Below are 288358 nucleotides of genomic sequence, written 5' to 3'. Positions count from 1 at the left end.
ATCCTTGATAGCTGTTTCTTCTCTCCACCCTTGGAAGTTTTTACATCATGTTCATATTTTCTCCACCTGTCAGAGTCATTTTTCAAGCTCTCTCCACCGTATATGTAGGCATCCTTGTGTTTACCAGCAGTGGTACAGTACAGTTCTGCTAGGTGATGGGCACATGAGACCCTTCTCTGGAAGATCGAGAAGTTCCCTGAATCTGTCTTGTCCCTCGGGTTTCTCAGCATTCGCTGGTATAACCCTCTGTCCCTTCATCTCCTGGTGTCCCCGACCTGTGTTGTTTACTTATGGAAATCCCAATCACCCACTTGACACCTGTCATCCGAGGGAGAAGCTATGGGCTGTCTACTCACCCTTGGCTTCCCATGAACAACACAGGACTGTAAAGAATAAAGCATTTTTTTAAATCAATAGAAATTGTGGTAGTTCAGAGTTTCCTAAACTGTTTCGGTTCGTGGTACCACTAGTGTCTTAAATATTTTTTCCACAACACCCCTGGACCAAAAGAAATGCCTAGTAGTTCCGTTTATTAAGCTATTAGGTTCAGACACCTTAATAAGTGTGTGTGTTTTAGCAACCACCTAGCTATTTGTAAAGCAAATATATAGACATAAAGAAAAAGTAATATTTAGTTTGATTCTCGAGTAAACACATTCTTGAATAAAAACAATATATATTCATAAAGAAAAAGTAATATTTAGTTTTGTTCTTGAATAAACTGGGCTGTGCGTTCCTCTTGGGCACTGTCCAACTTCACCAACTTCAACTGTCTGGACACTGCCACTGTCATTTCCTGTTCCACATTGATTTTCATGTGGTTCTTGCTTTTTATTGCAGCAACCACTGAAAGCCTAGCTTTGCAAAGGAAGGAATGTCATTGAGAGGAATATGGCATGATCTAATGAAGCTGTGAGTTGCCTCGAGGTGGCTGTGGTGTCTGACAAGTGCTACTGTGCTGTCCTTGGAAATTTAAAATTTTGCTGGGTCTCCTGAGTTCTCTGTGGCACCCAGGACATCTCAGGGCACAGTTTGGGAACTGCAGTGAAAGGTGAAGGAACATGAAAGAGACATATTCCATGTAAGACTCCCAACTATAGTGCGATATATTGATATGTGGTAAACTAGGTATTCCATAAGGCAATCAAGATGCAGTGGACATTTTTTTGTCTGTTTAGAATCTGAAACCTGGACCTACATTTAGGGCATCTGTACTGTACGGTTCTTGGGTGGCAGAGCTCATCTTCCGCTATAGAATCTGAATAGACCTGAAACCTGGTTTCCAACCTCCTTTGAATGAAAGCCTTGGTTCTCTTTTTTTTAAAAGATTGGCACCTGAGCTAACAAGTGTTGCCAATCTTTTTTTTTCTGGTTTTTCTCCCCCAATCCCCCGAGTATATAGTTGTGTATTTTAGTTGTGGGTCCTTCTAGTTGTGGCATGTGGGATGCCGCCTCAGCATGGCCTGAATGAGTGGTGTCCACGCCAGGATCCAAACTGGCGAAACCCTGGGCCGCAGAAGCAGAGTGCGCAAACTTAACCACTCAGCCACGGGGCCGGCCCCAGCCTTGGTTCTTAAAATCGACAATTAAACCCAAGTGTCTCAGGTTTCAAGTCAGAAGCTATTGATGCAAAGAGTCAGGAACAGTGGGGAGATCTTTCTGGCTGTATGGTGTTAGCGTGCACACTGGCAACCAAAGCAATGGGAGGGCCAATGTTGAGCTGGCAGGGGGGACGGTCTTGGCAGTGGCCCTGATATGTGGTTGCGTCCCCACTGGACTTGTTCTGTGGCATGATTTTGGCTGTGGTTTTGGTGGGGTAGCCTCTTTTTTTATTTGCCCTTTCTGAACATATTTTCCTAGTCTTCCCGAGGATGTGGACAAGCAGATGTCCTTCCAATAAATTTCTTTCTCTGTTTAGATAGCCCAACTACTCTTAAAGATGGGACAAATGAAAAGGAATGTGACCACAGATTTCCAATACCAGAAGAGAGGCAAGATTCTAGAGAGCATATTGCACTGACCTCACCAGGTAGAACAAGGATCCAAGGAAGTACAGATCATCCTTGACTTACAAGGGGCTTGCATCCTGATAAACCCATCACAAGTTGAAAATATCATGAGTTGAAAATGCATTTAATACATCGAACCTACCGAACATTATAGTTTATCCCAGCCCTCCTTAAATGTCCTCAGAACACTTACATTAGCCTACAGTTGGGCAAAGTCATCTAACACAAAGCCTATTTTATAATAAAGTGTTGACTGTCTCATGTAATTTATTGAATACTGTACTGAAAGTAAAAACAGAATGGCTTATGAGTACAGATGGTTGTAAGTGTATTGGTTGTTTACTCTCGTGATCGAATGGCTGACTGGGAGCTGTGGCTTGCTGCTGCTGCCCAGTATCATGAGAGAGGATGGTACTGCATGTTGCTATCCTGGGGAAAAGATCAAAATTCAAAATACAAATTCAAAGTTCTACTGAATTCATATCGCTTTCACGCCATTATAAAGTCAAAAAATCATACGTCGAACCATGGTAAGTTGGGGACCATCTGAATTGAGATGCGCCTTCTGAAAGCTCTGGCTAGTAAATGATAACCATAGGAGAACCAGCCCCCAAAGGCTGAAAAAGCTATATATGAGGAGGGTTTAGATAATGTGGACAGATTTGAGAGAGGGGGAGACTTAGAAATTTAGCACAAAAAGCATCAAGCCCTATTAGGAGAGTTTCAAAACGACACATTTGTGGTCAGTAGGGATGTTTGTAAGGTACATGTCATTAGAGATTTTGCTCAGAAAATGTGCAGAGCCCCGGGAAAGGTAGACAATGCATGCTGAAGGGGAGCTGGCCAGGACAACAATAAATAGAAATCAGGTCTAAGGTAAATGTTAGGCTGGCGAGAGGATGGATTTTAGGTAGAATGATCCAAGTAGGAGGAGTAAGGGTGGAAAAGATTTGTTGGGATGGGGGACGCTTTTGGCAAACCCAGAAATCGTTAAAATTTATGTCTCACTAGCAGACACTCCGTAAGGCCAAAATAGAGGAGTGTGCTAGGAAACAGAATATCTGGCTCCGAAAGCAAAGGAAAAGGGGAGCAGAGTCTACCTGCATCCACTGAGGAAGCAGGTGAAGCGTTTGAAACGCAGGCGGACCTGCCTTAACGGGGAAAGGAACACCACCAGGCAATGGAATCCTGGAAGCATATCCATGACTGAAGAAAAACTTGTAGCAGAAAGAATCGTTTTGCTGTTTTGAAGTAACACAGGTTCCTCCAGATGCAGAAGCAGGTTTGGAGGTACACTCGGCAGAAGCCATGAGTCTTTTCTTGCTTCAGTAGATTAGAATAGGACATGCGTTTTGAGCCTATGAACTCTCTGTAAAATAAACTGAGTCCATATTTTTGAAATTCACAGGTTGTTTGGCTTCCATGAGATGAAGCAATTTCAGATGTGACTCATTTTATCCCTTGAGAAGTGAAATCATGATGTCATGTACACATGCTGTTGTTAGGTACACAGGCTCGTGGGACTTCCATTCTCTTAGGAGAGCTATGTGGTGGAAAGCTGTTTGGCACAAGAGCCTCTCAAACATTAGGCAACATTATAATTTATATCACTTATGCAAAAATAATTACAGATTATTTCAGTGCTCTTAAAGGCACATGAATATCCTTGATGTGAAATCTCACATCATTTCTCAAAACTCAGTTTAAAAACAATTGCTTAAGTTGTCTCAATTATGCTTTAGTGTTCTATCCACCCATCTTGTTGACCTACATGGTTTATGTAAACTGTCCCATATGTATTCTTTTAAATCAAGTCCCTGTGCACCAACTCTTTCTCTCTGTCATAGGAAGAAGGTAGTTTCATCCAGAAGAGGAAACTCTTACCTTCTTGCAACACTAGGGATCTATAGTGCTTTTATACTGTTGAAATTGTGAGTTGTGAGACAATTGGTTGTGATTTTGGATCAAGATTCAATTATTGGGGGGCTGGCCCCGTGGCCGAGTGAAGTTCGCGCGCTCCGCTGCAGGCGGCCCAGTGTTTCGTTGGTTCGAATCCTGGGCACGGACATGGCACTGCTCATCAAATCACGCTGAGGCAGCGTCCCACATGCCACAACTAGAAGGACCCACAACGAAGAATATACAGCTATGTAATGGGGGGCTTTGGGGAGAAAAAATAAAAAAATCTTAAAAAAAAAAAAAGGATTCAATTATTGGACTAGTTTTCCTTCCGGAAGGTCAAATTCAGAGAAGGGAACCAGCAGATTGGGAAGGAATCCCTGGAAGTTAAAGGGAGATGCCATGGGTCAGCCAACACATACGAGGTTTCCTCTGGGTACTTGTCATGAAATGTGTCAGAGCATCATCCTTATCCTTTCAGCAACACACGTGCTTAGAACCCTTCAGGTCTGATAACAACCTGCATTTCCAACGTTATATCCCACCACTTCCTCCCACAGACTCTAAGCACCCCCCCTACAGAGTTTCTCATGATTCTCTTTCCACATCGGGACCTTTTGTGACTTTGTCCCTCGCTCCTGCTCTTGTTTCTTTAACAACATCCTTAGTCCTCTTTCTCTTTAGAGCAGAGTTATTTGTTCTGTCATTTGTGCTCCCACAGCACTTGGTTCGTAACTCTGTAAAAGCATAGGCTCTGCTTTATTGTACTATTTCTGTTTCTCTCTTTCATCTTCACCACATGCTGAGATTCTTAAGGGCAGATCTATTGCTTAGTCATCTTTGTTCCTGCCACATTGCAGCCATCCTCAAATGCTCTCAAAATGTCAATCACATCCTATACATTCCCGTATGTATGGTCAAACTCATTGTCCAGAATGTTTTAAGCTTGAATGCGTATGTGTGTCTTGATTTTCACTTCTACAGCAATGTGTTGTATGAGACAGTCACTTAAATTCGCTGGACATTTTGTTTCATCTATCTTCAAAATTTACATTTTTCTAGCTGACTTCTAAGATGCCTTTTAGTCTTACATCCTCAGTTTGTAATCTAGGACTTTCAATGTGATGTCGGGCAACTTAATCTTTTTGTTAAATGAATAAAATATTTCCAAATTGTGAGGATTCTGAGGTTGTGAGGATTAAGTGAGATAACATCTGGAATGGATTGAGATTAGCTCAGTAAATAAATGCTTACTGAGCATCTGCCGAGGTTCCAGGAACCGTGTTAGGTATTGGGGCTATAGAGATGACTAAGACATTGTTTCAACCCTGGGGGAAGTCAGAATCTGGAAGCTTTGCCTGGTACCTAATATGGACTCAGTAACTGTTTGTTCCCTTCCTCCTTTCACTCCCTGGCCTGTCAGTTATTTAACGCTGGGATTCGGAATGGAATGGGGAGACAACTTTCCATTTTCCATTTATTTCTCGCATGATATTGAAACACAGTGATGACCCTCACTTCAAGACTAAACTAAAGCTTGTGTCATTCCTTAATGGCGAAAGGGGTGATGTAGCTAGGAAAGAACAAGGCCAGACAAGAACAGCCCTAGATCAGATGGGAGTTGTGTCCTCCCAGAAGAAGAATGTGGTGGGAGTAACTGGCCCAATGTTCTCTCAGCCTGGGAACAGCATTTAAAATTTCCTTATCTTATGAAGAAAAAAATCATTTGTTTCATTAGCAGAGGAACAAAGTAAACAGCATGACTAATTTTCTTAATGCAGCAGTTTTAGATATGTGGTACAGACAATAAAACAATTGCTTAAGAAGATTATGATGTTATTTTCAACACAAGCCACCCAGTGGGTTTGGCCTCCAGGAAAACTGCCTACACATTTTACAAATGTACACGGGCCCGTCAGTTTTGACACTTCCATCCTGCCCTGTTGGTTTGCTTCACTTCACCTCATTTAGCACCGTGTGTCTATGTCAATCGTCTACATATTTCTAAAGTTGGGTCCTCACGACACCCGACTTCTTGATGAAAATGAGCAATCCAATGATTTATTCCAAAGTTATACTTAACTACTTACAATTTTTTAAGTGCCAAGATAATAAAATCAGAAAATGCTGGACTTTTGTTTTAAGTATCAACTATTTGGCTGTTGTTGTGGAATTTGCTAAGTATGTTAATATAGTGAGTTATAGCCATAATGAATGATAGACAATTAACGATCAAAGTAGGGGTTGGAATACTTGGCAGAGGAAAAAGAATCTTCAAAAGCATAGAGATAAAAAGGAGGGTTCAGGGATGTGAAGAATGTATTTGGAATGCCAGGTGGGCAACGAAGCTGGTACATTGGCTGCTCCTGCTTGTAAATAGTCCTTTATGCAGTTCTAAGGAGTTGGGATGTTGTTCCGTGTGTGGGAGCTGCTGAATGTTTTTAAGCAGGATACTGGAAAGCTTGTATTTGCATTGACATTTGGTCAGTCTTCCCACGTGTCTCTATGCCCACATTGCCTCTGTGCCTGCTACCGGAGTTCGTAAGGGCTTCTAGACTTCCAGGCCCAAGTACCATTCATGGTTTCCAGTTTCAGCACATAGGACGTGGAGACAATGTAACATTTAGGAGTGTAGTTGGGGGAGAATCTCTGTAGTCCTAATGCGAAGAGCATAAGGACTGTTCTGGAGCCTCAGCAAGAGACCACAAGTTTGTTGTAGTTTTGTAAGACAGAATGAATTTATCTAGCACTTATCTCCATTTGTAATTGTGAGGTTCTGTTCCCATGCAAATGTTATGAATTGAGTAATGTGTCAAGTGACACCAATGCAAACTTGATTCTTTAATAGAAAGTCAAAATTGTGTTTATTCTGAGAATTGAAGTCATTAGTTGTTACCCATTCTAGACCTACCACATTAAGGGAAGAAGCTGAGGAAATGTCACAGATGCAGGTGAGGGATGGAGGTTATGGTGGACTTCCCAACAGCTGCTCCCATTCTACTGAGAAACAACAACGTAATCTGGGTGGTTGATCTCAGCTCAAGAGCTGGGCATGTCTTGTCCAAATAAGTGCTATTGCCTTGCTGGTGATTGATTTAGAAATTGGTATGTGAACCACTTCTAGTCAATGAAATGCAAGAAGAGGTTTCCTGGAGGCATTTTAGAAAGTTCTCTCCTCCTTTTGAATGCGTTAGGTGAGAAACCAGTCTCTATCTCCTGCTGAATTTGAGCAGGGAGCACAGAGCTAGGATTGCTACTGAAAGCCATCTTAAGACTTCAAGGCTAACTTAGGTTAAAGCTCTGGGCTGAGAGTAAAGACAGAAAGAACCAAGGTCTTGATGTCATGGTTGAACCACCCTTGAAACCCAACACACCTCTGGTCGTCCAGTTATAATAATGAAAACATTTCTTGAAACTAAAATAATTTAAACATTTTTTGCACTCCTTTCTACTTCACTGTGATATGTCATCCATCCTTTTAGAACTATGCATCTCAGTTCTGCTGCTTTCTTCCACGCTCATCCCCTTGACTCTTAGGTCATTGTTCCACAGTCATTTAGGAAATTGACACCCGATACGTGTTTTCTCTAGTCAAATCCTGCCATCATCTTGGCTAACTTCAACATCCTTAGAACGTTGTGTGCAGCATCTTTACATTAGAGACAGTGAACTCCTACCCATATGACCTTTACCTCCACTCCTCCCTAGCTCTCATTTCCGAAGTCGTATTATCTTAAAGTTTGCTATTCCATTTTCTGACCACAAGCACAGTTCCTGTCACTTCTACCACCTGTCCAGCTTCCTTCCTGCCAACTACAGCTGTTTTTCCACCTCATCCTACCCTCTCAGCTCTGGCCCCTTCCTGGTTTTCCATTGGTTCAGTTCATCCCTAGTTTCACTTCCCTCCTTGAACTAGCCCAGAACCTGTGTTTCCACATTCATATCACCCTCTTATCGGCACCCTCACTTCTCTCTCCCCTTTGGCCTGCTAGTTTTCTACAGTTCGTAGATTTTGAGTCATCTGACCATTATTTTATCTGCTAGTGCTTCTGGGCATGATGTTGCTGGAGAAAAAGCACATAATTAGATGGCATCCATTTAAGTTTGTTATTTTCAATTCATCTGGACCTAAGTACCATTCGGTGTTCTTTACATTCATACTTTTCCCTGATATTGACCATCCAAAACGTTTTTCTGCTCTTCAGACCTCTGTCCATTCTCTCACTCCCTCATTCTTAGCAGATGTCCTGCCCTCCTGCTTCATGTAGAAAATAGGGGCCACTAATAAACAAATGAGACTACACCAAACTAAAAAACTTCTTCACAGCAAAGGAAACCATCAACATAACAAAAAGACAACCTAAAAATTGGGGGAAGATATTTGCAAATCATATATCTATAAGAGGTTAATATCCAAAATGAATAAAGAACTCATACAACTCAACAACAACAAAACGAACAACTTGATGAAAAAATGGGCAAAGGATCTGAACAGACATTTTTTCAAAGAAGATATACAGATGGCCAACAGGCACATGAAAAGATGTTTAACGTCACTAATTATTAGGGAAATGCAAATCAAAATTATAATGAGATATCATCTCACACCCATCAGAATGGCTATTATGAAAAAGATAAGAAATAGCAAGTGTTAGAGAGGATGAGGAGAAAAGGGAACCCTCATACCCTGCTGGTGGGAATGTAAATTGGTGCAGCCACTATGGAAAATAGTTTGGAGATTTCTCCAAAATTTAAAAATAGAGCGATGATATGATCCAGCTATTCCATTTCTGGGTATTTATCCAAAGAACATGAAAACACTAATTTGAAGATTTTTGCGCCCTTGTGTTCACTGCAGCATTATTCATGATAGCCAAAACTTGGAAACAACCCAAGTGCCCATTGATGGATGAATAGATAAAGAAGATGTGGTGTATATGTACAATGGAATGCTACTCAGCCATAAAAAAGATGAAGTCTTGGCATTTGCAACAACACAGACCTTGAGGGTATTATGTTCAGTGAAATAAGTCAGACAAAGACAGCCAAATACTACATGATTTTACTCACATGTGGAAGACAAAAACAATAACAGCAAGGCCAGCTCCGGTGGCCTAGAGGTTAAGTTCAGCATGCTCTGCTTCCACAGCCTGGGTTCAGTTCCCAGGCACAGACCTACACTATTGTGTTAGCAGCCATGCTGTGCTGGTGACCCACATACTAAAAAAAAGAAAAAAAAATAGAGGAAAATTGGCATGGGTGTTAACTCAGGGCAAACCTTCCTCAGCAAAAAACAAACAAGCAAACAACAATAACAAAGAAACACATAGACCCAGAGATTAAATTGGTGGTTACCAGAGGGAAAGGGGGAGGGTGAAAGCAGTAAAAAGGCCTTTATGTACAGTGATGGCAATTCGGCTTTGGGTGGTGAACATGATGTAGTCTACACAGAAATTGATATAATGATGTACACTTGAAATTTACATATTGTTATAAACCAATGTTACCATAATAAAAATAATAAAATGGAAAACAGAAGCCACTAATATAACTGACTGCACATATTCTTATCTCTAACCTTGTTGCCTCTTTCCCCATCTTTCCAAGTTCTGCTTCTGTCTCAAGGAAGAAGTACCTCCTTACTTAGTGGAGAAAGACCCTTCCATGGGTCTTCTTGACTTTATCAAGTTTCGCCAGCTCTTCAGTTCTAACCAATGGTTGGTCAGATGCACGCATGTTCCCTATGCTCACAGCCTCTCAGGCCTGCTTTCTCTGGTTCTGTTCCCATGGAGACTGGCACATGCAGGCTTAGTCCTGGCACATTCAGTAGCAGCCATTTTCTGTGATGCACTTGACAGAGCAGGGGGTACATGAGGACCCCATCCTCGCCAGCTGATGGCATGGGAATTAGCTGAGCTGTTGAAGCGTTAGTATTCAGCTGCCTGGGGAGAGCCCCAAGCAACTTGTCTGCCCATTGACCTTTATTTTCCTTTCACTCTCTGTGACTGAACTTTGAGCTCAGGTTCCTGTTTAGCTCCCTGACCTTCACTGGGATTAGAATTTCTGCATGACTTTGTTTGCTGGGCTGGTGTCTTCAGTTAGGTTGACTTTTATTGCAAAACTGCTTTTGTAGTAATCTTAAGCAAAAAAGACATCTCGTTAGAAGGATGTTGAGAGCTCTAAGCATCAGTGGGAGACTGCAGGAACAGTTTGATGAACGGACAAGAAGCAGGGAGGTTCAAAATGTCAGGAGGAAGGCAGCACAACAGGTGTTTGAGTAGGAAGCTATGGTGCTACAGACTCTGTCACTACTACTATAGCTGTGAACAGGTTCTAACTGTCCTGTTTTCTTTGTCTTATTCATTCAGAATTCAAAGTCCTGAATGAGAGCAGCAGATGAGGGGACGTGTGTGTCATGACTGTCACGGTGGGAGTGAAGATGACGGCAGGGAGGGAAGGATAGGTTTCCTTCGTGTTCTGCAGTGGGAGGTGCGATTATTCTAATCCAATCAGGACTATTCTAGTAGCTGCCCTTCTGACTTTCCAACAGCCACACACACCCTTCTTCCCATACTTACAGTTATGAAAAAGATGTTCATGCTTAAGGTAATACCTGGAAATGACCTCATCCTCTCCCTAATGGGACAAGAATCTGAATTTGTTTCACTTGATTACAAATTCAGTGGTTCAATTTTTTACTTCATTTACCTGAAAAGGGAAATGCTGCCATCTTATTTGTAACACAGGTAATAACATTTTAAAATGGCAGTGCCTCCATTGCCTCTGAAAACGAACTGAAGGAATTTAGAAGCATTACTTTGGAACCATTACTTTGGAATATGGTAAAGTACCTCTGACCTAGTTTGCAACTAATTTGCCTCTTTTTATTTCACCAAGCTTTTTGCCCACAGGAAAAGAGGCACAGTTGGGAGTTCAATGTTGAGGTAAGACCATTTCCTCTATTAAACCATGGGATAACTCAAATATTAGTAAGTTTCTGTGAATATAAATAATGAAGTACAAGGCCACCAACACACAGACACCAGTTCTCTCAATTTCCTCCACTCTTGACCTCATTTATGTGTTGACAGTTTCTAATCTACTCTTAAGTGTGAGTCCTAAACAGCACAATCACGGTATGAGAAACCCAGTGAGGAGATACAATATTTCAGAGAAACTTTCTAAATGGTAGACATGATGCCTCCTCTTTTCCCACTCGAGCAAAGGGGCTGGTAACCCCTGGAAAGGTTGTTCACACTAGTAGTTTTCTTCACATCCTATCATCACCATTAAATCATGCAGGATTGGGTCAGTAGCTTGTTTACTTTCTGTCACAGTCTGGCAAGCTCAAGTTAAATGCCGTTAATTAAAAGTCACATTTCTCTAGACTGTTCAGACTCTAGACCAGAGCACCAATAAAGACTACACTTCCCCTCTTGCTGGGATTTTCTCTATCATCTTGGTTATCAGTGTTGAAAGACAAGGCCAACCGTTCTTAACAGAAATGGTCAACAGGCTTCTTGGGGCTTTAGGAATAGAAATCGCTTCGTTTCTTAGCTGTTACCCTCAGTATACCTCCCTGGATGTGGAATCTTGTTTCCCTAGTCTTTCATATAGAGTAATAGTGCTCCATACCATTTCGTAGATATTCAAGGATTTACTGATTAGAAAGATCACAAAACTTATTAGTGTATCAATTATTCATATTAACATCATAAGTTAGTAATTCTGCAACTTGGATTGTTTTGTGTCTTATTTTATTGGCATGGTTGTGTTGGAGTTTTCACAATTACATCTGCTCTAGTAGACGCAGCAGCCATGGAGATGTGCCGCCTAGGTCTCCTGCTGTGGAGAGTGTAATCGGCGGACAGCCCCAGCTGCTCGCCTCTGAATTTATTATTGTGTTTCCCCAAAGGACATGCTTCCCACAAGCTGCTCTCAGGCAGTGACTGAGATGGCAGGCACACTACGGCAGGTCAATTCCTGCGAGAAGCAGGTTTCCACTGCAGGGCGACTGACTTGAGGACGCCCCACTGCCCTGGCTGAAGCATCTTAGAACGGTCCTGCAGCCCAAGACTCTATTTATCCAGTCCTTCTTCATTTCCTCTCTCCTTCACACAGGCCTGCATTGTGCTCTGAAGGCTTGCCTCACCTCCTTGATCTCTCCTGTTTCTTCTCTAACAGGCATTTCAAATACATGTCTTGAGTGTATAATCCCATATTGGTGTCCACTTTTTGAGGACCTGAACTAATGCAAGTGATACTGACAGTTGTTCAAGAAAGCTGTGGTGTCATAACATTGCATGGTAAACTACCTACCTACGGCCTTCATGTCACATAAGATAATGAAATCTCTTTGTTATTTTTTCTTTAAACATTTTTATTGTGAATTATAACACACCTATAGGAACGTACAGAAAATAAAATTGTGCAGCATAATGAATTATCATTAAGTGAATGATCATGAAACCACCAGCAAGGTCATGAAATAGGACATTTCTAGATTCTAGAAGGCCCCTAAATGCTTGCTCCTAAACATTACTCCCTGTCTCCCACATGAAGGAAACTACTATTATGGTCACATCCTCCTTATGTTTGTTTATCCTGGCAAGATTTTTCCTCTTACTTTGGTTAGTTGGATTATTTTCCTGGATTCATTTTTTCATAAATTAGGAAGCTCTGTGTGGTTCTGACTAGTAAGTAGGGGCTTGATTCCAGCTCTTCCAACTCTAACCCCCCTGCAGCCACACCTTCCATTCTCTCAGGGGTATTAAAACCTCAGCCTTAGATTCCAACAGCAGATTTATTTTTGGTTTCTGGAAATACCTATTTTCTTCTTTGGAGCAGAGCTCTTTAAAACAAATTAATTTTATTTTGTCCATCATTTCTATGTGTTTGTATCCATGTTTGTTTCCATCTGTGTCAGATCATCTGTCTTGTTTCTGGATGCCTGGGTAGGATTCTGCAGCATTGATTACTATCTGCTCAGTAATTGCTACAAATTCAGTACACATTCAGTATCGCTCCTTTTCTGTCTATTAGCCTCATTCAACTTTTTCAGTTATCTGTCTTATCCTATCTCCCCTGACTAGTTGATGAACTCCTGGGGGAAGTCATCATGTTTTGTTCTTTTTGTGTTCTGCCTGTCTTCTAAAAGAACTCGCATAATAACTGGTCAATGAATGTTTTTAAAATTCACTTTTTTTTTTTTTTAAGATTTTATTTTTTTCCTTTTTCTCCCCCAAAGCCCCCCGGTACATAGTTGTGTATTCTTCGTTGTGGTTTCTTCTAGTTGTGGCATGTGGGACGCTGCCTCAGCGTGGTCTGATGAGCAGTGCCATGTCCGCGCCCAGGATTCGAACCAATGAAACACTGGGCCACCTGCAGCGGAGCACGCGAACTTAACCACTCGGCCACGGGGCCAGCCCCTAAAATTCACTTTTAAAGTGTATAATTCAAAAATAGTCTGTGAGGCGGCTCCAAGGGAAGTTTTAAAAATATGCATTAACTGTCAAAAGAACACTCTCTCTCACCAAAACAGGGTTTAGGAATGGAAGTGATGAGGTTTTGTTTACAGTTTGTGAGAGCTGATAAAAATATTGAAGAATATCTTATTAATGTGAATCATGCCATTGAGATCCCATGAGCATCAAGGTCACCTCTGTGCCCTGCTTCACATTTTCTTAGAGTAAATATTTTTACTCCAGTCATTGCTATTGACGACCAGCCATGGCCGGTGAAACCAGACTGTACCTTGTCTTAGGTGCACTGTGAAGCTGTTACTTGCTGTCTGGGCTTCTCTGTCACAGCCCTGCAGAGATGTCTCTGAAAACCTGGTCAGACATTCTGCTTCATGGAAAACCCAAAAGCGAGAAAAGGTTAACATTTCAAGGGGGCAACCTTTGACTGGTGGAGGATGGGAGACTGCACGAATCATCTACTCTTCAACCCTCAGGTGAACAACTCTGAATCACTTTCTACATGGCTTCTTAGAGAGTTTCTAGCAAGATCAAGGCCCGGTGGCCCACAGTCATGGCCAGTTTGATAAAAAAAAAACCTTGGTTTATCTTTCTCTTTCCAATTTCACTGTACTGAGCCCCTTACTCTTGTTCCTTAGGATTACCTACCCCCAAATTACTTTCACCTTGTCATAGGGTCTACTCTTCATTGGGGAACCTCAGACTAAGACAACTAAACTGACACATCATAGAACAGTTGGTGAAGAGGCCTAACCTCCTTGAAAGGGAGGTTCATCTTTATCAACTAAGATGCCAATCTTATTTAGAAACCAATGTCTGGTTGAGAACATATTGACCAAGATCAAGAGTAGGGTTTTTAGGATCCCAGAGCCTTGGAGAGATCTCCAGAAGGACGACTTCACTGCTAGTGTGGGAACCTTTAAGCCACAGATGCCAAGGAGGGTTGAACTGGTAGGGAGAGGTGGGGAAGTGGACTAGCATGCAGGGCCAGGAAAGCAGAACTTAGGATTTGAAAAGAAACTGCACGTTGTTCTTCTACATTTTGAGCTCCGTGTTCTCAACTATCTTCTTTTTCTTCTCAATTTTAAAAGAAAGCATTTTCCATTGCCTAAAGATGTGTTGTAACCATGTGGATCCAACTGATAACTGAATCAAGATTCTGGTGTCCACAGTGTACAGACTAGATAACTAACAGGTCCTGCAAAATGCTACTTGAATAGATCCCATTTTTCTTTGACTGATAAAGCAGCATGTGACAATAAGATGCTCAGGAGGTCAGGCCAAAGAGAACAAAATGTTCTCTAGGCATTTTAATGCTGGTTGTTTTTTCTGCCTTGACCAAATTGCTAACAGTGCATATCTCCATAAGCTGGGGAATTTTTTGTGTGTCCCTTTTACAGTGCCCCTGATAAGCCTTACTCATAGTGGAGGACACTGGTTTGATTTTCAACCAGAACATTTTTTTTGGTGAGGAAGATTGTCCCTGAGCTAACATCTGTGCCAATCTTCTTCTATTTTATGTGAGATGGTGCCACGGCATGGCATGATGAGCCGTGATAGCTCTGTGCCCGGGGATCTGAACCTGTGAACCCCAGGCCACTGAAGCAGAGCACAAGAACTTAACCACTATGCCACCGGTCTGGAACCTTCAGCCACAACTTTTTGAAGAGTTATATCTAAGGGAGCTTGAATAGGGATTTTGAAAAAGAGAAATCTTGTATACTCTTGAGTATAAATTTATCATATCAGGAAGAGCCAACCTTTATATGAAATATGACTTCTTTCAAGTTGAAATAGATTGTAATATAAATAATAGATAGTAGTGTAAACAATAAGAACGACAAATTATCAAGAATCTACCTGTGCTAGGCTAGATACTAAGGCTAGGTACTTTCCACATACCATTTCTGGTCCTCAAAACATCCCTGTGAGCTAAATATTATTCTCCTTATCTTCCAGTGGAAAAAAATGAGGCTCAGAATTCCTCACCCAAGGACATATAATTGGTAAATGGCAGTGTCTGGATTAGAATAATCATCATCAGCATCATAATTATTAAGATTGCTGGCATTTATTGTGTATACACTGATGATCACATCTGAGATGAGCACCTTACTTATGTTATTTGATTTAATTCCCATAATAACTTCTTGAGTTAATATATCATGCCCGTTCTATCTTTGGAGAAGGTGAAGCTTGAAGGTTAAGTGACTTCATCAAGGTCATATACCAGGTACATACGAGTTCTGGATTTTTAACTGGGATCTCATGCCTTCACCCATTGCACTAAAGCTCTGAAAACAGATTTCTTATGTCAGGCTCTCTGCCTGTCTTAACTGACGTGTTTCTATCAAGCATGTGACAGGGTAAGTTCCATTTCTCGCTGTGTCCCCTAAGGGTCTGACTAATGCTGCTCTCTTTAAGGAACTGCTAACGTCTCTAGTTTAAGCAATGTGCAAAACAACTGACGCGAATAGAACCTCTCCCTCCAAGCCTCCTTACACACGGTTCATTTTCTGAACTAAACAGACCTGGAGGTGGCCCTGCAGGGTCAACCAATGGAACACTGGTAACTTCAGTGCCTCGTGAAGATACAAGCAAGATTTGATGGAAAATGGGCACATTTTATGGTAAATCAGTTCCATTTGTGAGATTTCTTCAAACAGCCTAAGGAGCCATGACAAGCTGGAAAACTAGGTTGATAATTGATTCAGATGTCTACTGTTATATTCTCCTTCCTTCTGACATGACATGTTTGTTTCTTAAATAGCAGAATTATAGATCCTCAGGGTTAAAGGTGGGGGAGATAATTTCCTATGTAGGCTGCATGACAACTTTCTGGGTTTTAGCAGAGCATCTTTGACATTTCTGCATTCAGAGAAGAACCTAAGAATGCTAAAAGGAGGGAAGCAGCAGTCTCATTTTTATTTCTAGAGTGAGCAACAAGGTGTCAGTCAGTTTCCTTATTTTATATTTAGATTCTCAAAACACTCAGCCCCTCCTTTTACACTCACCCTTTAAAAAATGTCTCACCGAAATAGAAAGCATGACTTTTGTTGAGAGTTCCTTAAAAATAATTGTAAAGCCTATTAGCTAATTCCTAAATAGCAGAACAGTACAGTGGCATAAATCTACAGCACATAAAAATAGTTTTCATACACATCTGTATATAAACTAAAGAGGAAAGTGCATGGATAGAAATGGAATGTTGGAGAGGCTCTTAACCTCTGTGAACAGTTTCTATATCTGTAAATTGGGGTTATCTCTTTTAAGGATCTGTAGGATTTTTCCAAGCTCTAAGATTTTTGTGTATTCTATTCTACAAAAGTGCAAGATCACTTTACAGATGGAACCCCAGGAGAAAAGATGAGGAATTTCTGATTATAATCTTCTGCTAACTTACGAAAAAAATTTGATCCCCAACTCTTTCCATGTCTCTGATACTGTTTATGGTTTTTCTTCACTGCCTCTTTCCTCCTAATGTTCCTGAAAAGGGACAGCAATGAGTTACCATTATCATGCAACCTCTGTTAAGAGACCCTTCCCTAAGAGGGCAGTCTAGCTGGCCCTGGCTAGCCTTTGATCTGACAATGTTACTAGGAAAAAAGTCTCTACCAATGATTTGAGTCCAGACTCAAGAGAGAAAGAGCAGAACCGAGGATATTGAACTGATTTTCCAAATCCTCTAATGTGAATTGAATGCAAGCATACAAGGTGGTCTTTCACAAGCTAATTTCTTCACTTTCTTTGTGTATCCAAATAAGGGGAGAGAGTGTGGAACCTGGTTCGTGTAAAAGGAAAAGTAGGCATGACGTCGGCACAGGCTTTCCCCAGGCCCTAAGAAACAAGAGGAAAGGAAGCTCCAATATTTGTTGAATGACTTCCTTAAGTAAGGTACTTACCATGGCAGAGCATGTCAAAGAAGGCCTTACCTTCTTTACCGTTCAGATAAAGAGACTGAGGTTCAGAGTGGTTAAATATCTCAAAAATTACACAGCTAGACACTCACAGAGTAGGAATTCAGCTCTAGATGTGTCTCCTTTTCCTGTCCTATTGTGCTGGTTCTGCTGAGTGAGTAGAAGCAAGGGGTGGCTCGCTGAGGAGCCCACTGTCTATAACAAATGTTGACACTAAGTTAGGTTGTTTCTCTATTTTTGAGTTCAAGGATTGGCATTGAATTGGTAAATGTTTTATGGAATCCTATAAAAAATAGTGCTATTGACACCCTTATGAGGATTTAATGCCAGTTGAGATTCTTTGTACCTATCAATTTTTCTTGGCTTTGTAAGTAAATGCACTCAGAGAAGATGAGAAAATCTGTACCTATAACAGAGGACCCCAGGAATACACACCTATTAGGAAGCAGGCTCTGATAATAGCCTCCATGTAGGGCTTTGCACAAAATGTATCATTGGTGGAATGAAAATATGGCCTTTTTCCGGAGTCCTGAGGAGCGTGAGTCAGTGATGACAAGGTGTCTTCTACACCACATTTCCTTTAGGTCTAATTAGAACACGTTGGTTAGGATTTCTGAAAATCAAATTACAGTCAGGCAGTTCGTTTCTTCATAAGGACAATATCTTTTAGGCTGAAGTATTAGCAACCGCAAGAACATAGCAGAGAAAGAAAAGGTGTGGGTGGATGGGTTTTATTTTCCCCATTATTTTTGCAACTTCCTTTTCCAGATTGCTCAACATCTGTTGGTAATTGAAAACTCAGCTAAGAAAATAAAAAACCCACTGTTCACAGCTTTGAAAACAAATACTGCTGAATAACTCATTTCTGAATATATGTTTCCAAGGCATGCTACAGCATCATCTCAGCTTGCCCTCATTTCCCATTCCAGAAAAGATTAGGGAGTATTATTTCTTTAATAGACTTCGCCTGCCCCTTTGCCTGCAATTCACCGGAACGAAATAAATATACTTTGGGAAATCCTGTCAAATATAGTTTGGACTTGACATTTCTGTTAATATTTTTAGTACGTTGCTCTTTCCCTCTCTCCCTTCTTTCTTTCTCTCTTTCATCCTTCCTTTCTTGTTCTCTCTTTTCCTTTTTTTCCCTTTTTATTTATGTTAAAGATAGAAATGTATAAAGCATAAAGATGCAAATAATTGTGAAAAACAGCAATTCCTTGTTCTTCTCTGTCCATCCTCTTGTCCCCGAGGAAACTAACATTCACCCATTTTAGCTGCCGAATTTTATTTACCTTTTCGTCTCTAAATAAGACGCTTATTTTGCTTCTTCTTGACTTTTCAGTTTTATGCATTATCCATCAGTTTCTCACTGTAGAAGATGAGCATTTAGTTCTCTTTCTTCCCTCATTCCCATCACACCTGCGTACCCTGTCCGTGCTCTCATCTTTCCAATATTATTAATTTATAATTTTGTTTGGATTGATATTGTGTTCACGTGGTTATAAGGAATATTCAGAGGTTTGCCATGTGGTAAATTAGGATTACTTTCACATTCTTGCATTTTTTTTGTTCATACCACTGTGACCACGATCCCAGTTTATGCCTATCAGTCTGGTGTGACAAATAATGATGTCCATGCTCACTGTCATTATGTCCTAGTTTTGGAAAACATGCCATTCCACACAAAGTCTTTGCCAATTATCTGGGATATTCTAGCCATTACATTGTACCTGAGGAAATGTCTTCCAGAGCCTTTTGACAGTGATTTGGAAGGGATTGTCATCCTCTCCATGCACTGCTGTCGTTCTGGGATCCCTGTGACATCATCTGGTGGAGTTTCGTCAGGCCTTTCTTTTGCTGATCTCCTTTCCCTGTCTTCCTCTTTCTTGATTCATTCTCTCTTATTAGTGGGCCTGGGAGCTTCCACTTTCTATTTTATACACTTCCATAACTTTTGACTTTTGTTTTTACTACAATGAACCTATATGTGGAAGAAAAGATTAAATGAGATAACGTAACACTTGACTATAAAATTCCAACACATTATCTTCTTTCTTTATTCGCTACCTTTTCCCCACCCCCACCCCGGCTCCCACTTATATTGTCCGGCATAGTTGGATGAGCTCCTGAGGGTTAACAGCCTGGAGGGCTGCACAAAGTCAAGCTTCCTTTGTTGTGAATACAGCCCCGAGCAGCTAGGAGAGATTATTACAGACACCACACCAGCAGTGAGGTCATATTCTCTCTCCCAAGGTTCTTGGAGAAGGCCATGTAATCGCTGAGCCCCGGGAATGCTAGAGTGGAAATATAATCATACCTACCCAGGCTGGGGGGTTGTCCTATAGACCTCAGGGAGCTGAAGGGAGCTGGCTTTATGCCTCTAAAAGCCACTCTTTCAAAAAATGAGGTGCCTGTATTCCCCTTAGGTTCTTAGAGACATTTGGGGCAGATTAAATTTCTTCAAGCCATAATCTAATGATTATAATAAAACTATTACGCTTCAGGATCATGCTCTCTGTCTTTTTAAATTGTATTTTAATTTTTATGAAAATAATCATGTGCATAGTTTAACATGTCAAATAGCTTATGTTAAAAAAAAAAAAAGCAGTTACTTTTTCCAACTTTCCCATCCCATGAAGTCTGTACCTTTGAGTTATTTCTCTTTTTTTAAAAAATAGCACACTTGGGGCCGGCTGTGTTAAGCGGTTCAGTTGGCCCGCTCTGCTTTGGAGGCCCAGGGTTTCGCCAGTTTGGATCCTGGGAGCAGACCTAGCACCACTCATCAAGCCATGCTGAGGCAGTGTTCCACACAGCACAGCCAGAAGGACCTACGACTAGAATATACAATTACATACTGGGGGGATTTGGGAAGAAGAAGAAGAAGAAGAAGAAAAAAGATTGGCAACAGATGTTAGCCCAGGTGCCAATCTTAAAAAAAACAAAAAACAAACAAAAACCCCCACACTTTTACTGCTCTTTCTTGACTTTCTGTTTTAGATGTTATCTAATTATTTCCTACTACAGAATATTAGGATTTACTATCTTTACATCATTCCACCTTCCTCAACACATTCTTCCTTTTCCTGCCTGTTGCCAATACATTTAAGTCATAATTTTTGGTTTAAGTCACAATTTCGGTTAAAGTTTCCTCTATTATGACTATGTCCTTATTTTCAGAGGTGAGTCCCATAGTGGTTGCGAGACTATTCTTTGTGGGTCTTTTGTATTTCCGCACATCTTGCGAGCAGAGGCCCTGACAGCTTATGTTCCTCGCTACCATTTCAAGGATGTACATACAACGAACGACCTTGGAAGACAGCAGTAGTGTCTCCCTCCAGTGCAGAGGACAGGTTTGTTTACTGTCCAGACTTTTCCCTCTGGGGTAGAGATCGTGCGGGTTTTCTTTCAGCCTATCATAAAAGACCCTGAGCTCAGGGTTTCTCAGCTGTGACACAAACCCACTGCAAGTGCAGCATCCGCCAGGGCCACTCTTTGTCACCTCCATGGGACTTGCAGCAAGGGTACCAGAGCAACCATGAAGCTCATGCTGCTTGCTGTTCTGTGAGTAGTAAAATCCTTTGCCTCTGGTCCAGGAGTCTCGTGTCTTTTGTCAGCATCCACGAAACTGTGGCAGGCTAATTTGTTGGCTTGTAGGTAGGGTGGAGGGTCTGACTCTTTCCAGTTCTTTATGATAGCAAACTCTGGCTTCATGGCCTTTCCTGTACTTAAAAAATATTTCTCAGACTTAATACTTGCTTTTGTTTTTATTTTTCTTTGATAAGATTGAAAGCCCTGAGGATATGCACTGAGAAAATCACACCACAATTTCCATGGTATTCCTGTCAAGGATATATAACGTGAAACACTGTGAGGGGCATCCTATAGAAGGAAGCCTGTACTCTTTAAAACCGATAAGGACATCGAAGACTGAGAAATACTGTTTTAGGGTGAAAGGGTCTGAAGAGACATTAGAACTAAGTGTAACACGTATTCCTTGGTACAACTCTGGACCAGAAAGGAAAACGAGGCGTTTTGGACAGCTGGCAAAATTTGAATGGGAGAGTGTCCTTGTTTGGGAGAAATATACATTAGATTATTTAGGGGTAATTGGACCTCATGTCTGAAGCTTTCTCTTAAAAGGGTCAGACTACAATTAATGATCATGGGTATAGCACACACACACACACACACACACACACACATACGCACACGGGCAGAGGGGGTGAGAGAACAAGAGAGAGGTGGCAATCGTATATTCAGTAAAATGTAAATGTTTGGGAAATCTGAATAAAAGGGATACAGGAGATGTTTTTTCTGATCTGGAAATTTTAATGTAAGTCATTTCAAAATAATTAAAAGAGTGGAGCATTAAACTGCCGATTGAAAGCTCGATGTTCAGGTAAAGCATAACAAGTGTCAGGTTTCCTTGTGGAATGACCAGGCAGGAGCTGGCAGTCTTGTTGTGGGACTCCTGACTGTTCATATTTATTGGACTGGACAGTTTCCCTGGAGGACTTTTCCACTATCTTGCATGATGGCGTGTAAGCCTGACAGCTGTTGCAGGGCCCAGCGTGGGAGGGGACTAGAGATCTCACTTCTGAGAGTGGGCTCACTGAACATCACTGTTACAGTACGGAATTAACTATCTTCTGTGACATGTAGTCATGTGCCTGCATGGACGGGGGAGGGGACTAAAAAGTCTTTATTCAGACTTTTAGCAGATTCTCCTGTTTTCGGCACTACTTTCAAACCCAATGCCTTCAGAAGCCTGTGTTTCCCCTACTGAGGAAATGTTCTGGGTTTCTGTGGCATGACTTAGCTTGCTTCTCGGTGGCTTTTTTCTTCTTCTGGTACTTAGCAGAGCAGAGCAAGCTGAAATATAAGTGATTTACCGCTAGGTTCTCAGCGTTCCATCTTCCAGGCTTTTGTGGACAAGAATTGTCAGCTATCATCACCTCTTCTATCTCTCCGTTTTTTTTTTTCTTGTGGGATGATGTTCTTAAAAAAATAATTTTTGTTATTTAGTGGAGTTTCAGGAAGGAGCAAAGGGAAATATGTTATTTTGTTGTGGTTGTGTTTTTCTATCTGCTGCAATTAACAGGAAAATCTTTCATTATCTGAGCTTTCTCTTCTTCGAAGACTAACTTCCTATGAACCAGGAAATAGATATACTATGCAGTCATTTGGCACAGACTCCAGGTCAACACTAAAATGCCATGATGTTAGCACAGGAAAATAAAAAGGTTTCTTTTTAATAAAAAGGAAGGAATTATTTCTTGGACACTGATTTTTTTTCAAACCTTTTTTAAGTTGTATTTTTTCATTCTTCGAGTGCTTTTTCTTTATTTCCAGCTGACGTTTGGGTAAAACGGACAGAAGAAAAATGTTCTGCCCTTAGAATATTTTTACATCCCACGAACATTTATTGCCAGATGAAATCTTTCATTCGCTTTCAATATCATGGATAGAAACAACCTCCTTGTTTTTCCTTCATCATTTCCCCGGAGTACGAAAAATAGAGAAACTGTTGACATATCTAGAAAGTTTTTAAAAACATACACTCAACGTTAATTTTTATCTTTGAGAAAAAGGTCATTAAATTTACGGTTCCGAGCTTGTGCACTGAGGCCATCCAGGGGGCTGCAGTAAACTCACAGGGGCTATGGGACATATTGAAAAATTTTGAGGGAAACACAGCAACATCTGTTGGCCACCACATGAATTACTAGCTCAAGGTAGCTTATAGTTTCAGCCTTAGAAACATGCTTCTACAGAAGACGTATCTTTGTGAAGCTGAGTGTTCAGTGGTTGCTGTGATAAAAAGTAGACAGTACATGAAAATCAATTTGTCACAGGAATGAAAAGTCACTCCAAAGTTTGAGTGCATAGCGTCTATATTAGTCAGTGTTCTCCAGAGAAACAAAATCAGTAGGCTACATATATGTAGATATCTAGAAAGAGATTTCTTATGAGGATTGGTTCATGTGATTAGGGAGGCTGAGAAGTTCCATGACCTACCTGTTGGTAAGCTGGAGGCCCAGGAAAGCCCGTGGTGTAGTTCCAGTCGAAACCTGAAGGCCTGAGAGCCAGGGGAGCGAATGGCATAAGCACCAGTTTGAGTCTGAAAGCCCAAGAACCAGGAGTGCTGATGTCTGAGGATTGAAGAAGATGGATGTCTCAGCTCAGGTAGAGAGCAGATTCGCCCTCCCTCACTTTTTGTCCTATTCATGCCCTCAGTGGACTGGAGGATGCCCATCGCATTGGGAAGGGTGATCTTCTTTACTCAGTCTACACATTCAAATGCCAGTTTCTTCCAGAAGCCCCTCAGAGACACACCCAGAAATAGTGTTTTACAGCTGTCTGGACATCCCTTAGCCGGTCAAGCTGACACATACATTAACCACTGCAATGCCCAACAGGTGCATGCAGCTCACTGGTAAGTGTACTGGTTTTAAAATGGGTCCAAAATTACTTGATAATCTTTCTTTTAAGAGATGGCGCTTAGGTCCCCTCCCCTTGAGTATGAGTTGGACTGAGTAACTAGCTTCTAAAAAACAGAACGTGGCAGAAGTGACGGTGTGTGACTTCCAAGTCTATGTCATAGAAGCCATTGCAGCCTCCTCCTTGCTGTCTCCCTGGGATCACACACTTCTGGGGAAGCCAGCTGCCATGTTGTGAAGACACTCGAGCAGGGTTATGGAGGTGCCCACAGGCCGGGGGACTGAACCTGTTTTCCAGCAGCCAGCAGGGAACTGAGGCCTCCTGCCCATAGCCGTGTGAATGAGCCAGCTGGTAGGTGGATCCTTCAGCCCCAGTCAAACCTCCAGGTGGCGGGAGCCCCAGCTGACATCTCGACTACAACCTCAGGAGAGACCCTGAGCCACAGCGACCCAGCCAAGCCCCTCCTGGATTCCCAACCCACAGAAATGATGAGACAATAAATACGTGTTTAAGCCACTAAATTTTGAGGGTCATTTGTTAGGTAGCAATAGAAAACTAACAGAGTAAGTGTGAAGTAATGAAATAAAATATGATTTTTTCTTTCTGTTTGTGTGTCTATTTTTTTCCAACAGCTATTAAGTTGTTAAAACTTAAATACTTCTTACGTTGTTAAACCTGACTACTTAACAAACACAACTTTGGATAATTCTTTTTTTTTTGGATCTGGGACATCATAGAAAAGTTCCTGAGACACCCGGTGCTTCATGCTTTGACAAAGTTCAGGGAACTCATCAATAAGTTAAAAATAGTTGATGAGAAAAATAGTTTTCTTTAATTTCTTTAGGCATATACATAATTATTATGGAAAAGTTTATTACTTTTGATATTGGACACTTTTTCTTATTATGTCAGTGGAGCCATGAAAATAGAAAAAAAATTTACATGTGGAATTAATTTCCATCCAGGAAAATTATCATTTGAGAGTAAATTGACTAGCATTCAGTAAACATGAATGAAAATATTGGCTTATAGATATCAAATATGTAAGGGCTAATATAAAATTTGAGAATAAATTAATTTGCACATACAATGAAGAACGGAAATACCAGTTTATGGATATGGCAATACGTGCCTTCAAATGCTGCCTCCTGTTTACTGGCCATAAGAAGAGATGAAGCACCCCCTAGTGGTAGTTGTTGATATCATTCAATAGCAGAAAAACTGTAACGCAGGTTCCTTCCTTTACCTTGAGACAATGTTAAAAGATACTTAACCTGTATTTTAGTTTCATTGATACTATTAAATCCTTGGTTACGACTTTGGATTTGATGTTTTTTGAATGACAGCACAACACCCATGACTTTTTTTTTTTTTTAGATTTTTTTTTTTATTTTTTCCTTTTTCTCCCCAAAACCCCCCGGTACATAGTTGTATATTCTTTTTTGGGGTGCTTCTAGTTGTGGCATGTGGGACGCTGCCTCAGCGTGGTTTTTTGATGAGCAGTGCCATGTCCGCGCCCAGGATTCGAACCAACGAAACACTGGGCCGCCTGCAGTGGAGCGCGCGAACTTAACCACTCGGCCACGGGGCCAGCCCCCACCCGTGACTTTTTAAGCCAAATTCAGGAGCATTAGGTAGCTTTATTTTATAAAGGAAAAACAAACCTTTTCATGTTAATACCTTCAAAAAAAAGAACACGATGAAGTATGAAATTTTCTCAAAGCAGGCTACATCAGCACTACACAAGCAACTTACAAGCATAACGTGCCCCTTGCATTATAAATTAAACTGGTTGTAATGTAGCAACTTCCTACTTTCTTGTCCATTTGGTAACCAAACATTTAAAACACTAGTTTTGTGTTAAACACTTAACCATGCAGAGGGGTGTGGCATTCAGAAAAGTGAACAAGTGTGGTGTGGTGATGGAGGAAGTAGAGGATGCCGTGGGAGCATGCGCAAAGCACAGCACCTGGGCCCAAGGGAACAGAAGGGCCTCCAGCAGAAAGGCTGTGAGTTAGAGCCGCAAGCTAAAGTAGTTTTGCTGTCTTGATTTATCCTAGCCTCACAAAATAAACTGTCACTTGGACTAAGAATAAATTGCTCTAACAAAAGGATAACAACCATGCTTTGTGAATTTGCTGATTACTCTACTGTTTGTACTTATAATGGGAATATCTATTCTATTTATCTCAGAGAACTGTGACATTGTCACCTCTCAGAACAATGAGTCATTTTCCACTAGGAAGACTTCTCCGAGTGTTTACTTAACCTTGTCTTCAGAATTGCCTGCCGTCTAGTCTCCATGGGTGATTAATAATTTATGCAATGTGAATAGAGGACTAATTTAATCCACCATGCAGTTAACAGAGAGCCTAATGTTAAAGATTTTATTTTTCCTTTTTCTCCCCAAAGCCCTCTGGTACATAGTTGTGTATTTTGAGTTGTGGGTCCTTCTAGTTGTGGCATGTGGGACGCTGCGTCAGCGTGGCTTGACGAGTGGTGCCATGTCTGCAGCCAGGATATGAACCAGTGAAACCCTGGGCCGCCGAAGCGGAGCTCGCGAATTAAACCACTCGGCCAGAGGGCCAGCCCCAGAGAGCCTAATTTTAAAAATGCAAAATGATCTCAATTTATCTTTCATGTGAATTAAAAACAATTAGTTTACACTTTTATGAATAAGTGTAGTTGGTAGACACATATGAACTTGGTGGGATTTTAGGACCCAAGAGCGTGTTGTTTAGAATACTAGTTTGGCTCTAAATGTCTGTTCCTCACGTCAGACTGGAGCTGTATTGTACCCCTTTTCCTGGTTCCAGAGGGATAATCACCTACGGAGAAGGCAATAGAGAAACACTTATAGGATGTCAATAGAGTGGGAATTAACATTTTCCATGCTGCTATGAAATGTTTATGAAAAATGAACGTTTTTTCGCTCAATTAATCACAGAGAAGCCTTAAAAGATATTGTATTAGCTTAACTTAGATAATGACTAATGTAATAGAAAAACAAGTGAATTCCCAACATGTAACAAGTAATTTGGCAATTGTATATTTGTTCCTACTTATTTCTTATAATCACACGTCAGAATTCATCATTCTTTAAGGTAGGTAGGTAGGTTGCAAAGGTAGCAGTGAGGAATAGCTTTGTTCAGGACAGCTTGGACACTGTTAGATTGTGTCTAAAGAAACTTTCTATTCTATGTGGTATCCTTTTGGTTGTAAGTGAAGAAATTCAACTCTGTGCTATTTAAACAAAAAGTGGATTTATCGGCCCATGTAACCAGAGTGAGGAGGAACTGGCACCAGATATAACTAGCTAGAAGATGGAACGAAATGATGACTCCCTCTCCTCCCACCCCTGCTCGCCCATCCCTTGGCCTTCTCTGTGTTCACTAACTGGCCTGGTTTGGTTAGAGTGCACAAGAACCCCAGCAGATATCTAGGTCCTTGCTGCTCCCAGTGTGGTCCACAGATCAGCAGCAGAGGCATCCTCTGTGAGCTTGTTAGAAACGTAGACTCTCAGGGGTACCCACATGTACTGAATCAGAATCTCCATGTTAAAACGTCCCTAGTTGATCAGTGTGCACAATTAATGTTTGCGAGTGTCCGTATCAAACCACTGTGGCTAGGAAAAGGGGTATTTATAAGTTGACTGGGCCTGGGTCTCATTGGCATTAAAATGATACTGAAGTATGGGAGAGTGATGGCCAGCCCCATCAGAATCACATGATTGGGTTGAGAGAAGGTAATCCAGAAGAAGTGATGGGTGGACAGTGAAAAAAGTGCGTTATCACTGCAACTGACAAATGATGATTTGGGGCAGAAGAAGGGAATAGTTTGAGATCATCTTATTTCTGAGAAAATATTGAAAACAAATTGGGGACTTCTAACATAGTTTCTAATGGAAAGATGCAGGAAAGAAGAGAGCTCCTGTGTATTTATTTTATATGTTATACATATGTCTTACTATCAGCATCTTTACAAGATAAACTTGTGAGTTTCAGAATAAAATAAGCAAGTATACCAACCTTCATCACTTTGATTGTCTGCCTGAGAAGATTATTTTATTTCTCTAATGGACTTCTGTCGTCTTTATTGGCTGCCTAGAACATGAGCTCTCCTCCTTGCGTTTGAGGAATTCCCCATTTTATGTGACCTGCTAGGAGGCATAGCCCACCTTCCGCTATGTGAGGAAAACACTAGTTTACATGCTTTCCCAGTATTCCTGCAGCTTGAAGGATGCGCACACGGCTTAGGCTCTGTCAGGTGGAAGTTTCTACCCTGGACACTGAATCAGGAACTAGTGACCCACAAAAATTCTTTAGCATTGATAGTGGTTGCTATAAAACTAAGTTCTCCAGGCGATGGTAGTAGCAACACAAGCTACTCATGGCAATGACAAAGATATCTTCAACAGACTAATATGCAGTTGTCATTTCATGTGATGGTTCTTTCTGTGAAGCTTTGAGCCTTGTCTGCAATCTTCTTAGCAATTTAATAATTGCTGCTGCAATTAGCCAGAGTCAATTTCTTGCTTGCACTCAGCACCAGCTTTATGGGCTTTTGATCTGTGCAATCGCACAGGGCTCTGCGCTTAGGATGGCCCCCGGCCTTGGCTTAATGCTCAGCTGTGACTGTTTTGAAATTCCTAATAATTTTAACAAGGAGATCTGCTTTTTTATTTCATACTGGGCCCCGCAAATTGTCTAGGTGGTCCTGCTGTACCTAACAATGCTGACTAATAAAGTTTTCTTTTTCTAAAACACAAGTTAGTCAGACCAGGATGCCTGAATGGGCTAAGAAGTAATCAGGAACAAATAAAAGTATGCCCATATGCTACTTTTTTGGGTGGTTATAAACTTCCCATGTGCTACAGTTATTTGTGAATCAATATTGCGTCTTCCATGACAATGGGACATTCTGAGAGTACAAATCATGGTCCTATAGCATCATATCCCTCTCTATCTTCTGTCTGTCTATCCATTATTTATTTATCTATCTATTTACTTACAGTTGAGCAACATGTTTTTAATAATATAATCTTATTTGATCCTCATCTAAGCTCTGTAGGTTTTGTTGTTATTATTATTGTGTACTTATTATTGCTGAAGGACTGTGGCTCAGGAAGGTCACATGTCCGCGTCCACTCCCTTCATTATAATAAAGCTAGGGTTAAGACACAGGTGATGTGATTTGCTCGTCTTTCTATAAGCTTCACACTTTCTAGGGTGCTTCCAGAATCATTTCAGGAATGAGAATTTTCATTGCACAGATGAAGCAACAGAGGCAGAGATTTTGACAGACTGCTCCAAGGATAGACATAATCGCTAGCAGACTCAAAGTGTGATCCAAGCCTGACTCCGTGGAATTTTCTACAGTGGTAGTCAAAAAAGAAATTGAGGTACATGTATAACCAAACCATTATAGTTTACATTCCTAGAGCTTTTTGAAAATGGTATAATTATACTAGCATATTTTCTTAAGACAGGAGGGAGGACTAGAAGATAGTCCTTGCTTCTTTTTATCTCTACAATTTTATTTATTTTGAAAATGTTTCTTAATGTGCGCTGTGGCTGCCACGAAATCTCTACAAACACAGTTAAAATAGTTTCAGCTAGTCTGATAATACAAATGTTTTTGAAAACATAGCCAGCAGGTATGTTCAGAATCTTGAGTTTATGGCAACAAGAATAATTGTAAGAGTTATACACACAAGTCAGGTTGCTCAAGTATTTAAACAAATATTTGACTATCTCATTCACTCTAAAACAAATATTTCTAACTAATGATAGAAAAAAATTGTATTTGGAAAAACGCTAATTCTTTTGAAAGAAAGTGAGATTTACATCGGAAGGAAACACTCAGATGAAATATCAATTTTCTGAAATTAAATGTAATTTGAGACCTACTAGGTAATGTTTATATAATACGACTTGTAACTCATTTAACCTCTACATGGATTTAGGAAATTGACTAGTCTCAAATTTCCTTCAAAGAAATATCTTTTTTCTGTGCCCCATGATCATAGTGTCTAATATCTTGAAATGAAATAATTTTGTTCTGTTAAAAAATGTGTTCTCTGTTTTGAGAAATATAGTCACTTGTTTTGAAACAAACATTTATTAGACATTTAATGATATTAAGGAATTGATCATTTTTTTAAGTGTGAAAGTCACTTTTTAAGCTGATAATTTATCTGATGCTATTACTACAGAGCAATTTAGCAAAAGACTTTGGGATAATAAGCAAGACTTGCTCCCAAATAAAAATCAACACGCTCCCTTATGGAAAGAGGAGAGTAACTGACTCGGTTACAAAAGCAAGCGATGGAAAACTGCCTGTGAGCAGAGGGAATTTAATCACCTCCTGTCTCCCTTCTTCTTCCTCAGGGAAAGAGTTTTGGTTAGAAGTAGTGGAGTGAATCAGAATCTGGTCTGTAAATTCAGGCTGATGTCAGCGTAGAATCCTTTCACCCGTGACCTCTGATCAGGCTTCACCGGCGCCTGACCTGTGCAGTCTCTCGGGGCCTCACACCCAGCAGGACCTGTGCTTCTGCTTGTTTCAATGCTTTGCTTTTGTTGTCTTGAAATTCTTAACAATTTTGGACAAGGGAACCCTTCTTTTCATTTTGCACTGGGCTCTACCCTATGTAGCCACAAGCTGTGTGGCCGCTCCTGCCTCTGATGCTGCTAAACCTGCTTAGCAACATCCAAGTGGAAACTCCCGACTGTCAACATCCCAAACCACTCCCTACTTTTCACTCTAAGCCCAGGTTTTGCTTCCCGCTTCATCAGGTATGAACCACCTCAGTTCCCAAGATGTGTCTAGAAAGTTACCTGCTTTCTTACCTCTTGTCCTTGTAGAAGGTAATCCTTTCATCTGGGCTTGGGAAGCCTCATCTTGTTTCACCTTCCCCAGAACCCTGTTCCATCAATTGTTCCTGTCTTCTAGGTCTTCAACCTTTCTCTCTTCATTGGTTCATTCTCCTAAACATACAAACACAGGCTTTATGAGTAGTGCTCTTGCTGGACAAACTGGTTTAATTCCCACGCAACTTCCACAGTGTCCACCCGTCGGACGGAAACAAATCCTTGCTGGACTGAAAGGACCAGGTGTAGTACTTCTTGGTACTGGTGAGGAGAGCTGACTCAGTGGGCCCCAGCTGTATTCGCTAGGCCAGCTCTGACATTCACTAGCTGTGTGGCCTTGAGCGAGTTACTGAACCTCTCTATGCCTCTGTTTTCCTATGAAAAATGAGGATAATAATAGTATCCACTTCAGCGGGTTGTTAGGAGAATAAAATTAAATGTGTCTAGAACAGTGCACTGCACAGAGTAAGCAATATCTGTTTCTAATTATTACTCTCTCTTCCTTCAGCTCCCTCTCTTTCCTCTACCCCTTTCTTCACCCAGGAGAATGATGTGCAGGGGAAAACAGAATACTGTTCTGCTTGTCAAAGAAATTACTAGACATTTAGAAATAAACGGAAAAGACAGGCATTGTGTCCTTTCAAAATCAGAACTTTGGTACTCAGCTGTGGTTTTTTAGTTGACAAATCTGGAAAACAGGAAAGGTACCAGTTCAGCGTCCTCCACCCTCCTCTTGCAACTTGTTACAAAGTAAAAACTAAAGCATTCTGTTATTAACACTGCCAAATAAACGCATAACGTGTCAGTCTGTAGCATCTTGTTCAGAGGAGTGTTTGGAAATTGCTTTATGTGTGTATCCGCCTGCCCCTTAAAAAAAGAGACTATGGAGGTAATGAATCCTTAACGTCCAAAACTGAAAATGTCAGCATCTTCCAAATTCCTGTTCTACCATGAAAGAAAGTCTGGTTTTTTAGGGTATCTTGTTAAAGTAGTACTTATTTATTTATTTTTTTGGAGAAACATCTTGTTCCCTGGGTGAGCTCTTCTGAAACATTATCTGATACAATTTAATGTCGTCAAAATCAACCCAGTAGCCCACGCCAGAAAACTAGGATTTATCTAAATTCTACACGCATGTACCTCACCCCTTAACCATCTATCCTATCACCTGATTTTTACCTCTGATTACTCACACCTACCCCCTTTTCCTGATTCTGGTTTAAGAACTTTCCTATCTCAGTGGCTCTCAACCTTAATAGTGCATTAGAATCTGTCCGAACCTGATATATACAAATATATATATTACATATGTATATATGACATATATATGCTGATTTCTAGGCTCACCCCAGGCCAACTGAACCAGAACCTCTGGGAATGAGGCCCAATATCAGTATTTTTACAAAGTTTCCAGGTTGTTCTGATGCTTCTCCAGGGCTGAGGACTGCTCTGGACAATGCAGCGACTGCCTGGCAGTTCTCACTGGATCTGTACTCCCTCCTTTAATGGATTCCAGTACTGACCCAGAGTGAACTTCTGGAAGACAAATCAAATCATGCCCCGCTCTGCTGAAATGCCTCCACGGCTTCCTTTCCATGTAGGTTGAAATCTAAACCACCTTGTTTGGCAAACAAAACCCTTCATGATTCCCCCCAGTGCCTTCCTGTCCATTTCCACCCTCACTATCCCAGCGGCAGCACTGTATATTCTTACATCAAAATGCTCTAGTTTTCCTCATCACCAAATTTTCAAGTCTCTGGAACTTTTTATGTTGTTTTTTCTGCCTGGAATGCCTAGAGGGTTGGTTGTTATTTTAGGGGCTACACCCTCTTTAAAGCTTCTATTATTCCATTAGATTTTTTTTTAGGCCCTCCTTCGCACTTGCTATCCCTTTACCTGTAAACACATTTCCTAAACCCCATTTGTATAATGAGGCCAACACTGATTTGAGAATATCATGAAGGCTCGTGTTTAAATCAATCTCTTCTATTTTTTGCCACTTCTTAAAAATTCTTATTCATCCCTAAATGTACCCAGCACATAATAGATGCTAAAGTAAAGTTTGTTGAATGATAAATGTGCCTGAAGTTATGTCAGAAAGGGAGTGTAGAAGGAGATAACCATGAGAATGGGAAGGATGACAATGAATATCTAAAAGCTTCTGGTTCTTTCTTGTGTGTTCTAAGTTACCCAGAAATCCAGAGAGCCAAGCAACTCCTTAAAGAACACTTTGACCCCAGCAAAGGCGGTGGTAAGAAGAGAGGCGGATTCAGCTTTAAAATGGTGTAGTGCTAGCTCCTTTTCCCTCCTCCTCTGGCTGCCTCCACCCAGGGTAACACCACATCCACTCAAATAACCATGACCGCATTGACCCATGTTCGGGTTGTCCAGGACAGTCCCAGTTTACATCTGTTTTCTGACACAGCTCCTAAAAGTGCCCCCTATTACACCCAAAAGTGTCCTGGTTTGGTTGACAAAGTATATATGCACTCGAATTCAAATTTAGTCCATTGAAAACAAATTTCCTGTGTTGACTAACTCATTTGATGTGAATAAGTACAAATATAAACATTGTAAGCCTTCTACTTAAAATAGAAAATGCATTATTTCCAAGTAAGTTGTATGTATGGTGACAATGGTGGTGATGTTCATGAATATATTTTCTGAAGAAAATGTCATGGAAATCAGAAATTAATTCCCTCTATTTTTTAGACTTCTTATTTTCCAAGTGCTTTAAAATTATTAATGTCATGTCTATGCATGTTGAACACTTTGATTTATATTTCCTATTATGTTTTATTTTCAATTGTAACTAAAAGTTTATAAGTCTATGAGGGATACTGAAACAAGGGCTGTCTAAAACATCCTTGATGATTTATGTGAACAAAATGAAAGAAATTTATTTGTGCTTATGAAATGTGAGCAATAGAATATATATTTTAAACTACATAAAGGTCAGGAAGAAATGCTTGTCTATAAGACTAGCAGAGAATAAGCTGGTAAAGACATGGTGAGGACAAGAAAGAGAAATGTAATTGTATCTTAAGGGTTTGGTTTACTAAAGCTAAAAACATTATTGGTTTTAGTATTTGTTAATGTTTTCTGAAACCTAGCTGAGTTATTTTGATAAAGAGATTCTTTTCTTTTTGAAAGAAAATCAGAGAATGGAATGGAGGAATTAATGGTTAAGGTTAAATCTGGGTGAGCCCAGGATAGCACTAGCATTTTAAGCCCCAGGCCAACTTCAGTCTTTGAAGTTCAGACTGAGTGACTGTGGCAAGATATAGTTATCTGGTGGCAGGAAATTACAGGGACATCTTTTTAAATTACAGAGATCATTTTTGAATGCTTCAGTGGTTAAATTGCAAAAACAGCCAGTAGGAAGAGCCAACGTTATTGTTGTAGCCACCATTATTATGCACTAATCTGAGTCAGGCATGCAACTTGGTATTTTATATGCAATATTTCAATTATCCTCACAACAGTCTTATGATTTGAGCCTATCCTTAACTCTACTTTACAAATGAAGAAACCTAGAGTTGGTCAATGGTAGAGCGTGGAAAGGAATACCCTTCAGTCTGACTCGAGAGTCTAGGCTTTTAGTCAATATGCTTGACTGCACCTCTGGCAATAGAATGCGTGTCATTAACAGTTGCCACTTGTTGAGTATTTACTGTGTGCTGAGTGCTTTAAAACTATTTTTAATTCTCACTGTACTAATGTATCTTCATTTTTTACCCCAGAAGGAAACTAAGGCTCAGAGTACCTGGATTAGTTTTCAATTGTGCAAGTTACCACAATTTTAATGGTTTAAAACAACACAAATTTATCTTCTTACAGTTCTGGAGGTCAGAAGTCCTAAAATCAAGGTTTCAGCAGGGCTGTGCTCCTCCAGTCTCTGTTTCCCGTATCACAGCTCCTTCTCTGACTCTGACCTTCTGGTCTTCCTCTTCTAAGGACACCTGTAATGCCATTGGGCCCACCCAGATAATTCAAGATAATCTTTCCACCTCAAGATCCTTGATCACACCTACAAAGTCCCTTTTGCTGTGTAAGGTGACATATTCACAGGTTCCATTGACCAGGATGTGGACATCTTTGGAGCGGCCATTTTTCAACCTAATTTCTCCCAGATCACAAAGTTGATAAGCATTAGAGATGAGATTTGGATCTTGATGTTTTTAGGCTCCAAAGTTTGCACTATTTCTGCTCTGTCACATTAGTAATGCTCGCTTCATTCATTCAAAGAAGCATTCACTGAGATTATAAAAAGAGCCAGACACGGTGGTAGGTGCTGGGAAAATATGACACACTTTACGAGTTTGAGTCATCTTTGTGCAGGTGCCTTATTAGTCTCTGCAGTTTTCAAAAGTGCAGGAAATTAAAGATTAATAAGCTTAAATAATTAATAAATAAGATAAAATAACTCCCAGAATAGATATTATTAGGCTTTACTTTTTTACTGTAAAATATTTCTTTACTTATTTCTCCCTTCGAGAGATTAACACCAGGTTAAAGTTTCAGATGGTGTACTTTTTAACATTTGGTTTTTTTCTCAGATCTGTTGAATGGAAATCTTTCCCGGGCAGAGTAGAAATATGAGCAAAATGTTTGTTTCTTAACATTTGTGAGATTTGATTCCTTTACTACTAAAAACACAGCCCAAGTGTTGGTGGTCTTCTTTGTGTTTTAGAAGGGGCATATATATCTACTCTAAACTTTAGCTCAGTGGTCTGAAAAACTGCCTGTCAGCTTGCAGTGGGTTCCACAGCAAAAGAAGGCTCTTTAGCTGGGTCAGTACATCCACTGTGTATCTTTGAAGACCCAAGGGATCCAAATATCCTTGGCAGATCCGTATAAATGAAGTCTATGGCAGTCCCTAGTAGGGGAATTGCAATGCTCCCTTGGACAGATAGCAATTCTCTTTGAGAAGCAGCTCTTGGTTTTCTGCTTGTTCCTAATAGAGACTAAATCCCCAGCCGTGGCACTGTAGGCATTCCTAGCACCTGCACTGCCCATTGAGGACTGGGTGATATCTGAACCCAAGCTGTACACTTAGGTGGCTTAGCAGCCCTTTAACATCAAGTTGAAATGGTGCATTTCAGTTCCAAAAGACCAAATTAAATTGAATAAGCAGGTGGTTCATACTTCCAATATGCTTCCTCTTGCTACATGGCCACATCTCCCCTCCACTCTTGCCTCTGATTGCAGAGGGGGTTTCCTTTAGATGAGTTGATTGAGACGAAAAAGAATGAGCCTGTTTACTGATGGCTATGCACCAGCCAGAACTGGATTCTGGCCCAACTATAGACTTAGAAGTGGCCCTGAAGGAGAGTGAGGAAGAGAAATCCTCCTAGTTGGAAAATCTTGGACCAGGACATCTCATTGTTTAATTTGCTTGGAAGAAGAGATGGCCTGAGAAAATGGATCTATATTCAGAAAATTTTCAGAGAATTGTATGGAATAATACTCGAGGATTGGTGACCAGGACACTTGAGGAAGTGATAAGGAGATGCGACTTTTGGGATGTGAGAATATATATGCCCCAAGTGTGTATGCATATAAGAGATGACCCACTGCAGAGATGATCTCAATGATCACGCAGACAAGAGGACTTGTCATTCTAGTTTTTTTCTGGTTGCCCTAGTACTTGCTTAATGTGTTTATTACAAGGTAGCATAGTGAGTATAACCAAGACTCAGGTTACACACAGCTTCAACAAAATAGACTTTCTCATGCCATAGCTGACATTTAGTAAAGATTAATGATAGACTGCAGTATTCCTATGCACTAAAGCACAAAGGACTCCAATCCATTAGGAATAAAAGTTTGGGTCATTTCACCAGACAAATAACGCAAACCAGCTGAGCTGCTGGTTTAGAAGAAAGGAACATGGAAGATGTGGTGGGGGAAGTAAGTCTTGTCAGCTATAAGCTTATGACCACTTGCAGAACTGTATTATCTATTTCTGCTTCCACTCTTACTCTCTTAATTATTTATTTTAACAAATATTCAACTATTATATACTGGGTGTGCTGGTAGTGTTTAACTTTACAATTTAGTCCACAGATTATAGAATGCCATGATGGGGACATTATTATGATATGGATATTATCCTTAGATCATGGATATTGTAGACAAGTCATGGTTTATATTATTACGGAATAGTATAATAAGTTACAATATAAGTTATAAGTTAGATTATATTAAAGATCACGGTTTGTTGCTGCTGTTTGCAAATTTAAACATAGAAGAGGGCATTTGTTGATTTTGCAAAGCTAAGTGGAGAAGGGGAGTAGACCCTTCTAGACTTTATTATTGTCTTTGGAATACACTACTTTAAGAAATTTCCCATATTATATTGGAAAGTTATCTTCCCCAAGACAGAAACCAGAAGTTAATTTTCCCGGTCTCCTTTTGCTCTTAGGGCATAGGCACTGGCTTTACCAGTGAAGTGCTTAAGATTTGATATTAAAGAGTGGAATTTGAGGACCATGTGCCATACAGAATCCATTCTTTTCTAGCAAGAGAAATATGGCTTTTAGGGGAATCAGTGGTGCAGATTCTGTTTTTCAGTATCAGTGATTTGAACTACAGTGTCTCTAACCAGTGATGCCATCTGAGATAGCTCCACTGGTCCTACTGGTTTGGGTGCTGTTTTTGCTTGCAGAATCCTCAAGACTGACCCTCTGGTCCTCCCAGAGATTGTGAGAGCCACATAATATATTTTTACACATTTTTTTGGTCAGGAGAGGGCGGGTAGTTGCTCTCTCTCTCTCTCAGATCACTTACTCTGGGCCAGCTGCCATGCTGTCTTAGCTCATGTGGCAAGGAACTGAGTCTTCTGGCCAACAGCAATATGAATGATGAGTGAGCTCAGAAGTGACTCCACCAGTCACAGTCAAGCCTTCAGATGACAGTTCTGGCTGACAACATTTTTTAAAACATTATGTATTTATTTACATTGAGGTAACATTGGTTTATGTCATTATATAAATTTCTGGTTTATATCATTATATTTTGGCATCTGTATAGACTGTGTTCACCACCAAAAGTCTAGTTGCCATCCAAACTGTAGGCTTGTCTGGCCAACCTCTTGACTGCAACCTCAGGAGAGAGCCTGTACCAGAATCATTTGACTAACTGCTCCCAAATTCCTGACCCACTGAGGTAATAAATGCTTGATTTTTTTGGTGAGGAAGATTGGCCCTGAGTTAACATCTGTTGCCAATCTTCCTCATTTTGCTTGAGGAAGATTGTCACTGAGCTAACATCTGTGCCAGTCTTCCTCTATTTTATGTGGCATTCCTCCACAACATGGTTTGACAAGTGGTGTTAGGTCTGTGCTGGGATCTGAACCCATGAACCCTCGGCCAGCTGCTGAAGTGGAGCGTGCAAACTTAACCCTACGCCACTGGGCAGGTCCCAATGTTTGTTGTTTTAAGACACTAAATTTTCAGGTAATTTATTACACAGCAATAGATAACAAATACAGGCAGATGTAATGAAACGAGAAATTCCAGGATGATTAAGGAGGCACAGTGCAATGAATTGTTAGAATAGCTGAGTTCCCAGCTTCTCTGAATGTCAAGATCTTTGCATGTGGTGCTTGATTTACTACTTATCTATATCTCTTTTCTGCTGCCTGAATTGGATGCCAGCACCAGAGAAGCAGAATCCGTGAAGTTGGCTGTATGTATCTGCCTCCCTAGGAAGCTACCAGGCAGAGCAGCTATGCGTGCTGCACTCTATTGAGACAGTCTACACTGATACTGGATATGCTGGACCCTCAGGCACCACAACACTGCTGGAGGCCTATAGACCTGGTGGCATACAAGGAACTCATCAAACATTATCAAGAACAAAGGTATTATTCCATGTTGCTGTACAGCTAAGGGTGTTGAGCTTTTGCCCAGGACATGGACGAGTCAATGGCAGTAGACTGCCTTATGGACTAAGTCCCATATCAAGAGATGAAGAGAGGAGCTATGATCAGATTTATGCCTTGAAAACATCAACTGATCACACTGGCTGCATTCTCTGTTCCTCATACCCCTTTCCTTCCATCTTTCCCTAGATAGCCCAGAAAACAGACTCCCTAAAATATTGTTCTGGGAGGCTAGGTTGTCATTACCTTTAGAAGAGCCACTTGCCAATTTACCAATGACCTTGTCTCAGTTCTCTTTCATCTTGAGTTGTGTGTAGAATTCAGCACTGCTGAGGCAACCTGGTTCACGTTCAGATACCACACGATCAAATTCCTCACCTCCGTTAATTTCTGAGACATTCCACCAACACATTCTTGTCCTACCTTCTTTGTGTTCTGTCTCTTCAACTCTTTAAATACAGTAATTATAATGATAATGAAGTTGATGACCAAAGTTTTTGATATTTTGAGTTTGAGTTAACGAAGAGTGTTCAAACACAGCTTTGTTAGGAATGGGAAAATGGGCCATTGGAGAGTGTGGCAACACAGACTTGACAGTCACCTGCATAGACATGTTATTTGAAGCTGGTTGTGCACAACATTATGGAGAAGAAGGATAGAAAAAAAGGCACAGAGTTTAGACTCAGTAGACCTTTTCAGAGAGTTGAAGAAAAAGCTAAAAGAAATAGATGTTTCATTTAAGCCACATATATTAACTGAATATCCATCCTTTACCAGAGCTACTAAAAAAGAATTACAATAATACCAGTTGATTTTCAACTGCACCTCTTATTTCTTCCCACCCTTTTAATATAGGAGCTAAGTTGCTAAGTATTGACAGAGAAAAGGAGAACCAGAAATTTGTATAATGCATTTGCTGGGTAATTGGTCACTGGAAAAGTCAGTTTTTTGTTAATTAAGCAGTATTTTTTGTGTTTGTGTGAGGATGATTGGCCTTGAGCTAAGGTCTGTTGCCCATCTTCCTCTTTTCCTTGAGGAAGATTGTTGGTGACGTAACATCTGTGTCAATCAATCTTCTCCTTTATGTGGGATGCCGCCACAGTGTGGCTTGACAAGTGGTGCTAGGTCTGTGCCTGGGATCTGAACCTGTGAACCTCAGGCTGCTGAAGCAGAACATGTGAACTTAACCACTACACCACTGGGCTGGCCCCAATTAAGTGAGTAGGAGACAGATATTATTATTGAAAGTTAACTAGTCATTGATCAAAGATGGAATAATCTCTGGTAAAATTGAAAATGTTAATTTTCTCATATGAGAAAGAGCACAAGTAAGTCTTATTCTGCAGGAAATCTATCTGCTGTGAAACTGTCCTTTCAGCACTCAAGAAGAGAGAAAGTAACGTTAAACCCCTCTGAAATCAAATTAAGTCAGTTGTATGAGGAAATAAAAAGAAGGCAAACAGAACTTGTCAAATGTGTTGTTCATGAAAATGGCTTGGAAAATTTAATATGAATGAAATTCTTGTATAAATTCATTTGGTGAATTTTATGAACATGGCATAAATTTCTCTTGGGAAGAAAAATTAAGGAAAACTTCAAAATGAAAAGAGTTTAAAATGTTTTTTTTTATTCTAATGCAGCAAATGAATGTGAGGAGTTTAAATTACTGTAAAAGTCTACATGGCTCAAAGTTATAGTGATTTGGCAGCTGCAGTAGGCAAAATAAGGGCCCTCCAAACGCCCACACCCTAATGCGCGGAACCTGTGAATATGTTACCTTACACGGCAAAAGGGACTTTACAGATGTGGTTAAAAGAAGAGACCTTGAAATGGGGAGGTTATCCTGGATCACCTGTGTGGACTCAGCCTAATCATGAGTCCATAAAAGAGGAGAAGCTTTCCTAGCTGGGTCAGAGAGATGCGACAGGAGAAGGAGGAGAGATTTGAAGCTGGGGAGGGACTCGACCCACCATTGCTAGTTTTGAAAATGGAGGATGGGGGCCAAGAGCCAAGGAATGTAGTGCCCTCAGCTGATAGCCAGCAAAGAAATAGGGACCTTAGTCTTACAAACGCAGGGAACTGAATTCTACTAACAACCTGAATGAGCAAGGAAACGGATCCTCTCCCAGTGACTCTAGAAAGGAACACAGCACTGGATTTCAGGCCTGTGAGACCCGCGTCAGACTTCTGACCTACAGAACTGTAAGATAATACATTTGTGTTGTTCTAAGCCACTAAATTTGTAGTAATTTGTTAGAGCAGCAATGGAAAATTAATACAGCAACTTTATTTGAAATATGCATAACTATTAAATAAATGGCCTCCAGTAAATCTCTCAGTCTAGACAAGTTTGTACTAAAGCCCTTAATATACCTTTTAGATGGAGCTGGCTTTTAGCTTCCAATTAAAAACAAAATCCAAACCAATTCCTAAAATACCTATCATTGTTTTGAGTTACAGTTTAACTCAAGAAGATGAAGTTGGACGTGTTTTCGGCTGTTGTTACAAATCATTAACGATAATAAATCAGACTGCTCCTTTAACTTTTTCATACCTCCTACAATATATTTGTGAAAGGAAGAATTCACTCTCACTGTTTCTGTCAAATGATGATTTACATGGACATGATGTTGGTTATACGTGCAGATCTAATGGTTTTCTTGGTTATGTTGGAAGACTGACACATAAGGTCTCTACATATTCCCTTCAACCAAAGAATAAGAATTCAGCTTAACTCAGTAATCTTTTTCCTTTTTAAAAGATTGGCCCTTGAACTAACATCTGTTGCCAGTCTTTATTTTTTCTTCTTCTTCTCCCCAAAGCCCCCCAGTACATAGTTGTATACTCTAGTTGTAGGTCCTTCTGGTTGGCTATATGGGACGCTGCCTCAGCATGGTCTGATGAGCAGTGCCATGTCCATGCCCAGTATCTGAACGGGCGAAATCCCACTGAAGCAGAGCACGTGAACTTAACCACTCAGCCATGGGCTGGCCACCTCAGTAATCTTTTAATGAACGTAGTATGGTATTGTAGAATGAGTGTGGTTCTTGGAATCAAAAGACTTTGGTTGAATGCCAGCTTCACCATATATTGTGTCAGATGAGTCAACAAATCTTTCTGAATGACAGTTTTCTAATCTGTGATATAGGAATAATATCTACCTTAAATTTTGTTCTTGAAGTAGAACAAAATTTCTCCTCAAATCTTGTATTGTCATTATAATGTTTAGTGTAATATGCAAACACTGAGTACCAATGTGATAGTTTGGGACTTTCTGCCAGAGATTGAAACAAGTGGGACCAAATATGTTATAGAAAAGAACAAGTTGGGTGGAGTCGGGGAGGCAAGGTGGAGGTAGAAGGAATGTTTCCAGTAAAACTGACCAAAGCAGGAGAAGAGGCCTTGGCAGGCCAGCAGATTGCGATAAAAGTGAAGAGGCAATCTTAAATTCTGCCAGATTAGCATCAAAGGTTCTGAGTTATCTAGCAGACAGGGACTCATGCTACGAGTCCTTTGGGTGGTGCTGGTCTCCAGTGTCAGCTTGGGAAGCTTCTGACAATGGGCTTGTTTAGGCTCCAGGGGCTCTCAATTCAATTTAGAGGTGAAGGACTCCTGACATACCACTTGGTCTGGATCTTATTGATTCCGAGGGTGGGCAGAGCTGAAGATGTTGGTCGCGCTCATCATCAGAGGCCTTTGCGGCAGGACTGAGGATGGCAGATGAGATGGAAACTGAGGAAAACACAACTGAAACCTGGGCCTCTAGGTATCAAGAGGATCATATTAATGACCATCACTCGAAATTACTTCACCTGTGCCCTCTCCTTTATAATGCTGTACCTTTCTGCAGCTAACTCTTTAGGTTGAAGAAATAGATCTTACAAACAAAAAGAGGGATTTTGTGTGCGGAAACTGGAATGGCACTCAAACCTCAGGATGGGATAACAGGGCCTCAGGATGTAGATCTAACAAGAGAAGTGAGGACACAAAGGTATCTGCTTTTGGCTCTTTTCTGTTTTTTATTCTATATTTTGCCTAATTCTTTCCTTTCTGTCTGTACATTTGATTCCATCACTTCTCTACTCTGGCAGAAAAATCTGGCTTCCAATAACTTTTGCGTTTTATATAAAATATGTTCAGCCATCCCAGAAAGAGTCTTTTATTACCAGATCAAAAATCCCTGGGGCAAGCGCTGCCAATGGCCAAAAGGAGAACAATTTGAGCAACCAAAGAAGTAGTATTGAATTATAGCTCAAAGTGTAGAATAAATATCTTTGAATTCACACTAATATAAATAAATGATTAAATAAATACATGCATAAATAAATAGACAGGGAAGAAGATACAAATCTCTTGTGCAGAAAAATTCCAAATAATTTATGTAGATACTACGTCTATAAGGAAGCGGAACATGACTCCCTGCTCCTTAAGTGTGAGTTTCACATGGTGACTTCCCTCCAAATACGACAGTATGGAAAGGGGGGAAAAGAGCAACTTCACAGTGGAGAAAACCGACAAATACACCTTAGCCAGTTGATCAAGATTAATATGAACAGTGTTAAGTCATGTTGATAGTAGCCACCCTTAATATGACGTGATAAGAATGACAATTTATCTCCGTGGTCTTTCTCCTCAAAACCCATCACTCCAGTCTAAATATAAGAAAAACATCGGATAAATTTCAATAGAGGAACCTTTTACAAAATACCTGACCAGTACTCAAAATTGTCAAGGTCGTCAAAAATAAGGAAAGCCTTCGTATAATGTATCTATATGAGTTCACTAATTGCCAAAAAAGGTACCATACTAATGTGAGATGTTAATAATAGTGGAAACAGGGTGTTGGGGTGGGTTATACTATCTTCACAACTTTTTTGTAAGTCTAAAACTATTGTAAAATAAAAAGTTTGTTTAAAAAAAATCCTTGGAGAAGGGACTGATGAACTCGTCATGGCTCAGATATCCACCTTGAACCAATCAAGTGAGGACATCAGGGATGAGGCAAAGCTCCAGAACATGGCAGCTTACCGTAGACATATTCATGTTGGGGTGTGTGTGTGTGTGCGTGTGTGTGTGTCTAGCGGAGCAGGGATATTAGTGGAGAAATTCAAGATAACAGTGCTGGGCAGATAATTTAGGAGATGCCCATTAAATTTGATTTCCTTCGTTACCCAAATACCTGGCATCGTTATTTTGGAAGTCTGTGGGATTCTTTCATTTTTCGACTCCATCTCCCTCTTCTCTTTCATTCTAGGTTGATGTCTGTTGCCCTCACCATGCCAATGCCCCTGGTGCCCTCCGTGACATCACTGCCAAGGGAATTGTCCAAGGCTCTGACCCTGAGGGTACCAAAATATTGCTAGAAAAAAATTTAATAGAAAATTTTGGAGACAAAGATGAGAAATTAAGCAGAAAGTAGAACAAAGATAAAAAAGATGCATAATTTGAGAGACAAGAGATAAGAGACCTGAAAGAAAGGACAAAGAAAATGGAATGGAGAACAGTGTCAAATAAAAAGTGCAAAGTGATTCCCTGGTGCTGAAACTTGCAGTTAAACCCTGCAGAATCCTCAGCACAATGAATGAAGACACATCCTTAGACACGTCACTGTGAAAATTCAAATTACTAAGGATAAAGAGAAGACTCTAAAATTTTTCTTGAGAACAAAAATGTGACCTACAGAAAAATGGCATGTCTGATATCACATTTTCCATCAACAGTGTTGAATGTTAGAAGACAGCGAAGAAATAGCTTTAAAGTTCTAATGGATAATGTCACAAGAGTCATAAAATATTTCCTGCACCCTTGAAAGGGACGTTATTTGAGGTTGGACTATATCCAAAAAGGGAAGATAATTAAGACAGAAAAATTCTTGGCATCCTTGAAATAGTGGAGCCAACTTGTCTGTAGAAGAGCAGTGAAAGGAAACTTCAGAATTGCAGTAAGGCAGCAGGCCTGGCGTTCAGCCAGTCCAAAGTGAGGCAGCAGGAGAAAGGGTGATTCCGTAGAACACCTGTTATTGTTTTATATCTCTTGGTACTGGAATACAGGCAGAAATCACTACACTTAGAAAATTGAAGACAAAGGCTCTTAAAAACATATCATGGTAATCCATCTATACTGCTTGGATGAGCAGAAAGTCATATTTACATTCTCAATAGTCCAGGGGCTAGCCTGGTGGTGTAGTGGTTAAGTTCATGCACTCTGCTTTGGCAACCTGGGGTTCATGGGTTCAGATCCTGGGCACGGACATAGCACCACTTGTCAAGCCATGTTGTTGTGGCGTCCCACATAAAATAGAGGAAGATTGGCGTAGATGTTAGCTCAGTGACTATCATCCTTAAGCAAAAAGAGGAAGATTGGCAACAGATATTAGCTCAGGGCCAGTCTTTCTCACACACACATACAAACACAAAATAAATAAATGAAAACATTCTTAATAGCCTTATTGACTTTCATCTTTTACATACATCTACAGATAAAGCATTAAAGAACTAATCATACATATATACTATTAAGCTTGACATTGCAAAAGTTATGATGCAGATGATAGAAGCTGTAGGAGAAAAGAACAGAGTGATACTGAAACGAAAACTATGGTCATTAATATCATCTTAAAAAGTGGGAAGAAAAATTATAGATGCGGTACGTTTGGGTTTGCCTTGGTATTTGGTCAAAGTATGCGTTTGGTTTACTGCTGTAAAATATACTGTCAACAGCTGTAGAAATAAGGAATAGAGCTGTTACTATTTTATTAAAGATACAAAATAACTACATGAGGAACTCAAAATAGAAATACAACAACTGGTTGGAAGGGTGTTGGTGGTATGCCAGCTCATTTCTCGCTTATTACAATAAATTAGATCATATCTAAAATCTTTAAATCAGGAAATAGGATGAGAAGCATATCATTAAAAGATATAGAAGTCAAAATCAAGCAAAAATGATATAGGAGGAGAACAGTTGTTTCTGGGAAATGGGCTTATAGATTGGAAAGACGGAATAGTACGTGCATTAATTTAATAAAGTGGAAAAAGATCTTTAAGAGAGATGAAGTAGCAAAACTATGTTTGGTGGAGATGAAAGAATTATATTAATAGATTTTACTATAATTCGTCTGAGAGGAGCAACTGTGTTTATTTAGAAAACTCTTTTGATGAATTCCTTAGAGCTGAAGTTCTTTTTGGCTTCTTCTGGTAATTGTGCAAACTATTTACAATTATCTAATATTTCACAGTGTTTATTTTGATTTTAAAAATATTATACAAATAAAATGTGGCTCTTATCAGTCTTGATCTCAGTAAGAGTAGTACGTTCAAAATAGGAAATTCAAGGAGGGTTTGTTTACAAAGGGCTGTTTACAAAGGTGCAGGGAGGGGGGCCATAAGGATGGTGCACTGACCTGGAGCTCGGGAACAATCCAGATGTCGTCACCCTCTAGGTCTAAAGTAAAAAGAAGAGGAAATGGTTGTGGGAGTGTCACCATGAATAGGGTATTGTCTTTTGTATGGAGGATACAGCCTGCTTAAAGGGACCTTGCAAGAAGAGATACAGGGGAATAAATACACTGACTCCGCTCTCCCACCTTCATAAACTCTTCTGCCAGGGATTTCTGTTGGTTGAAGTCAACTGGAAGACGAAAGTCATGGGATCTTGACATAGGTCAGCTCCCTGGGGCCGAGAGAAGGGTGGAGAGTAGATCTACAGGGGAAAATGGAGGATTTTTGGTATAGTTCAACCCTTGGGTCCCTCAGCATTCACTTTTTTTCTTTTTACTTCTTTTTGTCTAGGTGATAAGCGTGTGTTTCCAACCCAAGGGGACAAAGAGACACAACATTTCACATTATACAAACATAATCATTATTTGAAATGGTTCAAGATATGGAAAAAAAGGTGCATTTGCCTGCCCATTAATGTTTTCGTTTTTGGTGTTAAGTTTGTTAGATTAAAAAAAGTTCTCAATAAAGGCTGTCACTTAGAAATGAAAAACCATAACTAAAGGCTGTAAGACTGTTGGTCTATAATGTCAAATAAGAATTACACAATCTTTATTTTAGACATTCAGAACTAAGTCCTTTTTGATAATTTATTGCTTAGATTGAAATTAGCGTTAGAAATAGACACAGATAACATTAAAAACTTTTTAAAAAACTTTAAAAGAAGAAATATCGTAGTGTAGTGCAGATCTCCTCAAACTGTGTCCCTTCATTTCATGAAGAATAAGTTCTAGGATCCACAAGAAATTGGTGTGGACACAAGATTTGGCATCAGGCACCTTTGTCACTTTGTGTTTACTCTTTTTTTTTTTTTGGTGAGGAAGATTGGCCCTGAGCTGACATCTGGTGCTAATTTTCTTCTTTTTTACTTGAGGAAGATTTTTGTTGAGCTAATATCTGTGCCAATCTTCCTCTATTTTTTTGTGTGGGACATCACCACAGAGTGGCTTGACAAGTGGTGCTAGGTCCAAGCCTGGGATGTGAACTCACAAACCCTAGGCCACCAAAGTGGAGCATGTGAATTTAACCACTATGCCACCAGGCTGGTCCTCTGTCTATTTACTCTTAAGAGAGTCATTTCAGCGCTCTTTATCTCACATTTTCTAATTTCTAAAATGACGCTAGTCAGCATTTCAAATGCCTACAAAACCCAAACATACTTAGATGAGTAAAGAATGTGGTGAGAGACAGCACAGCTTGGTGAGGACTATGGTAAAGGGAAGAAAGTACGTCTTGTCCACAGACATCATCGACTTCCAGGCTCCAGTTCATCATTACTACATAGGAGGACCAGCCTAGTGTTGCCAGATGTTTAAATATCGATGTGCAATCTCCACATTTTAAAATGTGGTAAATAATTCCAAAGGTTTAAAAAGATTGTATGTACTAAACAATGAATCTCTGCAAACCACATTCACCTTATGGATAAGCAATTTGCAACCCTTGGATTGGCTGAATTTTAACCAATCTTCAACTACTGATATTTTGTGATTTTATAGGACAAGATAAGAATTAAGAATAAGTCAGGATCACCTATTAATAACTTTGGTATATTTTTGCCGCCTGAATAACATATGGTGGAATTTTAGCATGGAATAGAAGTTACTCATCTTTTGTTTTTGAATTATTATTAAGGTATAACAACTATTTTCAGTTATTGAGAAAGAAAAAGGTCTTCAAAGACTCTAGTCTAGATATGAGAAAGCTTTTAGGAGACCTGTAAGGAGAGCTTTTAGGAAATGTTAATGCACACATGTGGTAGAAGGTTGTGAATCAACAGGATAAACCCCAGTGGGGTCGTAACTCTGGACTAGATTTATGGGACTCACTCAATCACCACGTGTATTACTAAAAGGATGGTAAAAGCCCATGTAAGGATTCAGCTATTGGTCACGTGATCTGATCTAGGGAAGAGATAAAAGCTTATATGGATCTCGTGGAAGCCTGCCAATACTCGTCTCCATAATACATGATAAAACTCTGACAGTAAACTACTCCTGGGAGTGGGGTATTAAATTAGAGAGGCGGCAGTTCTCCTTTTCTGCTGTTTTCAGATATCCAGGCACAGCTTTCTAATACACTGCTAATTTAGAAGCCAGAAGATGAAAGTTCTATTTTAATATCTCCCTAACACCTCTTGTTTTCTATCTCTGCTATAACATTTCAGAGCTGTGGAAATATTACTGTGTGAGACGGCCCATTCACTATGTACAATTTTTTTAGGCTAATATGACACATGCATCAATTAGATGGTCTTAGAAAGAACATCTCACTCTTCCTAGAAAACATGCATGTACTTGTGCTTTAGACGGAGATAATTTTTCTTCTAAGAAGTCAGAAAGTCAGTTAGTCTAACTTAGGTTTAATAAGGAGGAGACAATTTTATTTTTCAAATAGCGATCTCCAGAATTATTTCTGCATAGACCTGTCTTTATTCAGAAAAATAGTTATTTTTGTAATAGAGGAGGTGGAACTTGGTATGCCCAGGGCAATGGAAGAAGAGGGTGAGAGAGGTGGAAGTGGAAGAGGGAGAGAGAGGAGGGTAGAAGACTATTTGCATATTGTGAGTCCTCCTTGAAACCTCCCCAAATCTTCAATAAAACCCATTGAACTCACAATTGTTTTTCAATACTAATTTTAGAAATTGTGGTAAAATACACATAACACAAAATTTACCATTTGAATCATTTTTAAGTGTACGGTTCAGTGGCATCAAGTACATTCACACTGTTAGGCAACCATCACCATCATTCATCTCTAGAATTTTTTTCTTCATGCCCAACTGAAACTCTGCACGCCTTAAACAATAACTCCCTTCCCCCTAGCCCATGACAATCACCGTTCTCCTTTCTGTCTCTACAAATTTGATTACTCTAGGAACCTCATATGAGTGGAATTATACAGTATTTGTTCTTTTGTGAGAAATTCTCGTTGAGATGGTTTTGTGTTGTGGAAATCATTGAGAGGGCAGGATTTCACATGAGGAACAAGATTCTGAAGCAAGCACAAGATCTGGAGGCAGGGATGGCGCCAGGAATATGACAGCAGTTGGAACCAGAGCACAAGGCCAGATCTGGAACACAAATGTGATTAGTCTGTAGAGAGCTTTAAAACATTTTAATGATAGGACATCATTTAAAGTGGGGGAGATTTTAATAAAGATTCAGATATCTTGCCCATCTTATAAAATCTGGCAATAAGGGGCATGCGTTTCCCTAGCTATGATCAGATAGGCAGCTATGGACCCTCCAGTTTTTTCCTTATACTCATAATGCTTTATTTATTCATCCTTAATTTATTCACAGGATGAATAATATTCATAGTGTTCTGAATATTCATAGTAATTCTGGAATTGGTGTTTAGATCTCTATATACATATAGCGATGGATCCAAATTTATCCATATCTTGAGTGGCAGGAAGGCTTCATCTGGGCTACAAACCAAAAACACATTTATTGGGAGGATATGCAGTTGTCCTGTGGAGGCCAAGAGAGGTGGATCAGTGGGTTTTGTGGGAAGCCTGAAATGGGAGAGAAGTCAGGCAGCCAAGCAGACGCCTTGTCTAGCTCTCATTCATCTGGGAAGGCACATGTTCTTCTCTTTGCATCTTCTTTGTGTCTGCTTTATTCATCTATATTTATTAGGACAAAATTGTACTTCTACTATGGCTCTCGTAGGACCCTGCAATTCCAGCCTGTTCAAGTGCCATCAACCAACTAATTCTAGATTCTGAATCCCAATCCCAAACCCCAGGAGAGAGCATCTGGTGGCCTGGTTCATGTCTGCTCAGCCACACCTCTGATTTACCTGTGGCTAGAGTGGAAAATTCTGAGCAGGCTTTCATTCACTTCAGGTTGACAGTGCCTTGCCCACAGATCTTTCCTTTCTGCCCTGGAGCTGCTCTGATGCTGGTGAGCTGTGATGCCTGGCGGCTCACTTTGTCCAAGGCATTGGCTTATAAGGGTGAGGGAGCCAACCTCCCTGGGAATTAACACCGCCTCAAACAGTGAGGAGTGAGAGCTGCTGCAAAAATCCTCCTGCTTTTCATCCTTCTAGCATGTGATTCTGGGATGCTGTTCTGTGCACTTTTCTGGAAGTCCAAGCAGAATGGAGCCCCTTCTGTCCACAGTGGAAATCTCAATAATATACCCTTATGTTGCCTCTTCCTTCTTCCTTGTCTCACTTTTCTCATCCTCTCAGTCCTGCTCACAGGAATCATTTCCCCAAAAATGTTAAGGCATTTAATCCCCTTCTGATATCTAAGCCAACCTGCTCACAAGTCTTGTCACAGGCTCCGCTTTTCCGAGAAGCCACGTGAGACAGCCTGGTTTATGTCAGGTGTTTATCCATTTGTTATGGGTTAAATTGTGTCCTCCAAAAAGATGTGTTAAAGTCCTAACCCCTAGTACCTCAGAATGTGACCTTATTTGGAAATGGGGCTGTTGCAGATGTAATTAATTAAGATGAGGTCATACCGTAATGGGGGGGTCCTTCATCCAATAAGACTCGTGTTCTTAGAAGAGGAGAGACACCAACACAATGAGGGGAGAACACCGTGTGATGATGGAGGCAGAGATGAAGTGCTATAGTTGCAAGCCAAGGAACTTCAAGAATCGCTAGCAAACACCAGAAGCTAGGAAGAGGCAAGGAAGAATTCTTCCTTGCGGGTTTCAGACAGAATATGGCTGTCTTGATACCTTGATTTCAGACTTCAAGCCTCTAGAACTGTGAGACAATAAACGTCTGTTGTTTTAAGCCACTTGATTTACGGGTCTTTGTTACAGCAATCCTAGGAAATGAATACACCATTATTGTGGCCTCTGTTGTCAGATAGTGGGTGCATATGTGTGGCCTGCTATCCACTTCTTAGGGACCAGACTATCGGAGAAGTGGATGTAGGAAGACTTTTTAATAAGAGGGTTAGGGCCAGTGTGGGAATGATGTGCATCTATAACATAAGTGGAAATGTTTGTGAAAAGGTAAAATGATAACAACTGAAAAAATAAAATGGAGAATTGATTTAAAGTCTATCAAAAAATCCCAGAAACAGTAGAGTGAAATTTTCTATTAACATTGTACTAGCAATACTGTTATATTTCCCCCACTCTTTCTTTTGTTTTCCTCCTGGACACACAATTAGACTATGTTTCTCAGGCTCCTCTCTAGTTAGATGAGGTTATGTGACAAAATTCTGGCCACAAATCAATTTAAATCAATAATTTGATAAGCATGTTTCTGATGCAAGGGATATAGGTCAACATTGCTTGGTAAGAAATATGATACGAAAAGAGGAATAAAACATCTTTAAGTTAAAAATAGAGGTTTTTCAATCAGTACAATATCTCAGATCTCCTAAGGCATTTAACTTTTTTCTGATATATACATCAATTCGTCCTCAACGAATCTTAGGATCAGACCAAGGCTTGCAGACAAGGGCATGTCTGGCACTTATTGATATGAGGTGTCTGAAGATTATGATGTCTGTGGGAAGTGATGAGGCCTTTCATGTGCAGGAAGAAGCTTAAAGTGGTTGTTGCTGTGTCTTTCTAGAATCAACTGTTGTTCATTGTTTCTCCAAGATTCTTTGGATAATACACTGTTTGTGTCCATTTAAAATTTCTTCACCATAAAAATCATCAGCTATGGACATAGCAGCAGAAGCAGTCAATACCTGCTTAATAATTGGGTAGGATACTGTGCTAAGAATATCATTATGTAAAAACTATTGCCTTTGAGAAGCTTATAATCTCATAAACTCTGCCTGCAGAATGGAGAAAAATTAGAGAAAACCAACAATAGCTGTGAGGAGAACAAACAGGAATTTACTGCAATTTGAAAAAGAACAGAGTTTGACTAGGGCCATGGTGGAGGGAATGGAAAGAATTAGTGGGTTTGAGAAATATTTAGGAGAGAAAATCCATGAGAATCAATGAGGAATTGAGTGAGTTGGAGGTAGGTATTGAAGATGACTCTTAGGATTGGAATTGTCTTAGAAGGCTAGATGGCGGTGCCTTCTGCTGTGATGTGGAGCCCTGGAATGGGGGTGCGTTTGGTTTCTGACTCGTTGACTCTGAGGTATATTTTGGTCGGCACCCATATAGGCAGTCTGCAGCTCAGAGGAGTGGTCTCAAGTGGAGACAGAAAAGAAGGCATTTGATTATGGGTAGTAATTGAAGCCACAGGGTGGATGAATTTTATTGTGGTGAGAGTTTAGAGGGAGAAGACAAGACACCCTAGGGATGATAGTGAAGAGTCTATGGAGCTTAGTGATTGAGAAAACAAGAATAGTCCTGCAATTAATTTCCAGACTTGAACAAGTTCATACGCGCAGTGCCCCTGCATGAATGGGGGAAGGCTGAGCACCTTGAGAAAGGACCTTGTCACACAGCAAAAAGCGTATGATATAAATATTCCTCCTATCCTTCCCAACAGAGGCCCATGGCCACTTCCCAGGACGACTGTGCTTTGGGAAAGAGTTAATAATCAGGTTTTTCAGAGATTTCTGGACACTGACTTCAAACTGACACTAATTTATGGTGACCCTAAATGCCATTATGGTTCACCAATCAGAGTTGGGGCTTAGTAAGATCAGGTGACCAATGGAGTTTTGACTTGAGTCAACTGAACAGTAGGCCTAGTGGGTTTCTGAACCCACTGTGTGGTTATTCCTCAGTTCCAGAAGGCATAAGTGGCGTGGACACACTTAGAAAATGGCAGAATTCCCACGTAGGTTCCCTCGCCCGTGGTAGGAAAGCCCAGTTTAGTCCCTTGAGCTGTCTCTATCTATCAAAATAGTAAATCAAAAGTAATATCATATTCCTGGAGGGACTGCAAAGATTCATGTCCTCTTCAAAGACTTGAAAGATGCAGGGGTGGTGGATGCCTTCACTCAACTTGCCTCTTTGGCCTGTGCAGAGAACAGATGAATCCTGGAGAATGACAGTGATTGTCGAAAACTTAATCAGGTGGTGATTTCAATTACAGCTGCTGTTCCAGATGTGTTTTACTGCTCATACAAATCAACCCATACCCTGGCACCTAGTATGCAGCTATTAGCATGGCAAATGATTGTTTCTCTATACCTATCATTAAAGCCCATCAGAAACAGTGTATTTTCAGCTGACAGAGTAGCAATGCACCTTCATTGTCCTTTTTCAGGGCTGTTTCAGCAATCCAGCCTGATGTCATAATTTAGTCTTCAGGGACCTTGATTACGTCTCTATCCCACAAGACATCACACTGAATCATGACATTGATGATAGTTTGCTGACTGGATAAGGTGATGAGAAGTAGTAATGATTCTAGATACCTTGTTAAGACACATTCATGCCAGAGGGCGGGAAATTAATCCCACAACATTTAGTGATCTGCCACTACAGTGAAATTTCTAGGGGTCCAGGATCTAGAGTATCTCCATATATCTTTTCCAGGCCTGAGGGCAAGTTTCTGCATTTTGCCTTTTCTACTACAAAGAAAGAGGTATAATGCCTAGTAAACCTCTTCGGACTTTAGAGGTAACATAAACTTCACTCAGGGGTGCTATTCTGACCCATTTACCAGGTGACTTGAAAAGCTCCCAGTGTTGAAAGATGCCAAGATAAGAGGAGATCCTATAACAAGCCCAGATGTTTCTGCAAGTTGTTCTGCCACTTGTGCAAACATGGGATAGATGATGGTGCTCGAAGCGTCAGTGGTGGGTGGGGTTGCTGTACAAAGTCTTTGGCAGGATCCTATGGGTAAATCACCGTGACCTTTAGAATTTTGGAGCAAAACTACACTATCCTCTGTAAATAACTGTTTTCATTTTGAGAAATAGCTTGACTATGGGTCTTCAAGTTACCATGGAATCTGAGCTGCCTATCATAAACTGAGTGTTTATCGATATCTGACCAAACTTTTGATAAGAAGCTCACATTGCATGATAATTTGATGGCCTATGGGCAAGTTATTTCTCAAAAGGAGAAAAGACGCAAATTAGTGAGCACAGTAACATTACATCATTAAACATCAGTTGTATGTATTAAGATTAGGCTTAAGCAAGTACTGAAGGCAAAAGAAAGTAGCATACGCAAATGGCTTAGATGGCCATGGCCCAAACTCTTTCTTGCCTTGCCTCCTTCCTCTCCACCTGCATTGAGGATCTAATGGGAATTTTCTCATGACCAGTTGACCGAGGAAGACAGTTCTTCATGTTATGCTGACATGATACTATGCTGACCAAAATGTGGATGGCTGCAGCACTATAACCCACTCTGGAGCGTCCCCGAATGTTGTGAAGAAGGAAAATCTTCCCAGTTGACAGAACTTTAAGCAGTTCTGTGGACCTTGTTGTTCATTTTGCCTAGAAAGAAAGATGAATGGAAGTACAGATCTATATTATTTCATGGAAAGCTAATAATTTGGCTTGATGCGGTTAGGGGCTTGGAAACAACATGATTGGAAAATCAGTGACTCAGAGGTTAGAGGATAAAGTATATCAGCAGACCTCTCAGAATGGGCACAAAATGTTTTTATTTGTGTCCCATGTTAATGATCACCAGAGAGCAATTTCTGCAGAGGAAAATCGTAGTAATAGGTGGACTAGATGACCTGCTCTCTGAACATGTCAGCCTCTTAAACCAAACACCCCTGTTCTTGCTCAATGAGCCCATGAACAGAGTAACCACTGTCACATGAGAGGAGACTATACATGGGCTCAGCAACTTGGATTTTCACTCACTAAAGCTCATCTGCCTTCAAATACCATTGAGTATCCAACCTGCCAACAGTGGAGATCAACACCGAGGCCTCAATATGGCAGCCTTCCTCAAGCGCACTAGCCAATAGCTGGTGGCAGGTGGGTTACACAGGACTATTTGTATCATGGAAGAGGTAGTTTTTGTTCTCACTGGAATAGACCTTTAAAATGGACACAGATTTAATTTTTTTCCTGCAATACTTCTGCCAAAATGCCATCAATCAACTTAATGAGTACCTTATTAATAGTCATGGCATTGCATACAATATTGCTTCTGACCATGGAAGTCATTCTACAGTAAATGAAGTTCAGCAATGGGCTGTGCTCATGTAATTCACTGTTCTTACTGCATTCCTTTTATCCTGATAGAATAATGGAATGGCTTTTTCAAGCTCTGTTCTAGTGCCAGCTAGGTGGCAATACTTTGCAGGTCTATGATAATTTTCTCTAGGATCCAGTATATGTTCTCAATCAGTGACCAATTTATCGTGCTGTTTCTCTGAAGCCAATATTCACAGTTCTGGGAATCAAAGGGTGGAAATGGGAGTGGATCCTCTCACTGTTAACCATAGAGATCCTCTAGAAATATTTTTTGTTTCTCTTTCCCACAATTTTGGGCTGTAATGGTTTGGAAATTTTTGTTCCTAAGGGATGAATGCCGTCAACAGAGAAAACAGCAACGGTTCCACTAAATTGGAAGTTGAGTCTGCCAGTTGACCACTTTGGATTCCTCAGGCCAATAAACAAATAAGCAAAGAAGGACATCACTCTACTTATTGCAGTGACTGATCCTGACTGTAAAGAGGAAATTAGGTTGCTTCCATCTAATGGGGTTAAGGAGGAGTATTTCTGGAATTCAGGTGACCCCCTTAGTGAGGTGCTACTTATTTCTCCCATATCCTCTAATTAAAGTCAATGGGAAAATACAACCTAAAACAGACAGGATGCCAATGCTTCAGATCTCTTAGCAAAGATTTGGGTCACCCTTCCAGGCAAAGAACCATGACTAGCTGAGGAACTTCCTGAAGGCAAAGGGTCTATGGAATGGGTAGCAGAAGAAGGCAGTTCATTGTAAATACTAACTTTGACCACATGAACAGTTTCAGAAACAAGGATTATAATAATTAAGAGAATCTTTTCTTGATCTTGATATGAATATATTATGTGTATATATTAACAATTTCTCTCTTCCTCTAAAATAAGAAGAAATATTGATGCTCAAAAAATAGCATGCAAATAGGACAAGGTGTAGATTTTTTTTAAGAAAAGAGTAGCTATTTGAAGTGTTTTTCCAGGATATAAGTGGATAATTTGAGGCATCCTCTTTGTACAATTGGAAGCTAATTAACTTAATGAGGAGGACATAAATATTAACACTCCCATAGTTATTGTATGGCTTATGAAAACAGAACCTGATGGAGCAGAATAGAACTCTTCTTTCAATGATTTGCAGGTGTTCGGGACTATGCTGCATTCTTGTTTACAGCAGTAAAAACAGTTTACTTTTTCTAACGAAAGAAAAAAAGAATGAGAGGGTGAATGCGTTCATCATTCAATGAAAGAATAAAACATTATTATGGGATAGATGGATAGATAGCTCTATCCGTAGACTTACTACATAGACTTGTTATAACTGATTATAGTAACACAACTTTTAAAAAGAAATACTCATGAAGATTTTCTTTCTCCTCCTAGTTAGAGTTTCTTACGAGACATTGTTCCAAACAAAAAAGACAATTTTGATCAAATGATCTTACTGTTTTCTTTTAATTCAAAGGAGCCTATCAATCATACAATAGGCAACTCGCCAGGAATAATTCGACCACATGGTTACATCCATAGTAAGCAAAATAGCCTTTAAAAAGAACTTTACAAGTGATCTGAGAAATTATGTCTATCCTGGATATCTTTTAGAATTTTAAAAATAGGTAAGTTCCCAACTTTGGGGAGTTAGCCATGGGGTAACTAGAAATGCTCCATTTTTAATTTCTTTTTAGTAAATAGCCCCAAATGAAATAGTCAAATAGTTATTGGACCAGAGAACTGCAGTGGGTTACGGACAATGATCTATCTAATTTTACTTCAAGAATTGAGAGCTAACAGGGAAAAACTCAAACATGTTTTAGGTAGCACAAGAGTATAACTAAAATATTTCATCCTGAATATAGACCAGGGACTCAGTTATTGAAAATCAAGTCCAGGCATGTTAGATGCTGTCCTTTTCTTCTCCATGACAGGTTTTGAAGGTTTGATTAGAATAAACACTTTCCCCAAGTTGGCTTTGACTCCCTAAAATGTGTAGGTAGCCAAGTGGATATAAGATTGGCTTTTTTGTAGACCTACTATGCTGTCTGTATCAGAGACTCCAGAACAAAGAGGGTAAAAATGGCCCAGAGAGTTTTCACAAGTATAAAGTGCTCCCTAAAGTTTTCATATATTGAAGAGAATGAAAGATTAGATAGGAAAAAAAAATTTAACCAAACATTTTACAGTGTTGACCCCATATCAATCCACATTAAATTTGAGCTTGCCGTAAATTTTTCAGATGATAGCACAATAACATCCATTCCTTCACTCAACAAAAATATATTTGGCAGTGATTGTAGGATAGATCCTCTGTAAACCCTGGAAATTTAGTGGTGAACAGAGCCCAACTTTCTTAGATCTTACATTTTAATGGAGGTAGAGAGAAGTAAGTAAGCTCTTGTTTGTGGAGAAGTACTAAAGAATACGGTAGTACTTATGAAGGACACATGATTTGGGGATAGTGGGATGGTTGCCAGGAGAAAGGAAAGTGAATTCAAAGCTGAAAGCTAAAGGATGAATAGGAATTAGCTAGATGATAAAGAGAGAGGAAGTATTCAAGTGACAGGTGCACTGCATGCAATAGTCTAGAGGCAAGAAGGAACATGGGGCATTTAAGGAACTGAAAGAACTTAAGTACACCTGGCGCTGAGTAGCATGCGTGTGTGTGTTTGTGAGATAGTGATATGCAGGCTGAGGACAAAAGAATAGGCCAGGCCATGAAGGGATTTGTATACCATGCGAAGGGATTTGAATGTTATCTTTAGGTCGTTGAGGACTTGCTGATGCATTTTAGGCAGAAGACTGGATAGAACTACGTTTTTACATGGATCATTTCAGCTTTATTGTGAAGGATGGATTGGATGGATGATAAAACTCCACATGGAAAGAAAGCCTGTGATTTGTGTGCTGCAAGATAAGAGACTATGAAGTCATAGATGATAATAAAGAGGATGAAGAGGGAATTGGTGTTACAGCCAACGGCAGGCTCTAGCCTATGTGGTGGCCAAATGGCATGAACCTCAAGGCAGTAGTGTTTTTGTTTTGTTATAAACAAAAGAGGTGGAGAAGAAATGATGCGGAAACAGGAGGAAAAAGTGAAGGACATGCCGGCCCCACCTCTCAATACTGAGTAAGCAAACTCAGTTTAAGAGGATGGTAGAAGTACGGTCTAAGGGGAGTTGGGACTTTCACTCAAATCACAGAAATGATGAGAACTTTCATTACAGAGGTACAGAATGTTCATGTAGTTAAAGAGGGTCCAGAGAAGATAGGGTTAAACACTTAGAAGGAAAGAAGGGACAAAATTAGATTATGGTTACAAACAAAAAACAACTTTCCACGTGCTCCCAGAAAGGACTATGCAAGATGGTCTAGTCCAGTGGCTCTCATCTGGAGGTAGTTTTACCCACCGAGGACATTTGACAACGTCTGGAGACATTTTTCGTTGCCACAGCTCGATGGGGTGGGGTGGGCTGGAGTGGGAGTGTGTTGCTACTGGCGTCTAGTGGGTAGAGGTCAAGGATGCTGTCACACATCCTACAATGCACTAGCGAGTGCCTCGCGACAAGGATTTTAGGGCTAAAATTTTCTTCATGCCGAGAATGAGCAAGTGACATAGATTTAAACAAAAGCTAAGTAGTTACTGGTCTTACAATGTATTACACAGCCATTCTTCAATAATTTTTATTGTATCAGTTGTAGATTTTAAAATATGAATTTAATATTTGCTACCATTTAGCTCTTTTTCATTGCTCAGGTGAGAATGGGAAAAAATCTCAATTTGAGCTACATATCTATTTAATAAAATAAGATAGTAGTCTTCATATCTGTAGTCTTCAAATGTAGTAATCTTTAAACTGAAGTATGCATATTCCTGGAATCCGTGAAGATTTTCTAGAGGATATGTCATCATGGATATCATAAGGAAATTAATTATTGTCTCCACAACTTCTATAAGCACTTTTATGTAATTATTCTGTGGTCTTCCAGGTCCTAACTTTCCTTTCACAATCTTCTTTTGTTTAGTTTATTACAGAATGACATATCTCTCACCCTTTTTAAATGGTATTATAGCTCCTTACAGTTGTAAAAGCCTCTGGACACCCTTGATGGGATTGTTGGAGAATGTAGCCCTCTTGAGGGAGAACAAAGCAAAAGGTTTCAGTATGAAACATTGAAGGCAGTGGTGGTGACAAACCTGATTTAGGATCTGAACCCAAGGCAAATCTCCTTGCCTCTGCTTACCTACCTTCGTGTCTGTCTACTTTAAAAAGTGTCTTAGAAGTGAGGCAGTTCTCACATAAATGCATATTAATTATTTGAGTTTGAAAAACTAAGTTAGATTTTTTGGGTTTAGGTTTTTCATTATGAAATCCAGTTACTGTACCGTCTTAAATTCAAGGATGCCACCACGGACAAATTTGAAGAAGTAGTGTTGTTTATGTCTAAACTAAATAGCCACAATCACACTTTTGAAGATCATGTGCGGGCTTCCCTATGCTCTCTGCTGTCTATCAGTTGTCATTCTTGTTCTCCGAGTTCCCAAATATAGTAGCAATCATCATCCTATTTCTTTTTTCTTAATCAAGAAATGGCTGGGAATGTCAATTTGTTAGAACTTTGGAGACAAAAAGAATCAAATTTCGGGGCTGGCCCGGTGGCGCAGTGCTTAAGTGCACACATTCCACTTTGGCGTCCTGGGGTTCGCCGGTTCGGATCCCCGGTACAGACATGGCACTGCTTGGCAAGCCATGCTGTGGTAGGCATCCCACATATAAACTAGAGGAGGATGGGAACGGATGCTAGCTCAAGGCCAGTCTTCCTCAGAAAAAAAGAGGAGGATTGGCAGCAGATGTTAGCTCAGGGCTAATCTTCCTCAAAAAAAGAAAAAAAGAATTAATTTTTATACGAGGGTCCATGGAGGCTCTTCTTTGAGTAAAATTTGTGATATTTAGCATATGGATTACTCAATGTTGAATTTTCCGACTTCATTGAAGTTTAATTTACTCATTCTGAAATTCACTAATTGTAAATGTGAACTTCAATGATTTTTAGTAAATTCATAGAGATTTCCCACAACCTTCATAACCCAGGTTTACAACATTTCCATTCCTTCAAAAAGAATCCTTGTTCTCTTTTGGGGCCCAGCTCCACCCTCATTCCCAACCCCAGACAATCATGGTTCTGCTCTGTTCCATAGGTTTATCTTTTCTGGGCATTTCAAATAAATGGGATCATGCAATATCCTCCAGGCTTTTTGCTCTGGGTTCTTCCACTTAGCATAATGCTTCTGAGGCTTGTGCTTGTTATAACATACGTTAATAGTTTATTCCTTTTATTGCTGACTAGTATTCCATTTTGTTCATTCACCAGTTAATGGACATTTAGATTGTTTCCAGTTTTTGGCTACTACAAATAATGCTGCTGTGAACATTTACACACAAGCCTTCGTATGGGCATGTTTCCTTTTTTTTCTTTCAGGAAGGCTAACCCTGAGCTAACATCCGCTGCCAATCCTCCTCTTTTTTCTGAGGACGATAGGCCCTGAGCTAACATCTATGCCCATCTTCCTCTAGTTTATATGTGGGACGCCTGCCTCAGCATGGCTTGACCTGAGGTGCATAGGTCCATGCCAGGGACCCGAACCGGTGAACCCTGAGCCTCTGAAGTGGAGTGTGTGAACTTAACCACTGTGCCACCAGGCCGGCCCCCATATTTCCTTTTTGTTGAGTAATTTTCTAGAAGAGAAATTGCTGGGTTGTCTGATATGTTTATCTTTAACTTTTTAAATAAATTGCCAAAATCTTTTGAAAATGGCCATACCATTTTATATTCTCACCAGCAATCTATGAAGGTTCCAATTTCTCTACATCCTTATCAATACTTGTTATTGTCTATCTTTTTTATTATAGCCATTCTAGTGAGCGTAAAGTGGTATCTTGTTTTGGTTTTAATTTGTATTTCCCGAATGACAAATTTTCACGTGCCTATTTGCCATTCGTACATCATCTTTGATTTAGTGTCTGTTCAAATCCTTTGCCCATTTTTACATTGGGATTTTTGTCTGCTTCTGGTTGAGTTGTAAATGTTCTTTATATATTTTGGATATATTCCTGTATCAGATATATAATTTCAGATATATGTCTCCCAGTATGTGACTTGTCTTTCCATTTTTTTAATGGTGACTTTGAAGTGCAAAAAGTTTTACTTGGATATAGTCCAATTTATCATTTTTTTCTTTGCTGTAGATTGTGCTTTTGGAATTATATCTAATAACTTTTGCCTAATCCAAGATCATAAAGATTTTCTTATATATTTTCTTCTAGAAGTTTTATAGCTTTTATTCTTACATTTAAGTCTTTGTTCCATTTTGAGTTAATCTTTTTTAAAAAATATTATGTGAAGAGAGAGTCTAAATTCATATTTTTGCATATGAATAACCAATTTTCCCAGCATCATTTCTTGAAAAGACTATCTTTAACCCTTTGAATTTTGTCTAAAGTCAATTGACCATAAATGTAAGGTTCATTTTGCATTCTAACTTCATCCTGTTGTGGTCAGAGAAGATACCTTGTATGATGACTATTTTTTAAATTTTTTTTTAAAGATTTTATTTTTCCTTTTTCTCCCAAAGCCCCCTGATACATCGTTGTGTACTTTTAGTTGTAGGTCCTTCTAGTTGTGGCATGTGGGATGCCGCCTCAGCGTGGCTTGATGAGCGGTGACATGTCTGCGCCCAGGATCCAAACCGGTGAAACCTTGGGCCGCCAAAGTGGAGTGCGCAAACTTAAACACTTGGCCACCAGGCCGGCCCTGATGACTATCTTTTTAAATCTACTGAGGCTTAATTTGTGGCCCAACATATGCTCCATCCCGGAGAATGCCCCCTGTGCCCTTGAGAAAAGTGTGTATTTTGTCGTTCAGTAGAGTGTTCTGCATATGTCTCTTAAATCTAGTTGGCTTATTGCGTTGTTCAAGTCCTCTATTTTCTTGCTTGTCTTTTTTCTCGTTGTTCTGTTCATTACCAAGAGTGGAGCATTAAAGTGTCCAGCTGTTCTCCCTTCATTTCTGCCAATGTTGGCTTCATACATTTTGATGGTCTGTTACTAGAAGGGTAAATGTTTATAATTGTTGTATCTTGCAGTATTAAATCTTTCATTAATAAATAATGTCTTCCTTTATCTCTTGTAAGCTTTTTTGATTTAAAGTCTGTTTTGTCTGATATTAGTATAGCCACTCCTGCTTTCTTTTGGTTGCTATTTGCATGGAATATCTTTTCCCATCCCTTACTTCCAATCTATTTGTGTCCTTTTTTTTTCTTTTGTGAGGAAGATTGGCCCTGAGCAAACATCTGCTGCCAATCTTCCTCTTTTTGCTTAAGGAAGATTATTGCTGAGCTAACATCTCTGCCAAGCCATCTGCATGGCTTGATGAGCGGTGCCAGGTTCGCACCTGGGATTTGAAGCTGTGAACCCTGGTCTGCAGAAGTGGAGCATGAGATCTTAAACACTATGCCACCAGGCTGGCCCCTATTTGTATCTTTTTATCTAGATTGAGTCTCTGTGGATTGCATGTATTTTTATCTGGTCTTCCAACTTTTTTCTTTTGATTGGATAGTTTAATCCATTTATCTTTAAGTAATCATTGATAACAAGGGATCTACTTCTCTTATTTTCCTCTGGAAGGTAGTTCAGCTAGAGAGCAAGGGGCTTGCAATAATAGGTAGGCAGCAACAATGGCTGCCCAGTTCTGTGTCTGCATCCCCATGTTCAGAAGCAGCAATCAATGATCAAAGCACCCGTACCTGATATTTGGAGGACAGGGCCCTTATTGCCCACCCTGGTTCCCTCAAGCTGCTCCAAGAACCTGCGATGTGCCTGGTGGGTGGGAGATGGGTAGCTGCTACTGTGCTAAGAGCTCAAATTGACTGAAATTAACCACAATTTATCCCCTAAGCCTTACCGTGGAAGCTGCAGGTCTTCAACATTCTCCAGAGCTCCAAAATACAGTCATGTGCTGCATGACAATGTTTTGGTCAATGATGGACTGCATATATGGCAGTGGTCCCATGAGACTATGATCAAGCCAAAAAATTCCTATCACCTGGTGACATCATAGCACAATGCATTACTTATGTGTTTGTGGTGATGCGAGTGTAAATAAACCTACTGCACTGCCAGTTGTATAAAAGTGTAGCAGACAAAATTATGTACAGAATATAATAATTGATGATGATAATGAGACTATGTTACTGATTTATATTATACTTTTTATCATTATTTTAGAGTGTACTCTTTCTACTTATTAAAAAAAGTTTACTGTAGAACAGTATGCCATGTTACACTGGCAGCAGCCTCATACATCTCATGTTTAGCACATCTCTTGATTGCATCATTTTCTCTTGTGCTTGATTTACTTTCATGTCGTTTTCTTCATCATGGCCCCTAAGCATACAAAATCCACTGCTAATGTTGCCAGTAAGAGGCCACATTGAAGGAGTGACCTGGAAAAAAAATTAAAAGTGATTAAGGACTACAAAGGTGGAAAATCAGAGATGGTTATTTCTCACTGGTCAGGTATGTCCCATTCCACCACAGCTATGATCCTGGAGAACAAGAACAAAGTGATGGAAGCTGCTAAAGGATCTGCTTCATTGTAGGCAGGGAGACTAACAAAAATTCGAGAAGGGCCTATATCAGACACGGAGAAACTTCTAATAACCTGGATTAAAGACCAGACACAGAAGCACATCCCTCTCAGCATCGTGAGGATCATGGCCAAAGCAAAAACTTGTCTTCAATGTTGAAAGAAAAGAGTAGACCCAACTATAATGTTGAATTTACTGCTAGCTCTGGGTGGTTTAAATGATTCAAGAATCATTATTCATCACGTAAAGTGAAAGTGAGTGGTGAGTCTGTGAGCGCTGATGTGAAGGCAGCTGAGGAATTTTTGGGAAGTCTAGAAAAGCTGATTTTGGAGCAAAATTACTTGCCAGAGCAACTATTCAACATGGATAAAACCTCCCCATTCTGGAAATGGATGCCTGAAAGGACTTTCATCCATAAGCAGGCCAAGTCAGTGCTTGGTTTCAAGGCTCTTAAGGACAGGATAATGGTCTTGCTTGGGGGCAGTGTTGTAGACTACAAGTTGAAACCCTTTGTGATCTGGCACAGTGAGAACCCCAGGGCCTTCTAGCATATCAATAAGCACACACTGCCAGCATACTACAGGAGCAATGAGAAGTCATGGATGCCCCAGCTCCTTTTCCAAGATGCCCTCCTGAATTACAATGCCAGTGAAATGGAGAAGCAGTGTTTGGAGAATAACATTACTTTCAAGATTTTGCTTATGGTTGATAATGCTCCTGGACATCTTCCTTTTATTGATGATCTTCATCCCAATATCAAAGTGATATTTCTCCCTCCCAACACCACCTCTTTGATCCAACCAATGGATCAAGGAATTACAGTAGCATTTAAGGCCTGCTACTTGAGGAAGACCTTTGCTCAGGCTATTGCTGTAACAGAGGAAGACACTGATGCAATTCTGGAAGGATTACAACATCTGTGACTGCATCAAGAACCTTGTTTTGGCTTGGGTTGATGTCACCAGGGAGTGTATGAATGGCAACTGGAAGAAGACACTCAAGAGGTTCATCCATGACTTCAAAGGATTTGCCAAGGATGAGGAGGTTGCAAAATTCAATAAGGCTGTGGTTGAGATGGCAAAAAAAATTTAACCTGGGTGTGGATGAGGATGACATTGGGGAGCTCCTAGAGGTGGTTCCTGAGGAATTGACAAATGAGGAGTTGTTGGAACTGGAACAAGAATGCATGGCTGAAGAAGAAGCAAAAGAAAAGGTAACTTCAGGAGAAGCTAGAGAACTCCCGAGAAATCACAGTGAAAGCTTTAGCAGAAGCTTTTGAAGATCTCAACAAGCTCTTTAAAAAGTTGAAAACATGAACCCAAACACTGAAAGCTTTCATTAATAGAGAGGAATGCTCATGGTGTATTATCTGCTTATAAGCAAATTTATGATTAAAAAAAAAACAAACCAAGCAAACTACCATGGACATATTTCGGAAAAGAGTGACACCTCCTCAAGAGCCTCAGGCAGGTCCTTCAGGAGGTGTTCCAGAAGAAGGCATTGTTATCATAGGAGATGACAGCTCCATGTGTGTTATCGCCCCTGAAGACCTTCCAGTGGGACAGGATGTAGAGGTGGAAGACAGTGATATTGATGATCCTGACCCTATGTGGGCCTAGGCTAATGTGTGGGTTTGTGTCTTAGTTTTTAACAAAAAGGTTGAAATGTAAAAAAATGAAATTTTTAAAAATAGAAAAAAGCTTATAGAATAAAGATAAAAAGAATTTTTTTTATGGCTGTACAATGTGTTTGTGTTTTAGGCTTAGCATGATTACAAAAAGTAAAAAATTAAAAAACCCAAAAATTTGCAAAGTAAAAAAAATTACAATAAGCTAGGGATAATTTATTATTGAAGAAAGAAAAATATTTTTCTATAAATTTAGTGTAGCCTTAGTGTACGGTGTTTGTAAGGTCTGCAGTAGTGTCCAGGAATGTCCCAGTGCTTCACATTCACTCACCATTCACTCACTGACTCACCCAGAGCAACTTCCAGTCCTGGGAGCTCCATTCATGGTCAATGCCCTGTACAGGCGCACCATTTTTTACACGGTATTTTTACTGTATCGTCTCTGTTTAGATACACAAATACTTAGCATTGTGTTACAGTTGCCTACAGTATTGGATATAGTAAAGTGCTGTACAAGTTTGTAGCCCAGGAGCAATAGGCTATACCGCAGAGCCTAGGTGTGTAGTAGGCGATACTATCTAGGTTTGTGTAACTACATGCTATGATGTTCGCACAACGACGAAATCGCCCAACGACGCATTTCTCAGAATATGTCCCCATTCTCAAGCAACGCATGACTGCAGTTACATCAGACAGATCCTGTGCTAGTGCTGTCGAGGTGGGGAGACAGATTTCTGGTGCTTCCTACTCTACAATCTTTCCAGAATTCTAAGCAGTGCAGTTTTATAATGATTGTTTCATGCAATCTTATTCTTTTTAGATCAGTTAGGAGAAGAAATAAGAAAAGTATATTTAGAGATTCTCTTATAATTTCTACATACTTCACCTTTTTTGCTCCTCTCTATTGTTTTATGTGGATTTAAGTTACTGAATATTGTATTTCACCTCAAAGGACATTCTTATTTGTTGGGTGTCATGTCTGCTAGTAACATATTTGCTCAATCTTTTTTAAAAGAAATCTGGGAACGTCTTTATTTCAACTTCATTTTTGAAGAATTGTTTTTTCTGGATATAGAATCCATATTTTTTGTTTTTTTTTCTTTCAGACTTTAAATATGATATCCCATTGCCTTTTGGCTTTTTCTGTTTCTTATGAGAAGCCAGCTGTAAATTTTATCTTTTTTCCTTTGTACATAATTTGTTGAATTTCTCTTGCTGATTTCAAAAGTTCCTCTTTGTCTTTGGCATTCAACAGTTTGACTACAATGTGCGTAAGTATGGATCACTTCGTATTTATCCTACTTGAGTTTTACTGATGTTCTTTTTTCTGTGTATTAATATTTTTCATTAAAATTGTGAAGTTTTGGGCTATTATTTCTTCAGTTTCTTTTTGACCCTTTCTCTCCTCTCTTTCTGGGACTCTAATGGTGCATATGCTTTATGTTGTCCCACAAGTCTCTGAGCTTCTGTTCATTTTCTTTATCTTTTTCCCTCTCAGTTCTTCAGATTAATTTCCATTGATCTATTTTCAAGCTTACTGATTATTTTTGCTGCCATCTCTAACCGACTGTTGAATCACTCTAGTGAATTTCTCACTTCAGATTTTGTACTTGTCAACTCCACAATTTCTATTTGGTTCATTTTTGTAATTTCAGTTTTTAAATTGAGACTCTTATTTGATAATTCATTATCATATTTCCCTGTAATTTTTAAACAGGATTTGCTTTGTTCTTTGAACATATTTATAATGTCTGCTTTGAATTCTTTGTCTATCAAGCCTAACTTAGATCCAGGCACCTTCAAAGACATTTTCTGCTGACTACTTCCCCCTCTCCCTTTGCGTGGGTCACCTTTTCCTGTTTCTTTACGTGAATTGATTTCATTGTTGTTGTTGACAAGTAAACCTTTTAGATAATATATTGTAGCAACTCTGGATTCTGATGTTTTCCCCTGTGGATTGTTGTTTGTGTATGTATGTGTTTAGTAACTTGTCTAGACTAAGTATGTGGAATCTTCTTCTACAATATGCATTGTCTGATATTTCTGCTCAATTTTTAAAAAATTATTGCTCCTATTTTGAAGCCTGGCCTCCTCCCTAGAAGGCCCTGTGACAACATAGCTTAGCAGTCAGCCAATGAGTTTTCAGAAATTGTGCTCAAACACTTTAACCCAGTCAGACGCCTACTTTCTTCCCATTGGTCTGACGGTATGTTTGGGAACATATTCAAAGCGCAGGCGGTTTAAAAGTCTGTTCTAGCTTTTGCTTTCTTCCAGGCCCTCTCACTTTTCTTCTCTGCATGCATGAGCCCTCTTGTTCGCCAGGGATGAATGGATAGCTGGAGCCCTTTTAGGTCTCTCTTGCACGTGTGCAGCCTTGCAGCCTTCCAAATTTCCAGAGACTTGTGAAAACTTACCAAGTCCCACTTGAATGAGACTATGGTTGTCTCATTCCTCAATATTCTTGTTAATTTTTTAGCTAGTCTGCCATTTTGTTGCTTGCTCTGATCAGGACTATATCTCAGGATAGTTTTGTCATTGGCCTTCCTTGTTTGTTTGCCACAGAGATTGCTACTGTTTCGGACAGTTCCCTCAGATATGGAGTTGTTCAGTGCTCTACTCCATGCCCAGTGAGTCTCATCCAACAACAAAGCTCCTGTTTTTCTCAGCTTGCCCTGCGCTGGTGTATCTACCATGCTAGCAAAGCTGGAGGACAATGGGGACAGGAGCAGCCCCAGACAAAAACGATGAGGATGCCCACTGTTCTTTCTGGAAGCTTTTCTCCAATAAATGCATCTCAATTTGTTGTATGCCTGGTGTCAATTTCCGGAGTTCTGAAATCATTGTTTTTTTGACACTTTTCTTTAGTTTTATCGTTGCTTTTTAGGGAGAGTATTGGCTGAGCTTCTGGTTCTGCCACTTTGGAAGTCCTCTGAGCTGAAATATTTAATTGTTGATAGGCATTATTTACTTCCTTCCTAGTTTTAGTCATATGGCAGATAGTTGAGATGCTTAGATAATAAACAAATGTAGTTTACTTATGGCTCCATAAATATTATAATCTGATTTCTGGAAATACATGTATAAATGGAGGTGTAGACAAACAGGGATAATTTTCTCCATGTTTTGGAATGAATGTTTTCTTCTACTTATTTTTGATTCCTTTGAGATGGTGGATGATGGAATTGAAAGCTCTTGAAATTGTGTGGAATAGATTTTATGATGTCTTTTCTTCTCTCTTTTTCTTGATGACATTTTACTAGTATGAAGTAAAGAGGGTCAGCCGTTAATGGTAGAACATGTGCAACCTATTTGAAACCAAGTCTTTGAAGCGTCCCAAGAGCTGACCTGACAAGCTTTTACAGGTCAAACGCACAGCAATCGTTTTACAAGAAAACTCTGACACTTTACACTTGACCATGACGGCAAATAAAATGGAATTGCTCCTAATTTGATAGCTTTAAGGAGGTTGTACAGATATTTGTGGATATTCTGAAAGGAAATAATGATTTCTACTTTTAGAAATTCATGATCCAATTTATCTTCTCATCTGTGAAGAGTCTGGGGAAGAAACACATCAATTAAGAAAAAAAAAAAAACAAACCCAAGAGCCTTAACAAGCTCTCTTTATTTAGGTGAAATGGAATTTCACTAAAACAATGGAATCTAAAATTTAAATGTCTTCAAAGCAGTTGTAGTTATAATTGTTTCCACTAAGGTGTGCTAGATCTCCAAACATGATTCATGCTCTTCTTGTGTTACCAAACGCGCTGCGATGAATTCAACAGCGCTCACTGCCTTTCTCTGGCTGCCAAGCCCTCTGCCACACAGGAAGTTTTTGAACTAGAACAACAGTGCACAGCACACAAATTCAGCTAAAACACAAAAGAGGGCAAGAGAGCATATTTAAATTTTAAATGAGAAGGACCAATAGTAGCATTTTGAACTGTTGGTTTTTATAAACAGTCTTGAATATTGGCTTCAGTTTTACAGAATAATTTGGTTTGAGAAATTCTAAAAGGTTAACCTGATAGAAGGGAGTCTTTCAGGCAATTTTTCTTCTAATAAAGCTCTTTAATGTCGTGTTATTATTTATAACCAGTGTTACAAATGTAAGTTATCTTTCCTTTAACAGCACATCTATCCTACTCTATCGTTATTCATGATCCAAATCCCTATCCGTTTCTGAGATCGTGGAGTGAAATTGGAAAAACAACACAAAAGAGCAGTTCTAAATAAGCATTTCAGGCAAGAAGTGGCAGAGATTCGGAAGAATAGCAAAAATTTTTTGTGGGTAGAAAGAACAAATAATTCTTTTTAGTTGCAGGACTGAATTTAATTTTTTCCAAGTCTTAAAGTAACTAACCAGAAATTTAGCCATCTTGTTAAAAGCCTTCTCTATAGTTGGTCCTTTAATCGTGGACTCTGAAAGCTTCGTCAGGGGACTATGCCAACTTTCCCCATAAACCTACAAGGTTTTACACATACATCTTAGCCTGCAAGCACTTTTGTATATGTAATGAACTTTTTTGGTCATATAATTCTCTCTGGAATATGCTTCGGAGCTCCTTTCCTTTCTTTACCTTACAGCGGTTTCGGTTAAAAAAGACAATTTGTGCTTCCCCATCTCCAAACCAATGTTATTCTTAGCTTCAACAGCTTATCTGCTTGTATAATTTGGTTTTGTAATTTTGATTATATCGACTAATGTTGTGATCAATGACCATTTTAATAAGACTTTTAAAAATGTTAGCTCTAAACTTAAATTAATCTTAAAGAAAATCTCAAACACGATAGCAATTAATCTTAAGTTGTTGGCATGGTTTATCTGTGTAGGCAAAAAGTACTTCATGTTCAGTTAAACAGTTAAGAATCAATTGGTAGATAACTGCTTAGTTATAGGTAGTTTTAAAAATAACAATTTTTTTGAACTGAACTGAAAGCTGTCCACCAAAATATTTCTTCATAGATAAAAACTATGGTTATAGTTCAATAGTTTATATCATTATAAAATATTGGCTTCTATACCGAGACCAAATTTCATAATATTTAAAAAAATTTTTGGCTATGGTAAGACTCCTTTTGTTTCGATGAATTTTCAAAATAATGGTAGGGTACATAATCAAGTACATGAGTTTTCATGTATATAAATAAGTTTCTGAAAATTTTCATTTAAGTACTGGGGAAAATGACATGTCTTTCATTCTACTGCCGTCTCATCTGGTTAAGTAAATGAGTTGGACAAATGTCAAATTACATCTGTATTTTTGCTGAGATACGTTGTTTAAATAATAGAATAATCAGGAAACAATGCAGGACTGTAAAGTTTTTACAGTGTTAATCCAGAAAACCCTTTCATTTGTGAGATCCTTTGAGTTGATTTATTGAAACAATTGTTTCCCTAATTATTGCGTGCTAAACTATGGTGATTAATTACTATTTCCTAAAACTTTAAATAAGGGAATAAGATTCATTAAACTCATTTTGAATGTTTCCAGAGGTAGAAGGGAGCAGTATGTTTTCCAACATAGACGTTTAGAGAGATTATTCTTCAACCTATCACAAATATAAAACAAACAGAACTTTTATGCCTGACGTTAACTTCAAGTTGTTTAAAAATACTTTCTAAAAGCAAAGAGGAATGAACGTTGAATATCACAGAGCTAAAAGCTAATGAGAGAAAATTAGGATCATGCAGAAAGGAATCTAAGCACACTAATTACTTGTTAAAATGATGCAAAGGGCAAAATGAAAATCTTCAGCACTTAGAACGCCAGCAACTCCTGAGGAATGGAAACCACTGTGCGACCTGAGGGTGGAATGACTCGAAATTTAGGAAAGCATGTCAATGTTGCTGGACTTTCATTAAAATGCAGTACTTCATCTGGTTTTGTTTAGATTTGGGGCATTAATACGTGTGTTTTCTAAGAAGTGATGCCTGTTTGGAATTTAATTAGAAGTGTGGAAACTCCACCAGGAATATTTAGGCTGATTAATGTTCTACATTTCCTATGGAAAAAATATTGAAGAAAAAAACACCCCATTTCTTATTTGATAAGAAATGAGACTAGAAGCTTCCCTCAGAATGCTTTTTCAGAAATATTTAAAATAAATACAACTAAGGTGAAGTCTACATATAATGCTTTTTGAGACACATGTGCACCTATTAGATGTATTACAGTATTTTTTTTTTGCTTGAGTAGATGAGACAGAGTGCAAGCCCTATGGAAATGAGAAAACACTATCCATCTGCACTTGAAGAGAAATTTGGCTCATCAATGTCAAGGTCACATTAAGAGACCAACACTAACTACATGAAGCCACTTCAAGCTTTGCTACAAAGCTGTTTTATCATTGAAATGAGCAATTCCAAACATGTTTTGGAGCGGGAATGGAGAATTTTGGTGAAATGGAGGCAGTGAAGCGAAAGAGAGGCAGGGGCTGAGTACAGGCTCGAGGACCCTATGGCGGGGGTCCTGGAAGCCTGAAACCAGGAGGATGCTAAGCAGACAGAGGAAAAGACCCTAGACTAATCTTATTTCACAATTTCATAAGGATCACTCTGAATTAATTTTTCTTCAGGTAGGAGAAGAAAAATATTGTACATATGCAAACTTAAGTATGAAAGGAAAAAAAGCTAAAAAGGAGAAACTTCCAAATTGCTTGTGGGCAGGTGGGATTGGCTGGTGGTGAAGGTGGGCACCAAATCTTGGAAGACACGGCAGTGCTGGTATTATCGTGTGGCTTTATTTTCCAGAGAGTGAGGCAGCTTGTACAAATTCAAGACCAGAGAAAATATAAGTTATAATAAGAGGTCAGGAATGAGAAAAATATAGGCCTAGGATCTGAAAAAATTAATAAAAGTGGTCTGTAAATTTGGCTGTATATTTCTTGGTAGTCAAAGCAAATTATTTTCATCATCCACACAGAGAAATTATACCAGTTTCTCAAGAGAAGCAAATAATTTCCTTTCATTGTGTTCCGAAGGAATACAGGAGAGAATTTTTATCATTAACAGTTTATTACTTTGCATAAGCTTTGTGTCCTTAATTTTTCTTTTAAAATGCAAACTCCTAGGAGAATACATGTTATTTTAGGTCACTAATACCTGGAAATTGCAAATAATTCTCTTGTAGACTGTAGTGGGAGTCATCTAATCCAGTAAGAGAATTGTTTATAATTTAGATTTCCCTTCTCTAGATTTTATTAGTTCCAATTCTCTGAGTTCAAGGCTACCTACATTGGAAAAGAAATGGAACACATGATTACTTATATAGAAAATTATTTAATGAAGCTACTAAATCATAATAACTAAATTACAGTTTTAGACATTAGGCACACTGGAACATCAGTATGGTTGCTGGCTTAATCCATATGATCCTTGTTGTCAATAGACAGTCACTTTTTAACAAGTGAAGACTGTGGATAATTTTTGAGGACATACGTTCTAACTGGATCGTGTGCATTATTAGCTGAATCAGGGAAACCATTTTTTAAGAGAAGAGATATCCATAGAGCAGTGTCCAATTTGACCATCGGCTGACTCCAGGTGAGGAAGGCAGTCGCTGTTTATTTAAGGTATGGGCTATAATACATCCACAGTGAGTAATCCTTAGTTTTGGTAACAAGTACTCAGTATTTGACCTTGACAGGTCACATCACTCTATGTTTTTACTTTCTTCTTCCCTCATCTTTATCGTCTCATATTCTTGAAAGTGCGTCTTTTCCCCTTTATTAACATTTTAGTCATTAGAGCCAAAAAAAGCATTCCATCTCAGAATATTTCTTCATGTGTGTTGATTTTCTTTAATATTTTTTCATTTTTTAATAAAGTACAAATAAAGAAAAAATAAATTGCATTTAAAAAGTCAAATAAACCCTACAACTCAATAGCAAATTAAAGGGTGAGACTGAGAAATAAAGACCTCTGACAACACCAAAACCACGAGTAAAAATACAATCCATACTCACTTTTAGCTGTAAATATTACTTTTGTAATTAATTTTTAACATTGGGGTCATGTGATACATATAAAAGAAGGGAAATGGCTTTAACGGGCTATGCATTTTGTATACTTTTCATTTCTTTCCTGAGGTGGGTTTGAAATGGTTGAATATATGATTTTTACTGGTATCTCGATGGACAAAATTGCTAGTTCCTCCCTAAGATGTTTAAATATTCTAAAAGGACATGAAACATGTCAGTGTCTTTCTTCTGTCTGGTCTCTGTTTAAAGTCCCTGTGAAGCCCTGAGAAGCTCATCAGTTTGTCTATATTTTGTCTGCTGCTCAAAAATCCTTTGTTGTGACCATCTTCCAGTTAAAGAAGAGAAGATGGGGTTTCTTATTTTAATTGGTCAATGGAGAAATACCTGCCGTGTGACAAATCTTCTCTCTTTCACTGTTGAACACAGTGTCTCAGTTTCCTATGTTTCCCGTCCTCCCAGTCTGCAGTATGAGATGTTTTATCCAGCACAGCATAGTAAAGGAGCTTCCAACTGTCTACGAGACAGGGCATTGATTTAATACATATTAATTTTTCTAACTATCTTCTTGGCAATGCAAAAGCCGCAGACTCAGTCTCTCAAACATGGATTGGAAATATTGCTTGTGCACAAAAGATTTCTACCTCTCAAAATGTTTATCCAAAATAACTGTAAAAATAAGAAAAGGGGAGAGAGAGTCCTGAGTGTGTGGAATGGAAAGATCTAGAAGCCTGCTATGTGAAGAGAAATGATATCATGGGATGCCAATGCGATAATTCACTTCAGTTAATAAAGAAGAAACTGAAATTTCATTTTATATGTAACAGAGGGCTGGTCCCTCTTAGGTAAATGTATTTCAGCGTGTAAATAAGCCAGAGGAGCTACCACCCATGTATACTTAGAATAGATAACAGTTATAATGTTATCTGTTCTCCTTATCATTTTTTTAGGCAGAAAATTTTTCTCTGATATTTTGTCAGTTATGTAATATATGACAACAGAGTTTTCCTTTTCTTAAAAAGTCCCAAGCATGAATGTCAACTGTTTCTAATACTTTAACATAAAGTTAAATGTAATATTTTTGTAGCTAATTTAAATGAATGCTGTATTTTTGTAGCAACTGCTGATTTAGCTAATTGAAAAAAAACTTGTATTCTAACATATAAACATATATAACTCAAGCTTTAATCTTCTAGGTTTAACAAGCAAACTCTTATTCATGACTATAACATTCAAAGTCAATTTAAAATAGACATCACTTATTTTTATTTTTATTTTTTTCAGTAGAAGATTGGTTATTTTAGGCTTTACTATATTTTTGGTAACTACATGTACATTTAAAACATTTATTATCATTTGTTTCTTTTCTTCCTGAATGGTAAGGATTCTCTTTTAAGTTTTCTGAATACTGTATCTGGAGAAATATACTCCTCAACCTTTCCCTCTGCAGATATGGATTACAGTGTTTATCCTCAATGCATTCTCAGCTGGAAAACAGAAAGTCACACAGACAAATGTACACGAAATAAAAGTCTGCTTTTTTCCCTCAAGACTATAAAGGATTTGTGTCAAATAGTAAAAACCTAAAATTGGAATTTATTGGACAGAGGGTGGAGGGCAATTTGTGGTTATGTTGGGATTTTAACAATTTTTTTATTTAAAAATTTACCACAGATTTTCTGTGGCATTTATAAAGGAAAATATCATCCTTACTGTATGAAGTCATGAATACTATTTTATAGAGTGTTTTAGGGGGAATCATGGTTTGAATTTTGAATTAGTGTAGAAAAACTAAGGAGACCAACATAAAAGTCTTATGTTTATGCAGACTTATTTAGTCAAAATACGGCATTTGTCTGAGGTAATATTTACACAGCACAAGCAGTCAGAAGAAAATTTCTTTTCCGTAGGATCTTCATGAAATAGTGTCCTAAGAGACAAGTATTAAACTAAGTACAAATGCTGTTTACTTTTAACTTTCTTCCTTATTGACTCCTTCCTCAACACTGCTTAGCACTCCGGAGAAGGTCAGAAAATATTTTGCTCTCATTTTCATTTAGTTTATTATAAACCACTTATTTGTAGAAGTGAGTAATGTATTCCTTAACTCTTTTTGTGTGTAAGTCTGGTCATAACTTGCTTTCAGGAAACTAGAAAGGTGATGTTAGATAAGACCACTAAATAAATAATACTATCTTTTTTATTAGCTATGTGACAGATGGAAAAAAATGGCCAGCTGATGTTATTAATGACCTTAGGACTCTATTTAGTGAAAGATTTTAAACACATGAAGTAAATATAGAAGTCCAAAGACTTGAATGCAATAAAATCATATGCTGCATGCATCACTTAATTTGTATGTCATACTGTTTGAAAACTTTAAAGTTCAGAGGCAGTCTAAAAAGTTAGATGAAATTATATTTGCTAGGGTATACACGCACTTTCTAAATTCATGTCTTTTTTAAGGAGGTTAGTGGAAATTGATAGTTGTGGGACCTTCAGGCATGTAACACAGCACTTTTATTGTTATGCTCAAAAAAGGTCTGCATTTTACTACTAAAACTAGTTTCTATTTCATGTGCAACATTTTTGTTTTATGCCAAGTCCTCAAAATATTCACCAAAGCCTATCGTTGCAGATAGCAAACAGCCACTAAAAACGGGGGTGTTGTTGAAGGTCACCTACAGGGCAACAGGTACTTAAAAGTAATAAAATTGTATGTTTAGACCTATAAAGATTTTTGCTTTACAAAACAAAATCTTGAATCTATAGGTTAAGACATTGATCTTACCTACACGCAGACTGATTTAGTTTGGTAGAAATGCCATTCTGCCTATTTAGTTTAGATATTTAGAATGTCATAAAATAGAAATGATACCGTTGTTCTTAAGCATTTTCAAAGATCTTAGATAGGGGAAGAAAAGATTCAGGTATTAAGAGGGCAATCAATTAAAATTCAGCAATGCAGCCTAATTTGGACTTATCTAAATTAAAAGATAGTCTACAGGCTTTAATAACAGTTTTATTATTTTTATGTGCACAGCCAGGCAAACCAAGTAAACCAAATGTTGCTTTTGTAGTTACTTTAATTGCTAGCTAAGAATCATTTGTAATTAGTCAGTGTACAAACATAACAATACATGCCCTTGCTTATATAGCAATTACTTGCACGAAAATAGAGACTTGCAAATTTGTAAAATCATGTTTTTCTTTAAGAAGAAAAGTTTTTTCTTTGGAATTAACTTATGAAGCTTCCTTTTCTATAAATAGTGCAAAGGTAATTTCACCCACCTTCTGATTGAATATTAAAATAAATTCTATGTAAATCAGCTTTGAACTAATAAACTGTAGAGCCAGTGCATTTTCAAATAAGAGCAACTTACGTGTTGTTTGTCTGATATTTTCCTTTGAGAGCATTTTATTTCTTCATATGTCTACTTTCGTGAGTCCTCAGTTGGCCTCATCTTGTGCAATATGAAGTTCAGACACAGAAATTCCTTATTGACACCTAAGATAAATTGGAGATAAACTGTTTCGAAAGGCGTTCTTCACTTTATGAAAATATTCACCAGACTCACTTTGCCTAAGAGGATACTCTTGATGTCATTTAAACACACAAATTTTAACTCACACATTTTTAAGATTAGAAGTTATTTCCAAGATCATCTAGAACAGAGCTTTTCAAACTCCAGTGCATACACACATCACCTGGGGCTATTGTTAAAATGTGGACATATTTCAGTACTCCTGGATGGAGCCTGAGATCCTGTGTGTCTAACATGCCCCCAGGTGCTGCGGATTTGAGAACCATAATTTGAGTTGCAAGAATCTAAAACATCTTTCTAGATGCAGTGATTCTTGGGGTGATCTGATTGTTTTATAAAGTTCTTTATTGCATCAAGGTACACATTGCATGGCTGTAATAGCAGATTTTTTTCTACATCAATATTTCCTGAAAGGCTCAGCGAAGGAAACCAAATATAGTAATAACTGGATTTAAACTGAATTAATTTTCATAGACTCGTCCTACTTCTGCCTTTCAAAACAAATTTGTCCTGATTTATGAACTTGGTGAAGACATTTTAAATCTTTGGGTTTTAGTTTTCTCATCTGTGAAATGAAGGTGTGGAAGAAAAGCCTGAGCCTGAAGTAGACAGGCAAAGATTTTTTTTTGTATGAATAAAAGAATTACTTCCAGCTTTGTATTTTGTGATTTTATAAATCAAGGGTGGAGAGCTTTCCTTGAAAAAATGAAATGTAGGTCTAGATATTAATAAAAGCAATTAATTGCATCTGGGTTTTAAAAATACCAGGCTGAGATTGCAGATAGCAGTTGAGAAAAAATTGGGGTGGGAATGTATTAAAATTGTATTTTCAAGTGACAATGCTCTCTCAGCAACTCAGTCCCCAAAGTTCTGAGGAGTGGACACACATTTATTGGCTTTTTCTCAACCAATTTATCTCAGGAAAAAAATATACATTCTTTTATGTGGTCTGCTTGAAGGACTGGTTATTTAGAGCTGAAAAATTGTCTCCAAGCCCTTTCTTTCAATTAATCTTTCCAGATTAATTTACAAAGCGCAAAGAAAATATCTTAACCCAGTAGATACCACATTTCTCTACCCCTTTCCATGTATTTATTTCTTATATTTGGCTTTCTTATTTTCTCAGCACATAAATACTTTCATGCTTTACATAAGATTTGCTATATGCACTATGGTTATAGACTACAGTGACTAAACCAAAAAATGAACATGATATTTATTAAAAAATAGCACAAGCTATTTGAAATTATAATATCCAGGATGTATGTTCATGCTTACCATAACTAAAAATAAATTGTTCTTCCTTTTCATACCAACTCTATATCTCTATACCTTCAACTTATGTTCACAAGAAATTTCTGAGTTATTTAATTCGAGAGCTTCTGAGGACAAATTTTCGGGTTGACTTTTTTTGTGTAGATACAGTTTGTGAACAATGGGGGAGGGAAAAGTGTTAGGGAAGGCAGAGTAATCAGTGATGGAAAATAACACCTCATGCTTGCTCCAGTCCCCTTTTTCTAACTGGCCAGAGCTGAGTCATGGATTATGGATAGGCCATCTTCAGTAGGTCTAACCTGGCAAGTAAGAAGAGGATATGGAAAGCCTTTCTTGTGTTTTAACAAATAAGAGTTTGGATTTAAGGAGCTGGCCCCATGGCCTAGTGGTTAAATTTGGTATGCTCCACTTTGGCAACCTGGGTTCTGTTCCTGGGTGCGGACATACACCACTCATCAGCAGCCATGCTGTGGCAGTGACCTGCATACAAAATAGAGGAAGATTGGCACAGATGTTAGCTCAGGGCAAATCTTCCTCAGCAATAAAACAAACAAACAACAAAGAATTTGGATTTAAGAGAAATCATTAAAAAAAAAAAGTTTGCTCAAGGTAGAAATTCAGCTAGTAGGAACTCATATGACCATACTAGTTGTTAAAAAAAATGCTGAAATACCTCTCTTCTCTCCATTGTTAAGTGGCCAAAGTTTGCTCAAGGTAGAAATTCAGCTAGTAGGAACTCATATGACCATACTAGTTGTTAAAAAAAATGCTGAAATACCTTTCTTCTCTCCATTGTTAAGTGGCCATCTTTTGTGTATTCCTCACACACAAACACACACAACCTCCCTTAAGAGCCTTTCCACATTCCATAGCTGCCTTGGCTTCTCTCCCAGGCTCTAGTTATTTGACTAATATATTTTAATATCATCTTTGAATTTTCCCAATTTAAATAACATCTATCTTCACATTCTAGAAAAAAAGAAACAGCAATTGAGAAGGGAAAAGATGGTCAAGTACTTTGAAAGAAGAAAATGTAATGCACATATCAACGCAAATGTAATTTAACCAGCTGTATGCATGAGAGGAAGATTTTTCTGTGCTGCTACTAATGAAAGTAGACCACTAGGAAAAACTGATAACAGAAATTTCCTTGCCAATATCAAATAAAAAGCTCTTTGAAATGCAAAGGGAAGAGACCAGGAGAGGCTACTCCTTCACCTTCCAAATCTTTGATGCCCTCTCGAGAGAGAAGCGTCTGGAACTGAAATAATAGCGTCATGGTATGGCTTTATAAAATTCACAGAATAATCTTAATCAAACTTGTCCACTTACAATGTCAGTTTTAGGATAAGTTTAATTAGCAGTTACCTGCATGATGTTATTTTAAGGGGTGCTTCTCACTATATCTCCTCAAGCAAGTGCCACGATCTTTAGAAACTCATTCCTATGGATTTTTATTTTCTTTTCCAGTTGATTTTGATGTTCAGTGCAAATGCTGCTCAGAACATTTGCAGCTATGGCCCACAACTCTGGCTCTCATCCCTTTCTCCAACTGTTATGGGATGTTGAGTGGCTTGTACGGGAGGATGAACTATTTCTCTACCCTCCAGGTCCTTCTGACTGGTCTAAGAATGAAATTAACATGAGACAGAGTAACAGGAGAAAATCAAACAAAGTTTAATAATGTGTATACGTGGGAGAAACCCAGGAAAACTGAGTAAAATGCCAAAATGGCTGGAGCCACCACCTTAAATACCATCTTCAGCTAAAGACAAAGGAGGATGTTGGGAGTAGTGGTTTGTGACTTCAAAGGGGAGGCAGGCAATTCACATGGAAGTGGAAATGCCAATATTTAGCAAACAAATGTTTGCCACGCCTTGGGGAAAAAAGCAATGGGACATGGGGATGACTTTGATTAGGTGGGCCTTGCTACATTCCTGCCTGTCTGCCATACCTAGTTTATATTAGACTATAGTTCTCTTATGGCATTAGCTCCTTTCTGGGATAGGCCTTCTATCAAATTCTTTTAGGCAGTCAGGTGGAAGGTCAGACTTTCTTTCTGCGTCTTTTGTTCTTAAGAATAATCATACTAGAGAGACATATTTGGGGGGGGAGTGGAAAATTCTGATCCCCCACAGACTAAAGCTGAAGAACAAGACAGAGTTCTAGTGGACACTGAATTAAGAGAAGGAGCTCTGAGACCGGTGACACTTCTTTGGAAATGATGGTTAGAAAAGGGTGTGTAACACTGATGGCAAAAGAAGGCATCACCTCTGGGGACACCTGCAAATCCTTGCCTAGTAAAGAAGAAACTCAACTCAGACAAGTTTAGAGACATCATTTTTATGGATGTGCTTTTGTCTCAAACTTGAAAAGAGAATTAAAATATAATTATTAGTTTGAAAATTAATTAATGCTGATAGCTCTTATTAGGAGTAACATGCTCTGTATTCCCCAGATTAACAATACTGAGTGATTCTGGAAATAAATCATTTCCAGAATCTCTGTGGCATTTGACAGAGTTGATCACACTATTCATAATGAGAACTTTCTCTCTTCTGATTTCTTTGATATTATCTTGGCACTTGGGCTATCTCTGAATACTAATTTTGTGTTTATCCGTTTGCTGTCTCCTACTGACGTGTCTTTTTCTTCTTCCTACAATACCACAAATTTCTTTTTATACCACCCTCCAATACACAATTTGTTTTTATCCAATTCATACCATTCAAGATTGTAGCTGCTTTTTATTGTTTCATGCAAACCACTCCCAGTTCTACAGCTCTGCTCTCTGATTTTGCTGTAAAACTAGCTACACATTTCCAATTCCAGCTAGACATCATTATTTGCATGTTCTACAGTTTCCTTGAACTAAAAATTTCTCAAATCAGATTTCTCACCTTCCTCCACGAAACAACTCATTATTACTAAATTTCCAATTTCTGCCAATTATAATACTTTTCACTCATTGACTCAACATGAAAAACATGGAGTTGGGTTGGAATCTTTCACCTCTGTCTAATCTGATATCTCCGCTTCCTTCCCATTTTTTAATTCTGCTAAAGGGTAACAGAGTATGCCACCCCAAAATATGCCTCTTTGGCATAAAGATTATTTTGAGTTGATTATTTTTTGAGAAAAAGCAGACATAAGAGAAGCTCTAAAAACATATTAGACAGCTTATCAAAGGAGAGGACTCTGACTTAAATCTGTATAACAGCCTTACCCTGTTTACTGTGCTTTTCCTGGTAACCTCCCATAATTGACTCCCCACCCCCCAACATCTTTCTTTTGTCTTTAGCTGGGATAGTATTTAAGGTGGGGACTCAGGCCATTTTGAGGAGTGTTACTCAGCTTCCCTGGGTACCTCCCATGTACACAGGAGGTGTACATGTTATTAAACTTCTCTTTGCTTTTTTTTCTTGTTAATCTTTTTTTATTACAGGGAATCTCAGCCAAGAGCAATGAAGGGTAGAAGGAAAATTACGTTTCCTCCCTTACACTGCCTATCATTGCTTTAGTTCACAGCTCAATACTCCCTCCCCACTTTAGTTCAAGTGCTATTGTAAGATCTACTTATGTACTTGATCTACCCACCTCAGAATCTATGTAGCAAGAGCTGTGACTTCCTGCTTCTTAAGTCTGGGACACACAGCATAGTGTCTTAAGGCTGGTAGATACTCAATAGATACTTGTTTAATGAATTGTTTTATTATTATGAATTCCATATTATAAGATTAATAAAAATATTAAAACATGAAAATAAGGCCCCAACTTGGTCATTGAAACAAATATCAAAACATAACAAATATTATTTTACTGGCTTGATTTGGGAAAGGGCCTCGGTTAGCCAATATAAGTTCAAATTTACATTGGAAATTCTTTAAATTACTTGCCTACAGTGTGACAAATCCTGTCTCACAAGATTGACTTTAATAATTTAAATGTTTCTTTGGATTTTAGACTTGAAAGCTAAGTGTATGTGGGTGGAAAAGGATGATTCTGACTTGAGTTGATAGGATTAAGAAACAACCCAGCTGAGTAAGCTTTTGTAGCTGCTATTTGCTTAAAATGCAAAAGATAAGCAGTTGTATAACTAATGCCAGAGACAGAGACTAATTTTAAGTATAGCAGAGGGATATAGATGACTAAATAGCACCTTGCTTATGCAGTCAGAAATAATTTCACTTTTTTTCTAAACAAGAATTGAAAGCAGCCAATAAAACTAGTACAATGATCAAGTATCTTCATTCTCCATCTAAATAAAAATCATATGACAAAACTGGGATGGAAAAAAATAGATGGAAAGGCCCCTGGGTGTTACAATTGCCAAGACATGGGCTTCTTAATATTCTGATCAGCTTTTGCCTCTGGCAGTAGCTTAATGTCAGCCCCTGCCTTTCCCAGGATTAATCATCTGGAGTCAGAGAGTTCCAGAACCTTCAGGCCCAGTGTTATCCAGTTTGGGAGCCAATTCTAGATGAAGCTGGATGAATGTTCATAGCCTGAAATCATCCATAGGTGGAAGCTGCCTGAGACCCGCTTGTCTTGTGTCATCTTCGTAATCATTATGCTTCTCCAGCCTTCGCTTTTCTTCCTATCCAGCTTAGATTCCACGTGGTGATAATTTTTTTAAATAATTTTTTTCTGCCTCTGGGCTAAAGGGAGATCAAGAGTGAAATCAAGTTTAGTTACAGAAAAATAGAATGTTACATTGTTTTTCACAAATACCATATCTACATCAATTTGAATACCTCTCTAAAAATAGGAAAATTGCCTTGCTCTTCTGTGTGTCATCACATCTCTCTTAGCAAAACACCAACCCTGCATCAACTCAGATACCTGCTTTCTCTAATCATGCACGTGAGCAAAGGAGCGTTACTAGAGAAAATCACAAACTCAGCAGATTGTTTCTAATTTAAATTCATTAGCTGCTTACTTGGATCCTAAACACTGCCCAGCAAGCCTGCTACATTTTACTGCCCAACTGGCTCTCACTTGGTGCAGAAACAATTTCAAAACTTTTTTACCCTCTTTAAACTTTCGGATGCAACCTTGTTACATTTCTTCATAGAGTATATAGAAACCACTAGAAGAATTTTATCAACTTTTCACCCCCAAAGCTATGCATTTCCCCTTGCATTGCCATTCAACCTCTCTTCAGTTCTCCTCTACAGACAATGAATTTCCTTCTTCCTAGCAAAGGCTCAGTCCTTTACCTCTTGGTTTCTAATCATATTCCTTCTAGCCTTTTGTATTAGTCAAGGTTCTCCAGAGAAACACAATACATCGACATATGTATATGTATATATATGTATATATAAAAGGAGATTTATTAAGAGGAATTGGTTCACATGATTATGGAGGCTGAGAAGTCCCATGATATGCCATCTGCAAGCTGGAGACCCAAGACAGCTGTTGGTGGTGTAAATTCCAGTTTGAGTTCCAAGGCTTAAGAACCAGGGGACCTGCTGGTGTATTTCCCAGCCAAGGCAGGAGAAAACCGATGTCCCAGCTCATGCAGGCAGGAAGGGAACAAATTCTCACTTCTTTTGTTTTTTGTTTTTTTCAGTCCCTCAATGGAATATACAATGCCCACCCACACTGGGCAAGGCAATCTTCTTTACTGAGTTCACTGATCCAAATGCCAATCTCATCTGGAAACACCCTAACAGATACACCCAGAAATAACGTTTAATCTGGGCACCCTCTGGCCCAGTCAAGTAGCCACATAAAATTAACCTTATACCTTCTCAGGAAGTTTATTTTGAGGACCTTTTCTTTCCCAAATTATTCAACCCTTCTTTCTCTGCCTGATCCTTCCCATCTACTTTTGGATGTGTTTAAGTGTCTCTCATCTTAAAATAGCAATGACAAAAATCAAAGACATTTAAATTTTCTTTCTTATTCAATGTCTTTTCCTTATCTTTTTTACCTTTTGTGTTCTTGGATATGAGCTCAATTTTTTTTTCTAGGTCATCTGGTATTCATCCCACACTCTTTTTATTCCCAATTCCTCAAAGAGTAGGACTAGTACAAACTTAGTGAATGAGTTAAGTAAACTGGAAATTTACTCTCTGTGCATACCTGGAACCATGGTGCATGGAAAAATGCTCATAAGTTATAATACTATAATTAACTTTTCATTGACTAAGTGTTAATTATGTGCTGGGCATTGTTATTGGAGCTGAGGACACACTGGTTAATAGAACAGAAAAGCTCCCGGCTCTTACAAACTTAAATTCTCCGTAGTATGTGGAGGGAGAGAAAGATAAACAAATACATACTAAATATGTACTAACATGCATACATACATTCAAAAATAGATGTATGAAAAAATGATTGAATACGTAAATAAGAAAGCATCATATCATGATAGTGCTGGGCAGAGAATGAAAATAGCAGTGACGTGCTGGAGATTGGTTGGGCAGTCACTTTAGACTGGGTTGTCAGGTACAGCCTGTCTGAACAGATGACATTTAAGTTGAAATCTGAATGACTGTGCAGAGAAAGTGTTTGAGGCAGATGGAACAGCTTGTGTAAAGCCCCAAGACAGGAACACAAAGAAGGCCACAGTGGTCAAAGTGTGGTGCACAAGAGAGTGGTGTGATTGAGATCAGAAACAGAGGCAAATCTCTAGGGCTTTGTAAGCCATGGAAGGAATTTGGATTTTCTCCCAAGAATGATGAGAAGCCAATGGTAGATTTTAAGGAGGGGAGAGAAACAATCTGATTTATGTTTTAGGATGATTGCTCCAGTTGCTGCATGAAAAATAGGTGGTAGTAGGACTGGAGTGGAAGCAGGGGTATCAATAAGAAGGCTGTGGTAGGAGTCCAGGCAAGACATGATGGCGGCTCTGCTCACTGCTGATAGTAGAGATGGAAAGAAGTGGACCTATAGTAGATGGAAAGAAGTGGATATGGCTGGGTCAACGTGTGTGTGGTTTTTCAATTTTGCAAGTTGTTCCCCCAAATTAATTTACTCTCCTCGAGTGGTGTATGAGAGTATATAATAATAAAATAAAGCTGGAAATTATCTTAGAGATCCACACTTCAGTTTTATATAAGACGAAAACTAGGCCCACCGACCTTCCATGCATTAGCTCAAGATGACAAGTTTCTTTCCTAGGAAGGAGCCCCAGGCATCTGCCAAGTCTGCTAATCTATTATATACCACAATGTTTTCTCAGCATTTCTCTTCTCTATGCTGCATGTTGTTTTGTTTGACACTCCTCTGCAGCACCTCTCCAAGTTATGTGTGCACGTGTATGTGTTCTATTTCTTCTTTTAGATTATGAACTCTGAGGGCAGGCAGAATCTGTCAACCTATGTTGTAGTACTCAGCAAGACTGGTGTGTAAGAATCACCCATGATCACATGGGCAAATCAGTGAAAAAAGAAACTGATCCTTCTTTATGCTTATTTTTCTACTACAATTTGGTCACTGAGAGTAGTCAATCCTAACAGTTCTACCATGATTATTCAATATCTGTACTCACATTTCAGATACTGTTAGGGAAGGAATCCAAAGAATACCTTCCCAGCAGTATTTAGTGGAAAAGATTTGGAGTTCGGGTTCAGAGACTTTGGATTCAGGTTTTGGTTTTGCTCCTTTCTCATTGTGTGACCTGACCTTGGGCCTTTGTTTTTTCAACTGTAAACCAGGTTAATAATAGGTACTTGTCTTACCTATGTCAGAAGATTTTGTGAGATTCTGAATGTGATATGTGAAAAAAACTTGCAAACTCTAAAGTACACTTAAGCGCTACTATTTAAGGAAAGCTACAGTTGACTGAGCTCTTAACTATGCCGCAGCTATGGTTCTAAAAGTTTCACATGAATCAAGTCATTATTCCTCATGACACTCTTATGAGGCCAGGGCTATTACTGTACCCATTTTTTGAAGGAGAGGTTAAATAACTTGTCTAAGGTCACACACCCAGTAAATGACAGAGGTAGGACTTGAACTCAGGTAATTTCACTGTACAGTCCCTGCTTTTAGCCACTATGCTGTGTTAGTGCTCTGTAAAGTTGACACTATTAAATTATTCAGATCAGATGTATTAATACAAAATATATACTAGGCACTGTGCTAAACACCGAGGGTACAGTAAAGAAAGGGCAGAGTTAGTTATAGCCTTTTAAACATCTGTCTAGGTGAAAAATTGTTTCCCTTTAAACAAAGAAAAAAATTCATGCTTGAACAACTGTAATGGCCCCTTACTCAATTAATATATGTGAATTAACAGATAATGAGTCAACATAATATAGGCCAGCACACATTTTGTTTACATAATCATTCTATCAGTAAATATTCTTTATTAATTGGGCCATATATTTTTTTTTCAGGAAATAACTGTTTCAAAATTCCAAGGAGATTCATTTTCTTTCAAATAGACAAACAATTATTTTAGTTTTCTTTCCTAGTATTTGTGGATTTTCAAATACATTCAAGACTTCAATCCTGTTTGAAGACCTCAGCTAATGGGACACAATTTTCATTTTCAATTTAGTGGTCAGAGCGACTTTTGCTTAAAGAATTCTAAAATAAACATGTGCAGGTGGGTTTACTAACTCTATACTTTTATACCTATAGTACCATGGAAACTGAATTGCTACAGCTTGATAGAAGATTTCATCTTAACTGCCTAATGGAAGCATGGTTTTCAGAATATTTAAAAGAATTTTCTTCAGTTCATGTCATACAAATTCAATCTTTTCTTGCACATATTTTTCTGTGACACAACAGATGATTATGCAAGGCCATTTATGTAAGTGAATTTCTCAGTGATATTATCAGCCAAAATTGTAGGTTGAGGTCAAGAGATGTCAAGTCATTATTTAAAGAAACAAAAACAAAGGGAAAAAGACAAATTGTAGAGGAGAAATTTAATACATTTTGGCAACATAAGTAGGAAGGTCAGTAAAGGACATGAAGCTAGAGTGATGTCATTATAATTGGCTTTAGTTCAAAAGTGGCAGGGTGGCAGTTAGCCAAAAAGGCACTTTGATGTTGTTTGTTTATATATTGCTATTTAGCTATCCATATCCAGAAGTGGAGATTACAACAGATAATTTTATGGTGGATGACTGAATATTGTGGTTACTGCCTTATTTTAAACTTTGTTTCCGAAATGCAATGACCAAGTCTCATTTAGAGCTTTCATTCTTAAGCTGCATTTTCTCCACACTTGCAGATCTGTAGCGTCCTCTACAATCTAGACGGGTCCAATTGCTGCAGAGGTATTTATCTGAGGTCGTGATATGGATATAGATTTTGAGTTCAGACAAAGCATTTAGGGAAGATTCCCACGATGTTTTTAGATTATGAAACAATCAGATCTCTGCAGCATCCTGTCCAGCTTCACGGGTGGTATTTTTGCCATGCCTATAAAGGGGGAGAAGGGAGGCAGCCGGAAAGATGTTTGCCCTTTTCAGTTTCTCATTAGACTGCATTATGCACTTTCACCCTGCAGACCCTGGCCACCTAAATAGCTCTTACTCTATCGGCTAAATCACATGTCTTTAGCAACTGATGGCTTCCTATTGGTCAAAAGTTTTAGGTGGAATTTTTGTTGCATGTAGATATTATAAAGCAAACTTGTCTAATAGAAATATAATTCAAGCCACAAATATGAGCCACATATGTTATTTTAAATTTTCAAGTAACCACATTAAAAAAGTTAAAATTAATTTAATGATATATTTTCTTTAATGCAACATATCCAAAGTATTTTCATTTAAAAATGTAATCAGAGGCCAGCCCTGTGGCCTAATGGTTAAGTTTGGCACACTCCACCTTGGCAGCCCAGGTTCGGTTCCCAGGTCTGGACCTACACTGCTCATTGGTGGCCATGAGGAGATGGCATCCCAAATAGAAAATAGAGGAAGAAGGGCACAGATGTTAGCTCAGGGTAAATCTTCCCTAGCAAAAAAAAAAAAAAGAAAGAAAAGAAGTCATTAAAACAGCCCCAATGCTCCTTCTGGTCTTGAGACTACAGCTGATACTCCCTGTCTTACTCCTTTTCTACCCATTCTAGATTCTCTTCACCCTTGGTTAACACTTTTGGTAGTCTAGGTGGCTTACCTAGTGGGTGATCCTGACCACATCCTTCTCAGGCCATGCAGCAGCCACCTACTTACTGTCAAATCTGGACAGAGGCATCTACTTGGTCTTTCCCACTGACACCTCTTACCTCCAAAGGCCAAGCCACCAAACTGGGGTGGGATAGGAGTCTGCTAAATGCCAACTATTTCTATTCCAATATAACATAAAGAATAGAGGAAATGATTATTGGATTGTTCTGTTACTGCCTAAACATAGGTTCTTTACTGGCCACACAAGAGGGGCCAAATAAAAACTGGAATGCGAGGCTTATGGCAAGGAAAGTGTTTTTATTTTGGATGATATCAGCTGCGAGATGAGAGTGAGCCCTCAGATCTGTCATTTCATCTTGTCTCTCCGAAACAGGGGAGGTGAGGGATTTTAAAGGTTTGTGAGGAGTGTGGCTACTTACAGATGGGGTGGAGGTGAGTCAGTGGCCTGCTGCTTGGAGCTTTCCCACCACCTGCATTTGGCCTTAGGACACTGTTTGCAGGGAAGAGGAGGAGATGATAAGGAACCCAGGTGGGTGACCTTGGCCGTTTGTCTCCATGGTGTATAGTGGATTCTGGAGCCAAGGAGCTGGAGAGTAAGCAGGGAAAGAGTGCTTTGGTTTTAACCCCACATATGCTGGGTTTAATGTAGGAGAACTGATATCAGGGCCAGCATCGGTTCCACGGTCCTGTTGCACCCACTGTAAACTGGACCTAGTGAATCTATCTATTACCATGTTCCCTTACTCTGACATGGTGTCCTGGATGACTCTGGGTTCCTGAATAATAAATACAACCTTGAAATTTCTGAGTATTCTCTTTTTCCAGTGTATAGTTAACTGAGTAAATGGTCATAAGTTTCTGTGAAGAAGGACTGCTTGAATCATTACCATATGATATTGCCTTGGTTTTGCATGGTGATTCCTCATGAATTCTTGAATTCTTCAGTTACTGGAAGCCCATAGGGGAGGTTGGACAGATCTTGAGAGGGACACATGTTGTCTTGAAAGGCAGAAGTCTCTGCATTGTCCTCAAGTAAGGGGGGAATGCTAGTTTTTAATGAAGAGGAATGGACCACATCTGATGGGCCCAGAAGTGTCAAGAGAATCTGAGTATTCAAGATTTTTGAGCACAAAGACCTAGACATTCCCATTCCAGGTTTACTAACCTAGATCCTGGAATCCAGGAAACGACTATTTTAGGATCTAACCTTCTGCTAACTTTATAATTCAGTTCTGGGGAAGAACCTCAGCTTTCTTTGCCTTTCAGCTGCAGTAGAACAGAGATTCTTCATGTGCTGCCAGGGGATGTCTCTGGTTTTTACACTTTAGCTTAAATTAGTGATTAATTATCTCCAGCTTTTTATTGTTTTTCTCCAATGAATTAATAGCCCTCAGCAACAGCCATTCCTTCCACAGTCTCTACAATTACTACTTCCCCCAAACCTCTCAAACCCTTGAGATGCTGCCTGCAGCCAGTCCTTTCCCTTCCTATCCTGTTCACCCCAGGTGAAGTCTTAACAATTGCATTCCTACAGTATACCAGGGGCTATCAGCACTCCACCTATCACCAGTGTTGGGGTCCTCACTGCCAGCCATCAGGAGATGACTCAGCATCAAGATTCCATTTTAGAATTGGCTTCTTAGGACCTTTTCTACTTCTACTGCTTTAGGTCAGTATTCTTGGAAGCAGACTTTGAGACGGAGATTTGCAGGTGGGGATTTTATTGGTGAATGCTCTCAGGAATTGAACTTGAAAGCATTGAAAGAAGCAGGATTAGGAAAAGTGAGAGACTGAAATTGTCTTGCAGTTGCACTAAAGAAGCTCTGGAGTTTATATAGCTCTTTAGAATTTTCCCTAATTAACGCATGGGGGACTGGTCCTTTTTATCCCCCAGCCCCGGCCCCCCCCCCCCCCCCCCCCCGCCCCAGTTAACCAGTCTTTGGATGTGGACTGCCCCTGGCGAGTGGCATAACCTTTGGTTACGTGGCTCCCAAATTCCAGGAGAGGAACTCAGCTAGGAGCTATCAGCAGCCTATACTCCCAGAAGCTGGGGTGTGAGTGCCTTGGTCCAGAAGGGTGCTTGTGAGTGGCATATCCCAGACCCACTCCATTAGATCCCAGGCATAAAGAGATCAGCTTCTACGTAAAACATTTATATGTGAAACATTAGTGTGCACAGAACAACACTCTCAGCCCTTGTTCTCAAGGTCACAGGTAGGAGAGTCCTCTGGTGGCAACATCTGGGAATTTAAGTCCCAGACTTTATGTCTTGCACCCCTTTCTCCAACCTGGATGTTAAGGGTGAAACTTCCTAACAATTACTAAAACTCTCTTCTAATCTCAGGGAAAGTTTTGTTTCTGCAAATTTGCACTTTCATCACCTTAAGGCCCTTTCTCACTACAGTACTTGAAGGCTGGCATAGTTCATGCTGAGCAGGTGGGCAATCGCTGATATATTTGTCAATAAATTGTGAAAATATCTCAGTGGAAACTAAGTATTCAAACATATGTGCACAACTGATGGTGGGGGCATCACTCAGAGAAGAGAAGTCTTGTAGACCAGGCACCCCATTGGGTATAAGACTTGTACAAAAATGACTTAATCAAGAACACAACATAGTGTTTACCGAAACAGATAGACTGCATGCCCATTAGATCATCTATGCAAACATAATATCTCCTTGGGCAAACGATTTTGACTCCTTAAGTTCACAGAAAAATTAGCTCACGGGTCAGAAAAAGTAGGTCATGAACCTAATTGAAAAATTAGCTCACAGGCCAGTAGATCAAATACAAGACCAAATATTTCCATTTATTGCATGATTAATATTGCTATCTCATTTTGTGATATATTTACGTGTAATCTTCTGTCACAGACTTTAGTCATTTATATAACTTAAGCACAATTTCTTTTGGGCACTAAGCCACATCAACCATCAAGTTCTGGAATTTCTGATGAAGTTTTCCTGACAGTGAGAAATTTCAACTTTAGAAATAAGTAATTACTTGATATAAAATCTTGGTACCAAAGTGTTCCTTTTTTTTTTTTTTCTCATCACTTTCTTCTGTCGTTTCTTCCTGCCTCATGTATTGCATACAAAGTAGAGAGCATGGACAAGCGTACAATTAACTGTAACACAAATGGGCCCTGTCTTATTCGTAACTTTTTGATGAGAGTGAAGAACTGAGGACTGAAGAGTTATGTATTTAAACCCAGAGAGAGATATTTCTGTTCATAAAATGCCAATCTTAATTTACTACATAGCTGTCTCATACTTTTTAATAGCTGTATGAATATATTTGATGTTATTCAAATATTCATAACATAGAAGAAATAAGCTCTACATTAAGTTCCTAGGATGTTTAGACACAGCATCTCCTTTAGCCAGTATTAGGCAAGGTCTCAAGCTACCGACAGCACAACAGACCTGTAGACTTAAGATTTCCCGCTTCTCTTTTTTGCCTTTGGGGAACATACTCTAACAGCCTCTTTTCTGTGCTTATCCTATTTTTTCTCCTCTGAAGAATTCCGTATCACTGATTGTCGTCTCTTTAGAATTATTTCCTCCTCTGCTAGTTTTTCTGCAACCCTGGGATCTGCACTATCTTTCAATCTGTTTAGTCCTTGTTTCTTCTGGTAATGTCTCCCTCTCTATCCTTTAAAGATGGTTGTTACCCACGGTTCTGCCTTTTCCCCCATTTTATGTTACTCTCCACTTTCTGCCTTGACTGCTTCATCCACTTCCATGACTCCGGTGTGATCCATATGCCCATGACTTTCAAATCTGTCTTTAGATATAGTGGGCCATCTCGACAAGAATGCCCTACAGGCTTCTCACATTCTACCCCAAATTGGGTCACTACGTATATGGTGATGTTCAGTTTGAGTAGTCACAAACTGGGAAGCAGAAATATGTAACTTTATGTCCTATAATACCTCATTTTTTCCTAAAAGATAGCATATTTGTTTGGAAGACAATTATTTCAAAATTATCTCCCAAACTCAGACTCTATGGGCCAGAGTACACACTGGAAGTAAATGAGCAAGGCCTTAATTAACTGTTCACTTATTAAATAAAATTTTTAATTAACTGATTATGTGGAGTAGTTTTTTTCCACATTTCTGTAATAAGAACCATTTGGAGTACCGTAGGCTGTCTCCACTAATTAATAGAGTGGGCCTGGTGTGGGCCAGTAACTTGGAAATTTTTATTTGTACGAATATCTCCAGATGATTTTCCTGGTCAAGCAAATTTGGGAAACACTGATTTGAAACATACTCTTCAGCTTCCTTTGCAGATTTTAAGTCTTGAATGAGCCATGGAAAAGTCTTATCCAGTCCAGTTTTAGGAAAGTCAAGTCAGTTTTCTGAACATTTGGTTTGATAAATTCTCTTTGGAAGCGTCACAAATACTTTACTCTGGTTTCTTCACTTTCTGGCCCTGCTCTTCTGGATCACGTTTTCCTTGGAGGATCCATCTTCCTTGAGTTGACCACAGCAATCTAATCAAATCTCTTAAAAAAACTGGTTTCTCATCAAAGGATTGTCATATTAAATAACCTTTGTTTGCTTCTGTCTTGCTCCCTTCGCTCTTGAGACAAGAATTGGAATGCTTTGTATAGACTCAATACTCCGGCCTTCCCACCCTAAGTCTCATATTGATGACCCCGGTGTATGCCAGCCTGAATCTCCTGGCTTTCTTTAACAGGTCCAACTCCCTTTGGCATCCAAGTTAAGATAACATCTCCTTCTTTCAAGGTCATTATCTTACAAACGTAGCTAATGATGTAGGGGATGGAAAAAATCGTGGAGGATGTCACACCCTCCTGTCTGAGTTGGTGTTGACCTCTAGCCAGAGCTTCAGGCCTCTTCAGTTTGGGCACGAATGCGCCACAGGGCAGAAGACCATGAAGCTCTTGGCAAGAGTCCAGGCCAGTCCCTTCTTGCACTCGTCCTGCACGTCTCCGGCATTCATGTCCAGGCATAGGGCATATCTGTCCACCTAGTCCATGGCCACGGCTTCTGGGAAGGCGTGGCTGCACTTGCCTATCAGCAAGCTGGAGCTTGCGGTGCAGGATGCTGCTGTAGATGAGCCCTCAGGCGCGCACATGACGGACAGCTTCAAGAAGATCACCCACTAACCTCACCACTGCTCCCAGCAACTCCCTGGCGTGGTCTGCGTAGTTGTTGCCCACGCACGCGCACGCACACACGCACACGCATGCGCACACGATATTCTTCGCCCACGCCCAGTTGCCTTACAGCCGCCTGGGGCCCGCCTGGGAGCTTGCCAGCGGCTGCTGGCGTCACGTGGTCTTTGCCGACCTGGTCACCAGACGCCTACGGCTGCCGGGAGAGGACGACTACCTTGGAGCGCTGTCTCCACAGCAACGGCCCTTTCCGCTTTGTGCCTCTGTGCTCAGCCAGGTGTGAGGGAGTCGGCTGGAAGCTGCCTGGGGACTGCTGGCCTGGTCCCAGGAGAGGGGCACAGGCTCTGTAATAGCTCGTTTTGTTCTCAGGTTTGCTAAGTAGATATCAAGATCTGCTCCCTCTTAAACATGTACATGGGTCTGTTCTGAATCTTAGTCTTATATTTTATTCATAATTTCTCAGTCTCTCAAATTTTCCTTTCACTCTCAAGGATTGTCTTCTCTCCTGCCTCCTTCCCCAGAGGGCACTTGGATGCAGAAAGAAGATTTTATAGCTTGGTGGCCTTGGGGGAGGGGCATCTGGCCCGTGGCTGTTCTCCACTCCGTCTCCCTGGTGTCCAGCCCACCTCACCTGGTCTTTGGCACCAGTCTCTGCCTTTGGCAGGGTAGACTGGCCCACCTGGGCTATCAAGTGTCCTGAGCTGGCCTGTACTGAGGTGTGAATTGTCCTGCTATGTTTTTTGTTTGTTTGTTTGTTTTGCTTGAGGAAGATTAGCCCTGAGCTAAGTCCTGCCAATCTTCCTCTATGTTGTATGTAGGTCACCCATGCAGCATGGCTGATGAGTGGTGTGGGTCTGCACCCTGGATCTGAGCCTGAATCCCCGCCGCATAAGCAGAGCACCAAACTTAACCACTACTCAACAGCAATGCCCCTGCCCCAATTATGTTTTTAGAGTGTGTTCTCTTGATGACTTCTTTTCTCACCACTGCCTCTAATTACGTAGTTGCCTTTGCAAAATTCTAAGCTTCTTCAGTGGCCTACCTTTCTGTACATGTCCTGCAGGGCCATACTCACCTTGTGTGGCTGCCCACAGGCTCTTCTGCATAGGCACCTCCCTCCCTAATTGTCACTTTACAGTACTCATGTCACGCTGGAAATTGCGCCACTCTCTCTATCAAGTTTCTTTAACTGGTCGAAGATTCCTCAGAATAGAGCCAGGGAAGAATCAGCTCCAAGACTTTTAGATCTGCCTTTTCCCTCCCCACCCCCAATGTATCCAAGTGTGTTTCTATCACTCCCACTCTCCCCAGCTGTCTCAATTCCAGGATACCTGTCTTGGTATGTTAGTCAGGGTCTTGGAAGAACCAGAGATACCATATTCAAATTGGGTGACTTCAGAAGAGTTTAATAGAGGGACTGTTTACTAAGGCCTGGGGAAACTCCAAGGGACACTGTGGGACTCCAACCAGAAACAGCAGGATGGCCAGCGACAGTTGGGGGTCTTTGGTGGATGCAGACGCCTGTGACAATCCCACAAGAAAAGAGAGAGTAAGTATCTTGAACCCCTCTCCTCCGTTTGATCTTTTCTAGGTGCTCCTCACTGGCTGGATTGAACAAGAAGCCAGAGGGAGAGGAGCCTGTTAACACAGCCCATCCGTTGATAGAATCCACCCAGTCTCCTGGGCCGTGGAGCAGGTGGAGAAGGGATCTGAATGGGCAAGTGGAAGATACCCAGCAGCCTCAGCTTCCTGGCAATTTGGGAAAAGGTACAGAGAAAATTCTGCGTATACGTATGTGTGTGTGTGTAAGAGAGAGAGAAACAACTACATTTTTTTAAAAACTTTTTTCTTCCAACATTATCTAGGTGCTTCATTACTCAGGTAAGATGTCCTTGATTTCTCCCTCCTTTCCTCTCTCTCGTTTTATGATAGCCGGTAATGACACTTAACAGTTAGTGAGTTCTTCCTGTGTTCCAGAATGGTGCTGAGTACTTTACATGCATTATGTCAAGTACAGTCTTATGTGGGAGACGCTATTTAACTGACAGGCAACTGAGGCTTAGAGGAGTCAGTTTCCCTGTGGTACTACAATGGTAGAACAAGATAGAAACCCTGGAAGTCTAGTTTCAAAGCCTGCTTTATTGACCTCCACTGTGTATTGCAGTCAGCCAAATTGCCAAGTCCATGTTTTGACTTTGTCACCCTTTCTTATTATCACCTGGGCTTAAGCAAAGTCTTCCTAATGGATGTTCATATTCCTTCTTTTTGATGTCCCTAATCCATACTCCTTATTGCTGTTGAGTTTTACGCTTCTAAAACAAGCAAGCAAAAAACTAATCATGTTTCTCTTTGCTTCAATCCTCTTTTTAGTTACCTTTTGATAATAGGATAAGGGTATATGCCATATGAAACTCACCATCATCTGGGACTATTCTTTATTGGTTCCATTGGTACCTTATTGGTTCCACTTTTTTTTTTTTTTTTTTTTTTTTTGGCAAACTTTCTCTCTGGTATGCTCACCAGCATCCTTTTCTTTAATGCTTCGGACTTTTTGTAATTTCCTGAAAATATTGTATTATTTTGTGTCTCTTTTATTCATTTATATTTTTGCCTGAATACTCAATCTATCACCACCATCTTTCACGGTTAGTTTCCTATACATTCTTCAGGACTCTGAATGTTATCCCCGTGGTGATGCTTTTCCTAATTTTTCCCCCTGAGAGAGTTAGTGGCTTTTTCCTCAGTGCATCTGTAGCACATTTGACATGCTTTTGCTCTAAGTTCTATTAATTCATTTTGTAATTACATTTTGGAATTATTGTGTCAGATGGGCATTTAACTTACACAAATTCAACTACGTCTATTTGCCATTGAGAGGAATAACTTAAAAGTTGAGGCAAAAGTGTGGACTTCAGGCCGTGGGTGTACTGGGATCTGAAACAGGCTATACATGCCTAAAGAAAGAGAGTTTTAAATTATGTTGAGGATTTTCTCTTTTCCGTCTTTGGCAAAGAAGGGAAAAGCATTTATGCTGCTGGGCAGGTGGATGATGATGGCTTCGTAAAAGTAGTGTAGGAATAATTATTGTACTGAGAACAATTCAGAAATTTTGATTGGAAGAGTTATAGAAAGAGTTAAAAATTGTCTCCCTAAGACGAAAATGATTCTAAGAAATAGGAGAGCTAGCAAGTCGATATTTTCATAAATTTGTTAAAGCTTTTCAAGTTGTAAAACATGCTGTAGTTTCTGAATATGATCTCTCTAAGGAGATAGATGCTTTACATGATTGAATATATAGCACGCTTATATACACATGTTACAGAATAAGGTTGTATATATAAAACCATGTGTGCTGTATTTTACAGAGAATTGAGGGATTTTTATGGGTTACTTTGTAGTACACAATTTTGACTTATGCTGTAACTTTAGAATTAATAAATCTAGTATACAAGTTGATATGTTAGTCTCTACTTTCTCTATTTCCCAATCTCCAAGCCCCACTAAACCTACTGTTCTCAACTGGGGAATAGCATATCCTTGGCTGGGGGGAGCATATATCAGAATCTCAAAGTGGAGACTTTTCAGATACAAGGACCATGATTTCTCAAATATTCTAATAGATATACCCTTGGAGAGTGGGAGAATGTTCACAGAATTCATCGACTGTAAAGAGACGTGTTACTGATGGAATAGTTGTTTTACGTATAAATTGTATATTGTAAGAAAGAAAAAACTGATGCTACCACTCAGGATCATGCGACTGTGTGGGGACCGTAGCTTGTCCTTTGTAATTCTTTTTCTCAGCACCAATCATGGTACCTAGCACAGAAGAAATATTCAATAAGTGTTTATTAATCGATATTCTTTGGATCTATTTTTGTATTAGGGAAACAAACCCAAAGTTAGGATGTGTTTCCACAGTGTGATGGTTGATTTTATGTGTCAACTCGACTAGCTAAGGGATGCCCAAATAGCTGGTAAAACATTATTTCTGGTTGTATCTGTGAGTGTGCTTCTGGAAGAGATGAGCATTTCAATTAGTAGATTGAGTAAAGATCCTCCCTCACCAATGTGAGGGCTCAATCTGTAGATGGCTGACTAGAACAAAAAGATGGAGGAAGACCAAATTCTCTCTCTGTCTTTTGGAGCTGGGACTTCCACCTTCTCCTGCGCTTGGACATCGGAGCTCCTGGTTCTCAGGTCTTTGGACTCTGGGACTTAGACTAGTCGTGTCCCCCCACCCCCCATCCCTGGCTCCCTTGGGCCTTTGGTCTCAGACTGAATTACACCACAGGCTTTCTTGGTTCTCTAGCTTACAGATGGCCGATTTTGGGACTTATTGGCTTCCATAGCTGCTGTAGTCAATTCCTGTAATAAATGTCCTCTTATATATCTATGTCCTATTGGTTCCATTTCTTTGGAGGACTCTAATAAACACAGTTTGCTTAGTTGAACGTGTTCTCTAAATTGGGCTCATGACTATTGGAACTCCTCTCTCAGCAGATTATCCTTACTTAAAGAATCTGATTGCTTATTTAATTGGAGAAGAGGAGTGTCTTCAGAATGTTGGCTAAAACTTGCCTTTTCTTTGCTCTTTCTTTTGCAGAATTTGTCTATTTACAACTCGTCTTTTTTTACAGAAAATTTGCTTACTTTCCTTTTAAAATTGTTTTCCCCTCCTGTTTCCAGAGCTCTGGCTGGCTGACTAAAAGGAATGGTGGCCCTGCTTCTGCTCATCCTTTTCCATTCTTTAGAAACAGCTACATGATGTGATTCTCTAGTCTTCTTTGGGGGTAATCTCCATGATCAGGCTTTCTCTTCTAATCTCTAATGATCTTGGTGGTCATCCTGGGAACCCTGTCCACATTTTCCATGTCAGCCTTTGGTTCTGGTCTAGATGGGTATTAAGGTTGTGGGGCAATTATACACTCTAATGGCTACTCTGTAGCTATCATGTTGTAGAACTTGCTTTAAAAATCTATCAAGTTCTATCATTTCTAATCGATTTTTCTCACTTATTTCCCCACCTACAAATCTTCTATTTCTGTTAAAATACATCTTATTTCAATCGATATATACAACTTATTTTATACCTGTAAACATGCATATCAGAAATGAATATCATTTCTCATATGATATGCAGTCCAAAAGCAGCAAACTCAATTACTCTGACGGTCAGTCAGGGAACAATAGTGTGCGAAGCTGCCAGACATGAGAAAATAGAGTGACGTTGGGTCTTTGGAAAGAAGAGTGTGTGCTTTGCCTTAAGGTATTAAAATTTAACTTAAAAACCAAAACACTTTGCAAAAATCAGTTTAAAAATTGCCTACAGGCCTGATTCAGTCCTTGATTTAAGCAACTGATGAAACCATCAATAACATGGACCCTGTGTTGATCCTTTTGTTCATTTATTCATTTATCAAACGTTGAGTGCTGCAGAGTTCCTAGTGCACATTTAAAATGCTGTGCCTCCGAATACGAATACTAACAGTAATGCTGATACTAAGAATTTGTCTCTGGCTCTCAGGTTCTCTGGATCTAGTAAAACAGGCAAAAAAATAAGTGCCTGATTATAGAACTATGTGACCCATGCAATGAACTGGCGAGTTTCCAGGGAGCTTGGGAACTTAGGATCGGGGGTGGATGACACTTGAGGAGTCAATGCTTAGCAGGAGAGGTAACCTCTTGCTTAAATCTCAGAAAATAAATTTCTGGATGTGGGAATGTGGGGAAGAGAAGTTTGGGAAAGATAGGCAGGAAACAGATTTTGAAAATCAGTAGGTCAACCAGTGTTTTCTTTTTTTTTCTAGAGGTTTATATGTTTAGAAACATTTGTTACATCCATTAAGGTTGGTAAAATTTAAAAAGTATTCCTCATAATACTGAGGATAGTTCATTCTAGGTCACATTATTCTAAGGATTTTTAAAACAGAATTGTTGTTCTATAACTATTCATAATTAAGGTTAAAGACTGGTCTTTCTGGAATACCAGGAAATGCTGACTAGTGGGCTAAGGGAAAAAAAGTGGAGTGATGCATCCCGCGTACTTTTTTGGAGTTTCAGAATGCACATTTACACGCTAAATGCCCTTTTCTGTTCTTAGAACTATTAACATTCTGTGAACAGTGTTCTGTGGCACAGCAACTTATAAGGTGCTGATCTGCCCTATAACAATACAATTATTGAAAAGTTAAGGCCGTTCAGGGATATTTGGGCTGTCCTGGCCCGAACAATAGTCCACTTTTAATGCTTTCTTTTTCTTCTGCTATTAACAAAAACTTATTGAGCACTTTACCAGTTCATTCTACCACTGAATTAACCTTTTATTGCAGAGGTTTAATTCAATAGTTTTTGAAATGATACAGCCCTCATATGTTATAAATAAAGGCAAATGAAAGGTATTTGCAAAGATTACATAATAGTACTACAATAATGATCAATTGTGTTCCAGCGGTACTTGAAGGCAGGTTCAGGTGATATCTTAGTGTTCCAAAAAATATAAATAAAAAGAGAGATATTGTTGAGTATTGTTCAGTTTCCATTCGGTAAAATGAAAATTAGGTCTCTGCTTGCCAAGTGAAAATGTGTATAGAGGCTAGGGAATCACTAAGAAAATAATATATGAATCTTCAGGCTGGTAGGGGCTTCCAAATAGAGCTCAATGAAATTTTAAGAAGAATAATGAAAAATGACTGCTTTCTTTTAACTTTGGTAAGCGCTTTTCAGTCTCATTGCCATGTTATTTGTTACAGCATTTTATGGATGATTGAGGTTGAAAGTTAACCTGTAAAGAGTCTGTTTTCAATAAGAGCATCTAATTCACAAGACACTTGCTACTCATATTGTTCTTGAAGCTCTGTAGAGGAAGCAAGCAGCACTCCTTCGATACTTTTTTCTTTTGTGAAGGAGTTGCTGATCTGTGCAGGAGTGGTAGACAGCAAACACCAAGGTCTCTGTATCACAGATACCAGCAGTCAGGCTGGAGAAGAATGCGAGCAAAAGAAACCAAAGCTCAGATGTGTGAGAAAGTCGCATTCAGCTTTTTTTGAATATAAAAAAGTGAAAAAACCCTAAAAGCCCGTTAAGAGAACTAGTTAAATGTATTAATGCATAGACATGAAATAAACTACAGAGCTCAACTACTCATGAGGTAGATGTTTATGTACTGTGGAAAAATAGTATATTGATTAGGGAAAGAAAAGAGAAAGAACAAGAAAAGAGAAAGAAAACAAGCTGCAGAAGAAAGTGTCAAGTATGTTCCTCATTTTGTCTTTAAAAAGATGTGGAAGAATATAGGTCTGGGAAATTTCTAAAAAGATACATAGGAGATGATGATAGTTATCCATGAGGAGTGAGACATGTATCTGGGTTGGGAATAAAACTCACTTTTTAGTGTATAAACCTTTCTTATGGTGTGCGTGTGTTTGTGTGTATGCAATATGGAGTTATTATTTTGTAAAAAAACGACAACAGCTAGACGATGACAAAGTCAATTTGGTGGTGTTCTTGAGCTGGGCATCAGGAAGAGGTTTCCTTTCGTGTGCACTGAATGTCCCTTCCCATAAACATTGTGAGCATTCCTGTGAGAGGCTGTTGGCAGCAGTAGAGAATGAATGGACTGTAGAATCAAGTAGATTCTAAGTAGAGCATGTTTGAATCTTATCTTTTATAAGCAGTAGTTAACTTAATATAGCTGAGCCTTGGTTTCCTCATCTGTAAAATGGAAATAATTCTTGCCTTCTGGATTATCATGAAGCACGTGTCTAGCACAATGCTTGTTGTTATGGTTTCTATGTAATGGATTGCCATCTTGCTTTTAACTATTTTAAATTTTGCTTATTATATTGCTCTCATGTAATTTTTTTCTGGATGTCTGAAACTTAGGGTAGTATCTAGTATATGGTAAACTCTTTTTTTTTTTTGTAAACTCTTAACATATAATATTTTCTCTAGAATTTTCCTCCAAGTGAAGAATAAATCTATTATCTTTGCTCTACTTTGTCCCTGGATTATGCCTCTATGCCCAAGAATATCTTTTGATAGCTAATCATCCAAATTATGAGTTCTAGGACAGCTCTTCTTTCCTTCTTTTCGTCTTTCCTCCCTCTTTCTTCCTTCATTCTTTTATTTATTCCTATCCTCTGCTTTGGCAGAAATACGCCCTGGAAAGCCATTTTCATTTGAGATTTCTGCTCTGAGAAACTCTATGTGAAAATAATCTATTCCTGAGATATATTTTTTATTACTTTTTGTATTCTAGAAAAACCATCCCCAATACCTTGGGAAAACATATTTCCCAAGAACACACTCATTGGTTTCTCTGTTTTTTTCCAAATGTGCTTCCATCTCACAACCTGAAAAATGAATTTATCACTTTAGGCATTTTACTATAATCTTATTGTATAGGATGCATGTGATGATTAGGTTTGTCAATTTGGCTAGGCTATAGTATCCAGGTATTCAATAAAACACTAATCTAGGTATTGCTGTGAAGATATTTTGTAAATGTAGTTAATATTTACAATAAGTTGACTTTAAGTAAAGGAGATTATCCTGATAATGTGGATGGGTCTCATACAGTCAGTTGAAAGGCCTTAAGAGTAAAACTGGAGTTTCTCTGAGGAAGAAGAAATTCTGCCCGTGGACTGCAGCCTCAGCTCCTGCCTGAGAGTTTCCAGCCCACTAGCTTGCCCTAGAGACTCCAGACCCCTGACTTTCCCAGCCAGACCTCACAATTACAGAAACCATTTCCTTTAAATAAATCTCTTAGTGTGTGTGTGTGTTTGTGTGTTTGTGTGTATATATCCTATATATCTCCACTGGTTCTGTTTCTTTGGTGGAAACTTGACTAATACAGATTCTGGTTCAAGAATGGAGTCTGCTCTAACAGATACCTAACAATGTGGAAGTAGTTTTGGAATTGGATAATGGGTAGAGGTTGGAAGAATTTTGAGGTGCGTGATAGAAAAAGTCCAGATTTTCTTGAAGAGACTGTTGATAGAAATATGAATATTAAAGATATTTCTGGTGAAATCTCAGAAGGAAATGAGAAACGTGTTCTTGGAAACTGGAAGAAAGATGATCCTTGTTTTAAAGTGGCAGAAAACTTGGCTGAGTTGTGATCTACTATTGGTTGGAAAATAGAACTTATAAGCTAGAACTTGGATATTTAGCTGAGGGGATTTCCAAGCAAAGTTTTGAAGGTGAAGATTATAGTACATTTCAAGAAGAACGAGATAAATTGAGGAAGGAACTCTTAAGCAAAAAGCAACAAGCACTTGATGATTTGGAAGGCTCTTGGTCTATCCACATCACAAGAGATGCTAAAGTTAGGAAATTTACTGTTACAAAAGCATGTTCTGGGGCTGGCCCTGTGGCCCAGTGGTTAAGTTCACGCGCTCTGCTTTGGTGGCCCAGGGTTTCGCCAGTTTGGATCCTGGGCGCTGACGTGGCACTCTCATTAGGCCACGCTGAGGCGGCGTCCCACATACCACAACTAGAAGGACCCACAACTGAAATATACAACTATGTACTTGGGGGATTTGGGGAGAAAAAGCAGGGAAAAAAAAAAAAAGATTGGCAACAGTTGTTAGCTCAGGTGCGAATCTTTAAAAAAAAAAAAAAAGAAAAGCATGTTCTGGAGACAGGGCCAAGGGTGTGGCTGGATGTCTTTTGCTGAAGAGACTGGGTATGTGACTCATGGAACCAATCAAGCATTTTAGCAGAAGCCTGGAATACGGATGGAGTTCTCCAGGAAGGTTCTGTTGGAAACTCTCTTGTCTAATTGTGTGGAGCCCCATGAATCACACAGAAGACTGACAAGGATTTTAGAATTTTATACCAGTAGAAATGCTACTGGCTTGGACTGAGATTGGACAAAATGAAAGACTGTTGGACTCCCAAAGTTCTACAAACAGGAAACAGGCTGCTGGAGCTACTCAGCTGCAAACATATACCAGTCTTGAAGGAAAAGGGAAGAATGACTCTAAGGGCAGTGCTGCAAGTGCAGAGACAGGGCTGACAGAACCTCTACAGATCCAGAGGCAGAGGCCAGTGGAGACTCCTTGGGCCCAGAGGGCAGAGCTTTGAGCTACAGAGGATTTTCTCAGGCCTTGAAAACTAATAGAGTTTTCCATGTTGAATTTCAAACCTGCTTGGGACCAATTATTCCTTTATATTTTCCATTTTCTCCCTTTTGGAATAGGAATATCTATCCTGTATGTGTCCCACTATTGTATTTTGGAAGCAGATAACTTATTTTCTAGTTTTATAGACCCACAAATGGAGACAAATTTTGCCTTAGGATGGATCATGCAGAGAGTCTCACCTGTACCTGATTTAGATGATTTAGAAGGTGAGATTTAGGACTTTTTTGAGCTGGTGATATTTAGATGAGACTTTAGATTTAGAGATGATGCTGTAATAGGTGAGACTTTGGGAGATGCTGGGATGGGGTTAATGTACTTTGCATGTGGGACTGACATGAATTTTGGGGGAGCCAGAGGGCAGACTGTAGTGGTTGAATAGTGTCCTTCAAAAAGATATGTCCAAGTCCTAACCTTTGGTGTCTCTGAGTATGACCTTATTTGGAAATAGAGTCTTTGTAGATATAATTAAATTAAGGACCTTAGGATGAGATTATTCTGGATTTAGAGTGGACGTTAATCTGATGACTATTGCCCTTATAAGAGAGAGGAGGGGAAGATGTGAGACATACAGAAACACAGGGAGAACACGCAGAGGGGAAGGCCATGTGAAGATAGAGGCAAAGACTGGAGCATGTGTCTGCGAGCCAAGGAACATCAAGGACTCTGACGGCCGCTGGAAGCTGAGAGAGGCATGAAACAGATTCTCCCTTAGAGGCTCCCGAAGGAACCAACCAGCTGACACCTTGATTTCTGACTTTTGGCCTCCAACCTTGTGAGAGAATAAATTTTTATTGTTTTAAGCTAGTTTGTGGTATTTGTTAAGCCACCTTAGGATATTAATACAGTGTTTATTCCAGAAAGATAAAATACTCATATTTGGCTCCCAAGGTATATACTATTATGTTCCTGATTGACATTTCAAGTAGGTTGAGCATGGAATTAAAATATTGCCTTATTTTACCAGGAGTACTATACTTTCCATTCCTCAGTGATATTGGCCTGTAATTTTCTTTTTTTGTGTTGTCCTTGTCTGGTTTTGGTATCAGGATAATGTTTGCTTCGTAGAAGGAGTTAGGAAGCCTCCCCTCCTCTTCAATTTTTTGGAAGAGTTTGAGAAGGATAGGTATTAAGTCTTCTTTGAATGTTTGGTAGAATTCACCAGGGAAGCCATCTGTCCTGGACTTTTATTTTTTGGGAGGTTTTTAATTGCTGTTTCGATCTCCTTACTGGTGATCGGTCTATTCAAATTTTCCACATTTTCTTGGTCCAGGTTTGGAAGGTTGTATGTTTCTGAGAATTTATCCATTTCTTCTAGATTATCCAGTTGGTTGGCGTATAGCTTTTCATAGTATTCTCTTATTATCTTTTGTATTTCTGAGGTGTCCGTTGTAATCTCTCCTCTTTCGTTTCTGGTTTTATTTATTTGAGCCTTCTCTCTTTTTTTCTTGGTGAGTCTAGCTAAGGGTTTGTCAATTTTGTTTATCTTTTCGAAGAACCAGCTGTTGGTTTCATTAATTTTTTCTATTGTTTTTTTAGTCTCTATTTTGTTTATTTCTGCTCTGATTTTTATTATTTCCTTCCTTCTGCTGATTTTGGGCTTTGTTTGTTGTTCTTTTTCCAGTACCTTTAGGTGCACTGAAAAGATCTTCAGAGATGATGTCATCCAGTGATCCCCAACATTTTCTCCACTGGAACAAACGTCAAGGATGATTATGTTTGTACTTAAGAACATTCTTATGAGTGTACCCTGACTTGACAAGTGCCGAAGAGTTTTACAGGGAAGAAAAACGTGTACAACTACAGACTTTATTTATTTTTTTACCGCAACTAGCTTTATCTTTTTCCTTTTAAAAATATATGCTTGGATAAAATCACTCAGAAATTTTCAGGTACATATAATTTATGAGAATTATTATAATTCATAATCACCAAACTGTTGAGGATACATAAAAGCTGTTACTTGAGATAAAGTAGCTGGTGCCTTATGAGCAATTCCATCTTAGTTGTCTCAAACTCTGCTTCATTTATTCCACCTCAAAAGCAAGTGAAAGTGCCACTGACATTTTGTTATTATAATGGGGCTAACCTTGGAGCAGCTGTACATTTTTAAAAGAAAAGTATCTGTAAATCATAGTAATTTAATTATTATTTGGTTGAACTTCTTGTGACACATTGCCCAGCTGCTCATGACATAGCAGTGTGTCATGACATTGGGTTGTCAATTGTTGCATTAGTTCAGCTCTGTGTTTTTACAGAGAATGAAACTGAGACTTAAAGAGTGAGTTACTGAAAATCTCTTGGTGCTCTCATAACAGGACTGGGGCCATGGGAGGGGAGGAAATCAATACAGAGAGGACATACTATGCCCCTGATGTTGTCCTAGTCATTTCCTGCACATTCTTCCAAATGTTCACAACTCTTCAAGGTAGATGTTAATTTTTCCACTGTACAGAAGAGGTGATAGATTTCAGATAGTTTAACAGCTTGTTTAATAACATGCAGCAAATAAGTCACCCGCTGGAATTTAACACGAGTCTAAAGCTCTTATTACTTTGCTGTGCTTAAAAATAGAACCCATGCCTCTTAACTTCAGTTGTGTGCCATAAGCCACTTTAAATTTTTTCTCTAGTAGAAAAGTTATAGCTGGGCAAATATGTACACTATTTTGGTATATTCAGGATGTATTCATACACACATAGACTTGCATTTGTCTCCACAACTTGTTACATATTTTGCTTATTATATTCAGAGCAAAGTTGTACTTCCCCTACATGTTTGGGTCAACTATTGATAACTACTGACAAAAAATACTTGGGCTTATCAATAAGGGTCAGAAATGTTAGCAAAAATCACTGAAAATGATTGATCATATCTCCAAACACACCTAGTTTACCATTTTTTCCCTTTAACCCTAGCTGAACTATTTTGTATTAACCTTGATTTAATCGTTGAAAAACTGATTAGTGAGGTAATTTAGGTAAAACTGCCTTTAGTGAATGGCATGAGGCTTAAGTGAAATCTTAAAAAACCTAATACTTTACTCCATTGATACAGTCCATCAGACAATTATTCAACCATAGACATTATTTTGTCTGTACAGATAGTCTTTATAATGAACGTGAATTATAACAACAGTGATAATAGATTTCTTTCTTCTGTCATATCCCCATATAAACAGCCATTAACTAATTTATTTGGAAAGATGAATGGTAAGCTATGAAATTTCTAGTTCAAAGTTCTGTTCAATTACATTGTTTCCACAATAATAAGAGTTATGGTCAGAGGTGTCAGAATAATTTTAACTGTGCTTATTTCATTTATAAACCTCCCTTTGTGCTATTACCATCTAATTTTTTTTTCACCACCAATGGCTTTATCATATTATTTTATAAAGGATTCATCTTTCATCTGGGAGTCTGAATTTGCTTAGTTGCTCTTACCATCAAATTTTTTCCTTCTGAATATGTTAATCTGTCATCTGTCTATTCATCCATCCGTCTCTCTATCCTTTTACCTCTTCTATAAATACATCTGTAAATAATAATTTGTTGAAATAAACCATTTTTTACTCTTTAAAATTCACTTTAGAAAGTTAAGTGAATTTGAAATCTTAAGAGGCTTCAGTATATCTCACTATAAAATGGAGGAGAAGTTATATTCTAATAGAAAATTCAAATTTTCCTTGGGAATTAAGTTGATATTACTGAGCTAACAGAAACTTTTTAAGTCAAAATTCTGAGTCCAACTGCCATAGACCATGCCAATTATGATAAAAATATTTTGAATGATCAAAACTTAAGTAGAATTTCAATTCTTTGTTCTTCAGAATGGCGTAGGGCTAAGTGGCTTGCTTTGGCCAACAGCGGTTCCTGGAAAGGGACTCATCTGCAAGCTGTCAGCAGTCAACACTCCCAAGAGCTGGGGGATTGAATGGGTTCTGAGAGTCAGATCTGGGAAGCACACGTTATCTACTGGAATGGAAGAGCCTCTTGACATAAGTGAGCCTTGGACTTTTAAAAAAATCTCCAATATAAATATCCTATTAGAGATAATTCAGCAGTTCCCTTGGTCTCCTCTACAGTGAGGGCCCTTCCTAAGTTGCTGTTGGGTCTTTTGGCTGGGAACCTGCTTAGATCTTTTGGGTCTCTGCCCCCAGTCAGTGCCCCCCACCTCTCCTTATAGGCTAGTCCTATAAGGACTGTGGTGGCTGGTCCGGCTAAACATGGAATGATATCTGGCTACTCACCCAACTTCCAATCATTGTCAGTATCTGTTTCTGTGTACTCTTGGATTCCCTGTTGCTGGGTCCCACACGTGTGAGTGGATACATTAGTAAGGTATGAAAGGGAAAAGGGGTGTGATACTGTCATGCCTTCAGAACACTGCTAGGCCTTTGAGTGCCTGCTTCACTCTCAGCTGGTCATTCACCAGCCCTGGCCCTGCTACAGATACAGAACTTATTTCTTTGGGGCCTTAGTTTACTCCCCCAGTCGGAACCAGTATTCATACGCTTTCCGAATTAGCCCTAGACTTACTCCACAAAAATAAAACAGCGGGAACATCCTCTGCACTGATCATGCTATTCATCTGTAGTTTCAAGTTGCCAAATTTTGCAAGGCAAATTTCGAGCAGTGGAAAATTTGTACAGCCAGATATAAAACTGGATGAAGTTTTGTGAGTTTTTTAACAGTTGAAAGGTTGCGCAACTTTAGCCAAGCTGAACTTAATAGAGGTTGGGGCCTTTCTTTCTAAATCCCATACTGTACACAATTAATTTTGCATACATTGAGAGTTTACAGCTGTATTGGTGAATGTTTCGTTGGATTTAACACACTATGGTTCTGAGCCAAAACAAGAGAACTACTTTGATTCATTAAATCACTCTGCTGGTCACTGTCTTTCTCCTCAACTACGTCATTTGCAGAAAAAGGGGAAGGAGATGTGATAGTTTGTGTATTCTCTTCTCTGTTGTATTCCCAGATGGATTATGTTTACATATCCTTTAATTTTTTTGTTCTAGGTTTAAACTCAGTCTACCACTTACAGGGCAATAAGTGCAAGACAAAAGACAATGGCTCGTATTCCCAATCAGATAAGCAATAAAGGAAAAAAATCATTTCCATAATAATAAAGATACGCTTTATGGGAACAAAACTATATTCCATGTGTAAAATAAGAGTTATTTGGTTGAATTTACATGAAAAAGCTGGGATTACACCAGAAAGTGTTACCTTTTAGTCATAGATGGTGAGACTGTAAGTACTTGAAGTGTATAAAAAATTCAATCAAACCAGCTAAAGTGCAAAAAGAAAGCCATATTATCAAAGCCTTGAATTCTGAGGTCTTAAATACATGAGTATACTTGCTAGAACTATACCCTAAATTTATTCACTCAACAAACATTTAATGAACATCTAATATGGATGACCATCAAATTAGAAATGGTGTGTTCTTAAAAATGACATCAGCAACATGACTGAATAGGACATCCTTTGTCATGCCCCATCCCCACCCCCCAACAGAAGCAATTTGGCATCCATCCATGGAAAGAGTGTCTTTGTGGGTGCTGTGGGATCCAGTACCATATGCCAAGAGACCCAGGAGGAGTCTTGCCCGCCTGTGTGTTGCGTATTAGGCATACAGACCTTGATTTCAGCTGTAGACCCTGCAGTAGCCTGTGAACCAGCTTCAGCACTTCTTGGCTGTGGTCCGGGAGCCTCTGGCGAACACTGTCTTAGACACTCACCCACAGATGAGAAAAAAAGAAAGAAAACTATTTTATCCCCTTTGTATGACTTGCTTCACTTTTCTTTATTAATTTTTTAAACAAATTCTGTAATCCCTATAGCTTCTGCCAAAACTTGATTAATACTTGAGAATTTCATACCATGTTATAGTTGTGTGACACAAAAAGAATTCTGTCTTTTGTTTGTCTCTCTCTTTTCTTCTCCTTCTTGATCTTCCCCTTCTTTATGATTTTCTTCTTTTTTGCCTCCTCCTTTCCTCTCCTTTTTATTTATTCATAAGCTTACCTTTATTTTTATGCTTCTCCATTTTTCATTGTGGAAATATATGCTTTTTATGCTTTAAAAAAGCATATTTTGTTTTCTTTTTCTTCCATCCTTTTTTCTTTATTGAGAGTGCATCGTATGTAGGACACTGTCATGTACTGAAAGGTACACGAAGATCATAAGAAAGGAAGGGTTATTGCCCTCAACCAACCCATATTCTTGAATGGTAATATTTCTTACCAGTAGGTTTCCTGGGAATTAAAAAGTCAAAAGAAAATTTCTAATATTTCTACCTAGACAACAAATAATAGTATTTTGAATAATGTTAAACACTTTCTAGAAAACCAAAATCATTTGTGTTCATTTTTATATTATATCTACACATACAAATGGTTTAAATTCATTAAAAAAAATCTGAATTATGTCACCAACTCCTTGTTTGACATTCTGTGGACTGCTTAAAATGAAATATCCAACTCAGTAGAAGTTAAGCTTAATGGATTTTTGTCAATTCCATTTTCTATTTTGTCCTTTCATGTAGAAGAGCCACTTAAGAGTGTTATCATTCACATGTTATTATCTAGAAATCCTTTTTTCCTATTTTCTAATATAACAGGTTGTCAAGAACTGTGAGGATTTTAAGATTTTACCCTGCTTGCAAGGTGAAACATTAGCCTGCCACAGATTTGTGGCTCCTGTCAGAAGATAGAAGACCCCAGGGTCAGAATCAAAGTTTATTATTCACAGAAATAGCAGTAGCCAGAGGATCATCAGCATCCCATATCAGAATCATTTCTGTGAGCCTAGGTCAAACTGGTTAGATGGGAGGGGCCACCCTTATCTGAATCTCACAGGAGGAAAAGGTTCAGTGGCTATTATTGATGGTCAACTTCCTAAAAAGTTGAAATAATATGTTGCCTAAGCAAATCGCGGTTTGTTATTGTCCAGTAAGGGAGACCACCCTCTTGACAGATCTTAGTAGTAACTTGGAAAATGAGAGATCCAGGGCAGATATTTGTCAGAATTTGAGGTTTGGTTTTCGGGAATCTTTCAATGATGGGAGCTGATTGAGATTGAACAATCCTCGTGGTATAATAGTCTAGGATTAGTGAACACAGCAAGATGGGGGTTTTGAATTAAGTTTTGATAATTAAACAGTCATTTGGTAAGCAAGTAATTTGCCCTTTCGAGTTGTGTATTATCCACAGGAGGAGCTATTTACTCTGATGAGCAATCTGTTGTTTCGAGAGGGGGTAGTTGAATAGTTGATTATTTGGATAAATTTTCAGGATTTCTGCAACTTTATCTTACTGGGCAAAAATTTCCTGCAGTAGTCAAGTTGTGTCCCTATACACAGTCTTAGTTCTTGATCCTGTTAAGATGTTTAGTTGTAAGCAGCTTGCTCTCTCAGGGCGTTAATTTGTTAATCCAAGGATGCTATTTAATTGATTAAATGGAAGAAAATTTGTGTGCAGAAGAGATGAAGATGTAATCTGGAAGAAGTGGAGATATGGACTAAGCTGAGAGGTGGAGGCAAGGGTGTGATGATGGAATGACCAACCTATTTGGTGAATCACAAGGAGAAGTTGGGCAAATGGAGTAGCATCAAACCCAGAACAAGTGAGATAGGATAGTTCTAGTCTTTGCACCCTAACAACATGGGAGTAGCTTGTGTGGCTACTCAAAGGCACCAGAGCCAGCTAGACATATGTGGTATAATAAAGAATTTGTCTGGTTTTTGTCCTGTGTCCTGGCATGGAGTTCCTAAAACCCCTTGGAATTTCCTGAGTGATAGGACTATCTTTATTAGGCTAATGAGGTGACTCATGGTGGGCCCCTAGATAGCTTTAGGATGGAAGCTGGTCACCAGAAAGATCAACCAAGTGATTAGAATGTTGTAACTTTGGGCCAGCCTAACCTCAGGGGCATGAAAGGAGGACTGGAGATTGGGTTCAATCGTGTGGCCAATATTTAAGCAATCATGCCCATGTAAAGAAACCCCAGTAAAAACTCTGGATACTGAAGCCTGGTTGGTGAACACATAAATGGACCAGGAGGGTGACGTGCCCTGACTCCATGGGAGATGGTGTGGGTGTTCTTCATTCCCTTCTAGACCTTGCTCCACAAGTCTCTTCATTTGTCTTGTCCTTATATGTGTCTCCTTTTTAATAAAATCGTATCATACGTATAGCACTTTCCTGAGTTCTGTGAGTTATTCTTGTGAATTATTGAACCTGAAGGGAGTCATGGGGACCTCCTAGATTGGTAGCCTGTTGGTCAGAAGTGCAGGTGGCCTGGGGGACCCTCTGAGACTTGCAGCTGGCTTTTGAAGTGAGAGCAGTCTCATGGAAGACTGAACCCTTAAACTGTGGAGTCTGATGCTTAGTGCCATAATTGAATTGCAGTACACCCAAATGGTGTTAGACCATTTGGGGTGGAAACAGAATCGTATACCACTGAATAAATAAATAATTTCCCTTTATTAAAGTAGAAGGAAACTTTCAGCTGCCTTGGGTAGACTTAGGAAACAGGAACTTAGAAATATATTCCTAGTAAAAATAGGAAAAATAAAGGAGAAATATAAATATGTTTTCTTTTTTTATAATTTCCTTTAAAATATCATTAAAGCTTACCTTGTTTCCTTGAGTTATCCTGCTACTTTCAAATTCAGAAATACATAATATGATCTTAGTTTTTTTGTGGTTTTCTTGTCTGTGTCAGCCTTTTAATAATGACTAATACAACTTTCTAGTAGTGTAAAGCTTAACTTTTTTTTTTTAACTAAAGATGTATTCTAAGAGGATACTTCATAATTGACTTAATTTCCCCAGGTATTTTGATGCTTAAAGGGAAGAGGAAAATATGTATATTCAAAATTCCTACCAGAATACTGGCAGCAGCTTCAATCACTGGAGAAATTTTACTCCTTTTCACACCTGCAGCTATATAAAGTAGGAGTCCCTAGCTAATTGAAATAAAATAATATTGAAATTGCTGGAGGTTAAATGTTCCAATTTCATACTTTGCTTCTAGAAACATATCAGTAACATTTGAGTTTTTTTCTACTTTATTTTTGTTCCATAGAAAGGAAAAATATCACCTATCACAGATAGCAAGAAGAAAGGAAGGTAAACGTAACTAAGTCTCTCTGCTTCAATCTCATTCATAAAATATACAGAAATTGAATCCTTTTCCTTGTCGTTATCACAAAAAGCTCAGAAAACATAGTAAAAAAAGCATTTTTCTACATTGACTCGTGAATATGTATCTCTATTGTTTGTGAGAATGACTTGAAACGGAGATCTAAGATGTTTTCCACACTAGAACAGGACTTGTAAATAACTTCTGTACTGTTGCCAGAATTAATCATTCGTATCAAAGAAAGTCTCCCCTGGAGAATATTGCCGTGACTTTATCAACATACCTTTCTCAGAATTGCTGCCCATTACAAGAGAAGCTCATCAGGCTGAGTTCATGAGAAGGAAATGGCTGAGTAATATCAGCAAGCATAAAGTTGTTAGATTAAGAAGGCTAGTTGCTTTAATAAAGTGTGAAATATGTAACATGCACAGAAGAGTGCACCATGTTTAAGCATCAATGGCTGATTTTCACCTGATGAAGTTATTTTAGTGGGGGTGCAAAATGGTCATCTTTCTGATTATCCCATTCATTTTATATTTATTTTCTGGCATTCTTCTCCAAAGGAGAGGCTTCTCTATTTTCTTTCTCTCCTTTTTAGATGAACTCGTCTTTAAAAAATTCAATGTATTATGATACATTGCTATCATTATTTACTGTGGTGCTCAGATTTGCCCCAATTTGTGTTCCAGTCATGTTAAAAGCTTTATTGAGGTAATTGACATATGGTACAGTGCATGTTTTAAGGCATGTAATTTGATAACTTTTGACATATATTCACACTTGTGAAACCATCACCAAGGCAAGATAATGAACATATCTATTATTCTAAAAGGTGTCCTTGTGCCCCTCTGTAATCCCTCACACATGCCTAACTTCACCCCCTTCATCCCTGGGCAACTACTGACGTAATTTATGTTACTATAAAATTACATTCCCTAGAATTTATATAAAAGGAATCATACAGTATGTATTTTTTTCATCTGACTTATTTTACTCAGCATATTTTGAGAGGCATGCATGTAATGTTTATGAATAGGTCATTCCTTTTTATTGCTTAGTATTCTATTGTAGGATATGCCAGAGTTTGTTTATCCATTTAACTGATGGTGCGTGTCGATTGTTTCTAGATTTTGGCTGTTACAAATAAAGCTGCAGTGAACATTCATGTAGAACTCTTTGTATGGATATGTTATTTTTCTTGGGTAAATATCTGGGAATAGAATGGTTGGTGGGTGTGCTTTTAACTATTTGAGAAGCCACCAAAATACCTTCCAGAGCAGTCCTACCATTTTGCATTCTCACCAGCAACAACTGAGCACTCCAGTTCTTTCACATCCTCCCCATCGCTTGATCAGGTCAGTCTTTTTAAATTGTGGCCATTCTAATAAGTGTGGTTTATCTAACTGTGATTTTAAATTGTATTATTCTAATGACTAACGTTATTGAGGGTCTTTTTAATGTTCTTATTTGCCCATCTGTATATCTTCCTTGGTTAAATGTCTGCTTAAATCTTTTGCCCATATCTTTTTATTGGGTTATTGTTTTCTTATTATTGAATTTTAGTGTTCTTTATATCTTCTTGGCACACTTCCTCTGTCAGATATGTGATTTGTAAATACTTCATTTCATTCTGTTGATTGTCTTTTCCTTCTTTTAATAGTGTCTTTTCAAAAGCAGATTTTAATTTAGATGTAGGAAAAGTTATCAATTTGTTCTTTTATGGATTGGGCTTTTGGTATTGTATATAGGAAATATTTGCTAAAATCAAAGTCGTCACGTAAGTTTTCTCCTAGAAGTTTTTTTTTTTTTTTTTTGAGGAAGGTTAATCCTGAGCTAACATCTGCTGCCAACCCTCCTCTTTTTGCTGAGGAAGACTGGCCCTGAGCTAACATCCGTGCCCATCTTCCTCTACTTTTTATGTGGGACGCCTGCCACAACATGGCTTGACAAGCGGTGCCATGTCTGCACCCGGGATCCGAACAGGTGAACCCCGGGCCACCAAAGCAGAACGTTCGCACTTAACTGCTGCGCTACCAGCCTGGCCCCTCTCCTAGAAGTTTCTATGATTGTAGATTTCACATTTGAGTATATAATTCATTTTGAATTAAATGTTTTATATTGTGCAAGAGATGGATCAGAGTTCATTGTTTTTCCATATGGATTTCTAATCCCAGCATCATTTTTGAAAAGACTATCATTCCTCCACTGATTTTGCCTTTGCATCGTTGTTGAAACTTCTTGTCCGTGTGTGAGGGTTTATTCCTGCACTCCTTTTATTTCTTCTGTAAGTCTGTTTATCTTGATGCCAATATGGCATTGTCTTGATTACTGTAGCTTTGTAATAAGTGTTTATATCATGTAGCGTTAGTCCTCCTATGTTCTTTTCTTCAAAGTTGTTTTGACTCAGCTTCTTTGCATTTCCATGTGAATTTTAGAATCAGCTTGTAAATTTCTATAAAAAAGCTTGTTAGGATTTATATTGGGATTGTATTAAACTTATAGATAAATTTGGGGACAATTCAGATCTTAACAACAGTAACTCTTTTGAGCCGTGAACAAAATATAACTCCCTGTTTATTTAGGCCTTCTTTAAATTCTTACAGCATCTAAAAAATATTCTGTGTACAGATCATTCATATACCTTTTCAGATATATCCCCAAGAACTTCACATATTCTGGTGTTATTGTAAATGGTATTTCTAAAGCGTTCTATTTCAGATTTTTTGTTGATAGTAGTTAGAAATACAGTTATTTTATAGTGATCTTGTATCCTACTAATTTTCTAAACCAATTTATTAGTTCTAAAAGCTTTTATGTATATATATTCCAAAGGATTTTCTAAACAGACGATCATGCTATCTGTGAATAAAGATAGTTTTTCTTCCTCCATTCCAATCTGGATGGCTTTTGTTTCCTTTTCTGGCCTAATTGCCATGGCTACAAACTCTATTACAATATTGAATAGAAAAGGTGAGAGTGGACATCCTTGCCCTGTTCCTAATTTTAGAGGGTTAGCATTCAGTTTGCTACCATTAAGTATGATGTTAGATGTAGTTTTTTCATAGATGCTCTTTATCAAGTTGAGAAAGTTCCCTTCTATTATTTGTTTTCTGCAAATTTTTATTAGGAATGGAGGTGGGATTGATTCAAGTGATTTTTCTGCATATATTGAGATGAACATATTCTTTGTCTTTTTTAGTTTGTTAATATGGTGCATTGCATTGATTTGCAAATGTTAAACTAACCTTGCATTTCTTGGATGAACCCTACTTGATCATAGTGTATTTCCCTTTTTATATAGTGACAGATTTTTTTTCCAGAATCTGATTAGATTTTTTTAATCCATGTTAATAAGGGCTATTAGTTAGTTTCATTTTCTTGTAATGTCTTTGGTTTTTTTTAAGATTGGCCCTGAGCTACCATCTGTTACCAATCTATTTTTTTTTTCTTCTCCTCCCAAAAGCCCCCAAGTACCTAGTTATATATTCTAGTTGTAGGTCCTTCTAGTTCTTCTACGTGGGACACCACCTCAGCATGGCTTGGCGAGTGATGTTAGGTCTGCACCCAGGATCCAAACCAGCAAAACCCTGGGCTGCCGAATTGGAGCATGTGAACTTAACCACTTGGCCATGGAGCTGGCCCCTGTCTTTGGTTTTGATGTCAGGGTAGTTCTGGCATTATAGAATTATTTGGGAATTATTCATTTCTTTTTAGTTTTTTAGAAGCAGATGCATAGAATTGGTATTGTTTTCTTCTTGAATGTATGAGAGAAATGATTATAAAACTATTTGTGCCTGGAATTTTCTTTGTGGGCAAGTTAACTACAATTTAACATTTTTAATAGGTAAAATTTTTGTTTCTTCTTGAGTGGGCTTAGTAGTTGTATCTTGCAAAAATTTGTCCATTTCATCTAAGTTGCTGAATTTATTGCCATAAATATGTTCACAATGTTCCCTTACTATGTTTAAGATATTCATAGGATCTACAGTGATGTTACCTTTCTCATTCCTGATGTTGGTAACTGGTGTCTTCTCTTATTTTTTTTCTGGTCAGTTGAGCTGGAAGAATGTCAGTTTTATTGATATTCTCAAAGAAGCCATTGTTGGTTCTATTGATTTTTAAAAATTGTTTTCTCCTCTGGTATTTATTTTATTTATTTCTTCTTTCTGCTTCGGAAGCTGATGTCATTGACTTGAGATGATTCTTGTTTTTCAATATAAGCATTAAGTGTTTTAAATTTCTCCCTAAGTACTATTTTAGTGCCATCCCACACATTTTGATATGTTGTGTTACTTTCCTAGGGCTGCCATAAAAAAGTACCATAAACTGAGTGGCTTGAGACAACGATTCTCTCGCAGTTCTGGAGGCTAGAAGTCCGGAATCAGGGTGTCAGCAGGGCTGTGCTCTCTCTGAGACCTTGGGTATAATCCTTCCTTACACCTTCCCGGCTTCTGGTGGTGGCAGTAATCCTTAGTGTATCTTAGCTTTCAAGTGTATTACTCCAATATCTGCCTCTGTCATCATGTGATGTTCTTCCTGTGTGTGTCTCTTCTCTTCTTGAAAGGACAGCAATCACATGGGATTAAGAGCCTACTCTATCCGGTATTACCTCATCTTAAATAGTTACACTTGTAATGACTATATTTTCAAATATGGTCACATTCTGAGATACTTGGGGTTTAGAACTTGAACATAATTTTGGGGGGACACACTTTAACCTGTAATAATTGTGTTTTTATTTTCTTCCTGTTCAGAATACATTCTAATTTGTCTTTTGACCTCCTTTGAGACCCATGGATTATTTAGAAGTATGTTTTTACTTTTTAAATATTGGGGATTTTTTCAATTTAATTTTTTGTAAGTATGCTGGTGATGAATTCTTTGGCTTTTGTACATCTGAAAAAGATCTTTATTTTGACTTCATTTTTCAAAGTTGTTTTCTTGAGATATAGAATTCTAGGTTGGCAATTTTTTTCCCCTCAGTACTTTAGACATATTTCTCCACCATCTTCTCTCTTGCATTGTTTCCAACAGGAAATCTGCTGTCATTTTTGTGTCTTTTTATCTGTATATTACATGTCTTTTTTCATTAGCTGCTTTTAAGATTTTCTCTTTATCACCAGTTTTGAGCAATTTTCTTATGATGTACCCTGGTGTAGTTTTCTTCATGTTTCTTGTGCTTAGGGTGCATTGAGCTTTTTGGATGGCAGGTTTATAGTTTCCATCAAATTTGGAAAGTTTTGGAGGTTATTTCTTCAGATATTTTTTGCTTCCCCTCCTCTTTCTTCTTTCCATGGAAGACTCTTCTGTACACACATCATAGGTTGCTTGAAGTTGTCTCATCGCTCACTGACGCTATGTTCAGTTTTTGCTAGGGGGAGGCTCATTTCCTTTTTCTCTCCATGTTTCCTTTTGAATAGTTTCTATTATTATATCTTTAAGTTCACTGTTCTTTTCTTCTGCAGTGTCTTATCACCATTAATCTCATCCAGAGAATTTTTCACTCTAGACAATGTAGTTTTTATCTCTTGAAGTTTGATTTGGATTAAAAGAAAATCTTCCATGTCTTTTCTTAACTTTTTGGACATATAGAATATAGTTATAACAACATTTTAAATATACTTTCCTGCTACTTCTAACATCTGTATCAGTTCTGGGTCAGTTTATATTGTTTGATCTATTGTCTTATTATGAGTCATATTTTCCTGCTTTTTGCACACCAGGTAATTTTTTCCAGCTTTGTTGAGGTACTATTGACCCATAAAAATTATATATATTTAAGATGTACAATGTGATGTTTTGATATACATATACACTGTGAAATGATTACTGTAATCAAGCTAATTAACATATCCATCACCTGATATAGTTAACTATTGTTGGTGAGAACTCTTAGCACATTTCATATATATTATACATTATTACTAACTATAGTCTCCATGCTGTACATTAGGTCTCCGGAACTTATTCATCTTATAACTGAAAGCTTGTACCCTTTGACCAACATCTCCGTGTTTTACCCACACCCCTAGCTCCTGGTAGCCACCAATCTATTCTCTGCTTCTATGAGTTTTAGATTCCACATATAAGTGAGATCATGCAGTATTTGTCTTTCTCTGTCTGGCTTATTTTACTTAGCATAATGTCCCCAAGGTTATTCCATATTTTCACAAATGGTGGGATTTTCTTCTGTTTTAAGGCAGAATAATATTCCATTGTATAAATATATCACATTTCCTTTACCTGTTCATCCGTTGGTGGATACTTAGCATGCTTCCATATCTTGGCTACTGTGAATAATGCTGCAGTGAACATGGAAGTGCAGATATCTCTTGAAGATAGTGATTTTATTTTCTTTGGCTATATACACAGAAGTGGGATTGATGGATCCTATGGTGGTTCTATTTTTAATTTTTCTGAGGAAACTCCATACTGGTTTCCATAAAGGCTGTTCCAATTTGCATTCGCATCAACAGTGTACAAGAGTTCTTTTTTCTCCATATCCTCACCAACACTTGTTATCTTTTATTATTTTGATGATGGCTATCCAGTGGACGTGAGATGATATCTCATTGTGGTTTTAATTTTCATTTCCCTGATGTTAAGTTTTCTTCTCTCTCTCTCTCTCTCTCTCACACACACACACACACACATATAAATAAATAGGGTGGGAGGAAATTTTTGTAAGTGATGGATATGTTTATGAGATTGATTATGGTGATTATTTCATGGATGTATGCTTATTTTCAAACTCAAGAAGTGTATATGTTAAATATGTGCAGCTTTTGTAAGTCAATCATGGCTCACTAAAGTGTTTTTTTAATACTTTACTGTAGTTTTAATAGGATTTCAGAAAATACTGCAATTAGATACATGTGCTCAATCTACTGTATTGAAGCTGAGTTAATGTCAGGAACTGTTAACCCTTGGCATTATTCTAAATATTCTCAGGATGAAAAGATATCCTCAAAATGTAGACTTGTAAAACTTCAAACAAAAGGTTAAATCTTTGCCCTTTTTCACTTGAAAATAAGGAAAAGTCATAATCATTGAAATTAGGTTTCTCACTTTCTGGAGAAACTTAATTCTTACACTATTCTGGAACAGAAGCTCATTTAAAGAAGATTGATTATTTTGGAGCTTTCCTGTGCATTATCATCTTGAAGATGGTTTGGCTTGTGGAGTTCTTTAACTTATTCAAGAACTCAAAAAATATAAGGAAAATGTTGAAAATAAATAGCTGTAGTTCTTTAGAACATTAATGCGTAATACCTGGACTTATTTCTTTGTTGGCTCAAATCCCTGTTCAATCCACTCAGCCCTATTTTGTTCCAGTACAGGTAGACTAAATACTACATAGTTCATTCCTGCCAATGACCTTTCTAGTGTGAGCTTTAAATGCTCCCTCTTTTAGTGCATCAGTTTCCATGGAATTTTTCATTTAAAAACAAGGCTTATCCATTTGTGCTAACCTGGATAAAATGTTCTCATCCTTATTTTATAGTGTTGTTTACATTTTCCAGTACCAGTCCAATCAAGTTTACAAAGTTTTGGCATTCTTTGGAGGGAAAGCCACTTAAGAAAGGAAACAAGTAATGTGTTACAAATTCTCCATTTTAAATATTCCTTTTCTTGCTTCTGACTGAACTGCAATCAAGCAAAATAAGATTGCTCTTAAGAGGTAGAGAGATTAGAACAGTGGAAATTTGTAACTCTTCAAAGTTGTGTCAATTGTAGTTTTATTTTGATTGATCTTGTAGGAAAGTGCTCAAATTGTGCTTTGATGCAAAGGTTCATTTGGAAAGTAGCCTAGATGAATTTTCTACTTTGTCTTCTGGCAGCAGTTTGGCTATTTTCCTTGAAATGATGTTGGCATTTTTTTTTTTAACTCTTGTGGATATTTTTACTGTGTGTTTCCAGGTACCAAAAAGATAGACCCTTTCTCATTCCATGTTGATGTATGCTCACTATGCAAATGATTTTTTTCTCAAACCTTCACCCTATTCAGGGGACTTAAACCTCTTTTGTTACTTTTGGGAGAAATAACTCCTACATTATTTGTGAGTCTGCTTTAGGGAAAAAAACATTTTATTTTTCCCTTTAATTAAAAAAATACAACTGGCCTTTCAAAACAAATCTGAATCTAATATAATTTTATAATAAAGAGGAGAGGCTGTGAGGGAGATTTTATTTATGGTTTCTAAAACTACACTTAGATACAAAAAGCAAATACAGTCTTTTTTGAGCACTTAGTTCATGAAACTTTGTGAATGTAGGAGAGAGTAAAGAATCAGCACAAATTAAAAAATAAATGTGGTAATGGAGCTATGTTTTGAAGCGCTGCCATGAGTTTTCTGGCTCGGCTAGTGAGAGATGTCAAACAATAAACTGAAATAAGTGAACACTGAAACCAAATAAGAACCAGGACTTACTCGCTCAAGGGTGTGTTTTAATTTTGGGAGAAATAGTTGTTGCTGTGGCTGACAAGGCCCTGTTGTTCAGTTTTCCTTACTAAATCAGAGCAAACATATTGACATGCACCCTGACATACATATATAGCTTTTCAAAGTGATTCTCCCTAATATTGAAAATTCTTGACTACTTTCCAATCTGAAGAGAGGTTAGCAAAAGACTAAAGCTTTACTAAGACCACCCAAAATATCAGACTCCACCCTTTCTCTGAATCTGTGCCACTGTAATACAAATGGAGGAAACTTATAGGGGAGGGGAGTGGCGTGGAGGGCAGATGGGGGACAGGAAGGAAAAAGGAGACAAAAGAAAACGCAACTTTTCATCAGATGAAATTAAACTCTCCTTTCTTTCTGATCTCTGGAAGGATGAAAAGATACAAAACAATTAAATCAGTCATTTCTTAGTATAGATTTTTTGTGTTTGCTGCTTTTAGCCGGAAGTATACATTGTGATTTCTATAATACTCATATGTTGCCAACTGTAATGGGTGTATTGGGTCTTTCTCAATTTCAATTTAAACCATATACAGTATTTTGACAACATCTGTCCTAAAAGATTAGTCTAGTTCCAATATTAGCTCTAAATTTGTACCACAATATGCTGCATGGGAGGGAACTGGAGAAATTCATTCCATGATAATTTTGAAGACGACTTGGAAAATTCTCACTCATTTTAGCGAATCTTTTTGTTTGGAGGTTTTTGGGTCAAGACACTGAGATCTAGCTGAACTAAGATGCTTTAAAAGATTCCCACAGATGTTTATTAGAATCAGTCAAGTGATTGTATGCTTATCAGCAAAACTATCTTAACTGTCGTTCCCAAAGTTGTGTCAGTTCCTTTTCTGTGAGTCTTCTCAAACTTTTTAAAAAAAATTAACTGTGAGCACAGTGAACAGAGATGGTAAGCAGTTTCACATGCTGTGTAGGAATTCACAGTTATTTTTTAACTAGTCCTGAAATGCATAGTTTTACTTCAGAGCATCAGAAAATATTCCAGAAGATCAAGGCAGCTCAAATTTAAGAGAAAACGATCAAAGGAAACAATTAAATGGGAGACAATGTGAAGAAAGTATGATGGGACATCAAAAGAAAAGAATGGTGAAGGGAGGGCAGGCATGAAGTGTGAAAATTTGTGCGAGAGAAATGGATGACTGCTCTGGAAGGCACGCGAGATCCAACACTAGGTTAAAGAGGGATGGGTGGAAGTTGTGAGGCTAATGACAAGAAGAAAGAGTTTGAACATAAGGATTGTGTCCTGCACGTGGTTCTCTCATAACTCTCCATGTGTGTGCTCCCAGGCTCTTAGACTGCAACATGCACAGAATTGGTTTATTCACTCCTGTGAGTATTGCTCTCTTCATATAAACATTTCCCTAGTGGTTTAAACATTTCTGGAAGCAATTATGTTTCTTAGAAGTAACTCTGTGCTTTCCAATTAAGATGCTATGAAAAATGTTGCCAGTCTTAAAAGTCAGACATTTTCTGTTACTCTGAAAGATCCTTAAAATTCTCATGAAGCAATCTCTGTCAGTGACCTAGGATCTTGGAACCTTCTACATGCACGTATCTAAATATCTATCTAGTTATCTATCTAAATACATACATACATGTGATTTTAGATGCCCACATTCTGTTACAAATATATACATGCTCACAAAAACTGGCCACTGATACTCTTCATAGATTCATGTTTCAACATCCTGAACTTGGGAAAAAAATTTAGAAAAGTTTGATTCCTTTCAAGCAAAACAGGTTTGAATTAGAATATTCTACAAATAGCAAACATTTCAAGTCTCTATTTCTCAAAATTAAAAGAAAGAAAAATCCACTACTTTGAAGATGTATCACTTTAAATTGTGCATCTTGCAACTACGCAGTTAAGGTCAAAATTTTAATCCTCAATTCATTGACGATGCAAATTATTTGCCAGCATTTGGAAGTCAAACAGGGTGAGAGGGGAGAGCCTTTACATATTCCAGGTTTAATATCTAAGCACCAGATGGAAACAATTCTACTATGAAAGAAAGAAATCTGTTAGGATATTTTGGAGATCTGTTCAGTTCAGCAGCACGTCACTGGTTATGGAGGCCAATTTCTCAGAGGACTTATTTGAATTGCAGATATTGAAGTAGTGCACTAATTTAACCCAGAAAATGCTGAATTTTGGGGTTAAGTTTTAATAGTTCTTAGGTTGAAAAAGTACCCATTTTTCTTTCAATAATGACTCTTATACCTGAAACAAAGACTTTTGAGGCAGATAAGCTTGAAGGGAAGGAGTAATGTTTTTGGTAAAATTTAAATAATGAGAAAAGTTTCACTGTTAATATCTACAACTATGACCATTCTAAGGGAATTGTAAAATTGTCTACATTTATTTTTGCTATGAAAATCTTTTATTCAAGACAGTTTACGGCGTTTAATTTTGAAGGATTGGCAACAGTTAACAACAATTAGAATAAATAAATTAGCTTATGGATATTTCGGAGGGTGATTTTTAAGTGAATTTGAGCAGAAACAAAGGGCAACAAAATCTGCTTGGTAAATAATAGATGGTTGAGCTTTGAAAATGAAAGACAGGGGACACTAGTGGGATACTAAGCAATCAGTCTCAGAGGGGGCCTCTTTCATATTCATACCTGTGTTTTCTGGCAAAATAAGTGTCAAAATTTGCAGCCATATGACAGCAAAATTGTGCAGTACATGGTGAGTTATAGATTTTGGATGAAATCCAACTCAAATACTTTCCTTAGAACTTGACATGATAAACAAAATACATTGCTTTTCCAAACTGCAGTTTGTTTAAAACAAAAAACCAAAATACTGCTATTATAGTAGATGATCAGAATGTCAATCCTCCCCATCCCCATTGCTAGATTTTTATCTCATAAAAATTTGTGAGTGGATGGTATCTATATACAATGTGCTAGGAGCCCAAAATAAACGAGGATGGAACTAATGGAAAGCAGGCAGTGAGTGAGCCTTGTTCGTGTATTTTGGGTGGGGAGAATAGAGGGAGTCTTTGTGGGGAGCAAAGAGAAGAGAATATTCAGTCTTCAACCCTCTGACTTGATCCTACCCTTTCTGCTGTGTATTTGGAAATAAGGCAAGGGGGAAATGAAAAGGAGTTTAAAAGCAACAAAGAGAAACAGAAGAGAAAAGTAGGAGGGAATAATGGTGAGGAAACCATTCTCTTGAGTGCATCTATAAGGATGAGTTCTTGGTTTCTAGGTAAAGGACATTACTCAGTGACCCTTGCTGTCTTCTAATGGGTCATGTCTTAGAGACAGTTAACCTGCCCTCACAGTATTAAATCAGGAGATGATCTGAGACGAACTCGAAAATAGATTTCATGGTTCTGGGGCTGTCTCTGAGCAATTTAGGGGTTCAAGAGGAGTAATTTAAACTTCCTTATGGACTTTACCTATAGGTTGCACACTTTGTATTGTTTAAAAAATGGGACAACTTTCTCAAACAATTTGCGATTGCTTTAAAGAGGTGGAACTAAAACTGCCAAAGGACAATTGGTCCATGAATCAAGAAGCCTGCATTCAAGTCCTACATCTGCGGCTAACTGTGTGAGCTAATCATATCTGTTTCTCAGCTTTCTCAGCATCCTGAGTGTGATAAATATGTAGTAAATATCTGGCAAAGGCCTGTGAATATTTGAGTGTTCTTCCCCACTTACCTCTATCTTATCTCTGTTTTCTGTTCTGTAAAATTGTAGAAATCTGTGCCTTACAAAGTTAACATTTGTAAAACGATTGAACAACTCACCTTATACTGCTTGACTTATTGATTGACTGGATTATTGAACATAATCAGTCCTTTTAGAATCATTGAGCTACTTTTATGAGGCAGGTTGTAGAAGTGTTTGATGATGGGGGACTTAGTTTGCTAAGGCTTATAATACGTGGAGTGTTGAAAAGTGGGGTACTGGTGATTAACGTAGGGACAGAGGAGCTGGGTCAATAATGGCCAGTCTTACATACTGGAGGAAATATATATATTTCAAAGCTGAGAACTACTTGCCTATGTGCTCTGGAGTCATAATCTTCACATTGTGAGTTTAGAGAGTTAGCTCTTAATTCTGCTTTCACGTTAAAGTCACTGGGGTCTGTACTTCCTGGTACCCAATTTGTTCTGTATTCATAAGGATAAACCTACTCAAGCTCCCTGCACTAAATCATTGAATTGAGGAATTTTAGGGATGCCGTACATCTTATTGGTGATCTTTTCCAACATACTACTTAGAGAAGGGTACGGCGTAGTAAAATGATTATTAAAGTGGGGTGAGAATAAGAATAGTGTATTTCCCAGCTTCTTAGCCTTTTAGCTGATCACTTTGGGCATTTACTTTTTGGGAATCCAGCTGTGATTTATTTCTTAAAAACATTTTTATAGTACTTTATTGAGATATAATTTACATATAAAATTCACCCTTTTCAAGTGTATATTCCCATAGCTGTGCAACCATCATCATTGTCTAATTTTAGAATATTTTCATCACCTCAAAGAGAAAGCCCATACCCATTAGCCATTTATACTTTCCCCCACCCCGCAGACCTGGCAGCCATTAATGTACTTTCTGTCTGTATGGATTTACCTACTCTGTACGTTTCATATAAATGGAATCATACAGTTCTTGGCCTTTCGTGTCTGGCTTATTTCACTTAGCGCCAAATTTTCAAGGTCATTCATGTAGCATGTGTCAACATTTCATTCTTTTTTGTTGCTGAATAATATTCTATTGTGTGGATATGACACTATTTATTTATCCATTCATCGATTGATGGACATTTGGATTGTTTGTGCTTTCTGACTATTATGAATAATGCCCCTGTGACATTCCCGGCAATGTGTTTATGTAGACGTATGATTTCAGTTCTCTTGGTTATATACTTAGGAGTGGAATTACTGGGTTAAATGGTAACTTTGTTCAGCTTTTTGAGGAATTTCTTAACTGTTTTCCATAGTGATAATTTTAGATTTCCACCAGCATTGTTTGAGGGTTTTAATTATCCTTATCCTCATTAACAGTCGTTATTGTCCATCTTTTTTGTTATAACCATCCTATTGTGTATGAATTGATATCTCCTTGTGCTTTTGATTTGCATTTCTCTAATGACTAACGATGTTGAGTATGTTTTCACGTGCTTATTGGCTATTTGTATATTGAGAAGTAACTTTTGAAATTCATCTATTTTTAAATTTTGTTAATTGTCTTTTGTTGTTGAGTTGTAAGAATTCTTTAAGTATTCTGGATAAAAATTTCATATGAGATATATGATTTACAAATATTTCTCTAATTTTGTGAGTTTTTTCACTTTTTTGATGGTGGCCTTTGAAGCACAAAAGTTTTAATTTTGATGAAGTGTAATTTATTTCTTTTGCTTGTGCTTCTGGTATCATATCTAGAAAATTACTGCCCACACCAAGGTCACAAAGATTTACTCCTATGTTTACTTCTAAGAGTTTTAAACTTTTATTTCTCACATTTAATTCTATGATCCATTTTGTGTATAGTATGAGTAGGAGTCCAATTTTATTCTTATGCATGCGGATATCCAATTGGCCCAGCATTATTATCATTATCATTATTGTTATTATTATTATTATTTGTGAGGAGATTGGCTCTGAGCTAACATCTGTTGCCAATCCTCCTCTTTTTGCTTGAGGAGGATTGTCCTTGAGCTAACACCTGTGCCAGTCTTCCTCTGTTTTGTGTGTGGGATGCTGCCACAGCATGGCTTGCTGAGTGGTGTGTAGAGCCATGCCTGGGATCCGAACCCATGGACCCTGGGCCGCCGAAGCAGAGTGCACAAATTGAACCATAATGCCACTGGGTGGACCCCCCAGCATTATTTTTTAAAAGGACTACTTTTTTTGCCTATTGAATTACTTTGGCATCCTTGTGAAAATCAATTGACCGTAAATGGAAAGGTGTATTCCTGGATTCACAATTCCGTTCCATTAATCTATATGTCTATCCTTATGCCAGAACCACACTGTATCAATTACTGGAACTTTGTAGTAAAATTTTGAAATCATAAGTGTGAATCCTCCAACTTTGTCCTTCCTTTTAGAGATTGTTCCGGCTGTTCTGGGTTGCTTGCATCATGTGAGTTTTAAGATTATTTTCCCAAGTTTTAGAAAAAGGGCAGCTGACATTTTGATAGGGATTGCATTGACTCTGTAGATCAATTTGGGGAGTATTGCTATCTTAAGTCTTTCAATTCATGAACATATAATGCCTTTCCATTTATTTAACTCTTCTTTAATTTTTTCAGTGATATTTCGCAGTTTGCAGTGTATAAGTCTTGTGCTTCTTTTGTTAAATTTATTCCTATTTTTTTATGTAAATAATTTCTTTTTCAGATTGTGTATTTCTTAATTCTTTTTCAGATTATATATTGCTAGCATGTAGAAATATAATTGACTTTTGTATATTGATTTTACCCTACAACCTTGCTGTATTTGTTAGTTTTAACAGTTTTTTTTCTGTGGATTCCTTAGGATTTTCTAAACGTAAGATTATGCCATCTGTGAATAGAGATCATTTTACTTCTATTTCAATATGAATGCCTTTTATTTCTTTTTCTTGCCTAATTGCCATAGCTAGAACCTCCAGTACAATGTAGAATAGAAGTGTGAGAGTGGACACCCTTATCTTGTTCTTGATCTTAGAAGGAAAACATTTGGTCTTTCACAATTAAGTATGATGTTAACTGTTGGCATTTTGTAGATGGCCATTATCCAGTTAAGGAACTTCCCTTCTATTTCTCGTTTGTTAAGTGTTTTTATCATGAAAGGGTGTTGAATTGTGTCAAATGCTTTTTCTTCATCTATTGAGATGATCATATGCTTTTTGTTCTTTATTGTATTAATATGGTATATCACATTCATCGATTTTTGTTTGTTGAATCAACTTTGCACTCCTGTGATAAATACCACTTAGTCATGGTGTATAATCCTTTTTTTATGTTACTGGATTTGGTTTGCTATAGTTTGTTTAGGATTTTGTATTTACAGATGGTCTCCAACTTACAATGACTCAACTTAATGATTTTTCTCCTTTATGATGGTACAAAAGTGATGTGCGTGTGGTAGAAACCGCGCTTCAAATTTTGAATTTTGATCTTTTCCCAGGTTAGCCATATGCAGTATGCAGATACTCTCCTCTGATGCCAGGCAGCGGCAGTGAGACACAGCTCCCAGTCAGCCAGGTGATCACAAGGATAAACAACCGATGCACTTACAAGCATTCTGCACCGAAACACCCATTCTGTATTTCACTTTCAGTACAGTATTCAATAAATTACATGAAATATTCAACACTTTATTATAAAACAGGCTTTGTGTTAGATGATTTTGCCCAACTGTAGGCTAATGTAAGAGTGCCGAGCATGTTTAAGGTAGGCTAGGCAAACCCTTGATGTTGTAGTTTAGCTGTATTAAATGCATTTTTGACTTCTGACGTTTTGAACTTACGGTGGGTTTATCGGGACATAATCCCAACATAACTCAAGGAAAATCTGTATATTCATAAGGGACATTGATCTTTCTTTTGCAATTTCTTTGGTTTTGGTATCGTGGTGATATGATCCAGTAGAACGAACTGGGAAGTGTCACTTATTTGGGAAGAGTTTGTGAAGGATGGATATTTTTCTTTAAACACTTTAACCAGTGAAGCCATGGGAACCTGGCCTTTTCAGGAACTTTTTAAAATTGCTAATTCAATCTTTTTTCTTGACGTAAGTCTATTACGATTCTCTGTTTCTTCCAGAGTCAGTTTTCGTAGTTTGTGTCTTTCCAGGAATTTGTCTATTTGATCTAGGTTATCCAATTTGTTAGTGTACAATTGTTCATAGCATTCCCTTTTAATAACTTTTAAAAACATTTCTTTAAGTTTGGAAATGATATCTCTTCTTTCATTACTGATTTTAGTAATTTTAACTTCTCTCCCTGTTTCTTGGTCAGTCTAGCTAAAGGTTTGCCACTTTTGTTGATTTCATCAGAAGATTTGGTTTTGTTGATTTTTTTAGTTGTTTTTTTCCTATCTGTTTCATTTGTTTCTCCTTAATCTTTGTTATTTCCTTCCTTCTGCTTGGTTTGGGTTTTAGTTTGCTCTTCTCTTTCCAGTTTTTTTAAGGTGAAAGGCTGTTTTAATTACTTGAGAACTTTCTTTTTTTTAATATAGGCATTTACAGCTATAAATTTTCCTCTAAGCACTGAGTTAAGCAGCATTCACAAATTTTGGTAATATTTGTTTTTGTTTTCATTCATCTCAAAGTATTTTCTAATTTGCCTTGTGATTTCTTCTTTGACTCATTGTTTTCTTAGGGGAGTGTTGTTTAATTTCTATATATTTGTGAATTTTGCAAATTTCCTCCTGTTGATTTCTAATTTCATTCCATCATGGTTGAAGTATGTACTTTGTATGATTTCAATTCTTTTAAATTTATTGAAGCTTCATTATGACCTAATATATAGTCTATCGTGGAGAATGTTCCATCTACCCTTGAGTAGAATGTGTATTCTGCTTTTGTTGGGTAGTATTCTATAGATTTGTTAGATTTAGTTGTTTTATAGTGTAGTGCAAGTCTTCATTTCCTTCCTGATGTTCTGCCTAGTTGTTCTACCTCTTATTGAAAGTGGGATATTGAAGTCTCTTTTTTTGTTGAATTGTCCATTTCTTCATTCAGTACTTTTTTTTTGCTTCATGTATTTTGGGGCTGTTTTTCAAGTGCGTGTATGTTTATAATTTTTATATCTTCCTAATGAATTGCCCCTTTTATCGTTATAATAATAATATCCTTCTTTGTCTCATTTCACTTTTTTCTCTTAAAGTCTATTTTGTCTTATATTAATATAGCCACTCGAGCTCTCTTTTTGTTTACTATTTGCATAGTATATCTTTTTACATCCTTTACTTTCAACTTAGTTGTCTTGAATCTAAAGTGCGTCTCTTGTAGACAGCATATAGTTGGGTTATTGTTCTTTTTATTCATTTGCCAATCTCTGTCTTTTGATTGGAGTGTTTAGTCCATTTGCATTTAATATCATTACTGATAAGGTTGGATTTATGTCTGCCATCTTGGTATTTGTTTTCTTTATGTCTTATGTTTTATTTTGTTCCTCTATTTTTCCATTACTACTTTCTTTTTTAAAAATAGATATTTTCTTATATATCATTTAAATTTCCTTATCGTTTCTTTTACTATATTTTTTGAGTTATTTTTTTACTAGTTGCTCTGGAGATTACACTTAATATCTTAACTTTGAAAAGCCTACTTTGGGCTTTTCAAGCCAACTTGATTTCAATATTATTCAAAAGCTTTGTTCCATTATAGCTCTATTCCTTCACCGTTTTTTGGTGCTAATATTGTCATAAAAATTATAAAAAATATAGAGAGAGACTGAGCATTTAAAAAATATTTTTAAACTTTGGTTTCCTTACCTGAAGAAATGGATATAATAATAGTTCTGATCTCAAAACGTTATTGTCAATACTAAATGACACCATCCATATGATACTAACATAGCCCTTGTCTGGATTCAACAACAATGAGTCATAAAGTTGGTGAGGTGTGCACCACTGTTTAAAATACTCAAAGGGGAGGGAAATTCCTTGCCTAACAGGGATTTTTTTCCATTGTTAAACAGCCTTGTTTTCACATTGTTATTCACATCCTTGTTTCCTTGTATTTTCTATGTATTGATTCCAGACTAATCTCCTGGAAAAATATAGATGAAGTTTTTCTGCGCCTTCTTCCTGGCAACCCTTCATTTGGCTTCTCTAAACACTAATGATATTCAGTTCATCAGCTGTTCCACAATGGACATAGTGCTTGGACCTCTCCCTCTCCTGATTGTTTTCTTTTATATTGATCACAATTTTCAATGTCTCCTATGACCATGAAGCTTAAAACCAGTCCTATTATAAATATGGTTTAAGTAAGAACAATCAAAAGGTGCTTATGAGATTTTGTGGCCACCCAACCCCATTTATAACTTTATAAATAGACACTTGATATAGCCTGCTTCATTTTGTAACCCTTGAACCTCCATGTGCTTGTTCTTTCTCTGTCCCCACTTTATTCCACTAGTTTTTAAAAAAACCCCAAAGACCTCAGAGAATATTGAAAATGTGTTCTGAGAACCTTGAGAGAAAGTCATATACTAGACATCCATGATAAAATAGGTGAGTCATATTTCACTGAGGTGTAAAATTTATTAGTTCTCCTCCTGCAGACATAACTCATATTAATTCTGTTTGAAAGTTATTACTATTCTCTCTCATGATTTTTTTTTGACACAAAATGTATCTCTACAATTTTCTTTTTAGCTGTGGAAAGCCACACTGAAGAGCTCCCAGTGCTCTCCCCTTTATAAATAGGAAAGATGTTTATATTCAGGTATGTATTAGGAGTCAAACCTCATAGACCTTCACCTGCAAGTGTAAGTTTACATCCTACCCTCCACTTACACTCTCTCTACCACATCTTCTCCATGGTTTATGAGAATCCTGGCATCTTAGAATTTCAACCAATATTGGTGAATTTCCCTACCTGGTCCCCTAGCTCTGAGAGACTTTAGTGGTCTCGTGGTTTTATGAAAATGAAAGTAGATACTCCTAACAATCACACATATTCAGAAAATAGTGAAGGAAGCCTGTATTTTAGCTTTACAAGATAGAGAATTTTTTCACCATATTCTGAAGTCATTGAGGCCAGGGACCATTTTTGAGTCTCCAGAGGTTAAAGTGTCTGGCTTAAAAAGGATATTTAAAAAATTATTGACTAAACCAAGAATGAAAGGCTGTGAGTAAAAAGCATAAAATCGAGGACATAAAAACCAAATTTCTGCAACAGTTAGAATCGGCTAAGAATAAGGTAAGGAATATGAAAGACAAATCTTTTGTAAGATTTTGAAACAATCTTTTAATGACTCTTGCTTAATTAAATAGAGGCAGTGTGGTATAAAGAACAGAATACAGTCTGTTGTTAAAAAGTCTTTAAATTTCAACCTTGTCATTTTCTAGCCATTTTAACATGGACATAGTTATACACTTAGTAAGGGATAGCAATTATTATGAATAAAAAAGAATGATGACCCTCTTCTAGACAAGTACTGGTAGTCATGGATTTTCAAAATCCCATATAACAGAATTCTAAATTTATTTCTGAAGTAGAGTTCACTGAAATCATTCTGTGTCATGATATACCACTACTTTTTATAATTATAAGCCTGGCATTTCAAGTGAATACAGAGCTTTGAGGTCAGCAGACAGAATATAATAACCAACATGGTATTAGACAATAGATCAAACTAAAGCAATCATAAATATATATCTAGGAGGTGAGACTCCTAATGTAGTTAGCTTCAGGAATAGTTCATTAGTGATATCTAGATTCATCCTACTTTAAATCTGACAAGTGCTTTATAGGCCATCTATTTTGTGAAACATATCACACAAACAGAAATAAGGCTGGGTAGAGCAATATTAGGTACGTGGTTCTGTATTTCTGGTCCCACCATAACCTTGACTTAACCATTGGAAAATATACATATCCCATTCAAGGTAGGCTTCTGATAGTATTTATAGTAACTACAGGGTTTCCTTAATTTGTGACTTTTTAAAGATGGTGAAAGAAATCCACCATGTGTGATGGAGTGAAGCCTATTTGTAAACAGCTATAATTAATATAGCTTAGAGTTCTAATAAAATTTGTAATTTATTTTATTAGGAGACACAAAAACCTTTTTCTAAAATTTGATTCTGGTCTTGTTTGAAAACCTGTTCTTTTTCTTTTCTTGATTCCCTTCTGCTGTCTGCCCTGGTCTTGTTCTGCTCCCTTCTGTACTGTGATGCCACATTTTTGTACGTGGACTCTAATTCTCAGCCTCTACTAATGGACTTACTCAAAGTCTTTATCACTTTTGTGAATTGTTAGAGATGACTGTTTTCCCCTCTAAGGTTTCTAGAATTCTTCCTGTCTATTTTACATGTTATTAAAGTGGATTTCCTCTCTTTGCTCATATGGCATCCTCTTTCTCTCTGCTCTGATGAGTGTGAACATTTGATAGAGAAAATATCTTCCTGATCAGGGTCCAAGCTGCAAATGCATTCCTTTCTTTTTCTCAGAATTAAGTCACATTGAGTAAGCCACCAAAGGCTGGACTGTGGTGCATTGCAAACAAACCCCAAATCTCAGGGCTTAAAATAATAAGTGCTACATGTCCATTCGTATTGACTAGGGGCTCTGCTCATTCTAGTCAGAGATAAGGCTGCCAGAGGCTCCATTTCAGTATATGCTTTCATGATTAGGAAAGAAACATGGCAAATTGCACACTGACACTTAAAATTTCGGCTCTAAAGTATCGCATGCCACTTCTACTCATATTTCATTGGCTAAAACCATTCACCTGGCTACACCTGATATAAAGAGGGAAGGAAGTAGGATCCACCATGTGTGCAACAGTGGAGAGAATCAGACACAGCAAAAATTACAACCTTCATACCAGATGAGAGATCTAACACCCAGTGAGGGTAGGCAACATATTCAAGATCATTTAATCTTGTTAGGTAACTCAGCAACAATGACAAGACAGGATCTTGAATGAAAATTCATCATGGTGCCACTCACTACTTCTTTACTGAAATGGGCCTGATAAAGGATCAGGGCCAAATAAACACATGCTTCTTGAATGGTGAGCTGAAGGAGAGTGATAGCAACCTGAAACAATGGTTTAAGGATGTAGCGATGCACATATTCAGATAACATGCTGTAACCATGGTTTTCTGGGAAACCAGTAGCAGCTAGGCTGACTTGCACACAATATCCAAAGATGAGTGGGGCTTTTGGAGCAAAACTTTGAACTGTCCATTAATTCTAAAAGGGAGAAGCCAAGACACAACATGTGCTGCAAAAAGAAGGTGGAGTGAACCATCACACAATTATTCTTGCATGAGTACCAAACAGGGAGTGACTCTTGGTCATGCCTCTTCCTTCCACAGCCCCCACTAGTCCTTCCGTGGTAATCATGAACAGTGGCATTTTCCCTCAGGAAGAAGAATCACAATTTAGAGAGATTCTCTTTAACATGCTGTCAGGAGCACATATTCCTCATAACAATAAAGCAATAGAAAATATAATGGGAAATGAGTTAACCTTAATTAAAATGCTCTCCTGTTGCTAATTCTATAGTCAAAATGTAAAATTAATAGCATTTTTTTCTGTCACTTTTAATGATCTTTGGAATCTTTCCAAACTATTCCGTGTTTTTGGTACTTACTGAGGATGATGAATCAGATTAGACTTGCTAAAGTAGAAGTGTTTACACTTCCTAAGAAGCCCCATGTTTCCCTCAATATTGGATGTGACATACTTGCCCCGTAATATATTCAGGTGGAATTGAATTCAAACTTGAAATGTGTTTACTTTTACATTCATTACACAAGCTTTAAAGAAGTTTGGCATCCATGAGTGCATTTTCATTTCACTAAGATGGAAAAAAAGTATTCCTAAAAAATGTTATGTCTTCTGCTTGATTTGAAATCACACCTTTCAGAAGATCAGTTTATATCATCAGTGGACCTTTTTCAAAAATAGCCAGTTGAATTTTGCTAGGAATTAGGTCTTTCTAATTTACTTACTTATTACTATTTTTACATGAGCCTGAGTGTTTAATGTTTAAGTGTTTATAGAAACTGGAGAATTTTTTAATGCTACAAAGATTATTTAGATAATTTGAGATTTAAAATTGTAATATACTCAAGTATATCATTTTATCACACTAATGTTTAAAATGCTCTGACATCTTGCTGATTTTTCTAACAAAGTTAATCTGAATAATATTTATATCCATACGTTCAAGTTTACACAAGAAATAGTGGGAGGTCTGCTTTCCTTTTGTCTGAAAATTCCTGTGCTTATTTTCTTTATATGTTAATACAAAAGGTACTTTACTTCAGATGAAGCACTTTTATAATAATTATTTGTAAAATGATTCCAGTGATCTATTTCAGAGTTCATAGCATCAATTTTCTCCATTCTTTCAAGAGCAGTTTTGAACACTCTTTTAGTTATCTGTTGCTGTGCTACACACCACCCTAAAACAATCATTAAAACAAGAACCATTTTATTACTCATGATTCTGTGGCTCAGGAATTCAGTAGAACTCAGCGGGGATGGCTTGTCTCTGTTTCATCTGGTGTTGGCTGGGGTGGTTCACCTGGGGCTGAAGGATCCAATATGGCCTCACTCATATCTGGGATGTTGGTGCTAAATGTTGGCAGGGCATCTCGGTTATTTCCCAAGTGTCTTGCCTCACTTCACATGGTCTTTAGTTGTCTTGCCTGAATTTCTTCACTTGGAAGGTGAATTTTGAAGGAAAAAAACAAAAATTGTAAGACGTTTTAAGACATAGGCTCATAATTGGCCAGGGTCACTTCCACCATATTCTACTGTCGAGCAAGTTGTGAGGATATCCTAGGTCCAAGGAGAGTGGAAATAGACTCATTGGAAGAGGAGTGGTATAGTCACATTGCAAAGGGGCACATGGAAAAGGAGGGGTTGTTGTAGCCATTTTGGAAAACAGTATACCACAAACACAGATGAATGGGTTACATTTCTAAAGTTACTACTATATGCTCCTTTGCCCAGATTTTAACCTAGCAGTTTACTGGATGAAAGTCTATCTTTGTATTTCCATTGGGAGCTATTGAATGTCTCATGGCTCAGTAAATTGAAGTGAACAGTTCATCATCCTCTCTTTCACCTCTTTGGCAGTTTTATGTGATTTGGAGTATGCTTCACAAAATGGATGAGTGTGGGGACACCATTAGCAGTATCACAGACAGTCATTCTTCAAACGTGTCTTGAGTAGTCTGTATTGTTCACTAAAATTCTGGGCATTGGATATATGAACAAATAAAGATGAATAAGAGAGAGTTTTTGTTTCATAGTATTTGACTTATTGGTTAACAACTTTTCACTCCCTTGAATTGATTCTGTGCATTCATAGCCTTGTCATGGGATTATAAGGGTCATAGGAGTGTATTTCCCTGCCCCTCTGAGTTTGGGTTTGTCCATATGGCTTGCTTTTGCTAAAAAGATGTTAGCAGATGTGGTGAAAGGAGTAGCACAAAGTGCGCTCGTGCAGTGGAGCTTGCTTTATTTATTTCTTCTCCATTACCATGAGTAGAAACTTGGCCTCAGAAATAATACACATACAGACCTAAGAAAGAAGTCAAGGCCAGCTGGATCCACAGCTTGAAGCAGTACTGGCCAGTAGAGCTGGTCTAGATCAGCCAACTATCAGGTGACCCATGGATCTGTGAGAAACGTGGTTATTGTTCCATACCAATGAGATTTTATGATTCTTTTTTGTATACAAAAGCTCTTTGAAACAAGTAATGTGCTATCTTATAGGGAAGAAAGAAACATAAGCAGACAGTTGTGTGGTAATGCAGTACATGCAGCGGTAGAGATCTCCACAGGAGATCTTTGCCCACCATAGAAGGATGCCCACTATAGAAGGGCACCTACTCTGTTTTTTTCTGGTTATGTGTTGGTTTTAGTGAGGCATGAGGAAGGTGTTCTAGAAGGAGCTGACAATAAACCTGAGTCTTAAAGAATAGAAGAAGGGCTATGCAAGAGTTTTCCAGGGAGGAGAAAATATTACAAGCCAAAATTCAGTGTGAACAAAGACATTGATGTGAAGAAAACTATAAAAGCAGTTTATTGTTCCTGGAAGTTTAGTAAGAGACTCAAACCCTTAAATTGGCTTTGCAATGGATTCTAATTCTAAGAGATTTCTAGGCTGATAATTACTAAGATTGACTTGAACTTTGTTACTCTGGCTAAACGTTTTAGAGTACATGCTCTACTAAAATTAATATGAGCACAGTTTCATTGTTTCTGCTTTTACCCATAATGAAATTACATTTCACTCAAAGATTTCAATTGCACGGCCAAAAAAGGCACAGATGGTAATTGTAGACATGACTTAAAAGAGGAAAATGGTCAATTGAAAATTAACAAGAAGAAATACTACACTGCCTGCTTTTTTATATAAAAATTACAGGTAGTCCTTTCAAATAGTAGCTTTTTTAAAAAAGTGTATAAATAAATTATATTAGATATTATAAAGTTATTCCAACGAGGAATAATTTTTAGAACTATGGGTAATATGTTTATTTCATAGGTATAATTTTCATATAATTCTTTTAAAACCAGCCTTTATGCAAAGCTGTAATTCAGCAGATGATTCCTATTTTAATCTGAATTTAAGAACGGAAGGGGCATTTCAACACCTTTTATTGCTAATTTAGACCTTAGTTAATTTTCTGGCCCTGTCCTTTACTAGCTCTGAGAACTTGGGCAACTTTCTAACCCTCTCTGAACCTCAGTGTCCTCATCAGTAAAATGGGGAAATAATTCTTACTGTACATGGAGCCCATGTGGTGGTTAAATGAGATCTTACAGCGTGCTATGTGACAGTTGGCAAACATCCAACAGATGTAAGCTACTGTTCTTTTCATAATAGTAATAACATAATTAATAATTATCCTTGTTACTTAATGTTATGGTTGAAGAAACAAGAAGCCTGGAAAGGTTAAAGGACTTGGACAAAGACGTGTTGCTTAGAAGCTCCAGAACGTGAAAGAGATCTTCGTCACTGGCAGCCACGCCCGTGCTGTTTCCTGAACAAGGCTGCCCTCACACAGAGTTTTCAAGAAGTTTTCAAAAGTGAAGAGTGAGTTTGGAAACTACCGCACTGGTGAAACTGCCTTTAAACAGAAAGGATGCGAATTGCTACATGTAAATATATAAAAAAAAAAGTGGATAATTGTCCTCAAATATGTCTATCATCAAGTACAAACACATTAATTCAAATAATTGCATTGATATTAAACTTTCTTTCTGGGAATTCTCCATTTATGATAAGTAATTTCACAGCTTTTGGTCAAATTCCAACAAAAGAGGTAGAAAATTTTCACATAAAACTGTTGGACCGCTTACTCACGTTAAACAGAAAGGCTGCTATTTAGCTTAAAGAGTATAGCTGTTGGCACTTCGTTTCAGCTGAACGGCTACACACAGCCCTCTTCAATTTCATTATAAAGGTAAAATTAGAAAAGCTAAACATTAAATCTTATAAAGAAATATAATTTGATTTAATGTCATTAGAAACCGGCGCAAAATAGAGAATATGGAGCTGGCTTAACTGCTTCGGTGCTGAATAAAACATCAGCCCTTTGCCCGTTCACCTGCGTGCTCCCAGCTGTACCTGTTGATGCTCACGTTTCCTCATTAGCTCAGTCATTTCATGGTATGCCATTTTAGGGGCACATATGTTTCCTATTAGCAATAATGAATTAATGGGGGATGTGTGGTAATATGATAGCAAAATTCAGTAAAAATTCTATTTGAACTTAATTCTGTGGGATATGAATATAACCCACAAAGGAGTACTCTGATCTACAGTGAAGAATAATTTGCCTACCGCTCTGGTTTGCAATTAATGAGAAGTCCTCAGGAAATCCCAATTTCTGATTAAAGAGAGTTGATTATGATTAATGTATCCAAATTAACTGCCAGAAAGGAAGCCACCTCATAATTATCGACATTGTTCCTTCAGTTTTAAATTCCTAAGGCTACTCATATCTGTGCCCTTTTCTCTAATCCTTAAAGATGTATATTTGGTTTTTAACTTTTGATTGGCAAGACAATGATTGTCCTTTGTTTCTGAGTGTAGAAAATATTCAAGGTCTTATGACTTTTCTTTTCACCCCTCTCTATCCTTCTGTGAAAATAGTATCACTGGGGATTCCAGCAAGTTGCCATGAACCCAGTATGTCAACTTCAAATGCACTTGGTCTAACTTGATAAGCACTGCGTCACCAGAGTACTCGCTCTTGGCCATTGTGCTGTGCTGCCTTCCATGGCACTTGGTTGAACTTTTGAAGAACAAAAGATGTGTTTCCAGGCAGATATGGTATGGAGGGCTACTAATTCATTTTTCAATCTAGTTCTTTAAGTAAGTAAATAAGTCAATTCTTGCAACCAAATTTTTGTAACATTATAAGTTTTTGCATTTTTCAAGGTCCTTGCAAATATTTTTGTGGGAAATTTAGAAATGTTACATCAAGTTCTGTTAACTGGATGCCATTTTAAACTGGAAGTCCCCCAAGTACAGTATTTTTGTTAGAAAGTATCTCCTTCTATTGAAATCACATATGTATTTTAAAAGCAATAAGAGGTTATTATAATTTGTAAACTGGAATAGTTAGGAGTTAGTCAAAAGAATTAATATTTACTTCTCCAAATACCTCAGTTAGCTTACAGAATGTTTTTTCTCCTGCAGGAATTTCTTCCAATATTTCAGTTATATTTTTGTATTAATATTTTCATGAGTTATCCAGCATTACAGTAGGAAATTTGAAAACACGGATAAACAAAAAGAAAATTCAATCAAAATTTCATTATCTAGACAAAGCACTGTTAACAATTTGACATTTGTTACATACACTTTTGTATTTAAAAAAATGCATACATACATCTTTTATTCTAAAATAGCATTATATTGTAACCTTCCTTTGTAAGACTACACTTGAAAATTTAGCAGTATATACTGAATTTTTTCATAGCAATTAAAATATATCTATTTATTTTAGTGGCTGTATAGTATCTTGTTGTGTAAAAGTACCATTATCTACATTGATTTCGTTGTTTTTGCAATTATAAGTAGAATTGAAAAGAACATCGATGCAGCTAAACTTTCATGTAATTAAGTAATTATTTCCTTAGGAAATGTTTCCAAAATTGAATTTCTAGGTCACAAGATGTACTTTTGAAGTATTTGTAGTGCAAAATGCTTTTGAAAAAGGATATTCCAATGGGTACTGCCAACAGTAGTATATGAGAGTCTCCATTTCTTAATAGCCTCAATAATAATGGAGACTATTTCAAGTACTGGACAATTTTATAGGCTCGACATCTCATTGTTTTAATTATTCATTTGATTACAGGTTTTAAAAAGTGTATCAATCATTTATATTTATTCTCTAAATTTCCTTTGACATTATTTTTCCATTGTAGTATTTATCATTCTCTTATTATTTTGCAAGAGATCTTCACTTTCTTTTATAAATATCGTAAATAGATTTTAAAGTTGATGTTTATTTTTTGAACGTCAGTTTTGGTTGTTTCTGCCACCAGTATATAAAAATAGTTACATACTTGAAATCTGCCAACTGTTCCCAATTATCTTCAAATGATTATTCCCAAATATACTTCCAAACTCAGTTTTATCTACTTCCTTCCAAAACTCAACCCGAACCACAGTGCAGAGTATGCAACTTGCAAATGTAAGTAGTCAGAAAGATGCTGCCCTTGAAGGGCACAGAGAAGTGTTAGCAGTGATAAGGCGTGTGGGGGGAAAGGTGTCATTTCTTTGTAATTGCATCATCTTTACAGAACATATTTCAAGAATAGGAAATCAAAATTTTAGCATTAGTCAGTTGATGAAAACTGTAAACTTAAATGTAAACTCTAAGCACTCATAACTAGGGAAACTCAAAAGTTATGTCATTTGAAATAGAAGCTCTGACCCCAGAAATCGTTACCGTGGAAATTGTATAGCATGCAAGCAGCGTGGCACATTGAGGAAGAGCAGAGAGGAAGAAAGCAGATCTGAACAAGAGCAGGATAGAAGCATAGACTTAACTATTCTTGGCAGGCTTTTCACCCCTTCCCTGAAGTGGGCCTGAGTAAAGAATTAGCAACAGGCCTACAGAATGTAATATGTTAAACTGTATTTATAATAATATATCTATTTATAGTTTATAGTTCATAAACTATATATTTTTATTCCAGAACAAATATCTGGTGGTTCTTAACAAATTATTTTATCTTCTTTAATCCTGGCTTAAAGAATGTTTCTGAGTATTGTTATACTATAAATACCTAAGAGGACCCTACCTGTTATTATAACCTGGATTCTGGTGCCCAGAGTTTGCAAAATTGGTAAGAAGCACCAATTACAGAAAAGTGACTTGATGAAGTATATTCTTATCTGTATGTGCTGTATCTGGTACAAGCATGAAATTAAGTACCTCAGGGAGAAATGTAAGCAGTATTTCATGCATGTTTATTCACTTCTGTGTTTTCCATATTATGATTTGGAGATGCGTCATTAAAATATTCCTAAAATGCTGAAGACTGTCAGAAACAGCTAATGTATACCCTGAAGACATGACTTTGTCACCCAACAAGGTGCTTGCTATTCTGTCCCCAGAATTACCATTATTTCTAAAATTTTAGAAGTCAGTCTAGTATTGATGATGACTTCTCTGCTAAAAAAGTGGATAGTCATAAATAAATAAGTTATTCTACTAGAATTAATGAAATGATAGTGAAAAATGGATGATTTCAAAGTCTACTTTGTAAGGTGTTCACTGAATCAGTGTTACATCTCTTACCAAAAAAATTAGAAATATCTACTTAACTTAGTCATGTATTTTCCCCATGTTTTCCCCCTGTTTGTTTGGAGAGGGAAAATGTTAATGAATAAGCATCTGTAGCCTCATCGACAAGTCGTTGTCACCAGTACTTATCAAGGAGGAAATTCAGGAGTCTTTCTGCCTTAGTTTCTTCATCTGTAAAAATGAGAACAATAATACCAAGCTTGTAAGATTGTAATAAGGATGAGATTGCTTGCAAGGTGACTGACACTTACTAAGTATCAACAATCTTAGCTATTATTGTCGTCATCATCATCATCATTACCTTTACCTGGGTTCTTCATAAAGCAGACCTGAAACAAAGAGTTAAGGGCAAGTGTGTGACCCCAGAGATCCAGGTAGAGTGACGAGGAAGGAAGCAGAAAGAAAGAGGCAATGCAAGGATGCCTTATCAAGTTGGCCACTACTACTGGTGATTGGCTTCTTGATCCTGCAGGACCACCTGAGAAGCAGTATAAACTATGCCTTGGGATCTCCTGTAGGCAGGGGAGGGGATAGACAGCATATATCTCCGGGCTTCCATTCTTGATTGGTTAATGTGTGCTGCCATGGAATGTTATTAACACCCATGTACTTCCAGGTTGTATGAATACTGTCATCAAGCAGATTGCAATGGGATCCCACGCAGCAAAGCCCCGGTAAGGAGGGCTTTTTTTTTTTTTTTTTAATCTACATACAGGATAGACCTGAGACAAGGAGCTGTCAGGTGGCACTTATAGGAAGCAAATGCCTTTTCTGTCCTTAATCTTCCACACAAGATTGAATGGTTGTCATTTTCATGCTTTCCACGGGTCCTCTTTCTCTCTGGATCACCTAAGTTTTCTTCATCAAGCTGTGTCATCCTGATTAAAACTCCCTATCACCTGCACAAAGCTGTTCACTAGCAGCTGTTGTTAGAAATGGATTGGAAAGGAATAGAAAACCAATGTCTAGTAGTATGTGTTAGGTTATCTGTCATCCATCACATCTAATCAATCACCAGGTTCTAGCAGTTTTATTTCCTAAATATCTTTTACATCTTTTGACTTAACTCCATCCTTATCCAATTGCTCTATTTCAGTCCATTGTCATCTCACTGAGATTGTTGCCCTACTGGTTGGCCATGGTACTTCTATATGGAAGCAATAACCAGGTATGATCTTTCAGGAAAGAAGAGGTATCTGGGGGACTTGTCTTAAAGCTGCATTGTCTTTTTTGGTGAGGAAGATTAGCCCTGAGCTAACATCCATGCCAGTCTTCCTCCATTTTGTATGTGGAGGATCATCATCATGGCTTATGGGTGGAGTAGGTCCACGGCCAGGATCCAAACCTGTGAGCTCTGGGAGCAGAGTGCATGGAACTTTAACCACTCCGCCACGGGCTGGTCTCAAAGCTGCATTTTATTAAGATTTTATTTATACTTTAAGTTAGGGATAAAAAAAAGTAGAAATATTTTCCGAAGAGGTTTTTACTAAAAATTTATTAAGAAAAATGTCAATTGTCCATGTAAAAGATTATTATTATTAGTAGTAGTATCACAGATAGTAGTAGTAGGTTTATTTGAGCTGGATAGTGGGAATGAGTGGTTGATGGAAATCAGCTAACTCCTTTGATGTCACTATGGCTGCCCAGCCTTTCAGCTGCCATTTGGGTGTCCACAACCGCTCTCATCATCCATTCTCCGCTCCTCACTTCTGGGCTTATGGAGGGTTCAGGGTGGATTGGAATAATAAGGTCATTTTTCCTGCGAGACACACACAAAGACACGTGCAAGTGAAAGTAGATATTCACCACACAGCTTTAAATTTGTGTCTTGTGTCTTATTACCAGACACAGTGACCTATGTTACTCTGAATTTTTTCTGAGTTCTATAATATATTTTGAATAGCAATATTTCATGCAGTTGATCTTTGTGTGTTAAAATGTTAGTATTTTAAATGGAAATATTTAAAAGTATGTCCCTACTTTTCTAAAAGTGATTGGCATTTTTTTGTTTTAAAAATATTCACTCATATATTGTTAGCATGGGATGTGCTTGCAGGAATGGATGCATTGAATAGGTTGTTAGAGATATTTTTCTATAAAGGTATGTTGTTGCCTGTCTTTTCACATCTCTGAAATCATGATGTGCCTCCATCTCTATTGTCTTCCATCTGCTCTTCCTATAATTGTTGGTCAACCCTTCCAGTCTCTTTTAGCCATGGTGCCCCCCAAAGCAGAGCTTCATATGAGAACTTGCATATAGGCAATTTATTTTGGGAAGCAGTCTCAAGAAAAAGTCCTAAGCACTGAGAGGAGTGAAACAGGGGAAGAGAGAAAGCCCATCTAAGGATACTTCATTGATCTAGTCACCTCTGTGAGCAACTGGAGCTCAGTCCTACTGGAGACCCTTGAGACCTGTGTCAAATGAACCTCAGACCTGGTCAGCTGAAACCTGACGGAGGGGAGCATCTGTCCACTAGTTCTCCCCTTTCCTCACTGGGGAGGATTGCCCTTGTGCTGTTGGTCCCTCACACCTCAGGTTTGTGCATGAGTCAGAATGGCTTTGAGAGTTCTTAAAGGAGTCCCATGAGGTGACAGCAGAGGAGCCCCAGGGATGGAAAAGAGAGATACAAGAGGCAGCTGAAGCATCAGTTGTCAGGTTACAAATGTGTGCAGCTGATTGTATAGCAATGACTGGAGTAAAAAGATGGGTTGTGAGAACGTGAAATGGGGCCCCGTGGGTATCCATTACACAGGTTTTAGCCACCATCATGACCTTCATAATGTCAAAGGAGTGAGCAGATTGACCGTTGTCATTCACACTTGGAAATCACTGACTTAACTATAACTTGTTGATGATCCCTAAAGGGAAAAATTTTGACCACACTGCCCACAGTAGGGGATTTATAAATGTGTGTAAATATATAGTTTAATATGATAGTTTGTTAGATAATCAGGGCTGTAATAATCTGGCATTGTTTGGAGCTTTACTAAGTGAAGAATGCAATACTCTAGGGAACCTCCCCTAAACAGAAAAAAATGGAAGTAGGGAGTTTTACTCTTAGTTTGTAGTAAGCCAGGAAAGACCATTGCTCTTGCTGTAGCAATGAGGCAACATTGACTAAAGTGAAAAGTTATATTTTTCCTTAAACCTATCAAAGAACCGTGGAAGCAAAAATGTCTAAATGCCATAAAGTACAGAGCAGCCTGACCCCTCTTAAGTGGGCTGAGAATGGAAACTACTTTTATCCCTGAGCATATTTATTACATGTGGGTACCCAGGCAGTCAGAGGAACACGCTTGACATAGGCAGAGAAACTGCTGGAAGGAGGAAGAATCCAGCCAGGCTTTTACTAGCTGCTCATGGGCTGTCATGGTGACTTGGAATCTGGAAGAGCCCCAGACACAGGGAGCCCCAGACACGGGAAGAGTCCCTGCAAAATGGTGATATGATTAAGGTTTTTTTTCCTGTGTAAAATACTTCAACTCAAACTCCAACACTTAGATTATAATGTCCTTTTATATTTGATCCCTTCTTACTTCTCCATGTCCATGTTCACTCTTCTTAACCCAATCATAATGAGTTAAATCTAGAAGAGATGTGTTCCATGCCACATGTACTGTGCACTGCCCAACTCAAGGGAGGGCCACATGGCCTATGATGTCGGAGATTCTCCCCAGAGACGCATACATGGCAGTCCTGACTTTAGATTTTTGCTCTGTATGGTGCCAATGCCTTCTCTTCATCTGGACCTCATCACCCTTCTTTGCCTGGCCCATTCATATTCACATTTTAGGTGACTTATAAGTCACTTCTCTCAGGAAGTTTTTAACCCTTTAAATCGGGATTAAATATTCCTCTGTGTTTTTCTACACACACTGAATGTCCCCATTATAGTCCTTAGCACATTGCTTGTATGAATCGCTTGCTGGTCTGTTTTTTCTACCAGCTCCTAAGCTCTGTAAGTACAGGAAAGATATCTTTCTAATCACTGTTAGAGGTGAAGCACTTAGCACGGTATCTGACAGATCTTAGGAGATCAATAAATACTTTCTGAATGAACGTATGAAGAATTTTATGATCACATTTGGTACATGCAGTTCATAGATGAAATAATATAATAGATTACAGAGATTTACATGCTGTACAAGTTTTCCCCAGTATTCACATTTCAAATTACTATGATGAAACAACATAGGATGATAGACAATTAGAGCTAAGAGTTTAGAAATCAGTGAGGACAACATTAGGTTCTACAGACAGGTAAACAACCCCAGCTTTCCAAAGGTAACGCGTTGTTCAGGTTATACTATGACAGAAATAGTTCTACTAGAGTCCAAATTTTCTGTATCAGGTTGTGCAATTTCCGGTTCCCAGAAAGAAGTAGGATCCATAGCGGCTTGTTGCCTCCTTCTTCAGCTCAGAGACTGCACAGAACTGGAGGCAGGAGAACAAGGTGGCAGAAAATATATGGATAGCAGTTTTACTCTTTTTATTTTCAAACTAGAGAAAACTTGCTTTAATACCACTTTGCACCTGAATTTTCTGGAGTGTCTCCAGCTGAGGGAACCAAAAAAGATGGTTTGCCAAAGTTAGGGAGGTTTCAAAACAGTATATCAGCCACGAAACTCTTTTCTTTTTGTCATTGTCAGTTAATAGTAAACTACTAACCTTTAGTCCCATGGCATTTCCACTTCCTCTTCCAGAAAATTTTCCTCCTCCCTTCTTTCTTTCCTCCCTCCCTTCCTTCCTTCTTTCTTTCTCATTTTACTCGTAGTTACCTTCACCCATTTTAAGTAACAGTGAATTAAATCCATGGGTCGTTTCCTGGTTTTAAAATAGTTACTTAATATAGTTTTGTTAAAAGACTTTCCTCTGTGGACTCCTGTTATCTTAAGAAGCTGCTGGAGTGTCTTCTGGAGAGAATGTAAACTAAAGTAAAATTTCTTTTATTGTCTAAATCTGTTCTTCTCTAAAATTTTTGATGTGTATTTCTATCAATAAGAAATATTTGAGCAATCCTGCACCCTGCAATATAAATATATTTATTTATAAGTTCGTAACATGTACCTTGTAAGTCTAAATATTAAACATTAATAAAGTGTGATCACTGACTTTTGGATAAATATTAGAAGTTCTAGTGTGTTCTTCACATGCCTCTATGGCCCCTCTTGCATATCTTCTGGGGTGTGTGTACCCACTTTAGAGCCCACTGGCAGAAAAACAGCTCTGATTTATTTATAAGCTGGTGTACTTTCACCATTGACAGTTTAGTTAATTTTTTTCCCCAAGAATATTGTGTCTAGAAAGATAAGGAGACTTCCCATGTAACGTCCTGTTTTCACTTCTTTATTGCATATTAAAGTAATTGATATCACTTATCAGATGATTCTAGCATTGAGGGGAAATTACATAGAGGATTTGAGTAAAATCTTTTCTTACCGCTCTGAGTTGCTTCGAAATAAACTCACGATTTTTCTTAAACATCCATGAACCAATTAGAAACAGCAGAACTCTTTAAATGTTCATAACAGTATTTTAGAACCTCTGCTCCCATTAATACCATTAGGGAGTTGCAGCAACAAACAGTCTTGCTTGATAGACACATTTTTGTGGCTGGGAGGGCTGGAATTATTCCAGCATAATGATTTTCAGATATGTAGCATCCATCACTCAAGAATTCTAAAAAAAAGAGAGATACAAAAGGATAATTACTACAACATGTGTTTCATATTTTAAAGACAATTTGCCAGAGACCTCAGACTTTCCTTTCTCATTCAGCACACACAATAAAAATAATGCTTCATATTGCGTAAGCATTTTATGCTTTATGAAGAACATGAATATTCATTGTTTCATTTGATATCTGTAGCAATCCTGTGAGGTAGCTAGGAATTGTTATCTCGTTTTTTCTCTTGAAAGAATTGATAGAGAGGAGATAAGTGGCTTAAAGGTCATTCAGTAAACCTGGGTGAAACATGCTAAGTCTAGGCCTCTAGTGCTGAGCTTGCCTTTCTTTAAAAAAACTTTTGTTTGGTATTTAATGATTTATTTGCCTATTTATGTAAATAAGATTTTCGTAATGTTAATTATAATCGTGACAAAATTCTTAACATAAAACTACTCTTTGAAACGCAAGTGTAATAAATATTATTTGTAAGTGTAGGGGTTCAGCTGATTTTTCCATTCTGAGGATTAAAAATTGGAAGGAAACCTACACTATTGTTTCTTTGAGTTCTCTTAGACTCTGGTTATACCTACTTGCCTATCCAGTTCTTAAAGCTCTTTTGGGATGAAAACTCCATGCAGCTTTGCTTTGATAATCTTTTTGCATTTTATAACAATAGAATGTAAATTTAAATGGACCAATTTGGCAGAGTTTTTTTCAATGGAACGATGACATTAATAGTATATAGCAAATAATATTACAGCGTGAAATTGAATAGAAAGGTCTTACATTACCAAAAACTCAAGGTAGTATTCTACCTGGCATCCTAGTGAACTTAACCACTTGGTCATGGGGCTGGCCCCCCAACTCTAGTTTTCTAACCACACTTTCACAGAGTTCCTTTGTGTTATCATTCTGAGCTATTCAGTATGTAAACTATCACTCTTAGTCCTTAAGAGGAGAAAATATGAACAGTCCCCCTTATTAGGGACAGTCATGGGGCTGCCACAAAGCCCCACAAGTCTATGTTCCTATGCAAACCTGGCAACTATTCCCACTGAAGGAAAATGTCCATTTCTACTTAACTCCCTTCTGGTTTTACTGGTGCCACGACTTTTTGAGATGCCTGGTCATTTGGTTGCAAATACATTTGGTTGCTTAAGTGTTTTCAGATATCATTCCTATAAGCTAAAATCCATGTTACGTTTTACAAGCTAATTTTTCTGTATGGTACCATATAATTATGCTAAAGTTCTACAATTATTTCTTTTGACAGGGGATCCCGAAACTGTTGAATACAATATGTTCTGCTTCCCTTTGGCAGAAATTGTTATTTTCAATCACAAATACATTTCCACTATTAAAAATATGAAAGGAACCAGATTTATTGTCTAGATTTTATTGGAGAAATGTGAAAACAACAGCTTTACAATATGCTGGATCATGGGGTGGATAGGACATTCTTGAGAGTTATTGCTATGTGGCCACTATGGGGATCCTCAGGATGCTGCCGAGTCACCGCCTGGTCACGGCGTGCCCTTGAGAGGTGGGAAGCTTCCTCACTGAGGCTTCAACCAAGGGAATTAGTGATTAGAGAAGGATTTGAAGTTCTAAACTTTTTGGGTTTAGGTAACATTAGGGAAGAGGAGGATGGGAGAATTGCAGAAAGATGGATGAATAGGTCCTTGCTGTATCTGAACACCTGCCATAAGAGCGCTAGGATATGGTCTGAGAGAGTCCAGCCCAGGGAAGCATCTTCCTCTATGTTTTATGTGTGGCCTACTCATAGGCAGGCCCTGGAGGTAGCGTATCTCATTTTATCACCCATGAAATGTGGTTTGTTAGTAATAACTAACTTCTATAATTATGATGTGGATTTTGCAGAAAGACTATTTGCAGTCTTTAGTAAACCATATACAACACTGGTCTTCTGTGAATGCAAAGCATCTTCCTTTAGGTTCCTCTGCATGAGTCTGTTTTACAATTGTCTTATGACTACATTGAAAATTGATCCCTGGGTAAGGAGGGTGGTGAGGAGAAAATGAGGAGAACCTTTGATTCTCTTTTCCGGGCCCCAACCTGAAGGAGGAGAAACGTTTTGGTAGTTGTGGTCTGCTTTCCTTTTGATTTGAAGTCCATATCTGAAGAACAATGTATCCAGTGGGTTTTTGTGGTGTTCATTTAGGGTCAGGGTGACCTTGTTCTCAGATGACTTCTGACATATTCCATTTGACTCTTCTTCCTCTGCTTAGCAGTCTTTCACCTGGCAAGAAAAGTTCTGCTTCCACACCAAAGCAGGACCTTGAGTTTGAAACTGAGGGGATGACAGCCGGCAGCTGCTGTTGAGACAAGCCAATTGTCTGCTTTGCAGAGGCTTGTCAAGAACCCTGATGACTAAGGACTGGTCTGGAAACGACTGGAGTGGGCATGGGCTGATTATAGGAGTCACAACGTTGGAGGATTTCAGTGACTTTGAAGTTCCCCACAAGCATGATTTTTCCTTCATAGAGCAAAACAAGTCAGAAGATATGAGCAAAGCACATGTGATTAATACTCAGAAAGCAAAACAGGTTAATGCATAAAACACTCCTGGAAAAAAAAGCTCTTTATCTTTTACAGCACATAAAAACATTTTCCACTTGGCAAATTGTGTTTCTTTAAAAATAGCATGGAATCATGTGGTATGAAATGAGGAAAAAGAGAGGAAAGTAGTCTAGCATGCTTTCTGAAGGTTATGAAGTGAAATTTACCTGTCTGCTGAATCTGCAGATGGTTGGTTTTTACTAACGAAAAGTCATTATAATTGTCTGTCCTAACAATGTTTTTTTAAATTGTAATAAAGAAAGCTATCTCTAAAAGAAATTCAAATACAGTTTTGGCAAGAAGCAGTTACTCCACTTCATTGTTCTGTTTCTAAGAATGTATTGTTTTTCTGTTAGAATAATGTCAATGAAAAGGTTTTTAGTACTTTAAGTAAGTCTTTTCTTGCCATCTCTGTAACAGTTTGTTTTCACTGCCATTTGTAGTTATCATGGTAGTAAATTTTAATAGAGTTAAAAAGCTTTTCATTATGGGAAATTTCAAACAGAAATAAAAGTAGACAGGGCCGTAGATGAATCCGCATCGCCCACCTTCAAAGTTCTCCAGTCACCATTGACCAGTTTTCATCTGTGCTCATCCCTTCCACCTTTCTCTATTGACTATTTTGAAACAATCACCAGGTGTAATATTATTTATTCTTTATTTGTTTCAGTATATATCCATAAAAGATAAATACTGCTTAAAAATGCAACTGCAATATAATTATCACACTTACAATATTAATTATATTCTAAATATCAAACATCCCTTCAGAGTAAATTTCCCCAGTTGTCTTGTAATTTTTTGATTGGTGGGTTTGAGTCAGTATTCAGACAAGCTCTACCCATGGTATTTGTGGAGATGCACATTGCTACGTACCTTAAATATTTTATTTTTTAGGTTTGCTTGTGCTCTCTCTGTCCCTGTCTCTGTCTCTTTCTTTTGCCCTTAGAGTTTATGTTTTGAAGGCACTAGATCGCTTTGTCCTTTGGAGTTTACCACATTCTAGATAGTGTTAATTGTATCCCTGTTGGGTCACATAGTAAAGTCCCCTGTCTCCTATAATTCCTGAAAATTTGTGGTTCTATCTAGGGCCTGATTCAGTTAAAGTTTGATTTTCTGGCAAGACTACTTCAGAGATGGTGTTGTAAACTTAGATCATACAAAGGAGGCATGTAATTCTGATCGTTTCTCTCTGTGTTATTTTCAGCCATCAATAATCATTTCTTAGACTCATTATAGACGGATAATCTAATTCCATCAGTTCTTCTTCATTTCTGGTTAGGTATTGAAGGTAGACACAATCACATTTCCAATTGTTCGGATGTGTGAGCTCGGAGAAAAAATATGAATCAATGATTACCTCCAGGATTGGGCCTGAGCAACTGGAAGAACGAGTTGCCATCAACTGAGACATGAAAGGTTGTAGGTTGAACAAGTTTTATGGAGAGCAAGAGTGGAGTCTGAAGTTTAGTCTTGGACTTGTTGACTTGGTGATGTCTGTTAGACATCTGTATCAGTCAGGGTTCAAGCAGAGAAGCAGAAACCGTATATTCATATATATATATATACAAATATATATAAAAATATGTTCATATATATAAAAATGTATATTAAAATCCCTTTATATATCTCTGTCTCTCTCTATACTGGACATATATCCAGTGTAATGAGATATATTCTTCCTCATTTCTGGATATGTAGTGAAGGTAGACACATAAGATAGTGATATACAAGATAGAGATATACAAATCCCTTCATATATCTCATTATGCTGAATGCATATATCCTGTATATACAGAGATAGGTAGGAATAATATGAAGGGACTTATTAGAGATATTTGATCTTACACAATTGTAAGAAGTGTTTAAATAGTCTTTATAAGTTGTTGTCTTTTTGTCTGATACTGAAGCTCAGAGTTCACGGGGCAGGCAGTTGGGAAGGATAGAAGGATGCAAAGTGTGGGGAGAGCAAGAACAGCATATACTGGCATATACAAGCAAGGTAGTTCATGCTGCCTTTGACTTTGATGGTATAGGTCTCCTGAAGAAGCCTGGGGCCTGTGTCAGAGAGGTAAAAACATACACTTGGCTCTGGGATCAAAAAAGCTAAAGGATATTCCAGGAGGAAGTGGAGCAATTGGAGGTCTGACCTCTGCCTCATGACAATGAGGAGAACCAGCTGATAAATGAAAACAGGTGGGAATTACAAAATGACTGCTGCTTTACTTTTGTCCTCCAACTGTTTTATGAGAATCTCTCTTGAGACCCAACCTAATGAGAACCATATAGGAAAGGAACTCTGGGAAATGTAGTTTAGTCTTGCCAAATTGATAAATGACAAAACCACCACAACATACAAATAGAAATGTTCGATAGATAGCTGGGTATACGAGTCTGGAGTTTGGGAAAAATAAATATGGGAGTTGTTAGTATATAGATGGTTTTTAAAGGCTTGATACCAAATCCAATCACCACGGGAATGAGAGTAGGAAGAGAAGGAATAGGTCTAATGACTTATGTCCAGTGCTTTCCAATTTTGGGGAGATTGAGGAGAAGAGGAAGTATGAGAATAAGCCCTGAGAAACATGAGTGGTGTAGTGGAAAACCAGGACAGCAGGATATCCTGGTAGCTTCGTGATAAATTTTATCAAAGAGTAAGAAGAGATTAATTGCATCAAATCCTGCTGATAGAACATTTATGATGGAGACTGAGCATTGATTTTCTGATGATCCAAGGAGAGTATATAGAAACATCCATGACTGATCAAGTGGATCCAAGTGGTCACTTCCACAGTAAGAGGTTGAGCAGAAGAGGAAGAAGCCTGGGAAAGTGTAAGTGAAGTAAGAGGAAAACCAGATGTGTGGTGTTGAAAAAGGCAAGAGAAGAAAGTGACTCAGGAAGAACTGGCAGTACACATAACTGTGGTGTGCTAGTTTTGATTCCCCTGAAAACAGAACCCAAGACAGGAACTTGGATGCAGGTAGTCTATTTTTAGAAGGTGATCCCAAGAGGCTGGATTGATAGAGTGAGGAAAAAGACAAGAAATGGGGAAAATCAATAAAATGTGTGTTATTGAACTGGGTTATCACTCCAGAGCTCCATGTAGAAGGTTCTTTAGAATTATGCCTCCAAAGAAATGGAGACTATCTAGAACTTTGCCCTGCCTAGTAAAGAATTGTCACAGATGGAGTATTACTTTGCTAGGGCTGCTTGTAACAAAGTACCACAGCCTGGATGGCTTAAGCAACAGAGATTTATTTTTTCGTGGTTCTGGAGGTTGAAATCTGAGAGCAAGGTTTTGGCAGCATTAATTTCTTCTGAGGGCCGTGAGGGAAGGATCTGTCCTGGCCTCCTTCTGGGTTTGTAGTTGGCCCTCTGCTCCCTCTGTCCTCACATCATCTCTTTGTACATGTCTCTGTGTAAATTCTCTCTTTAGGTAAGGACACTAGTCATATTGGATTAGGGCTCATCCTAATGACTTCATTTTAACTTAAGTACCTCTGTAAAGATCCCAGTTCCAGATACAGTCACATCCTGGGGTACTGAGGGGTAGGACTTCAACATATGCATTTTTGGTGGACATAATCCAGCCCTTAAACAGTGGTATTAACCTTCTCATCCTTCTAGGATACCTTATCCTAGGGCAGAGCAAATTTTCATGAATTCGTGAAAGACTTCTTGAAGAACATCTGAGTGACTCACTAGGAGCTTGAGGTAGACTTCTGTGAGGGTGGGTGAGAATTGTTCACCACAAATGTAGCTGAACAGAAGCAGGCCAAGGGGATATGGTACAAGGTACCCAGAACATCTACAAGATGTACCGGTATCACCTTAAGTCGTGATCACTAACCTGCAGTGGACTCTTACTGCCTGGCATAGTTGGCTAGTAATTGTACAGTTTCTCATCAAGTCACTTTCTGCCTCTGCTGAGCATGTTTCTCATATCTTCTCTTCTCTCTTCTAACCTCCAACACTTATTTCTCCAGTTTTAATGCCGATTGATGAACACTGCTACTGATTTCACTAAGAAGATCAAGCAATCCAAAAAGGACTTTCACAAGTCCATCTACTCCCTGTCATGATGCCCATGTGCTCTAACTTCTCTCCTGTTAAATGGATGTCTGTGCTGCTAGTTAAGACCAGCCCCTCCACTATCTCCAGCTCGTCTTCCTCAAAGATATTTCTTTAGTCCCTCATACTCTCACCCTTACTTCTTTGACATTAGTCTTTCCCTGACTATTTAACCTATTCCATCAGCACACAACAAGCTATTATTTCCCCTGAGTTCAACTTTTCCATCCCACTATTATCTTTCTCTCTTTTTACAGAAAACCTGCTTGGAATTTTTGTCTGTACTTTCTGTGTGTACTTTCTCCCCAATAACCCTTTTTGACCCCTTGCCAATCAAGCTTTCCCCTGCCTACCCATAGTCTCCAGTCCACCAGTGCGTGTTGCTGAATCCATGTTCAGTGCTCACTCCTCATTTCTCTTGATGTATCTGTAGCATCTGATGTACTCATGACTCTCTCCCATGAACACTTTCCTCACTTTGATTTCAGTTGACCACACTCACCTGTTCTCCTCCTACCTGAGTGGCTGCTCTTTCTCAGTCTCTGTTGCTCATTCCTCATTATCTTCCCAAATTTATATTCAGCTCAACCCTCTCTCCCAAACTCCAGACTCATATATATATATCTCCACTTGGATAAATAATAGGCATCTCAAACTTAACATGGTCAACATGAAGATCCGGATAATTACCCAGCAAACCTCTTTTGCAGTTCTTTCCACTTTAGTAAATCATCTTAGTTTCCCATATCAGAAACCTTGCAGTAATCTTTAACTCAATTTCTCTCACACTCCACAATCCAGTCTTTCAGCAAATCCTGTTAATTCTACCTCTAAAAATATATCTAGAATCTGTCTTACCACCACTTCGTACCACTTCTACTCTAGCGTGCTTTCCATGCCAGCATCCTCTCTTTCTTGGATTATTGTGTTAAGATCCTCATGATCTCCCTACTCTTGCAATCACTGCTTTACAGCTTATGCACAACAAAGCAGCTGGGGGGATTCTGTTAAATAAGATCAGATCCAGTCTCTCTACTGCTTAAAGTCTTCCAGTTGCTTCTCATCTCACTTAGAATAAAAGGCAAGAAGTACTTACTGTGGCCTGGCCCTCAGTTTCCTCACTGACCTCATCTCTTACATCCTCTTTCCATCTTGGCCCACCCTTTCTACAATGGCATTCTTGCTTTTTCTTAAACACACCAGTCACATTTATGCCTCAGGGCCTTTGCGCTTCCTTCTCCCCTGCCCCTGTTTTCCTGCAATTATCTTTCCCTGCATAAGGCAAACTCTTCCTTCAGGCCTTTGCTCTAATGTCACCTTTCAGGAAGGCCTTTCCTGATCTTCCTATCTAACATTTCAAGCCCCCTTCCCATATTTCTTAGTCCTCTTTTCTATTTTATGTTTCTTCTTACTCTTATCATTATCTGGTATCACATATATTTTGATATTTATATTGCTTATTTTTGGTTTTCTATTAGAGTGAAAACTCCATGAGGGCAGGAGTATTTGTCTGTTTTTTCACCTCTGCATCCCCAGCACTTAGACCAAGGCTCACAGGTAGTAAGTAATCTATATTTGTTAAGAGATGTGTGAAGATGAGTGGTCACCTATGTCAAATACTGCTGAGAGGTAGAGTGATGTGAGGGCTTAGATTTTGTAAGATAGTGGTTGTAGCTGACTTTGGCAAGATCATCTAGAGTGGTATGGTGGAGAAAATGCCAATTGGAATGAGTTGAGGAAATAGAGGTCATGAATTACCAACTCTGATTATATGTGAAGGAAAGAGAGAAATAGTGCTGTAACTGGAGGAGGCATGGGTCCAGAGAGACAGACCGTAGCAATGCATATTGAAATACCATTGGGAGTGTTTCCACAGGTGAGAAGAAGTTGATGATGGAGGACAAAGAAGGCTGACGTCTGTGTAGGCAAGAGCAGGCACAAGTGTTGACGAAACCCTTAGATAGAGAACAGAGACTTTGTTAGTTGTAACAAGAGAGAGCAGGATATTTAGTACAGATGGCAGGAAAGTTGATAGATTTTTGTGGCGGCAAAATAAAATAGTTCTCATTCAATTGTCTCTTTTCCTTAATTTTGAGGAAAATTCATCAGAGGCGAGATGAGAGTTCTGAGCTGGGTGTTTAGACCACATTTGTGAGAGGAGGTGGATTATGGAGAAAGAGAAGAGATGGGTGAAAAGTAGGACCTGATGATGTTGTGACTGTCCCCTTAGCTGGTTCACAGATGTGTATTTAGTGCCTGTTATTTGCAAGGCATCTCCCTCTAAGGGTGGAGTAACTGGTGGGTGCAGGCAAAGCAGTCATCGGAGAACTGTTACATGGACTTATCTTCTGTTTTCTCTGTATCTCAGTTAATTCAGTTGTAGGCAGCTACAATTATTTGAGTTTCTAAGAGCCTATTTATTTTATTTTCAAGATCATCAAAACAAAAGTGGGTTAAGTTTGCCAAACATGCGTGCCGTATCTATCGTCTGTCCTCCAATCCTTGAATCCCAAGACAGACACCAGTCTGTCACTGTCCTTTCTCATGCATAGATCTGGCATTATTTTGAGCCCTAGAATCCAGGAGAAAATGGTGGGTGAATACAGAACAGAGAAGAACATCTCATCATCATGTTCTTTCAATATTTGCTTTTATTATTTTGTTAACTTCCTCATGTTCCTTACAGGAAAATGAATAGAAAAGAGCAATTTCAAATCAAGGCTTCCAGAGTAACAGGACGTAATATACATACATAAGTGATTACATTTTTTTCTAATTTTCTATTCTTTCACAGATTTTAACCTGTGGTCATTTCAAATAGTTTGTTGACTTGACATATAGCTAGACACGGGGAACCAGCTTAATTAGGCAAATTCTACTGGTCAAAATAATTATTTTTTTTATATTTTAAAATAGAAAAAAGGGAAATTTACATGATTCAAGCTGAAAGGGCTCTTGTTCTGGGTGATACACTTTTCTTGACCTGTTGACTCTCAGGTCAAGTCAATGTGCTCAATTTTATTATTTTTACTATGACATGGGGGAGAACAAAGCCCACATGGAAAAAGGAATGTCCTTAAGAATTTAATTAACACAAGTTCAGGGGACTGGGAAACCAGATAAATAAATCAAGACATTGGCTTTGAACCATGCCAGTTGAGCATTTTCTGGGTCACTTAACATGAATTAGCGACATTTTTAGGGTCAAATAATGTATTTAGGAGTTAAAATTTATGGACTTTTAGCTTTCTGCCTAGCCTTGGCTTATGTTTGTGAAAAATGTGTAAATCCACAAATTAAGTAATAGGTAGTAGATACCCTTTGCCAAATGGTAAAAGGAAATGATGGAGAGATTAGTTTTTATGAAGATGGGAAAAAAATTGAGGTAAATAGTAGAATGTAAGCAGGGAAAGGATTGCCATATCTTTGAAAGAACTTTCACAACAACTAAGAAAAAAGATATGCTAATGAAAAGTTGGCAAAGAATGAGAATAAACAATAAAGCTGAATTATCAATGGCTAATTCTGAAAAAAAAAAAAAAAAAGACCACAATCTCTAATTTTGCTGTTATGAACTGACTCTCCAATTCAAAGTGCCTACCACTCCTTTCTTTCTTTCCAGTTGATTATTTGGGACCCCAACCTGCCCTTATTGGTAGCAATCATTTTTTTCTTGAGACTTCTTTACCCCAAATTGTCCAAGAACCTTGAGGATTTACTCAATTCCAAAGGCATAAATCCTGCTTTTAAAGGCCAGTGGGAAGGAATTGGTAATTTTCTCTGTCCACTGATACCATTCCTGCTCAGGCTGCCATCTGAAGCTGCCTTTGAAGACTGGTTCTGCTCATTCTGATGGATACATCTGAGTTCCTGGCTCTTCTACCTCTCTCACCAATTTTATTATGCCCTTCACTTGGGTTGCATAAGAATGTGTATTTCTGTTCTAATTCACAGGCTCAGCTTCTGATCTTCAATAAGATATCCTGCCTGGGCAACTGGACTTGGAGAAATGTCAGACTTCCATCACAAGTGAGGCCAGATCAACTCTTTTCCTATTATCATCAATTTGTAATGCCTTGCATTGAGCTTAGATTCCCAGCCTAAACTCCTCTTTGCTTCTTTTAAATTCTAATTTGGGAATTTCTCCTGTGATTTGTTTTCTCACTGCCTGATGTTGGGTAGAACAATTCTTGTCCATTCTAGCAGTTTTCCTTTATTTTGAATCTTGGAGAACAGAGTTCATGTTCTTGTGTTCTTTTTCCTCCTCTGTGTCCCTTTGCTTCTATGGAAATTGACCCATAACTCTTATTGGGATGTGGGAGTCTGTGTGTGTGTAGGTGCTGGGATTGTGGTCTGAGCCCAACTTTTTATATTAAAAGCTAAAGCAGACTTACAAAATCAAATAAAAATTTATATCTCTTTGCCTTAACCTTGTGTAACTAACATGGTTCACTCAAGTGATAACGCTTCTGAACAAAGAAAATCTATGCCAGTGTTCTGTACCTGCCTATCAGTGATCGATTTACATTAGTACTAAAAAAGAAACAATAAAGCAAGCAAGAGGAAGAATACCCTAGAAAATGATATTTCCCAGAAGTAGCAAGGATATGGGCCTGTAGATATTCTACTATACTACTGGTGTGAGTGCAAATTGATACAAACATTTGTGTAGGTATAAACAGTATATCATTTAGCTATTGCTGCCTAACAAACTACCCCAAAATTCAGTGCTTAAAATAATAAGCCTTTCTCCTTCCTCACAAGTCTACAAGTCAGCTGAGAAGTTCTGCTGATCTTGGCTTGTCTTAGTCATGGACCTGTGGTCAGCTGTGTGTCAGGTAGGTAGCTCTGTTGCATGTGGCTGGGCTCTCTCACATAGCTGAGATCAGCTGACCCCAGGCTTGTCCAGGATGGCTTTGCATGGAGAAGTGGGCTCTCCTCTCTGGACTCAGCAAGCTAGAACAAGCTTGTTCACATGTGGTGGCAGGATTCTAAGAGAGTGAGAAAAAACATGCAAGGCCTCTTGAGACCCAGGCTTGGAACTTACAGAGTCTCTTCTACGTAACTGTATTGGCCAAACAAGTCACACGTCCAACCCAAATTCAAGGAGTGGAGAAACAGATTTCACTTTTCAGTGTGAGGAGCTGTGTAGTCACATGCAAAAGCATGTGTAATAGGAGTCTGACTCATTTTCTGATGTTGGACTGCTAGCGGCTTTTAAGCCTCAACCCTCCCCCTTCCCCTTCTGCCCCATGTCTGGGCCAGCTGATAAGAAAGCCTGGGTACACCCTCCTTTAGAGCTGGTGGGAAGTTCAAACCACTCAAGCCCCTGTCCACACAGGAACCTCTTACCTCTTAGCCATCCTAAAAACTCCAGGCCAGGTCGTTTCCCTGCTCTCTCAAGCCGTGTTGGGATCTGCGTGGGAGACATGCTCTGCTCTCCTTAAAAGTCTCATTATCTAAGTATCACATCTTTTCATGCCCTCTTCGTGTGTGTGACATCATTAGTCTTAACACCAAAACCAAATTTTGGGGTTCATCCTGAGCGGCACAACAGTGTGGATACAGGGTAAACATGAAGAAATGCAGCCATTTGTGTGATCTATCACAATCAGTGTGTGCTGTAGTATAGCAGTCACAAACAACCCCCAAATCTCAGTAGCTTATAAAGACAAAGGTATATTTCTTGCTCATGTTACATGCCTTTTTTTTGTGGTGGGCTTCATTCTATTCCTGTTGGCTGTGGTTGGGGCTGTGCCTCCGATGTCACTACAGTAGGCTGGTGGCTATTATCCACATGGTTCTTTGCTCCTTTTTATTCTATAATCCAAGCTGATGAAACAGCTCTCATCTGGAATACCCATTTCTAATGTCAGAGAAAAAAGAGAGAAAGAGCTGTGGCAAAAACACAGTGGTTCTTAAAGCTTCTACTTGGATGTGGTATAGGTCACACCTTTTATATGCCCTTGGCCAAAGTAAGTCATGTATCCATACTCAATGGCAATGGGACAAGAATAAATTCTCCTTCCACAAAGGGCATTGTAAGTCACATGGCAATAGATGAATAATCCTCTTAATGGAAGGAGGAGGTTAATTTGGAACAATAATGTAATCTACTGAGAAACTTTTACAGAAAGGTCAAAAGCTTTAAATTTTTCCTTAGCTTTTGATCTAATAATTCTCTGGCTAGAATTTAACCTAACAAACAAGATATTTGAAAATATGGAGCTATGAGGAAGATCATCTCAGCTTTCTGCAAGAGAAACTCCTATTGATAGGGGATTTGTTAATATATTGTAATACATTATTATGATACAATATTATTTATACATTAAAATGATATTACAGAATAATACCATAATATAGAAAAATGTTCACAATATTATTATGATAAAATTTTATATAGAGAATATATACCCAAAACTTATTCATTAAAAAAATTTTAATTGTGATCAAAAACATATAATTACCATCTTAACCATTTTTAAATATATTAGCTTATTCATTTTTTAAGAAAAAAATTATATAACTATGTGTTGGGAAAATGCTGGAAGGAAACAAACTTTTAATAGAGATATCTCTGGGGGTTAGGTAATCTTTATTTTCTATGCCTTATTTACTAAAATCTTAAAAGAATGTGTGGCTTTTGCAATAGAAAACAATATAAAAATTAAGTGGTGAAATCTTGGAGATCTTTGATGGAGAGAAATATTGAAATGCAAATTTTTATTTATGAACTCAAAGGGATGATAAATAATAGAGTATGAAGCATCCAATGTTTGTTCGGGTTACATTTGACACCCAGATTGTGATCTTTTAAAAACGTTAGTGGATTAGTGATTTTTTTCTCAGTTTGCATTGGTTTGGATAACACTAATCAAAATGTCTCAAAGCATACTGTTGGAATCCTTCCAACTCAGAGTACAGTCTGTCAGCATCCTGTGATATGAGAAGGAATGTATAGCCATTCTCTGTCCTAGCTTTTAGTAATATAGAGTATTTTCCCCAAAAAGTGGAAGACAAAAGATCTGTAAAAACACTTTTGGCTTATTGGCATTTGGTTGGTTTATGAAACCTAACAGATTGGAAAGCCCTCCTTTGGTGTGTCAGCGACTGCGGAGCAGGAGCTTTGTCTTGCATGTGTTGCGTCAGAAGCCTGAATGGATCTGCGTCCCCAAAGTATGGATGCTGGTGACTGACGACCGAGAGCTCTGCCAGGCTATTGTGAAAGAGACCGTCTACTGTCTTAAAAAGCATGCCTCTTCAAAAGAGCTTACTCTCGTTTTTCAACTGCTTTGTCAACAGTTGGGGGCTCGTCAAGTTAATTCACACATTCATTCCATATCCCCTACATGGTTTGACTACATCTAATACCTGGGGCACAGCGTAATTAAGTGAAATGTTGGATTGAAATTGCAGGGACTTTGCAAATTATCTTTCTCTCTGTCTTAAATGCCAAATCAATGTAGTTTTAAATTAGTAAACTAAATATGTAGTAAATTTATAATAAATTAGATGATGTATAATGCTATTCCACTAAATTGATGGGAGGAATAGGCCCACTATAGACACTAACTCAATATTACAGATTATGCTATTGTGGGTCTCTTTAGTATAGGGGCCAGATGGCCTGCAATGCACAATGTTTCCTGGGGCATCAATATGTTATATTTCATTCCAGTGATTCTAATTTTTAAGACCAGTTAAGTGTCTTCATTAAAGAAAGAAAGGAGTATAAAATGCATAACTTTTATTCATCTATCAGTGGTGATCTTATAAAAAATCATTGCTAAAAGAAGAAACTTCTTTTACTGAGAAAATCCTTCACGTTCTTTTTATCTTTGATTCCTTTTGTCTTAAAGATCAAGTTATTCTGTGAAGTGGTGGGGAGAGTTTTCCTATTTGCTGTGTTTTCCTTTAAGCCTCAGCATGGTTTCATCAAACAAAAGCTTTATATGAGAGTCTAGTTTATTACTTGGAGCTGCAATGGCTGCAGCAGTGGTGTAGGAAAGGAGCCTGGAATCCTGTCCAGTTGGCATCCTTGGTCCAGTTCCTTTGATGGTTCCTGATACAGCTTTGAAGATCTCTGGGCTCCAGGATGAGCCATTTTTAACCACTAATTTGAAGTGTAAAGCAACACAGCTTTGCTTTCAGAAGTAAATCCATATATCGTCCCTCCCACCATCAACACTTTTAAAAATAGCTCCAGTAAAACACTGCAAGCTTATAAACTGTGGTCAGCTTTCAGGAGTTTACAATTTCTAACAAGGAAATGTTTGAATTTCAACATTTCCCTTAAAATGATTGAGCTATCACATATTCATAGGTAACATTTGTTGCATGGTCTTAATGTGGTCTTACCTGTAATTAAGGCCACAAAAGATTTATTCGGACCCTTGCACACAGAGTTCAGCATGCCACATGCACACCAGCCTCTTATTTTAATATGAGAGAGGGTAATCTGTGGCTTGGTAACATGGAACCAAAGATTACAGAGTCAGGGAACATGAGGAATAGAGGATATATATTTTTTATGTATGGAAAGAGGCAGGTTACCTAAGTTTTAAGGCAAAACAAAGAAAGCTTTGAGACTAGCATGATGCACTTATTACAGGAAGCAGTGAACATTTAGAACTAAGCCATGTTCAGGAAAGGACAGCAGAAATGTGATTGAATTCCTTCAAGGTTTTGATCTTCATGCAACTCAATTCTGTATCAATTATGTTATGCTCAAACCAATCGGCTAGTAGGTGTGCAGGTCCATACATATTTGTGGGGTCCAGTGCAAAATGAAAATGTGAGGCCCTTGTTCCAAAAGCAGGAAAAAAGTCCTACTAAAGGTACTAACATATGAAGATTTTTCCTTCCTTTCATGATTTCTCTCTGACTTACCATGATGTATTTTATTTGCTATTTAATGTCATTCTAAGTAAAGAAAAATTAAAATTTTAAATCATTAGCATGAATTTTACTGTTCATCTATATCTCGTGCAATACCAGTTTTAATGCAAATTTAAGCATTTGATTCTTATGCAGAATCACCAAAATTACGGAATTTGTTTTGGGGGTTGGCTATGTACTCAGACACTTTTCGTGATGGATTTGTCCATGCCTTTGGTTTCTCCTTTGCTTAGCACTACCTGTTTTGTTCATCATGTCCAGTGCTTCTCATCCTGGCTAACTTAGTGGCCTAAGAAGAGAGCAGAATTGGTGGCAAGTGGTAGAATGCAGCGTGCCTGGAAATGTCACTCCCCAGTCCCTTATCCTGGTTTTCCTTTTTCTGAATCTTGCCACTTGCTCATATTTAGGTCTTTCCTAAATCCTGTTTAGAGATCTTCTATCACCTAGAGACCATGTATTTCTGGAAACGTGGCTCTAATAGTTGTGATTAAGCTTTTTGTTTTCTCAGGATTTTAGATTTTAATGTTCTTTGGGTTAACCTCTTATAGTAGATTGGATAATGATCCCCACAAAGATGTCCATGTCCTAATCCCTGGGACCTGTAAATATGTTACCTTACATGTAAAAGGAACTTTGTAGATATGTTCAAATTAAGACTTGGGGAGATGATCCTGGATTATCTGGGTGGGGCCAATGTATCACAAGGGTCCTCGTAAAAGGGAGGCAGCAGTACCAGAGTGAGAGAAAGAAGAGAGAAGATGGAAGCAGAGATCAGAGAGGAGGGAAATGATACACTGCTACCTTTGAAAATGAAGGAAGGAGCCAAGGATGTAGATTGCCTCTAGAAACTGGAAAGGCCAGTGAAAGAGATTCTCTCCCAGAGAATTCAGAAGGAACCAGCCCTGCTGATACCTTGGTTTTAGCCAATGAAACAGATACTGCACTTCTGACCTCTAGAACTATAAGATAAATTTGTATTGTTTTAAGCCACTAAATTTGTGGTAATATATTGCAGCAGCAGTTGGAAAATGATGCATCTTTCTTCTTATTAGATTTGATAATTAAAATATTTCCCCTCAATAGATGGATTATTCTACCTAATGAAGCAAGTCCTAATCTTATGATACTAATAGGAGAATTTTGATCTTGGTATAGGTTGAATATCTCTAGAAGGGTCTGAAGATTCTGCTTTTATTAACCTGGTCTAATGGAAATTATATGAAATAAGATCAATTTCATTGAATACTTAAAAAATTTTCAGAAGGTAGTCATTGATGAAAGCAAGGAATTCATTTTAGTCTCTCACCTAATATTGACATACTTAATTATAAACTATGATCAAGAAGATGTGTATCATATAAAGAGGAATACTTGACCTCATGGAGTTTATAATCTACTAGTGAAATAAAACAAACACCCAAATAACTGTCAAATACAAGTCAAAATAGAAGTGCCAAGAGAGAGATATGAAGTGATATTGGAGCTTAACATAGGAAAATAAAATGTTCTGGATGAAAGAATGGGAGGTCATCAGAGTGGACACCATGATATAGTTGTTGCTTGCATTGAACTTTAGGTAATGGGTAGGAATTTATTAGGTGGAGATGGAAAGGGTAGTGAGAGAAAAGGATGTTTCAGTTGAGAGGAGTAATGTGAATTAAAAGATGGAAGCAAAGTAAAACAGATCTTAATTTAGGAACAGGGCAATAGACTAGTTTGTTTGGAATATAGTACGTATAAAAGGATCTAAAAGGAGACAGGATGGAGAGGTGGATAGTAGTGAGTTCAGAGAACACTGAATGCTTTGGTGTTTAGAAGTTTTGGACTTGTGTCTATAGGCAAAGGAGGTTGATGAGTTTGCAGAGCTGGTGGGATTCATAGGTAGAGAATTTCCACAGAAAACTTAAACATGTATGCTTAAAGAGTAGGATAAAAGGCAAATTTAGAGTCAAAACCTAAATTTTATTTCCGATTATGCCCCTAACTTGGATCAATCCTTTCTTGGTTTGCTCATTTGTAAAGCTATTGCTTTGAAACGGATTGTGGATGAAATTAGTTATAGGTTTAATAATCTGTGATTCTGTGGTACCAGGATTAATTTTGGGGTCATTTGCATAGAGGTCATGGTTTAAATTGTGGGAATAATTGAGACTGCAAACGGAGTAAGTGTAGAAATTAAAGAGAAGAACGCCAAGGATAGAGCATCATGGAATATGCGGATATATGGGAATTACAGAAAATGGAACAGAGAAGGATACCAATGAGGTATCAGAGAGGCAAGAGAACTCAGGGTCAGGGAGGCCTTCAGAGAGGAGGATGCCAAAAAAAAAGGGCTAGGGTAGGGAAATTTTAGCTTGTTTATGGGCTGAAAGAAAGGTAAATTCCAAAATTAAAAAGAAAAAAAGACTGGGTCAAGATTTCAGATGGGGCAAGATTTTCTAAAGAGATGGAAGAAGGAAAACCAAAGCATGCTGTGGTGAAGTTAGATACAGAAAGAGGAAGTACTCTCCTTCATATGGAAGAGGAGAAAGAGACAGCGTTAGGATTTAGAGACACATTGAAAGCGAGCCTGGGAAGGTGAAGAATTTCAGGATGAACAACTTCCACGTTCTTCTTATGTTGAGGTGACTGAACTTGCTGAGTGGAACAAAGTTGTTGAATGGTAGAGGGGTTGAAGGAAGAGGAAAACTGAGTGATCACTGCAGCAAGTCCAAAAGGAGTTAATGAAATTAAAAATAATTTTAATTAATTGGCATTAAAATAAAATCAAATAATAAGTAATAAAACTTTAAAGAGTGGTTTGCAAAGAAGAATAATGGGGGAAAATGTGCTTGGTAAAATATTAAAACATATAACAAGGTTGCAGTAATTAAACCATCATGGATTTGCAACTTGACCAGGCTTATTGATAGGTGGGTCAAAATTCATAGTCCAGAAATAGATTTGAGTAAATATAATGAGTTAGCATATGATGAGGAGGATATGAGGGATTAGCAAAAGGAGGGATGGATTTTTCAATCTATAATGTTGGATCAACCTTGTAAAATTGTTAACATTTTATAATTGTTAAAAACCAGCCTAAACTTGTAAAAATAATAAAGTCCAATCTTCTCCTTACTCAACATACCAAAAATTGCAAATGACCCAGAGATTTAAGAGTAAAAACACAATTTTGAAAATGAAGGAAAGAAAAATGGTGAATATTTTGGTAACTCTTGAGATAGATGGTGATTCTTTATCAGTGTGAAGACAAATTTAAAACTTAAGAGAGTGATAGATTTGATTCTCTCTAAAATGTTTTCTAAAAGGTAGAGAGTGAAAGAGATGGAAGGATGTCAACCAAAATGTTGATAATAATTCTCTCTGGAGAGTGAGATTTTGACTGATTTTTACTCTCACTTGTATACTTTTCTGTATTTTTCTCAAGAGAAGGAATTCTTATGAGTAAGCTAATTTTTAAATTTTTTTTTTAAAGATTCACACCTGAGCTAACAACCGTTGCCAATCTTCTCTCTTTTTTTTTTCTACTTTTTCTCTCCAAGTCCCCCCAGTACATAGTCGTGTATTTTTAGTTGTGGGTCCTTCTAGTTGTGGCATGTGGGATGCCGCCTCAACGTGACCTGACAAGCGGTGCTATGTCCGCACCCAGGATCTGAACCAGTGAAACCCTGGGCCACCCAAGCGGAGCGTGTGAACCCAACCACTCGGCCACGGGGCCGGCCCCTAATTTTTTAATTTCGATGAAAGATAAATTACAAAATGTTCATTATTTGCAGGTGTTAAGAATGCAAGAATCTGAGGTGAAATGAGTCATTATTTGGCACTGCTTTGGCAGCCTATGAGTTAAAGTGGGAAAATAAGTTGTGAAATATACTAAATATTAGGGAATGAATAAAATGGGTGGGTGGTAAGTAGGCTTTTAAGATGCTGGTGAGAAACTGCCTAAAGGGACCCTCTGTGGCGTCAGGGCACACTGAGAGACAGAGCAGTACAGAGACAGATTGACTAGGGGGCCCAGGGAGTGGAGGACGTGGAGCCTGTGAGGACAAAGGACAATAGACTCATTAGGATGAACCTGAAGGCAGGACAGGGGATATTCTGAATTCTAGGTTTCAGAAATTAACAAATTCAGAGTGATACTCAGGGTCAAGAAATAAATGTTTCTGGTAAGGAGATGAAGCAGGTTGAAAATAAGTGTCATGTGAGTTGTCCAGGGTGAGCAATTCTCACCCATTATTTTCATAGAAAGGATTGTTTGAAGAAAAAACTAAGAATGCTCTTAAAAGTGTAAAGAATTGGAACACTGTGTTTTATATATTATTTGTTAATATCAATGATATAATTATTTTTAAAAAGTAATGACAATAAAATTTAAACCATTGCACAAACCCTTATTTACACAATTTGTACGATTTGTAAACTGTCCTTTAATCTTGCATTGTACTATGCTATCTCCTCCCCATTTTTTTCCCCTATTTCTTAAATAGCACTTAATGTTACTTCTGGACTCCTACTGGCAATATTGCTTTCTTTGCAGAAACATCTGTGCAGCCAAAAAAAAAATTAAAGTTATTCAGCCTTGGCATGTGTACAATGTATTTTATATTGATTAGTTTTAATGTGATCAGCACTATCCTTTGTATTAGGTGACCTCTGTGATTTATATTAGTTGAAATTTAGTTCTATGATTTAATAGAGGGTCCACTGAAAGAAACTTGAATTGAATTATTGAATCTGTTTATATTTCTACAATAGAGAAGAGTCTAAATGAATCTTACAAAAATTAACAACCTTTCTCTGTTGATAGTTCACCATCCCTGCCAAACCCTCATAAAACTTAATTTTTATATCTTAGGGATCTTTATCTTCTGAAGTTGGCTTTCATTACATTTTATATGATTGCTATTTACAATCCACTTTCAAATATTATCCTCTGTTAAAGGCGAAAATTCGGTCTTATTATCTTCTTTTATGCATGTAATGAAATTGAAGCTCGGTGAGGTTAGCTGATTAGAATAAAGATACACAAAAAATTATAAATAGTTATGTGCTTAGAGTTAAAAGCACACCATAGGTTCCTTCCACAGAACCACATTTTGAAAATGCTTCGCACGAATATGTAAATATAGTTTATCCTAATTCTGCTGAATCAAGATGCTTAATGAAAGGTCAGATGAAAAACAAGCCACAGACCTTTAAAGGCAAATAATTTTATTACCATAATTTCTTCAGTTTGATGAGGAGTAAATTCTAATTCTTAATATCAGATAGTTTTTACTTGGAATTTTCCTCCCTTTTAAATTTAATGGTAATTGATACAGCATGTTCTGCAAAAATGAAAATGTGAATTGGAACAATATAAGCAATGTTCTGAATTTCCTATTCAAAGTTTTCTATTAATATCCCAAAATAAACTCAAATTAAAGATTTTCTATAGTTAGACAATTTTCTCATACTTGAGACTCTTTAAATGCCATATGTAGGCTTTACAATATTGTTCAGCCTTACTTTTTGTTTGCAAGTTATTGTTATCATTTTGGTAAGGAAGATTGGCTGTGAGCTAATGTCTGTTGTCAATCTTCCTCTTTTTGTTTTCACTTGAGCAAGATTGTCTCTGAGCTAACGTCTGTGCCAGTCTTCCTCTATTTTGTATGTGGGAGGCCGCCACAGCATCCCTTGATGAGTGGTGTGTAGGTCCATGCCCGGGGTCTGAACCTGTGGACCCTAGGCTGCTGAAGCAGAGTGTGCAAACTCAACCACTAGGCCACAGGCCAGCCTCAACTTGCAAATTATTTTTGACTTGTAAGTCTGAACTGCAAAGACACACTGACAGGACTGTGATGGGTCACTGTCATGGGCTGAAGTGTATCCCCCAAAAAACTCATGTTGAAATCCTAACCTCCAGTACTTCAGAATGTAACTGTATTTGGAGAAAAGACCTTATAAAGGGGTAATTAACATTAAATGAGGTCATATGGTTGGGTCTCAATCTATGTGACTGCATTTGGAGATTGGGCCTTCACAGAGGTGATTAAGTTAAAATGAGGCCAATAGGGTTGAGCCCTAATCCACTATGACCCGTGTCCTTTTAAGAAGAGAAGGAGACAGTAGGGATGCATGTGCACAGAGAAAAGACCATGTGAGGACACAGTGAGAAGGTGGCCATCTGCGAGCCAAAGAGAGAGGCTTCAGGAGAAACCAAACCTACTGACACCTTGATCATGGACTTCCAGCCTTCCGATATGTAAAAAATAAATTTCTGTTGTTTAAGCCTCCCAGACTTGGGTATTTTGTTATGGCAGTCCTAGCTGACTAATATTGTCATCAAAAAAAAGAGACGACTCTTTTTTAGAACATTCTATAAGATTGAAACGTCAGGTTCTGTAAATGAACCGATGCCTTACTATGTCACTGCTCTCAGGCAAATGGAAGGTTGAATTTCCTGGACCTCTTGTGGATGGAGTGCCTGTGTTAGTAGCTCTGGAGCATTTATTTGTTAGTGCAATAGTCTCCAGAATTTCCTCTGCCTAGGTGATCATGGAAACGTGAGGTAGGATTGCTTCCTGACTGTGTACTTTGTTTATATGTAAACTTTTATTCTGTGAAAGTACGCGATTGGGAAGGGGGGGGGTGTCACTCTTTGTTACCACAAATTTATCCTTTAATTTATCCTTTCTGATATAGCTGTGTTATATTTGTTAAAAATGAGTGACAGCTAACTTTTTCCTACAGTTAAAGAAGACATACAAAAAAAGTATCAGCTTGTGGATACATGACCAGCAAAAACATTCCAATACCTTGTTTATGCAAATGGTTGTTGAATCCACAGATAATGTGCTCATTCCTATTCATCTCCATGGAACAAGGGTAAAAATATTTTATCCATATCAGGGGAAGAATATTTGGGTGATTAAAGGCCTAGAGCTGGCAAATGTGACTCTTCACTGTTTATAGAACAGCGTTGGCAAGATTCCTAAACATCACCATTTATAAAATCATAAAAACCCCCTATTCAACATGAAACAAAGCCAAAGTTCATTTGCACAGTTTTGCTGCTGTAACTGAAACCACTTAGGGCTGTTTATTGTTCTAAGACCAGAAACAATAAAGATAGCATAAACAAGAAACTGACCCAGCGTGATGCTATCGGGTGAATCAAAGAAAAACAACCAAGTTTTTATATACACAGTTGAGCTCATTCTCTTCCTGACTGTGGTTAACATTGCCAGCATGAAGCTTTATGTTGTCTTTTTTGAAACCGGGGATGAGGGAAAGGGCAAGTCGGCAGTGATTATAAAGATAGCTCTGTCTCAGTATGTTTCTCTTACTTCTCTTCTTCTTTTTAATGTATGCGCTATAACATAAATTTGCTTAGGGAGAAAGTAAAGCTAATATTTTAGTGCAGCCAGAAATTCTGTACCTCATGAAAAACAAAAGTCAAAACATTTTTCTCTCTATTAAAAAAGTTTAAAGAATTGAATGTGCTTAATAGAAATATTAAGCAAATATAGCAAAGACCAAAAGTTAAAGTGAACTGATTCCCAAATGTTCAAACTATTAGGAGATACTAGCAAACTGGAACAGGACTCGTTAGTTGAGATGGCACTGGGGGGCAACTGAGTGGTTTTAGTCTTTTAAAGGAGACACTGGGCCATTCCGTTTGCTTGCTCTTCAATGTTTATGCTGGCAGATTTTCAGACTCAACTGTTGGTTTATGTGCATGAGACTGAATGAAGAGATATAGGATGATGGAGGGAGAGAGTGGTTTTAGGTCCACGTCTAGACACCCAGATGCTGCTGACTGTGCTGCTTGGATAGAGCCATGAGCTGAATTCATGGAGAGCCAACGTTAGACATTAGGCATGAGGACACTGGTAGTTTGATTCAGGAGAGAGGAAACCAAGGGTTCCACCAGCAACAACTTCATATGGGGGGTAGCCAGCTGTCCAGGGCCCTGACCAGAGCAGCCACCTAGCATCAGACAACTGTGAAGTCCTGGGGGACAGTGAGTGATGAGGGGCTCCTTGTCCATCTGGACACTCTATTTCTTTTTTTGTTTTGTTTTGTTTTTCTGCTGAGGAAGATTTGCCCTGAGCTAACACCTGTTGCCAATCTTCCCCTGTTTTGCTTGAGGAAGATTAGCCCTCAGCTAACATCTGTGCCAGTCTTCCTCTATTTTATATGTGGGTCACCACCAAAGCATGGCTGATGAGTGGTATAGGTCCACGCCCAGGATCCAAATTCGTGAACCTGGGCCACAGAAGTGAAGCATGCTGAACTTAACCACTATGCCATGGGGCTGGCCCCTCCTTTGTTTTTTTTTTTTTTTGGTGTTTGTAGAGTAAGGTTGGGGAAATTACTGATAGCCTAGAATTAAGAGGCTGGGTTTACCTGAAAGAGAATGTTTTATAATGAAAAGAGTAAGTTAATTACTTATATTTTTCATATTATTACTACTATTATTGTTATGTAATTTTCCTCTGATGCCTAGTGGAAGGTGGGCTCATGGATGATAGGTTCAGATCCATTATATAAATCAAAGAAACAACAGACTTTGGCACAAGTGGAGTTGTATTATGTACATTATTGCTCCTTCTACAAGTATTTATTGATATTTGCTGTAAGTAAGGCGCTGGGCTATTTTATTCATCAGTCATGCTAACTAAGAAATTTTCATTGTTAACTTTTTATAGTATACAATTTGCTATGGCTGTAGGTTACTCTTTTTACTGCTCTAATTCTTGTAAGTACATATGTTTACTCAGGTTTAATTTAAGGTTAAAAGTATAGCTTGCTATCTTTATTTGGGAATATGTCCTATTTATGGTGTTTTTCTCAGTGTTATATGTTTTCACTTCTTCTTTCATCTCCACTAACTGTGCTCCAGGGCAGGATACCTATTTATTTGACACCCCTCTCTCTCTCTTAAATATATCACACATATTTCAATGCCTGCAATATCATAGGTATCCCATAAGGATTTGAAGAGTGAATATGTAATTTTTTAGACTGTGTCCAACTTGAAAAAAGATGCAGATACCATATAACTAAAACATACACTACAATTCAGAGCAATCTGTTTAAAAATAAATAATTTTTGATGACATATTGATAAATGTGAATTGTAGAAAATCAGAAAGTAGAAGTGTCTACTTTAGACAAGTGAAATATATCTAAGTGTTCAATTTGTATTGTCATGTAACTTTCACTTATTCTTTTTACGGTAATAAGATGTCCATACAATGTTAGCTGACAATAGCTAAAATATAACTCTCCCTGGGAATACCTGTATTGTAAAAAGCAGTTGTTGGAGTCAAAACGTCTCCAAGAGCCCATGAAATGACAGTGGGAGAATGGCAGGCTGTTTGATTCGTATTTTGAGTTGGGATTAAATAGAGAAGATGGAATGTATACTGAATTGTATTGTCACAGCATAAGAAAAAGTCATTTAAATATGCTTTCTCCTGACCCTGATTTGACTTTTGGTTTTCCATAAATATGCTCATATTGTGAATAAAGGAAATAATAGTTCAAATTTAATCTAAAAGGGGAGCTGTTATGAGAGACATTGTGGCATAGGGGTTAACGCATGGGCTCTAGAACCGGAAGGACAGAATTCCAGTGCTCGTTCTGCTACTTACTAGATGAATAAGCGTAGGCAAATTATTTTAGTTTTCCATGCTCATCAGTAAAATTGCTAAAATACTAAGCTCGGCTTTGAGTGCATAGAGCTGTTGTGAGGATTAAATGGGTTAACAAATATTAACATAGTTCAGAATAGTGACGGCACAGGGTTGACTAATATTGGGACATCTAATCCCTTCAAATTTGGAAATAGTCTTGGAGGAGAAGGATTCAGTGAAGAGAAACTGCAATAATTTACAAAATAGAATAATTAATCTCATGAGGGAAAATAAAGGGTATGAAAAAATATGCATTACCTGGCAAAAGGCTAAGGAGGGGAGCGTCATAACCACTTACTCATCTTTCAAGTGGCAGAGAGAATTATTGAATGTGGTACAAAGGAATAAAACTATAATTAATAAGACTAAGTGTAAAAGGAAAAACATTTTGACTAAACATGAGGAAAGCAAAAAAGAGATAATTCAAAACAAGAATGTTGTAATTGTGGGAATCCTCCCCAGAAAAGTGAGTGAAGCCTTGCTCGTGAAAGCATTTTTAACACTCCAGTGTGTCAGATACTGTAAAAGTTCACTGTCCTGTTCACTTTGGAAGTCAAACTAGCAGCTTTCAGCGTGCCGCATATAAACCTAGTCTTCTCACTTTCTCCTATGTCAGAGAGAAAACAGTTCATCAGTAGGAGTTTTAGACTTTTGTGATATTTATTTTATCTGCAGGGCCCAAATATTCAGTTCATGGCAGGAATAGACATGCTTATATAAAGTAGAAAATGAAAATACATTTTCTTCCTATACAATATTACAGTAACTCCAATTTCATAGGCCAGAGGAAAGCTGGATCACCATCCTTTGTTCCTGAGTGTTGCTGTGGGTCTCATCCATCTGGGCCTGCTGGTATCCTGACCTCCTTCACACAGATAGGACATTTGTTGGCCTGCCTTCGTCTGGTCTGGCCTGTCCAAGTTTGTGTTGATGTGTTGAGCATGTGTAATGGGAGAGACCAAGCTTTCTTCTTGGATACTTGCAATTCTTTTACATCTTTAGAAAAAGTGAAGCTAAATTTCCATGCCACGTGACAAAGTTCAATAAGCAAAACCAGAGACCCAAGTCAATATATATGGTTTCTAGAAAATGAGGAGAATGGGAAGCATAATTCCAATATACAGTATATCAGGAGAAAATGCAAAATAAAAAGGAATGTCAGAACTGAAAATGAAATAGAGCCCACATTACTTGCTATAATAATTTTTTGTTATTTTTTTGAGGAAGATTAGCCCTGAGCTAACATCTGCCGCCAATCCTCCTCTTTTCGCTGAGGAAGACTGGCCCTGAGCTAACATCCATGCTCATCTTCCTCTACTTTTTTAAATACATGGGATGCCTGCCATAGCATGGATTGATAAGCAGTGTGTAGGTCTGCAGCTGGGATCTGAACCAGCCAACCCTAGGCTGCCGAAGCAGAACGTGCGAACTTAACCACTGCACCACTGGGCTGGCCCCCGCTATAAGAATTCTCTTAAAGGGATTCAAATACCTCTTTGGAAGTATCCATAAGAATTTGCCTCTAATACTCAGGGAGAAAAATATTTTAGACTTGTTTGCTCTTCTTCCTAGAGTTGACTGTGTAGAGGTTCTAACAAAGGCAGTGTAATCCAATGGTTAGCATGGAACTATGCCAAGAAAAAGCTGGATGACAGATTGTTAATCTTCAGATGGTTTAGTTTAGTGCAGTCGAATAGTAACAATGTTTTACATGCTTATAGCACTTTTTAATTTTCAAGTGGTTTCATTATGTTTTCTCTTTTGATCAGTTTGGATTTATCATTTAAAGAGATCAATCAGGGAGGGAGGCCCAACCCATGGTTAAGAAATATATAGACTGCTTTGTTTCTACATCATTTTAATGTACAAAGAATTCTGTGTCTTCATCAGAAGAGTTTCCAGAGAAGAAGAATATTAGCAAATTCATTTCTTTTAATGCTTGTATTCCCAAAGCTAATTCAGTTTTAGCCATTTGAAATTGGAGGCAAAGAGATACTATTTTATATTTATAAATCTTGACTTCGCACTATAAGTCAGAGTTCTCAAATATTTATATGTGCTAAAATCTGACCAGAGCCTTAATTATGTATTGCGATTAGTAAAAACAATCCAATGTCTTCGCAAAATACAATTACTTTTTTTTGAAATTGATTTTAGTTATACCATGGCTTTATGAATGAAGACAAAAGCAAAAACTCCATCCAAAATGGCTGAATCTAGTCCAGGTGCAATTGTACTTGGTAAGTAAAAATAAACGGTTACTTTTAATAATATTGGTAATATTAAGGTAAGACATTAGTTCACCCAAATAATTCTTTGAAGATAATATGAATGTTATATAGAATTTGAAGTAATAATTTTGCTAATTGATCTTCCCTGCCACAGTTTGGCTTATAGTTGGACATGAAAATTACAAAATACTAAAAAGAGATTCTGTATCATTGGAACACTCTTCTCGCCTCCCATGCTGGAGTTAGCCTCTTAATTTTACCTCTTAAATAAAGGGATCCATGGGCACTGAAATTTCCTGTTTGAACATAGGGCTATGATGCTTCAGTGAAATAGCTTATGCAAGTAATGTCAAACCAGAATAGTTTTGTTCTTTTTTTGCAAGCGCTTCGGTGTTACAATTCCTCCGAAGACCAGCTACCCACAGCACAGACCTTGTCTCACCCTGTAATGATTGAGGGCAGTGGAAGGTGCAGTGGCAGTCTAAAGCAGGGAGCGATTTATCCCTGTCATCTGGCCTGCGGTGAGAGTCAGAGAAGCTTTACGGGAAAGTGACACTTGGTCTGTGTCTTGAAGGAAAAGGAGAACTTAGTTCTGCAGGAGGACGAAGAAGGAAAGGAATGCTGGTATAAAGGCATAAAGAAAAAGCAGAGTGTTCGTGGTCCTGCTTTGCCAAATAAGTCATTTCATGAGCTCTAGGCACAAGTGGTAGGTCCTTATGGTGTGTAGACTTGTGCAAACTTGTTGGGTCAGTGGGTCATAGCAGAGGGGAGGTCCATTGGAATTCAGAGTTGAATTTAAATAAATGTGTGTTTATGTGTGTGTATATATATATATGTATGTATATAATTTCTGTATGCAGTAGGCATTATACCGGGCACTAGGGACACAGAGAAGAGTAAGAGAGCTTTACCTTCAAGACCCCTGCAGTCTACTAGCTGCGAACTGCCTCTTGCCCACGTCACACCCCTTAGCGTCCTAACAGATTGAATGAGAGCATTCAGAGAAGAAAAGCAATAGTAATTGTTTCAAAACATCACAACTTTGGAGAAATCAAATAGCAAGCATCTTATTTTGGTGGCTGACTAGCAAAATCAACTTTTCTATGAACAGTTCATTAAAGCTAACTAATTATCCATAAAGAAATTCCTTTAAACCTGACCTGTGTCCATGTGTTTTTAGTTTTTTTCCTGGAGCAGCTTCCGCTTAGTCCATTGTGGTTCTTGTCCAACACAGTGTGGTAGAAGGCCAGTGCACCTGGGATCAAGGGCCCAGGGCCTGATTCCAATTCTGTTACTCTCTAGACATCTGTGCACGAGGTCACGGAGTTCTATTTTCCCATTGGTAAGAGCAATATCTCTATTCTTTCCTGCTCCATAGGGTTGTGAGGACAAAATAGGATGATTGGTTTAAAGGATTGTGTAAACTTTAAAAATCTATTAGATGCAATGAGTTAGGGTGCAGCTCAGAGGTAGGACATTTGCTGCAAAAAGTGGCAGCTAACTGTAGTCATTGCCTTCATTGTGGTGGACAGACATTTAAAAACCAGCCTAACAGTGACTTGCTTAGCTCCATCAGATCATTGAGTAAACAGCCTGTACTGTCTGAATACAAAAGTATCCAGATTATGAAGAAATACTATGTTGGAATAAGTTATCTCTCTTCAAGTATTTAGATAACATTTTGAAGGCCTTCTATTTTATTAACCTTCTCAGTGGATAAGGAATTGAGAATTACGTTCCTGTATTGTACGAGGAATTTCACTTTATCAACATCTGACATGACTTTAGAAAATGCTTCTTGTTCTGAAACAGTTTGTTGCTCAGTATGTCTCCCATCACTGAAAGCATTAGAGACCCTTATCAAATAAGAATTGATTAAACTTACAGCTTCCCAGAAAGGCTATTAATGCAGATTAATGAGTTTCTGAGAGATTAGAGTTAGAGAGTTTTGATATAAAACATGTACTAAAATTAGTAGAATGCCGTGTCAGGGAAGAATAAAGGAAAAATGACATTCAAAACTTTCTATCTGATCATATAGTGTTTATTTAGTGTCCTGCTACAGGTAGGCATACTTTAAACAATGATGATGTTCAAATATCATAAGTACTGTTTTAAAAACTAATTTTCTAGTGAGTGTAGACATCTAATTTTATCCTTCAAGATGAAAAACATTTGTTTTTTCAAATAGATTAAACTCTAGGTATTGAGGATTGCTACAATTCGTACTAGCCTAGGAAACCACTGCCTCTAAATAGCAAACTTCAATTTGTTTCTACATCTGCCTTTGATTGAAATTTTTAGAAATTACCAACCACTCAAAGAATAGGGTAAGATTCCTCAACTAATACCTCACTAAAAACTTTAGAATCAGATTAACCAATTTCCCAAATACTGATGATTTTTAAAATTAGATTATTTAAAAGTTTACTTTAGGAAAGAATCAACAATTCTTATAATATTAAGTAAATATATCTACAAATATAAAATATCTTTCCATTAATTCAAGTTTTCTTTTAGGCCATTTAAGAGAGTTTAACATTTTCTCCATTAAGTTCCTACAAATGTCTGTTAGGTTAATCCCTAGATACTTTGTAGTCTGTATTGCTGTCGGGAATGGCATCTTCATTTTTATTGTATTTTCTCACTGGTTATTTTGCTGGTGTAGAGCAGGGTTTCTCAGCAGCCTGGCATTTGGGCTGGATAATACTTTGTTGTGGCAGACTTTCCTTGCATGATAGAATGTTTATCAGCCTCTCTGGCTTCTACTCACTGGATGCCAGTAGCACCTTCCCCTCAACGCCCCGCCCCCACACCCCCTGTTGTGACAACCAGAATGTCTCCATGTATTGCCAAAGGTCTGGGGCGGGCACAGTCACTCTCATTTGAGAACCACTGGTGTGGAGGAATACTTTGTTTTTTGCCTGTTAATCTTATATTTAACAAGCTTGATGAACACAATAGTTCCAATCGTTTGAGGATTCTGTTGGTTGTTTTGTGTAAAATGTTTTTACCTCTTTCTTTCCAATCCTTAAATTTTTTTTTTTTCGTATTCTTGCCTTAACTAGGATTTCATGTTCCTTGTAGAGCTGTAGCGGTAGTACTAAGCATCGTTGTCTAATAGCAGATTTTCAAGGGAATTGCCCGCAGCTTTCTCATTCAGTAGGATCTTTGCTGCAGTTTATGATAATCTTTATCAAAGCAGGGAAGTTGTTTGCTTTCAGTTTTCTAAAAGTTTTCCTCATTTTCTCATAATCATAGATATTGAATGTTGTTATATAATTTTTTGCATTTATTCAGAAGATTGTGTATTTTCTCCTTTATTTCATTTTTGTGGTATATTACATTGCATATATGAGATTAAATCATCCTTGCATTATTGGAAAAATTGCTACATGATCCTCATTATATCTCTTTACATATACTTATATCTCTCTACATTAAATTTGTGGATTTGGATTAATCTTAATGTGATATCTTATTCCATATTTAGTTGAAATATCAAGATTATGCCAACTTTATAAATGAGTTGGTGAATTTATTTTCCTATTTTCTTGGAGAAGTTTATTAAATAGCTATTATCTGTCTTATCCGTTTACTTTGCTTTTAGTGGTTTAATATGTGTACTCTGCAGATAGCTTTTATCACGCCTCCCTCAATGTTTTCTTTGAATTACCCGGCACATCCACTAGAAAAGTGTACTTGGTTGTGTGGGGGGAGATAGCCGGGCTGTAGTTGGTCCTCTTCCAGGTAGTTTTAGGGGGTTTAGCGGCATGTTTATGACAAAGAGCCTCCAGCATAGCAAACTGGGCGCAGGTCGACGTAATTTGCGCATCGAGGCACCTCTGGTGTTGAAAGCTGGGTGGGGTTAACAGCTGAACCAGCTGTGTCAGATCTGCTGACTTTTTCCTTGGTGATCACTCTTTGAGGTTCATGGCATGTGGATGTTTCCCTTTCAGTATTTAATTTTATAAACATTTTACTATTTTTGGTTTCTTTCCTCAAGTGACAGGGAGATTCTGATTCATTTCAAAATTTGCTCAAAAGTCTTATTTTTTGTTTATATTGTTGTGGGGAGGGGCAGTTATCAGAAACATTTTCCTAATTCCTGTAGGTCCTAAAGTAGTTTTTCCTGCCATGGGATTAGATCAGGGTCATGTCCACACCCAGCTTCTGAGTTCTGATTAATTTCTAAGAGTGATAAGCAAGAAACTATGTAACATTAGACAAAATTATGCAACAATAAAAAGTGTCAAATACAAGTTAATGTTATATGTAGCATACAACCAAATTAATATGGTATATATTTATACTATGTATGATAATGATTGTGCACATGAGAATTAACCTAAATGGTAAGACGATAATTATTAATAGATGTCACTAATATATAATTTTTGTATAGCCAAACTAGATTTTGAATATCTATTTCATTATTGATCACAGCATTTAAATGGTCAGTTGTCACTGCTGAATAAAAACATCCAGGTCAAACTCTCCCATTGCCGTGGTTCCCTGTTCTGCCATACCCTCCCCAGCATGCCTCCTTGTCACCTCTGCCAGATACAGGGCTAACTAGAATCCTTCATTGGCTTTCAAAGCAGGCTTTCATTTCATTTTCTGTGCCATCTCTCTCTAAAGGTCCTTCAGGCAGAATATCTAACTCTATATCCATCACATGAAAGGGCCAGGCGCTGTATTGTAGTCACTTTTGATGGCATGAGTTAGCAGAAACCTCAACACTAGGTTCATGGATCCTGCCAAATGTTCAAAAGCACACTTAGAATCAAGTGAAGATTTTGCGTAGATACAGCCAAAGTCCTATGTACCGAGAGTTCCATGGCAAGATGCCCTTGCCTGGGGGCAAAAATACCTGACTTCCCAGTTTCCTCCAAGTTAGGGGCGGTGCTGAGTATACACCATAGTTTGTAGGAACTGATATTTTTGGCACATGTTCTTACTTTCTATTGACATGAATACTCTCTGGGATTGCTTTGGCACCAAAATAACAGCTAAAGAAGAAGGAAAAACATTCAGTTCTGGTGGAAATCTGAAATTTTATGACTGCTCGTTGTCCTCACGACACCAGCCTCAGTCTTGCCTCTAAGTCCTTGCTTGTGTTTCTTCCTGCCTCTCCAGTCCTACCCACCTTCTTAATCTGTTTTCCCTAATTCACGAAACTTTCCCTGATTACTCCTGGCTAAATGAGTCTCTCTCTTCTCTAAATGTCTTTAAAGACTTTGAGTTCATGCTCCACATTTTAGAGTTAATGTTATCTGTTTATTTTTAGATATGTTTTTCATTTTTTAAATTCTCACTCCTCAAAGAAAATGTTGGTTCCTGAATACAGACTTTGCCTAAACAGTTTTTATAGCTCTCATGACATTTAATAGAAATAAATACAAAGTAAATGTTCAACAAACACTCAGTGACAGACATTACTGATAAACAGATGATTAGTTAAAAGATGGCACTCATTTTCTTGACAAGTTCCAAAGCAAACAAATTTTGGGGCAAAGCCTCTTATGTGAGTCTGTTTTTCAATTTAAGAGCATCCAAAACAAAGATACGCTGGTTGCTTTTTGCTTGCTTGTTTGTTTTGTTTTTGCTTTTTAGCTTTATTTATTTGAGATATAATTGACATATAACTTTTAGTTACTTTTTGAAGAGGACTTGTTTCTCAATTAGTAATTTTTGTTCTGTATTTATATACCTCCCTGTGTGCTAATGTTATCTACTACTCAGTTAACATCTTCCAATCTTCTCCTTTAGTCGACCTTCCTGCGCCTTAAAACAAGTGATTTGACTAAAATTCAGAGGAAGCACAGGGATTTATTCTATCTCTGTTTTATAGATAAATCCTAGAGCAAACCTAAATTCATCCAGGAGAAGAAATTATTTACAAAATAAGTGTATTTTTAAAGATAAAACTACGGAAGATATCAATTCAACTTTACCATTTTATAGGAGTAGGAACTGAGTCCCAGAGAGGTTGTTATTTGTCTAAAATTGTTGAGTTTGTTAGTGGCAGATTTAGGATTGGAGCCCTAGTCTCTTTTGATTACATCAGAAACAGTAGGCATTACATTTCTGTGCTTCAATATTTCATTTAATTGGCATATGTGTTGGGTAAAAATCGTGATATTATAGTACAGAGAGTATATCACTGAAAGTGAAAATGCCTTAAACTGACTCACACTCATAACGTTTGCTACTTTTGAAAATGTTTCCTTTGATGGCTTTGACCTTGACTTTCTCTTTTCTACATCATCTTCCCTAAGGGAAAAACAGGTAAATGAAAGAGCAGTACTTTTTTTTTTTTTTAAACATTTGCAAGCCAAGGATGCTAGTATTTAAATATATTTGCTCTTTTTAAAAAAAATAATTGAAGTATAATTGACATAGAATATTATGTTGGTTTCAGGTATGTGACATCATGATTCAACATTTGTATGCATTGTGCAGTGATCACCACAATAAGTCTCGTTACCCTCTGTCACTGTACAGAGTTCATACAGTATTATGCACTACAGTCCTCATGCTGTACATTACACGCCCATGGCATTTATTTTATAACTGGACGTTTGTACCTCTTGACCCCTTTTATCTGTTTTTGCCCATCCCCCAAACCCCTCCCCTCTGGCAACCACTAATCTGTTTTTGTATCTATGAGTCTGGTTTTGTTTTGTTGTTTGTTTTGTTTCTTAGATTCCACATATAAGAGAAATCATATGGTATTTATCTTTCTCTGTCACTTAGCAGAATATCCTCAAAGTCCGTCTGTGTTGTCACAAATGACAAGATTTCATTATTTTTTGTGGCTGAGTAGTATTCCATTGTATATATATATACCACATCTTCTTTATCCATTCCTCCATTGATGGATACTTAAGTTGTTTCCATATTGTGGCTATTGTAAATAATGCTGCAATGAACATAGGTGTGCATACATCTTTTCAAATTAGTGTTTTCATTTTTTTTTGTATAAATACCCAAAAGCTGAATTACTGGATTGTATAGTAGTTCTATTTTTTTTTTCTGATGAGGAAGATTCACCCTGAGCCAACATCTGCTGCCAATCTTCCTCTTTTTGCTTGAAGAAGATGCACCCTGAGCTAACATCTGATGCCAGTCTTCCCCTTTGTTGTATGTGGATTGCCACCACAGCATGGCTGCTGAGCGGTATAGGTCCACACCTGGGAACTAAACCCAGGCCACGGAAGCAAAGCACACCAAACCTTACTGCCAGGACCCCAGGCTTGCCCCCAGTGGTAGTGCTATTTTTAATTTTTAAAGGAAACTTGATATTCTTTTCCACAGTGGTTGCACCAATTTAAATTCCCACCAACAGTGTACAAGGATTTCCTTTTCTCCACATTCTTGCCAACACTTGTTATTTCTTGTCTTTTTGATAATAGTCATTCTGACAGGTGTGAGGTGGTATTTCGTTCTGGTTTTGATTTGCATTTTCCTGATGATTAGTAGTGTTGAGCATCTTTTCCTGGGTATGTTGACAATCTATGTTTTCTTTGGAAAAATGTCTTTTCAAATCCTCTGCCCATTTTTTTAATCTTTGTTGTTTTGTTGTTGAGTTGTATGAGTTCATTATATATTTTGGATATTAACTTCTTATCAGATATGCAATTTGCAAATGTCTTCTCCCATTCAGTAGGTTGCCTTTTTGTTTTGTCAATGGTTTCCTTTGCTGTGCAGAAGACTTTTAGTTTAATGTAGTTCCATTTATTTACTTTTCTTTTGTTTCTCTTGCTTTTGGAGTCAGATTGAAAAAATTGTTGCTAAGACTGAAGTCTGGAAGCTTATCACCTATGTTTTCTTCTAGGAATTTTACGGTTTCAGATCTTACATTCAAGTCTTTAATCCATTTTGAGTTAATTTTTGGACATGGTATAAGATAGTGGCTCAGTTTTATTCTTTTGCATGTGGCTGTCCAGTTTTCCCATCATCATTTTTTGAGGAGACTGTCTTTTCCCTATTGTATATTCTTGCCTCTTTTGTCATAAAGTAATTGATCATATATGTGTGGGATTATTTCTGAGCTGTCTGTTCTGTTTCGTTGAGCTATGTGTCTTTTTTTATGCTAATACCATTTTGTTTTGATGACTATAGCTTTGCAATGCAGACAGTTTCTGACTTACAATAGTTTGACTTACAATTTTTCAAATGCATGATGGTGCAAAAGTGATATGTATTCAGTAGAAACAGTACTTTGAATTTTGATCTTTTCCTGGGCTAGTGATATGTTATATGATACTCTCTCTTAAGGCTGGGCAGAGGCCGTGGGCCAAGCTTCCAGTCAGCCATGTGGTCACGAGGGTAAACAACCAATACACTTATAACCATTCTGTATCCATACAATGATTCTGTTTTTCACTTTTAGTACAGTATTCAATAAATTACCAAAGATATTCAACACTTTATTATAGAATAGGCTTTGTGTTGGATGACTTTGCCCAACTGCAGGCTAATGTAAGTGTTCTGAGCATGTTTAAGGTAGGCTGGGCTAAGCTATGATGTTTGGTAGGTTAAGTGTATTAAATACACTTCTTTTTTCTTTGAGGAAGATTAGTCCTGAGCTAACATCTGCTGCCAACCCTCCTCTTTTTGCTGAGGAAGACTGCCCCTGAGCTAACATCTGTGCCCATCTTCCTCTACTTTATATGTGGGATGCCTGCCACTGCATGACTTGCTGAGCGGTGCCATGTCTGCACCCGGGATCCAAACCGGCAAACCCTGGGCCACCAAAGCAGAACATGTGAGCTTAACCGCTGTGCCACCAGGCCGGCCCAATACACTTTCAACTTATAATATTTTCAACTTACGTAGGTTTATTGGGATGTAACCCCATTGTAAGTTGAGGTAGGTCTGTATTGTTTGAAATCAGGGAACATGATGCCTCTAACTTCGTTCTTCTTTCTCAGGATCGCTTTGGCTATTCAAGATCTTTTGTGGTGCCATACAAATTTTAGGATTGTTTGTTCTATTTCTGTGAAAAATGCCTTTGGAATTTTGATAGGGATTGCACTGAATCTGTAGATTGCTTTGGGTAATATGGACATTTTAAAAATATCAATTCTTCCAATTCGTGAGCATGGAATATCTTTTCATTTATTTGTCTTTCTAAATTTCTTTCATCAATGTCTTCTAGTTTTCAGCATAAAGGTCTTTCACCTTCTTGGTTAAATTTATTCCTTGGTATTTTATTCCTTTTGATGCAATTGTAAATGTGATTGTTTTCTTAATTTCTCTTTTTGCTAGTTCTTTGTTGATGTATAAAAATACAACCAATTTTTTATATTGATTTTATACTCTGCAACTCTCTTGGATTTGTTTGTTAGTTCTCACAGTTTTTTGGTGCAGTCTAGGGTTTTCTGTACATGAAATCATGTCATCTGCATATAGTGACAGTTTTACTTCTTCCTTTTTAATTCCTTTCCTTTTCCTGACTAATTGTTCTATCTAGGACTTCCAATACTGTGTTGAATACAAGTGGCAAAAGTGGGCATTCTTGTCTTGCTCTTGATCTTAAAGGAAAAAGTTTTATTTTTTTGACATTAAGTATGATGTTAGCTGTGAGCTTGTCATATATAGTTTTTGTTATGTTGAAATACGTTCCATCTAGACCCACTTTATTGGAGGGTTTTATCATAAATGGATGTTGAATTTTGTCAAGTGCTTTTTCTGCATCTATTGAGACAATCATGTAATTTTTATCCTCCATTTTGTTAATGTGGTGTATCATCTTGACTCTTTTGTGGCTTTTGAACCATACCTGCATCCCTGGGATAAATCTCCAGTTTAGGGAAGTTTTGGGCATTATTTCCTCAAATAAGTTTTCTACCCCTTTCTCTCTCTGTCTCTTCTCCTCTGGGACACTTGTAATGAGACTATTATTCTGCTTGATGTTGTCCCATAGGTCCCATAAACCATCTTTGCTTTTTAAAATTTGTTTTCATTTTTGCTGCTCTATTTGGGTGAGTTCCATTGCTCTGTTTTCCAGACCACTGATTCTTTCTTCTGCTTTATCTAGTCTGCTGTTGAACCCCTCTAGTAATTTTTCAGTTTACTTACTGTATTCTTCAGCTCTGTGACTTCCGATTGCTACTTTCTTAAAATTTGTCTTTGTTGAAGTTCTCACTGTGTTCATTCATTCTTCTCTTGAGTTCCGTGAGCATCTTTATGACATTACTTTGAACTCTTTATCAGGTAAACTACTTATCTCCATTTCATTGGGGTTTTTTTCCTGGGGTTTTATCTTGTTCTTTCACTTGGAACATATTCCTTTGTTTCCTCATTTTGCTTGCTTGACTCTCTTTGTTTGTTTCTATGTATTAGGTGAAACAGCTATCTCTTCCAGTCTTTTTTTTTTTTTTTTTGAGGAAGATTAGCCCTGAGCTAACGTCTGCTGCCAATCCTCCTCTTTTTGCTGAGGAAGACTGGCCCTGAGCTAACACCCATGCCCATCTTCCTCTACCTTATATGTGGGACACCTACACAGCATGGCTTTTTGCCAAGCAGTGCCATGTCTGCACCCGGGATCCAAACCAGTGAACCCCAGGCTGCTGAAGCAGAATGTGTGAACTTAACTGCTGTGCCGCCAGGCCAGCCCTGCTTCCAGTCTTGAAGGAGTGGCTTTGTGTAGGAGATGAATCTTATTGTTTAACCTTGCCCTAGCTCTTAGTTGTCTCTCAAACCTTTCTGATTGTTTAAGCAGCCTGAATTTTTCTTGATGGGTCCCAGTTGTTGACGTTGTGCCAAGACCCCTGAGTGTTCTGGAAGGAGGGATCTCAGTCAGTACCTAGTTTCAGCTGATTGGAAGCTAGACCCTCAGGCAGCAGCTGCTTCTTTTTGTTTTAGTGACCAAGTTTCGCCCTGAGCTAACATCTGCTGCCAATCTTCCTCTTTGTTTGCTTCAGGAATATTAGCCTTCATCTAACATTCATGCCAATATTCCTCTACTTTGTATGTGGGATTACTCCACAGTATGGCTGATGAGTGGAGTAGGTTCATGCCTGGGATCTGAACCCGCAAACCTGGGCTGCCAAAGTGGAGCACATGGAACAGTGGAGCACTGTCTCCCAGGCAGCAGCTTTTAAGGGCTGCAAATATATACAGCCCTGTGGGACTGCAATCACAGACCCTGCTGGCCTCCAGACCAGACTATTTGGAGGTGTCCCCTTAGTGTCTGTTGCAAAAATTAGCCCTCCAGACAAGTGTATGAGCTCCTTTTTGGGAGGTACTGGAGAACTGTAGTGAGGCCAAGGGAGAGTGCAAAGGCAGCATCTCCCAGCCCACATTCCATAGCCTCTAGTTGTGGGTAAACCTACAGTCTTCCCTTCAGGCTGGAGCTCTAGGACAAGTAAATAGATTGGGGGTGTGTTTCAGTCTGCTGCCTGTGCAGTGCCCTGGGGGTGGTAGCCTGCTAAAACCTCTCTCTTTGATTGTTTCCAACCTGTGGGGCCTGTAAGCACAATTCCCTCTAGCCACCAGAGTGAGGTGCTCAGTGGTCATCCCCTGTGTGGGCTATGTGTGCCTTCTGGCTTTCAGGGTAGGGAGCTCAACTGGCTGGCTCTGGTGGGGCTTTTCCAGCAATGGAGGGGTGCAGGGTACACCCATCAGAGCTACCATGTTAGAGGGAGAGTTCACAAATGGTGTCCACCAATGCCAGCACTAGCCAAGTTTGGGCGATAGAGCAAAAATGGCGCCAGCCAGTGTCTCTGTCCCCAGAGAGAGTCCCAACAGATTTCTGCCCTTCCCGCAGAGGCTTTAAGATTGGCAAGTGCATCTCCTTCACTTCTAGGCCCTTTTCCCATTGCTGCTATTGAGCTGGGTCCCGCACTGAGTAAGTAGGCATGTGAGCCCTTTAAGAGCGGAATCTCGGTTCCTTACAGGCTTACGGTTCTCCTGGACGTGGACCCCACTGGTTTTAAAAGCTAGATGTTTTGGGGCCTCATCTCTCAGGTGGAGGTTCCAAGGGTTGGGGTGCTTCATGTGGGGCACACATGCCTCTCTCCTCAGGTAGAAGCACCGTATTTATGAGATCCCTCCCCATTATGGGTTCTCGCACGGGGGGTGGGGTTTTTGGCGAGACCACGTCTTTGCCTCTGTTACTGTTCCAGTGTGGCTGTCTTATCCTTTATTCTGGAGGATCTTTTCAGCTGGTTTTCAGGTCTTTTTTCAGGGAGAATTGTTCCACATATTGCTGTAGATTTGTTGTGTCCATGGGAGGAGCTGAATTCAGGGTCTTCCTACCCTGCTGTCTTGAGCTGTCTCTATTTGCTTTCTTAACAATATTATTTTTATAACAATTATTTTGATATAATAGAATATCCTAAGACAATTCTACACTTAGAAGTTAAACTTTTTCCTAGAAGTTTTAGTTTGAATTCTGGGCTGTTTCTTTTATTTTATTCAGCTCTTTAGCATTGAGCTGTGCAATCAAACTTGTTCAAAACCTCATGGTGGTCTCTCTGTGAGCTGCTGCTTGGGATGAGCGGTGCCCTAGCCTTGAAAGCATCATGTCTTGTGCATGTTTTGAAAGGTACTATTTGTTAAGCATGCAAAGAGATAGTTATTTTAGTAGAGCAAAATATTCCTCAGAACATAAGAATCTAAGTATTCTGATACTTACAAATTTAATGGATTAGCACAGCTTTCTTCCAAATCTTTGAGACTTATCATCTTATTTCTTCTCCTCTCTTAGTAGTTTAATCCTTTGCTAAGTACTGATTATTCTTTCTCAGAGGTCTCTACTATGTATTGTCATTTAGAAGCTGGTCCCCTCCCAGTCCTGAAGTCATATTTCTTTCTCAAAGTTCTTGCCTTGTTGATCTATTCTACTTATATGTATTAGAAAAGTTTGCCTAATATATTCTTTCCATCATGTCACATCCCTGACCAATAATTTGTAGTAGCTTTAAGCTGTCAATCAGTTCAACATCTGCAGTCTGCCCTTCAGGACTCTTAAGAAATTCTCTCTGATTTTCTTAAATGTTTGCCACTTTGAATTTCTGTTCCACCCGTGATCTGACATGCAGCTTCCTTTTCCCTCCCTCTATGTTTTGTGCATGCTCTTTATCCTCAGAAGGCTCATATTCAACCCCTAACACATTTAACAGTTTCTTTACTTTTGTAGTTAAAAAATGTTTCAGGAGAGTGAACTCTGCAGGTTGCTCTTTAGCTCTAGAAATATTTTCTGTAATTTTTATTTTTACTTATTTTTTGAGGCTTTCAAGATTATCTGTTATTTATATGTTGGCTCTTCCTTCTATGCTTTTGAATTCTATGATGTTTTTCTTTTATATTTTCAGCACTTTGTTATTTTATATTTTCATATTTTGGAACAGCATCACAGATATTTACTGTCTGCAGCATCAGCTACGCTCTTACAGTATCCGGTGGGAGAGGATCATTTTCTTGGGGCTTTTTCTGAAAATCTTTTGCATATTCCTTATATAATCTATCTTGGTTTCACCTTATCTATTTAATTTCCATCTTTTCCTTGTCCTTTCCTCCTGACTTTAGATATCTGATTTTCAGACAACATATTACTTTCATTCTCTTCAGAATGACAGTTTTCTGAAATTTTCTAGCTCCTTAATTAAATTGCTTTCAGGAAATATACTTTTCCAAATTTAAATATTCTGAGTGCTGTTCCCTTTCTCTTATTCTGAAGTACCTCACTTGATAGTCCATGTGTCCTTTTTACCTTTTGGTTTATCTTTAATTAAGTTGAGTTCTGTTCCAACATAGTGTTTGCCTATGAATTTGGTTGCATTTCAGTTTAATTATTCAGCAATTGAACCGCAGCCTCAGATATTCAGCAGAGTGCAGCTGGAGATGCAACATGCTCAGTACAATTTCTTATTTTCATTGAGCTTTTACCAAGCATAGTGGTATTGCTTTCCTGTTGTCACAGTAAGGCACTATTAAAAAACCCCCCACAAAACCATAGTGGCGTACAGCAATAAGCATTTCTTTCTCCTATAGGTGGTCTAAACAGTATCCAGTGTCATTCGGGTTTGCTGTTTGTTGACTTGGAGTCAGCTCTACCCCACGGATCTCTCATCCTCTTTGGATTAGTAAGATCACTAGGGGTTTTCTTCTCATGGCAATGACAGAAGCTGAAGAGAATGAGTAGAAAACAGACATCCTGACATAGTCACCTCATTTGATTGGCTAAAGCAAGTCACAAGTCAAACCCAAAGACAAAAAGCAGTAAAATATACTTCTCTCCTTTGGTAAGAGAAGCGAAAAAGCCACGTGACGAAGGGTGAGCATAAAGAAAGGGATGAAGAATTAAGAGTAATGCAGTTTACCGCAATTATCTTTCTCCTGCCTACCATATCAAGCCTTGCCTGGCTAAACTAACATAGTAAAAGAGTAACTACTATTACCACAATTAGCTTCTACCAGGAATACTGTTGTCTCTGCTAACACACACAGCGCTTAACCTAAACTAGTCATTTAAAATATTTTCTTGCATTATTTCATTTAATATCACAGCAGTTCTAAGATGTAAGTATTATTGTTTTTGGCAATTTTCCAGATGAGATAGTCCATTCAATTTTTCAGATATTTAAGCAGTACCTACTCTTTCCAGGCATCATTTGGGAATGGAGGTTACAGCAGTGAACAAAATAGACAAAGTCCCTGTTCACACCTTGAGGGTGTAACGGAAAGACATATAAGCAAATTAAGATAATTTCAGGAAAGAATTTGTGTTCTTAGATAATAAGCTATCTTGGCTTTGTTGGTCAAAGAAAACCTTTTTAGGAGTGGATTTTATCCAAGACCTGAATGATTCAAAAGAAGTAAGTAGGCAGAAACATGGAGGCAAGTATTTCCAAGGAAAGGAACTGGCTAGTGCAACGGCTCTAAGGCAGTATGAAACTTAGAAACACAGAGATGACGAGGGTTGCCAGATCACAGCAAGGAAGGCAGAGATTAGTACTAGGTGAAGCTGAAAAGCCAAGCATTACCGCACTTACTTCAGATTTGAAATTCATGAATTTGGGGGGACACAATTCATCCCATAACAAACTCCCAAGCACAACATAGTAAGAAAAGATAAATAAAGAAATCTTAAAACAGTTAAAGAAAAGAAAACAGATATTCCTTCAAAGAGCAATTTGATAACAGACTCCTCAGCAGGTAATAATGGCAACCAGAAGTCGGTGGAATAATAGTTAATTGAACCACTTGAAATTGTCATTTTTGTACAGTAAAATGTGTCAAACATCATCAATTTAATACAGTTTAACTAAATGCATACAAAGTTCAGAAAAGAAATAACTGCCAAGCTAGAATTCTATAACCAATAAACATGTCCTTCAAGAATTGTGGTAAAATAGGGGCCAACCTGGTGGTGTAGTGTTTGAGTTCACACTTTCTGGTTTGGCAGCCTGTGGTTCGCAGCTTTGGATCCTGGGCATAGACCTGCACACTGCTCATCAAACCACGCTCTGGCAGCATCCCCACATAAAATAGAGGAGAATTGGCACAGATGTTGGCTCAGTGACAATCTTCCTCAAGCAAAAAGAGGAAGATTGGCAGCAGTTATTAGCTCAGGGCCAATCTTCCTCACTGAAAAAAAAAAAGGAAAAGAAAAGAAAAGAAAAAAGAGTTATGGTAAAATAAAGACATTTTTAAACATTCACCAGTAAAATTCCTCAAGTTTAAGGCAAATGATTCCAGATGAAGTGTGTAATGTGCAAAAAGGATTGAGGAGCAAAGAAAGTGTTAATATGTAAATAAATGTAAATAAACATGATTATATAAGTAGTAATAATATCAAGCTGAGGTTTAAAAACAGATAGAATTAAAATATTAGATGGAAATAATTCATTTAGTTTTGGGAATAGAGTCAATGGAATTAAAATATCATAAGTTTTTTGTATTATTTAGGAAGAGAATAATGGTTTAAATTAACTTTAAACTTTGACAAAGTGTATAATTTCCATGTTTATTAGTAAGATTGAGTGCCTTCTCATACGTTTTTGACAATTTGGCTTTTCTCTTTGGTGATGTGCTGTTGAAAGTCTCTTGCCCATTTTTAGGTTGGGACATCTGCCGTTTTCTTTTCAATTGTTTAGCTGTCTTTATGTTTTATGCAATTTCTATATGTATGTTATATTTCAAAAAAATGTCAGGAGCCAGGAATTAATTAAGGATCTATTTACTTATTTCTTTACTTTTTCGTGCAACCTGGTAAAATAGCTGTCATTGTTCCTGTTTATTAAGAGTGCAGGTGAGTCTCAGGGAGTTCACTTTACTACCCAAGTTCATGCAATGTTTGAAGGCCAATAGATGGCCTTGAGGTCTTTCTGAATCCAGGTCTGTTTGTCCCTCTGTCCAAATCAAAGAATTAAAACTTCCTCATCTGATTAAAATACATCTGGAATATTATGTATAATTCTAAGTGTTGCCCATTAAAGAACATTTGAGGAGTTGGCATAATTTGTAAAATGATAGTCAATATTTTAACATTGCAGCCTTTAAACTAAATTGTGTAAGTTCTAAGAGTGCTTTTCATATAGGAAAAAGTAGAGGAATGGGGGAGAGGGAGAGAGAGAAGAGTGCTCTTAATGACATATCTTCAAAAATTTGGAGGACTAGCATATGAAAGAAAGAATGGATATATACTGTATTTACAAGAGCAGGTCACTCTATTTAATAGGCAAGATAAATACAATGCCTAGTCTAGAACCATGAGCTTTAAGGGTCTATGAATATGTTTGGATTTGGAAAAAAATTATTAGTCCCAAAACATGAGCAAAAAATTGAAAAATCAAAGTTAACGAATGTCAATTAAAAAGAATTCCACAAAATCTAAAATTATCAAGATCACAGGTTGACAAAATTTTATTAACATTAAAATTTTATTTGTATACATATAGTTTAAATCAGGGAAGATCTAGATTTATTTTATGTATGAACATGTGTACTTGCTGTTTATGTACCACAAGTTTGCGTCCCAAAACACAGAAATTCCAGTAAATTTTATTTTGTATGATTTCCATTAAGAAGGAAAAAATATATAATTCGTGGGTTTATGATGTAATATGCTGCCTTATCAAATATGTTCCCAATAGAAGGGAACTTCCAGTTGACCAGGTATTAAAATAAGAATCAAAGCCTTTTAAGAAATTTTACCCTTTTTACTTGCTAAATATTTCTTACAATGTTATATATTAGTTGCTGTTTCCTCTTGCTTAGGTCTTTTGGTTTCTCATTTTACTCCATGGGTATGTGACTATCCCCCAGTAATTACTCTGGATGCCAAGGCTTGGGCAAGTTTCACTGGTTGGCAGTATTTCATATGTGTGTTAAACATCTTGAGAATGGGGACAGTAATTGTATCTAGTTTATGGGTTGTTATAAGGATTAAATGAGGTAGTATGTGTCATATGCTTAGAGCAGTGACTGATACTGTTCTAATAATAAAAGCTATCTATATAAGGGCTTGTTAAATAAAACTAATGAGTGGGTATAGGACAGCCAGAGTTTAGAACCTGAAAACATACAGCAAGCATCAGATTTGGGGTGATGAGTTAAAGCAAACAACCAAGGGGTCAAGAGGCAAAGAGATCTGGAGCTAAAAATAAATTAAAAATCACACACACACACACACACACACACACACACACAGTATGAAGTAGACTGAGGAAAACTGGTTTGGTTCTGGCATTGACCCCAGCCTAAGCAAAAGTGCTAGAAGGCCATCCTGTTGGATTCTGGCCTATAGAGAAGTAGGATTACAAGTATAGGGCCTAGCAAATAAATTCCTCCTGCCTTTTTCTTACACTTTATTCTGCAGAAAATTTTTATGAAGCAGTGGCAGTACCAGTGATGGCTTTGGTGCAGAGAGAGTGTCGTCTTACCCAAAGCCATATTAAATGCCTATGAAATCTATGTAAATACAATAATCTAGTTATACAAAAGCAGCTTCAAAAGAAGCTCCCTATTTTCACACACCCACCCCCCCCCCCCCAACCTAGTCATCTTTCCTACTCCAGCCCCTCCTGTAAGTTCTGGAGCTGCCACTATTTTGGAACATAGTAGGATGAGACATGATGGTCCTTAAGTTTGCCGTGGAGTTTATTTCACCATTGAGTCTTCTGCTGAAGCAGGAACAGCCTTAGAATTTAAGGAAAGCATGATTTCTTTTGTGGATCAATTGAGAGAGGTAACTCTACAAGTTTCAGTGTCATTCAAAGTGTCTAAGAAATTGTTAGACATTAAAATTGTCCTTTGGCCCGTGGTTATTATTACCTTATTGGGTAGCAGCTATGATCATTTTGCAGGGTAAGCCACGTATCTAGTTGATCACTGGCTCCTCTTCTACCTTATTGCATGCATATTTACCCTTTTTTCTCATTTCCTTGGGGTGGATAAATCACACTTCTTCCTTAATCCCTGGGGCTTTCCTGTGAGAAGGAGAGGAGAAAAAAGAGGAAGTTCAAAGTAAAATTGACAATTACCTCTATTCAGCTACCAAAAGTAGGGAAAAGAGTGGAGAATATTTGAACACTTCACCCCATAGTAAGAGTGAGAACAAGGACTGTGTCTTTTGGGTGTTCTGTCCATGCCCTTCCCAAACATCAAGTGATCTGAAACTGTTTCTGCATGGAAAGTGTTCACTCTCTCAAGACCAGGAAAGGGACACGAAGACCCACGGTCTAGTAAAGTACAGGAACTGAACAGATGGAAATCTCTTTCATTTCATTGGATTAACAGGCTTTGAGGGGAGGGAGAAAAAGTAATTTGAAGGTCAAACTGGGAGGAAAGCAGTTTCATGGTTAGTGGGAATGAATTTACCACGTAAGAAACATAATGAATAAGAGAAAGATACCCTAAGAGATACTATCTAGTCAGTAACATGAGTTATGTCTCATAGCATCCAAGTGGAACAAAAAATCCCTTGAATTCAGGAAGTATTCCTAGTTTGAGATTCTGTTCTTTAAATCAGTGAGGTTATAGTTCAGATGGGATCTGTGGCAGCCATAAACTGTGTACCACATAAGAAGACATCTACGTAGGGTGATAGATTATGATGTTGAACTTGAAGAGCATGGATTTCCAGTCTCTCTCTTACAGGTCTTGTTTGTGGGAATCAGATTATAGAAAAAAAAAACCTATGTGTCTTGGAATGGCAGATGTAGGGATTATGAATTAGAGTCCCATTCTTTAGAAATAAGTTGCTCTGTGTCTTTGGACGGGCTGGCTAATTGTGAATGCCCTCCACTTTCTCACCTATGAAATCTGAGATCCACATTCATCCAACATAGCAAATCTTAGAAACCTAACAATAAAATGGTCCTTGCATGGCTATTGAGCTTTGGGATGAGAATCACTCACTCACTGTCATGGAAATCACTAAAAATTATAAAGGGGAGGATAAATAAGAATAAAATTCCATCCTCTAAGTATACTAGTACATAACACCTTCATCGGGTCACTTTTAGGATTTCCCTTGAAAACAGTTTTGATTCTAGGTGGAAATGAAACATTTCCCCAATTCGTTTCTTTAATATTTTAATTTTGAAAGTTGGATTTTCTAGTGAAAATACTTGACAAAAAGTTTAAAAATGAATTTGTTTTTGAGGAAGATTAGCCCTGAGTTAACTGCTGCCAATCCTCCTCTTTTCGCTGAGGAAGACTGGACCTGAGCTAACATCCATGCCCATCTTCCTCTACTTTATATGTGGGACACCTACCACACCATGGCAGGCCAAGTGGTGCCGTCTGCACCCGGGATCTGAACTGGCCAACCCTGGGCTACTGAGAAGCGGAACGTGCAAACTTAACCGCTGTGCCAACTGGCTGGCCCCTAAAAATGATTTGTAAAGAATGTTTGAAATAATAGATATCTCACAAAAGGAAGTGAATAAATGGTTAAAATGCCAATTTAAGGGATGATTAAAAGTACAGTAACAATCTTTAATCCATCATTGGTTAAAAATGAATTTTAGCTGGTTTTTAAAATAACTGAAGCTATATTTAAATTTTTAAGTGCGTCTCATTTTAATTATTTTAAAACAAATATGTTTGAAACGAATATCACTTTCTGTCTTCTATGTTGAACTACACTGGACATTAATTTCTTCTTGATGACTCATAGTTATTGCTATGATCTTGTTATTTTCATACTCTAATGCAGACATGCTCTAAGACTTCTGGAGAGTTCCTTGTTCTTATTTAAGTGGCCAGGCTCTTAAGCTTACTGCCTTAAATCTGCTTTTCATCATTTTCTGTCTCTCCCCTTGAAACTGGTTATCATCGTTAGATGTTACTGGACTAGAGTACCTTCATGTATTCTCATTCCTTCCCAATTTATTGTTTCTAGACTTCTATAGACCAGGAATCCAAAAGTTAGTGAAACTAGCTGAATAAGATAAACTTTTAAAATATTTTAGGCTTAAAATTCAAGATGAGAAAGGTAAGCTAGTAAGGAATGTACCATGGTGAGTTGGATTCTGATACATAGAAACCAGGAATAGCATGCTGCCTCAAAGTGGTGATGGCATAAATAAAGGGGTAAAGAATCTTTCACAAATAACATGCTAAGTTACCTGCTTCAGGGGCAGCATACGAATGAGCAAAATGCAGAATAGTTTGTGCTTGAGGAACACAGCAGTTGCGCTCAAGGTGCATAGTTTCTGCAACTTGAGTTGTAGTTTCTTGTTTCTCACTTTCATAAATTAAAAAGATTACTAGTTCCTGTCCTGTGTAAGTAGCCTGGCATCTTCTTCAAATATAAGTAAATACAGAAGAAGTAATGAGGAGGAGCTGGGGTGAGTTCACCATGCATGCATCAACCACTATTTGGTGAGCATCTGCTGTGAGTGAGGCAGTATGCTAAGCTTAGGAATATGGCAGCAAACGAGGCAGAGCTATTTCCTGCCTTCCTGAAACTTACGGCTCTCTTCAGCACCTTGAACAATGTTTAAAAATGTGAACATTAGCAGGAGCTAAATGAGGAACATATGACAACTCTCTGAACTTTGAAACTTTTACGGAAGTCTAAAATTTGTTCAAAAGAAAAAAATTTAAAAAGTATAATGACATATGACATGACAAGTTCAGGATGTATGGGAACATTTGATGAATGAAGAAGATCTGGTGGTCCAGGAGAGAAGGGGGTTGATTAAATCCAGGCAGAGAAACTAGTATATGGTATAGATCCGTGGTGGGAGATAGCACTGGTGTGTAAGTGAAAATGAATGACATTTAGGGTGGCCAAGCACCCGGAGTGAGAGGTGAAGGAATTCCAGTCCACTTGACCATCCCCATCATGGATCACTGTTCTGATGACAAGGATGCTGGTGACAAGATTTTTGGAAAGCCAGAGTTGCTAATTCTTAACGTGTAATTTTAGTCTCACCTTTTTTCCCTTTCACAGTCTTGAGTTATTGATGCAAAGACAGCTGCCCAGTCAAGGTTTGCATTCACTTTGCCTGCTTCCCTTCTCATATAGCCAAGCAACGAGATTTTGCCAGGGGAATGTGAAGCTGTAGGAAATTGGAGTTACGAGATAGAAGAAGGCAGAGTCTCTAAATTACCACATGGAAGATACTCTCCTATCAACAAAGAAACTTACATTCAACTTCTGCTGTGTTAGGTCACTAAGATTTTGCTTTTATCTATTACAGTAACTAGGGTTGCCTTAACAACAGACATATTAGCTTAAAAATTTTCAGGCTGAGAGTCCTGGTTTCAAGATCATTAAACAACCCTGCTATATGAATCTTGGTCCTTACTCCTTCAGACATACTTTAGCCTTTGTCTTAATTTAAGAGTTATGTGTTGATATCAGCTATCTGCAAGAAGCACAGCAAAATAAAGTAGAAAGAGTTCTGAATTTGGAATGGCCTGAGCAGCATTCAGGCCCTGCGCTCCCTGCTGGCTGACCGACAGTAGATTGTGTCTTATCCTGACCCCCAGTTTCTCTTGGTACGTTGTGAATAGTAAGTAGACTTAGTTCAGTTCTTGAGGTTTTTCAAATATTTCTGTTTACATTATTTCATTTATTTCTTTAAAGAACTCTATTTGATATAAGTATTATCAACCCATACTTGCTTTCCTTGACACCAACATTTTATAAATAAGGAAATTGATGATATCAAGCAATTTTAGCTAAGTCATAGTGCTGATAAATATTGGAGCCAGGATCTGTAGATAGGTTATTTGACTCAAAACGCGAGGTTCATTCCCCTTTCCCATAGCATCTCATCACTACAGAATGTGGCAATAACATCAGGAAAAAATAAAAATAAATTCCTGAAAATTGACCTGATATTCATTATCTATTTTCCTTTCTGAATTTTTAGCCTCAGTTTCTTTTGGCCTTCACCTCATATGATTATGCTCAAGACTCTGTATTTAAAAACAAATGTGTTCCCAAGCCTCTTGATGTGCCTTGAGTTTATAGGAAATGCAGTTGCATGAGAGACAAGAATTTGGGTGATGGGTACACGAGGTTCACTATATGAGTCTCTACTTATTGCTTCATCAAAAACTTTGTAATCAAAAGTTAAGAAAAAAAAACAAATATGAAAAGGAGCAAAACCTTTATATATGCCACAGATCCATCTCTCTCCTTTGCTTCTCAGGCAAATTTCTTCCAAGGACAACTGTCTCACTTCCTTATTCTCCACTCACTATGCCCACATCTGCAGTCTGTCTCCTCTCTCCTCCAGACCTTTGAAACTGCACAGTGGTCACCGGTCAACTCCATATTGACAGTTATACAAGATGAGTAAGTTCCGGAGAGCTGCTGTACACCATGGTGCCTAAAGTTAGCAATAAGGTAATTTTGCACTTAAAATTTAAGAGAGTAGATCTCACATTAAATGTTCTTACCACAGAAACAAATAAACAAAAAAGAACAATGAAGGGACACAAGAAAACTTTCAGAAGTGGTGGATGTGTTTATTACCTTGATTACAGTGATGGTAACATGGGTGTATATATGTGTCCAGACCCACCGAATTATATACATTAATTTTGTGCAGTTTTTTGTATACCAATTATACCTCGAGAAAGTGCATGGAGATTCAGCAAGGATGAAATATCTTAGAAGAAGAAGTGTTTGGAAGACCTTTTCACTTTTCATTTTGAGGGAGGGAGAGAAAGAAAAAGAGAGATGATAAACAGTTGCCATGAGATATGGGACTTAGGGAGAGAAATGAATTAAGAGGAATTTTAGGAAGTTTTCTGTGTGTTGTGAAATGTAATTTCTTCTTTGCTCCCTCCTCATGAGAGGTATTCAGTAAAGATTTATCTTACTTAAAAAAAAATTCAAGGATAACCCTAAATCCTTATTTCACCATATATTTCTTTGGCATTTATTATTGTTGCTCAGTGTTGAGGCACACAGTATTTTCTGAATAAAACAAATTTTTTTCTTGGATTTTATGATAGGGAATGAAGAAATATTCTTTCTTTGTATTTTATCTTAGCCCGATTGGTGGGCTCTTTCACTGATTTTGTGTGTGTGTGTGTGAAGAAGATTGGCTTGAGCTAACATCTGTTGCCTATCTTCATCTTTTTGCTTGAGGAAGATTGTTGCTGAACTAATGTCTGTGCCAATCTTCCTCTATTTTTGTATGTGGGACACCACCACAACATGGCTTGATGAGCAGTGTGTAGGTCTGTGCCCCGGATCTAAACCCATGAAGCCTGGGTCGCCGAAGTGGAGTGCAAGAACTTAACCACTATGCCACCAAGCTGGCCCATCACTGTTTTTGCCTTTGATTTAGATATCCCCTGTATGTCCACAGTTGACCATCTTCTCTTATAGCCTTCACACAGAATGATCTCCATCTTGTCCACTATCTGCACCATTCACAACCTCCAGTTCCACAAATAGCTTATGATTCCCAAGTGAGTATTCTCATTTCTAGATCTTGATTCTGAGCTTTAGACTAGCTGCTGGGTATCTCCAGCTGTGTGTCTGTTAGGAAACTCAAATTCAACATGTCTGTGATGGTTTTAAAATGTGTCCGTACATTCTTTGATATTCCTTCCTTCAAGAGTTGGAACTTAATTTCCCACCCTTTGAGCATGGGCTAGATTTAGTAAGTTGCTTCTAATGAATATAATATGGTAGAAAGGATTGTGTGTGATTTCTGAGACTAGGTCCTAATAGGCATAGCCACTTTCTCCTTGCTCTCTATCTTGTATCACTCTCTTTGGGACAAGCTAGTTGTCATGTTGTCAGGACACTCAACCTGATGGAGAGGCCCAGGAGGTGAGGAACTGAGGCCTCCTGCCCATAGCCACATGGCTGAGTTTAGAAGTTGATAGTTCAGTCCAAGTCAATCCTTCAGATTCCTTTAGCCCTGGCCAGCATCTTTTTTTAAATTTAATTTTTTAATTTTTTTATTTTATTGCAGTAACATTGGATTATAACATTATATAGCTCTCAGATGTACACCGTAATATATTTCGAATTCTGTGTAGATTACATCATGTTCGCCACCCAAAAACTAATTATAGTCCAGCCCCTCACATGTTAGCCTAATCACCCCTTTTGCTCTTCCACCCCTTCCCCTATGGTAACCACCAATCCAATCTCCATCGCTATGTGTTTGTTTGTGGTTGTTTTTATCTTCTACTTATGAGTGAGATCATACCATATTTGACTTTCTCCCTCTGACTTATTTCACTTCGTGTAATACCCTCAGGGTCCATCCATGTTATCAATATGGCTGGATTTCATAATTTCTTATGACTGAGCAGTATTCCATTGTGTATATATACCACATCTTCTTTATCCATTCGTCCCTTGATGGGCAGCTAGGTTGCTTCCAAGTCTTGGCTATTGTGTATAATGCTGCAATATGCAATACACTATGTATCTTTATGCATTTGTGTTTTCAAGTTCTTTGGATAAATACTCAGCACTGGGTTAGCTGGATCATGTGGTAGATCTACTCTTAATTTTCTAAGGATACTCCATACTGCTTTCCATAGTGGCTGCACCAGTTTGCACTCCACCAGCAGTGTACGAGTGTCCCCTTCTCTCCACATTGTCTCCAACACTTCTTGTTTTCTGTCTGTTAATTGTAGCCATTCTGACCAGAGTGAGGTAATACCTCATTGTAGTTTGGATTTGCATTTCCCTGATAGCTAATGATGTTGAATATCTTTTCATTTGCCTGTTGGCCATCCGTATATCTTCTTTGGAGAAATCTCTGTTCAGATCTTTTGCCCATTTTTTAATTTGGTTGTTGGTTTTTTTGTTGTTGAGCTGTATGAGTTCTTTGTATAATTTGGATATTAACCCTTTATCTGATATGTGGTTTGCAAATATCTTCTCCCAATTGTTAGGCTGTCTTTTTGTTTTGTTGATGGTTTCCTTTGTTGTACAGAAGCTTTTTAGTTTGATGTAGTGCCATTTGTTCATTTTTTCTTTTGTTTCCCTTGCCTGGTCGGACATGGTCCTTGAAAATATACTGCTCAGACTGATGTCAAAGAGCATACTGCCTATGTTTTCTTCTAGAAGTTTCATGATTTTGGGTCTTACATTCAAGTCTTTAATCCATTTTGAGTTAATTTTTATGCATGGTGTAAGGGAATGGTCTACTTTCATTCTTTTGCATGTGGCTGTCAAGTTTTCCCAACACCATTTATTGAAGAGACTCTCCTTTCTCCATCGTATGCTCTTGGCTCCCTTGTCGAATATTAGCTGACCATAAATGTGTGGCTTTATTTTTGGGCTCTCTATTCTGTTCCATTGATCTGTGTGTCTGTTTTTGTAGCCCTGGCCAACATCTTGATTGTAACCTAATGAGAAGCTCTGACCTAGAATCACCCTGGGAAGCACTTCTGCATTCCTTACCCACAGAAACCATGAGATAAGAAATGTTTACTGTGTGAAGTCACTATGTTTTGAGGTAACTTTTTATGAAACAATAGATGATTCAATATGGTGTCTGAAACTGAACTCATTGTTTCCGTATCACACACCTGTCTCTTTTTTCTTGATTCTTTACATACCAAAGCCAGAAACATCCATTTTCCTTACTTTCCTTGGGCAGCCAGTAGATCTTGCCAATTTAGCATTCATAATATGGATGCTTCTGTGCTGCTGCTACTACTTAGTACCATGTTACAGACCTTCATCATCTATCATTTGTCATCTAGACCTTTCCAACATTAGTGTCTTCAACATTGGTCATCTTACTCCTTAGCAAAATAGTCTACATGTTGGCCTCTGAGGATTATTGCCTAAATGTAATATAGGCTTACTTCCTTGCTTAAAATTCTTCAATATCTACCCCTATTTTCATCACTTATAATAATGTTTCCTAAACAGTGTGAACAAATGGCATGAGAAAATTTGGTATATTGTGTTGAGTTTTATTCTGAAATGCAAATTCAGTATAAGGACCATTTTTTAAAAGGACATAATCTCAAAATATGTTTTTAGTATTCTAAGGAGTATATGAGTAGGTGTTCATTGTTTTTATTGTTGTTGTTTTCAGTGTCTTCATGTGGCAATGTGAAGGGTAACTTCAATTTAAGAAATCAGTTTTTTGGTTTATGAAATCCAATAAAGTTAAATTATGTACCTGATCTGTCACCACTCCCACAAATGATCGTTATATAGAAGAGAGCAAAAACAGTTCTAGTCTCCAAACATATGGAGCTATTCCATGCCTCTATGCCTTTGAATGCTTTTGTTCCTATATCTGGAATGGTTTTCCCCTGGACTACTTGGCAAAATTCTATTTATTCCTCAACACCCAGCCCAATTGACCTCTACTGTGTGAGACTCTTTTTGTTCTACCCAAGTGGAATTGATGACTCTCTGTGTAATTGTACCTAGCGTATTCTATTATGACAATTATCTTGTTCTTTTAATATTTATTTATTTTTCTGCCTCTCACCCTAGACTGGTAGCTCTTTAATTGGCAGAATTTTGTGCATGTGCAGTGTTAAACATTATGGGGAAGATGGGGTTGAATCAGACTTGTCACTTTATTCAGGGAAATATAACCTCTTAAGGAAAATAAAATATGTATTTAAATAGCTGTAACACAAATGAATATCCTGTTGGGGGAAGAAACCTTAACGTAATTTAGAGAAGGACAGTTTCTAGCTAGCATGATTGGGAAAGGCTTCATGTAGGAGTTAGCTTTTGAACTAGATGTGGAAAGACATTTGGGATCTTTGCGATCAGGGAAAATATTACATGTGGTAGGAAAGACTAAATGTGTCTTGGAGTTTGAAAGAATGTTGAGTCTTCCATTTTGACTGATGTACAGTGTTTATGCTATAGAACAGTGAGAAACAATAGCTTAGAAATATAAATGAGGTCAAGTGCGGAAAACTATCAATGCCAGGCTGAGAAATTCAGGTGACAGTGGGGAGCCTTAGACTCCTTTGTGCAAAAGGCAATGGCCTGATCAGAACTCTGAGTTTAGAAGATTAATGTGGAGTCAGTAGTGGGATTGTGAAGAGCAAACCTGAGTGCAATGAGACTGTGGAGGGACATGTTACAGTAGGCAAGGCAAGAAGCAAGTAGGGTCTGAGATACGGTGAAAGCAGTGGGAATAGAAAGGGAGCAAGGATGCTGAAGACAGAAAAAATTGGCAACTAATCAGATATGGAAAGTGAAGAAGAAAAGGAAAGGAAAGAGGGAAATCATAACTGGAAATTTTGAAACTGTGCTGTTTGAAAAAAATAAAGAGAAATGAAGTGTTGGGAGAGTTTAAAGGGGTCTATTAATCTGAACTTATATCTTGCATAATTAAAAAAAAGCTATTTGAGGCAACAGTAAGATCATCAAGATGGGATGAAATTAACCAGTGTAGAAATATATCACTTAAAAATAAATTAATTTAACCATGGTTTATAATAATGTAAGCTTTAAATCCAAAATGCATGTTCCTTTTATTTCTAAAGTGGCTATCACATCCTTCCTACTTCCTCCCTAACCATCCTAGTTTCGGCAGGAATTATTATTATTATTGGCCAAATCGCAAAACATGTGCATGAGGCCATATGGGACTAGGCAGCTGACCTTCCAAATGCCACAGATGCATGATCAAGCCCAGGCCAGCTTAGCTAAGCCTGACCCAGACCAGCAATTGCCCATCGGAATTGTGAGGGAAATAACTGGTTGTTGTTTAAACTACTAAGTGTTTGGCTAGATAACAGATACAGTCATCTTATTCCTTCTCATATTATAAGACTTGCCTAATTTTACCTGTAAGATTGCACCAAGGACAGGGATTGTCTTGTCTTTTTTTTTATTTAAGGAAGATTATCCCTGAGCTAACATCTGCCACCAATTCTCTTTTTGCTAAGGAAGATTGACCCTGAGCTAACATTTGTGCCCATCTTCCTCTGTTTTATATGTGGGATGCCTACTACAGCATAGGTTGATGAGTGATGCATAGGTCCATGCCGGGGATCTGAACCGGTGAAACCTGGACCGCCAAAGTGGAGCGTGTGAACTTAACCGCTGCACCACTGGGCCAGCCCCAGGGATTGTCTTTTCTTAGTTATCTTTATACAGTGCCTATTGCAATACTTTCCAATAAGTATTTGTTGAATTTAATCCTAATGTTATCAGAAAATGTTGGCATTTCCCCCCAAACTTGAATTAAATCAAAGAGAAACATTTGAAAACTTCTGGGTAGTCATGAGCTTTGCCCAGTTGTTGTCTAACTGTGACTGATGGTTGACAGACACTGGCGGACATTTTTTGTCACCTAATTTTTCCTAAAAGATTCTCATTTATCAGAATTTGAGTTAATATATTTTCCATTTCAAAATCATATTTCCTAGTCCAATTTTGCACAGATTTACCTTTCAGCTTTCATGTAAAGTAAAAGTTTTCTAAAAGGCACAACACTATATTTAATAGCTAGTGCTAGGCAGAGGCAACCAGAACATTACAGAAATCAAATTAATTGGCCAGAAGGGACTGAGCCTGGAAGCATTTTGGATTAAAGTGTTCTCTTTGCTGCTGTCTGGGACAATATATTTCAAATAAAACTGCTTTACATAAAAGTTCTGTTGCAATTCAATCCTATAGAGATTTTTTTTCTTCTCACAAAACATCTAGAGTGTTTTTCCAATAAAAACCAGTGATTTGGGATTCTGTTTTATCTTCTTTCACATTAACTTCATGTATTTCCCATGAGAAAATTAAAAATAGCTCACCTGTTTTATGCGTTGTGTTGGAGTGCCTTTATATAAATACATTATAAGGGCTTATGGGTATATATGTGCATATATTTGAGTCTATAGCTGCCAGGGCATTTGTGAGATGAGAGAGAGCCTTAAATAGCAGGGAAAGAAAAATCTTAGAGGAATACGTACTTGTTAAAATTTACTTGAGCTCTATTGAAGTGTTATTATTTCAGAAAATGCACTAGAGAAGACAAATGTTCACTTTTGAAATAATTGAAAACCTGAAATTAAGAGAGGATGTTTCAAAGATTGCATACATATCTAGGCAATTTAAGCTTTATCAATATGTGTATAGTATTTTGGCATATTTTGTCGGTAAGAATTACAGTGAAGCCTGTAAATGTAGGAAATGAGAGACATATTCCCTATGTTACTGTACCATAGCTCTTTAAAAAGCGATAGGACAGAAGGTTACTGCTCCTTTTTGAACTAGGCATTAAAGAGTTTTTTTAGGTCCTACTAGACATACTTTGAGATACCTTTGCATTCTCGACTTCCGGTTTCCCTTAATTCTTCTGAAGATGGCTAATATAGAACTTTAATTTTACTGTCTATGCTCTTCAAAAACAGGTTTGACATGTGATTCTGATGGAATGAGAAAGGAGAAAATAATGCTCAGAAAAGGGAAGTTTAAACAAAGCTTCTTTTTTTATTTTTTTGCGGAAGTTAGAGGCTCCCCCTTCACCTCAGTCAAAGAGAATCGTCTCTTGAAAACTAAGAAATGTCGAAAGGAAACATTTAGTGAAAATTACTAGGGTCGAGATTTCACTTTGACAGTTGTAGGAATTTGTCAGGGTGAAATGACGGTTAAGAAAAAAGACCTGGATGGGAGTCGTGGAAATGTAGTTAAAATAAGTGTAGTATTGTATGTATTTTGTTGTAAAAATCACTTTGCTTTTTATTGCTGGAAAGAAAAGGTTGGTGTGAGGAAGGTTGTAATCAGAATTCAAAACACAGTTTAATTTCATGAACACAGACTTTATTAATAGGGGCCTTGTGGAAATTAGATCAATCAGGACTTGGGTTAAACTAGAATTTCATCTTATATTATTTTAAAAAAAGTTGAAACCAATAGAAAAATTGAAAGTACAATGTTACAAATACCTGTATAACTTTTACTTTGACTCACCAATTATTAACATTTTGTCATATCTCTTTTTCCGTATCCTTTTTAAAAAAACCTTTCAAAAGTACATTGACAATATCAAGACATTTGACTCCTAAGTATTTCAGCAGGTAACTCCAACATAATCACAGTTGTATTATCACACTCAAAGAATTTAATATTGACATAGTAGTAATATCTAACACATAATCCATACTCATGTTTACCCAATGAACCCAAAATGTTCTGTTTAGCTTTTTTATTTCTCAAAATAAAACTCATTCAGGATCTGATTAATGATCTTATTATATATTTGTTTATTGTGTTTCTTTAAATTCCTTTCATTTAGTACAGTCCTCTTACACTTTTTATTTTTCATGATTATGATTATGATTTTGTTTTTCATGACTTGTTTAGAAGAACCCAGGCTAGTGGTCTCATAAGCTTCTCACAATCTGAATTTTTCCCATTGCTTCTTTATGACTAGATTCAAGTTAAACATTTTGTCAAGAATAATACATAGATGATGTTTTGTACTTCCCAATGCATCAAACCTAAGGCTAATGATGTTTGTTTGTTTGTTTTCTCTTATTGATGATGTTAAATTGGATCACTTGGTTCAGGTGGTATCTACAAGATCTCCCCGTTTTAAAGGTGCTTTTTCCTCTTGGTAATTATTGTGTATTCTATATATTGATACTTTGAAATGATGTGAATATCCTGATCCTCAACAAGTTCTCAGCCAATAGTTTTAGTAACTATTGATAACTAAATCATGACATTGATGTTTGAAAATGATCTTCTAATTCTTTTAATTATGTAATTCATTAATTAACTGACATTATTCTACAAAGAAGAACTTCTACCCACTCACCTTTTTAATATAGCTATGGACTCTTGAATTCTTTTTCATTCAATGCCTTAAAACGTATTATCATCATTATTATTATTTTTTGGATATTTACATTAACCCCAAATTAGCTAGTGTAATATCTTTCCACCTAGGTCTTCTGCCCTTTTGACATGTCCCCATCAATACTTAATCCTTCACTAATAGATGCTAGCGTTCATCACCCACATCCCCACTTTGGGACTAAAGGATTTATTACCAGTTATTCCAAAGATTGAGGGCGGACACTGTCAGCTGTCCACCCTCTTTGGGAATTGTCGTTTGCTGAAGATAGCTGCCTTGTTCAAGATCATACTCTCTTTTTGGGGTGGCGTTGTGGGTGTGTGAGGGAGCACTGGGAACCTGCATCCAGTGGCGAGTCAATGAAGGCATACGAAAGCTTTGTCCCCTCTCTTCAATTCAGGAAAACTCTGAAGAGCCATGTCAGTTCCCTGCGAATTTGGCTGAGGGCTTGTTGTGACTCCAACACAGGTCAAATTCTTCCTCCACCCAAGTTTTCTTCTTTTCCCTTCTCCAACGATTATTGATCCAAGAGCATTCCTCAATGAACCTTCAATTTACTGCTTTTCACCTCAGAGTCTACTTCCTGTGGAACCAAACGTGTGACACTTGTTCTGACAATGGTCTGAGAAAACGATGCTAAAATAGGATTTTGGAGCTGGATCACCCACTGCTTAGTGAACAATGAGGTGGAATATGAAAAGCCCTTGGCACAAGGTGGCAATTATAAAGAGTGCACTGTAGGTAAAGTGGAATGCTATATTGGTGAAAGAATATGCAATAGTCCATGCACTATATTAAGTATTTGACATATGTGTGGGAAATACTGATTATAAGGGCAGGGGTATTGAATAGTGCTTTCTGGGAGCAATTAATGCTTTGGGAAGAGAGAATGAAAGACTGGACAAGATTAACTATCAATAAAGGCTAAATGTGAAAGCCAGAGGGCCTCCTTAGAAACACATAAAGAGATTCTCGTCTCTTGCAGCCTGAGGGCAGAAAAGGCGGAGGGCCAGGCTCAGGACTTAAGGAGAGCAGAGCTCCAGAGAGAGTTAAACTCCCTGATGACTTAGGCTGGCTGCGAAAAGGCTAGAGTTCTGATTGGCAAAGACTAGGACCCAAAGATATCAGATGAGAACATTTATTTGATGCACTTGAAAATCTTGACTCTTCAGATTCCCCAGGCCCCTCTGAGCCTGCAGACATAGCTTCACCACTCTAACAGAGAAAAAGACATTTCCTCTAAAAATAGGATGTGCCTTATCAAGGTTAAATTAAAAGCTAACTTTGAAATGTAAAAATTGGCTTTGATATAAATTTAATAGCTATGAATGGGAGGAAGCAAGTAACATATTATTGATTCAAACATTTAGAGCAATGTAAAAACAGAAAGTTTCAGTAGAATTTCTATAATCCTCATGAGATAAAGACTTGCTTTGGGTAGGAAAGTGAAGCTATTGCAAAGCATTAAGGAATTATTGGTATTGGATTTTTCACAGTATTTGTGGGGAAGGCTTACCTTGACATTTAAGTTAAGACAGACACCTCCTATTTATTGCTAAAGCAGATGAGTACTCCTGCCTATGGAAGAATCATAAAGAAAGTTGCAAATATTTTACTTAAAGGAAAAATGTGCATGATGCTTACAAGTACATTTTTGGGAAGTAATAATATATACTGATCATTTTGTAATGCTCAACTTTCACTGGAAGGCATTTGGGCTTTACTGAAAAATAAGAAAAAGTCAAGTGAGAGGTTATATATCTGTCTCATTGCCTGGCCAGATTAAACCAGGCACAATTCTTTAAGGCTGCTGGCTCCCAACCAGAATTTTTCAAGATTAAGGTTGACAGTTGTTTTATATCCAGCCAAAATTTATTATCTCTAGGAATGATATGTATGTCTTCTCCAATTATGGAAATGCAACATGATCGTGGCTATGTCACATCATAGAAAGAACTAAATTCATTTGTTAATCGTTACCCTGATCCAGCAAACTGATTAAGAAGAAAAGAGCTTCTCTATTGACTGAAAAAAGGCAACACTTAGGCAGCTGACACCCTGTGCAAAAGCACAGAAACTTAAAAGGGAAAGATTTTGAGCTGTGGCAAGAGTACTAGTAGTCTGCAATTCCATCTAAGTGAGACCCCTACATTTAGAGTTTCCACTGAAAACCAGCCCCATGTAGAGACAGGACACTCCCCCAAGACATGCACGTACCCACACACGCCTCCCTCCCCCACTCCATTGCATGGGCTTGTATACACCGTGAGCTTGGTGATCATTTTCTCTCAGGAATTTGAATCAAGAGGCAGAGAGAAAATTTGACTATTTTCCATATTTCCTTGAAAGTAGTGCAAGATTTCGATTTGTGGAAAATGGAATAATTGTTCATGGGGGAAATGGTGGCATCAAAGGTGTAGAGCTTGGAATGAGTATAGAAATTGAGGGCAAAGGGAATGGGAAAGAAAAGAAAGAATGCAAAGAAGGCTGATGTGACTTGAGCAGAGCATTTTATATGGGGCTGAGTAAAGAGGAAGGCCTTGCGGGGATTGGGTGATGCCCGCTGAGGAGGAGGTATTCTGCCCAGTGAGCAGTAATACGAGGATCTCTCTACACCACAAAGCAAGAGAGCGGCATCTTCAGAGCAGTGTGCATGAAATCGAATGCAGCAGTGATGTGCAGGAAAGCTGGGGGCAGTGGTCCCTGCAGGAGACCATCCTGAGGGGGTGATGAGTGTCTGGCTGGGACAACCACAGTACAAAACAGAACCTTAATTGGACTCTGTTATTGTTACCTTCTCATTGTTTCATTTCTACATCCTTCTTCTTGACTTTATTCCACTCTTCCACGTTCCCTTTCTATCTCCTATCCTACTATACTTCTTGCTGCTGTTACTCTGTGGTCATGTTTTAAGCAACGTCCACTGTTGCAAAATTTCCTTAGTCATGATTCCCCTCTCCTGAACTACTGTCTTTCTAATCTCACTAGGTGGGTTTTCAAAAAATAATTATCTGGAAATATTGTTTTGCATCAGAATACCTTAAAATGTGGGAGGTTGGTGCTTTTTCTAGGATGTAGAAATTCCATCAATTTTCAAAAATCATTAGGCTGTAAAAAAGTCAATTCAATTTTCCAAGATTGTTTTGGCCGTGCGTACATTTTCTCATCCATAAACATGCTTATCAACTTTGCTGCTTCATGCATCATTAGACTGAAGAATATAACATCTGCTTTTAATAAGTATAAACTAGTGCTAATGCCAGAGAAGCCCAACCATAAAGATGATAGTAAGATTAATAATAAAATAAAGAAAATAAGGATATGTCTAACTCTTGGAAAGCTCACTCTTTGATATGTATATAAGTGAGTCTTAGCATTACAAAGGGGTGCTTTTAACAATTCCTCTCCAGGTTCATTTAGGCATAAGGTGTCAAATGATTTTATTTTGACTGCATGACTAAGAGAAGAAAACCAAAATGCTGGAGACCAATTGAAAAATAATAATAAATGAAGACAAAAATCACTGATATTTTAATAAAAGTAAACTGGAAATACAGAAGCGATTTACCAAAATTCTGTCCACAACGTTTTAGGACTTTTGGGTGAGCTCAGGAACAAACTTTATGTTCATTGCATTTATCCATTGTGTAGGCCCACTTCACTTCCTTGGCTACTGTGCATGTGGGTGGGTCTGATTTTCATGGTGAGGTGGTGAGAGGAGGGAGTTTTTGTGGGATTCAGGGAAAGTTGTTTACCGTTCTCAGTTCATCAATGTCCTAATTAGTAAATTGGAGCTAGCCTTTCTCAGTGATCTCAGCAGCACACTATCATAAAGGGACAGGAGTGTTGTCAGCTGGTGCCTCATCAGTCAGAGAGCTGCAGCTACTGTCATTATGATGCTCACCACTCCCCGCTTCCTCCATATAACTCTGGAGACCTTCAATTCTGTTCCAAGTGGTTCTCCCCTGTGAAACTGCGCATGAGTCTTTGATTTCAGGAATGGTATTGGAGGGACTGTATTTGGCAGAGATATTACTGGATTCATACCCCCTGAGTCAATACAAAAGCTTGAAACTATATCAACAAATTGTGAGGTTGCACAAGGTTGACTTTATGCCCTTGACATTTTTTTTCCTCTTTGTGCCCTATGATTTTGTCTTAGCACTTACAGACATGCAGGTAATACTGAATTTGCTTTTCTTGTCTGTGCATTTTTCCATTTTGTACACAAAGACAAGCCTTGTCTTCATCTCTGTCAAAACTCCTCTCAAAATTAATTTCTTCCAAGGAGTTATTCATGATTAGCCTGACTTAATAACTTTATTGCTACAGTATTCAGAAATGAATTTTGAGCTATATTAAGCTATATTAAGCTCACTTACATGTTATCTCCCCATGTGTACTTCAGTTATTGTTTTGGGGTAGGTTCCTGTGTGTACAAATAGTTCCTTCAAGAGTCCCTGAATTCAGGAACTGTGCTATAGATGTATTAGACCCTCCGGTGTCTCTGCAATGTCCTTTCATCAATGAAGAAACATTGCTGGCTGATGACCTGGGACCAAAACACGACAGCATCTTCATAGACATGTCTTTTAACAAGACAAAGGTGCTTTAGAGAATCTGGCGGCTTGCTGGCGATTCCTCTAGATGTCTCCCTCAGTCCGGCTCTTGTTCCTCCTGAATGCCGCGCTGGATGCTCACCTGACTCTGTCAGCTGCCAGCATTGAGGACATCCTGGAAATGCCGAGCTCTGGGTGTTTTGCTTTTGCTGCCTTTGCTTCAACAGCAGAGCTCACACACTGCCAACGATTTCCATAATATGACAGTTTGTGAGTGTTAATATTACTCAAATTAAAACGCCTGTCTGTTTTCTTGTGCCTAATCCTCATTGATGGCCTGTAGAGTCCTGAGACTGGGCTGTGAAAAGTCCCCCCAATTGTGCAGCTGTTTAATGGCTGTACTTATTCACTGTGGCACTCAGAAATGACAGATCACAGAAAATCAGAAACCCAAATGTCAAAACAGACATTGCAGGTTCCGTGAAAATCCAGAAGGCCAGAACCTTCCTGACTTTTGTTCTCTTAAGTGCATCATTGAAGAGACAGCACAATTTACCTGGGCCACAACCAAAATGCAAATGAGCATGACCTTGCAAATCCTCAGGAGGGCTTTTCTGAAACTGACTAATGGGAATACTAGGGGAGACTGAGCGTGAATCAAACACTGCTTGATCATCTATTACAACGCACCAGACACTGTACTAGGCACTTTCATAGAATTGTCTAATTGTATTAAATCAACTCTCTCTGTTTTTTCCACTTCCTAAATGGGCCTCGTCTTTTCCTGAGGGAGTAACCAGAGCGGTTTGTTGAGAACAAATGTCTTAGGAGCCTCAGAGGATTTTGCTTCACCACATGTGGGCCCTCAAATACAACTGAGAGTGACAATATTGTACCTTAACCCCCAAGGGGCTGGCCCAGTGGCATAGTGGTTAAGTTCATGCACTCTGCTTCAGTGGCCCAGGGTTTGGAGGTATGGATCCTGGGCATGGACCTAGCACCACTCGTCAAGCCGTGCTGTGGCAGCATCCCACATCAAATAGAAGAAGATTGGCACAGATGTTTGCTCAGCGACAATCTTCCTCAAGCAAAAACAGGAAGATTGGCAACAGATGTTAGCTCAGGGCCAGTCTTTCCCACACACACACACACACACACACAAAAATAATAACCCTCAAGATAAAGTTCATGACTGACAGTTGGTTAAGAGGAAAGATACCAGACGTTATACCAGATATCAGAGCCTTTTGAGAGATTCTCATGTCATAAATTATATTTTTTACATATATGATTTATTTTTAAAAATTCTCTTTATTACAAAAGTAAACAATATATTTGTAGAAATGTGAAGCAAAAACAAGAAAAAGCATTTCAACACAGACACAACCTTGTTTAACAATGTATGGGCAGCTATCGCTACATAACTACCACTCTAAAATTGGGAAGTTTAAAATAAGAATCATTTACGTTCCCTCATATGTCTACCATGAGATGGTCTAGGCTGGACGTGGCTGGTTTGGTTCCAGCCTCAGGTCTGTGGGTGGATGGGTGGCTGTCCTCCACACGTCTTCCATTCTCCTTGGAAGAGTGGGCAAGTCAGGGCATGCTCTTCTGGCAGAGGTGCAAGACAGCAAGTGGCCAACAAGCAAGCGCATTTCAAGCCTTTGCTTGCATCGCTTCTAGTATCTTATATATCACAGTTAATCGTATGGGCAATTCTAAAATCAATGGAACAGTGAAATACATTATTTCCATAGTGAGAAGGAGCAGGAAAGTGAAGATTTCGTGAACATTAATCCAAGGTATCTCTATAGGCTCTTCTCTATTTTACCGATAATATAACTATCCTAGAGCACACTATTTTCTTGGATTTGATAATTTACCTAAATGCTGTTTCCAGGCTCCTGCCCTTTCCCATGCCGTTCCCTCTGTCTGAAACATCCTTCCAGCTCTCTCTCAATTCTACCTGTATTTCAAAATTTCCTTAGTTTCATCTCCTCTGGGAAGAATGGGCTAAGTTCCTCTCCCCATTTTTAATGAGGATTTTAGCATGTTATTTTGAAATTCTCTAATTACATATTTGTCTCCCGTGATTGACAGTAAGTTTCTCTAGGGCAGATTTTGGGTCTTAATTCTAATTACCTAGTAAGTTTTTGGTGAATTGACATGAAAGCACATAGCACATGTCCTGTGTATGTTCTTTCCTTGTCTGGTTGTCACCTATAACCATTTTCCAAGTAATTTAAGGGGACACATAGAAATATTCCCAAAATAATAAAGACAGTGCCTCCCATCTGCACAGAGCTTTAGGGTTTATAAGGTGCATCTATAGTCACATAATTTGTTGAGACAAGAAACCTCTCTCTGTCCTCAGTTTCCACATTTTTCCTCATCTCTCTCATTATCCTCTGTTAAATCTGTCCTTTGACTTCATCGTGCTTATCTGTCTCCTGTCTTGGTCTTTGATTCTAGTATTGACAAGTGATGATGGCAAAATCACAAAACCGTGAGAATTTGAGATTTTTAATCTCAGTTGGGCTCTGAAAGAATGTCATTTGAGAATCTTGTATCTTGTCAACAATTTTTTCCAGTCTTCTCAGCTGCTACTATATTTCCTTATAGCAATTTTAGTCCTCTAACTCATGTCTAACTTGTTTTCTTTTTCCAAATTATTAATAGCTTCTTGGAGAAAAAAGGAATTGTAGGAGTCATCTATGTTGTCCTTATCCAAAAAAGGTATGCAGTTGCCAGACACACCATTTTCTCCTTTGCCCTGGTGCTTTGGCACTTTGTTTTCCTTGTCCTTGAATCTCGATGCCTTCCATCCCTCTCAGATGCTCTTCATCCGCAATTAGTTCACTGTCTCTTCTTTACGACACTCATTTTATTTTATTTATTTATTTTTTTGAGGAAGATTAGCCCTGAGCTAACTACTGCCAATCCTCCTCTTTTTACTGAGGAAGACTGGCCCTGAGCTAACATCCATGCCCATCTTCCTCTACTTTATACATGGGACGCCTACCACAGCATGGCTTTTGCCATATGGTGCCATGTCCGCACCCGGGATCCAAACCCGTGAACTCTGGGCCACTGAGAAGCGGAACGTGTGAACTTCACTGCTGCACCACTGGGAAGGCCCACGACCCTCATTTTAGCATCTGCGGTACCTGTTACACTATAGTTTTATGTCAGTCCCACAGCAGCCCAGTCACTATTGCCCCAACCAGGATGCGGCCTGGAGTGAGAAGAAGTGATAATCCCTTGCTCAGCATTGGTGCATGGCCAGAGGATGAGATAGAAAGCAAGGACAGAAATACAGAAAGTGTCTATTCAAACTTTTAAGGCAGAGGTGCCTGTGCCAAAGGCCAGATCCAGGGATCAATAGTTGCAAAAGACAAGTACAAACCATGCTAAGGTACACTGGATTATCAGGCCAGCTGTTGGGGAATATTTGGGGGCTATTGCCCATTTGTGGGGTACTCAGCATTTCTTTTATCAAAGTGTATACATGCATTGCACTCATCCATTACAAGACCAGACTCAGAGTGTACGAGGAGTAGTGCGTCATAGACACTTGACTGACTGAGTGAATTGAGTATGACAGGTATTATTATTTCCTTTTTTAATGAGTAGAATTAGTACTTTATTCAAAGACTCAAAACAGGGACTTAGAAGGGCCCCACTCAAACCCAAGTCTTTATTCAAGCTAGTTCTTTCCATATCATTTGGAACTAAGTTTTGAATTTACTCCGGAGAAAAACTCTGTCAATGAGATACAACTCTCTATTATCCTCCCTTCCTGCTTTGTACTTTTTCCACAAACATTTTATAATCTTCTTAAATATATCATGGTAGGCACATCTCAAGAATGGTACGATGTGTTTATGCAAAATCCCAGAGCCTCACAAAAATGTCACAATAGACACGTAAGTACATAGTCACACACTCTGACCTGGATCCGTCTCTTGCTTTAGAGCGCATGTTAGAGCTTTCTCCCATTGGCAGACACGGGCAGGCAATTTCAAAGCCAAGGTGCTTTTGTTTTACTTATTGATTTCTTTCAAGAGAAACTTTTCTTTACCGTCTGCTTTATCTGCCTTTTGTTTCCCTGACTTTCTTTTTTATTTTGAAGTAACTCCACTGGAGTGATTTTTAATTCACTCTACTCAATTTTCAGAAAAGATGTAGTGATATAATTTGACTTACGTTACATTTTAAGAAAGAGGAATTAAACTCCACGTTATTTGCTCAAACTTTTCCTTTTGCCTGAAATGATATGTCAGTCTGAGACGTTTGACAACATTTCACTCAATTTTTAAAATCAATTCAAACGATTTCTCCTTTGTCCCACTCAAGTAATCTCTACTCTTTTTGTTCAGACCATCAGTACAGTACTCTTTTTTTTTTTGTGAGGAAGATTGGCCCTGTGCTAACATCTGTTGCCAATCTTCCTCTTTGTGCTTGAGGAGGATTGTAGCTGAGCCAACATCTGTGCCAGTCTTCCTCTGTTTTATGTGGGATGAAGCCACAGTGTGGCTTGATGAGTGGTGACAGGTCCATGCCTGGGATCTGAACCTGCAAACCCTGGGTGGCCAAAGCAGAGCATGCAAACTTAACCACTACACCATCCAGCCAGCCCCAGTTCAGTACTCTTTCTAGTGCATTTGACTAAATCATGTGTTTATCTGTTTCCTATGTAGACTATGTTTTTGTTTAAAATATTGCATTGTGGCTTTGTGTAGCCAGCACTTAGTACATTCATGTTAAATAAATTGATGGGGGCTGAAGTCTAAAGGGAGGTATTAAGAAAATACATGCAAGAGGAAGGCGCGTTGGTGAAATCCAGTTAACATCCATAGTGAGTTTGTAGGCCACATGTGATCACAAGCTGTCATTGTTAGGAGCCTGGGAAAAATAAAAAGAACTGGAATGAAGACATTGGTTTTCTTCCTGAAGTGATCACCTGCTGATTGCACCATCCTGGAAAAATGAGTAAAAAAATCAATTTTGAGTTAATGTGTTGAGAGTAGGCATGGAGAACAATGCTCATTTCTGTCACTAAGGCTGATTGAGAGTGTGATCAGTACTCAGGGGCAGAAAATCACTCCGAATTACCTGAAAATTTATTATTATCCAAGCCCCAAATAAGGCCTAGTTTAATGCAATAGGAAGTACATTTCAAATAGATTCATTTATCTATCCATCTGCCTCATTCTAATTTACAATTTGCAATTATAAGCATTTCATTAATCAGTTAACAAGGCATATTTATAAGGCACATTAATTTATAGGTTACAACAGTAAACTGACGTATTTTAAAGACAACCTTGGTATTTTAGCAAGGGAAAGCTAATGCTGTTTATCTCAGTGCTTGGTTTTATATTAAAGTGTTGGATTGGGAATTAGATTTAAGATGCAAATCAACCATTATGTTAATAAGTGCGTAGTTTATTATTAACAGTTTAAAGAGGTGAATTGTTGTTGATTGAGTCTGTATGATATATGATAGATGTAACATGAATATCAACATTTAAAAATACACAGGCAATAGAAGAATATGATTAAAGAATTAATCTTTCATGTTAGCATTTGGCTTTCTCCCTTTGTCATCTCTGTAAAATGTGATCATAATATCTTGACTATTGCTAAGAATCAAGTTTTAAAACACCTAATCAGGAGAAATGATTCAATTCTTAAGTTTGTAGAGGCATTTACAGTCAACTATTCTATAGTGTTTAAGTTACTGAAGAAGCATTTTGGAAAAGAGAACGTCATCCTGGTTTCCTGCACCTGTGAATTATAGGTGAACGATTATCCTAAGCAAATGGGTACTCTTTCAATTTAATCACCTGTAAGCCTCTTTTCTTGGTCTGAAAGTCTGCTGCTGCCAGGATAATTTTGAATCACTTTGTATATGAGTTTGCTCTTCAAGTTCTCAGTCATTAAATTGAGCCAAAAGCCAAATCTTAGAACTTTGGATGGTTTCTGTTGTTACATTTTTCACCTTTTTCTGTCTTTCTGAACCAAAACAGAGTTCTCAGTCACTTTTACCAAATGTGACATTGACCATCTCATTAAGCGTAAAAAATATTATCGGTAGCTTAATCAGTGTTTGCTGAAACTCCCATGTCCTAACGGCTAATCCAAAACCTCGTGATTCAATGGCAAATCTTACCTGGTTATAACCTGACTACCATTCTAAAGGGGGCCGGAAACATGTAAATCTGATTTTATGTTTTCTGTCGAGCGGTGTTGCATACGATCAGCTTCTAGTGCCAGGAGCTTTAGCAAAAACTATTGATTAGCTTTCGGATAATGCTACGGGTAGTAAAATGTTGAATTTTGCTGCAGGGAAAATGTGTCTTGTCAAATAATAATCAACAGCCAATTCATGTGTGTATTTGAGGAGAGAATTCACATTTAGCAGGTCATAAACCAACATAGACATTAATATTGACTCGAATATTCTTACTAGTTTTGGACACATCTCACACATTCTTAAAAATACCTTGGCTTTGGATATTTACTCACATTAATATTGTTATATGCCTTCCTTCAATTAAAAGCTACTCTAAAGACAACTAATGTTCATGCTGTCCAGTTTCCCACCTGTGAAGGAAAATGGCCAAGGTTTAAAACCATGCTGAATGTACTATCAAGTCAAGCAGTATCCACTGAAGAATGTTAAGACATTATCTCAGAGGCCACAGCTTCAGTGGGAGGTCACTGGGAGACGACCCTCCTTGGAGCTGCATTCAGGCAATGAACGGGCCTGGGACCGCAGGCGTGTCACTCTGCTCTGGATTCCAGTCAGCACAAAGCGAAGAGTCTGTACTAGATTATCTCCAAAGTCATTTCCAGTTCCAGGAAAACAAATAATTTTCCAAACTCATAAATTCTAATTTTCAAGCTATTAGACCCCTCCTCACTTTTTCTCTTAAATTATTTGGTGCATTTTAGGAGTTCCAATGTAGCGATTAGTCATTAAAGTGATTACTGACTTCAGCCCTGGTTGACTTGATTTTGACAACTTATTTCTTTGTGACCTTTTCTTCCTAACTTAAGCAAAGCATAACCAGATTTCATGTGTTACATAAGGGAATGAATATGTGAGTAAACTAAACAAAAAATATCTGGTACTCATAACCAAGACCTCCTCTCAGAAAGGCCATGTTGTGCCTTAAAGCTGTGTTTTGATAATCCAGAAATGTGGAGAGCGATGGGTAGGAGTGGAATATTCAGATAGCTACATAATTAATTCACACACCACAACCAAGCTGGAATCTTTATTTTTCAAAAGCTTTTGAATAAAGGTCTGAATTACTACCATTTTACCTCTAGAGAACAGAACACTCTCTTAATATTATAAGCTATTTCATTAAATAGCACTTAATACCTACAATAAACTATATTGCAAATGGCTAAGCAAAGAATATAGATTTAGGGCAGCTTATGACCTTGTCATTATCTGGTACAAAGGAAGAAGGCAATTTCTTTGTGTATAATTGCATTTAAATTTTATGCCATAACAGTTGAAATGAGAATTGTTAGTCATTTAAAGAGGCACTTTAAAGATTAATTTAATGACACATACTTGAGCTATTTAAGGAGGCCTAAAAAATAATAAAAGGGAGTTTTATTTGGAAAAATCCCTCATTTCTTTGCAGCCCATATCAGAATCTATTACTGCAGCTTTGTGCTGGATGAATAGATTTGTGTGGGTGGAAGAGAGGAGAGAAGGGGGCTGGCATTTACCCAGAGGCCTTTCCATTTTCTAAAATTGAAAATCTTCTCAGTCACCAGAAATTAAGTTTAATTTAAATCATTTGGTATCATATATCTAAAAACAATAACTAAACTGAAAAGGGAAAAAAAGACAAAATGAGAGTAAGAAAAAGTGGCAAAGAGCTGAGAATCTCTTCTAAAACAAATAAACAAAACACTAAACTGAAATCATGAAGCTCTTAAGGCAGTGTGTTAGTAATTTAGGTTGTTACGCATGTACCGGCCAAGCTCCAAATTATAAGGTGCATTTGGACTGCACCCTCCGTCAGGGTTATGGAACTTTCCCCTTCGTTCTGCAGCTGACTTTCTGAGATACCTGGAACAAACTTCAAGGAAATGTAAAAGGGAGACAATTGGTGGGGTTGGTAATTTGAGGAGTAAAGAGGAAGGATGGGAGGCAGTGGAAGGTTGGGGGCAGGGAAAATCTGCATTGTACAGAGACCTGAAAGGAGAGAGAAAAATGGAGAGGTGTGGCATAATTGGGAAAAAGGAAAAGTGATTCAGATGCTTTTGGGTTCTTGACATCTGCACACTCCAGAAGACTTAGAAAAAAAGCAACAGTGGGAGCCTATGAGTTAAACTATTTCTTTCTAGAGAGAATTTACTAAACTTGGAAATTAGGAAATTAGGCTTACTTGGAATCACCATTATTATTTTGTTGGCAATGTGAGACCCTACTTAACTTGTTTATGGTCTATAAATACTATTTTCAACGTCACAGATTTTGACTACTTCCATTTAGTTAAAACTACCTTTATTAGGACATTGTAAAGTATACGGGAATTGAAATGAAATCATCTGTCATTTCAGTGGGAGTTTTAGTCTGCTTGTGTGTTACTAAATATCTAACTTCAATATCTGAGTTTAACACTCTGAATTAAGTATCGTGCTTTATTTTAAAGCAATGTAATAATATAACATTCGCACTCTACTGGCTTTGAATTAGTAAAATATAAATGGTCTGGGCTCAAGCTTACTTTGCAGAGCATATTCTTTCTTATGAATATTACCAATCAATGGGGCAAAAAATTTGCTAAGGAAAAATTTTATATCCTCAGAGAATTTTCTTCAAAGGCATCAAAACACTTCAAAAGTGCACACTCCACTAAGAACAATCATTATACTAATTAGAGATCATTTAAATAGATTCTTCAAATAGGTTTGTAAGGGTCTTACTGGGTCCTGTTAGTCTAGTCGAGTTGGTGTATATGACAATAAGGAATGCTTTTGCTGCCCTTTAAATAGGTCACTGTGGCAAATGCTGTAATTTGCTTACTCAATATCTATTTTCCTGTTCTTATTGTTAGCAAAACACGAATTTTGTTTGATGAAGCAATTTCTCTAGGTATATATTCTCTTTCCTAACTTTCTTTGCTGCCAGGCTTGGCCATGTGCATGGTTCTAATGGTTTTAAAGGGTAAAATCTAACTAACGAGATTGAAATGAATGTCTACAAGAGCTTCTGGGAAAGCTTTATCTTTCTTAGGAAAGGGTGAAGCAGCTGGTACTACTATTTATGTTTCTATTTTCTTTTCTCTTCTTTTCTTTTACAGTGTTGATATGATGTCTGGAGCTGGAGCATGAGCTGGAGCATATAACCATGAGATGACAAGCAAAAAGATAAAAGTCAACACTGTTAAAATGGTGGAGAAGAATGGAAAGAGCCTTAGTCCCTGATGGCCTCTCAGAATAGCTAAACCAATGCTGGAAAATGCCTACCTTTGAACTTATTGTTATTTAACAAAAGTAAATTGTATTTGCTTGTCATTTTGTCACTTATAATCAAATCCACTCTTAAGTACAACTTAAATATTAAGAAGTATGTTTTTGTGTGTATGAATGTATATGAATTTTAGTTTTTCCTCTTCCATTTATTATGAATGATGAGGTTTGCTTCAATATATAAATGTAGATTTCTTCTCATGCCCAGCTACCATTGGAAGTTTTCAGGGAGAAAAATGGAGAAAGAAAAGGTGAAAACAAAAACAACAGAAAAGAAGAGGTTGTGAGAAAGAAGTGTAGGAAGCGTTATCTTGAAAGAAAAACTAGAAGTAAATTTTAAAAAGAGACAAATTTAAAGTACAATAGTAAACTTGAAAATGTAATATAAATATAATGTATATGCCTAATTATCTGCATTAGTCTCTGTGTGTATTAATTTATTCAAAAATATTTTTAAATGACTATGATAACATTGATTTGCAAAGATGTGCATTTCTGGAAGAATGTGATGAAGCTCAGAGGAATGAAGGCACATCTGATGATGTGTGTGCATGTTTCCATAAGATGGGTCTGCCCACTCTATGGAGGCTCTCTTTTGAGAATTCTCAGCTATATCATAGTTTTCTCCAACTTGTCAAAGTGAACTGTGTATGTGTATGCTCATTGGGGTGAGCAGGGTGATACATGAGGCCTCAAAAACTCAGGTGATACCAGCCTGAAAGATGGCGCTGTGTGGGACGTGCTTTGCAGACTCTCAGAGCAATGTCTTCTTTCCATGATGCCAGGATGGGACAGGCCTGGTGACCAGTGTGCACCGACCTTTTAAAAGAGAAAAGAACTGAATTGTACATTTGTTGGTGAAAATTAATGTTATTCTTACAGCATTTATAATTTGAAAATAAAGGGGGAGATAAATTGTATTTGAAAAGGCCCTACATAGTCAATCTTGTCACTTCCTTCAGAAAAAAATATGTATTCCTCTCATTCCTTCCCTCCCATATATCCTCACCTCGTCACCTCTAGGAGAAGTGTACTCCGAAAATTCTTTTAATGGATGTATACATAATATACATTTATTGCCAAAAACACAGAAATTTATTTTTTAAAATTTACCTATCCTCAGAGGTATACACTGGGTACATTTTTGTGTATTTCCTTTCAATCATGTGTCTGCATGTCTATCTCTCTTTTCTTATCCTCACAAAATTGTATCCTACTGTATATACTGATTTGTATCAGGCTTATTTCTTATAATTTTGTATCATGATTGTGTGCTTGGAGAAGTGTATTTCCATAGGTTCAGGGGCATTTTCTGGGAAACAAAGTAACGAAGAGTCTTTCACACTCCAGTAAGTAAATGAAAGGGGGAGGCAGGTAGAAAGAGGGATGCATGTTAAATATAGAAACCACAAATAATTGAACGATGCTGGTAATAAGCAAGTCATTAGTCTCGACTAGGGCTTGCAAACTGATGGCTTGTCAGCCACATCTGGCCTACAGATGTTTTTGGTTTAGTTTATAAAGTGCTGGTTTTTTCAAAAATTGAGTTGGTGGCCAAAATTTATAAATTGATAGATTTCATGTATGAAACCTAATGTTACATTTTTGAAAAGCCAGAAGAATTGACAAATCAAGGGCCATATTCCTACATGGCACACACTGGCTGGAAGCAATAGTGAATACTGAGTGAAATGGAGAGTGTGTTCTCTTGTCTACGCATTATGTTATGGTCAACCTGGCTTCTACAGGCCTTTGCAAAACTAGGGGCAAGTCTAGATGCAGTTTCTTCGAAATTGTTTATTAATTATCATTACTGTTTTCATGAGAGCATAACCTCTCCTTGCGCCCAACTAGACAGCAGATCGGGGATGAGTTTTTCTTCTATGTGGCCATCACATCTTACTGACTTACATTAGAGGTTCTCAGTAAATACTTGGAAATGGCCATACTCTTTGATGGACAAGAAATTTTAGTCTAAAATATTTTAGCACAGGATATGATAAATTGAAAGTATATTTTAAAATATCATATTCTCAAATGAGCAACATAATAGCAGTAACAAGTTACAGCTTCCATCAATTTTCTTTATGTATTTATTGAACTAATGAGAGGTCTCATTGAAAATGATTTTCATTTAAACAAAAACTCTAGTTTTATAGTCAACTTGCCAAAAGAACAGGTCTTCTTTTCATACTAGGCACATATGGGTGGTGGGGGTAAAGAGTAAGGCAGGAGGGCTATTAAAAATTGTAATTTGTAAGCAATATAGCAGGGTTGACCTTTGTATCAAATGTTACATCTAGTCCTTCTGAGATGAAGATCATATTCCCAAGTAAATAAAGGTATTCATCAGAATGAACGATAGAGTTTCTGTACTGCTTTATAACATCCAAACAAAGGAGGAATACAAGGTGTAAGACCAAAGAATGCCCTATGGAGCCTTAGAAATTAAAAACAATCTCATAGGAGTAATGGTTTTTAAAATTCACATATGGATAATGATTTGGAATAGTTGAAAACTTCCTCATGTCTTATGGCCCTCTTGACTCCTTCTAAAGTTTCATGCCCTCACTGTGGAAGAAGAGTGAACTGAGGGAGAAAGGGATTTTCTTTATATTCAAATCATTCATTTTAAATGCACACAATATGTTTCCCATTTCCCGTTTTGTGAAATCTACTTTTTTTTCAGCTGCCGTATTCTTGTAGGCAGAAACATAAAGGGATCTCTTTGGGACCACTGACCTTGACTTATTGGTTATCTAGGTCTCTACTGAGCACCATTTGTTTTTTACTCTTACCAGATGCAGATATCAGAATTTAATGGGAAAAGAAAAACAAGGATTGAGAGGACAAGAGACAAGAGAGGATGCGAGAGCAGTATATAGGTGGTAGAGTTAAGCTGGAGGTTGTGTCTTCTTAAGACAATATGGGACTCAGAAATGACCTTTTGCTTCATTAATATGTTGTCAAGAAGGGCTTGGATCTAAAGACCAGACCTTCAGCAATTTGATTTCTCCAAAGCACTTTGCCATATTTAATGGCTTTCAACGAAGTCAATAACCTTAGCAGTTCTGTAGTCCTCAAGCGTAGGGTATTGTGATGAGGCAAAACACAAACTATTCAGCATATCAGTCAGGTATTGTTGACAAAATGCACAGAAATATTTATTAAAATTATAATGGAGTACTTATTCACCTCAAATTATCTATGTATAGGTATATATCTTAGAAGAAAATGCCATCATAAGCAAGATTTCAAGAAATATGCCTTGTGGGCACAGATTGATGCCTTTCTATATGCAGTCGGTATTTTGAGATTAATTTCTGTCCACAAAGTTTACTTCCAAAGCTATATTATGATGGCATTAAATCACCCTCAACTTTCGGTGTTTAGAAGCCTTCAGCTTCTTACAATCATGTCTTCACCAGCATATGCACAACTCTAAGTAACTTCAATACTTCTTCCAACAGAAGAATAACTTGAGATGATGTCAAAATTGGTCTCTCAGTCCACACTATTGCAACCAGCTGGCTTCAATCCTTGGCTATCTGGGCAACAAACTGGTTAATCAATTTATCAGAAAGAAAAGCCTTTAACGTCTTCATCGGGAAGATATGTCTACCCTCCTGCCTTGTGGTAAGCTTTCAAAGTTTAAAAATCATTGTTTTTAAAAAATCAGGACATAATTATCTGGTTCCCGCGTATTGTGCACCACAAATGTATATCAAGCTTTTGTCAAATCACCAGATAAGACCACAAATGGAGTTCTCCACTCCAGCCTCAGTGATGGTTAGGAGATGCAAATTGGAGCAGAGGTGAGAGAAAGGTAGCAGAAAGCAGAGAGAGAGAGAGAGAACAACAGAAAGGTGAACTGGGAGGGAATTGGGAATCAAGGCCACCACTAGTGTCCGTGGTCCCTCAGGTAAATGTTTTTGTAGTCACCCACCTATATATGCAATTTGATTACAAAAATTGATGATCCCATGTGAAGAATAGTGATTGTCAATGATTTAAAATAATGGAGTTGGGAAGTGGTACTTATTTGTTTATTGTCCAGTCAGTACATGTGAAGATTCATTATTGGGTCCAGCACCATCCCTTTATGTTCAGGCCTAGGAACCGTTTTTTATGCTCCTTGTTTTCAAATGCATCACTCTTGGCCAGTTTTATTTCTCCCACTGTGAGAGAAGGATAGCAATGCTGTTTTACTCAGTGTCTTGGCTCTTTGGATCCTGTTTGTATTGAAGCAATACCCTCACACCACTTATTTGCAGAGTACATCATCACTTACAGTGCTGCATCATCCATCATGGTGCCTGTAAATAGTAGCCTCCATTGCCTGTCTCAGAAGTTGTACTGTGCTTTTTGATGATGACCACAAGTGTGGATCTTACCCAGAGTGTGCACGGAACTGGGAATTGTCATTTGTTTTCTGAAGGTCATGTTATATTTGTCATTTGGAATTTAATAGTGTAATCATGGATCAACATATCTTCCAATCATGTCTTCTCTTGAAGTCTTTGTCCATAATCACTGAATTTCTAGACTGTAATCTCTTTCATTGTTGACTCCATCCCTGCTTCCCACATATAACCACAAGCAAAGGGGATAGGCAGAGGATCCCCGGTTGGAGGGATAAGAATGATCCCTTTTGTACAAGAAATGTCTGTCCCTTGTCAGCCATGTGTTAAGACCAATCCAGGAGAGCATGGCATCACTACATCCATCAGCAACAAATGAGACCATCAATGGTCCATTAACGTTAAGGAGAAAATAATCTCAAAGTCCTCAGAGGACATGGGGTGGCAACTCCTGGAGGACTACCTGATATGTAGTGTGGAGCCTCACAGGGGTTGAGGTGACTGCTCCAAATGACAGTGGTAAGAGGAACACAGGACAAAGGATGTGTTGTCACCCTTGCTGCCCACGGGTGCTGTAGACTGGAGGCTGCACTACAGTCAGAACAGAGATCTTCGTAAGTCATCACATGGACCCACTTGTGGCTCAAGGCCAAGGACTGGCAATGAACATGGGGAGTCTTAAACCCTAAACTCTTCCTGTGCCAATGTTAGTGACAGTCACTCAAATTCTATCTGTCGCACTATTCTGGCTGTCCAATTTCATACAACCATGCAAAAGAAAAACACACCCCAACACTCTGGTCAGTACGAGTGATCCTCTTGCTATGTTGCACTCTTGGAACTAAGGTCTGGGTGGGGCTTGGGGACAGCTCTATCAGCAGAGTCCTAGAGATCCCCATCACATCTGGTCTACCCTACCCACTGGTTAGAGGATTGCAAAGTGCTCTCGAGAAGAATTCAGGCTCAGGTGCCCCAACAGAAAGCACTACAATACGAAGCACAAGTGGGAGGCTTGGAAAATTTCAAGGATGGAACTCCAAAGCACAGGACTTCCTTAGTCCCAAGCTAGGGCAGGGGCCTGGCTTGCCTGGGTTAAGGATACTACTCTTGGGAATAAAGCTCTAATGTAGAGGGGCTGGTAAACTGACATAGACCTTTGTCAAAGTTAATTCCTTTAAGCTGTGCATAAGTTTTTCTTTTGGTTAAATTCATGACAATAATAGTATGTATTTGAGTGAGGACAGGCTAATCAAATGTTTCAAGTTCCACAGGACAGACTTGTCTTGCTCCTTTCCACATCATCCCAAGTGACCACAGCTGCAGCTACCCCTGGAGATTTTATCACCAGTATTGAAGTATGATGGGGGGCAAAAGTTCCCCCAGAAACCGACACGTCCTTAACCTCAAGGAAGTAGTACTAAAAACCTAGTTGGATTTGATGGCAAAACTGTGAATTTAGGAGACTATTTCTGCCAGTAATAACCTCACATTTAGGCTTCCCTTTCAGAATCTCTCTTATGTTTAACTTGTTTTCCTTCAATCCCTCATTTGCCTTCGTTCCACTTCCCATTATCTTAGTGCTATGCATTAGCTCCAAGTTGTAGAAAGAATAGCTAAGGAGAAACTGCAAATATATTTACCTTCCGAATCCTCAGTAAAGGGCAATTGGCAGTGGTGCACAAGAATGTCTAGGGACTCGTTAACCATGCAGATACTTAAGCCGTGTCCCAGAATTTTTGACTGAGCAGGTCTGAAATAGGTGCCAAAAGTCTTCAGTTTTAACAACACTCTTCAGTGATTCTGATGAGAAATCACTATTGCATAACTATTAGAAGGCTGCTGAAATTGATACAGACATACAAACTGTGACCTCCTGAAGATGATACCCAATAGCTTGGCGTAGCCCCTTAGTAATTCTTATTAGGGAATAATCAGACTAGATAATAAGAGAATAGACTGGCCAGGGAGAGAGTTATTCTTAGTCATTGTGGAACCTTTGTGTCTTAAATGACACACCTTAGAGAGCAGATATTCTTACTGGTCTGGGTTGAGTATACATGGGTCTGGTGGATATCTTAAATTGGTTTGTGTAACTAAGAAAGGGACATAAGGGATGGAATTAAGTAGCATCTACTGTACTATTTCCCAAATTGTGGTCCGTAGACCAACTTTGATTTAAAAACCTTTGTTCAGGGCCAGCCCTGGTGGCCTAGTGGTTAAGTTTGACGCTCTCTGCTTTGGCAGCTCAGGTTTGGTTCCCAGAAGCGGACCTACACCACTCATCTATCAGTGGCCACGCTGTGGCAGCAGCTCACATACAAAATCGAGGAAGATCAGCAACAGATGTCAGCTCAGGGCAAATCTTCCTTGGCAAAAAAATAATAATAAAATAAATAAATAAATAAACCTTGGTTGGTGATAGGAGCAGCCAGGCAGGGAAAGGGAGCAGTTTAAAAATGTAGATTCCAGGGGCTGGCCCCATGGCCTAGAGATTAAGTTCACTGTGTTCCACTTTGGTGGCCTGGGTTCAGTTCCTGGGTGCAGACCTACACCCCTTGTCAGCAGCCATGCTGTGGCAGAGACCCACATACAAAATAGAGGAAGACTGGCACAGCTGTTAGCTCAAGACAAATCTTCCTCAAGCAAAAAGAGGAAGATTGGCAAAGGATGTTAGCTCAGGGAGAATCTTCCTCAGCAAAAGAAAAAAAAAAAAGATTCCAGGGTCCAAGCTAGACTTTTTAATGAGAATCCCCTTCAGTATGGCCTTGCAGTTTGCATTTCTGAGAAGCTCTCTAGGTAGTTCTCATGCATTTGAGAACCCCTGATCCACAGTGGAAATGGAACGCAAGATCTTAGAAACAAGTTTAAAGTAAAGAGAAATAATAAATGTCTAAGCATTTGTCTTGTGATTGTGTTGACAATAAACAATTGAAAATATATATTATCTGTCATTTGAAGTGTACCATCTTCATTTCTTTGTGGTCTGTACTTTTTCTTTCAAGGACAAATCTTGCCTAGCTAAAACTTTTGATGCCACAAAAGCCCGGATGACATACTATGGGTAACTTAACTAGGTTTAATTCCTCATCCAATGTTTCTATGTATTTTTTATAAAGAAAAAAATGTCTTCAAAGATATGCCCATGTTTTGGCTACTGAGAGACAAACCCCTCTCTGCCTTGGTGATCTCTTTAGTCTCAATCAAACTATGGAGCAAGGACTCCCAGGGGAGAGATGACCCAACTCAGTCCACTTCGTTTCTGGGACAATCAAGGGCTACTTTGCAACATCAGTGGATAGATAAAATCATTTAAAATTAGTTTTAATTATATGGCATTGCTTTATTTTTCTATTTCCTATGACAAATAAAACATCAGAAATAACTTGCTGGTCTTCATGACTCTCCTTTCTCTGGACCAGGTATTTTGTTATATTCTTGCTTTATCTTGCTAAGGAAGGACCCCATCCCGCTAAGTCTATTGCTGTAATAGTCAACTTTACCTCCAGTTTCACTGCTGGGTCTTCATTTTGTCCATTGGTTTGTAGCACTCCTGCTCTGTTGATGATTAACCAACACAAATCTTTTTAAGTACCACAGCAACACTTGTACATGACTAATAGCTCAGATTCATTCATTGTTAAATTAAAAATTGCCCAGTGATGGGTGCTTAGGAGGTTTTCGAAACCAATAAATGCTGAGAAATATGGTGTTCTTAATGCCTCGACTGCTGTCATGATGCCACACTCAGTTGCCATGTGGGACACTTGTAGGTTCTGAGCCCACCTGTCTGTCAGTAGTCAGAGGAAAGATTTCAGAAAACAGGGACTGTGTACATGAAACTCAGTTATTGCTCAGGGAAATCAATGTAATTTATATTCATATGTCACACAATCTAATTACTTATAGAGTAATGATGTCTTCTTGAAAAATATTCAAAGAAAGGCAGATAATAAAAGCTCAGGAAATTCTCAAGGAATAACTTTATGGGGAAGAGAAAAAGATTCTGAACTAAAACATAAAATATATGAACATTTAGACACTCTTCTTAATATTCTGATCTATTCTGTTCTATTCTTCAGTTTCTAAAATGCTGGTTAAAATTAGTTTCATGATTCACCAATAATTTTTTTACCTACCATAGGAAATGCCCTGTTCTGGAGACTAAAGATTCCATGGAGAAGTCGTGGGCCGTAATACTGGAGAACTCTTTGCAAGGAGATCAGGAAAGGCCTTAAAAGGCAGCCAAGGACATATTTAAAAAGCAACCTAAGTGATTCTTGGGCAATTGTTAGGGAACAACTTCGGAGTCACTATAGGTTTTGAGTTGATGTAGCATTATGATTGCTAAGTTTTAGAAAGATGGATCTGGCAGCAAATGTGTAAGACAGTATTGGAGAGTTTGTTAGCAATCTAGAGTAATAGTCCAGATAAGAAATCTCCATCAGAGTAGACATGAGAGTAGGGAAAAGTGTCCTAGTAGAATGGATACAAAACCCATTTGAATGGAAAGAGGAAGAGAGAGGAGGGAGCCAGAAAGAATTTGAAGTTTTGGGTGAATTCGAATTTTGGGGTAGTTATGCACTTGATTCTGTTCTCCCAAAATTCATATGTCAAGGTCCTAACCTCCAGTATCTCAGAATGTGACCATATTCAGAGACAGGCCCTTTAAAAATGTAAGTAAGTTAAACTGAGGCCATAAGGGTGGGCTCTATCCAAGCTGACTAGTGTCCTTATAAGAGGAGATTAGGACAGAGAGAGACCTGGCCTGTGTGAGCACAGAGGGAAGACCCTGAGAAGAGGCAGCAAGGGGACAGCCATCCGAAAGCCAAGGAGAGAAGTCTCCTAGGAAACCAGCCCTGCTGGCACCTTGATCTCGGACTTCCAGAAGAAAATAAATTTCTGTTGTTTAAGCCACTTAGTTTGTGGCATTTTGTTACGGCAATCCTAGTAAACTAAGACAAATGTATTAATAGAAATAGAGTCATCGGGAAGAGAGTTAAATTTGGGATTTGGGGCAGGGGAGACAAGGGAAATCTTTTCCTGATTTTATTTTCTCCATGAATGTCACTCATTTATTGAAGTTAACATTACTATGAATACATAAGGGAAAAGTGCTTCCCAGAAGAGGACGGTGAATGTTGACCATCAATAGGACAAAGCTGTCTTCAAAAGGTAAGGCTGTGGGAAACAGTCTAGAAGTGCACTGAAGGCAGAGTTCACCTGTGACTGTGTCTCTGCAGGTGCGAGAGCTTGGGTGCGCAGGCTCAGGAATAGCTCCAGCCGCTTCCTTGATCTGCGTGCGATTAGTTCTCCCTTGCTGGCCCGCTGATCTACTCTAGCAGCGCTTTCCTGTTCCACGTGGTACACCAACTGTGGCAAATCCAGCCCCGGTTCTCAATTTCTTTCTGAGCGTTCTTTTAAGTCTAGCATTCCCCCACCCGTGGCCCTCAGGTTGACGCGAGCAGCACGAGTCCCACTTGAAGGTGGCGTCTTCTGAAAAGACGTGAATGTCAACAAGGCCTAGGACAACACAAAAGCTTTTGTAAGCAGCCCCAGCCGCCCAGAATATGCGTCTCCACATACGTGTGACAGTGGTGCTCCGATAGTTTCCTTTTTCATTTATAAATAAATACATATATACATACATAAAATAAAAGTAAGTTTAGACTTTTTAATAGAGAGATATTGCAGAAAATTTTCCATATATTTTGGAGGTGTCAAAAAATGCTACTTTCTGGAATTTGAATTTATTATTTTGCATTTGAGGCTTAAAAGTTGTAATTCAGTGTTACAATATGCTTTCCTCAAAAATATTAGTTTGATTAAAAAAAGTGATAATCTAATATTTCACAATGTTTCTTAGTTACTGCTGAATCCTTGGAAAGACAGTAGCAGACTGCTCATATACAACACGCATAAGGACGTGAAGGAGAAAATGAGATAATTGTTTAGAACCTGCAAAAGATATATGGCCCTCTTTGTAGGCAATTACATGACTAATTTTAATTTTAGCCCAGTTTTCTTCTCTTGTCTGAGTCTTTTAACTATGGAAAAAAAGAGATTCACGATGAAATTTATGTAACCGTTTTTTCAAAAATTTTGCTGAAATTAAATCATATTGTATGAAAATTACAAGCCCTTTGTGTATCTTTTATTCTGCTTGAAATATAGTCATTTTAGAAACAAAAAAAGAGATTTTATTTCCATTTTTGTTTTTTCACAAAAAAAATATCCCGTAGCATAATATATTATATTTCTCTTCTGTTTCTTACTTTTTTCACTTATCACAAGTCTTGGAGAGAACTCCATATGGGAAAGTAGAGCTCTTCCTCCATTTTTACTTACAATTGAATAATATTCCTTTGTATGAGGTTCCATAATTTATTTAATTAGCTCCCTTTGGTGTATATTTCAGTTGTTCTCATTAATTTTTTACTATTGCAAACAATGCTGCTGTAAGTAGTTCTGAATATACATTATTGTGGTGGGCAGAATTTTACTCCTCATAATGTTTGCCCTCTATAGTATTATGCCTGTGTGTGTTATGATACACGGCAAAAGGGACGCTGCAGATGGAATTACGATTATGGAGCTTAAAGTAGGAAGATAATCCCGGATTATTCACGTGGGCCTAGTGGAATCACATAGGTCCTTGACGTCGGAAGATGTTGTAAGAGCCAGGCAGAGTGAGGCAACAATGGAAGAAGAGGCAGAGGAGATGTGTTTGAAGCATAAGAACCCACCATTTTGGCTCTGGAGACAGAGGAAGGGAGTCAGGATCCAGGGAACCAGGCAGCCTTCAGAAGCTGGTGATGGTTCCCATCTAACGGTCATAAAAAAAGGGGTCTCATTCCCACAACTGCCAGCAACTGAATTCTGCTAACCATTTAACTGCTGGAATGAGCAGGAAACAGATTCTCCCCTGGAGCCTCAGGAATGGATCACAGCCCTGCCAACATCTTGATTTCAGACTCGGACATTCTAAGCCAGAGAACCAGCCTAACCCATTGCACTTCTGACTTACCGAACTGTGAGATAACACATGTATATGTTTTAGGTTTGTGACAATTTATTACAGCAGTGATAGAAAACTAATACAATCATTTTCATGTGTACCTGCTAGGTAAGTTTCTGAACTGGAACTATCGAGTCAAACAGTGTGTGCAATGATATTTTTGATAGATTTTTCAAAATTTCCCACAGAAAAGGTTAGAGCAAGTCACCTTCCCATCATCAATGAGAGTCCAGATTTTCCCGTTGTTATCAAACATTTGGATCTTTGTCAGATATGTAGAAAACAGTCTCTCGGTTTTGTTTTAATTTCTATTTTATTATGAGTAAAGTTTTCCACCTTCCACTTTTTTTTTTTTTTTTTTTTTGGTGAGGAAGACTGGCCCTGAGCTAACATCTGTTGCCAAGCCTCCTCTTTTTGTTTGAGGAAGACTGTCCCTGAGCTAAGACCTATGCCAATCTTCCTCCATTTTATACGTGGGACACCACCAAAGGATGGCTTGATGATCAGTGAGTAGGTCCGTGCCCAGGATCCGAACCCGCTAACCCCAGGCTGCCCAAGTGGAGCGTGCGAACTTAACCTCTATGCCACCAGGCCAGCCCCCGCATCTTTGACATTTTTTAGAACCACTTTTATTTTCATATCTATGATCTTTTAGTGCATATCTTTTGCCTATTTTCCAATTGGATTGGCAGGTATATCTTGTTGATTTATGAAATTGTTTATATATTATACAAATGTGTTCTTTGTCTATAAGGTGCATTTTTTCCCTGATTTGACTTTTTCCTTTGGAGTCTGTTCATGGTGATATTTTAACTTTACTTTTTATAGAGCCAAATGTATTTGTCTTTTATTCAATGGCTTCCAGATCTCATGTCATGCTTAAAAAGGTCCTTCCTAGGTAAAGGTCTTAAACAGAACATTCACTGATGTGTTTTTAGTACCTTTAGTTTCATTTTTGACACTAAATTTGATCTTCCTGTATATTGAAGGATCTTTTTTTTCTATTAATGTGAAATGCTATTTTAATCAAGTTTTAAATTCCCATTTATATTTTACATATTTCTTATCTTAGTCTGTTTCTTTCATGATTCTGCCTACTCATTCACTAACACCACACTGTAGATTATTGAAGCTTTGAAAGATGTTTTAAAATCTGGTAGTATTATCTGCCACATTGTTCTTCGTTTGTTGCCTTTTTTTAATAACATTTAGTGTTGCCTTGCTAATTAACAAAATCCAGCTAGTGAGTTTGCTAGGGTGCTAATAAATTTATAGATCAGCTCAGGAGAACATTCATGTTCATGAGATTAAGACTTCTTATTCAAGAACAAGGGGTAAAATTTTATTTGTTCAACTTTTCATTTAAGTTCAATAATGCTTTAGTGTCCTAAATATGGATTTTCATATTTAATCTTAAGCTTATTTCTAAATAGTCCATCTTTTCATTGTCATTATAAACAGGGTCTTCCATCATATCTTCTAACTGGTTGTTGCTTGTGAGTATAATATTGTATTTATGTCTGTACATATGTAATAGATAAATATTTGTTTTTCTGTATATTAACTTTATTCTTGGCCATTTACTAAATTCTCTTACTGTTTTCCTATTGATTCCCTTTGTTTTGTTTTTTAAGTGTAAAATTATAAAATCTGAAAATAATGATAATTTTACCTCCTCCTTTCAAACGTTTAAATGGATAGTATTGTTTCTTGTCTGGGCGTGTTCAAGAAGGTTAAATGACAGCTGTAATAAGGCCCTGTGTGTTAGAGTCCTACTCAGCCACAGGTCCCGCCCCGAGAGCTCCCTCTCCCCTTGAACACCATCATCTAGACCATTCGCTGTGCCCTTCGTAGCTGATCCCACAGCCAGGTCTTCTCTCTAGGCCTGGTCTCAGTGGGCCTAGACTTTTTCCTTTTATCTTTTGTCAGAGTTTCAGGCTCCATCCTGACATCAAGACATAATTTACGACAATTTAATGATTCTCAAACATGGTTATGCACCAGAATCACTCAAGGAGCTCTCTGGTGGCAGATTAGTAAGCTTCAAACGGTATCTACTGAACCAGAAATTTGGGAGTAGAGTGTTTCCAAAAGACCCTTAGGCGATTCTAATGCTACTACAAAAACCTCATCAGTCCAAGGGCCCTGGGAGACACGGGCAATGTCTGGAGATATTTTCAGTTGTACAGGCTTCTAGTGTGTAGAGGCCATGGGTGTTCTTAAACATTCTGCAATGCAAAGGACAGCTCCCCACAACAAAGAATTTTCTGACCCAAAATGTTAATAGTTCTGAGGTTGAGAACCCTGGCCCAAGACTTGCACCTGGGAACCATGAAAAGCCTCATCCTTACTGACCACTGCAAGTAACATGTCGTCTAATGATTTTAATAGCAGGGAGTTTATCAAGATACAAAACAATATGCCAAAACCATACGGTCTGGTCCCTATTATGAACTAAGAATAGGTGGATTTTCTCTGAAATTGTAAGAGCAAGAACATTTACTGCAGCAGTCATAGTGTCTGTCGAGTCATAGTCGTGATTTTTTTCTCTCTAACCACAGAACTTCAATTCAGGATGAGGGTAGTAATGTGCCTCCTTTGAAGCTGGAGGTGCCCATGTGAAACAGAGCTGGCAAAAGAGATCTAAGTGGAATCCCCTCGTGGTGCTTCTTTGACATCTCTTTAAAAAGCAGACACATTAAGTTGGCACATGCCTTCTGCCTTTTGTCTCTCCAACTTCCTGCCTGGGACATTGATGTAATGCTCTGGATGAGGCACTCATATTGTGACTATGAGGTGACAAGCATGTGTTAAAGGCATCTGAAAGAAGATTCCTGAGTACACTCAGACTTGCCATATCAGTCTAGCTCTGAGTTGCCCTCAAATGAGAAAAGCAAACACTCCAATTTGTTTCAATTACCATTTTTTAGCTAAATACCGTTTCTTCTATGTGGTTATTTTCAAAATGAAAATATATATAGTCAACAGGGTTACTTAAACATTATTTTGAAGACATTATAAAATGTTAAAAATGTCACATATAATAAAAAAAATTTTGATCTTAACAGATGACACTACATTTTTTTGCAGGAAGGGAATTGTCTTTGTAAGAAAAATAACATAAACCACATGGGGCTTGAAAGTGTGATTTTTAGGACTTGAGTTAGCAAGAGACAAAGATTTAAAGATATTGCTAAACCCCTCTGCATAAGAAATTAACTTAGAATTATGGAAAATGGTGAGTGTGTAGCAGGGAGCGGGATCAGGTTAAAGTAGTAAATGAGTCGGGACAAATGACTGAAGTATCTTAAGACCAGGAATATGCAATATTTAATTTTAAGATGTTTGCATTACCTTGATGGAGAACTCTCTCTGACACCAAAATCTCCTGTAAAGTCTACTATATGCTTTGTATGTGCATTTCTATTATTATTTCAGTGAAATTCAAGAAAAAGAGGCCAAATTCCATAGCTGAGTTGGCAAGGAGAAGAGAATGTGAGCAGTCATTGGATGGGAGTTGAATGTCCCATCGATAATCCAGCAGAAATCAGAAATTATGTATCTCTCTCTCTAGAGAGAAATATATATATATACAAATAATTTTTTTTCCTATTGGTTCTGTTTCTCAGGAGAACCTTGACTAATATAAATTTGGAGCTCACCATGAGAGTAGGAAGTCTGAAAAAAGTAATCTCCCTCTCTTGAATTATTTCAGATGACCTACACATAGCGGTTAAACTGTCAATGAAAGAGAAGAAAAGAAAATCAGTGCCTACTCAGAGGGAAACAGCCATGGGAACTTTGACTTCTGGACTGAGCTGAAGATTGTGTAAAATGTGGAACACAAAGTTAGGATACAAAATGTATTAAAAATAGATGTTATGAATCAGCAATAAAGTTTACCCAAAGCATTCATTTCTTTAATGGTTGCTCAGAAAACACATCTTTTAAAATAATGGCTGTAAAATTGTTGTTCAAGTCTACCATAAAGAAAAGATACAGTTTTGAACATTCATCCTTAAATAAGGAACAGCCAGCCACCACCATGTGGAACCTAAAGGAAAACAAGTGTATGACTCAAGGGTTTTTCTATGGCTGTAGCGAAATCATAATACTTGTCACAGTATCCAAATTTGAATAAATACACCTAATGGGAGACCTCTTACGTGCTGAAACTTAAAAAATTATATTATGCGATCACAGTGAATGTCACAACTGATATAAACAGAGCATAATTAAATAGATAAATCTATTTTAGAAAATTAAGCAGTATATCCACAAACCAAGAATAAGTAGTTTCTAAAACTTGTCTACAATTTTACAAAAAGATATATTTCATAAAAACCAAGTTAAATTTCTCACTAAAATCTTACGCATTCCCACAATGAGTTCCATTCAAGTCTATACACATGTGTTATTTTTTACAAAGCAAGTGGAAATATGGAAAGGAAATTAGATGGAGTGTATTTTTATCGAACAAAAACAAAATTAAACAAGTAAACACACACACAAATCCACCCTCAGAGAATATTAAGTTAAACAAATTGTAGAAAAATGCTTGAAATTAAAAAAAAATTCAAAGAATAAAATCTAATTGAATTTCAGAGTTAAAGGAATAAACAGAGAACAGTTAAGCAAATTCTCATTTTGTATAAATTTAGATGAACATGCAGGCCTATTTTCTAAAATTTGGAATGGTTCCTCTTTGGGGGAAATAAACCTAATTATAGATTTTATTTCATGAAGCTTAATGTTCTTCATTTAGGAGAAACCAGCTGAGAAGTTAGATGCTGTTTCCACCTGTGGCTACCTAATATAATTTTTCCCATAAAATTTTGCATCTGTGTTGTTTAGTTCAATGGGCACATTAGGCGAGGGAACAAATGACTACAGACTTCTATGAAATCACTATTTCCATAGATTTTGGAGTCCAACTTACCCCATGAATAGGCCTTTAGATTTTAAAGATGTCTAGATAGCTTTAATGTAATTGGCACTTGACTCTGCATGGAAATTTAAATAAATATTCAACGCTGGGAGAAGAGCTCAACTCTAGTTCTTGAGGCAGAAATGAGTTTGCTCTAATTCCTTCCTATGTATTAACTGCCTATCCAAAGTCTGAGGACTAAAAATAAACAAATGAATTACATCTCTTATAATTTATTTAAAGATAGGAGGTTATTAAATAATTTAACATCATTAATCTGTCAAGTACAGCCGTCTTCATCAAAGGGAGCACTATTTGTAACAAGAACTGTATGGTTTAAAAGCAACTATATGCACAAATGATTGCACGTAAAGAGAGAGAACGAGAAAATGTGGAATTTCTAGAAATAAATCAACAAAAGAATTTAAAAAAAGATATGCCGGGTTATTCCACATCTTTCAGAAAGTAACAGTTTGGTAGTTTGACGTTATGGGTAAAGATCGGTGGTTAAGTAGGTTCTAATCCATTCTTTTCGTCTAGGAATAATACCTGGCACAAGGGGGGCAAAGGATTAGGGGGCTTAATTTCTCTTACTCCTGGTTCACTCATTTACCAAACAAGTACTTTTTGAGCACTTATTAGGAGAATTTCCTTTGCTTATTACTATGGGGTGCATGGGAGATAAAAAAGAAAAGCTGAATCAGACTCCTGAACTCAAGAGGTTTTCAACGATGTTGAATGTGTGGTAGGTTCAATCTATACAGAAAAGATCAAGTGGAGGATTTGCAACAACCTCGTGATTTGGCCAGATTATCTGAACCATTTGGGACAAAAATAAAGCGTAGTTGTTTCCTGACCGAACTATTTTGTGAATAATCCAAGAGGAGATGACATCAGTGAAAGAAGATATAATGGTAGAATTCCAAAATTGGTAGAATGCTAACAACCATTCCCGCTTTGATAGTGTCTTCATTTAGCAAAAACCGAATAATTAGTAATATAACAGACTTTAGAGTAGAAGTCAAAAGAAACTCTATTACTTTTAATTGTGTTAACATTGCCTTTATCATTAATGTCATTTCGGTTCCGATTTCTTTCTAACATAAGACGTTATGAGTATACACTTTAAAAGTAAAATATTTGGCAGTAGTTTCTATGTAGAGTTCTTATTTAATTTTAAGTATAACCAAAAGAAAAAAGTAAAAACAAAGCATTTTGAAGCTGTTTGGCTATTGTTGCTTTTGAATTAAAAAAGGTGATTTGGAGAAAATACCATACTTATCTTTGACTTGCCAAGTTTTCCACTTCATATTTTCGTTTTTCAGTCCTCTCCTACACATAAGCATGTAGAATATCTTTGATGTCACCTCTATTATTCTGTATATTTTGCTGCTACTAATACTCAAACTTTCCTAATTTACTTTAGGTCTGTTCTTTGAAGCTTTGAAATCTTTCTAGACTATCCAATTGTTAAGTCTAAAGGCTGCCTGAGCCAGGGGTTAATTCTGGCTTGTATAGCTATTCATACATCTCATATTGAATTTGCAGTCATAGCCCCATGATATGTACTGGTTAATTCCCCCTGTTATCCTTCAGTTGCTGACAATTCCTTCCTTAACCATTCTCTGATTGCTTCCAAGGTGTTATTATCAAGCTTGAGTCTTTTGATGTCTTGGAATTTTGGTCCTGTCCATTCACGTGTAGTTCAAACATGGTATTAAGTGATTAACATGACTATTGCAACCTAAAGCAATAGTACTCTCTTGGAAATTCCTCATTTTAAAGCTGGGATACAACGGGTATTCTTTATGAATTTTTCATACACACGGAAGCCCAGGCTATTTCTGGGAAAATGTATTAGAATCAAAAGCACTAGGCAAGCAGCGACTCAGTCCAGAGACGTTTTGTGTTTTTTTCGTGTCTGAGTTTAAATAGATTTTCCATCTTTCCAGTTTTTTCTGAGCTACTTCAACCATTTATCCATGTTTCCATCAATCAGTCAATCCATCTATCAAATATTTTCTGAGTGTCAGTCATTGTCCCAGATATTCTTGATGAGAGAATAAAAAATAATACAGATATTCTCATTACTTTTAGAGAGCTTGGAGTTTAATTAGCAATATGCCTAAGTAATCAGAAAATTGAAAATATTGCGTGTGTGTATGTATATTACGGGTTTTGAGAGCAGAAGTAAAAGTTTCTGTGGCAGGGTATTAGAGAGGCAACTATCTGGGATTTGAGGATTCGGAGATGGCTTCCTGAACGAAGGACCATTTAGGTTGAACCCTGAAGTTAGAGTAAGTAACAATGAGAGTGGGGTACAGTAATGACATATGCAGAGGGAGCAGCCAAGATGTGTAGGTAAGTAATGAAAGAAGTAGGAAAGTAGACTGGAGTGTTAAGCAGTGTCCTAATTATGAAGGACCCTAAGGGCAAAATTAAATCGTTTGGACCTCAAACCAACAGCAAAGGGGAATCCTTAAAGTGTCTTGAATGAGAGAACAATGAGATAGAGTGGAGAATGGATTGGAGGAAAGAAGCATGAAGATGTGGGGACCAGTGTGAGGCTACTGTAGGAATCTAGGTAAGAGATGATGATAGCTTGTACTAGGACAGTAATTCTAGGGATGAATAGAAGTTGATGATTTGAGAAATTTTTAGGAGGTGTGTTGAGAAGAATTAAGGAATCATTCAATATTGGAAGTGAATGAACGAAATGATGAGTGAATGAAAATGAGGATGAAGTTGATTATAATGACTATGTTATTATCTTGAGTAGACAATGAAATAGAGAACATAGGAGAATAAGGAGTTTAGGGACAAGGAAATGATGGATTTTTCTGGGACAGGTTGACTTTGATATGTGAGTCAAGCTGCCAAGTGGAAATACTAGTGTAAGTAGGACAGTATTTTCCTAAGCTCAGGAGAGAGCTCCGGACAGGAGATTGAAATTTGGGATAGATCAGAGCAGTTACTAAACCATGGAAGTTAAGGTAATCGCATAGAGAGAGATGTAGAGTGAAAAGAATTTGCTTAGCTGGACTTTAAGGACAGTAACATTTAAGGACAGGATAGGAATAAAACACACACACATACACACACACACCCCCAAGAAGATGCAAAAGAGGTAGAAAGAAAACCAGCAAAATGAAATGTGGTGAATGCAAAGGAAGAAAGTGTTTTATAAAGGAAGAAACGGATAATGTGTCATATTCTCCCAAAAAATAGAGTAAGATAATGGGTAGGTTTTTACCTAATGTCCCTTTTCTGTTCTAGGATCAGATTTCCTTTGTCTCCTCTTGGCTTTGATAATTTCTCAGACTTTCCTTATTTTGTTTTGTTTTCTTTTGGTGAGGAAGATTGACCCTGAGCTAACATCTGTTCCCATCTTCCCATATTTTGTATGTGGGATGCCTCCACAACATGGCTGATGAGTCGTGCAGGTCTGCAACTGGGATCAGAATCTGTGAACCTGGGCCACTGAAGCAGAGTGTGCAGAACTTTAACCACTAGGCCAGGGGCTAGCCCCTGAGTTTCCTTGTTTTTGATGACCTTGGGGACCGCTTACCAGATATATTGTAGGATGAACCTCTGCTGGAATTGGATACTTTTCTCATAATTAGACTAGGATTTTGGGCTTTTATCCTTCAATGATATTCCATTGCTTGGGCTTACTACAGTTTATTTATTTATTGAAGAACATCTCGGTTGCTTCCAATTTGGGGTAATTATTTAAATAAAGCAGCCATAGACATTTGAGTACAGGTATTTTTGTGTACTTAAGTTTTCTACTCAATTGGATAAATACCTAGGAGCATGATTGCTAAATCGTTTGGTAACACTATGTTTAGCTTTGTAAGAAAGTGCCAAACTGTTTCCCAAAGTGGCTGTACCATCTTGCATTTCCACCAGCAATGAACAAGAGTTCTTGTTGCCCCATTTCATTGGCAGCAATTCTTGTTGTCAGCTTTTTTTATTTCAGTCATTCTAATAGATATGCAGTGGTATCTCGTTGTTTTAATTTGTAACTCCCTAATGAAAAATGATATTGAACATCTTTCACATGCTTATTTGCTATCCGTGTATCTTCTTTCATGAGGTGTATGTTCAAATCATTTTACCATTTTTTTATTGGATTGCTTGGTTTCTTATTGTTGAGTTTTAAGAGCTCTTTGAATATTTTAGATACAAGTCCTTTATCGGATATGTGTTTTACAAATATTTTCTCACAGTATGTGTCTGGTCTTTTCATTCTCTTACCAACATCTCCTGCAGAGCAAAGGTTTTCAGTTTTATAAAGGCCAAGTTATTAATTTTTTTGTAATCATCAGGCTTTTGGTGTTTTATCTAAAAACTTACCAGACCAAGGTTGCCTAGAATTTCTCCTATGTTTTATCATGTAGAAATTTTTTAGTTTTTCATTTTACATTTAGGTTGTGATCCATTTTGAGTTAATTTTTTGTGAAAAGTATAAGTCTTATATCTAGATTCATTATTTTGCATATGGATGTCCAATTACTCCAGCACCATTTATTGAAAAGACTATCATTTTCCCATTTAATTGCCTTTGCTCCTTTGTCAAGGATCAATTGGCTTTATTTGTATGGGTTTTTTTCTGGGTTCTTTGCTCTTGTTTGGTTGATCTATGAGTCTATTCTTTTGCCCAAACCATGCTGTTTTGGTTACTGTAGCTTTATATTAAATCTTGAAGTCAGGCTGTGTCAGTCTTCTCACTTGTTCTGTATCTTTAATACAGTGTGGACTATTCTTGGTTTTTCGTCTTCCCATTTAAACTTTGGAATGAGTATATTGATATCTACAAAATAGATATCTTTCTGGGATTTTGATTTGGATTACCTTGAAACTATAGATCAAGTTGGGAAGAATTAACATCTGAACAATGTTGTCTTCCTGTTCATGAACATGGAATACCTCTCCATTTATTTAGATAAATTCTTTGATCAGAGTTTTGTAGTTTTCCTCATATAGATCCTGTACATGTTTTGTTAGATTTATATCTGAGTATTTGATCATTTTTGGTGCTAATGTAAATGGTATTGTGTTTTCAATTTCAAATTCCAATTTTCATTGATGGTATATAGGAAAGCAATTAATTGACTTTTGTATACTAACCTTGTGTTCTGCACTTTTGCTATAATCACTTATTTATTTCAGGAGTTTTTTTTTTGTCAATTCTTTGGGATTTTCTACATAGATAGTCATGTCATCTTTACACAAAGACGATTGTATTTCTTACTTCAAAGACTATACATTTTATTTTGGTTTTGTTGTCTTATTGTGTTAGCTAGAACTTCTAGTACAATGTTGAATAAGAGTTGTGAGAAAGGATATCTTTGCCTTGTTCCCAGTCTTAATGGGAAAGCATCTAGTTTCTTACCATTCAGTATGATAACTGTAGGTTCTTTAGAGATGTTCCTCTATCAAGTTGAGGAAATTCTCCTTTCATTCCTAGTTTGCTAAGAGCTTTTATCATGAATTGGTGTTGGATGTTAGGGTGTGTCAAATGCTGTTTGATTTGATCATTTAATATGATCATATGAACTTTGTTCTTTAGCCTGTTTATATGATTGATTGCATTATTTGGTTATCACTTCTTGACCCAGTCTTATATAACAGGGATAAATCTCACTTAGTCATAGTTTATAATTCCTTTTATATATTGTTGGATTTGATTTGCTAATATTGTGGTGAGGATTTTTTGCATCCATGTTCATGAGAGATAATGGTCTGTAGTGTTTCTTTCTTGAAATGTCTTCATCTGGTTTTGGTATTAATTTTTAATGGAGATATTCCTGCTTTCTGAATTAGGATTTTTAGCAATACAATAACATCTAGTCTAGTCTATCCAATTAAATGCAATTTGATTTGTTTCAATTTTATTCAATTTAATTCAATTCAATATAATCATTAAATAATATATAAGGCGCTCTGCTATGTACTTAAGTAGATGATAGATAAAATAGGTTCCAGACTACTCGAGGCTGACAAGCAGATTGAATATGTCCCCTTTAGAGAGCAAACTCTAGGTTACATCAGTAGCTGATGGAAAAAGGAAGTTCTTATAAACTTTTTAACAAAGCTTTGGTAAGCAAATGAATTTATGTATCTATCTTAGAATACTTGCCCCTAAGGAGCATGGATTTTACCTACTTTTGTTTCTGCTGTTTCCCCAGGGCTTAGGAAGGCTCCCGGTATAAACACTAAAGAAATCTTTATTGAATAAAGAAATAAATTGTTGGTATATTTCTGAATGAAGATCTGCAACTATTATTCTGAATCTGAGCATCTTCAGCTGTCTTAGAAATATTTTTAAGTGTTTAAGTGTTATTCATGGTCATTTTATTTATAATTTTCATTTATATGTTATTTATAATAGCATTTCATTTATATGTTATTTATAATAACATTTTATTTTCTTGTCACAATTTGTTAACATCACTGCCATTGCCAATTAAGAGATTTTTAAGTTATATTTTGATGTATTTTTGATCACTTAGAGGGGATAGGAAGAAGATCATTTTATTCTTAAATTAACCTATCTCCAAGTCACATGAGAGGTTCAATCTTAATTTAATCATATTCTCACTTCACTGCACACCCAGTGCCTGAGATCCTCCTACCTCTTCTCAGTGAAGTTACTGGAGAGCGCTCAATACGGTCATTATGCTCATTACCTTGAGTCAGAAAGAATGTGCCTTTGTTGACCCATGCGCAAACTTTTCTTCTTTGCATTATGACTCTCCTTTTCTCTTAGCTCCTGTGCTGTACAATATGGTATACCAGCAACATGTACCTACCGAGCATTGAAGTGTGGCTAGTGCCACAAAGTGAAATTACAATATTTTGAATATATTGGGTTAAATAAAATGTATTTTTAAGTGGATTTTGCCTGTTTCTTCTTACTTTTTTTTAAATGTAGCTACTTGGAAGTTTAAAATTACATATGTTGCTCGTATTATATTTCTACTGCCCCGCATTGGAGACTGTTAAGGATATGTGGGATGGTTATTTATTTGTCATTGGAAATTAACTAGTTGTGATTTTTAAATGGCTTGTCATCCATCTACTGATCGTTTAGGTACCCAGAGACGAGCAAAAACAGCTTGCCACCCAAACATTAATGTTTCCAACAGGCTTTTCAAGTGGTGGGAAGAGTTGGTAACAAATTGGTTGGGTCCAATATTTATGAAAGAACATGACCCCGATGAGCCAAATGACATATCTAGAAAACGCAGAGGAATTGCTACTGGCTCCCTGGTTGGATGGTTTTATCTCATTTAATGTGAATGTTACATACTGTTACAGGCTTTTCCTAAGTCTTCACCCGGTTTGCATTTTTAGATCACTTTCAGATCAGTGTAGTTTCTCTGCTACTTTTTCAAGGGAGGCAGCTTCTGTTTTGCTCTTTGAACATTCTCATTGTCCATCCAACTAAACCCTTGAATCATACAAAATTATTTCTCTAGCCTTGAAGTCTGTGCCTTTCACATTCTGTAGACCATCACACAATTTTCCCAAATCTGTTTTTTTCTCAACAAATTTCTCTTGGGTAATTTATGCTTCATTTATATTTCCACATGAATAAAACAATCTAACTCATTCATCATTTTGATTGCTATCCTCTGGAATATTTCCTATATTTAAACTACTTGGGATTAGAGAAACCTCAGTACTTTTCTTCCCTGAAAATAAATGCAGTCTCCATTTCATGAACAGGTTGTGTTCCAAAAGGGTAGGAATCATGTTATAGCTGGAGTTTCAGTCCCACGGCCAGCTCACCAATCACATTGTATAGCCAAAAGCAGAGTACTGTGTCAATAATGTCATGAAACTTAACACTGCATACTAAAATGTTTCTATGAAAAACCACGTGTTTTCAATTTGAGATAACAACAATGCATCTTCTTTGACTGCGATGGAATAATATAAGTCTCCCCACCACTCTTCTCTTTGAGCAAGAGGAAGAAAGAATCTTCCTAAACTAATGTTGTGGGGTACCTCCAGGACCACTTTAGAGATTTATGCAGCTCATATGTTGGGGATAAAAATAATGTTTTGGTGCTGGATCCTGTCCTTAATTCCCTTTTTTTGGGCGGGGGGTTCACCTCCTTGTTTCTTTCACAGCTCCACCTACGGCTTAAAAGTAAAGATTTTGCTCATCATGGTCCAATACAGAAAAAAAACTGTGAGTTTTTTCTTTATTTTTTATTTCTCAAGCAAACAAAAATTCTCTCTTTTTTGTTATTTATTTGCCATTTGTAGAAATGAGATAATAGCGGTCTTTCCTATTAACATTGCCCTTCTCCTTTGAGTTAGTGATTTTAGAGGTACACCTGGAAGATGATCTCTGTAGAAAAAAGACTTAAAGAAAATCAATCCACATATCAGTGGAAAACAGTCTTAGGCCACACTGAAGCTTCACCAGAGGCACTGCTCTGGGATGAAGAGAAGCTCTTGTTATGGAAGCCAGGATAAGAGCTGATGAGGATGGTGCCAACGGGAATGACCAGGTCTAGGAGAGCAGCAGGGCAGAGGTGGGGCAGCTGCTGAAATTCTAGCATATACTCTTTCTTCCAATTTTTTCTCTTCTGACCTTGAATAAGGGAAAGGCTCAAAAGTGGAGAGAAGATGGATCGATAGGAAAAAGTCTTAGTTAGCTTGCAGCCAAGGACAAAAGGGGAGATAGAAGAATTTGCAAGGTATTGTCCCTATTTTGGATGTATATCTACCTTATCTCAAATCTGTTTTCCTTGGAAAGCTTGGAATGTGCTTTGTATCAATAACAACTTCCCTCTTTGAAAAGAGATCTTAAATGTGCCATGGTTTGTGCTCACTTAACTCTGCACTTATGGAATTCAACTTTAAATTTATGAAAATAATATTCATTGAGAGGCTATTATATAGTTGGTGCCATTTCAAAATCTGTAAGATGTTTAAACCAGGGTCCCTGGAGTTCAGGAGGTTTTAATCCATGTTGAAAAGCATGTTCGCTGGGACATTCACTTCAGGTAGAAAAAAAAAAGTGACCTGAGGTCACTTGTGATACATGTGAATAAACCAAATTAAAGAAGTTTATTTTCTGCAGAATTCCCCGGATTTCTTAACTTGATACACATATTGTAACTCTCTAAAAGGGAAATTCAGTGTTCATCATTCAAAATTATTATTAACCAGAGAATTCTTTTTAAAACACTACTTCCAAGAACTAGAACTTTTTGGAACACAATATGTGAAATTCTGAAATATATTTCATTTTAGTATCATTTTTCCACATGTTTTAAGGCTAGGCCTCCTCTAAAACATAAATCAAAGAGCTCAAGGAAAAAAAAATCTTTATTTTTTGGTATTTGTCATGCTGCCATTTTATCAGCATTACTTGAAATCAACTTAAGAATTTTTTTGGAAAAAGAAGTTCTATAACAAAACAAAATATGATACCACTCATCTAGGCCAAGTGCCTCATTTCTGTAGGTTAGAAAACTCAGGTCCAGACATTCCTTGAAGTAATTTATTATAGATCTTATAACAAGCTAAGGATCAGAGCCCCAGTCCGGTTTTTCTTTTGTATTCCCCAAACGACAGTGAATATGTCCAGTAAAGCTCAGATACAATAAAAACTGGCTATAAAACAGTTCCCACTCAGTGGCAACAGAATTTAGTTCTTCCTAACTTGTTACCCAAAAGTATTTGCTTACTTACTTCATGGATATCATTTTTTCTCATGTTAAATTAAGACGTTTCACTAAAACTTTATTTTTATACAAATTGTACTTCATTAGACTAATAAATATTTACGCTGTAATATTTTATTAAATTCTATAATATTTTATGCTTTTTAAAAATTAAACTGTGCTCATGTATGTTAAGTAACTTTTCTGCTACATATTTCTATTGTTCTCTATTTTTTATGGTTCCATTTTCTTATTGCTGGTTTAAAATTTTCATCTGCCAGTCATTGTGATGAAGGATCATGAGGATGGGCTTTGGAGTGGGTCACAGCTGCGCTTGAATTCCAGCTCCACCATTTGCTACGTGTGTGACCTTGGGCAGGTCACAAAACTTCTGTGAGCCGAAATTTCCTCAACAGTAGTAGGGTGTAATGCCTACTTGGGTTACCAAGAGTTTCACAGACTCTTCTGTTCAGACCTTCGGCAGTCTTAGGTCCATTCTTTTTGCTTCTGGTCCTGGAGTCTACTTTTCTTCTTTCTTCCGCTCTTTCTCCCTTTCTTCCTTCCTTTCTTTCTTTCCTCCATCCTTCCTTCCTTCCTTCCTTCCTTCTCATCCTCCCCTTCCTCCTCCTCCTCCTTCCCTTCTTCTTCTTCTTCTTCCTCTTCCTCTTCCTCTTCTTCTTCTTTCCTTCCTTCCTCCCTCCCTCCCTTCCCTTCCTTTTCTCTTTCTCGTCCTCCTCTTCCTTCCTCTCTTTCCTCCTTCCTTCCTCTATGCCTCTCTCTCTCTGCCCCCCACCCCCATCTCTCTCTGCCTCTCTCACACACAGATGCACACACACACACTCTCTTTCACACACACACTTTCTAGTTGCAGCAAACAAAACCTAAAGCACTAATTGCTGGTACTGTTGGGCTGCCTTTGGGGATGTCTTTCCCAACACCCAGTTGAATTAGGCACAGGTTCTCTAACTAATGATCTGTTCTATGACTAAAATGATAAGGCGTCTTTTGCTTTAAAGCCCATCACTTCATAAAAGTAAATGAGAAACCACAAAACAGGTCATGAGAACATTAAAAAACTTAAGAAGTGTTATTTTTAAATAGTTTTTGTACCTCTTCTAGAGATCCAAACTTGTTTCCTTTCCTGCTATCTTGAAGTCCATATTAAAATTCTGTTCTCAGCTTTCATTTCTAAAGGCAGCTTTCATCAGATGGCACCCCTCCTCCCCTTAATTCTACTCCAGCAATGAAATGGATCTTCTGACCCATCATCTTAGAAGGATCCAGGTAAATCATTGGTCACTCCTTGCTTCTAATGGGGAGTTGGCATTCTTGAGAATCTCTGTACCTCCCACTTCAACAGACCACTTCAAAGCATCCTCACCCTTTATCATCAGGAGAGTTGAACAAGACAGCATGTTGTCCATATGGCACTTTTCCAGACTCATAGTATACCATTGGGAAATGATGGTTTTTTCTTTCTCCTTTCTCTTTCAAAGGATTATTTTAAGGAAGGAAGGAGAACAGAGGGTGTCACCAATTCCAAGTAAAGAAAATTATTAGTGACTAATCTCATGAACTAATTTATATCGTAATTTAATTCAGCTTTGTTACCTCTTTCCAATGTGCTTCTGACTCCTCTGACTTAGGTTTTGATTACCTCTACTCTTGAAGGGAAGGCCATTGCCAGCATCACCCCCTTATATGAATTTGTATCGTTTTTTTTTCTTCTTGATTTTATTTTTTTGCTTGAGCTTGTCATTTGACTACACATTTTACTCTCATCTATACATTTTTCCAAGATGTCACTTTGCCTAAAATACCAATTTTGTGGTCTGCAAAGCCACAATCCTTATGTATATGTATGGATTCTTCATGACTTTCTACCCTCCTCTTCTCATTACAATCTCCCTTGAGTTTTATAAGCCAGAAACAGTTGAATTGCATCAACCCATGTGAACATCAGAGGTTGCTTTATCAATGCTCCCTCATAGATTCTCTCACAATTGGCCCAGGATGCTCTATGCCAAGCAAGAAGAGTTATAGAACCCAAACAAGAGTAGTAATACTCACATCTTTCATTAAGAAAAAGATGAAAGACTTGTTATATTCGAACACCACTACGTACATTTTCTCGTAAATGGGAAAGCTTGCCTTTGGACACTTGTCTGTGTTTTGCTTCCAGAGAGTGTCCAGATACTTGACTTTTTGTTCATTTCTGAAGACATTCTGTCTTTAAAAAAATTTAGATAGGAAAAGTTTGCTGCAGTTATTACAAAAGTTGAAATTGAAGCCAAAATACTCAAGCCAATATTCAGGCAAGTATATCCTTTGCTGTACAGTTAGAATTTGGAATAATTTTATCACCCATGAAAGATAGTTTAGTATGTCCCAAATGGCACTGTTGTTTAAATTTCCATTTGTTATTGTGTTAAATCACTAGATGACATAGTTAAAATTGAGTTAGTAAAATTAAGAATAGGGTTACTATCACATTGTTAAAGCATTTTGCCATTTTAAAGTCTAAATTTCTGTGCTCACCTAGCAGCAGAGGTCACTGGCATTATAACATTTTCTTACGTCCCCTTTGCATTGTTGCTGCTGTCAAAATTATGTCATTTTTAAGAGTTATATGTAGCTCAGAAAACTAACAAATAACCTTCAACTTCTTCCACAATTATGACATGTTGAAGTGGAAATCAGTTCTTTGTGTCAAATTTTCCAGTATGAGGAGAAGGGAAAATCTATCTCTTGGTCAAAATAACTAAGACAATCACTAAGGATCCTATATAGCTTTATTCTTACTAAACATTCATTTTGTTGTCTTTTGTGAGGTCCAGAGATAAAGTAACACAAACATTAAGGACCAATTTACATGGCCTCTGATCCCTCCAAAGGAGGTTGGAACTTTAACTTAGGAACAACAGTCTGGCTATCATTGTATGTATTTTTAGAAACTTAAAAATGTAGGATAGGACTACTGAAAGAGTCTTGACATTTTATAACTTGGATAGTAACCAAGATTATAAAAGAAAGTAAAGTATATCTGTGAAGTATCTGGGATTCTTCCAAGTTCGGAAAGTGCCCTAAGGACTAGATGAAGAGAAAGCAATAAAAAATTCAGTGGGGTCTACAGCATTCTGGAATTTATGGTCTTCAGTGTGCCCAATTTCTCTATATTCTACGACCTGTTGTTCTTCAGTGCTTCCATTATCATCAGAATTTTGTCCTACAGATAAAGGCACTAGAATCTTACATAAAAATGAAGCTATCCTAGGTCAAATCTTTTTTTCATGATTTTTCTTTGAGGATAAAACTAAAGTATTGTAGCTGTGCATGGCAACTGATCTTTATAACATAGATGTAAAAGTCTCAGGACTACAACTAAATATTACTGACTTACCCTCTGTGGCTTGCAATGTATCTTTAATATAATAATTCACAACCATCCAGAGCATAGAATATTTCCTTGTTCTTGGAGTCATGAATATCACAAATTTACTACGCACTTTGAAAAACGTTTCTTCCTTTTATTAACTCTACTTTCTTCAAGTATCAGAATGATATCTAAGTCCAATATTTTAAGACTTGGCTTTTATTCTGTCCACATTCTTCTTTTTTTAATTTTAGCTACATTTTCCAAATATAGTCACATTTTTGGATAAAGATATCTAAATTTTTCATTCTGATAAGCTCATCATGTATTCATTGTGAATGCCTTTCTATGAACACATCTGACTTGGTTTCTTTTTTTCTTGAGGTATACATTGCAGAGCTGTCAAAGTCAAGGACATATATTGGTTCACAAAGGAAACTATTAAAAAAATACCCTTCCTCATTAGGCTACTGTCTTGTAGAAGCTCTATATGATTCGTGCATTATTTGTGATTTTTCTGTAAATAGATTATCTTCCATTCTTTCAAGTGGAAGCTCCTCACCACTTTTCTGCCATCTCATTGAACCTGGTAAGATTTTTTTGCAACTTGTCATTTTCTTGTATGACAGCTTAATGTCAACTGAAAATTGGGATATTTCCTCAGTGTCTTCTCTCTTCCTCATCACCTAAAACTATATTCCCTAAGACAATATCATCACTGATGTCTGGGGAAAAAACCTACTTCTATTATGATTCATCTCTTTCCCTTAAGGCTATTTATGAAACAGAAACGAAAGTATTTTACATTCATACAAAACGTATAATAGAAAATGTAAAAATATGACACCAGCAATAAACTTCTCATGAACATACTTTTAGCCCATGAATCTTAAGGTCAAGATGTATCCTGCAAAATGCTTAATTATGGGAACTTTCTAGCCACAAACACTGGCAAAATGAATTTATTCATGGATCACTTCCTGGTGGTGCTATACAAACTCAACCTGTAAGCCTTTTGAAGTTTCTTTTTTTTTTTTAAGTGGTTGGTTTGTAGTTTTGACAATTGGTGTGAAAATTCCTGATCTACATGTGAATACTTGATAGATAATGACTATATATACTACAAGAACAGACACAAAGTATGATTCCATCTAAATCTGTCACCCTAGGCCATAATTAGTATAATTGTATATTGTTTTAGTTACCTTACATCATTTGGTTTTAAAGCAAACAAAATATTTCATCAGAAGAAAAATGTGTAACTGTTGAGTCAGCAAGGCCTAAAGCAATTTCCTATGCCTTAAAATCAAGAAAATCTTGCAGAGACAAGTGTTTTAGAAACTTCTAAAATAAAGCTAATATAACAAGGGTGAGCGTCACATTATTTCATGCAATTGAAATAAAAGGGAAGAGCCCTCGTTATAAACATTGTAGCAAAAAAGAAACATGGCGGTAAGATGTATATATTTCAGTCAATATCTTTAGCATGCCAGACACGTTTGTAGCATGCAATATGTAGCATCAAAGAAGAGGTTAGAAACTACAGGAATTCGACTTTTTGGATTACTTTGCAAGGCTATTCATTTTCAAGAAAGAAACAGACAATGTGTTTCCAGGGAATTCCTGCCTCTCTTGGTTGGTATTTGGTGTGGATCCTCAAGTACGTCATCACTATCCCTTGGTAGAGAAGTATGTCTTTTAAAGCAAAGGGCACACTTGTACAACCAGATAATCATATATTTTTCTTTGAATACTGATTTTGAGGTGGGTGCAAGGATGGCTAGTTTATCTTCTGAGAATTGTTGTGTTCTTTTGGATTCTCCCACACTGGGGGCATTTATCCTTAGGCAACTTTGGATGAATCCATGCTGGGCTTTTGAGGGTTGAACTTTAGCTCAGAAAAGGAAGTTGAAAAACAATTTTTTTTTATCTTCAAATGAAAATGCAAAGAGATTTTTTTTTTTTTTTTGAGGAGCAGAATGTAATTAGCCAAAGTGGAATTGAGCCAACTAAGAAGAATTAACAGGCGACATATGCCCCCAGTTCTTGGAGCATTCCAAAGACAGCTCATTCCTTGACTGTCGTGAAGAGGAGGTGAAGCATCTACGACATCTAAAATGGGCGAATGGGAGACACAAAAAGAGAGAAACAGTTCAATTTTCTCACAAATTAAAGATGACAACTGAAGTCACCTCCTCCCCAGTCTAAATGTCTATGTGACTAATTTTTCTAAACAGGCACTGGAATGTTGCTGTGGGAACAGGACAGATAATATACGTAGCTGGTAGTGTCACCCGAGAGGAGCCATTGTTCCTTCTGAGGAATGGAGGCCAACTCCTTTCAAGACTTACAGAAAAACTAATTTAGGACACATCTAAAAGCAACTGAAATGAAAAAGGGGAAAAAAAATCTCAAGTTACTGTGCAGTGTGCCAGCTGACCAAATGTAAAACAAAACAAAATAATCTCCCCCCAAACTAAAAAAGAAGAGAGAAGGAAAAGGAACGTTTGTCTTTGTGCTTGCTCTGTGCTCATTTTGGCCTGCTTCAGATACTTTTCCCAGTTTAAATTTGAAATTTGATGACTCCCAGGAGCAGAAATGTTCTTTTCTAGGTGTTGTTTTTATCTATTTCTGTCAAGCCCTTTAATAAGAAATCAAGGAGAACCGTCGTTTAAGGAAAAAAAAAAAAAAGAAACAAATGATGGTTGGATCCAGAATAAAAGGTAGTAGAAATTTAGTAAATTTACCTAAAGAGGGAAGATTTCTTGGGTTAGTAAAAAGACGTCTGAGAACAGTGCCTTTTAAAATATGACATCTGGAACTCACTAGAATTAACTACTTGATGGAAAAAAACCTCTCCAGATTTAAAAAAAAACTTTCTACCCAGAAGTTCTATTTTTTTACCAAATGAAATTTAACCCCACCTGCCTGTTTCATTTTAGAGGTGAAAAGACGATAGTTTTTGAGATAAAGATGTCTTTATGTGCTTTTGTAATTCAAAGGCAATTTTTATTTTAATGTCAAACTCTTTCAGATTTTGTCTCATCATGAGAGGCATTTACTCTTGACTTTAACTAAACTGCTTATACGTGAAGCTTGAAAGAGATCTTGACAGTGTCTTTAGCAAGTACATTTTATACACGCAATGTGGGCTGGTAGAGGTACCCTAGGCTGGAAGTTGAAACAACTGGATTTCAATCCCCGGCTGAGCGATGCTGGACGAACTGCATAACTGTCTGGAAAATGGTGATAATAACAATTAACTTATAGATTTACAGAAAACATGAAATGGAATAATGAATGTGAAAGCCCAATAAAATCTATAAAAAGTTGCAGGAAGCACGATGACATTTTCCTTGGTGTGTGTTCTTTTCTCAACGCCATTTGCTTTGTATTATGAATTTCTCTTCAAATCTTTATTTCTATCTCATCTCTTCGAATTGTACTTATTTTACTGAAAGTTCACTTAAAAAGAATTAAATGGGCAGTTGTTTACAAGGTTGAGTTTTTTCTCTTTGTCTATTTTTGTCAGTAATTTCTGGAGTTAATTTTAGAGACTTTGACTCAAGTCAGGTGACTAACTTCTCTTTGTCCTGCTTTACCACGATGCGTAGGAATCATGGATAGGAATGGAGGTAAGGGAGCCCCAAACAATTTTAAAGCGATTATGAACACAACATTCTCTATAAAAATATGAACATTTATGCTTACATATGGGGAGATTCCAAAGAGGGGGGAAATTTGAGGAAAATACATATATGAAAAGTGGTGGCAACTCCAGTAAAAAAAAGGTAATGGCACGGGACTGAGGAATCAGAATCAAAGGATATTTTAGAATTATCTAGTAATACCCAGGGCATGATAAATGAATCTTTTAAATATCTCTGATGACAAATATCTAATTGGTCTTTACTTTTCGTTTGAGCCAAAGCTGTTGTCTCTTGAACAGTGTTTCTTCCACTTCAATGTGCATGTAAGCCACCTGGGACCTTGTCAAAATGCATAATCTGATGGAAAGTTCCGGGGGTGAAGCTGGGCTAGTGAAAGGACTCAGCGTTTCTAACAAGCTCTCAGTCCATGCCAAAGCCACTGCTTCTCATAGAGCAATCTGAGAAGCTAGGCTGAATGTCACTGTAATTATTTTTCCCTTATAAATAACTCTCCGGAAATGATATCTGTGTTGGAGAAATGGTGGCTATGGAAATATTATTCAAGAAAAGATTCTATTTTTGTACAGCTTTATTGAGGTGAGATCGATGTACAACAAAGTGGCATTTTGAAGTGTAAAATTTGATGAATTTTTACATATATATACACAACTATGAAACCATTACAATAATCAAGATAATGAACATTTCTTTCACTCTCGAAAGTTCTTCATACCCCTTTGTAATCTTCCATTTATGCCCCCTCCCCTCATCCCATGTACCCACTAATCTTCTTTCTGTCCTTTTAGATTAATTTCCATTTTCCAGAATTTCATATAAAAGTGTTATACAACATGATATATACTCTTATTATCTAGTTTCTTTAATTTCTTTCACTCAGCCTAAATATTAGGAGACTCACCTACTTGTCCATTTTGAAAATTGGGTTGTTTGTCTCATACTTGTGTTACACGCATTGAGTTGCATGTATTTTTTATTGCTGAGTAGTATTCCATTGAACGTATGTACCACAATGTGTTTATCCGTTCAGCTACTGATAGACATTTGTATCCTTTCTGGTTTGGGGCTGTAACGTGTAAGCATGCGTGAACAGGCCTTTGTATGGACCCGTTATTTCACTTCTCTCGGTAAATACTTAGGAGAAGAATAACTGAGTTGTATAGCAGGTGTATGTTTAGCTTTTTAAGAAATTATCAGAATCAAAACACACACACACACATATGCAAACAAAAACCCAAACTCATAGATACAGAGAACAGATTGGTGGTTGCCAGAGTTTGGGAGTGGCAGGTGGGCGAGGGAAAGGAGTGAAGTGGGTCAAAAGGTGTAAACTTCTAGTTATAAAATAGATAACTCCTGGGAATGTAATGCACAGCATGGTGACTATAGTTAATAATATTGTACTGTATATTTGAAAGTTGCTAAGAGCGTAGCTCTTAAAAGTTCTCATCACAAGAAAAGAAAATTTGTAGCTATGTGTGGTGACGGATGTTAACTATACTTATTCTGGTGATCATTTCACGATATACACTGAATCATTGTGTTGTACACCTGAAACTAATATAACGTTTTATGTCAGTTACATCTCAATTAAGAATAATTTAAAAAAGGAAATTATCAAAAATGATAGTAATGCTTGAGAATTCCATTTGCTCCCTCCCCTCTTCCTTAGTTCGTAATGAACAGTCTTTAATTTTAGCCATTCTAGTGGATATACAGTAGGTATCTCATTGTGATTTTGATTTTCATTTCCCTAGTAATTAATGATATTGAACATCTTTTCATGTCTATTGGCCATTCTTATATCTTCATTTGTGAAGTGTCTGTTGAAATCTTCCACCTATTTTTGAAAATTGGATTGTTTGTCTTATTATTGAGCCACACAAGTTCTTTATATATGCTAGATCAACAATTGGCAAACTTTTTCTCTAAAGGGGCCAGAGAGTGAATATTTTAGTCTTTATGGGCCGTATGGTTTCTGTTGCAACTATTCAGTTCTGCCTTGTATCATGAAAACAGCCACATATAAGACATAAATGGATAGACATGACCGTATATCAATAAAACTTTATTTACAAGAACAGATGGCAGGCCAGACTTTGCCTGTGGGCCTTGTTTTGCTGATTGTTGTTCTAGACGGAAGTTCTTTGTCAGATATATGTTTTGTAAATATATTTTGCCTGTTTGTAGCTTGTCTTTCCATTTTCTTAATAGTGTCTTACAAGGAACAAAGGTTTTACTTTTTGTTTTAAAGATTGCTGCCTGAGCTAACATCTGTTGCCAATCTTCTTTCTTCTTCTTCTTCTTCTCTTTCTTGTTCTTCTCCACAAAACCCTCTACTTCCTACTTGTATATTCTAGTTTTAGGTCCTTCTGGTTCTGCTATGTGGGATGCCACCTCAGCACGGCTTGATTAGCAGTGCTAGGTCGGTGCTCAGGATCTGAACTGGTGAAACCCTGGGCCACCTAAGCAAAGTGCACGAACTTAACCACTCAGCCACAGCGCCAGCCCCAAGGTTTTACATTTTGATGAAATCCAATATTGTATTGATGTTTTTTGTAGTTCATAATTTTTGTGTTCGTTTTAAGAATCTTTGCCTAACTGAAAATTTACCGCTAAATTTTTTTTCTGATCTAAGGGCTGATATTGCTTTTTCTTTCTTCTCTTAAATGGTTATCCAATTGTTCTAGCACCATTTGTTGAAAGATTATCTTTTCCTTATGGAATTCTCTTGGCATCTTTATCAAAATCGATTGACCACATGTGCATAGATCTTTTTCAGGGCTTCCTTTACAGTTACAATGATTTGCATATTCACCTTTACACTAATCCCACACTAAATTGATTATTGGAGATTGAAAATAAGTCTTTAAATCAGGTAGTACAACTCTTTTAACTTTGTTCTTTTTCAAACTTTACCTATTAGGACCTTTGTATTTCGATATAAATTTTCATAATAAAAGCCTACTGGGATTTTTATTGGGATTCATTGAATCTATAGCAAGAGTTAGCAAATTATAAGCCCATGTGGCAGATCCAGCTTACAGTCTATTTTTGTACGATTCTCAAGCTAAAAATTTTTTAAATATTTTTTCTCTCTCTTTCTCTTTCTGACTCTGACTCTCTCCCTGTCTCTCTTTCTCTGTCTATCTCTGTGTCTGTGTCTCTGTCTCTCTCTCTTTTTCTCTCTTCTTTATTCTTTCATTGATTTGTGTTCTCTTCTCTGTTATTTTCTTTCTTCTGCTTACTTTGAATATTATTTGCTCCTTTTTTCCCCCTAATTTCTTATTGTAGAAGCCTAGTACAGGCATATATCAGAGATGTTGTGGATTTGGTTCGAGACTACAATAAAGTGAACATTGCAATAAAGCAAGTCAGACAAATTTTTAGTTTCCAAGTGCGTATAAAAATTATGCTAACGCTATACCATAGCCCCTTAACTGTGCAATAGCATTATGTCTAAAAAAGAACATTCATACCTTAATTAAAAATACTTTATTGTTAAAAAATGCTAGCCATCATCCAAGCCTTCAGTGATTCATAATCTTTTTGCTGATGGAGAGTCTTGCCTCACTGTTGATGGCTGCTGACTGATCGGGGTGGTGGTTGCTGAAGGTGGCTGTGGCAATTTCTTAAAACGAGGCAAAAGTGAGATTTGCAGTATCAATTCACTCTTCTTTTCATGAATGTTTCTACAGCATGAGATGCTATTTGGTAACATTGCACCTATAGTAAAACTTCTTTCAAAATTGGAGTTAATCATCTCAAACCCTGACACTGCTTTATCAACTAAGTTTATGTAATATTCTAAATCCTTTGTTATCATTTCAACAATCTTCACAGCATCTTCACCAGGAGTAGAGTCCACCACAAGAAACCACTTTCTTTGTTCATCCACAAGAAACAACTCCTCATCCATTCAAGTTTTCTCATGAGATGGCAGCAATTCAGTCACATCTTTGGGCTCTACTTCTAATTCTAGTTCTCTTGCTGTTTCGACCCCATCTGCAGTGACTTCCTCCACCGACATCTTAAACCCCTGAAAGTCATCCATGAGGGCTGGAATCACCTTCTTCCAAACTCCTGTTCATGTTGATATTTTGACCTCTTTCCATGAATCATGAATGTTCTTAATGGCATCTAGAATACTGAATCTTTTACAGAAGGTTTTCCATTTACTTTGCCCAGATCCATCAGAGAAATCACTATCTCTGACAGTTATTGCCTTACAAAATGTTTTTCTTAAACAATAAGACTTGAAAGTCAGGATTACTCCTTGATCCATGGGCTGCAGAATGGATGTTGTGTTAGCAGGTGTGAAAACAACATTAATCTGATTGTACATAAGAGCTCTTGGGTGACCAGGTGCATTGTCAATGAGCAGTCATATTTTGAAAGAGATCTTTTTTGTCCTGAGCAGTATGTCTCAACAGTGGACTTAAAATATTCAGTAAACCATGTTGTAAACAGATGTGCTGTCATCCAGGCTTTGTGCTTCCGTTTATAGAGCACAGGCAGAGTAGACTTAGCATAATTCTTAAGGGAATTGGGGTTTTCAGAATGGTAAATGAATGTTGGCTTCAACTTAGAGTCACCACCTGCATTAACCCCAAACAAGAAAGTCAGCCTGGCCTTTGCAGCTCTGAAGCCATGCATTGGCTTTGCTTCCCCAGCTGTGAAAGTCTTAGATGGCATCTTTTTCCGATATAGGGCTGTTTCATCTACATTGAAAATCTGTTGTTTAGTGCAGCTACCTTCATTACTTACCTTAGCTAGATCTTCTGGAGAACTTGCTGCAGCTTCTACATCAGCACTTGCTGCTTCATCTTGCACTTTTATGTTATAGAGATGGCTTCTTTCCTTAAAGCTCATGAACCAACCTCTCTAGCTTCAAACTTTTCTTCTGCAGCTTCCTCGTCTCTCTCAGCCTTCATAGACTTGAAGAGAGTTAGGGCCATGCTCTGGATTAGGCTTTGGCTTAAGGGAATGTTGTGGCTGGTTTGATCTTCTATCCAGACCACTAAAACTGTCTCTATATCAGCAGTAAAGCTGTTTTGCTTTCTTAACATTCATGTGTTCCCTGGAGCAGCACTTTTAATTTCCTTCAAGAACTTTTCCGTTGCATTCACAACTTGTTTAAGTGTTTGGCACTAAAGGCCTAACTTTCAACTTATCTCAGCCTTCAACATACCTTCCTAACTCAGCTTAATCATTTCTAGCTTTTTGTCTAAAGTGAAAAGTGCCACTCTTCTGTGTACTTCAACACTTAGAGGCCGTTGTAGGGTTATTATTTAGCCTAATTTCAATATTGTTGTGTCTTAGAGAATAAGTAGGCCTGAGGAAAGGGAGAGAGACAGAAGAACACCCAGTATGTGGAGCAGTCAGAATACACACAATACTTTTTGATTAAGCTCACTGTCTTATATGGGCATGGTTCGTGGCACCCCAAAACAATCACAATAGTAACATCAGAGATCACTGATCACAGACCACAGTAACAAATATAATAAATAAAATACTATAAGAATTACCAAAATGTGACACAGAGACATGAAGTGAGCAACAGCTGTTGGAAAAATGGCACCAATAGATTTGCTTGACACAGGGTATCCACAAACCTTCAATTTGTAAAAAAACGCAATATCTGTGAAGCATAATGAAACAAGGTATGCCTGTATTGATTTCAAACTCTTCTGTTTTTCTTATATAAGCATTTAAAGCTATAATTATCCCTCTATGAGCTGTTTTACTTGCTTCTTACAAATTTTGACATATTGAGTTTTCATTTTTATTTAATTCATATATTTTCTAATTTCCTTTGTGATTTCTTCTTTGACCTATTAATTGTTTACAAGTGTGTTGTTTTGTTTAAAAATATTTATGAATTTTCCATTTATTTCTCTGTGGTTGATTTCTAATTTAGTTTAAGGGATTTTTTTTTTTAAGATTGGCACCTGAGCTAACATCTGTTGCCAATCTTCTTTTTTTTCCTTCTTCTTCCTTTCCCCAAATCCCCCCAGTACGTAGTTGTATATTCTAGTTGTAGGTCCTTCTGATTGTGCTATCTGAGATGCCACCTCAACATGGCCTGATGAGCGGTGCCATGTCTGCGCCCAGGATCCAAACTGGCAAAACCCTGGGCCGCTGAAGCAGAGTGCACGAACTTAACCACTGGGCCATGGGCCGGCCCCTCTAATTTAGTTTAATTGTAATCAGACAACATACTTTTCATGTTTTAAAAACTTTTTTATTTATTGAGACTTGTTTCATAGCCCCAAATATTTTCTATTTTGGTAAATGTTCCAAAGAATGTGTATTTGTTGTATTTTTTATCTTTAGAAATTTGATTTTGGTTTTTATAAATTGTTTTGTGTTTTCCATGCCTCTCCTTATACCCACTTTCATCTATTTTCCTGGACATATGGAGCATATTTATAATGAGTGTTTTAACATTCTTGTCTACTAATTCTTTCACATGTGTCATTTCTGCGTCTGTTTGTACTGATGGATTTTTCCTCTGCTTCTTTGCATGCCTGCTGTTTTTTTGATTGGATGTCACGTTGTGAATTTTATATGTGATGTGCTGGAGTATTTGCATTCCTTTTAATATTTTTTGGACTTTATTCTGGGAAGCAGTAAGTTACTGGGAAACAAGTCGATCCTTTCTAAGTGTGGCTTAATGCAGTACCCTTCTAATGACTCTACCCAAGCTCCATGTCAGGAAACTTTTTACTCTACAGGTAGTGATTATGCTCACGCTTGTGATGAAGACTCAAGGCAAGCCCTCTGCAGACCTCTGGGGTTCTCTTTTGTGTAACTGTCTCTCTTTATCCTGCTAATTTGAGGTGTCTTGGCCTCTCTGATCTCTGAACTTGTCTTTCAACTCAGGAATACCTGTAGGCTCTCTTTGGGTTCCCGTTTCCTCTGCTATGTGTTGGAAACATCCCTAGGCAGCAGGATGGGGCAATCTTAGGGCTTATCTTGTTTTTCCACCTTCTCATTTTCTGTAATATCTATTGTCTTATATTTGAAAACTATTGACTTCTTTCTTTTTGAGGAAGATTAGCCCTGAACTAAGTGCTGCCAATCCTCCTCTTTTTGCTGAGGAAGACTGACCCTGAGCTAACATCCATGCCCATCTTCCTCCACTTTATATGTGGGATGCCTACCACAGCATGGCTTGCCAAGTGGTGCCATGTCCCCACCCGGGATCGGAACTGGCGAACCCCGGGCTGCAGAAGTGGAACGTGCTGACTTAACCGCTGCACCACCAGGCCAGCCCCAGAAAACCATTGACTTTTACATTTTGCAATTTTTTTTAGTTGTTTAAAGCAGTAGGGTAAATCTTAGACCTGTTGCTTCATCATTTCTGGAGGCAAAATTAAAAACAGATAACTTTTTAAACGTTGTTCTTACCTTAGACATAATGAGAAGTCTGTTTGAGGTGAGATCAGGTTTAGAAAGAGTCAAGTGATCAATCATTTTTAATATTATTGTATGATGAATAAAGGAAAAACAAGAAGATATATTGGAGGTGTGGGGAAACCATTTGTTTTAAAACTAATTCAGCCTGACCTTGATTTTCCGGAAAGGCCTACATGGCCTGTTTAGCATGCATTGTATACCTGCTATAAACATTTACAATGTCCTAAAGACAAGAATGATGCCCTTAAAGTTAGGGGTGTTGCCTCCCCGTATATTACCACTTCTTTAAAGATAAGCATTTCTTTCCAGAAACTAAAGATTAATAATTGATCTACTTTAACTCATCTTGTGACCACTAACCTGCTGACCACCAACTTGCTGTGCTCACCTTGTGACCACTGACCTGCTGTGCTAGCAAAGGATCGCATGACCATAGTAAGAGATATTCGTGTCATATGTGATGGATGTTCCTCATTCAAAGATGGTATATACCACTCTGTACTCCCCACTTCTTCCTAGAGCTTCCTTCCTCAAACTGGCTCATATAATTAACTCACCCCAATTTTGCTTTATAGATTGATTTTGGATTATTTGCATCAGCCTGTATACACCTTTGACTCATTTAAAGTGTTTTTCTACTCTACCCATTTTAGGAGACAATAGCCTAGGTTCAATCCAACTCTGCATGTACTTGGTGTCCACACCTGCACAGTTGAACATCACTGGAGAAAAACACCCAAGTAGGACAACTGTTTTCCCTTAAAGTCTGTAGCCATTAACATGTATCTATTAAGGTAGAAGACTAATATCAAGGTTGTTAAAGAAAATCAAATACTTAACATAGAATAATTTGAAGAGTCTTACATAATCTTTACCTTCATAACTGGTTGTAGTAAACTCTTCAGAAGTGAATCCAATATACAGTTCCTTTCAAACCTATGCATTTGCAAAGGGCCTTAGTGCAGAAGGTGTTTCCCTATTTGTAGAAACTGGCTCAGGCACATGGAGCTGTGAGACAGACAGATAGACCTCATTTTGGCACCTGGGCTCCTGAGGACATCAGAGCAATTACTAGTAGAGGTAAGGTCTGAACTGAACTGGTGGGCAACAGTAGATCTGCCTCCACTGGCAGATATTTGTTAGAAATGTGAGATCGCAGCCTATCTACTGGCCCAGCACAAAGTCCCACAGAGCTGTTAACTAATGGAAAAAAATGGAAAATGGACTATGTTAAAAAAAATACTTGTGGCTGGCCCCATGGCCTAGTGGTTAAGTTCAGGGTGCTCCACTTTGGCAGACTGGGTTCATGGGTTCAGATCATGGGCGTGGTCCTACACCACTCATCATGGATGCTGTGGTAGTGACTCACATATAATATAGAGGAAGACTGATAGAGATGTTAGCTCAGGGCTAATCTTCCTCAGCATAGAAAAAAGACTTTTATTAAATTCTGTCATTTTTATTCATGCTAAGATTTTACCAAGAATGGTAGATAGTGTTTTATGTTAATATATTAGTTGCATTTCATTTCAAGTGGGATTGAGTCAACATTAACTTATACAAAATATTCGTGCACATGCACATCATACACTTTGACTCCTTTCTTCTCTAATTCTGACATTGACAGCTCAGCGAGAATGCTAAAAAATATACCCCCAGGGAATGTATGAACTTTTGACATCTATTTAAAATGAAACAAAACAAACACTTTATTGAGGGCAAAAATAGATTCTAGATTCAGACTGAAACAACATAAATGGTGACTTTAAAAAAGTGCTTGCTTCTTTTTAGGTTACAGTGTTTCATACAAGCCTAGCTTAACTAAATACAACTATATATTAGAGTTATATTCAGAGCAGAGAATAGAAAATCATTATATTGTAAATTAAGGAAATGTGTTAACATCTTATGAAATATACTTACTGAAAACTGGAAGTTTTAGCACCATTTTCTGTTCCAATTTCTGTTATTATATTAGATAAGATCTTTGATCACTGGTGTCTTAACTCAGGCAATATTGTAAAGTTCTCTTGAGGCAAAGGTTTATTAGAGAATCCAAGGAAATTTTATGGGTCAAGTAACATTAGGGTGGGCCCAGATGGAGCCACAGCAAGAGGTCTCTTTTGTCCACTTAGGAAGATATGAGCTATGATTTGCTACATTTTTACCATGTTAAGAATTTAAATTTATTTACAATATGATCTCATCAGTCACTGTAATGTCTGACAGATAATGCTATTAAAAACCAACTGACCAATAATGTAATTTCTATTAAATAAATGTATTGCAGCTGCAAAGTTTCATGACTCCTTGTCCACAGTCAGTTACTGAGTCAGCATAGAGCCAGGAGTGGAAATAGAAAATTCAATAACTTATATATCTTCAATATTTTTGCAGCACACAGAAAACTCGCCCATGAGATGAATGACATACAACATGCTGAGTCTTCGTTCCTCCCACTAGATTGCATTAGCTTACCTTCATTGGTTTTTGCCCCAAGTTAATTTTACTTATTAGGTCTGTGAGAAACATGGTTATGTCCTCGGGGCTTCTGGACATGCACACTGAAACAAATCAATTATTTGAAATGCTACAAAATAAACACTATCAGAATAAGCTCCTTGGGAGAGGAAAGGTGTCATATAATTCAAAGCAATTTATAAGTATCTACTTTCAGACACAGTGTGAGATCTGATCCAAACTTCTTTGAAGGGGGTTTAAACAGAACTGCCAATATTATGATTACATTTTCTCTTGTTTCATGCCTAGAGTAATGTTAAGGCAGCAGAGTTCAAGTATTTTCTTTAATATTGGTAGAGCAGCATAAAAACAATGTAATTACTTATAAAGCGACTTATATAGAAAATTACTTCGACTCAGATAGCTCTAGCTTGTGAAGTAGAGATTTATTCCCACTGGGAGAGTGGAATCTTTGTTGAGATTTCAGTGCTGTTTTTTGAGTATTGAAAAATACTTATAAAATAAGATTCTAAAGTAAATGAATTTTAGATATGTGGTTATGATCAAACTTCCCATATACTGCTACCAATCATGATGAGGAATGTCAGAGAAGGGAATTCTGAAAGTCAACATAACAGCAATTGCAAAGGAGACTTCCATGAACAATGTATATTAAATAAGTGGAGTAAAAGTGTTGATTAAAATAAGTTTACATAAGTATTAAGGAAACTGTAATTATGTGGTTCCTGAATGATAGCACAGATCTACACAAACATAAGGAGGAAAAGAAAATAATTTAAACTCTAAGTATGCTGAAAAGCAAAATATTATCAAGATGTCTATAAACCACTTATTACAATGAGAAAGTGACATTGATAAAATATCCAACTTTCAGCGCTAACATTGTGCTATGTGCTGGACACATCAAGATCACACATCTCTATTCTAATGGAGATCAGCATTCACAACCTAGTGAGAGAAATACAGACAAGAAAATAATTACAATAAAGTGAAATAAGTGTCTTTTTCTCAGAGAGTTTGCAAAGAATTCTAAGGTGTCTCAGAAGAAGTTATAAAATCTAGATTGGTTTGGAAATGGGTAGGCTTTGGAGAAGCTTTTTCTGGAATGTATCTGGAAAAACATGCAGGAATTACATTTAAAAAGTGTGTCTGGCCTGGCATATTAAAAATAAACCATAGTCTTAATTACATTATCATTATTATTATTATTAGCTAAATGGAATGAGAACAAAGATGTTCTACTGAGGATAAATCACATTTGTAAAGTATGACAAATTAGGATAACATGGCACAGTTGTGAAATGCCAAGTGTTATATATGAAGTGTAGGGTATGAATTAGGGAGGGGCAAAGGATGAGGTTGGAGAGAAACGTGACGTCAGATTCTGAAGGCAGAGCTTAGATTTTATATCTAAAGCAAGTGAGAAATATTGAAGGAATTCTATGAAGAGCATCATATTTTATTTGCCTATTTGTTATTATTATTTAATTTAAAAAGTAACATATTCATATGATTAAGAATCACCATATCATTCAAAAGGATATGAAATGAAAATTAAATCTCTTCCTCCTCATTCTTATCATAGCTCTTAGCCCAATTTCCCATTTAAAAATATTTTTAGTTGATTCTCTTTTTGGTCATTGGAAAGTTACAAATCGTGTACCAACTCCTCTTCAAACCATCTCAGCCCCACATTTGACTTCAGGTACTGCTCGGGCAGTCAGTTCTGTGCAGGTTCCCACCAGCCTTATGCAGGTGTAATCTGAGAGCATCTCACCTCAGCCCTATGCCAAGTAAAACTTCTTGCTTCCTTTGCCAAGCCTTACTGATGCTACAGAGAACCCTCTCAGCACTCACATATGTGGAACACAGATGTGTGGAGACTCCAAGCCCATAGGGCCACCCTGAGCCAACAGTGGTTTGGAGTCAATGCCTAAATGACTCATTTCATAAGACTTGTCAGATGGCCTGGCAGGAAAGAACAGTAGTTGCCTGAAGGGGTAACCAAATCTGTTGTTCATCCTTGTGTCAGCTTTCCCTCCTCTCCTCTTTCACAACTCCCATGCCTAACTCGCACTTCCTGAGCTCCCTTCACAAATAAATTACCTGAACACATACCTCTGCCTCAGGCTTTGATTTATGAAGAACCCATGCTAAGACAACCGGTTCTAGGAATGGTCTTAAAAGCACATACTCTGGGTGGGATTTTGGGTTGGGATCATTTGCTATGAAAAAGGTAATAATAATCCTGTTCCCGATCTTATGAGGATGTATCTCCTGGCCTGCAGTAGCATGAAAGTGCCGAGTCTCACCTGTATTAGTCAGGATTCTCCAGAGAAATAATAAATAGGGTGTGTGTATGCAAATACAAAGAGATTCATTTTGAGGAATTGGCTCACACAATTATAGAGGCTGGCAAGTCTACTTCTTGTAAGGCAGGTCTAGTGGTGATAAACTCCCTCAGTTTTTGTTTATCTGGGAAGATCTTTAGCTCTCCTTCACTTTTAAAGGGCAGTTTTGCCATGTACGGTATTCTTGGTTGGCAGTTTTTTTTATTTCAATACTCTGAATATGTCATCCCACTCTTTCCTTGCCTGTGAGATTTCTCCTGAGAAATCTGATGATAGTCTCTTGGGGGTACACTTGAATGTAATGAGACACCTTTCTCTTGCTGTTTTTGGAATTTTCTCTTTATCTTTGACTTTTGATAATGTAAATATAATGTGTTTTGCTGTAGATCTCTTCCAGTTCAAACTATTTGGAAACTTTTGGGCTTCATGAATCTGGATGTCCATTTCCCTCTCTAGATTTGGGAAATTTTTAGCCATCACTTCTTTGAATAATCTTTCTGCCCTCTTCTCCCTCTCTTTTCCTTTTGGGACTCTCATAATGTGTCCATTGTTTCCTTTGATGGTATCCTGTAAGTCTCATAGGCTATCTTCACTCTTTTTCATTCTTTCTTTTTGCTCCTCTGACTGGATAATTTCAAATGACTTATCTTTGAGTTCGCTAATTCTTTCTTCTACTTGATTGAGTCTGTTGTTGAAGCTCTGTGTGGAATTTTCAGTTCAGTCATTGTATTCTTGAGTTCTAGGATTTCTGTTTGTCCTTTTTTTATGGTTTCTATTTCTTTGTTGAATCTCTTATTTTGTTCATGTATTGTTTTCCTGATTTTGTTTACTTGTTTATCTGTGTCCTCTTGTAGTCCACTGAGCTTCTTTGAAATGATTGTTTTGATGTCAAGTAGTTTATAGATTTCCATCTCTTTAGGGTCGGTTACTGGAACTTTATTAATTTGCTTTGCTGGTATCATGTTTTCCCTAATTCTTCCTGATCCTTGTATCCTTGCATTGGTGTCTGCACATTTGAAGACATGGTCACCTCTTTTGGTCTTTACAGGCTGACTTTGGCAGGGGAAGGCATTCACCACTCACCTGGCCTGGGATTCTGGATGAGCCAGTTGGTGGTCCTACTGCTGGGGGCTGTGGTCAGGCGAGAGGGGCCTGCTGCTGGAATTACAAGGTTGTGGGGGACCTTTTGCCAAGGTCCATGGTCAGATGGGACCTGCTGTCAGGGCTCCGTGGTTGAGCAGGAGGGGTTCCACAGTCAGGAGGAGCTGGCTAGTGAGACTCTGCAGTGAGACAATGCCACTGGCAGGCATCTGCAGTGTAGTAAGGCTACTTATGGGGCTTTGCCAGTTGGACAGGACCAGTAGGCAGGGCTCTGCAGTTATATTGGTGGGGTTCCAAGGTGAGGTGAAGCTACTTATGGGGCTCCTTGGTGGGGCTGGTAGGCAGGGCTCCTTTGTCAGGTGAAACTGCTGACAAGGCTCTGTAATTGGGTTAAGCTCTTGTTGGGGCTCCACAGTTCAGCAAAGCCAATGGACAGGCCTATGTGGTCCAGGGTCCCTGACAAGGCTCCTGACAGGGATCTGCGGTTTAACAGGGCTAGCAGGGGGAGTTCCTTAATTTCAAGATTGCTGACAGGGCAGCTGTAAGTGAGATAGAGACTCATGATGGTCTCCATCATTGGGCAGGGTGGCTGGGGAACTCTTGTTCTACAGAGCTGGGGGAGGCTCCATGGTTGGACAAAGCTGACAAGGACCTGGTGGAGCCACGTTTAGGCAAGGCTGGCAAAGCCACTGGTGAAGATCAAGGGGCTAGTGCCAAGATTTGTGCTTGCCAGCAGCTGAAAGTCCTGTTGCTTTTCTTTGTTCCCAGATGCCCTCAGGTGGTCTAGCCATGACAATTCCTCCAGTGTTCTGCATGAATCAAGACAGAAGTGGGCCACTAAGGCAGTGTCAAATGCAGAGGAAGTTGGATGTCCACCTTGGTCTGTCTTTCCCCCACAAGAGAAACCATGGGCACAGGGTGTCCTTCTTGGCATTGTGCTGTGGTGGTGTAGGGGTTAGCCGATATGGATAAAGTATTCCTCTTACTCACTTTAATGGTCTTTTCTCATTTATTTTTGCTTCACTGGCATACTGTAACCCTTCTCCTGGCTTCCATAATCTCACAGTGAGATTCTCATTCATGGATAGTTACTTAATCAGTGTTTCTACTTGGGGGGACTAGGGCTGGAGACATCCTATTCTTCTATCTTGCTGGTATCACTCTGAGGCCAGCAAGTCCAAAATATGTGGGTTGGGCTAGCAGACTGGAGACCCAGGAAGAGCTGATGCTACAATTTAAGTCTGAAGGTTGTCAGGCTAGAGACCTAGGAAGATCCAAAGGCTGTTGCTGGCAGAATTTCTTCTTGCTTGAGGAAGGTCAGCCTTTTGCTTTGATTGGATGAGGACCACCTATGTTATGGAGGGAAATCTGCTTTACTTAAGGTCTATTGATTTAAATGTTACTCTCTTCCAAAAAGACCTTCACAGAAACATCTTGAATAATGTTAGACTACATATCTGTGCCTCATGATCCAGTCAAGTTAACATATAAAATTAACCATCACGTGTGTGATGGATTTACATGAAGGAATAGGGAGAAGAGAAAGTGCTGGGTTGTGCAGAGACTGTTGCACTTGAATGGAATGGGACAATGAAAATTTTAAGGATTGTGGACCTGTCTGGCTATTGTAAACTGCTTGCATGCAATGAAAACATGACTAGTTCATTTTAGCTAATGATCAACTCAAGCATACTGTCAAAGTCAGAAGGGCTATATGGCAGCTTCTGAGGACATTTTTCCTATATTTACAGGGAATATTGTTCTGAAAATTAGGCTTAGCATCTAATTGTAAGTGTAGCCAAACAATAAAGTGTATAGCCTTAGCAGTTCCCTTATATCAGAGACAAGACCTTACTAAGAAGGGACTGTGAGGCTGAGACTTAGGTTGGAGACATTAGGACTGGCAAACTTGGCACTATAGACGTTTCCCAAATTCTTTGTGCTGGCAAGAATCTGTATACTAGAGAGAAAAAGACTACTCTTGCTTGTAGAACCTGAAAAAACCTCAACCAAGACCAGAATCTCAAAACTGAATGCTTTGTAGCCCACAACTTCTGCTGCTGCAAGTCCGCATTTCCTCCCACGCACACCGTGATAAGAACTCAATCCAGCCTGAGCTAAAAAATAAAGTTCTTCCTATGAGAGTAAATAGCTCACAAACCAAAAAAAAAATTGCAAGGTTTGGCTAACATGCGCCATCAGAAACCAGAGGAAATTGTGTGGGATGTTGAGGATGTTCAAGGGATAAATTATAACCCTGGGTAGAGAAAAACCCATTGACTTGGGGGTCAAGTTTTGATATCCTCATAAGTTCAATCTGTTCAAATAAGCCTACCGGAATGGCTCCTCATAGATTGGACATAACAATGACCCACAATAATAAAAAGGAGATATTAGGACTACTTTGACATAGTATTAAGGAAGGGGCCAGAAGCTCAGGGAAATGGGAATGATTGAATGGTTTTATTATGTAAGACCGGAGAACATATCAACCGGCTGTTTCCCAGGGATGTCTCAGAGCATATTCCCTTTGCTTAGGCAATAAGAAATGTACTAGTGAGGAAGATACTAGCATCTTGGAGAATCTCAGTGGTAGTAAACAACTGTAGGTTGGAGTTAGAAGTAGAAGATGATGCCATAAGACTGGACTCCCTAGAATCAATAAGAATAATGGGATTCAAGAAAGGTAGAAGCCTGCTTGAAGCACATAACTTGTGGAAACAAGTTAGATGGAATTACTGAAAATGGGCAGCAGAATTGAGAATATCGAATATAAACTCAGATTTCCCTAAGTTTTCTAAGCAAAGAGTCTGCATGCTAGAGGAAAACAATCAGGACATTTTGTTGCACAATAATTTCTGAGCATAGCTCATAGATTATGGTGTCCCACAGTCCATGATAGATGATCAGCCAAGTATAGTACTATATGACTTGTATTTCCAACAACAATAAAAATAAAATATCTAATGAGCAAAAGTCTGACACTGAATTGGAGAAATCACAGTGCCTCACCCAGGTTCCAGATATGTCAATTCACACACCCAGCACCCATTGATTGAAAAGAGGCCAGGTCCCATTGAGAAAGATCTTCACAATATCAACGCTTACATTTATGAGAGAAATTCTAATCTTTCCCCAGATAGCTGTAGTTATTTATCAACATAACTATTTTGGAGAAATGGAAATACCTAGACTCTGTGAGGATTATTGGATAAATATCTGAGATAACACTGGTACCAGAGGATCCAAAATGCCAGTATGGTCTTCTGGATAAAGTAGGGGCTTATGGAGTCCAGGATATAAATGGAACGCTGCCCCAAGTCAATTTCTTGATGAATTCATTGGTCCATGTATCTACTCTGAGGGTATTTTCCTGCCCACTGAGTGTATATTTTATGGCTGGCAGAACTCTAAAATTCATTTCCTGACCTGTGAAATAAGAGCCATCATTGTCAGAAGGGTCAGGTGGATGCCCCCTAATCTGCTTCCTCTTTCCCAGAAAATCAGAAGCAACAATACATCCTCAGAGAACTGCATGGATTAGTGCCACCATGAAAGATTTAAAGGACTGTGGAGAGAGGAGTTGGCAACATCATATCCCTATTTAATTCACCTCTATGGCCCCTGCAAATGCAAATTGGTCATGACGGATCATGATGCAATAACGTAGTTAAACAAATGATACTCACCTCTCAGTTCCTTTGTTGGGTTTGGTATCTTTACTAGAAAATATAAACACAACCTCTAGCACTTCATATGTAGCTGTTAATTTGATGAATGTAATTTGCTTAATACTAATCAAGAGAGGATTAAATTCAGCTTGCTTTCACATAGAAAGGACAACTATACACTTTCACTTGCCCCAGGTCTTTAACTCTTGCTTTTGATGACAGTTTTGATTGTGTTGACATTAGGTAGAACATATTGTTGGCTTTAACCAATGGGTCTTGAGTCCGTTTATTACTTCAGCCTAGCTTACCCTAAACAATGTAACATTCCTATTTGATATATTTCTCTTTTACTAGCAACACCATGTCTTATATAAGTAGCTCCAGGTTAGAAACACTATCATTAGAGATGGATAAAAACAATTTTATAATATACAAAATTAATTTCTCTGGTGCTTGAGAAATTTTCAAAGACAACATACTAATTATGAAATAAATACGCCAAATATTTTCAGAGAATTATTTTTGCCAATATTTTGATCTGTGTTGATAGATTGCTGAGTATTATACATTTCCTCTTCCACTGAAAAATGACTTGTAAAGGGGAAAAATAGGTTGTGATAAATTTGGCCTTGTCAAATATGACAATTTTTTCCTTATCCTTCTGTAACATTAAATTGATTTGAGGAAGATCAAGTGAATACTACAAACAGACTGCTATGGATTGAATTGTGTCTCCCCATTCATGTGTTGAAGCCCTCATGGTGGGATTAGTGCCTTTATAAAGGAGGAAGAGACACACCGTGTAGGGACACAGCCAAAAGGTGCCCACAGACAACCCAGGAAGAGGGATCTCACCAGGAATTGAGTCTTTTGGCACCTTCATCTTGGTGGCTCTAGAACTGTGAGAAATAAATGTCTGTTGTTTAAGCTACCCAATCTATGGTATTTTGTTATAGCAGTCTGAGTAGACTAAGACACAGATCTAACATTTTCTTTGATTTCTTTTGTTTTTCTAAAATCTTGGTCAGAATATTATAATTCTCTCTTTTTTTTTTCTTGAGGAAGATTAGCCCTGAGCTAACTACTGCCAATCCTCTTCTTTTTGCTGAGGAAGACTGGCCATGAGCTAACATCCATGCCCATCTTCCTCTACTTTATATGTGGGACGCTTGCCACAGCATTGCTTTTTGCCAAGTGGTGCCATGTCCATACCCGGGATCCAAGTCAGCAAACCCCGGGCTGCCGAGAAGTGGAACGTGCCAACTTAACCACTGCGCCACTGGCTGGCCCCTGAATATTATAATTTTATATTACAATTTACCCCAAAATAAAGTGAAAGAAAACTAAGCTAGAAAAAGAGCATGTCATGTGATTGCATAGACTACCGTACACCTTAAATAGAGCTAAGAAGTTTTAAGATTTGGTAAAAAAATGATTCATGTAATTTTCTGTGTGTGCATGTGTGCGTGTGTGTGTGCATGTACTTGTCCAGAGACAGGAACTTATACCAGACGGGTTGTCGTAGTATAAGGAAGGAACAAAAGAGTCCTACTTAGCAATTACGCTCTGAATTCAGCAAGTAGCACATCTTTTATTCTCCTACTGTCTCTGGGTATAAACCAAAGTTTTAACATATCCTCACTATTCTTAGAGGTATACACTGTAAAGCAGTGATTTTCTTGTGTATCATAAATCACACAAAAAATTATTATGATAGAAACAAAAGTCTACTCTTTCCTTGAGTGATAGTTATATTCTTTTGGTTCTATTATTGTCGATTAAAACTCTGGCACTAATGGAGCTCCCCTATAGAGATTCTGCGGAGAGCTGCTGCATGGTATTGTTCCGCACTGATATGGTCCATACTGAAACAAGAAGGCGTAGAGAGAGCTGAAGGCATGAGGCCAAGTTAACAGGCTATTTTGCGCAACTATCTGCTGAATAATGTCCATACTTATAAAGAAGATGTAAAAGTACTTGATAAATTAGCTAACTTTGGTGTATATAGTAACCAGAAATATTTAGCCTTCAGTCTACTGTCCTAGAACTTATGTTTTCTAAGAGAGGGAGTAGACGTGGAGAGAGGGAAAAGACACATTGCCTTGAACATAATATCTTCTCAAAATCACTTTTAAACGAATATGTAGTGAATCTAGTTTCAGCATGATGTGTTTGCAGTTCATGACACAATGATACATCTAGATATTGGCTGTCTGGTTTTAAACTGGTCAGTTGAGCATTTGAATAATCAGTCCAGAGATTAAATGGAGGAAATTCCAACCATGAAAAACCTGTTATTTTGGATTAAATTTTACTTTGGCATGGTATGGCATAACTTCTGTGTATGTATTTTTGTTCACCCTAAGCTCATACTCCATCCACACCAGTAGGACTAATCGCTGATTGAATCTGAGAACATGAGTTTTGTTGGTCCTATGAAGGTAGATGCCCCTCTGCAATACCTCCAGTTCATCAGGCAAATGCTGAGATAATAGTACTGTCTACCAGTGCCAAACTAGGTCTTTGATTTTCCTCAAAATTGGATTTGACAGAGGTTTTTTCTTTGTATAGTTTTTATCTTTTTCAGAACTCTTTTAATTTAGCCGATATATGTAGATTTACTGACAAAAAGGAGAAAGAGAAAGTGAATAGATTTCCTTAAATTATGATTTTTAAATTTTATTTTTATTCCAAAATTTCCTGACAATAGAAACTATATTTTCTCATATGAAAGTGTAACAATTATTAATTTATTATCTTTATATTGTTTGAAGATTATCTCATAGTGCACATAATAAAAGGAACTCTGGTCTCTTCATTACTCACTAAACGAAATGTTCATATTCTTTCTCTAGGTATTACACTAATAACTCTGGGTACGATAAGTAGTCGTTTTGTAATCAGTGTTTAAATAGGTGAAAAAATGCCCCAGTAATTGTTCTATTAAGCTTTTACCCCTTTTTCCTAGAAGCCTTCAGCAGGATGCCGTTACATCTCTCTCGGTGTACGCACATTATGTCAACATGACTGATGGGAAACTCAGTGTTTGGTCTCCGTTTTTCCTGAAGTCTCTGGCAGTTTGCTATCTTGAACTACATTTGGGAGCTTCAGAATGTAGACATGTGAAAGGCATTCCTCATGTTATTCATGTATGTTTTTTTATTTCAGAAAAATTAAAATGAGGCTAATGTGTGGAAGACATTAATGAGAAACCCTTAAAGATATCATGGCAGTCAAGAAAACAAAAGAACCAACGGGGGGTGAAACTGAAAAAAAAAATTTTCTTTTTTAATAAAATAAATTGATTAAAGGAGAGAATAATTTAGATGTTTGATTTTTTGGTAGGGTGATATGGCAATGTTTGTCTGTTAAAATTTATTATTTCCATAGTGTGATATCTTCATCTAGCCATTGCAATTCAGGATGAGGGCCTCAGCTCTGTAGTCTTAGAAATATTAGAGTTAATATGTGTAGAAATTAGAGGGCTCTGGGACTGAACTGGCTAAAGTCATAATGAATGAATATATAAGACTTAATGCTAATTTTAAAATTTATAACCCGAATCAATCAGACTAGAGATCAGAGTTCTCTAGTCAGTATACTCTCTCTAAAAGTAAATTACATGCAAACCACAAATAATTAGAAAGTTGGTGGTAAGAACAGAATAAGAGGAAGATGAGTTGGTCAGATGATTTTAATGGCTAGCATTACAGAGCTATGGAAGTCTAGTGGATTCATATCACTTTTAGAGTCATAGTAGTCACTAGTATCAGACACTCTTTTCATGGTCCCAGACATCCTTTTCCTTGATGTGTGCTATAGCGTGATAAGTGACCTTGCCTGGAACTTAGATCACCCCTAGGTGGGGGGAATCTGGAGATTCTAAGAGGGACTGAGTATTTACTCAAAAGAATCTTTGCAAAACTCAATGGAGACATGACTGATTATATCTTGAATTTTGAGAATGGTAGCTCAAGAGTTGGTAAAATTCAATTTTAGGGGGAAAAAGTTTATATTCTTACACAGCTTCAGTTTAGTGATGGAAAACTCACATTTAGTAGAGACAAAATCCAAAACAACCAGTGGTCATATATTTGTCCTCATTTTACTCCATCTCACAATAGCGTTTGACATAATTCATCAATTCCTCTTTCTTAAAATCATTCTCTTGCAGGGGTCTTCAAACTTTTTCTGTAAAGAGGCAGATAATAAATATTTTAAGCTTTGCCTTTCATACAGTCTCTGTTGCAACTACTCAACTTTGCTGCTGTAGCATGAAAACCATTCTTAGTTCAGGGATTGTACAGAAACAGGCAGGGTGAGAGTTTGGAGGCAAGGAGTAGAAGAAGGGTCAGATCTGACTCACAGGACGTAGTTTTGATAACTCCTGTTCTTTAGGAGTCTACATCATGCATCCAAAATTATCCTCTACTTTTTGGTTCATTTCTTTCCAGTCCCTTTGCATGCTATTCCTTCTCCACTGCATTTCTCATTGTGATCAGCCCTCTTCCCTCCATTTATGTCTCTCCCTAGGCGATCTCGTTTATTCCTATCGCCTTTTATTTTATTTTGCTTTATTTTACTTTATCTTATTTCATTAAATTTTATTACACTTTTTGGAATTTTTGTAGGAGAGTTAAATTAATCACACTCCTAAGTTTATAGGCAAGCATCATTATTAATTTGTTCAAGGAACTGCTTTTCTGTTTATTATTCATTTCTTTCTTTTTATTGTGTTTCTGTTATTTACGGTCTTTTATCTCCATTCTCTATTCTTAGGCATTCTTTTTGTTGTTGTTGTCACGGTCAAAAGCACATAACAAAATTCACCATCATAGCAATTTTTAAGTCTGCAGTTCAGTAGTGTTCAGGATATTCACATTGTTGTGAAACAGATCTCCAGGACTTTTTCATCTTTCAAAACTGAAGCTTGATACCCATTAAATAACAACTTCCTTTTCCCCCCTTTCCCTAGCCCCTGGGAACCACCATTCTACTTTCTGATTCTATGAATTTGACTACTTTAGGTGCCTCATATAAGTGGAATCATACAGTTCTTGTCTTTTGTGAGTGGTGTATTTCACTTAGCATGGTAGCTTCAAGGTTCATCCATGTTGTAGCACGGGACAGGTTTTCCTTCCTTTTAAAAGCTGAATAATATCCGGTTGTTTATCCATTCATCTCTTAATGGACATTGGGCTGCTTCCTCCTCTTGGCAATTGTGAATAGTGCTGCTGTGAACATGGGTGTACAAATATCTCTTTGAGACCGTACTTTAATTCTTTTGGATATATACCCAGAAGTGCGATTGCTGAAGTATATGGTAGTTTTGTTTTCATTTTTTTGTGGAATCTCCATACTCTTTTCCATGCAGTTGCACTATTTTACAATCCTATCAATAGTGCACAAGGGTTTCAACTTCTCCACATCCTCACGATCACTTGTTATTTTCTTTTATTTTCAATAGTAACCATCCTAACGGGTGTGTAGTGATACTTCATTATGGCTTTGATTTACATTTCTCTGATAATTAGTGACGTTGAGGATCTTTTCATATGCTTCTTGGCCATTTGTATATCATCTTTGGAGAAATGGCTCTTCCTTTGGAGAAATGTCCTTTGCCCATTATTAATTGGGTTATTTTTTGTTCTTGAATTCTAGGACTCCTTTATATATTCTGGATACTAACTCCTTATTAGATATATGATTTCCAAATATTTTCTGCTACTCTGTGGATTGCCTTTTCACTCTGTTGATAGTGTCCTTTGAAGTACAAGATTTTAAGTTGGGTATAGTTCCATTTGTCTATTTTTGCTCTTGTTGCCTGTGCTTTTGGTGTCATGTCCAAGAAATCATTGTTAAATCCAGTGCCATGAAGTTTTTCTACTATTTTTTCTTTTAGGAGGTTTATAGTTTTAGTTCTTACATTTAGGTCTTTAATCCATTTTGACTTAATTTTTGTTTACAGTGTAAGATAAAAGTCTAACTTTATTCTTTTGCATGTGGATATCCACTTTTCCCAGCACCATTTGTTGACTCTCCTCTCCCTATTGAGTGATCTTGGTATCCTTGTCAAAGATCATTTGACTACATATACAAGTGTTTATTTTGAGCTCTCTATTCTATTCCATTGGTCTATCTGTCTGCCTTAATGCCTGCACCATACTGTTTTGATTACTGTGTTTTGAAGGTATTCATTCCACAAGTTTCATGTATATTTTTACAGTGCTTCTATCCTAAAGAAAATAGCTTTAGTTGTTTATAAATTTTCATAAATGGTGCTGTGCTATAATATTATTCTGTTTTTACTATATTCGTTCAAGTCTATAATTTTAAATCTCTTCATGTTGTTGAATTTTTTGCTTCTTCCTGCTGCATGATATTCTCAAGTATGCATCTGCCACAATTTAATCAATGATTCTCTTAAGAATAAACAAGTAGTTTATCTCTAATTTCCTATTAATCATCCTAAACAATGTCTGGATGATAATCTTTGTGTATGTCCTCTTATAGACTTGAACAACAATTTTTCCTATATATTTGCCTAAGAATGGGATCATTGTATCGTAGGTCAAATGCATAACTAATTTTAAAAAAATTTTCAGATTGCTTTTGATGATAATTAAGTCATTTAACATTCCCACCAGCTGTGCATGAAAGTTCCCATCTTCTCACGTCTTTGACAGTACTTGGAATTATCCAGGTTTCTAATTGTTGACATTTTTATGGATGTGAAGTGGTATGTCAGTTGTCTTTTAATTTTCATTTTTCTGATTATTAGTGATTTTGAGCATCTTGTAATATATCCTTGGGCATCTCCTTTTATGAATGCCTATTTACATCTCTTGTTTATGATTTCTACTCTATTTTCTATCATTTTTGTTTGTTTCTCAGAAGCTCTTGGTATATTTCAGCTATTAACCCATTGTCAGTTGCAGATATTGCAAATATTTTCCCAAGTCTATAATCTATGTGTTTAACTTGATCTATAGTGCCTTTTTTGAATAGAAAATTTAAATTTTAATATTATCAAATAATATTTTCCTTATCATTTGTGCTTCTTGAAGTCTTTCTTCAGCCATAGGTCACAAAGATGTTCTACTACATTTTCTTCTATTGGTTTTATAAATTTATCTTTTACGTATAGCTCAATAATTCTCCTGAATTTTTCTTTGTACGTAGTAAAAACCATGAGTTAGTTTTATTTTCTCCTTAGAGTGTGCTGGCTCTCTCACTGGCATCTATATAACATGTATTCTATTCCCCCTGCTCTGCGTTTTTCTTTTTTTTTTTTACCATATATCAATTTCCTATACATACATGCTCTTATTTCTGACCTCTTCCTTGTATTTCAGTGGTCTGCTTATCTGTTCTGCAGTATCATATTATTTTAATTATTTTGGACCTCAGTTTTATCAATATACATTAAAATCTGTCCTTACTCGTTGCTTTTGTTTTTCAAAGATGATTTAACACTTTACTGATCATGTTTTCATTTAAATATAATTTTTGAAATTCCCCTAAACTTCTTCTGAGATTCTGAATGGAATTGTATTGAACTTGATTTGTGGAGAATTGACTTCCTTACAATATTTATTAATCTCTTTTATAAACATAAATATTTATCCTTATTTATTGATGTTATATTTATATACTTTATTTTATTTGAAATTCTTCTGTAATGACCTTATGCATTTTTTGTTAGGTTAATTCTTAACAAATTTTTTGCTGTAAGAGTAGATTGCTATTTTTTCCTTTATATTTTCTATGTTTATTGGAGGCATAAAGAATGCTATTGATGTGCATGAAACAGCCGGTCTGTTGAATGCTCTTGTTAGTTCTAATACGTTTCTGGTGATTCTTTTGGGTGTTCTACATAGATGATCTTATCTTCCAGAAAGAATGACAGTTTTACAGATTCCTTTCCAATCTTTATAGTGCCTATACCTTTCTCTTTTTCATAGGGTTAGCTGAGTACTGGGTCTGCCACTTACTGGTTGTATCAGTTAGGGTACAACCAGAAGACAGAAACCACAAAGTAATTTGAGAATAAACTATTAATAAGAAAGGATTATTAACAGGGGATTGGAGTAACAGAAGATTGATGAGTGAGGAGTAAAATACTCCAAAGAATAGAGAAATAGCAGGTATAAGAGACAGCTGCTCCCTCTAGGGATAAGAAAGAATGCCCAAGGAAGGAAAAAATCTGGAGGATTCCTCCAACCCCAAGACTGAAATCCAGACTTTGTTGGGGAAGGTGCAGCCATGGCTCGCTGGATGACAGAGGTGTTTGCTGAGGCTGTAAGACCATCCAGGGGGGTTCTGGGTGGGTTCCAGGGGAAGCCACCCACAGAGAGGCGCCATGTTGGCAGCATTTGCTGGGAAGCCACTCTCTAGGATGTGGAGAAAACTGCCCTGGAGAGGTTCTACTCCTTAGAAGTCTCTGTGAAGCTGCCCCTAGGGTGCTCCTGGTGAAACCCTTTATGGGGAAGTACTCGGCGAGCAGCATTCTGCTGTGTAGCTGCACGAGAAGGTACCTGGAGAAGCTGTTCACAGTGGGTGTCATGCTGGTGACTCTTCACTAAAAAGCCCTGAAGAGGAAGCTCGTAGAAACTGTCCATGGAGAATTGCTGTGGGCTGCCTGGTGAGTGCTGTTGGAACCATGTACTGCAGAAGCCACACAGGCTTCAGGAGCCTGGTCCTGCAGAAGCTGTGTTACATATGCTATAGGAGCCTATCTAGAGGAGCACACAAGAACCAGGAACCCTCCTCCTCCAGTGTGCCGTCAGCACCTTCTACTGACAAAGCTTCATATCATACAGGCTGCAAAGGAGAAATATTTACAGGGTGTTAGGGGTGGAACTGTGTCTCCTAAAATTCATATGTTGAAGTTCCAACTCCTAGTACCTTAGAACTGACTGTATTTGAAGATAGGCTCTTTAAAAAGGTTATTAAGGTTAAAAGAGGTCATTTGGATGGGCCCTAATCCAGTATTTCTGGCGTCCTTATAAGAAAGCATCTTAATCTCAGACTTCTAGCCTCCAGGACCATGAGAAAATAAATTTCTGCTGTTTAAGCCACCCGGCCTGTGGTACTTTGTTATGGCAGCCCCAGCAGACTAACAATCAGGGTCTATTTCTATTACTGAATAGCAGGCAGTGAAGAGCAGATTTGAAGCTGAGACGTTACAAATTGATGTGCACCAGGTTTCTAAGCTTGAAAAGTTAAAAACTTCTCTAAACCTGTTTTCTTCTCTATAAAAATGGAATCCTTGCCAAAATTGAAGGCTCTTTTTAAACTCTTAAGAGTTACTTCCATTTTCTCCCTGACCATTAACCTCTTAGACAGGGACTCTCTTATTTATGGAAGTAATTTCAGGTAGACCCCAACCTTTGGAATCAGAAAAACCTGCTCATTTTGGTATTTACAGGCTCCGTGACTTCAGCTAAATTACTTAACTCTCTGAATATCACTTTCTTTACACAGGAAAAGTGAGCTATAATACTTACCTCATAGTGATGCTGTGAGGATGAAATGAGAGAAAGAGTATATATCTACACACTCTTTATATACATGTAAACACTTAGCTCTTTGCTTGGCACACAATCGGTGCTGGGTAAGTTGCCGAATATTACTATGTTTGTAACTCCAGTATCTAACAGAATGACTCTCACATAGCCTGTGAAACATGTATTTGTTGCTGAACAAAATGAACTGAACAGATTTTCAAAGGGGAAGCTTCAGCCACAACAACTGGCAGTGTGCGTGTGTGTGTGTGTGTGTGTGTGAGGGTGGGGGAGTATGTTTAGACAGAGTAAGTATCTACTTAGTACCTTTCAAATCATAAGAATGTGTCTGATTACTTGTAGTGAATTAGGTGTGGAAGTTACCATTCTGGTTCTATAGAGGGTAAAAGATCTCACTGAATAGCCAGGAAAGAAAAAAAACTCCCCCTGAAACAAACACAGAAGTGATTTAAAGAGTTCACCCCTAAAAAGTGAAAAGGTAGAGAAAATAGTTACTTTAAATCCCTGAGAAAGGAACTAGCTCTGAAAAAACAGGAAATCCATCAAGTCTCAACTTGTTTTCAGAAAGTCCCTAATTAAATTATGAAGGTGAAACCCAGCAGGTACAAAACAAAATCTAATTTTACTGACGATCGACCTTGTAACTTTTATTTGGGGGTAACTGTAATATGGGTTTTCTCACTGTTTTATATTTTAGAATCTTTCTCCTTAAGATAACATGGCAGGAATCGATAAGTTTATTTTTAATCTTACCTCTAAAACAAGGTCAGGCAAGGTCTTGTGTCTTCAATAAAGCGATTGTTTCAAGCTGAACTTGTGTATGACTGCTGAAGCATCAACAAACACAGGTCCTTTCAACATCAGATCAGGAAGAGAAAACACACAATTAGATGTGAGATTTCTAAGGCTAAGTGAACAGAACTGATATTTTTAAAATTAAAAATGTGCCTCCTAATTTTTGCTCTCAAGGTACAGATAGTTACACACATACAATTACAAGATTTACTGCTTAATATCCTCTTAACCACTGAAAGCGATTCTGTTTATGTTAGGAAAAAGAAGCCAAGTAGAAAGGTCATTATGTTGTGTCTGCAGCTCTCACTCCTAATATGTGAGTCTCATTTACAAGTAGAGGAAAAAATCAATAATCCTTTTAAGTCGCCTTGGATTCCAGGTGGAAAATGCTTTAACCCACTGTACCGCGGTGACTTAGAGCCACTGTGAGATATTATGTAATATTGTTTCGCCAAGAATCCCAGCTCACTTCAATAGCTTTGAATTGCATTGTTGACTCTGCCTTGGCTGGTGAAGAAAATGAATGCTGTCACTGCTTCCTGAAAGTTTAACTCTTTTAGCCATCAATTGTTCTTTTTCATCTTCTTGAAAGTTAATTTCGCTTTTATGTAATTTACCTAGAAGACTGACGTAATTTCAGAAACACAGTTCCAGCAGCCCAGGAAGGAAAACTTCCAAGTTTTTAGTTTAATTATGGTCAACTAATGTTTACTAAGCGCCAACTGTGTGTAACATCTTACATACTAGGTGGAGGAGCTGACAAGAAATGAGTAAGGCAGTTTCTGTTTTCAAGAAGCTTTAATTAACCAGGGCAAATGAGTTAAGAATATAAATCTGTACGATTTGAAGTTCTATATAAATGCCATATGAGAAGAGGAAAAAAGCTTTGTCAAGAGTTCAAAGGTTCAAAGGAGCTCTGTCCCACCTACAAGTTAGAGGAACAAAAGGCTTTATGGGCCTTGAAGAGTGTATGAAAATTTGAAACCAAGAGGCGGGGACATGGCCACGTGGGGGCAAGTGAACTGATGAATAAGGTGAAGGCCAGACAAAAACCAGACCTTTCCCCATAGAAGCCCAGGCAATAGAAGAAGCAGAATTTGGAAAGTAAGTGGAGTCCAGATTGCGAAGGATTTTAAATACGGTGTTTTCCTGAGGAAATTAGTAATATGGTCAAAGTGAGCCGAAAGAAAGAGTATTAGTCTGGTGGTAAAGGAAGATTACACTACTCAATAGGTATTGGGAAGACAGAACAAGGCAAGTAAAGATGCTAAACAGATTAGATTAGACATCAGATGCTTTGGAAGTATACAATAAGTATAGTGTATGTTGATTAATTAAAGCTGTGACTAGTCTCCTGGAACGAGTTCTGAATTTATGCCCCCAAAGCCTGGCTCTCTATGCCATTTCTTCTATGAAATATGTGAGCTTAGTAAGAATAAATAATACATTAATAATAAGAATAATAAATTATATTAATATAAATAATGAGTGCCAACTATGTGCCAGGCTCTCTGTTGGACACTTAGATGTACCATCTCTAATGCCCATAGCAGTTTTTTAGGTAGGCATCAATAACTTCATTCCACAGATTAAGAACTAAGACACAGGGGCCAGCCCCGTGGCCAAGTGGTTAAGTTTGCGCGCTCCACTTCTGTGGCCCAGGGTTTCACAGGTTTGGATCCTGGGTGCAGACATGGCACCACTCATCAGGCCATGCTGAGGTGACGTCCCACATGCCATAACTAGAAGGACCCACAACTCAAATATACACAACTATGTACTGGGGGCTTTCGGGAGAAAAAGAAAAAATAAAATTAAGTAAAAAAAAAGAACTAAGACACAGAGGATGCAGGTAACTTGCCAAATGTCTTAGAAGTGTTAAGTAGCAGAGTTGAGATTAGAGCTGAATATTTCTGATCAAAGTCTGTGCTCATCCAACCCTAGGTTTGAATCAGTTCCTGCCTTGTTTTAGCTCTACAACTTTTTGCATATTATTCAATTATCTTAGTTCTTTATCAACACATTGGGATAATAATTTCAAACCTTCCAGGTTGTTATCAAAATTAAATTAACTGTATCATAGTTAGTGCTCCATAAACTTACTTTTTAAAGGAAAAAGAAATTAAGGAGATTATACAGAGGAATCTATAACACATGTTTAAATGATGATACTTCCTTGTCTCCAAAGTAAATATTACTATTCATTGGTGATTTAAAAAAAAACTTTCGTTTTAGTTCTTGTGGTCTCTCCATAATCCACTTCTAGTTCATGTTATTTTATTCTCCCAGATTCTTTATAATTCCTCAATCTCACACTATATGTTGCATATCAAACAATATCCCCAGAAGATCCCTAGATATGAACATGTGAATGTTCCAAAAGTGTGTAGTATAAGTACTCTCAAAGTACTTCATTAATATAGATAACTTACTTTAATATCCATTGGTGAAAGATTAAGTGACAACGGAATTGACTTCTCTTCTCATTTATTTGTTTTCCATATGCTTTGACAATAGGTTAGATTAGGAACGTAAGGACAGGTGTTTCTGTGTGTTTTCTGGTAGAAAATTAGTACACACTGCAGAACAATGCTTTAAATGTATATGTATCATTCAACATGGATGTATTTTTAAAATGTAGTGTTTATGAAGAAAGAATAAGATATACAACAGAACATAATTTATATAAATTAAAAATATGTGTGCACCAAAAACATGCATTTTGAAAGAACATATACCAACAAAACCATCTTAAACCCATTAGAATGTTTTCCTGTGGTAGGAAGGGGAAGGACATGGGCTGTGGGAATATAATGGAATGATAAATAAAGCAGATGTGGGTTTGTGTGAGCAAATACTGACAAAGTACCATGAAATGAGTGCTAGGTTAGTCGAACCTTTGCACCGGAAGTCCTTTCAAAACTAGTAGAAGAATGGACTTCTGGTGAACTTTCAAAGAGGAGGGAATCCAAGCCTGAGTCAAAGAAATTCTCCTACATCAAAAGGTGGGAAGTATTAGAAAGGTAGTGTTTGACGACACAGGGATAAACAGGAAAAAACAGCTTGGAGGGTTAAGGATGTAAAGCTATTTCTTGGCAGTCTCGATAGAATCTTACTCTTTTTGAATTCTCTAATCCACATCCCAAGGTTGTCTCTACTCCTTGGAGGCATCAAGGTTTAGGAAGAGAATAATGATCTTTGGAATAAAAAATTACTGGATTTAAATTCCAAACTCCATCACTCAACTGTTGTGAAGACCAGAGCATGGTACTCAAATCTTTTTAAACTTGAGCATCTTCATACAAAAAATTGTCACTTTACTGTGTTGATTTGAGAAATACATGAGTAAAATACTTAAGTGTCTAGCTTAGGGCTAGGTTCATGGTAAGCCCACTATCAATGATAGTTCTTATATGCCTGGTCTTTCCCTGACATTGCCACTCATGTATTCATTTGACAAACACTGAAGGAGACACTACTCTGGATTAAACATTGGATATACAAAAATAGAGAAGACTTATCTATGCCTTCAAAACGCTTGCAGTATAGTGGAGAAAACAGAATTAAACCCAAAAGTATACTTGAGACCAACCTAAACCAAAAGTATAGGTTGAGAAAGGCAGTGAAGAAGGCATATACTGGGAGGGCGAGGGACAGAGAGGAGGCACTCAGAATCAGACAGCATTTCTTAGAGGAGTGCTACCATGTAGATTTGATAAAAGACAGTTAGGATGCAAAGTTCTGGAAGAATCCATTTGAATGAAGAAAATTGTTAAACTCCAGCTCATGGCCATTCCAAGGACTGGAACTGGTAAATGAATATTTTAGTTGGTTCTCCATTGTATGACTTTATTTTCTAACAAATGAATTTGTAGTTACTGAAATACACAGCCATGTGATAAAACTGCCTACAAGACTTCCCAAATTGACCCGTTTCCACAGTACTTTTATATATTACTTATTTCACTCTGCTTTTCTAGGAAACTCAGTCGGCCAGTGTGGAGATAATTTTGTTTTCCCTAAGGTTAAGACTTCTTTTTAGAGCATTGAAATGCCTGGGAACTGTTTTTCTAAACTCTGATTTAATCCGCATATATTTGCTCAATGTTTGTGTTTCATGCTTCTTTTTGTTAAGTGAATATTATTATAAATACACACTCATATATTTGTGTATATTTATATATGCGTGTGTATGAGATATACATATATATATCAACATATAGATCTTTTTTCTTTAAAAGAGAAAATAAGAAAAGTTATGTTTGGACGGGGTGCTATGAACTCAATACGTGATAGTGATGTCAAAAATGTTTTTCCTTTACGACTTCTACTGAAATGGAAAGACTTCCCTGAAACAACACTTAGTGTTTGTTTTTAAAACAAACCCGTGGGTTTACTTCGTAAAAACTCATGAATGTTTTTTTATTCATCCCATATCCTTTTCAAGGTTGCTCTATGCCAAAGGAAATATGATTAAGGCAGCTCAGGAAGAGTTCTGGTTGGCAATAAGACACAATTGACATACCTTGTGTGAGATTCAAAAGGGAGAATGGGAAAATTTGCATGGACCCTCGGGGGCGGCGGCAAGTTATAACTCTTAAACTCTTGTCAAATGATAGACTTTTAAAAATCTCTCCACCCTCAGAGTGATAACAAAACTTAAAATTAGCTCCAAAACTTCTGCGAAAAAAAGAAGAAAAAAATAAGCCCTAAAAATTTTATAAAGCCCAGTGGCAATATTAAAGCTGGTATTGACAAAACACTTAAATAGATCTATTCCCTGTGTGCTCACTTTCGTGGTTCAAATAGTGTAAAATGTAGTTTACCCTGGGAATTCTTCTCTCCTTGTCTTAAGTATTGACAGTGTTTGAAATAAAATATGTTTATAATGAAATCTATGAGAATGGATTTCTATTGACTCCCACATCCTCACACTGCAGAATGCGTCAGAGTTTAGAACTTGCTTTGATGTCGACAGAAATGCTACGTTTTGCAGCAGTACATGGAGATAAAATGGGCAAGGTTAGGAAAGGAGAGAGTTGGTGCCAAGAATGGATACTTAGCTTCAAAAGTTCTAAGGTGCACAAAAGACACAGAATAAATACCTTCTCCTAAATATATTCAAAACCATTTAAGGGAGCCAGCCTGGTGGCATAGCAGTTAAGTTCGCATGTTCCGCTTTGGTGGCTGGGGGTTCGCTGGTTAGGGTCCCGGGTGCGGACGTACACATTGCTTGTCAAACTGTGCTGTGGCAGGCGTCCCACAGATAAAGTAGAGGAAGATGGGTACGGATGTTAGCTCAGGGCCGGTCTTCCTCAGCAAAAAGAGGAAGATTGGTGGCAGATGTTAGCTCAGGGCTAATCTTCCTAAAAAAAAAAAAAAAAAAAAAACCATTTAAGTCACATAGATTCACATTTTCCACCTTCTTTGGAAATCTAACAACTAATAGTTCGGAATTTCCCCACATGTCCAATGTGGATATAAACAAAGTCCAAACCCAAGTTACAGTCTGCAAGTGTCTATTTCCACAGCTCAGTTGATGTGAACCAGTCAATTTCAACAACTAAATGAAATACAGTAAAAAAGACGCTTAATGGAAAAGTGAGAGAAGCTCCATTGACAAGGCTCTGTGGAGTTTGAAGATGTTAGCTCTTCAAGCTGGATTTGTAAGAGAAGGCAGATGTTATTTGCAAATTTTTGTGGCTTTACAAGAAAATAAATATTAATGATGTTGGTTACCTCAAGCACCAAATGTTAAGAATACCTCTCTGTGTGTGTGCGTATTTGTTTCAGACAAACTGTAAAGTTCACGGGTTCTCTGGAATGTCCGGGTGGCCTGGCAAGTTTTCAAAGAACGTGGGGTGACTGGCTTTACTTCAGCTTTGTCTGTACCTTCTTTGGATGTGCCAAAGTTTAACTTTGGCCTTGAGGATTGGCCACAGATATCTCATCAGCTTTGAGTTTGGCTTCAGAATTTCTGATACCAAATAGTGAATGCCTAATACAGTGTCATTTTTTTCATCTTCAATTAACATATTATTGATCATCATTTGCTTGCATAGGTTATCATCACATTCAAGCACTTTCAGGAGCACAGACATGTATATCATTTGAATTTATTTTTGACATCTGAATATGTGTTATAGATAAATAGAACATTCCAGATGTAAGTTGGAGTGGAAAGTCTCCTTAAATGTTTCTGTGTTGAAAATCTATTTATCAGTTGAAATGTATAGATATTATTTCAAAGATAAAATACTTCACCAATTGATAATAAACTTTATATTTACAGAGTGATTAAGAACTCCAAGTAAAGTAAGGAAATAGCATTAAACTACTTTAAAAATATTTTTAAATTTTTTATTTACTTATAAATAGGACATTAGGAGATGAGTCTTTCAAGAAAAAGACTTTCCTGTTAATTTTTCACATCTTGTAAAAATGAATTATAAGCAGAATGTCCAACCAAAACATATTTAGTTCTCACCAATTAAACCTCCATACAATAGACTCTAAATAGATGATTTAGGAAGACAATTCCTCCCAGTTCCGAGTCAATGAAAGCTAAGCACTTAACAAGAGTTTGTCAAAATTATTGCTCTAAACCGCTCAGCATCTTCAAAAGCGAAGATAAAGAATTTCTGAGACTTGCCCGATCTGTGGATCTTAGCTACAAAGTTGCACAAGAAAGCATAAGAGAAAAGGTCTTCTTGAATTATATTCTTTGTACAAAATCATTGATATTATTAACATTACTATGTTTGTACCTTATCTATGAGATATGGAGAAGGGACTGGGTTTTTTACTGCTGCTGCTTCTTTCTTCTAATCCAACAGCAGAAGGAAATAACGAGGAATTCTACACTTCTGCCTTACTCATTCTTAGGGGTTCCCGAATCTCACACAGCTGACATTACACCGAGTCTGATTGAAAATATATTTCCAGAATGGAAAAGCTGTATGGAAAATATCATAAATTTGTCACTGACAATGTAAGAAGCATGGAGTTTTTTTTCGCTGAGGAGTGTTCACCCTGAGCTAACATCCATGCCAATCTTCCTCTTTTTTTCGTTATGTGGGCCACCAGCACAGCATGACTGCTAACAGAGAGGTCTAGGTCTCTGCCCTGCAACGGAACCCGGGCTGCTGAAGCAGAACATGCTGAACTTAACCACCAGGCTGTGGGGGCTGGCCCAGCACGGAGATTGTTTTTGTGTTCACACTCATCAGTTAGATGTTCACAGAGTAATTATAATGTACCATAATATAGCTAGATAACTGGCCTTAAGCCAGAGACAAGCTACATGACACACAGGAGATGTTCAAATACTTTTTTCAAGGACTTTTTTAGATGTATTTTACATATTTAAAAAAACAGGCTGCTTGAACAAAGAAAACTTTAAAAATACATATTGTAGTTAACATTATTGATATAGCAAGACTAATCAATGATTGCCCATGGAGTACAATGACTGGAATTTTCTTGTGAAGTAACAAAGCTGTATGCTATTTTTTACATGTTACCTGCAGTAAGGATCCATTTATTAGTCTTTTAGGACTGATGCTAAAACTGATGTATAGGCAAGGAAAACTGAGCTGCAGAAAGAAATTCAGAGATGGTTTTGTTATCTTGAAATCCAATTAAACTGTTCCATCGCCACCCTGCAAGATTTCAGGGAAGAATTTTCTCAAGGGATCTCATGAGGCTGCATGTTCATTTTAAAAATATTAAAAATAAAAATATGTCAGGGCTATAATTTTTTTGAAAATTTCTTTTGTAAAAGCTCTATTGAGACATAATTCACACATCATGCCATTCAGCCACTTGAAGTACACACTTCAAAGACTTTATTATAATCACAGACTTGTACAACAATCGCCATAGTCCTTCTGGA

At 37.8% G+C, this 288358-nt stretch overlaps 2 long non-coding RNA genes and 1 pseudogene across 4 annotated transcripts; 1 reads left to right on the top strand and 2 right to left on the bottom strand.

Annotated features, from left to right (window-relative positions):
- Window positions 1-75186: 75186 nt before the first annotated feature.
- LOC139040974 (uncharacterized) lies at window positions 75187-222423 on the top strand. Of its 3 annotated transcripts, XR_011495358.1 has the most exons (6): window positions 75187-75322; window positions 94955-95130; window positions 157904-157978; window positions 158714-158787; window positions 174691-174773; window positions 219909-222423. It is a non-coding gene; the product is annotated as an uncharacterized lncRNA (long non-coding RNA). The 3 variants fall into 3 exon arrangements; XR_011495359.1 differs by lacking the exon at window positions 174691-174773; XR_011495360.1 differs by lacking the exons at window positions 157904-157978; window positions 158714-158787; window positions 174691-174773; window positions 219909-222423 and adding an exon at window positions 105133-111907.
- Window positions 92420-94432, bottom strand: LOC123278211 (oxaloacetate tautomerase FAHD1, mitochondrial-like; annotated as a pseudogene).
- Window positions 222424-273135: 50712 nt separating the features above from the next.
- Window positions 273136-285824, bottom strand: LOC139040958 (uncharacterized). The gene is made up of 3 exons (XR_011495283.1): window positions 285570-285824; window positions 280423-280520; window positions 273136-274333 (listed from the first exon to the last, which is right to left on the bottom strand). It is a non-coding gene; the product is annotated as an uncharacterized lncRNA (long non-coding RNA).
- Between the last annotated feature and the right edge of the window lie 2534 nt (window positions 285825-288358).

The sequence above is a fragment of the Equus asinus genome, chromosome 18 (assembly GCF_041296235.1).
Source record: "Equus asinus isolate D_3611 breed Donkey chromosome 18, EquAss-T2T_v2, whole genome shotgun sequence".
Classification (NCBI taxonomy): Eukaryota; Metazoa; Chordata; class Mammalia; order Perissodactyla; family Equidae; genus Equus; species Equus asinus.
Note: the sequence above shows the minus strand (reverse complement) of the source record. Positions and strands in the feature narration are given on the sequence as shown.